This window comes from Carcharodon carcharias, chromosome 20, assembly GCF_017639515.1.
Source record: "Carcharodon carcharias isolate sCarCar2 chromosome 20, sCarCar2.pri, whole genome shotgun sequence".
NCBI classification, from domain to species: Eukaryota; Metazoa; Chordata; class Chondrichthyes; order Lamniformes; family Lamnidae; genus Carcharodon; species Carcharodon carcharias.
Window position 1 is genome coordinate 47,004,395 of NC_054486.1, and position 288,358 is coordinate 47,292,752.

General features: G+C 44.0%; 1 protein-coding gene across 1 annotated transcript; it reads right to left on the bottom strand.

Moving 5' to 3' along the window:
• Positions 1 to 22,411: 22,411 nt before the first annotated feature.
• On the bottom strand, positions 22,412 to 235,555 carry ttc6 (tetratricopeptide repeat domain 6). The gene is made up of 22 exons (XM_041214176.1): positions 235,230 to 235,555; positions 234,603 to 235,131; positions 232,200 to 232,329; positions 231,642 to 231,814; positions 219,896 to 220,032; positions 205,741 to 205,910; positions 202,920 to 203,040; positions 192,331 to 192,481; positions 185,779 to 185,861; positions 175,915 to 175,991; positions 174,390 to 174,538; positions 154,049 to 154,189; positions 153,813 to 153,962; positions 149,752 to 149,892; positions 142,755 to 142,868; positions 114,368 to 114,487; positions 109,016 to 109,089; positions 96,848 to 97,058; positions 95,613 to 95,765; positions 84,100 to 84,270; positions 52,909 to 53,134; positions 22,412 to 22,539 (listed from the first exon to the last, which is right to left on the bottom strand). Exons 1-22 carry the CDS (start codon positions 235,553 to 235,555, stop codon positions 22,412 to 22,414), a joined length of 3,675 nt encoding a protein of 1,224 aa, XP_041070110.1.
• Between the last annotated feature and the right edge of the window lie 52,803 nt (positions 235,556 to 288,358).

Below are 288,358 nucleotides of genomic sequence, written 5' to 3' on the forward strand. Positions count from 1 at the left end.
GTTTAGTTGGGGGGTGGGGTGGTTTTCCAGATCCCATCCTCTCTTTCTCAATGTCTATATTAGTTTTTTATTTCTATCTGTTAAAAATTTAATTATCAACCCTTCCGGCCCCCACTCATTCTCATTTGGGCCAAACATGACCTTGCCTCTGGCCTACACTTTGGCGGGTCTGACCTTCCTGTCTTCTAGTGCGACTCTACCTGGCCCATCGCCTGGGGATGGTTCTGATCTACCTACTAGTATTTACTGGCGGCTCTCGACTGGCTGCGCCTCACCTTCAGCTGACTCTCAGGGTCGGGTCTCCGCGAACTGTATCACATGATCGTTGGACTTACACCCTATCTATGGGTGGTAAAGTAAAAGTACTCACCACCAGATGTATCCAACCAATTGGTTCCTCAGTCGCTGATGGAGACCCTGCTCGCAGCGCCAATTGCTGTGGACTATCTAAAGGGCGCTCATCACAGTGGGTGGAATTTTCCAAGCCTGCTGGTGGCGGGCATGATAGGTGCCATGCACAGAAAATATGGTGCAACCTGCTTCACAACAACATGAAGGCAAATCGCAATCGTCCATTCAGCCCGCCAACAGTGGTTTCCTGCCATCGGTCAGTGGGGAGCATATAATTAAAAGGCCATCCTGCTAGGCTCTTGGAACCCCGCCGTATTGTCCATCCACGTCGGCAGGAAAGCATGCCGACGTATTTCACAACAATGTGCACCTGGCGGCCTTCACTTTGGGGGAATTGAAGTGAGTGAGCAGCTGTGCTCTCCACAGCTCGCCTGTTGTTTACAGGCCTCAGGGGAGGCGGGGGCAAATGATGCCTGGCCCTGATGGTGCCTGCTGAGGGAGGGGTGTCCAGTGGCAAGTGATGGCCAGCCTCGGAGGCAACTGCTGAGGGTGGGTGATCAAGTGCTGCTCTGGCGCTGCATCCTGCGTGCAGGCAATCAAGGTGGGGGGCAGAGTAAGCGAGGGTAGTGGCCACGCCTTAGACACTTGCGATGCCATGGCATACAAGGCTATGGGCCTAGTGCTGGAAAGTGGGACTAGAATAGTTAAGTACTTGTTTGACCGATGCAGAGTCGATGGGCAGAAGGGCCTTTTTCTGTGCTGTAGACCTCTATGACTCTATAACCCTCTGACTCTATGACTGGGGTCAGGCTCCTAGCCTGCCCACCCATGCAAGAAACGCAGAGGCACCAAAGGGCCACCAAGCGGTCCATACCTTACCCACCCCCCTGCCCCTCACACAACCCTGGCACAGACTTCGAGTCTGCCACCACTTCATTGGACCATGGAGCAGTTGGACTGCACACGTACAATCTCCTTGCCAAGGCTGGCCGTGTAGCAGTCACTGCTAGAGGCGCTCACAGCCCCTTGCAATCTCAGCATCCTGGTTTGGACCAATGACCCCCCCCCCCCCATGTCACAGATTGGCAGGGGAGCCATGCAGCGCACTTATCTCTGGCCATCCGAGGGGTGACCAGCACTCTCCAGAAGCATTAAGGGGCCAGGAAAGGTGCTAAGTGCAGCCATGATAACCACGTCTCTCTCTCTTTCATGCTGCAGGAGGACCATGTCAGGATCATGGATCCTGGTGACCTAGCTGTATGCCTGATGGCCTACAGAGACCGTTGAAGATGGAGGAGAGAGTGACTGAGACAAAGGCAGGAGCAGCAACCTCATTAAGAAGGGGCAGCAGGGGCTTCCGCCCAGGAGCAACAGTGAGTCATAGCTGATCAGCACCTAGCGACACCCAGGGTCTATAGACACCGCCTGCCATTCCTGCAGATGACTGAGAACCAGTGTTGCCGACAACTGCACATGTCTAGGGACCTGATGGCTCACATCTGCCACTTACTGCAGGACCTAGTGCCAAGGGGACATGGAGGGCATCCACTGCCAGTGGCTGTGAAAGTGACTGTGGTGCTCAATTGCTACGCCAGTGGCTCCTTTCAGGGTTCCACAGGTGACCTCTGTGGGGTTTCACAATCCGCCACCCACAAACACATCCTTGAGGTCACAGGTGCCATCTTCTCCATGACACAAACTTTGTGCCTTTCGCACAGGATCGGGACAGCCAGGATGCAAGGACCATTGGATTCACCCTGATCTCGGGTTTCCCACAGGTGTAGGTTACGATTGACTGCACTCATGTGGCACTCAGGTCTCCATCGCTACACTCCCCTGTCAACCTGTGACATGGGCTCCATCAACCGCAAGGGCTTCAATTCACTGAATGTGCAGCTGGTACGCGACCACCAGAAACACATCCTGCAGGTGTGCGCATGGTTTCCAGGGAGTGTGCACGATGCCTACATCCTTAGTCACTTGCAGATCCCTGCACTCTTCCAGGGTCCACAGGAGCTGCAGGGATGGATCCTTGGGGACAAAGGCTACCCGCAGAGGCCGTGGCTGATGACACCCGTGTGGCAGCCTCAGACTGCAGCAGGGCAATGCTATAATGAGACTCATGCAGCAGCTCACAACTCAGTGGAGCAGACCATCGGGATGCTGACGATGCACTTCCAGTGCCTGGACTGGTCTGGTGGAGCCCTGAAATACAGTCCACAGAGGGTGTCACATATCATCATCGTCTGCTGCGCCCTTTACAACCTGGCACAGCAATGGGGAGAGGAGCTGGCTAAGGAGGAGATGGAGGAGCTGTGTGTCTCCTCCAATGAGGAGGATGCCGATGGGGATGAGGGTGAAGGGGTCCTCGGTGGTGACGATGACGGGGATGAGGCTCTCACACTGGCTAGATGAGGCAGGCATACCCGTGAGGCCCTCATAGCTGCCAGATTTGTGAAGGATGAATATGACATGCAGTGAGGTGTCCTCGTAGATCCTCACATCACAGTTGTGAACATTTGACTCCAGTCTGGCTTATGGCAGCGTCAATACCCTCTGAGAATGCTCCTGTCATGGAGATGCAGTGGAGGCCCTATTAGTCGCTCGATGGCAGGAGGATGATGACAACATGCAGCGGGGGCACTCCATAGATTTTCACGTAGCCTCTGAGAATGTCTGACTCCTGTCCGGCCAAGGGCAGCTCGCTTGCACTCTGTGATCAGGGCCATTTCAGAGACGCAGCCATGAAACTTTAGACACACCTGACACTGTGTCCACTTTCAGCACCTCAGCCCTTCAGGAGCTGGTGCACAGCATCACTGGTCACAGATGTTGGTGTGATGGGGGCCAATCCCACCTTAAAGCCGCTGAGAGCACAAAGAGAGTATGAGAGAACTACATGGCACCTGCCCACTACATTCTGGCTGCAATAACCAGCACCACTGAGATGCAGACATCAGTAATGTTTCCATGGAGTGTGAGGCTGGACCATCACTGTGGTCTGAAGGCTGCACAGAGCTAAGGGAAGAGGCCCTAGACTGAGACATGTTTTATCTTGTGCAGAAAGGTTTCACATCTGAGTGACAAGAACACTGCTTAATAAGGAGCCACAGGCAGGATGACATTCTTAGGAGTTTATTGACAATAGTGAGCAGTATGTACAAGTGATCAACACCCCTGGCCAGGCTGTCCAACTACTTTTACCTTACTTTCCTAAACCTGCTGCTACATCTTGGTGCTCCTTGGACATCCACAGCAGAGGTGGAGGCAACCTGCTGACTGTGACGCCCTGTCCGTGGTGACTTTGGCGGCTGTCCCCTGGAGGGCCGAGACTTGGAGGGCCTCGGCCTGCTTTCAGGGTAGTGCTGGGCGGCAGTGTCACCGCCCTTGGCCTGTGGAACTGGAGCTGCAGAGGTCACAGGTAGATGGGATTTGGATGGGCCGGTCGTTCCTTAAGTCACCTGGATGGTTGGCCCCGGGGTGTGCACCTGCTGATCCTCCTCCCTATGGGTGCCTGAGGACCCCTGGCTGACTCTGTGAGCTGAAGGGGTAGCTGGAGTGAATCGAGCTGAAGGGGTAGCTGGAGTGAATCGAGCTGCCCGGCGCCCATCTTGCGTACACACTGGTGGAGGCCAATTATGGCATCAGTGATGGCCCGCGCAGCAGTGCAGATGTGACATCCTGGACAAAGGTCTCCATGGTGGCCGCCACCCTGCCAGTGCTGACCTCAGTGTGTTGCAATGTCGGTGCTATTAGCTCAGGTTGAAGAAGGATTGTCTTCTTCAACATGCCTTGCAATCTGAGGAGTGCAGTGGACATCCCTTCCCGTTGTTCCCTAGTTTGCCTTTGCAGCTCCAGCAACTGTGACATGACCAAGTCCAGAGGCTTGTCATCTGACTTGGAGTTAACAATGTTCTGCCCTCCAGCAGTCCTCTGAGTGCCAGGGACCTGGGAAGTTCCTGCCTCCACCTGCTGTGGATCAGAAAGTGCGATGTGCTCACCAGATTATGATCCGCACCAGCTCTTCTTTAGGAGAGACCCCATTCTTCCAACAGACCATTTACTTGGGCTCAACACATATCCTGAAGTTGATGCCTGGGTTGACGATTGGATAGCTGAGTATCATACAAGAGTAAACCAGACATTTGAGATGACATCCAAGAATACAGGGAGAGAAGCATTGACAAGAAAAGCGCTGCATAACCACACGGCTGATAATGTTGATCTCCTGATCGGTGCAAGAGTGTTCCTCAGGAATAGGAATATGAAGGCTCGAAGTATTATACAAGATGCCTGGGATCCCAAGCTCCACAAAGTCGTGACTTGACCTGGTTGGTCACACTTATGTTGCTAAACCTGTAAGTGGAGGGAAACCTCAAAAGACAGTTCAGAGGGGGGTTGCTTGATGCCAAAAGCTTTGTAGATGACGTGGGAACAAGATGCACACTTAATGGTGTAGCTGAACCTGAAGTGCCAGCTGGCAGCAGCTCAAGTGATGAAGAGTTGGATAGTGATGTTGAATCCTGGGATGGCCTGTGTGTCAGGGATTCAGGGGGTGCATCTAGGGCAAGGAAGTCTACTCCAGTAACTGAAGAAGATGCAAAAATGCCTTGTAGTAAGACTGCAGCTGAAGCAGCAAGTGTTCCTGTTCATGACATCTCTGAAGATAGGAATGACATAGGCCCCAACATGGATGAACTACTACCCAGCCCATGTCCTATGACAAAATGAGCAGAATTTTATGGCCCCTCCTCTCCTGCCAGTGGGGTTTTCTGTTCCTGCCAAAGTCAATGGAGTTTTGAATGGCTTGCCACATTTTACAGCACTGCCCCCACTGCAACAAGGCCATAAAATTCTGCCCCTTTGGCCAAAATTTTATGCTGTTTGCGCTGGCACAAACCCGACCCGGAATCATGCGAGAAGACATTGGGTGCACAACCTGATGTCATCGTGCTAACACACAACATTATGGTCAGTGGGCACACCTAGGAGGCGGAAGCGAACCCGCTGACAATTAAGCCCATTGAGGAGTTACTTGTTAGCGGTTTTACGTGGCCCATCAATTTTACGGTTGGCGGATGGGCCAGATGGCCAGGCAGCCTTCACATTTTCACTACAAACTCCATCCAGGCTGGGATGAAATGTCTGGGATTAAATAAAATAAGACGTTTGAGGGGTGATCTGCTATGTAGCCTGCTGCCAGGTGCTTGCATTTACAGTATTGTTACAGTTTGCAGCAGTTTATTGAGTTCATTTCATGTTTAAATTACTGCAGCTCCCTGAGGCACCTTCATGTCAGCCTTCAGGGAGTGCAAGCCCACAGCCTCCCTTCTCTTGGCGCCTGCCCTCATCCCGCAGCCCCCACCCCGAGCAGTGCTGAGCTTTTGTCAGCACGCGTTTCCCGCTGGCTGGCTCTAATTGGCCGGCCAGTGTGAAATTGCGTTTGGGAGCCAATCGCAGGCAGAAGCACATTTTGCATCCGCTTCCGGGCCCACCAATCACATGCACCTGACAAATGTAAGACATGGGTCACTGTCACTAATGTTGATTGAATGTTTTAGCTACAATAGCTCAGTTGTTAATTAGGCAATTGTTTAGTAAACAGTAAGTGATTAATATGTATAGTTGCTGGACAGAAACCCATAAGCAAGGAAATGTGAAGCAGGGGAGTTGGGCTGTCTCCCTGACTTCAGCTCGCTTTCTGAAGGGTACTTCAGTGCGGTGGGGTTGCAGAGGTCGTTCTCGATGCTGAGGCCATGGTCGCTGTAATGACTGTCAGCTCAGTCCCGTGTGGCTCAACCATCTTCAACTGCTTCATCAATGACCTTCCTTCCATCATAAGGTCAGAAGTGGGGATGTTCGCTGATGATTGCACAATGTTCAGCACCATTCGCAACTCCTCAGATACTGAAGCAGTCCGTGTCCAAATGCAGCAAGACCTGGACAATATCCAGGCTTTGGCTGACAAGTGGTGAGTAAGTGGTACATCCAGTCAATGACCATCTCCAACAAGAGAGAATCCAACCATTGCACCTTGATGTTCAATGTCATTCCCATTGAATCCCCCACTATCAACAACCTGGGAGTTACCATTGATCAGAAACTGGACTAGCCATATAAATTCTGTGGCTACAAGAGAAGGCCAGAGGCAAGGAATCCTGCGATGAGTAACTCACCTCCCGACTCCTCAAAGCCTGTCCACAATCTACAAGGCACAAGTCAGGAGTGCGATGGAATACTCCCAACTTGCCTAGATGATTGCAGCTCCCACAATACTCAAGAAGCTTGACACCACAGCCTGTTTGATTGGCACCCCATCCACAAGCATTCATTCCCTCCACTACCAATGCACAATGGCAGCATGTGTACCATCTACAAAATGCACTGCAGGAACTCACCAAGGCTCCGTTGACAGCACCTTCCAAATCCACAGCCTCTGCCATCTAGAAGGACAAGGGCAGCAGATAGATGGGAACACCACCACCTGGAAGTTACCCTCGATGTCATTCACCACCCTGACTTGGAAATATGTCATCGTTCTTTTACTGTTGCTGGGTCAAAATCCTGGAACACCCTTCCCAGTAGCACTATGGGTGTACCTACACCACATGGACTGCAGCAGTTCAAGAAGACAGCTCACTACCACCCTCTCAAGGGCAACTAGGGACGGGAAGTAAAAGCTGGCCCAGCCAGCGAAGCCCACATCCCGTGAATGAATTAAAAAAATTATCTACTACTTTGCCAAGTTCTGTAACATATGTAAAATTTGAAATGCTGCTCCCTATGTCCGAGTCCATGTCATTTCCACAAGTTGAAAAGTTATGGACTCCAACCTGATGCTTGGGGAAATGCAAACTGCTTCCAACCAGAAAAACATTCATCCTTCCACAGTTTACTTCTTGTCACTGAGCCAATGTTGTCTCCAAACTGCCACTTACCCCTAAATTGCATGAGCGTTCATCTTCTTAATAAACCTCCTGCGAGGCAGTTTGTCAGATGCCTTTCAGAAGTCCACATATATGGCATTTACTATACTACTTTGATCAGCCTCCTTTGTTATCCCATCAAAAGTTCAACCAATTGGTCAAGTATTTTTTTTTCACAAATCCCTTTGATTAATAATCTCTTTTGAAATGAAAGTTTATTTCATCCCTGATAATGGTTTCCAATAACTTCCTCAGCACCGACATTAGACTCATTGTCCTGCAGTTTAAAAGCAAAATACTGCGGATGCTGGAGCAAAAACAGAAAATGCTGGAAAAACTCAGCAGGTCTGGCAGTATCTGTGGAGCAAGAAACAGTGTTAACGTTTTGAGTCCGTATGACTCTCCTTCAGAGTTAAAGAGAAATAGAAATATGATGGAATTTATACTGTTTAAGGGGTGGGGGGTTGCAACAGGTGGAACAAGGTCAGCAATAGGTGGAGGCTAAAGAGAGATTACATAGGAACATAGGAACAGGAGAAGGCCATTCAGCCTGTTGAGCCTGCTCCATCATTCAATATGATCACGGCTGATCAATGACTTTTACCCACACTATCCCCATAACCCTTTACGTTATTGTTAATCAGAAATCTATCAATCTCCACCTTAAATGACTGAGCTTCCACTACCTTCTGGATAAAGAATTCCAAAGATTCACAACTCTCTGAGTAAAGAAGTTTCTCCTCATTTCGGTCCAAATTGGCTTCCCCCTTATTTTGAAATGGTGTCCCCTGGTTCTAGGCTCCTGACCAGGGGAAACGTCTCATCTATAAAGATGTCATGCCCAGTAGTTTCTTGGTTTATCCCTCTCCCCTTTCTAGAATAACAGTAAAACATTCGCAACCATCCAGTCCTCCAGCACTATCCCTGTATTCATTGAAAACTCATGACCAATGGCTCTCCTATTTTGTTTCTTTCAGCATCCATCTGGATACACTCCATCTGGACAAGATGGCTAACCAACTTTCAATGTTAATCTTTTTAACATGTTTTCTCTATCTATTATTATCCATACTTCTTTCTCCTCTTTTTGTGTAAGCTTCATTATTCACTTCCTTTGTGAAAACAGGTGCAAAGTACTCATTTAAAACTTTAGCATGTCCTCTGCCTCTGCATGAAGATTTCCCTTTGGATCCTTAATAGGCGCAATCTTTCTTGAGCTAACTGCTTATATTTTATGGGAAGGATTTTTAGTTCAGTGGGCGTGCGCAATTGGCGGGTCCGGGAGCGGCCGGGGAACAGACCATCGATCCTGATCAGCCCCCCAACCACAATTTCGCACTGGCTAGCCAATTAACAGCCAGACAGCATGAAACTCACGCTGAAATGCTCAGCGTTGCTGGGGTAGGGGTGGGAGGTGGGTGGGCACTGACGTAAGCACGGGCTTGGGGACCACAGAATGAAAGCTCCCTGAAGGCAGAGAGCTGCCTCAGGGAGCTGAAGAATATAAAAGCAATGAATAAAGATTTTAAAATGCAGAAGAAGAATGTCCACACATCAGAATCAGTCACCTGAACATATCGATAGTGAAAATTCTGTCCAAACTTTTTTACCTTTTCTTAATTAATAACAGAATCCTCATCCCATCCTTGGATGAGGCTTCATCAAAAAGGCAAAGTCCACCTGGCAGATACCCCCATCCACCAACCATAAGGTTGGATAGACCGTGAAAATTTGGAGTCAATTGGAACTTTAATGGGCTTAATTTCCCTCTTAATTGTCGGCGGGAACGCTCCTGACTTTCCTGCGCACCTGCCGACCGAAATATCACACGAGGGCAGGATGAAGTCAGGACGCTCAGCTGACAGCTCGTGTTACTATACACTTGAGCAGTTGGCCGGGCCCCCGTAAGCTGAGCTAAAAATTCTGCCCCATGGCCAGAATTTTCCTGTTGGCGTGCGGGGGTAGACCCCGCTCATCTGCGTGTAAAATGGCATGCGGTGACATCAGGCAAGCGTCCAACATCGCCACGCGCCATCGCAATATTTGGAAAGGCAGGCGCGCTACAAGTTCAGATGCGCGCCCGCCATCAATTAACAGTCTAGTTAAGGTCCTTGAGGCAGCAATTGATCTTGATTTTTCACAGCCTGCGCGATCTTCAGGACATCGCATGGGTGCAATGGGCAAGCGGATAGGAGACATTTATATAAACTTCATCCAAGGGCGGGATACGAGGTGTGAGTGGGGTCACGAATGTGATGTTTGAGGTATTTAAGTGTGAAAGTAACTTATACTTGCCTGTGTGAACACAGGAAGACTTAAAAACTCATACCATTCTGCTAAGACAGGAGTAAAAGCCTTGGTCAGGACTCTACGGTAGAAATCATTTCTGGGGCCTGCACCTTTCAGGAAGCCTTCCCTTAATCTGTGAATGGGAATTGTGCTCTCCACTGGAGGCAACTCCTCTGAGGAGGAAGGGAGGGCCAGAAGGGAGAGGAGGCCAGGAATCCACATTCAGCCTCCAGGGGAGCCATCTTTGAGAGGAGAGGTGCAGGCACAAGGGACACAGGGCCAATAGGAAGTGCAAGGCGGAAGAGGCTGCAGAAGACGCCAATATCCTTATGCCAGGTTTTACAGGCAGCGAAGAAGCTACCTCAATATGTCTGAGGTGCAGTGCCGAAGGAGGCTCCGTCTTTCAAGGGAGACAGTCACTTCCATCTGTCAGATGATAGGCCCTGAGATCTTTCCTAACTGTGTGGGCGGACATGCCATGCCAGTGGCTCTAAAGGTCACAGCTGTCCTCAACATTTATGCCTCCAGCTCTTTCCAGGAATTAGTGTGTGATCTCTGCGGAGTCTCCCAGTCAGCTGTCCACACTTGTGTCAAGTTACAGATGCTGTGTTTAGGCGTGCATTGACCTTCATCCATTACTGCTGGGATGATGCCAGCCAAACACAGTGAGCCAGAGGCTTCGCAGTGATTGCTGGCTTACCCCGTGTCCAGGGTGCTATGGACTGCACCATGTGGCCATCAAGGCACCAGCAGGTGAGCCCGGTGCCTTCGTCAACAGGAAGGGCTTCCACTCCATGAACGTGCAGATAGTGTGAGATCACAGGATGCAGATTCTACAAGTCTGTGCAAGGTACCCAGGCAGCTGCCACGACGCCTACATCCTCAGACACTCCCAGGTGCCGAGGCTCTTCAGCGCTCCAGCTCGGCTGGATGGATGGCTGTTGGGTGACAAGGGCTATCCCCTCAGAAGGTGGCTTATGGTGACTCCGCCATCCAAGAACAGAAGCTGAGCATCGGTACAATAGGAGTCACACCTCCCCAAGGGCTGTGGTGGAGAGAACCATCGGTCTTCTCAAGATGCGCTTCCGATGCCTGAACCACTCAGGGGGCACACTACAAATCCCCCCAGATCGTGTGTCGCTGATAGTAGTTGCATGCTGCGCTCCCCACAATCTGGCACTGGAAAGGGGTGACGTAGTGGACGAGGAAGATGAGACACAGTTTATCTGGATGCACACATTAGTCCAGCAGTGAGTCTGAGGATGAGCACGCACAGGAGAATGCTGAGAGGGTAGACACTGACCCGGGCATACTGCAGGGAGACAGGGACACCTGGGAGGCTTTTATCCAAAGAACCGTCAGCTAACCCACCACATATAGACCTTCAACACACTCCATACCTGAGTGCTAAATCAGCCTGGATAATAACATTAACTAAAGCCCTTGTCAATAAAGCTCACTGTCAAACAACTCACTCATAACATCATGGCTATCTGTCCACCTGCAGAAGTAAGGAATCACCCTGAGGCAAGGCAACGTGTCAAAATTTATTGAGATAACAAATGTAACTTCATAAAGCAAAACAAAAACATTGTTGGACTCACTCCAAGTCATCCACAAAGTACTATGGGCCAACATAAAAGCACCAGTGAGAAATCCATGGTGTGCCTAAGGTGCCCTAAATTTACACTTATGGGAGTTACATCTAGGTGCTATCCCCTCGCTGGCACTGGCATTTGAGACAGCCTGCTCACTCTGCTGTCCTGTTGGCCTCAATGACCTTGGCAGACGTCCTCTGGCCTGTGGAGACTTTGATGGCCCCACCCTGGGAGGGAGCGGCCAGTTTCACAGCTGGCATCTCCACAGTCGCCGCAGCTTCATTCAGATGACATGATCACTGGCAGAGGGGTGGTGGAGCTGCTGTCCTCATCCAGAGTGCCCTGAGAGGAGCCCACAGAGATGACAGGCAGCTGCTGCGCTGACATGAGGTCGCTTAAGGCCTCCCTGCTCACCTTAGATGGTTGGCACTGAGCTGGGATACTTGATGTCCAAAGCATCTCTCACACTAGCACTGAGCAGCTGTGGCCAATGCCGCTGTGAGGGCTTGCAGGTCCAAGCGCAACCTCAGGAGGCCCTAACTGTTCTCCTGGAGGAGCCTCTCCACGAGAGTCACCACTCTCTCCATGGAGGAAGCATGGCGCTCAGCCATGAGGCTCATTGCATTGGTGCTGCTCTGCTTGGACTCCTCCAGCACGGGCACCATGCCATGCATAGCCTCATGTATCTCCGCGAGATTGTCCCGCATACCCTGCTGTACTTCCAGCATTCATTGCCTCACGGACAACTCCAGGGGCACATCATCAGCCACCAACCGAGCAAGTACTTGGTCCCCAGCAGTCCTCCGGCTGCTGGTGCCCTGGGCACTCTCTGTCTCTGCCAACACCTCAAGCGAATGTGAAGTACCCTCACCGCCAAGCCCTGGGACACTAGCCAAAGATCTAATTCCCACCGAGGTGCTAGTATCTGTGCTGGTGCCTGCCTCGCTGAGATGGTGTGATGCTGGAGAGTACAATTGCTCGGGGGCTTCAGGGGTGAGAGGCGGGTCCTCTGTCTCCTCCTCCTGGCCCTATTCTGGTGATGCTGAAAGGAAGAAAAAGGACATTTGATCAGTTACAGTGCAGACAATGTCAACTTGCATGCCGCTCCCCCAGATTATTATGTGCTCATCCTTCCATAATCAAGGGTAAACCCACGTTGCTAACTTCAGTCACAGGGCATTCAGCAGCGCCATGGCTTCTGTGACACACATGGTGACCTGAGTGCTCGCCAAACATACCTCCCCGTGGCACCCCAGCTTCACCACCACCAGTGGACCTGGGGACATGGCGCCTCTCAAGGTCCGTAGCCTGCTGCTCGAAAGCCGTAAGGATGGCCAACTGGGCCTGCCCTCCACCAGTCCGCATTCGTTCTGACACACTGTGTGCAGTCTTATCCTGAAAAGGAGAGAGGAGCATTGATTATTCCAGCCTGTACCTGAATTCCCATCGCATCCCTGCCAACCCAGCCAGAGTGGGACATTGCAGGACTCCAGTTCTTCGTCACTCCGCAGCTGCCGCACACTCACCCAAACAAGCCAGGGCTGACAACCCTCCCATTGCCCAAATGCTGCCTCCTTCACATGTGGCACCACAAAGTGCCACTTTGCTAAGCAAGGAAGCACAAGCACATGGAGCGCAAAGACCAGCAGATGGATTAGTGCCCGCCAACTGGAAGCTCCCCTCCCAGCATGTTAGCACCCTGACTTTGACATGCTTCCTAGTTCCAGCACTCTGCCTAGGTGCAGACCCTTGACTTTCAACCCCAGTCTATAATCTGGGTGTTAGTGTCACACATGCTGCGGATGCAGAACACATCCTAGCTCAACCCTCTCAGGGTGAACTGGACATGGGCAGCCTCTGCTGTCGCACCCAGTGAGGGATCCATGCCATGAGGCATTCAATGTCGTTACTGTACTCGGAATTGGCGGGAGTGGTTTTGGGGGACAGGGTGACGGCTACATTAGGTGACATCAGCCAACATGGTGCTCACCCTTCCTGAGCGCAGGAGATCATTGAATCTTTTGCAGCACTGGATCCATGTGCGCCGCACCACATCATGGGAGCTGACACTCTCGGCCACCTCCCCACATGCATGTTTGGTCAGGTGGGGAGGGCCTCCGCCTCCCGTCCCTCAGAAGAAGGACCTCCCGCTGCACTGCCACCTCCTCCAGGTGGGCAGCTAGGCACTGGTCTGAAAAACGAGGGGCACACTGCCCCGCTGGCCTACCCTCCAGACTTGCGTCACCAACATTGCCCCTCTGCTGAGCCCTTCTCCCAACCATTGTGAGCACACTTTCCAAGGCTGCCAGGCCATCCTTTAAACAGGTTGCCGGGTCACAATTGGACCCGGCGGTCTGACTGCACCCACCGCTGCCTGCCCACTCCCACTATGCACGGGAGTCGTGAACTACGCTGGGCGGGCCTTAGTTGGCCCACCCGCATAAAATGGGGTGCGGCCCGTTCCCAACCCGACATGGGGAAAATTCTCCCCCATATATTTCTGAAATGTTTTACGGTCCACTTTACCGTTACCTGCTAATCTTTCCTCATAAACTCTTTTTGCCTCCAAATTAACTTTTTTTTAGTTCCCACCTGTATTTTCCATGATCCTTCTGGTTGTTAATTGAGTTTTGTTCCCGACATTTGTCAAAATTAAGCCTCTTTTTCCTGTTTCATTTTAACTTGTATGAATTAGATAGCACAAGGAAATACTGAAGTTTGCTAGCTTATTCTCATAGTTTCTGAACTCAATCAATCAGTTAGTCAAAGGCCAGAAAACAGATTGAAGTTAATAGTGAGTTACATGATGGAAACAAATTGAGTTTTCCAGGTGGTTAGACTAAATTATTGTTTTGCATTGGCTAATGATCTATGAACAATAATCATTAACAATGCATGATCAGCTTAGATATTTTAAACATTGTTATGAATGTGCAAAGTGTTTTGGCATCGTACTAAAATCGTGCTTGAGTATGTTAAAAAATACTGAAAATTGACATATGCCCTTTCACTGAATTATTGGATCATCTTTTAGGTAACAGATTGCTTGGGTAAATTTTCTTTATCAGAAAAGTTGTTAAAGGTTATTTAACATTAACATTCCAGTCATGAAGGTCAAGTATCGTTTTGAGCAAAAAAAGTGTCCATGTTTAGTATTAGATTAGTTAACTCAATATATCAATGAGAAAGTGAGTTCATACTAAGAACAACTTGAAACTGACTCTTTTGCATTGCTAGATCTCTGTATATAACTCAATATGATGAAATCTGAGTTACACGTTCAAGTCTATTTCTTCATCTCATTCTCGCAAGGGCAGCTGCAAGAAAATTAATTAGAAATGACTAGCTTACATTCTGTGATCATAGTGTGCCAGATTTGTTTGATAAGACAGCATGTTATTGATTGTCTGTAATGGATGCTGAAATCTTATCTTTTGGAGGGTAATAACCATTTCAATCATAAAGCATTGTTACCAGAGATTTATTGACAAGTTCTGTGATGTGCCTGACTTCAGAAAATTCTGAAAACAATGGCCAAAAAATTCTGAAGATATTAAGCTAGAAATATGGGACAGCATGCATGTCTTCATTCCACGATGCAACTGGGGTGCCCACCACATTGGTTAAGTCTGTTTGGTAGAATTCCGGAGTGTGTGTCCAATGTTAGTGTTAGGTTGACCTCCTATGCAAATTAGGGGCCTATCATTGCCTCCATGCCCCTTTGTTAAATGAGGCTGTAAATGGTTACAACGTGCACGGTGCCAGTCTCTTCAGCTTAAAGCACCATTGGGAATTGGCTCCCAGAAGTAAGTTAAAGCTTTTTTACTTTACTTTGAAGTTGGAAGGGGGCAGGTGTCTCTAGAAAACCTCAGCAGGTATCCAAGCAGGTGTCCATTTAGGGGAGATTCTGACTTAGAGATGTTCAGTCATAATCCTGCAGATAGTAGCTTTGCACCAATGCCTCCTCAGTCAAGCACATACACCTGTGGTTCCTCTCGTACTGAGCAGGATTACTGTCACAAAAACTCCCACAACTGATAAGCATTTCTCTGGCATTTCAGTAATACTATTCACTGCAGTCAACCAACTAGTATTTCATAATCCTTTTTGCCTGCTTCACAAGGTGCATACAGCATGTGCTGTGTCCAGCTGCATCCTAATTCGGGCATGGTGCAATTTCTAGGATATTGTAACAATGTAAATTTCCTGTTTCTAGGACTCAATTTAATCTAAACCAGGTGCAGAGATTAATTTTAGAAGAACTCAAGTGAACTAAGTCTGAACTGATTGCCTTTTTCAAAATATATAATTAACTTATAAAAATTTCATCACCAAGTGGTGGTGAGCCACCTACCTGAACCGCTGCAGTCCATGTGGTATAGGTACACCCACAGTGCAGTTAGGAAGGAAGTTCCAGGATTTTGACCCAGCGACAGTGAAGGAACAGTGATATATTTCCAAGTCAGGATAGTGTGAGACTTGGAGACGAACTTGTAGGTGGAGGCATTCCCATGTACCTGCTGTCCTGTCCTTCTAGGTGGTAGAAGCCTCAGGCTTGGAAGATGCTGTCAAAGGAGCCTTGTTGATTTGCTGCAGTGCATCTTATAGATGGCACACACTGCTGCCACTGTGTGTCGGTGGTGGAGGGAATGAATGTTGAAGGTGCTGGATGATGTGCCAATCAAGCAGGCTGCATTGTCCTGGATGATGTCCAGCTTCTTGAATGCTTTTGGAGCTCCACTCATCTTCAGCAGAAAATGTTGAAATCTTACCAGACAGAAATGGTGTACGTACACTCATGTTGTAACTGTATGATTTTAGATGGCTCAGTGAATTTTTCCTTTATTCAATAAAATTATTCAAAAAGATGCTTTATTTTCAAACACATATTGCTGGAATTTTTCTTCTCTATTTTAAAGTTTGGCATGCTGCATATCTAGCCAGATTGGTTTAGATATTTCTTGTTCAATTTCTTGTCCTCCTTGGCTTTTTCTTTGTTAAGTACCTATTTTCATTTGCTTGCATTAATATTTTCCACAGGGCTTGCTCTGTTCAAGCATTTGGTAATGTAGTTATTGTTCTTCCAATTCACATAAAATAAAGAAAATAAATTATTGATTAGGAAGTCTAACCAATGAATTGAAGGAGAAAAAAGATTGCTCAAAAATGCATTCAAATCCTACATCTGACAGGTAGGTGCAGTAATGGCGAAGGTAAACTGAACTTTGGGAGAGGTCAAATGTCCTTTGGGATTGTTGAAAGCAGGCATGGATGTACATATAAAGTGGACAAACTCAATGGAACTGTCAGGCATATGGGAACTAAAGAAGGGAGCTTTCAAAGGAAACTCTCAATGAGAGCAGCCAAAGGGGGCTGTCAAGTTGCCAAGGCATTTAAATCTCCTGCCCTTTAAATCTTTGAAAATGCTGTCTGCAGTGTTTAAAATACAGTGCTTACTATTTTGACTCTGACTGTTGACATAAATCTAAGGGTTACCTTTACAGGGTTAGTGCTGCATAGCTGATTTCATAACCTTTCATTAGCTCTGTAGAAGAGTCATACGGACTTGTAGCATTAACTGATTTTTCTCTCCACGAATGCTGTTAGACCTGCTGAGTTTTTCCAGCATTTTCTGTTTTTGTTTCATTATCACAGTAAGGCACCTGTCAGTTCACAGTTTGACTGACAGATCTAAGTGGTTATAACATCTTTGAAGTAGGGCTATGAATACAAATGCTTGTTTTATAGGGATTAAAAGAAGTCAAATGTAGTGAATGTGTTTTTATTAATGAGATTGTTTTCTTTAAATAGTGAATTCATCAACAGGCACTTATGAACTTTAAACTCAGCACAGCTCCTGAGGTCTTCCCATGGCACATACTGAGTAACTTGACATGGTAGTTGTAAGGGCAAAGGGTGGTGGGTGAGGGACAAGGGTTGTCATGAGTCGGCATTTAGTTGACATAGGGGCTATTGGGAATGGTTGAAGAAGCATAGGTTGGCATAGAGGTTATAAAGAGCCATGGGGCTAGGTAGAGGGGCAGAGGTGGCATAGGGGCTATAAAGCACCATGGGGTGAGCAGAGAGGCATAGGTTAGCATAGGGTTTATATATGCCATAGGGATGGGTAGAGGGACACAGCTTGGCATTGTAGCTATGAAGGGCCATGGAAGGGTGGTGGTGGCCATGAGGTGGCATGGGTGTGACATTGGGAGTTTGTGGGGGTGTGAGGGGGTGCGAGGGCTAAGGGCTGGATGGCTGTTTTATGTTTTGCTCACTTTCACATAGCTGCAAAAAAGTGCCGGAGACCTTTTTCCCAGCCCACCTCTACACACAGCAACCTCTGAACTCTTTCAGGGTCGCCCGCCATGGCTTCCATTTTCACATATACCCCAGACCAAAAATCCAAATTTCTGGCACTTTCTCTTGGGTCGGGTTTGCAGAGCCGAGAATTGTCCCGACTCTGTGCTCCTGACCCAGGAGCAAATATTCAGGCCTACCTTTTCAAAGAACTCCAATAAGTTCAGACCTTCTCCTACTGGGTCCAGTATGCACAAGTGCAACCCATTCCCATTCTCCCCACCACCACCAACACCCCCCCTCCCCCCACCAAGAATATGGTGGGGGCCAGGTTTGGGGGCAGAACCTGCGGATTCAGGCCTCTGGCACCAATTTTGCTATGACAGCCTCTCTGCACGATAATTCAGGTATAGTCTTTTGTGGAGTTTAGGCTACATGGACACTCAAGTTCAATACTTCAGTTGTTGAGAAGATTGAGTTTCACAGGTTGCTGTGGAGACATTCTTTCTGCCCCAAGACTTGTACAACACAAATTTCTGTTACTGCATGGTTGCACTGCCTGTAACATTCTTAACCCCCTTAATCCACAACCCATGGGTTTAATAGTTTTTTCTGGTACATTTTTATAATTTTATCTCTAGGTTAGAGATAAAATTGAGCTTCTTGAGCCCCTGTGAGGGTCTGGATTCCCCTCTTGAGCTTTATCTTTAGTAGGTTCTGAAGTTCTGTTAGTGGGAAACCTGAATTGCTTGGTTTAGTTGGATTTGAATTTAGAACCCAGCCATTTAATTTTCCAGTGGGCAATTCCACATTGTCTTCATTTATTTCCCTTGTGGTTTTCACAAGTGATGTTCATCTGAAGGTGTGTTTGCTTCCCTCTTTCTTTTACTTTGGGGGTGGGTTTTTCCCCAATTTGCCCCATGTCCTCTGGGATACAACTACCTGCAGGTGGCTGTTCAGCTTCTGCTGCACTCTGCTGTGGCACTTCAACTAAGTGAGGTGTCTCCCTCACTTTCTGCTTGTCTGTTTGGGTACCTTCCTGGTACCTATTTAAATCCTTGAAGAGAAAAGACTTATGGGGCATTCTGTTCAACCTTTGCCACTCTCCTCCCAGCACCTTTACTGTCCTATCGCTGTGTTTCAGCCTCATTAAATTTTACAGTCTTTATCCTGGCCTCTTTGGATTCATTGGGCTCTATCCTGGTGTCTTTAAATTCTATTTGCTTTCCTTTAGCATCCTTAATCTATACTTAATCTATCAGCTCCTATAGGATCTTTGGGACTTTCTTAGCCTTTTGTATCTGCACAGAATTTTGTTTGTTACCACAAATTCCCAAGTCTCCATGGGCTGCCTGGGATCCTCTGGACATAATACCTTGCTTCCAGCGATGTCATTACCTAACAAAAGATCCATCTGCTGCATGGGGAAGTTTGGGATCATCCCACCATTTCAAGCCCCATAACCAGTTTGCTCTGCAGGTATATATTTATCAAAGGAACCTCCACACATTTTCCAGTAAGTACCTTAACCAGGACTTTGGCATCTACTGTGCTTTTGGGCAGGAAATCTACATCTCTGCTAGACATCTGACTCAATTGCTATGGCATTTGCACATAGGCTCACAACTTTCATGGCCACAGCCACGAGTTTAACCTCAGAGCCCACTGTTGGTCAACCATAGTAGTGTCAATAATTAGCTTTAGATTCCCAAACTTTCCACACTGGAAACACACTGTGCATGTTCCTACTGGTTTACCATCTTGGTTCTTTCTTTTAAAAGTTGGGGCCTGATCTGTTTTTCCTTCACTACTTTCCTTTTCTCGCAAGCTCTTTTTGGCCTCATCTACATTGCTCCTATCCGTCCCTAACCCATTAGAACTACCAGATCCTAGTTTACGTTGATTTGTGGGTCTATGTGTAATTCATGGTTGTCCACTATGATGGCTGCTTGTCTGGATTTGGCAAATTTTTGTTCCTCCACCTGGGTCTTTATGGAAATGGGGAGTGAGTTTTTGAACTCCTCAAGGAGAATCACATCTCTGAGGTTATCATAGGTGGAATCTATCTTAAGTGTTTGTATCCATCAGTCAGAAATGAGTTGTTTAACACTTTTGAGCTCTGTGTAATTTTGCTCAGGCTATTTCCAGAATGTTCAGAGAGTTTGGCATTATGGCTCTGGTACCAGCTCATATGCACTCAGGATAGCATTTTTGGTCATCCCATAGTTTGACAAACTCTCATTGGATAATAGGGAATAAATTTCATGGGTGTTTCCTTTAAATCTGCATTGCAATAGAAGGGTCCAAACCTTCATTGGTCACTTCAACTTCTTGGCAAGCTTTAAAATGAGACCAAAAATGCTTCCACATTTCCCTCATTGAACTTTGCTGTCAATAGTAAGTACTTTAAGAGCACAATACCTGGTCCTGAGCTAGGGTTGTTTCCCTTACTAGTGATGTCTTCACTAGATACAGTGGAGAGTTCCCTACTGAGTGCAAGCTGTCATAATTCTCTTTCCTGCTTTTCTGTCTAGAAATCTCTTTCTCTCTCCCTTTCCTGGAATTCTATCTCCTCCTTTCTTTCCTGTCTCTCTCTTTCCTCTTTTTTAGCTCAGAATTCTAGATCTCGTCCCTGCTGCCCCACCTGTTTGCTAATTCTGGTCTGCCCATTTCAGGTTCCATGCCTGCATCCTGTTCTTCAGGTTCAATTACAAAATGGCTGGCCACAAGTTTTAAGATTTTGTTTTTTCTAGTTTCTGGATGGATACCTGTTTTTAAAAGCCTAGTTACAGTTCTTAACTCTTCAATGGGTAAGGCTTTTAAACTGTCCCAAATTACTTCACTCTGTTCTAGGAAGGTACTGGCCTTGAATGCGGACACTTTACGTACTTTAGCATTGTAAAGCACCAAAAAAAACCTGTGCGGAAGTTTTAAAAATACTTCTATGGATCAATTTGATTTCCTGCTTCCAATTTCTCATTTGTCAATGCGTCTGATCATGATTGCAGCCCCCAAATTTCTGTTACAATCAAGTGAGATGGGGTAGAATGGCTCCACTTTACAGCTTTGGAATTTGTCAAGTATAGTGATGCAAATGTTCAGCCATCATAGAAACCTCAATTCCAAGTCACTAGTTGCCTCAGTCTTTTTAAAATCCCATGGTTAATAAGAACAGAGGAACACAAGAAATAGGAACTGAAATAGGCCATTTGGCACTGCAAGTCTGCATCGCCATTCAGTAAGGCTGTACTGATCTTTTATTGCAACTCTATCTTTGTATATTATGACCACATCCCTTGATTCTCTTAGTATCTAAAAATCTATAATCTCTATCTTGTATATACTTAACAAATGTATGAGCATCCATAGCTGTCCGGTAAAGAATTCCAAAGACTCACAACCCTTTGAGTAAAGTCATTTCTCTTCATCGCAGTTCTAAATGGCCAAAACTTTATCCTAGGATTATGACCCCTGTTCTAGATACCCGACCAGAGGAAACTACCTCTCAGCATCTATCCCATCCAGACCTCTAAGAATTGCATATGTTTCAAAGACAGCATCTCTTTTTCTTCTAAACTCCAAGGAATATAGGCCTAGTCCACTAAATCTCTCATTGGAGGACACTTCCTTGGTCCCAGGAAACAGTCTGGTGAACTTTTGTTGCATTTCCTCTAAGACAATTCTAACCTTCCATAGGGAGTGCTATACTGTCAGAGGTGCCATCTTTGAGATGAGATGTTAACTGCTCTCTCAGGTGAACATAAAAGATTCCACAGTGCTTTTTCATAGGAGAGCAGGGGGGTTATCCCTGCTGTCCTGATCAATATGTATTCCTCAAACAACATCACTAAAACAGATTATCTGGTCATTATCACATTGTTGTTGTGAGAGATTGCTGTGCGCAAATTGGTTGCCGTATTTCTTACATTAAAACAGTGACAACAATTCAAAGGTACTTCATTGCCTGTAAGACACTTTGAAACATCTAGTGGTTGTGAAATACACTATGTAAATATACATCTTTTTTGTTTTCTTTTTCTTCCTGCATATAAGAGATGATGAAACATCTAAAAATGGTGTGACAAGATGGTTTCAGCATGGAATTATGACAGTGGGTCCTGCCCCACAAACTTCTGGAAAGAAAAAATATATCATGTTGACAAATGAAAATCTTTAGATGTGACATGAAATGCAGCAGTTAGTCCACAAGACATGAAGGCAATCTTCTGGGGTGAACTGAAAATGAGCTAAATCAAAGATCGCAATGGTTGCTTCTAAATGAAACTTGTATGAAGTCACTAATTGAGATGTGGCATGATCAGAATGGGGGTTAATGTTATACATAGTGCATATTAATGAAATAGAGCTGACTAAAAAAAAGTACTGACTTTTTAGACAGAATAATACATTCATTCTACAACAAAAATAGTCCACGAAGTGACCTGCTTTCAAGCTTCAAGCTTTATTTTGTGTTGCAAAATGCTAAAGAAAATTCTTGCAACCTCGACTCAGTTTCTTCCATCAATACTGAAACAGAAATTATCTTTTATTTTTTAATAGCCGTATCTTTTACGTCATGTGAGCGAGTAGAATTACATGCAGAAAAATAGACATTTTAAGATCTAACCAAATATCTTTCTGAGCGACAGAAAATGCAATAATATTAATCATTTTATGCTAAGTGTTTCAGCAATATATATTACTACTAAGACAATAATTACAAAATTAACATTGTAGTGATACCATCAGATAATATGCTTTATTGAATGATGTTATTTAAATTCATTTAGAATGAAATGTTATTAGTAGTGAGGCATTCATACAATTCCACAAGAAATCACATTTTGAAGTCCTATTCACATTATTTTTAACAAAGAGATTTCTTCTGAATTTATCATTAGGTGTCTTTGTGATAATTGTTTACTTTTCCTGGTAAAAGTAATTGTTTTACCCAGCATCTTGGATATCTATTGCTTTTTTGTAATCTGCTATTGCTTCTTCAGTCAAACCCAAATGGCCTCGAACATCTGCACGGAGTTTGTAAAATAGAGCATCATCTGGCATTAGCTGTAGTGCTGCAAAAATATGTGTCAGGCAGGTTAATAGCATAATGAACAGAATTTTTAATTGAACTTCCTTATTTACTTTACTTTAATTTAGCCATAGTGCATATATTTAAAGCAGAAAGAATTTGCCTTAGACATTAAACTGTAATTTGTCATTTGTCTTTTGTTTAGGTTCCTTTAGTTTTTTTTACTATGAAACCATTGTTACTTTTTATTAGCATTTCTAACAGTGGAAGTGTGTTTGAACCTTTCCACAATGGTGTGAATAAGATTGTAATATATTGTGGGGATAGAAAGAAGTTATTCGTGCTACTGAGTAGGAATTAATATAGTGTAACAATGCAATACATTCATGTATATAAAACATAGACAGCTCTGTGAAAATCACTGAGATTGGCAGCCCCAGCAGAAGTGTAAACAGAGCACCTAGAGGCCAAAGCAGACATAGGCAGAAGGTAAGAATATCAATCGACTAGATTTTGCAGTCAGAGGCAAACAAGTGATGCCAGCCGTTCATAACAACTATACTTGCATACAGACCTTTTTTGAATTTTTGCACCTGAACTTGAAGTGATGCAAAACAGTGCAACACCCTCAACATAGGACCTGACATTGTGTGAGCAGGGCAAGCAACCGTGAATCTCCTTAACCAATCAGGTTGAAGAATCTCTCCTGAGACAAGCAGTTAAATTTGAGTCAAATTTGATGCCATACAATGGAAACTGGGAAATGCAAGAATATTGATTGGATTGCTTCCAGCCACTTCCATTGTGACATGGTTGTAGGAGCGCTAGCGAAGGCTGGATTCCAGAAAGAAGTGAAATGGACCCTCACAGGTCCTCTTAATCACTCCCAAATAAACACCTGTTTACCCTTCCCCCATTTGTGCTATTTAATCAGATCATAATGGGACTTCCAGGTGAATTGCTTTTGACTTTCTTTTGCTGCTACAGAGTAGAAGTACTGTGTTGAATGTTATTGGAGGAATTCTGAAAAGGTTTTGAATTCGCAAGGTAATTCCTTTGCTGGAATTTGACAATGTGGTCAAAGGGGTTTGAAGGTCTGTCAGGAGAAAGCCCATTTACAGTAACAGGGACTATAGTTGCTAACCCTCTTGGACTGCAATATGACAGGGACATGGAGCACAGGCAGCAGAGAGAGGAAACTGTGGACAGAGAGAGGAAGAAGAGAGCTCTCATTAGAAGACCCTACCCACCAAGGGACTTCAGGTATCCCTTCTCCTGCCTGCACCTCAGCTAGGAGCAGTGTCTAGGGTGACTACAGTTCACCAAGGAAATAGTCACAGAACTGTGTCACCTCCTACAAACAGACTTACAGCGATTCAGCAGGACAAGAGCAGAACTGCCTGTCGCCATGAAGATTACTGTGGTCCTCAACTTCTATGGCAATGGATCCTTCCATGTGGGAGCAGGCAATATTACCAACATTTTACTGTTTGCCTTGCAGAAGCCACAATGCATTCATCTAACACCACTAAGCTGTAGCCACAATCTTCAGGCAACCATGATGAAATAGAGGCTGGCTGTTTGGTGATAAAAGCTACCTGCTTTACACCAGGTTCCTGAATCTCCTCTGCCACCTGATCTGCAGGGCAGCCTTTTTTAACATTGGTGGGCTTGTGACAGGGGGGGGCGGTGGTGGGGGGGTGCTGCATGCAGAGGGGAGAGGCGAGTGGTCAAGGGGGCACCAATACTCTGCCTGCAAAATAATTCAGGTTGAAGTATTGACTTCTCTGGCCAACTGCTCCCATTGCTGTGCAGGGTGTGTCTTGGGGGGATTTCCTGATGTTCTGTGGAAACCTTACCTCTCTCCTCTTTTCCACCTCCATCACAAAGGCCTCCAGTATCACATCAGAGAACCTAGGAGCCCTCTCCATGACCTGTTGCTTCATTTGCAGCCTCCTAATTTCTAGCAAAGCCTTTCTGAGGCTGCTGTAACAGATGTTGGAGCCTGATTGCACCTCACCTTTAAGATCAACAGGCTAGCTGTATATTGTGCTGGTCATGCACACTGCTGGGCTCCCTGATGAGTGTGCAGCTGGTCAGATTCACGCTAGGCTGCATGTAGTCATACTGATGAGCATGACACATGAAGTTTATATGCTGCCTGCCTCAACTAATGGTGATCCTCACAATCAAAAATGGACCTTATCAAATTTTCCCTTGTATAGTTTGAGCAAGGAAGTCAAATAAAAATCAATTCATTCAATGTCAAACCATACTAAAAGCTAAAAGTTAAAAGGATGGAAAAAAAAATAGCATTAAGAGAGAAATTAAAAAAAACAAAGAAAAAGTAGTAAAAGAAAAAAAATGTATTTACTTTTTCAAGATTTCCAATGATTAAGATCTGAAGGTATGAGATCCATACTTGTTCAAGTGAATTTTTAGTGCCAGAGAGGTTGGTTTCGCAGTAATGAAATCTTAACACATCTTAAAATGTCACTTACATTTGAATGAATACACGTGCACATTTTCTACTGTGTTTAGTGGGTATATATCATGTTAAGTACCCCAAGTTTTTGCTTTTCTATGTATTTCAATGCCATGTCTTTCATCGAGATACCAATATAACACAGCTTCTGAAACAGCAGGACAACTTGGACAGCAACCTCTTGATTTCTATGTCTAATTGTGCATGTGTGCTCCATAGAAGTTGCTGTCCGATTTACTATTTAATAACGTTAATTGCTTTTAGTCTCACCGAGTTTTACCACACAATTTGGGGAATCATGTTTTACTTTTATTTCTAACAAAGACAAAACCATAAAGTAGACAGAATTGATTTAACTCATAATAAAAACAGAAAATGCTAGAAAGACTCTGTAGGTCAGGCAGCATCTGTGGAGAAAAACAGAGCTAACATTCCAGGTCAATAATTCATCAGTTCTGGCGGATTCTGATGAAGGGTCATCATTGAGTTGAAACGTTAGCCCAGACTTTTGCATAGTTGGCAACTCAGGAGCCCTTTAAAAATGAGCAAGAGATAAAAGTGCAGACACTTATCCCCCGTGCAGCACTCCCACCTTTGCCAACTCCTTTTTGAGGGTGGGCAGTATAACTGCACCCGCATACCCCACCACCCCCCTCCCCACCACCACACAATTTAATTGGACTTGGGCCCCTTCAGTAAGTAGGCCTGATTCACAGTCTTCCAGAGAAGGCGTAAACCAATGGGAGAACCCCAGTCCCAACTCTGGGAAGAGAGTTTGAGAGCTTGACTAGTAAAGTGAGCTAATGTTTCAGTAAATGGAAGATGGAATTCTAGCCTGCCAACATGGCCATCCCCTCCTCCTTTGTTGCCTCATGCCTCCATCCGGAGGCAGTGGGCCTGACTCCATCTCACCCTGGCCCACCTGGAGCAAACATATGGTGGGCGGGGGCCCTTTGGAGACAGGTCTGCCAGATCAGGAAGTTTCCCAACTCAACCTTCCTGCCTCCCCAATGTAAATCTGACCCATCAACCTCGTTTCTCTCCACAGATGCTTCCTATTTCCCGCATTTTCTGTTTTTATTTCAGATTTCCAGCATCTGCAGTAATTTGCTTTTGGTTTAACTCATGTTTTTGAAAAGATATGGGTGATTTTTGTTGAATATTTAGGCACTAGAGGTAATGAGGTGGCCAAGATGGAAGCCTAAGCTGACACATTGGTTTAACTCGCTCTTACCACAAGATGTAAAAAACAACTTCGCGGAGGCTTGATTATCACTTAAAATACCTGCCAGAGTTCAATAAAGAGGCTGCGTGGTACTCCGGTGACCAACACACTCTCCTAACAGTGACCATCCACGTTTAGTGGCATTGTTGTCAATTTTGAGAGCTATTTAAAGGCATACACAGCAATTCATGGTCACTGCTGCTGAAGTTGTGAAGTGCACCTCTGAAACACACTGGGAGACTTTCTAGAACAATTTGTGAAGAATTCAACATCGAAGCAACTATTCTCTGAAGATTTCACCTAAAAAGAGTAAGTGGTGTGCTACTGCACCGTATAGGAGTTATCAGAAGAAAAGGAGTGTTTAGTCATGACCCCTTGGTCTGCAGGAGAAAAGGAGGACATTAGGCCAGGCTGAGCAGCACCAGCTACTACAGGAGTGAGGAAAAGGAGGGCAAAATAGACTCTCTCCCCGCTGTGGGTACAGGACATCCCTCTTCCTTTGGACCTCCTCAACCAGCATCTCCAAAGCTGTGTCTGAGAAACTGTGCATCCAGTAACTCAGTCTGTGAGCCATCCTGAAATGTGCTGCTGTGTGTCATCCAGCACGTTCCACAATTTGGAGTGGTCGCTTGAAGCCCACCGAAACTGCTCCATGAAAATTGCATCCGATGAGTACTTGACATTTCACATTTTGAATCAAAAATGACTCTTCTTCAGAAGTCTTCTTTAACTCTGTTTCGCTGTTCATAGATGCTGCCAGAGCTGTTGAATATTTCCACTATTTTCTGTTTCTAATTCAGGTATCCAGCATCGAAAGTTTTTATTATGGTGCAAAAAGGCATGTGGTTTCTACCTCTGCTGATCCACGGTTTGAACAACTGGGTGGTCATAAAACATGACAAGGTTACATTAAACAGGAGGAGTGCCATAAAGAAATGGTTTAAAAAATGCCATGTTTTTACTTAGAAAATAAAAAAGTAAAAGACCATTGTTACCTTCAAGACTCAGGGTGAGCAGACATGGAGAATCCATGCACAATAACTTTTGGATGCAAGGCTAAATGTGCTTTACTCTGTGGGGTTAGTTAGGATGTTTATGATTAATGCCTGAAAATAACAGGCCTGGAAGGAGGTAGCAAAATATGTGAGCAGCTGCAGTGTTATCACTGCAAGTGCTGCAATATGCATAATAATATTTTTTCTGACAAGGTGGGTGCAGCACTACACCCAGATGACTGGCTTCCAGGTCTGCAGACCCCAGCAGACACATTAGCTGAGCAGCCTAAGGGTTCATAGTGCTTCTGAACCTGGAAGAAATGTATACCCTAGGTCTTTACTGCCCAGACAGCAAGGCTCAATGTTCTTGTGCTATTGAGGAGCTGACAGGGTTAATAAATCTTATTTAAATGAGCCATTGAAATTGGTGAGAGACCAGCATTACCTTAGCTCTTGCCTTTTTGCCCTTGCAGGAGAAGATGGTTCACAATATAACTGAGAGCGCGTGTAAGGAGGAGGATTGTCCCATTTTGCCATCCTGGCTACCATAGAGGGGGCAGAACTGGAATTCAGGAGTATGGCACCTCATGTGGAAGAAGGTGATGGGGAGATGGGAATACCTGCAGGACAGGATATAAAGATATTGTAATCTGTAGACGAAGGGGATAGTGTGTACACTTTTCTGTCCCACGGCATGTCTGAAATTCAGCTGCTTTGGAAAGCCTCATTTATGCAGAGGCATCTGCTGTCTGAGGTGAGTTCTCATCATCTCCTTCTATTGTCTCCCACAGGACCAGTTATTGAGGGAGAGCATACTCTTGCCGCTGCAGTATCTCCAGTGTCCTCAGTGGAAATGAAAGCCACAGAGCCAGCAGCATCACAACATTCAAGCACAGATACACTAACATCAGTAGGTACTTGCTTGTAGTTAAAAAGGGTGACATGGGTGAACTGCATGCCATGAGTTAACTGGAAGAGGTGATGGAGGCAGGGGCAGCTATATGCAGACCCCTCAGGGGATGGAGATCAGACATAGCCGTGCTCAGCAAAGCACAGATGCAAGAACTTGAGAATGACAAGATAGGTGACTCTACTTTGACCAGCAGTGAGAGATTTGTGCCCACATGTCAAAATTCTCTAAGGCAGTGCTCAGCCAGGGTCTAAGAATAAGTCCATTCAGCTCATGCACACCAGAATGGCTCAAGGCTTTGAATGCATGAGCTCCTCCACTGAGAAAGTGACCAACCTAATGGAGAGCCATATGTGGCAGCACTCTGAGTGGATGCAGGACAGCTCACTGACATGCACAGAATTCACGCAATGCATTGTAGCATTGACTGGTCAGTGGCACCGATGGTGCAAAGATGCATTATGTGGATGCCTGTTGCACCCCAGCTGGTGGCCCCCTCCAGCGATTCATCAAAGGGCTGAGGCATCATCAATGAGGATGACAGTGTCACCCTTCATGGGGTGCCATTATCATCATTGGCTTTCTTAGCGTCTAACTGAAGGAACATTTGTACAGCAGGGCCCTGTGATGGAGGACGCCCTTGCATTGATTGGGTGCAGCAACCTCTGGAGGCATTCCTACTAGTGCCACGATGACAAGGAAGACCACCACGGGCATCTCAGCTGCAAGCAGCCACATGCGAGCAGTGTGCCTCCACCTTATCAGACGCCACAATGGGAGCACAGTATAGAAATGGCCAAGAGCGAAGGCCACTGCATCAATGATTGTGCTGAGTGGTCATTTGGGTGACTTGCATTTGTGAATGGTTATTTATTAATTATATTAGAGATTTTGAGGCATTCCTTAAAGACAAAACTGAAGAGGAGGGAAGAAATTGTGAAAAAAAAAAGTAATGGCCTTTGAATAGGCACAATGAGACAACCGGAGAGACATGCACCATGCCTTGTCAGTAAGAATGGAACTATTCAAGGTTGCACGTTTAATGGAAGTGTTCCCATAGGCAGAGCAAAGTGAGTTCCAGATCATGCAGTCCTGCTGGATGAGTAGTGCTCAAGTAAAACATGCCTGGATCAGATGTGCCCTGGCATTGATGCCATCCTGATAGGAGTTTTGATTCCTGAGATGGTCCTAGCCACCTCCCTGCACAGGGTGGGGAAGGGGGAGATGTGGGGGCAGTGGGAGGATGCTGTTCTGCTTTGCATCTTTCTCCTCCTCCCCAATGAACTGTGTCAATCTAGTGATTCACCTCCCGAAGGTCCATATCTCTCTGGAGGGCCATGTTATGGAAAACATAGCAGACTACAATGCACAAGCCTCTTACAAGAGTGTACTGCAGAATAGCACCTGACTGGTTCAGGCACCAGAATAGTATCTTCAGAAGTCCGATGGCCTGCTTAGTGGCCACTGTGAGCAGATGGCTTTGGTTATAGCATCTCAGTGTCTCTCTCAAGTCTCATAAAGGTGTGAATAACCATCTCTTCAAAATATCCCTTGTTCTCTAGAAGCCATCCACATGAAGGGGCTGCTGCCTCTGAACTGCTGAAGGATGAAGGCCTCATGGCATCTGCCGGAGTAACCTGTGCACACATGCAGGAGGTACAGTCTGGCAGAACAATTAGGGAACAGAAGCCCATCCTGTTGATAAATATCATTGGCTGCTCACTCGGAACCTTCATGCCCACATGAGTGTTATCGATATTGCCCTGCACTGGCAGGAATCCAGAGGGGAATCCCATTGTCTTTCGTACCTGCAAGGCATCATCTGTCTGAAATTGTATGTAATGCCCAACTCTCGCAAATAGGGTATCAGTAACCTGGGAGATGCAATGGTGTACTGCTGCTTCAGATATACTACCAAGGTTTGCTGCTGATCCTCAGAATGGCCCAGGGTTGAAATAGTTCAAGGTAACAAAGACTTTCACGGCTACTGGTAGAACATGGTGAGCAGAACTGCAAGGTCTGAGGTCTTCCTAAACAAGGGCACAACCTCAGATACAATCTGCCTAGATAGATGCAACCTCCTGCAGCACTGATTCTCTAACATGTGCAGGTAAAAAAGGAAAATAATCAAGACATGCATTTATATAGCACATTTCATAGCCACCGGATATCTCAAAGTGCTTTACTGCCAACGGAGTACTTTTTGAAATGTAGGCACTGATGTAATGTAGGAAACGCAGAAGCCAAATTGCACACTGCAAACTCCCACAAACAGCAACATAATCATTATCAGATAATCTGTTTTTGTGACGTTGAAGGATAAATATTGACCAAGACTCCGGGGATAACTTCCCTGCTCTTCTTCAAAATGGTGTCTTGGGAAATTTTACATCCACCCAAGCAGGCAGATTAACATCTCATCTAACACCTCTGACAGTAAGGTATTCCCTCAGTGATGCACAGAAGTGTCATTTTTGTGCTCAAGTCTGGAGTGGGACTTGAAACTGGAACCTTGTAACTCAGAGGCAACAATGGTACCAACTGAGCCACAGCTGACACAGCTACTTTAGTGGTACACTTGATGTTGAAGGCATGGCCATCATTGTTGTCACGACTCACTGGAGATAGTGCGCTGCAGTATCAAACCCCTCTGCTCCCTAAGCCACGACAAATGTGAAAAAGTTTGATCAACCCACCTAATTTTTTAATTTAGGTTAACAGAATACAAGCACCAGGTTTGTAAACTTACTAAGTAAATAACTGTTTATTGAACAAATTGTCTTCAACCAGTGGCAAAAAAAAAGAAATATGAACTGCTAATTTCTATCTCTCTACCCCTTCTTAAATCCTTATACACACACATTCAAGACACATAAAACACACAAAACATGGATTTTAAGGGTGGGATAAAATAGCTCAATAGCACCAATTCTGGAGTACAGGATTCAATGGGTTGATTTTGATCAATGTCTTCCAAGTTCCTTTCAGTTCTTTGTTGATGACACAAGATGGTCTTCCAGTGTTTTCAGTCTTTAGTTCACTGGCTGAGTACTTGCCTTTCAATGTCTCTAACAGTCTCTTGACAGGAGTTTTCAGAGAGAGCAAGTTATAGAGATATGAGGAGAAAAAGCCAGCTAACTATTATTGTAGAATTACTGGAATCTAACACACACAGGAGTAAGAGATTTGAGGTATTTTTCCTTTCAGGCTAGGAGCTATTCTGCTGCACTGCTCTCACACAAACACTGGTCACCTGGTCAGGAGCCAATTAAAACATTGTTGCCAGGCAGTTCCCCATTAGACCAGACTCCTCCTCAGCACCATCCTGTCTTTCATGGTACACTCTGTTCCAGGACAGCACCATTGTATATATCCCTCGCACTGTTCCAGTAGACGTGTCCTTCAAACTGTAGCCATTGTAATTTTAATCCACAGTCCAATAGAGATAAAAAGATATGTTCCATACATTGTCTCTTGTTCCTATCTTCTATCCTCTAAATATCAGGGCTCTGCATCTACTCAAGGGTGCTGATCCTCATGGCTGCTCGTTCCTATCTCCGAGTACTTTAATCCCAGTCCAGCTGTTACCTTGCTTGCGGTCAGCTGTACTCACAATGCTTACTAGAACAAAAAAACAGACCAGCTCTTAACAAGCTGACAAGTTCATTAAACAGCTTAATTGGTCAATGTTCCGATTTGGGTGAATTGCTGGTTCTTGCCTTCCATCCTCCTTAGCAAAACTGCTGACAGCTGGAACAATGTCAGGAAATTATGTGCCCACCCACTTCAGCTCCCACCACCATTTAGCCACCAACATTTTGCCCTGTGCCTCTCAGCAAGGATTCTTCAACCTAATTGGGTGAAGTGCCTGGCTTCTTTTGCCTTGCCCATAGACATCGCAGCTCCCCTGGAGATGACACCATCTTAAAACATATGCCACCTTACAGGGTGTCACTGCTCTAAAGTCCATCTTTGAGTCAAAATTTTTCAATTCTACATATTTAGGTAAATGGTAACTATGAATAATGAGAGATAGCCACAATTTTTTTTATACATATAACATGGAAGCACTTTGGGTCCCATGACTTCTGTTCCTGCAGATAGTGGTGTCACATACCTCAGTCATTCTCAGGAGGCAGTTTTGATTGTTATCTATGTGGTCATCGATCTGACTGATGGGAAATTGAATTTATAATACAAAATGCATTTTAATGACATCCCCTTAAGTATGGCAATTGGCTTAAGGAAAATAAAGCTGGCAATATTATATGCCGATAGCAAAATGGAGGACAATTTGGCATCCTGTTGGGATTATGAGTGGCAGAGAATTGTAGTTTTTTACCATGTATTACATGCCATATGTGCCTCTGCAACTTTAATAAAACTGAGCCCAAATACTCAAAACACAGATGGGTCTTCCTCAGATGTCATACTGCAGGTTAAAATTTTAACCAATGAAAAATCTTCAGCTTTCTGACATTTAATAATCCAGGCACAAGGCCAGTAACTTCTCAGCTTTATTACTTTGTTGTAAACAAATCATGTAAGATAAAAATAATTTGCTTTTATGTGGCATCTTTAATTTTAATTTTGTGCACGTTGCGCCCAGAAACTGCCATGATTGCCGCTTCTGCCAGCAAATGTCAAAACAATGCGATTTCACACTGGCTGGCCAATTAAGAGCCGGTTAGCATGAAACACAGCCCAACATTGGAGAAGGACTGCCAGTAGGGACAGAAGCGTTACAGGCGCCGGGTCCAATGGGGCCTAATGCCTTGGCTGAGGCAGCATCCTGAAGACTGCCAGGAGTTCCAGGAGAGGAGCAGGGAGCTGACCAAATCAGCACCTGCTCAACACGCCAGGCGGGAGTTGGGCACTATGCCTCCCGCTTCTCAGACAAGTGCCAGCGCACTCTCGTGGAGGCAGTGAGTGCCAGCCTGGTATGGTGTTTCAGGTAGAGGGTGGACTAATGAATGGACCTTTGTCCTCACAGGAGAAGAGAAGCCATAATGCCGCTGAGTGTACAAGAAGGGGTGGTGGGGTGGCCAACCTGCTCATCCTGACCAAATGTGAGACGGATGCCCCAGAGCTCGAGTGTGAGCGCACACCAAGGTCATCAGGTTGTGGAAAGGCAGACGTCGCGGAGGAAGGTAGGAGTCCAGTGGACAGATGCAGGACAGGTGGAGACTGCAAACAATGTAGGGTCCTCTCATCTCAAAAGATAACTTATAATCAAGAGTTCCCAGTGACCCAGCAATGATGATGGCACCATGATGCAGCTATCCATTGTCTCACCAGGCTGCCTAGGATGTCCATTGAATTTGTGATGATTGATGCCACTGACATATTGTCTTCTTCCCTCAGATATGCCATCTTCCAGTGGCACCCAGCACCCTGAGGACTCTCAATTGACACTGGAGGAGGAGCCACATACACATCCACCTGCGTCACACGCTCTCTCATTTCCAGCCACCAGCTCAGGTACAAGGACGTTGGTGGGCTGTAGTTCATCGCCTCAGATGGTTGTGCACTGTGGGGAGGTCATGGCACACTTGCATGAGGAGCTGGCAGAGGCAGAGGGTGCCCATGGTGCCAGATGTCGGAGGACTGCTGGAGAACAGGACGATGCTGAGTTCGAGGCAGATGATGTCGTCCTTCAGGCAGCAAATACTGGATGACCAGGAGGACACACGGGCAGATCTAGTGAGGATCCCTGATCTGATAGGTGCCCATCCATGAATAGTGAGCAGGGAGCTCCAGATGTGCCTCATGCTGGTGGGTGAGCTGCACGTTGTTTCTGTGGGCTCCTCTCAAGAATGAGGGCGGCAGCTCCTCCACCCCTCTGCCAGTGACCATGGCATCTTTTAAAGCCGTGATGACTGAGGAGTGCCCAGCCATGTTACAGGTCACACTCTCCCAGGCAGAGCCTGCTCAGGCCACTCCAGCCAGAGGACGACCACCAAAGTCATCAGGGCCAACAGGGCAGCATAGTCAGCAATCTGCCTCCAATGCCACTGACAGCGAGGGAGCAGGGGGGTAGACCAAGATGTAGCACTCACAAGGATAAGTTTAAGGCACCATGAGCACAGAATGGGGTTTTCAAGGGTGGTATTCTTTCATTTCATCAGTGTTATATATTGTTTTTGTGCGACAGTAGCAACAAAATTATGTTCTGTTCCTTTTTTGCAACTCTGGAAAAGATATAAATCTAGATTTTGTTTCAATGCCCTGAGTGTCCTTCATGTTTTCCATAGGCCTCATCAGTGCATTATGATAGATGGCAGGGGCAGCAAACTTTATTACAGAGGTTATGAGGCGTCATTGGGGTCATGGGATTGACTCCTCACAAACGTATGTAAAGGAGGCAGTGTCCTTGCACTGAGAGTGAAGCCGAGCCTTGGCAGCCTAGCTGAAGATGCGTTGAAAGTTTTTAAAAATCATTTACGTGATGTGGGCTTCGCTGGCTGGGCCAGCATTTATTGCCTATCCCTAGTTGCCCTTGAGAAGGTGGTGGTGAGCCGCCTTCTTGAACCACTGCAGTCCATGTGGTGTAGGTACACCCACAGTGCTGTTACGAAGGGAATTCCAGGATATTGACCCAGTGACAGTGAAGGAAGGCGGTATATTTCCAAGTCAGGATTCTGAGGGACTTTGACTGGAACTTCTAGGTGGTGGTGTTCCCAGCTATCTGCTGCCCTTATTCTTCTAGATGGTAGTGGTCATGGGTTTGGAAGGTGCTGTCTAAGGAGGCTTGGTGAATTCCTGCAGTGCGTCTTGTAGATGGTACACACTGCTGCCACCGTGTGTTGGTGGTGGAGGGAGTGAATGTTTGTGGATGTGGTGCCAATCAAGCAGGCTGCTTTGTCCTGGACAGTGTCAAGCTTCTTGAGTGTTGTGGGAGCTGCACTCAGCCAGGCAATTGGGGAATATTCCATCACACTCCTGACTTGTGCCTTGTAGATGGTGGACAGGCTTCAAGGAGTCAGGAGGTGGGTTACTCATCACAGGATTCCTAGTCTCTGATCTGCTCTTGGAGCCACAGTATTCATATGGCTAGTTCAGTTCAGTTTCTGGTCAACGGTAATGCCCAGGATGTTGATAGTGGGGGATTCAGTGATGGTAATGCCACTGAACATCAAGGGTTGATGGTTAGATTCTCTCCTGCTGGAGATGGTCATTGCCTGACACTTGTGTGGCACTAATGTTACTTGCCACTTGTCAGCCCAAGCCTGGATCAAAGCCTCCCTGGTGTCCCTCCCTCCACATCCTCACCCTGTGTCTGCCCATGCTCCTCATCAGATCCAGCAGTAGAGTCTTGCTCTGAGGCCTGTGGAGCTGCATCGCTATCTTCATCCTCCAGTGGGTCCCCCCTTGCTAGTGACAGATTGTCTGCTGTGCTCTGCACAACAACGATAAGGTACACGTACTCCAGAGGATATTGCAGGGCATCCCCAATCGGTCCAGGCAGCAGAACCTCATCTTCAGCAGACCAATGGTCCTCTCAATCACCAGCCTTCTGGAGGCATGACTCCTATTGTACCTCTCTTCTGCCTATGTCCTTGGGTGCTAGAATGGCATCATGAGCCACCTTTTCAAGGGATATTCTTTGTCATTCAGCAGCCAACCATCCAATCAAGTTGGAGCCTTGAATAGCCTTGGCACCTGGGAGTGTCACAGGATGTATGCATCATGGCAGCTGCCAGGTTATTTTGCACAGAATCTGGGTCTCGCATAATATCTGCACATTCATGGAGTGGCAACCCTTTCTATTCACGAAGGCACCCAGCTGACTCGCTGGCACCTTGATGGCCACATGAGTGCAGTCTCTGGCACCTTGGATGTGGGGGAACCCAGCAATAGCTGCAAAGCCTCTGGCTCAGTCAGGTTGGCTGGCTTAGTCCATCCAGCAATAAATAAATGTGAGGACCCATCGGAACAAAGCATCAGTAACAAGCCTGATACAACTGTGGACAGCTGATTGGGACACCACATCGATCCCCCCTGGAAAGATCCAGAAGCAAAAGAATTAAGGGCTACTGTGACCACTGGCATTGGGTGCCCACCCACACAGTTGGAGATGATCTCCTGACCGATCATCTGGCATATTGATGTCACGGTGCCCCTAGCAAGACAGAGCCTCCTGCGGCATCAGGACTCAGACATGTTGAGGTAGTTAGATCCCTGCCTGCGCACAGCAGGATAGTGGTGTCTTCTGCGGTCCCTTCCACCTTGCTCTCCCTGCTGGCCCTGCATCCCCTGTGCCTGCACTTCTCCTCTCACAGGTATGTCCTGCGATGTTGCTTGTGGACACCTGGCCTCCTCTCTCTTCTGCCCCTCTCTCTCTCAGAGGAGGAGGTCCCCCCAGCAGAGTTCATTATCCCCATCTGCTGAAATGCAGGTGGCACTGTCCTGTGAACTGAAAGTTGCACATGGCAGAAATGCTTCAAGAGAGCTGACTAAACAAAAGAGTCCTCAAAATAAAGCTAACAAAGCAAACTCTTCAGAAGGAATTACAGGAGAAGGGCTGAAATCTCAGCAAACAAGCAGCAACAAACTCTCACTTGGACTCCTAACAACTCACACCGGCAATGCTCCTCTCCCCTTTTATCCCACCCGTGGATGATTACGCCTACCCTGCTTCCCTCCACCACCCACGCCATCCCATTCACCTCAGCTGGTGAATCAGTGCTGCTCCATGTTGAACACCAACTCGAAGAGCTACTGAAGGTGGCAACCGCACATAATGTATTCTGGGTGGGAGACTTCAATGTCCATCACCAAGACAGGCTTGGTAGTACCACTACTGACTGAACTGGCCAAGTTCTGAAGGGCACAGTGGCTAGACTGGGCCTGTTGCAGGTGGTGAGAGAACCAACAAGAGGGAATAACCTAGTTGACCTCGTCCTCAGCAATCTACATGTCGCTACAGTGGTATTCAGCTGGGACAGAGTTGCCCTGCGAGTCCTCAACACTGACTCTGTACCCCATGAGGTCTCATGGCATCAGGGCAAACATGGGCAAGGAAACCTCCTGCTGATTATGCCTACCCTGCTTCCCTCCACCACCCACGCCACCCATCCCCCACCAGCACCCTCAGTGCATTACTCCATAACAGTATTGGTTGGTGTGCATCACACAGTTCATATGGAGATGAAGGCATGTCTTCACATTGAGGATACCCTCCATCGTGTTGCATGGCACTTCCAATGTGCTAAATGGGATAGATTTAGAACAGATATAACAACTCAAAACTGGGCATCCATGAGGCTCTTTGAGCCATCAGCAGCAGAATTGTATTCAACCATATTCTGTAACCTCGTGTCCTAGCATATCCCTCACTCTACCATTATCATCAAGCTGGGGGAACAATCCTGGTTCAGTGAAGATGCTTGCCAGGAGCAGCCTGGAGCAGCACCAGGCACATATAAAAATGAGGTGTCAAACTGGTGAAACCACAGCACAGAATTACTTGCATGCCAAACAGCAAAACAGCAAGTGATAGACAGAGCTAAGCAATCCCACACAACGGATCAGATCAAAGCTCTGCCATCCTGCCACATCCAGTAGTGAATGGTGGTGGACAATTAAACAACTCACCGGTGGAGGCAGCTCCACAAATATCCCCATTCCCAATGATGGGAAAGTCCAGCAAATGACAAGACTGAAGCATTTGCAACCATCTTCAGCCAAAAGTGCCAAAGATCCATCTTAGCCTCCTCCTGAGGTCTCCAACACCACTTATATGGATCAGCCATACAAATACAGTGGCTATACACGTAGGCGAGAAGCTGGGAATCCTGAACTAGTAACTCACCTCCTGACACCCAAAGCTTGTCCACCATCTACAAGGCACAAGTCAGGAGTCTGATAGAATACTCTCCACTTGCCTGGATGAGTGCAGATCCTACAACATTCAAGAAGCTTGACACCAACCAGGGCATAGCAGTCCACATGATTTGGCACCCCATCCACCACATTCAATATTCACTCCCACCATCACTGACGCACAGTGGCAGCAGTGTGTACCACCTACAAGATGCAGTACAGCAACTCACCAAGGCTCCTTTGACAGTAGCTTCCACAACTCTGACCTCTACCATCTACAAGGGCAAGGGCAGCAGATGCATGGGAACACCACCTGCAAGTTCCCCTCCAAGCTGCACACCATCCTGACTTGGAACTATATTGCCATTCTTTCACTGTTGCTGGGTCAAAATCCTGGAACTCCCTCCCTCACAGCACTGTGGGTGTACCTACGCCACTTGGACTGCAGTGGTTCAAGGTGGTGGCTCACCACCACCTTCTCAAGGGCAATTATGGATAGCTAATATGCTGGCCTAGCCAGCAACGCACACATCCAGTGAACAATTTTCTTTTAAATCACAGATACCAATCTTCAGCCAATTCAATTCACTCCAGGTGATATCAATAAACGTTTGAAGGCACTGGATACACCAATGACTAAGGGCACTGATAACATACTGGCAATAGTACTGAAGGCTTGTGCTTCAGAACTAGCTGTGGCCTTAGTCAAGCTACAGAACAGCTACAACACTGGCATCTACCCGACAATATGGAAAATTGCCCAAAGCAGGACAAACTCAACACGACCAATTACTGTCTCATCAGTCTACTCTCAATCAATGGCAAAATTGTAGAAGCTGTTGTTGACAGTGTTATCAAGCGACATTTATACAGAAATAACCTGCTCAGTGGCACTCAGTTTGGGTTCCTCAGGCCACTCAGCTCCTGACCTCATTTCAGCCTTGACCGAAACATGGACAAAAGAGTTCAACTCAAGAGGTGAGGTGAGAGTGACTGCCCTTTCCATCAAGGCAGCATTTGACCAAGTGTGGCATCATAGGCCCCTAGCAAAACTGGAGTCAATGGGAATCAGGTGGAAATATCTCCACTAGTTGGAGTCATACCTAACAAAAAGGAAGATGTTTGTGGTTGTTGGAGGTCAATCATCTCAGTCCCAGGACATTGCGACAGGAGTTCCTCAGGATAGTGTCCTAGGCCCAACCATCTTCAGCTGCTTCATCAGTTACCTTCCTTCCATCATAAGGTCAGGAGTGGGAATGTTTGCTGATGATTGCACAATGTTCAGCAACATTCATGACTCCTCATATAGTGAAGCGGTCCATGTCTATATGCAGCAAGACCTGGATAACATTCAGGCCTGGGCTGATAAGTGCCAAGTACCATTCACGCCACACAAGTGCCAGGCAATGACCATCTCCAACAAGAGTGAATCCAGGCACTTCCCCTTAACTTTCAATGTCATTACCATCACTGAATCCCCCACTATCAACATTCTGGGGGTTACCATTGGTCAGAAACTTAACAGGACAGCCACATAAATACTGTGACTACAAGAGCAGGTCAGAGGCTGAGGATTCTGTGGTGAGTAACTCACCTCCTGACTTCCCAAAGCCTATCCACCATCTATAAGGAACAAGTCAGGGGTGTATCTGGGTGATTGGTATCTGTGCCAATTGTCTGAATGATTGGAGTTCCAGCAACACTTAAGGAGCTCAACACCCTCTGGGATAAAGCAGCTCACTTAATTGGCACCACCATCCACCACCTTAAACAATCACTCCTTCCATCACTAATGCACAGTGGCAATAAGGTGTACTATATACAAGATGCACTGCAGCAATTCAACAAGGCTCCTTCGACAGCTCCTTCCAAACCTCTGATCTCTATTATCTAGCAGGACAAAAGCAACAAGTGCATGGGAACACCACCACCTGTGAATTCTCTTCCATGCCACACACCATCCAGGTTTGGAACTATATCGCTGTTCTTTCATTGTCATTATCAATATCCTGGTTCTGCTTCTGCTTTAATTGTGTTGGCATCACAGACTAATATCCTTATTCCGCCAACATTCCCTACCTAACAGCACTACGGATGTACCTATACTACACAACATGGACTACAGCGGTTCAAGAAGACAACTTACCACCGCCTTCTCAAGGGCAATTAGGCAGGGGCATCAAAGATGTCCTAGCCACAGATGCCCCCACATCGTGTGAAAGAATAAAAAAAACTTTGCATCTGTCTGCGCAGTAGAAGACACACAAACATTCTGGAAATAATGGGGAACCAAGGATCTAGCAGGAATGAGGAACTTAAAGAGATCAGTATAAGTAATGAAATGATACTGAAGAAATTAATGGGACTAAGTGGCGACAAATCCACTGGACCTGTGGATCTGCAACTCAGAGTTTTAAAAGAGATACTTGCAGAGGTAGTAGATATATTGCTTTTGCTCTTTCAGAATTCCTTAGATTCTAAAACAGTTCCCAAGGATGAGAAGATAGAAAACATAGTGCTGCTATTTAAGAAAGGAGGAAGACAGAAAACAACAACTTATATTTGTATAGTGCCTATAACATTATGAAATGTCCCAATGCACTCCACAGGAGCATTATAAAACAAAGTATGACATAGAGCGACATAAGGAAATATTAGGTCAGATGACCAAAAGCTTGGTCAAATAGATAGATTTTAAGGAGTGGCTTAAAGGAGAAAAGTGTGGTAGGAGGAGATACAAAGATCAGTGTGGAGAAATTATAATTGAGAATGCACAAGAAGCCAGAATTAGGGGACTGCAGATATTGCAGTGGGTTATGGAGCTTACAGTGATAGAAAGGGCAAGGCCATAGAGGGATTCAAAAACAAAGATGAGAATTTAAAGATTATGACGTTGCTTGACCTGGAGCCAACATAAATCAGCGAGGACAGGGTGATAAGCAACAGGACTTGCTGCAAGTTAAGACATGATCAACAGAGTTTTAAATAACCTTAAGTTCACAGGAAGTCGAATATGGCAGATCAGCCAGGAGTGGGTTGGAATATTCGAAGGTATGAATACAGGTTTCACCAGATGAGCTGAGATAGATGTGAAGTTGGATGATATTACAAAGGTGGGCACATAGTGATGGCACAAATAAGGGCCTGAATTTTACCTTTGGCAGGTATGCATGATCAGCAGACCCAGGAGCAGCCAGGAAACAGGCCCCAACCGCAATCGGCACCTGGCCACGATTTCATGCTGGCTGGCCAATTAACAGCCCGCCAGTGCGAAACACACGCTGAAGAGCTCAACACTGCCGGGGTGGGGGTGGGAAGACGGTGGGTGATGACGTTCCCGCGGGCGTGGATGAGCACTAACAGAAAGCTCCCTGAAGGCAGACAACTGCCTCAGGGAGCTGCAGACCTGAAGATGCTAAAATAAAAGATTTAAAAATTTGCAAAAAACATCCATGCTTCACAATCACTCACCTGAAAATATGGTTGATAAAAATGCTGTCCACAGGTATTTATTTTTATTTTATTTCATAACGGAAATTTCATCCCACCCTTGGATGAGGTTTGATGAAAAATGTAAAGGCCGCCTAACTGATTCACCCATCTGCCAACCATAAGGTTGGGTGGGCCACGAAAAATTAATTACGCTCTTAATTGTCAGCTGGCACACTTCCAACTTTTGCATGCACCCACTGAGCAAAATATCACGGGAGTGCAAAATATTGTGCATGATTTTATGCCCGATTGGGTCGGGCACATGCCTGCCCTTGGGACGTAAAATTCAGTCAGGACAGAAGCTCATTTCAGGATCAAATATCAGAAACATTGCAAAACACCTGATTGTGAGTCCGCAAGATGGGTGAGCAAAGCATTAGAAAGAGCATCTGTACTTACTCATAAAATAGGCTACAGCCAACAATCGGAGCAGAAAGCAGTGCTGCAGTTTAAAGAAAACCCTGCAGAATCGCGATCGTGGGGATCCCACCAAAACTCAAAAAGAGCGTGAAACCCAGCAGAGAAAAGCCAACAGCTGCAGCGACAGAATTTTTAAAAAATAGATGACTGCTCTTAAAGCAGCAATGCATTTAAAAGGATAAATACATGTATAATGGCTGTGGACAGAAAATCAAAAGAGACCCCCAGAGAGAGGACAAATCTGCGGTAAGACAAACACCTAAACTCGTCATTACCTGGAACGTCTATCAGAAGTGCAGTCCTCTTGCAGTCATTCATGATGACGCAGTTCAGTCGTGTCGATCCATTCGACCCCATTTCAGATGACTGGTCTCAGTATGTCAAACGCCTAAGGTTCTTTTTTACCGCTAACGACATTGCGTTGGAGGAGAAGAAGAGGGTGATTCTTTTATCCCCATACAGAAGCAAACATATGGGCTGATCTGCAGCCTTATGTCACCTAGCACCCCAGACTCAAAGGCCAGGATTTTCCCCTTGGCGATTTGGGAGCGGGGCCCACTCGCCGAGGGGAAAATGACACGGGATGATATCGGGACAGGTGGACAGCAAAATCAGCTGTCCGCCCACCCATCTGTCAATGGCCAATTAAGGCCACTGACAGGCTCATTAAGATAGTTAAATGCCCTGCCCGGCCAATCTTAAGGCTGGCGGGAAGGCCAGGAGCCCCAGCGGCCTGTAGATTATTAATGAAACTTCATCCACTGGCAGGATGAAGTTTCATTACGGTTTTGTAAAAACTTAATAAATTTTATGAGTTTGTTATCAACATGTCCCATCTCGTGTGACATTGTCACATGAGGGGGACATGTTAATAATTTTAAAATGTCTCTATTTTTTGACTTTACTTACCTTTCACTAAGCTCCCTGAGACAGGACTTTGCCTCAGAGAGCAATGTGCTCTTTTGTGCGCATGCGCAAAACAGCGCATTTTGACAGTTGGGGATTCCCTCTCCCCGGAACAGGAAGCTCATTGTGCTTGCTGTCAGTCAGGCCACTGGGTGGGCCTTAATTGGTCCGCCCACTCAAAATGGCGGCGGGCCCTGTTTCAGCGGCGGGGTTTGGCTGCCCACCTGCTGCCGAGGTGATGGGGCCTGTCCACCAGCCAAAGGCTAAATTCAGCCCAAAGACTTCTGACGAGATAATAAAAATTGTATAGAGCCATCTGAGATCAAAGCCCTCAGTTACTATGCAGCGTTTCAGGTTCAATTCAAGGGATAGGTTTCCAGAGGAGACAATAGCTGACTATTTGGCCATTTTAATGGCATTAATTGAGCATTGCGAATTTGGAATGTCCATTAGTGATATTTTGAGAGACTGGCTGATAGGTGGGATTGGAGATGACACTATACAAAGGTGTTAGCTAGCCGAACCTAATCCAGACTTCAATGAGGCATTAGAATTAGCTACTGCAATGGAGAGTGCTGTTAGAAATTCCAAAGTTATAAAAGATACACAAAATGGCGTCATCCATCTGGTCAAGCGGGACAATCCAGCAACAAAATGCACAAAAACTTCGGGTTCCACGGAAAGGCAGGAAACACTCTCTAGCTCCAGACCATTGAGAAACAAAGATACTGCCGTGAAAACCCACAAAACAAATGAGAGAAATACATCCAGGCCTCCAGTGAGCGAATGACAACTCAAACAAGTTGAGTGCTTTTTCTGCCACTGCTATGGCCACATAAGGTGGCACTGCAGAGAAAGTCTAAAACAACACTATAAAGGCAGAAGGAAAAATCGTGAAATATGCCTCATGGAAGAGCCAGGAGAAATAGAATCAGACATCCATTCGTTATATAACCTCAAAGTGGGTAGAACTGAGCCAATCCAAGTAGCCATAATGATCAACGGACAGCCCATTAAGATGTAAGTTGATACGGGAGTGTCGATGTCCGTCAATGGAGACCATACATTTAAGTATCTGAGTAAAGGAACCCATCCTTTGAAGTTAGTAGTTTCAGACACAAAGCTGAGAACATATACCTGCGAAGAAATAAATGTGAAAGAGGTATGTCACGTCAAGGTGCAGTATAAGGAACAGCCTGTAAAATTACCCCTATGTGTAATGTCAGGCAGGGGACGGAGTCTTCTCGGAAGTAACTGGCTGGGAGAGATAATCTTGAGGGCCCGCTAAGTTCCCAATTTGAAACCAGAAGAGTTGCTGCAAGAAAATATGAGTACACAAGCACCCAACAGGAGAAGTCTATAGAAGCTGGGACCGAGTTCAAGCTGAAGTCAGCATCCTTCGGCAGGAAATGCAAATTCTATTAAAGGACTTTTGTGTGATACAAAATTCAATCAGCTCCCAATTTGTGCCACAAAAAGATATGAAGAAGAAAAGAAAGAGATAAGTCTGTCTCTGGCTGAGATAATGAACGAATTAGCTGAGAAGGGGCAATGCTATGTGATTCTCCAGGAAACTATTAATGAAAATAGGAAAGATTTGGAAGAGCTGAAGCAGCAGCTGTGCAAAAGCCTTTAAGTTTTAAAGCTTGAAGGCCCTGAATTCTCAGAAGAGCTGTCAGAAAAACCACCTACTGAGCTCATTCATGTTCTGCTCACCCTCAGTCTAGACTAGCCAACAGCAAAATTAAAAATGAAGACAGAGATAGGGGTCAGTGCTATCAAGAAAAGGACATGCAGGAAGAAAAAGAGAAATTATTGACAGTCCTCGGAAAGAAAAACAATTTTTTTCCCTTTTCCTCTTTCTCCTCACACATCGCTGTATTGCATTGTGCTTGTACAGTAGGAAAAATACTAGATCTGTTATTAAGAAAATTAGATTCTTTTTAAAGGATGTGGTAAAATGAGGTACCCTGCCCCTTTAAGAGAATGAAAGTGCACTGATCATGTGACAGCACTGATGACTCACTGTACAGAGCAGGCAACTGGGATCTGTAACTCTTTTGAGTTTAGATGTTTCTATCTGTTCCTATTCAGATGAAGTTACATTGTTTCATAGCTTGCCATTGTGAGATTTAAACTCTTGATCTTGGGGTTACAAGCCCAGTACCATGACCACTTGGCTATTAAAGCCAAGCCCTGGGATCTGTAAGTCCAGTTCTGGAGGTTTCTAAGTGAGCATGTACAATCTGGTGCTCTGCCCTATGTCTCAATAAACCATCACTGTTTATTCTTACATCAGTCTCTCCTCATTATTAATTGCAAGCAGCAATTGATGAGAACATAGGAAGGCATGCTGTTAGAGCTCGGTTGGCCAACGAACTCCATTTATCTAAGACATAAAAAGGAATGTGCCTGATATTCAGGGACTACATTAACAGTTACTTGGACAAGTGTGGATTAATTAAGAAAAGCCAGCACAGATTTGTTAAAGTCAAATTGCAATCAACTAACTTGATTGACCCATGCAGGAGATTTCTGGGCACATCTAGAGAAGTACTTTAAAAATAAAAAAATCATTAAGGCAAGAACATGTTCAAGGACTTTGCAAAGGAAGGTAGGTTAGAGATGGGGCAGTGGTTTGAAAAGACAGGAGTTGAAGATGTTTTTTTTTATGAGAGGGTAAATGACAGCTGTTTTGAAAGCAGGAAGAACAGTGCCTGAGGAGAAGAAACCATTTGCAAGTCAACAAGCTAACAGTGGATTTAGGGGAGAAGAAAGGTCAACTATGTGCCAGATAAATGCAATAAATCTGTTCAGAATATGTATAATGTATTTGCACTATGACAGGCTTGTCCTTTCAAACTAAACAAAATAAATATGTAGGGATCTGGTGTGGCACATGTGATAAAGAAAAACAAGCAGTTGAAGCAATTGTGCATGCAGTGTTGTCAGGTCTGCTCAAATTTGATATGTACGAATAGACAATAATGGCTGCAAATGTATTGACATACAGATGATGTCAAACGAACAGATTAAACATTTCTTTATGTTTTAGTAATTTCCTCAAGCATCGAGAGCAAATTTGTCGGCATCAATTCCTTAAAGAGCACAGGAGGGTTTTGCATACAAGTAAAGCATTTGCAATCTCATGCATCCCTCCACTTGAAAGAGAAATTTAAGTTGTGTAAAATATATCTAATCTAATAAACCTAGCTTTGTGGAGAAACAAAATTTTTGTACAGCATATTGCAAAATACATTCCTTCAAGTTCAGCCAATTGTGGCTTTACTTGTACTATTCTAAGCATTGTAACAAGCATGTGCAATATTTTCATTTAGCAGAAAGTTCCTTTAGTAATTAGCCTAATTAGATTAAGCAAGCTAAGATTAATTATATATATCCTGTTTTCCCCTTTGATAACAATCAGAATTTCCACATTTTCCAAAAATGGGATTTGTTGTGAACATTATTCATTGTTTCCTCCTATGTTCCTATGTTACAAAAAATAAATGTGGGAAAATATTACAATTGATGCTGAAGTTACTCAGAGAATACTGACTTAACAAATGTTCTGTAGTTTATCCAATGATATCGTGGGTTAATTGAATCATCTGATATGGTAATGAACTACACCAATAAGATCCTATGTTAAATTGCTTGTTTGTGATTGATCTCCACACAAGTAGCAATACAATTAGTCTTGCTTGGCCTAAATAGCCAAGTGGTTATGGTACTGGGTTTGTAACCCCAAAATCAAGAGTTCAAATCTCACAATGGGAAACAATGTAACTTCATCTGAATAGGAACAGATGGAAACATGTTTGTACTCAAAAGAGTTACACACGCTTCCTGGACATATGGGACAGGTATTTTAACAGCTGACCTGAATTAGGGGCTGTGCCTGATTTATCCCAATTTTGTTGATTTGATTTTCATTTAAAAGATTATCAGGAGTTCAAATCTCACAATGGCAAACTATGAAACAATGTAACTTCATCTGAAACAGATGGAAACGGGTTTGTACTCGAAAGAGTTACAATTAGTCTTAACCTTCCCATAATAGAGAAGGAAGAAAATGTTAGCAGTGGTTCCTTCTCTTAATGGCTATACTGTGATGTCTCCGGGCAGTGTTGTGCACATGGAGATCGGGTGATGACAAGGTGAAATTCAGTTGTGATGCCCCTAAGGTGCAACTGCATACCAATAATATGTGTTTAAGCTCACAAATGAAGAATAACAAAAGACCAGAGATCTGTCGGCACCTATGGAATTTTAACTCAGGAGAAAGGATTGGAAAAAAGTGGTTTATAGTTCTAAAGTGTTCTAATTCCATTAAATGATAATTTCATATTGGAAGTATATAGACAATAAATCATGCAGATACTAGAATGAACCATATGGAACATGGGGCACAATTTCCTTCTGGGAACCAGCATGAATATTTGAAAAGGGAAAGGTAAGGCAGCCAGAAAGCAGGTGGCTGAGCAAGAGAGATAGATGAGTAGCCGGTGGCTTGTCCCTTGCCAGAAATATCTGTTTGTTCCAGAAATTGCCCTGAAGGTTTAAAAGAAGATGATGATAGGTGGTCGGATGGCCCATGATCAGACATGTGATGCACGAAACAGTGTCAGGCCAGTGCTGGTTTCATCTAGGGTTTCACCATGAAAAATTTAGTTAAGAAGCTGGAAATTAACAAACAAAAAGAAAGTAGGAGAGAAGATATACTCATAATTACCTCCTTCTGCAAGTTGAAACAAACATTCATGTGTGTTGCACTAAACTGCAGTATTGTATATAATATGCTAATTCTCTGGCCTCACTGGAACTATGATATAATGCTGCTGCAGCAACAGTCTCTGTGCAGCATCTCCCTGATCATATGGCCTGATATTTGGAGGCAGAAATCAAAATATTTCTGATTTAGGGAAATAAATCAGGTGTTGCTGGTTTTGGAGGGTCAGGTGCAAGTCTAAAAATTCTAGTAGCTTGAAAAGCACCTCCAAAGGCATCTCCATTTGCAGACCTTCACAAGGGTGGAAGTGTAAAGAATTAAGAAATGATAGGCAAAAATACCAAAGTACATGCCCAAAGCCAACTCTGTTTAGTTGCTGGGCTAACTATTTGGTACATTTATTATGACCAGTTGAGAAGGAGTGAACTAGCTTCCCTCCACTCAACCTTCTCGGTTGCTCACAACAAAGGTTTAAGTTTCTTTTTCACAAGGATTTGCCTTTTCCATATCAGAATGTATTAAACTATTTATGTAATGAGCAATAAAGAGCCAATCAAACAAGGTTTTCTTGAGTTAAAGAAAGAAATATATTAACCACTAAACCAGAGGGATAAAAGAATTTAAAGCAATCTATCTAAATGATGAGAGATTGCAGAGCTCTGAGATTCAGAGGGATCTGGGTGTCCCAGTGCATGAAACACAAAAGAAACACAGGTACAGCAGGTAATTAGGAAAGCTAATAGAATGTTATTATTTATTGTGAGGAGAATTGATTACAAAAATAGGGAGTTTATGCTTCAGTTGTACAGGGCATTTGGAGTATTGTGTACAGTACTGGTCTCCTTACTTAAAGAAAGATGTAAATGTGTTAGAAGCAGTTCAGAGAAAATTTACTAGACTAATATCAGGAATGTGCAGGTTGGCTTATGAGGAAAGGCTGGACAGGTTAGGCTTGTGTCCACTGGAATTTAGAAGAGTAAGAAGCAACTTAATTGAAACCTTTAAGCTCCTGAGGGGTCTTGACAGGGGGGTGTGGAGAGGATGTTTTCTCTTGTGGGAGAATCTAGAACTAGGGGTCACTGTTTTAAAAATAAGGGGTTGCTCATTTAAGGCATAGATGAGGAGACATTTTTTCTCTCAGAGGGTTGTGTGCCTTTGGAACTCTCTTCCTCAAAAGGTGGTCGAAGCAGAGTTTTTGAATATTTTTAAGGCAGAGCTAGGTAGATTCTTGATTAACAAGAGGGTGAAAGGTTATCAGGGGTTGGCAGGAATGTGGGGCTTAGGTTACATTGAGATCAGCCATGATCTTATTGAATGGTAGCGCAGGCTCGAAGGACCGTGTGGCCTACTCCTGCTCCTAATTCTTAAGTTCATATGCTCATATCTAGAAATAAGGGAAGCTGGAGTCCAACAAAAAAACTAAAAGAATGTACGATAAAAGCACAATACAGCAGATGCTGGAAATCTGAAATAAAAACAGAAAATGCTGGAAATACTCAGGTCTGGCAGCTTTGAAGAAGAGTCATACGGACTTGAAACGTTAATTGTTTCTTCCTCCACAGATGCTGCCCGACCAACTGAGTTTTTCCAGCATTTTCTGTTTTTATTATAAAAGAATATACAGTTAAGTGTCATTTGCTTGTGCTTAAGGCATAGATTGCAAAATGTTGCAGCTGATTTGGTTTCTTGGATGTGGTCAGATGTAGAAGATGTTGCAATTATTATGAGATCTCGGTTTGCTGATAGGTTTCTGATAGTTGACTTCTCTAACCAGATGACACACACTTTTTCCAAAAGAGAGAAGGCAAGGGAACAGCTTTTCAGCCTGTTTCCTCTGCTAAAAACGTTCTTGACACCGCTGGTGTCACTTGCAATCTCTCTGCAGTGGTTGTAGCCTGGCCTATTATACTTCACCCATTATGTATTTCCAAGGGGTTTTGGGTGGGTCTGTCTATGGCAGCCATTGTTTCAATATCCAGCACTTTGCATTTTCATTCTCTTCCTTAGATAGCGATGAGTTTCGATGGGTCTCCAAATGCTTGTTTGTTTTCATCTTCACCTTGGAAAATGGCCTTGCATTTCTCAGTAGTTTGTCCTGTCTCATTTCAAATAGCAAAATTTCCAGTCAGTTGGAAGTTGAAAAATCATATTTTCAGAAATAAATATTAATATAATAATATAATTATAATATTAATGCCAAATATCCTTGACATAGAGGGGAACTTGCAGGAGATACTGTTCCCATGATCTTGTTGCTCGTCATCTTTGATGATACAGGATGCCGAGCTAGGAAGTGCAGTTGAAGTAGAGATGAACATCATCCCATAGATCATATGTACTGCAGGTGCGTTGCAACAACGGTGGAAGAGTTAGATACTGAGTTTGGCACAGAAAGGGACTCATCAAGCGGACTGCTTTGCTCAGGGATATTGTTGAGCTTTGTGAGTTTTGTTAAAGACGTACTCTCTATATGAGTAATTGTATTCCAACACACCTCTCAACTGAGTCTTACTGGTGCTGGAAATGCTTTTGAGAGGTCAGGAGTGAGCCACTCCTGAGTACTCAGTCTGTTCTCCCTTTTGTAGATGTCTTGTTGATATGGCTGGCCTAGTTAAGCTTCTGGCCAATGGATCCCCCCATGGCTTTGATGGTGTGGTTGGTCTTTCTTTTGTTGGAGATGATCCTTGTTTGGCACTTAGCTGGCATGAATACTATCTGCCACTTGTTCAGCCGATGAATGCTACACAGGTCCTGCTGTATCCTAACAAGGGCTGAGTCATTATCAAAGACGTTATGACCAGAGCTGATGCCTTGAAATAAACCATCAGTGAACAGCCCTGTTCTGACCTTATGGTAGAGGTAATAGCATTGATGAAAAAGCTAAAGATATTTGAGTCAATGGCAGTGCTCTGAGAAACTCCTAGATCAATGTTCTGCTGCTATGTTTGGCCTCCAACATAAGCTTTGAAAAGGTCTTCAAATAGTTTATGATGACAGGAACCTCAAGATGAGGCCAAGTAACACTGTCCACTTGGCACTTAGGGATTATACTTGTCTCTTGCAATTACATGCTGGGCTCCACCATAGTGGAAGATTCATGAAACTTTCTTCTCCCATTAATCAGTAGCCTGATTATTAACTGCCATTCTCAACTGCATGTGCTTATTCTGTAGAGCTATTCCGTCATATGCCAATTGTGAAATCACTCAGCAATGTCTTCTATATGCTGCTGCATCTGTGTTTGGAATGCACACAGTCTTATAACTGTAACTAGGTTGATGCCTTATTCTAAAGTATACTTGATGCCAATAAAAATAGAAAGTGCTGGAAAAACTCAGATCTGCAAAGAGAGAAACAGAGTTAACGTTTTGAGTTGAACATATTTCTTTTGAAAATGATAATTGTTTCTCTCACCATAATGCTGCCAAATCTGCTGGGCCTTTCTAGCATTTTCTTTTTATTTTCAGCAAGTGCAGTATTTTGCTTCTGTTGTACCTGATGCTTTCTGAGTATAGCCCTCCATAGACCCCAATAAGCACAACTCTCTTGATTTGATGGTGTTAGAGCAGTGATGGATTTAAAACCATAAGATTACAGATTATAGTGGTATATAATTCTGCTGCTACTGATGGTCCTTATGAACCCAGTCTCAGCAAGGCCTTTGGTGTGGTGAGGACTAGGGATTGAGGGATATTTAAATGAAAACTAACTTTAATTAAATTTTTCTTTTGATACTTTTCCCACATTGCAGTGGTTTTTAGTGGTCCAGTTTCCTCAGCTGTTTTTGTGGTTTAACCTTTGATACTTATTGACTTCTGAAAATTGCAGGAAGAATATAGGTCTCCCATGATTGGCTTAGGCATTTTATTGCAGTTAATTAGTTTGAAAAACTTCAATTTCTTAAACAAAAATGTTTATCATACAACAGTAGCAGAACCGTTTGTGACAAATTTCTAAATCTATGGAAACATATAGGCCTGAAAATCAATTTGTGGGTGGGGGAATACCTAGTGTAAATATAAGTGACAAAATGTATGTGTCCACTGCATCTACACTTACATCCCAAGGCACTTCGCAAATAGATATAATGAAAATAGGTACTGAACCAGGAAGGGACAGTATGAGAAGGATAATGGAAGGGTAGGATTAAGACATATGTTTAATGATGTTTTTAAAGGTGGAGAGAGAGTTGAGGTTTACAGAAGCTCAAAATGAGAAGGACTCAGGCAGCTGAATGCTCAGCCGTCAATATAGTATTGAAGGAAAGAGCAATGCACAGAAGTCCAGGATCAGCGGAATGAAATGGGATAAAAGGTTGGAGAAGACTGCAGAGTTATGGTGGTGCAAAAGTGTGGAAGAATTTATAGATGATTTATAACAATTTTGACTTGAATATGTTCAGAAATGGATCCAGTGTTGATCAGTGAGGAAAGGATTAGTGCAGAATAGGATACATGCAGCAGGATTTTGGATATTGGAGTTTTTGGAGGATGGAGGCCTGCAAAAGGAGTGTTCAAGTAGTTGCGCATAAGTAATAAAGGAATGTACAAGGTGGAGGAGCTGAAGCATAGACAGAGGCAGGCAAGGCTGCAGAGGTGGAGGGTAGTAGTCTTGGCGATGCATAGGTTGAGAGATTTAAAACTCAACTCAGTGGCAAAGAGAGCAGCAAAATTGCAAGTAACCTGGTTCAGCTTGAGTTTGAGTCTAGGCAGGGGAATGTGATTTGTGGCAAGGGAACAGAGCTTGTGAATATGGTTGAATATGGTGTCATCAATATTCCTGATAATAACAAAAGGAAACTATGCTCATCCAGCACTTGATGTTGGCAAATAGTCTGACTGCACTGAGATATCTGAAGGGTCAGGAAAATGGTAGCAAAGGCTGTGTATTATTATAGTGCATATACAGCTGTATGCTTGGCCTAAATAGCTAAGTGGTTATGGTACTGGGTTTGCAACCCCAAAATCAACAGTTCAAATCTCACAATGGCAAACTATGAAACAGTGTAACTTCATCTGAATAAGAACAGATGGAAATGTGTTTGTACTCGAAAGAATTACAGTTGTACATGAGCAATGTGCACCCCATGTTAATTTTAAACTATCCAGTTGATTTTTGCCAAGTAGTGTTAAATTTATAACTGGTCCTCAGACCACAAAAGAGAAGTCTGGATTATGTTTTTAAATAAAGGAAACTATTAATTTAAGACTCTTATCTAAAGCATGCATACAGACATGTAAGTTTAATTTATAACATGTAGATAGAAATTACCTTTATGTGATATAATATCCAATTCAAACAAGGCTCATGGTCTTTTCCTTAAATTTAGACTTGGGTATGTTTATTAGGAATTTTTCAATACATCTTGCAGCACCTGTCACTCAACAAAACGCTTGTAATCAATACGTATGTTTCATCTTACCCTGTGAATAATCTTTCTCAGCATCTTTGAACTGCTTTAGAGTGGCGTAGAGGTTTGCTCTGTTGAAGTATATATGAGCTGAATAAGGACTAAGGTTAATAGCTTCTTGAAAGTCCTCCAATGCCTCTTTAGCATGCTGAAGCAGAACACGGCAAATGGCTCGATTCAACAAAGCAGACTCATCTCCTGGTTGCAGATCAATTGCCTTGGTGTAGTAGTCATGAGCCTGGGAAATAATTGCATTGAGACAATTAAAAATGATAACATTTCATTGGTGGATTACCTTTCCAATTAGCACATGTTTTACACATTTGCCATCATTAATCATGTTTCAGATAGTTAAACAATAAGACACTGGTTTTGACAAAGGACAAAACTGTAAGTTGCACATCCCTTCATAGTTGTAAGAAAATAAAGCTGCCATTAAATTAAATACCATTGAACTTTGATAATGAAATTTCTAATTATTTCTGATTACATGCCTATCCAAATATGCCAGAATCTTTTATTAATTTGACATGTTAACTTGATATTGAGCCCAGAGATAAAAACAAAAAAACTGCGGATGCTGGAAATCCAAAACAAAAACAGAATTACCTGGAAAAACTCAGCAGGTCTGGCAGCATCGGCGGAGAAGAAAGGAATTGACGTTTCAAGTCCTCATGACCCTTCGACCGAACTGAGTGAATCCAAGAAAGGGGTGAAATATAAGCTGGTTTAAGCTGTGTGTGTGTGTGTGTGTGTGTGTGTGGGGGGGGGGGGGCGTTGTTGGAGGGGAGAGAAGTGGAGGGGGGGGTGTGGTTGTAGGGACAAACAAGCAGTGATAGAAGCAGATCATCAAAAGATGTCACAGCCAACAGAACAAAAGAACACATAGGTGTTAAAGTTGGTAATATTATCTAAAAGAATGTGCTAATTAAGAATGGATGGTAGGGCACTCAAGGTATAGCTCTAGTGGGGGTGGGGGGAGCATAAAAGATTTAAAAATATTTAAAAATAATGGAAATAGGTGGGAAAAGAAAAATCTATATAATTTATTGGAAAAAACAAAAGGAAGGGGGAAGAAACAGAAAGGGGGTAGGTATGGAGGAGGGTGTTCAAGACCTAAAGTTGTTGAGTTCAATATTCAGTCCGGAAGGCTGTAAAGTGCCTAGTCGGAAGATGAGGTGTTGTTCCTCCAGTTTGCATTGGGCTTCACTGGAACAACGCAGCAAGCCAAGGACAGACATGTGGGCAAGAGAGCAGGGTGGAGTGTTAAAATGACAAGCAACAGGGAGGTTTGGGTCATTCTTGCGGACAGACTGCAGGTATTCTGCAAAGCGGTCGCCCGGTTTACGTTTGGTCTCTCCAATGTAGAGGAGACCACATTGGGAACAACGAATGCAGTAGACTAAGTTGGGGGAAATGCAAGTAAAATGCTGCTCACTTGAAAGGAGTGTTTGGGCCCTTGGACAGTGAGGAGAGAGGAAGTGAAGGGGCAGGTGTTACATCTTTTGCGTGGGTATGGGGTGGTGCCATAGGAGGGGGGTGAGGAGTAGGGGCTGATGGAGGAGTGGACCAGGGTGTCGCGGAGGGAACGATCCCTACGGAATGCCGATGGGGGGGTGAAGGGAAGATGTGTTTGGTGGTGGCATCATGCTGGAGTTGGTGGAAATGGCGGAGGATGATCCTTTGAATGCGGAGGCTGGTGGGGTGATAAGTGAGGACAAGGGGGACCCTATCATGTTTCTGGGAGGGGGGAGAAGGTGTGAGGGCGGATGTGCGGGAGATGGGCTGGACACGGTTGAGGGCCCTGCCAACGACTGTGGGTGGAAAACCTCGGTTAAGGAAGAAGGAGGACATGTCAGAGGAACTGTTTTTGAAGGTAGCATCATCGGAACAGATGCGACGGAGGCGAAGGAACTGAGAGAATGGGATGGAGTCCTTACAGGAAGCGGGGTGTGAGGAGCTGTAGTTGAAGTAGCTGTGGGAGTCGGTAGGTTTGTAATGGATATTGGTGGACAGTCTATCACCAGAGATTGAGACAGAGAGGTCAAGGAAGGGAAGGGAAGTGTCAGAGATGTACCACGTGAAAATGATGGAGGGGTGGAGATTGGAAGCAAAATTAATAAATTTTTCCAAGTCCCGACGAGAGCTTGAAGCAGCACCGAAGTAATCATCGATGTACCGGAGAAAGAGTTGTGGAAGGGGGCCGGAGTAGGACTGGAACAAGGAATGTTCCACATACCCCATAAAGAGACAGGCATAGCTGGGGCCCATGCGGGTACCCATAGCCACACCTTTTATTTGGAGGAAGTGAAAGGAGTTGAAGGAGAAATTGTTCAGTGTGAGAACAAGTTCAGCCAGACGGAGGACAGTAGTGGTGGATGGGGATTGTTCGGGCCTCTGTTCGAGGAAGAAGCTAAGGGCCCTCAGACCATCCTGGTGGGGGATGGAGGTGTAGAGGGATTGGACGTCCATGGTGAAGAGGAAGCGATTGGGGCCAGGGAACTGGAAATTGTTGATGTGACATAAGGTGTCAGAGGAATCACGGATGTAGGTGGGAAGGGACTGGACAAGGGGAGAGAGAAGGGAGTCAAGATAACGAGAAATGAGTTCTGTGGGGCAGGAGCAAGCTGAGACGATCGGTCCACCAGGACAGTTCTGTTTGTGGATTTTGGGTAGGAGGTAGAAGCGCGCCGTCCGAGGTTGGGTGACTATCAGGTTGGAAGCTGTGGGAGGAAGATCCCCAGAGGAGATGAGGTCAGTGACAGTCGTGGAAACAATGGCTTGATGTTCAGTGGTGGGGTCATGGTCCAGGGAGAGGTAGGAGGAAGTGTCTGTGAGTTGACGCTCAGCCTCCGCAAGGTAGAGGTCAGTGCGCCAGACAAAACAGCACCACCCTTGTCAGCGGATTTGATGACAATGTCAGGGTTGGACCTGAGAGAATGGAGTGCAGTAAGTTCAGAGAGAGAGAGATTAGAATGGGTGAGAGGAGCAGAGAAATTGAGACGACTAATGTCGCGCTGACAGTTCTCAATGAAAAGATCAAGAGAAGGTAAGAATCCAGAGGGAGGGGTCCAGGTGGAGGGAGAATATTGGAGGTGGGTGAAAGGATCCGTTGAACAGGTAGAGGACTCCTGCCCAAAGAAGTGAGCCCGGAGACGAAGACGGTGGAAGAAGAGTTCAGCATCATGCCGAGCCCGAAATTCATTGAGGTTAGTGAGTAAGGGTATGAAACTAAGTCCTTTGCTGAGCACTGAACATTCAGCATCGGAGAGGGGAAGGTCAGGAGGTATAGTGAATACACGGCTGGGGCTGGGATTGGAAGATGGGGTGGGGACGGAGGGACAGGCAGGGGTGGAGGGTCCTAGATGGGTGTTGGTGTCGATCAGTTGTTGGAGCTTGCGTTCCTTAGCACTTGAGAGAAAGAGAAAAAGTTTCTTGTTGAGGCATCGGATGAGACGAAGAATAAAATGAAACTAGGGGCACGCGCAGCTTTGAAAAAGGGTACAGCGGTGCTGCTGGAGGGAGAGGTCGAGTGTGTTCATATGGCGGCACATGGCACTGAGTGTGGATCTCAGAATGTGACGGGAACAGCAGTCCGAGAAACGTTTTATGTCCCAGAGATACCTGTAATCCTGGGTGGGTTCGAAACATGAGGGGTGGATTTTCAGTTGAAATCCACGTGGGGTAAGTCGGAGACAGAGACGGTCACTGAGAAAGGAGATATGGATGTGAAAGTGGGTTTTAGTAAACACCTTGTCAAACACCAGGAGAGAAATGGAAAGCAATGAAGGTGAGCAAGGCAACAGAGAGATACGGAAATCTTGTCGCAGAGACGAACAGAACTTCTTCAAGGAGGTCGGCATTTCTTGAAGAGCAGTGGCAGTCAATTAAACACAGAGATAAAAACAAAAAAACTGCGGATGCTGGAAATCCAAAACTAAAACAGAATTACCTGGAAAAAATCAGCAGGTCTGGCAGCATCGGCGCAAGGGTGGTGCTGTTGTTGTCTGGTGCACTGACCTCTACCTCGTGAAGGCTGAGCGTCAACTCGCAGACACTTCCTCCTACCTCTCCCTGGACCATGACCCCACCACTGAACATCAAGCCATTGTTTCCACGACTGTGGAATGTGGAACATTCCTTGTTCCAGTCCTACTCCGGCCCCCTTCCACAACTCTTTCTCCGGTACATCGATGATTACTTCGGTGCTGCTACATGCTCTCGTCGGGACTTGGAAAAAATTATTAATTTTGCTTCCAATCTCCACCTCTCCATCATTTTCACATGGTACATCTCTGACACTTCCCTTCCCTTCCTTGACCTCTCTGTCTCAATCTCTGGTGATAGACTGTCCACCAATATCCATTACAAACCTACCGACTCCCACAGCTACCTCGGCTACAGCTCCTCACACCCCGCTTCCTGTAAGGACTCCATCCCATTCTCTCAGTTCCTTCGCCTCCGTCGCATCTGTTCCGATGATGCTACCTTCAAAAACAGTTCCTCTGACATGTCCTCCTTCTTCCTTAACCAAGGTTTTCCACCCACAGTCGTTGGCAGGGCCCTCAACCGTGTCCAGCCCATCTCCCGCACATCCGCCCTCACGCCTTCTCCTCCCTCCCAGAAACATGATAGGGTCCCTCTTGTCCTCACTTATCACCCCACCAGCCTCCGCATTCAAAGGATCATCCTCCGCCATTTCCACCAACTCCAGCATGATGCCACCACCAAACACATCTTCCCTTCACCTCCCCCTATCGGCATTCCGTAGGGATCGTTCCCTCCGGGACACCCTGGTCCACTCCTCCATCACCCCCTACTCCTCAACCCCCTCCTATGGCACCACCCCATGCCCACGCAAAAGATGTAACACCTGCCCCTTCACTTCCTCTCTACTCACCGTCCAAGGGCCCAAACACTCCTTTCAAGTGAAGCAGCATTTCACTTGCATTTCCCCCAACTTAGTCTACTGCATTCGTTGCTCCCAATGTGGTCTCCTCTACATTGGAGAGACCAAACGTAAACTGGGCGACCGCTTTGCAGAACACCTGCAAGAATGACCCAAACCTCCCTGTCGCTTGCCATTTTAACACTCCACCCTGCTCTCTTGCCCACATGTCTGTCCTTGGCTTGCTGCATTGTTCCAGTGAAGCCCAACGCAAACTGGAGGAACAACACCTCATCTTCCGACTAGGCACTTTACAGCCTACCGGACTGAATATTGAATTCAACAACTTTAGATCTTGAGCTCCCTCCTCCATCCCCACCCCCTTTCTGTTTCTTCCCCCTTCCTTTTGTTTTGTCCAATAAATTATATAGATTTTTCTTTTCCCACCTATCTCCATTATTTTTAAATATTTTTAAATCTTTTATGCTCCCCCACCCCCACTAGAGCTATACCTTGAGTGCCCTACCATCCATTCTTAATTAGCACATTCGTTTAGACAATGTCACCAACTTTAACACCTATGTGTTCTTTTGTTCTGTTGTCTGTGACATCTTTTGATGATCTGCTTCTATCACTGCTTGTTTGTCCCTACAACCACACCAACCCCCTCCACTTCTCTCCCCCCACCCAAACCACCCCACCACCTCCCCCCCACCCCCCCAACACACACACACACACCTTAAACCAGCTTATATTTCACCCCTTTCTTGGATTCACTCAGTTCGGTCGAAGGGTCATGAGGACTCGAAACGTCAACTCTTTCCTTCTCCGCCGATGCTGCCAGACCTGCTGAGTTTTTCCAGGTAATTCTGTTTTTGACATTGAGCCTAGTTTGCTTTAGATGCAGATCAGCTAAAAATGAAACATTCCACAGGAGGAAAGAGTGCTGATCGGTTGACAAGTCAACTCTAATTGGCCATGGGGGATGCAACAGGGAGCAATACCGGTTCCCAAGCTCCCGAACAATTCAAAAAGGACACAAGGCTTCAACATATTATTTTTCTTTGCAGAGAACAGGTCCCTGTGTATAAATGTATGTCGCTTCTAACAAGCATAAACAAGTTTGATTGATCATCATAAATTGGTTGTTGGTGTAGCTATTAATGCACTCAGGATTGTTGCAAGTGCTGCCCAATCGCGGAATCACATCTAATGGTAGATGTTTTGTTTTGGGCTTTGCAAATGCAGACTGGTTGAGTACCATCTGTATTTTATCTATTATGAACAACTGAAGAAACATGGGACATAATTTTACATTCGGCATGTGGGCATGCGCCCGACACACTGGAACATAAAATGATGCGTGATAACGTCGGGCGTGCGTCCTGATATCGTCGTGAACTCGTGGTGCGGAACCCATTGCAGGCGGCGAGAGACTCCGCGTCTGTCCCTGCCTACTCCTGCCGAGCCCGCCTGACAACTGGAAAATCCTGGCTATGGTGTTTTAATTCAATAAGCCAATTGCTGAGACTATGTTCCTGGCATCACACCAGCACTGAAATTCATGCATGATGCTGCTGAATTGTGTGGTAGGCAGAACGTCTTTTTGGACATCCTATTCGTGGAAAATGCCATTCAGGTAGCCACTGCATAGTAGCAGCATGAAACTACTTGCTTAACTTGTTGTTCAAATTTTTGAGATTCTTTGTTTTTTCCAGGGTAATTTTCAGGTCCGAAAGTCTTTGTCCCATTTGCAAGTCTGTGAGCTACACAGTGAACAGTGATCTGATCAAGATAGCCATTGACCCACAGTATCAAGCTTGAAAGGTGAACAAATGGTTGGTGCCCTATTTACAAGATTGCTGATAAGGCCAATCTTATGACCTACACAAATCCCAATGTATACATTCATTGGTGTTGGACAGTAGTGGAGGACCCATTAGTGGATTTCTCAACTAGCATGTCAAGGAAAAGGAGTGTGTTTTATTGCTCCATCTCAAAAGGGAATTTGAGTGCAGGATGGAGTGTAGTAAGATGTGTAAGGTAATCCTTACATGCAGCTGCAGATTCAAAGATCGTGAACAGATGATCTACATATCGGAAATATGTACGAGGTAGGAGGTTAGGGCTCATCCCATTAAAAATATGTTTTTCGTGGAAACTGACAAAAATGTTGGTGAGCACGGGACCTAAAGGGGTCCCAGGCTACACCATCTGTTTGGGCATAAATAGTATCATTAAAACTTAACTTGGCTGCGCGAATTCCTAAGTTCATAAGTTTAACAAATACAGATTCAGAAAATGTTGGTGCTTCTAAATTACCATGGTATAACAACATGGTGCAAATGCCGATGGCTTCCTTCAGCAGCTTCATAAATAAGTTCAGAATGTCGAAGAAATTCATAGACAAGATGTTGCTATCTATAGGTAGGTCACTTATAGTCGTCATGAAGGTGAAAGAATCCTTCACTGTGTATGTGGAAAGCTCACAAAGAACTAGAAGTAGTAATTCACTCAACCATTTGTGCCAATTTTTGGCACAAAACTGGTCATTGATAAAATAGGGCATTTTTGAAAAACAGGTTAAGCAAGCAGTTTTATGCTGCTACTATGTAGTGGCTATGTGAGTAGTATTTTCCACTAACAGGATGCTGATGTTAGTTCAGAAAGACATTCTCCCTGATGCACAAATAAACAATGATGTGTATGAATTTCAGTGCCGGTGTGATGCCAGGTATATAGGCTGTAAGTCCCAACAATTGGCTGATTGAATCAAACAGTATGTTCCTTCAGTTGTTCATAATAGGCAGAGTACAGATCATATTCAACCAGCTTGTGTTTGCAAAACCTAAAATAAAATGTCTACTGTTAGATGTAATTCCATGATTGGGTTGCATTTGCTGAGTAATCCTAAATATGCTAACAGCTACACTAGTAAGCAATTTTACATAATCAGTCAAGCTTGTAACAAGGCTCATTTACACTTGCTAGTAGAAACATACATTCATATGCATATGTTCAAGCCCTGCATCTATTTTTTGAATTATCCAGGAGCTTGGGAGCCTATAGTTCCCCTTGCTTTCTCCATGGCAAAACCTTTGCCAATCAGTGTTGATTTGCCAACCAACAAGTGCCCTTTTCTCCTGTAGTATAAATTGTTGCGAACATTTCAAATTTAGTATTCTTGCATTTGTCCTGATGAGTGAGAGGTGAAAAGCTTTGGCATGTTTGTTTTCAGCAATATTCAATTGCTGTGCTACCAAGCGACTGTTTGAAACATCCTACTTCATTTGCTTTGTGGAGCCCTCAGGAGCAAATGTCTATGTCAGGTGAGTTAGTAGAAGGGCACCAGGGTACACTTTCACTGTTTCAGTGGTAAACTAGTAAAGCAAATTTTGCATTAGACAATTTTTCTGTTCCTGTTGTAATTTTTTCTTTTCATGTTGAGCTGGAGCACTTCTGCTCCATTGTCAATGTTTCTGATTCCCCAGTCAAGTGTGTTACAGGTCAAGCTCCCCTTTAACATTGTCAAGATAAGAAGCACAGCTTATACTGGAAATTTGGGTGATTCCAACCAATGCTCCCTAGCTACAAGCAAGCCCAAGGGCCAGGACAAACCTATTTTTGTCAGGGGTCAAAGGTTAGGCTCATAATTCGTTCCCTTCAGTGCACAACATAGTACACCTCAAAAAGGCACTGACTTGAGTTCTACACAATAAACTGTCTGAACTGGAACGTTAGTTTAATCAAAATGAAATCAAGTGCAAGCAATGCAACAACATTTCTGTGGTAATATAAATTACCTCATTCCTTCTCAATGCTTTTCAACCAAGCAAAAAGGCTTTTTAAACATCGTAGCTTTGAAGTCAGCATTGACAGAAAATACTGAAAACATTCCAATGTCCCAAGATTTTTTCAATATAAAGATTCAATCTCAGTATGCTGTTGGTGCCCAGGGCCTGAATTTTTAGAATGGTGGGGGCTTGCCTCCTGCCACCCACAGCCCTGCTGACTCTGGCTGCAAATTTACACTCCAATGAGTATTGATTGGTAATAGGTGGGACTTCTGCCCTTTACTCAGGAGGATGTCCCGCCTTGGAGAACTGCCGGCCAATCTGATTGACCAGAAGATCTCCAGTTCCTGCAGCAACAGGCTACAATGGACAGAGGAGGAACTTCACAAAGAGGCCTGAGATCAATTCCAGAAACTGGAGTGATAGGTGTCAGGGGTCCCAGAGCAGGGAGGGTAAGGAAGGCCTGGGGCGTTGTGAGGGGGTGGGGTTATCAGGGTCTTAGGGAGAGGCCAGGAGAGAGGAGAGGAAAGTTCGGAGGTCACCGGGCCTTAAGGGGGTAGGGGGCTTCTGATGGAGTCACCCCCTTGCCCCCCCACTTCTCACTCGAGGTCCAAGTTTATTTATTTGCAACCTTCCCCCATGGATGTGCAGTGGTCCCACTAGCCTAAAAATTGAAGCTGAGTGGGAAACGACCCCTTAAGTGGCCATTAATTGGGGCAAGGGCATGCTTCCCATCTGAGGCCTTGCCCATCCCAGCGTAAAATCGAGGTCTCACAGCCATAATTCATTCCTGCCCACTTTCTGACTCACATAGTGCTTCCCTCTGCCTGTACGTTTATGGCTGTGATCCCTCTGCTACCATACTTTTCAGCCTAAGTACTTCCCTATCGTTTGCCTCATGCAAATACCCAAACACACACCACAGATAGATTTTAACTTTTGAAATTTACTGATTCCACTTTGCGCCTGTTTGTATCTTGTTAGTGCCAATTACATTAAATTAAAATCAATTCTGATTTTTCTGCATAGAAGCCATTCCTCACACCAACCTGCACCATATCTCTAATGTTCTATTAACTCTATGTCCCCTACTGGATCTTCCCATTTGCCTTATTTTCCTTTATCAGATCTGCTCCTGCTCACTCTCCTAGCAAGAGTGCTTCAGAAGACTACTGTCTGGTTGCATTATCATCACCTTTTGCATTACTGAAACAAAGTCATATAGTATAATAGTTTCATTAACATTAAGGTGGTTGCAAGAGTTCTTCTCTAATATCAGTTTTTCCTAACTTTTATTCTCAGTACTGATTTTTTACTACAATTATTTTATTCATATGTATACCACTGGTATCTACCATCTATCCCTCACCCCTCCTAATTCTCATCTACATGCTGGACCTCAGGTGAGGTGAGAGTGACTGCCCTTGACATCAAGGCAGCATTTGACCGAATGTGGCATCAAGGAGCCCTAGCAAAACTGGAGTCAATGGAAATCATGGGTAAAACCCTCCACTGGTTGGTGTCATACCTAACACAAAGGAGGTAACACAAAGAAGATGATTGTGGTTGTTGGAGGTCAATCATCTCAGTTCCAGGACATCACTGCAGGAGTTCTTCAGGGTATCTAGGCCCAACCATCTTCAGCTGCTTCATCAATGACCTCTCTTCCATCAGAAGGTCAGAAGTGGGGATGTTCGCTGATGATTGCACAATGTTCAGCACCAATAAAATAAAGTAATATAAATAATCCAAAGTAGAACAAAGTTAACTTAAGGGAAGTAGAGTTAAGACATGGCAGCACAGCTCAGTCGAGTAGAATGCGTGTCCTGTAATATGTGCAAAGTCATGGACGCTATAGGTGTCCTAGACGACCACATGTGCAGAAAGTGCTGCCAGCTGCAGAAACTTGAGCTCTGGATTTCAGAGCTCGTGTGGTGACTGGAGTCACTGTGACACATCCACAAGGCTGAGGGCTACTTGGATAGCACGTTGGCAGAGGTGGTCATACCGCAGCTTAATGGCCTGGAGACAGAGAGGGAATGGATGACCACCAGGCAGTCCAAGAAAAGTAGGCAGCTAGTGCAGGAGTCACCTGGGGTCCCATTCACAAATTGGTTTTCTGTTTTGGAAGCTGGTGAGGCCGCTGGTTCCTCAGAGGAGTGCAAATAGAGACAAGTTTGTGGCACTAATGGCTCGGATGTACAGAAAGGGCAGAAGAAGAAAGGAAGAGCTATAGTGATTGGGGATTCATTGTTTAGGGGAACAGACAGATTTTTTGTGGCTGTAGATGTGACTCCACGATGGTATGTTGCCTCCGTGGTGCCAGGGTCAAGGATATCACAGAACGGCTGCAGAACATTCTTCTGGGGAGGATGATCAGCCAGAGGTTGTGGTCCACATCGGCACCAATAACTTAGATAGGAAAGGGGATGTAGTCCTGCAATCAGAATTTAGGGAGCTAGGTAGAAAATTAGTAAGCAGGACCTCGAATGTAATAATCTCCTTACTCACATGCCAGTGAGTACAGAAATAGGAGGATAAGGCAAATGAATGCGTAATTGGAAAGGTGGTGCAGGAGGGGGGTGCTTTAGATTCCTGGGACACTGGGACTGGCTCTGGGGGAGATGGCACCTGTACAAGCCAGATGGGTTGCACCTGAACAGAGCAGGGACTGAGTTCCTTGCGGGGCATTTTGCTAATGCTGTTGGGAGGGCTTTAAACTAACAGGGCAGGAGTGTGGGAACCAAGAGAAAATATTAGAGAGGAATGCCAGGGTGCACAAAAAACTGGGAGGGCCAGATAGCACTAGTACAGAGAATGGTAAGTTAACAGGTAAAGTCGAGGCAAGGGAGAAAATAATAAAATCTAAATCAGGGTTACTATGCATGTATGTGAATGTATGGAGTATAGTAAATAAAATTGGGGAGTTACAGGCACAGATTGCCATGTGGAATGATGTTGTGGCAATAACTGAGACCTGGCTCAAGGAAGGACAGAATTGGGTGTTAAGTATTCCCGGGTACGAGGTGTTCAGAAGAGATAGGAAAGGAGGAGGGGTGGTGGTGTGGTTAAGGAGAGCATTGCAGTGTTGGAGAAAGAGGATGTCCCAGAGGGTTCAAGAACAGAATCAACTTAGCTAGATCTAATGGACAAAAAGGGTGCAATTACATTGCTTGGCGTAGTCTATAGACCACCAAATAGTGAGAAGGACGTAGAAGAACAAATCTGCAGGGAAATTACAGAAATTTTCAAGCATTATAGAGTAGTTATAATGGGGACTTTAATTACCCGAGTGTCGACTGGGACAGTGGTAATGTGAAGGGTGGAGAAGGGCAAAAGTTCCTAGATTGTGTTCAGGAGAATTTTCTACAGCAGTATGTGTCCAATCTAACGCGAGAAGATGCACTGTTGGACCTGATTCTTGGAAATGAGGTGGGCCAAGTAAATCAAGTGTCAGTGGGGGAACATTTAGGAGACAGTGATCATTGTATTGCAAGTTTTAGGATGATGATAGAAAAGGATGATAAGCAATCCAGAGGAAGAATAATTAGCTGAACAAGAGCCGACTTTGACAGGGCAAGAGCGGAGCTGGGCCAGATAGACTGGAACGAAAGATTGGCAGGAAAAACTGTAGCTGAACAATGGGCTACCTTCAAAAGAAGAATGGATTTGGGCACAGTCAAGGTATATTCCATTGCAAGGGAAAGGTAAGGCAAACAAATCCAGAGCTCCCTGGATGAAAAAGGAGATTGAAATTAAGATAAAGAAGAAAAAATGAGCTTAAGACAAGTGTCAGGTAGAAAATACGATTGAGAATCAAGGGAATACAGAAGGTTCAGAGAGCAGATGAAAAAGCATATTAGAGAAAAGAAGAGGAATTATGAGAAAAGATTGGTAGCCAACATAAAGAGGAATCGCCAAGTCTTCTATAGACATATAAATGGTAAAACGGTAAAAGGAGGAGTAGGGGATTAAAAGGGAATTTACACATGGACGAAGGGGTCATGGCTGAGGTATTAAATGAATACTTTGCATCCGTCTTTACCAAGGAGGTAGATTCTACCCAAGCTATGGTGACAGACGAGGAAACTCTGTCACTAGAAAGGTTCAAAATTGTGGAGGAGGAAGTGTTGAATAGACTGTTGGTACACAGAGTTGGCAAAACACTGGGACTGGATGAGATGCACCTAAGGATATTGAAGGAAGTGAGGGTAGAAATTGCTGGGGTACTGGCTATAATCTTTCAGTCTTCCCTAGACTCAGGGGTGGTGCCAGAAGGCTAGAGAGTTGCAACATTACACCCTTGTTCAAAAAAGGTTGTCAGGATTAAACCAGGAACCAGAGACCAGACAGTTTTACTTCAGTGGTAGGCAAGATTCTAGAAACAATTATTTGGGATAGAATTAGTAGTCACATGGAAAAATATGGGCTGATAAGGAAGAGCCAGCATGGATTTCTGAAGGGGAAATCATGTTTAGCTAATTTGCTGGAGTTTTTTGACGACGTAACTGAAAAAGGTCAATGAGGGTAATGCTGTTGATGTGGTGTACATAGACTTTCAAAAGGCATTTAACGCGGTGCCACACAACAGAATTGTGAGAAAATTACTGTTCATGGAATAAAAGGGACAGTAGCAACATGGATACAAAATTGGGTGAAAAATAGGAATAGGGCTGGAGGAAGACTTGTAGTGGAGCTCCCCAGGATCGGTATTGGGACCTTTGCTTTTCCTGATATATATTAATGATCTAGATCTTGGTATGCAGGGAACAATTTCAAAGATTGTGGATGATACGAAGCTTGGGAGTGTTGTGAAATGGGAGGAGGATGGTGTAGAACTTCAAGAGGACATAAACAAGTTGGTGGAGTGGGCAGATAGGTGGCAGATGAAGTTCAATGTGGAGAAGCGTGAGGTAATGCATTTTGGTAGGAAGAACATGGATAAACAATATAAAATAAAGGGTGAAATTTTGAAGGGGCAGGAGCAGAAAGACTTGGGTGTCTATGTGCACTGATCATTGAAGGTGGCAGGACAGGTGAAGAGAGCAGTTAATAAAGCAGATGGTATCCTGGGCTGTATTAATAGGGACATAGAATACAAGAGCAGGGAGGTTATGCTGAATTTCTCCAAGACACTTGTCAGACCTCAGCTGGAATGTTGTGTACAGTTCTGGGCGCCACACCATAGGAAGGATGTGAACACATTGGAGACAGTGCAGAAAATGTTTACAAGACTGGTTCCAGGGATGGGAAACTTCAGCTCTGAGGATAGGTTGGAGGGATTGGGACTGTTCTCCTTGGAGAGAAGACTAAGAGGAAATTTGATAGAGATGTTCAAAATCATGAGGGGCTGGACAGAGTAGACAGGGAGAAGCTGTTCCTGCTCGTAAAAGGATCAAGAATGACAGGAACAGATTTAAAGTGATTTGCAAAAGAAGAGAAAAAGGTTTTTCACACAACAAGTGACGCGGGTCCGGAATGCACTGCCTGGAAGTGTGGAGGCAGGTTCAATTGAGGCATTCAACGGGGCAATAGATGATTATTTGAATAGAAACAACGTGCAAGGGTACAGGGAAAAGACAGGGCAATGGCACTAGGTCATAATACTCATTTGGAGAGCTGGTGCAGTCATGATGGGCCAAATGGCCTACTTCTGTGCTGTTAAAATTCTGTGATTCTGTGATTCATTCACAACTCCTTGGATACTGGCAAATGCTCAAATGCAGCAAGACTTGGACAATATCCAGACTTGGGCTGACAAGTGGCAAATAACAAACATGCCACACAAGTGCTAGGCAATTACCATCTCCAACAAGAGGGAATCTAACCATTGCCCCATGACATTCAATGGCATTACCATTGCTGAATCCCCCACTATCAACATCCTATGGGTTAGCATTGACCAGAAACTGAACTATAACAGCCAAATAAATACTGTGGCTGCAAGAGCAGGTCAGAGGCTTGGGGCAGCATTTTCCCGTCAGAGAGCAGGGGCGGGGCCCGCTCACCGATGCATAAAATGACACCACGCGTCATTCTGACCCTTAGTTCGGCGGACGCGCAGCGGAATCAGCTGCGCACCCGCTGATCTGTCAAAAGCCTATTAAGGCCTGTTAAAAACTAAATAAAGTACTTAACTGCCCGTCCAACTTTAAGGTTGACGGGCAGGCGAAGAGCCCAGGCGGCCTTCGCATTTTTCATGAAACCTCATCCACGGGCGGGATGAGCTTTCATGAAACATTTATATTAAATAAAATTTTTTTTAAAAAATTCATTGACATGTCCCATCTCATGTGACACTGTCACATGAGGGGACATGTTTTAAAAGTTTCTTTCTTCCTTTAGTTAAATTTTAAAACCTTAAACAATTCTCCCTGAGGCACAGAGTTTATCTGTGCTTTTTTGCGTGCATGCATGGAAGAGCGCAGGGAGCCATTCAGGGAATCCCCCCTGCCCACACAGGGAGCGCTCAGAGCTTCCACACGCGTCATGATGGGCGGGCCTTAATTGGCCTGCCCATGTAAAATGGTGGCATGTCGCCCATTGGGGGCGCCGATTGGGTTCCTGCCCATCCCCACCCACCCTGCACAACCCCCCCCCCGCCGGGGGGAAATTTCTACCCCTGGAATTGAACAGATCTTGCAACTCAAGACTGGGAAAACATGAGGCACTGTGGGCCACCAGCAGCAGCAGAATTGTACTCAACCATAATCTACAACCTCATGGCCCAGCATATACTCCACTCTACCATTACCATCAAGCCAGGGGATCAACCCTGGTTCAATAAGGAGTACAGGAGAGCATGCCAGGAGCAGCACCAAGTACACCTAAAAATGAGGTGCCAACCTGGTGAAGCTACAACATAGAACTACTTGCATCCCAAACAACATAAGTAGCAAGTGATAGATGCAGCCAAATGATTCCACAACCAACGGATCAGATCTAAGCTCCGCAGTCCTGCCACATCCAGTCATGAATGGTGGTGGACAATTGAACAACTCACTGCAGTAGGATGCTTCACAAATATCCCCATCCTCAATGATGGGGGAGCCCAGCACACCAGTGCAAAAGATAAGGCTGAAGCGTTTGCAACAATCTTAAGGCAGAGATGTTGAGTGGATGACCCATCTCGGCCTCCTCTGGGGGTCCCCAGCCTCACAGATGCCAGTCTTTAGTCATTTGATTCACTCCATGTGATATCAAGAAACGGCTAAAGGCACTGAATACTGCAAAGGCTATGGGCCCTGACAATATTCCAGCAATAATACTGAAGACTTGTGCTTCAGAACTTGCTGTGCCCTAAGCCAAGCTGTTCCAGTACAGCTACAACACTGACATCTATCCAGCAATGTGGAAAATTGCCCAGATATGTCCTATACACAAAAAGCAGGACAAATCCAACCCGCCCCATCAGTTTACTCTCAATCCTCAGTAATCACTACAGCCTTGGTTCAAACATGGACAAAAGAGCTCAAGTCCTGAGGAGAGGTGAGAGTTACTGCCCTTGTAGCATTTGACCGAATGTGGCATCAAGCAGCCCTAGCAAAACTGGAGTCAATGGGAATCGGGGGAAACATCTTCGCTGGTTGGAGTCATACCTAGCGCAAAGGAAGATAGTTGTGGTTGCTGGAAGTCAGTCATCTCAGCTCCAGGACATTACTGTAGGAGTTCCTCAGGAGAGTGTCCTCAGCCCAACCATCTTCAACTGTTTCATTAATGATCTTCCTTCTATCATAAGGTCAGAAGTACAGATGTTCGCTGATGATTGCACAATGTTCAACACATTCAAGACTCCTCAGATACTAAAGCAATTCAGCTCCAAATGCAGCAAGACCTCGACAATATCCAGGCTTGGGCTGACAAGTGGCAAGTAACAGTTGCACCACACAAGTGACAGGCAATGACCATCTCCAACAAGAGAGAATCCAACCATCGCCCCTTGATGTTCAATGGGATTACCATCACTGAATCCCCCACTATCAACACCCTGGGTCCCCAAAGCCTGTCCACCATCTACAAGGCAGAAGTTAGGAGTGTGATGGAATACTCCTCACTTCCCTGGATGAGTGCAGCTCCCACAACACTCAAGAGGCTTGACACTGCCCAGGACAAAGCAGCCCGCTTGATTGGCACCACATCCACAAACATTCACTCTCTCCACCACCAACGCACAGCAGCAGTGTGTACCATCTACAAGATACACTGCAGGAATTCACCAAGGATCTTTCAACAACACCTTCCAAACCCATGACCACTACCATCTAGAAGGATAAGGGCAGCAGATAGATGGGAACACCGCCACCTGGAAGCCCCCTCCAGGTCACTCACCTTCCTGACTTGGAAATATATCGCTGTTCCTTCAATATCACTGGGTCAAAATCCTGGAACTCCTTTCCTAAGAGCTCACCACCACCTTCTCAAGGGCAACTAGGGATGGACAACAAATACTGGCCCAGCCAGCGAAGCCCACATCCCTTGAATGAATATTAGAAAAAAGTAACTCTTCTCCTGACTGCCCAAAGCCTGCCCACCATTTACAAGGCACAAGTCAGGAGTGTGATGGAATACTCTTCATTTGCTTGGATGAGTGCAGCTCCCACAACACTCATGAAGCCTGACACCGTCCAGAACAAAGCTGCTCACTTGACTAGGATCCTATCCACAAATATTCACTCCCTCTATCACCAACGCACAATTGTAGCAGTGTGTGCCATCTACAAGATGCACTGCAGGAACTCATCAAGCCTCCTTAGACAGCACCTTCCAAACCCATGATGGCTACCATCTAAAAGGACAAGGGCAACAGACATATGGGAGCACCACCACCTGGGTGTACCTCTCCAAGCCACTCACCAACCTGACTTGGAGATATATCACTGTTCCTTTACTGTTACTGGGTCAAAATCCTAACAGCACTGTGGGTGTACTTACAACACATGGACTGCAGCGGTTCAAGAAGGTAGCTCACCGCCATCTTCTCAAGGGCAATTAGGGATGGGCAGTAAATGCTGGCCTAGCCAGCGCCACCCACATCCCATGAAGGAATAAAAAAAGCCTAATTTTCACCTCTGTAATGTTATCCATCTCCACCCTTTCCTCATTTTATCTGTTGCTGAAATCCTCACCTTAGACCTTTGTTACCTCTAGACTTGATAATTTGAACACCCCTTGAGCAGACTCCCATTTTCCAGCCTCCATAAACTTAAGTTTATCCAAAACTCTGAGGTTTATGTCCGAATTCACACCAAACCCATCACCCCTGTGTTCACTGACCTACACTGGCTCCCAGTTACGTAACGCTTGAATTTTAAAATTCCTTATTTTCAATTCCCTCCATAACTTCAGCCCTAACTATTTGTTTAACATCTTACAGCCCACCGAGATATCTGCATTCCTCCATTTCTGGCCTCTTGCACACCCACATTTTTAATTGTTTTGCCACTGACAGTCATGCCTTCAGCCACTGAGGCCATGAGCTCTAGGTTTCCCTCCCTAAAACTCTCCACCTTTCTACCCCTCTTCCCTCCTTTAAGATATTCCTTAAAACCTACTTCTTTGACAAAGTTTTTGGTTATCTGCCCTAATATCTCCTCATGTGGCTTGGTGACAAATTTTGTTTGATACATGTTATTACATTGTGTTGTTATCTGTCACACAATACACAGCAACCTCTATGAAAGTGCTTCCAATTTGTTAACAAGGGGCAAAATTAGACAGCTGTGCCTCAAAATTACAACTGCCTTGCAAACCAACATGAAGAAAGCCTGCTAATGAACAGCAAATTGGTAAGTTAAGTCAATTATCCACCTCAACATTTAAAGCAAATTCTTTCTTCAAATCAAACTGGGCTAGGCAGCCATAATAAAATCTCAGTAATAAGTATAACATTTTAATGTTAAACAGCAGAGTGAATACCTTGAGAATTATAATCGTAGAGTCATTATGCTATAGAAGGAGGCCATTTGGCCCACTGAGTTTATGCCGATTCTTAATCCAATCAATCCCATTCTTCCTTCTCTATCCCTGTGGCCTTACAAGTTTATTTCCCTTAAATGCCATCCAATTGCCTTTTGAAATTGTTCATCATTTCTGCTTTAACTACGCTCGTATGCAGTGAGTTCCAGGGCATTACTATTTGCTACGTAAAAAATGTTCTTTCTCACATCACCCTTGCATCTCTTGCCCAAAATCTTAAATTTGTGCCCCTAGTCTTTGTATGATCAACTAATGGGAGCAGCTTTTCTTTGTCCACCCTATCTAAATATCATCATCTTGTACACCTTTATCAAATTCCCCCTCAATCTCCATTGTTCCAAGAAGTACAACTTCAGCTTCGCCAACCTAATCTTATAGCAAAAATCCCTTCTCCTGGAACCATTCTGATAAATCACCCTCTCAAGGACCCTCACATCCTTCCTAAAGTGTGATGGCCAGAACTGGATGTTATACTCTGGTTGTGGCCTGGCCAGAACTTTATAAAAGTTCAGCACAACTTCACTCCTTTTGCACTCAGTACCTTTGTTTATGAAATCTAAGATCCCTTATGTTTTGCTAACTATTCTCTCAATATGTCCTGCCACTTTCAAAGATCTATGCACATGAAACCCTAGGTCCCTCTGTTCCTACACACTCTGTAGAACTGTGCCTCTCCTTATCCTTTCTGCCAAAATAAATCACCTCATACTTCTCTGTATTAAATTCCACCTGTCACTGCCCAATTTAGTAGCCTAGGCATTAAGATAAGTGACAATTTTAAAGATTTTTAAAAAAATGTCAAGCTCTTAAATTTTCTCATTCTAAACTGAATTATGTTCACCCTTATTTAGGTAAAACGTGTTACTTTTTTAATCATTGTGTGTTAGAATGGTTGTAAATTAGCTGCTTAGCTTTAGCTTTAAGACTATTAACTAAGATTTACTTGGAAGGGACTCCCAAATGATCAGAATTTAAAATACAGCTGCACTTTCTTAGCTCATCACTCCTTTATTTAAATAGGTAGTTCTGTTAGGGTTTGCTTACTTGAGTAGTTTGTGCTTATTGTGAGTTGAACAGGTAAGACATCAACAGCAAGTTAGTACATCCTTAATATTAAGTCTATTTATATTCTGAAAGCATCTTAAACTGTTCTACATCACTGATTTAGTTATAATCTGTAGAATGAACTGAGGATTGTCCTTGTGCATAATTTTATCATAATATTTGCTAGTACAAATCAAATACTTTGCTATACTTAGAAAACTGTAAAGTTAATGTTAACTGAAATCATTTTATTTCATGCCTTTAAAAGCCCTCCAATTATAAACCTTTTAAATAATTTTGAAATTCACTGCTGTTTGTGATGTAAATCCTGAAGCTCAATCTGCAACCTTAAGCAGCACCCACTTAAAATAAACTACAATGAAGCATAGTGAATAATACTTTAGACATGGATTTAGAGCCCCTTACCACAAAGTTGTAAAAAAAAGTGCATCTGAATAAGTCTTAAAAAGGCATACACAGTAGCATATATGGCATGTTTTTATCTTACCCAAAATAAAAGTTTATTAAAATAGCATATTTTAGAATGGTCTATTAGTAGAAAAATGCTTAGAATTTAACCTGCCATTGGTAACTTGGAAGTGTGCATTGATTCCACTAGTAAAACCCCAAAAACTGTCAGCTTCTCTTTGAGAAGCCAGTGATATGTGAAGTGTCAGAAGTGTGGAGTTCAAGTGTCATTGGATAGCTTTCTTTCTAAAAATTATATTTCTGTGAAATAATAGATGTTGTATTCTGATTCTTAGTTCACCCTTTTTAAGATGGACACAGGCCCAAACTTTCGCAGAATTGTGGAGACTTGGCAGATCTTTCAAAATAGGGGTTGGGGCCTGGATCCAGAAATCCCACACCCATTTTCACCAGTAGGGGAAAAGAGTTGGGGTGTGATTCATGAGGGAATCCATCCCCACGAGGGAAACTTAGTACTGTGTTGAAACAGTACCCATTTTCACTGCAGCAAAGGCTTTAACCTTCAGTTTGTGAGTTACAATTTTTTTAAAACAGTCATTAATGCTCCTGAAAAGTGGGGAAGGTCTATAGAGCTGTGAAGCTACTCAAATCTCCAGGACTTTAAAAATTGGGGAAAAAATAGGCCCCCTGTTCAGTGAGAGGTTAAAATAAACCTGGTCAAACAGTTACAATAACTGTTTATTGACATTACCCTATGGGCTATCATTATGTCATTATTAGTGCTTGGCTGCTTTCCACAACCTATTATTAGTGGGTCCTAAGTTCACAGTTTGATAGACAGCTCATAAAGGTTATTAAATATTAGCTATCTTTGTGGGGCTATGAATACAAGTCTGTTTTCTTTAAATAAGGGATTAAGTATTTGAGGGGATTTAAATATATCAAAAGGGCTTTTGTGAATGGGACATTTTTTAAATACAGTGAAAGTTGTAATAGATAAATAGAACTTTATTTCATTTCATCTCAATGTGATTTCTGAAGTCTATCCATGATGGATAGTGGATGAGTTGGCATGGAGGATATGAAAGCCCTTGGAAGTGTGGGTAGGGGGCATGGATTGGGCATGGGGAGTGTGTGAGGATTAGGGGGCCTAAAATATGAGCAAACAACTAGGATGAAGTACCAGAGAACCAAGGTTGTGTTTAAACAGTCTACCTCGGCACTCTGCAGCTCCTGTGGCCAAACTCCATCCCACACCCAAACTGCCCACCGCCCCCACTGCCCCCCAACCACCCAGAAAAAAGATGCCCCCATTCAAGGGATTTTCTCCCGAGGTGGGCATTGCGAGCCAGGAGTGTGCCTCAGGAGTGGAAATTTGGAATGATGGGTATACAGTAGGCTAAACCCTCATGATGTGTGAGAAGCATGTTTATATGTGCCATCATAGATCTTCTGTGTATGCAGAGACATCAGATTTGCAGAAAATATTGGAAAATTGAGCATCCAGAACAATGGGGAGCCACCCGCAATGGGCTGTTCGCTGCCAGTTTATGGGCCAGGCCAATTAAGGAAACGCTGAGCGCTTCCTGTGCGGGCAAGGGGAGAAGGGAGAGTCGGGGCCTGTGCTCTTTCATGCATGCACGAAAAGAAAGAGCACAGAGCTGCCTCAGGGGGATTATTTTCATTATGAAAACTTCAAGAAAAGAATAGAAAAAATTATTCAGACATATCCCCTCATGTGACAGTGTCACATGAGCTGGGACATGTCAATGAACTTTAATAAAAAATCTTAACTGATTTATAAAGCCTTCATGAAACCTCATCCCGTGGATGAGATTTCACGATAAATGCGAAGGCTGCCTGGGCTCTTTGTCTGCCCGCCAACCTTAAGGTTGGAAGGGCAGCTCTGTTAATTCTTTTAATTGGTTGTTAAATGGCCTTAATAGGCCATTGACAATTTGGTGGGCGCACAGCCGACTTTGTTGCGTGCCCGCCAAACTGAAGATCGCAATGACGCGCGGTGATGTCGGGACACACGCCTGACGTCACCGTGCATCATTTTAAGGGTCGGCGAGCGGGGTCCACCCCCACACACCGACCAGAAGATTCAGGCCAATGACTCTGTGCTCAAGCAATAATTTGGCACACTGTGTAGTATCAGAGAGGATACTCTCAAATGTGGCTGCGCAGAAACTTTTGAAAATGCAGGACTAATACAGAAAAAGAGAAGTTGGTGGCTATCCATGTGGCAGCAGAGAAAACTGAAATCACAGGTGGTTTGAACTCTTGGGATATTAGAACTGCCCAACAGATACTTGGGACTGGATGTTTCCTCTGGGAACAGAAGAAAATTGGTCAGGACTATTTCCAGGTCCCAAGGCTGCGCCTGAGAGAAAGAGTCACCCATTGAGATTTTGGCAGAGATGCCCCTTTAATTTGCATGGTCCCTATTCAGTTGGTGGTATTCTCATCCGAGGCCTTCCAGCTTGAGGAGAGCAGCAGTCTGCAATGGATGGTAAGTAACTGAAAGAGTGCTTCAACATAGAGGTGCCCTCTCACTATCTTTTTTAAAACTTTGGTTTTTGCACTCAGGTCACCACTGTGGAGTGGGTGTGGGTTGGGAGGGGAAAGAGAGGGAGCTGTTGTACAGGTCAGCATGGGGAAGCAAGCACACTATTGGAGGGAGAGTCTTTAGGCCTGGCTGTAGTGTTGGCCCCTGGTCTACCGCCACAAACCCACCTCCCAGCATCTAAAGCATCCCGCACCAATGTGGGAAATTGATGGCCGACTGGAAAAGCCCGATCAGCCTTCTTTTAAGTAGGCTTAGCTAGTCTCTTTATGAGCCTAATCAGTTACCTGCCGCATGGGGGCAGGGAATCCCGCTGGCCCCGGACCTCTCCGCTGGCCTTGGCCTGCCTCAGCAAAATGGTCATTCACCTCTTTTCAGTACTCACCACACCCCCCATCCCCAACCCCCCAATTAGCCCTAGACAAATGTAAGGTGGGCAGTCACAATAGCTCAGAGAAGGATGGTTCTGAGGAGCATCGCAGAGCTAAAGACTAAGCAAGGGAATGGGATGGGAGGCATGTGGATTACAAAAGGTGGAAAGTAGCAGGAGTTGGGGATTCTAGAAGCCAGAGGTATAGATAGCCATTTTGTAGTTGTAAGCAGGGTTCCTCAGTGAACTGTGACCTCTTTGGTATCAGGGTGAAGGATGCGTGTGAGAGAAACTTCTGAACTTGTGGGGAGATGGGTGTGGACAACGGCTGAAATATATGATCCATGTTGAAACTAATGACGCAGATAAAAGTATTATTTACGGTGTGTAAAGGGAGTTTCAGGAGTTGGGCTGTAGTTTGAAAAACAAAGATTGTAAGGATGGTAATCTCTGGATTACTTCCTGTGTCACATGCTGGTTAGGTTAAGGAAAGAAAGGTCAATGTGTGGCTGCAATGCACAGGGGCATTGCAGCAATGTCTGCAATGAGGGAAGGCCTTCACATGAACCTTATTTGCACCAGTGTTCTTATGGAGTGAATATATCTGCAGTGACTGAGGATTTCAACTAATGTGGCAGATGAAGGGTAAGTCTAGCTTTGTCACAGTGAGTAGATTTAATGGAGCTACTGGAATAGATGAAGATTCAGCTGAAATAAACTAGGAAAATATTAGCCAAACTGATTAAAAACAAACTGATTATGTGAGATTAAAAATACCACTTTGGAAGGGCCAATGGATATTGGAGAAGCAATTGAGAAAACTTGGTAAAATAATCAATGTTCCAAAATATTGATGTCAGGATTGGTCTGTGAACACAAAACATTCAAACAAAATTAGAGTTAGATGCTTTAAAAAGGTTGAAGGGTTATAATGCAGTAGTTATAATGGATCCCGCTGCATATTTCAAATCTAACCAGAGGTCTCATATCAGCTTATGTGCTTAGCAACTTTATTTGCAGTGCTTTTGCTTTCAAAGGCTGGATTTTCATGGAATCAGGGAGATTACGTGGCAGGGTGAAAACGGCTGCCAGACCTGATTCTGCGATTCCTGATCCCATTCCTAATTTTCAGGAGGGCCTTTTTAAGGATACAGGCTGGTATAGATCACAAGCCCACATGTTGCACTCCCGACCTAGCCAGCTCCATGCATTGTCCTAGTTCTCTGCAATTTTCATGAAGTTGGGCCAGATTTTCAGAGTCATGGTCAACAGCACTTCAGAGGATTTGTGAACCCTAGTCTGCATGAGGGAACCTTTTGAAAGATAAGTTCAAAAGGTCCACCTCATGCCTTCCCATGCTAAAATATGACACTCCCATGCCCAGTCACCAACTATAGACTGTATGGAACCAATAAAACTGAAAAGTGACATTGGGATGTGTTTTTGAAGTACCAATAGCTGAAACTGCAAGCACTTGAAACCTCCTTATCTTGTGTAAATAAATATTGTGCAATTCACAGAAGAGATCAGAGAGCCAGAGCTGTCAATTAAGCAATGTTTTTCTTGGGGTTCAGGTGTTTCAGTACTTATATGGATTTTGGGGCTCCCAATCTATACGTTCTGTGGCTGCCTCCGAACTCTCTTCTGGTTGGCTGGCCCAACCGCAGCCCGCACCTGCTCCTCCACAATGAAAATTCTGTCTTTCCTGGTAGTTTCTCCCAAGGCGGTCAGGCCAAGCTGGGAATTATCCCAACCCCTGCTCCAAATTAAGGATAAAAATCCAACTCATAATGTACTACAAACTTCAGCTCCATCTTCCAGTTCTTTCTACAGTTTTTTTGCTTTTCTGAGTCCACACCCAGGTGTAACCAATCGAGCACTAAGCATCAATAGTAAACATACTCTCATCATCAAACACAGAAAACTGAACCCTACAGGTCCCACTCTTTGTCCCTTGAGGGACTGGGAGGAGCATTTTTCCTACTGGATGATTAGGTGTGTTGAAAAAGCACTTAATTTGTGGAGTTGGTAGTTCCCACCTCCAATTCAATGTTGGGTTTCCTGATTCTGGGAAGCCTGGCTGAATTTTAAATCTGGTTTCCAGTTTGACTGTGCAAACCACTTTATATATTGGGATACCCAGGCTACCTGTTGCCATAACAAAAGGCAGCAGCTGTGTATGTTGTATCTTGGGGATGCTTTACTAATATTTAAGTCTTTAGCCTCTCCCATGTGTTTGGGGTGGGGAGGTATAATATTGAAGCTGTAGCCTAAGTTGAGGAAAGACTGGGACTTGATATTTTTGGCAACTAAACTGTAGGATGATGGGGAAATAAAGGAAGTGAGGTGATGGTGTTACTGAAGGATTTTAGAGCACCAGGAGAATGTAAGGGTTGTGCAGAGTTAAGAAATAGGAAGTGGTGGTATAATTCTTGAAATAGTTGAACTCAAGTGTTGAGTTTGAAAAGCTGTAAAGTGCCTAATCAAAAGATGAGATGCTGTTCCTTGAGCATATATTAAGCTTGATTGGAACACTGCAGGATGTTGAGGATAACGAAGTCAGCATGAGAGCACGGCGGAGAATTAAAATGACAGGGACTGGAAGTTTGGGATCAAGCTTGTGCACTGAATGGAAGTGTTGTGCAATCTACATTTGGTCTCCCCAATGTAGATCAAACTGCATGTGAGCAGTGAAAGCTGTATGAAAACTTATTACTTTTTTAACTTTTTTCCAATTCTGATGAAAGGTCATCGGCATAAAATGTTAACTCTTTCTCAGATGCTGCCTGACCTGCTAAGTATTTCCAGCATTTTCTGTTTTTATCATTGGGTTTGAAAACATCAGTACAATTCGTGGGTAAACTACTGCATTATAGCATGTCTAGATAGTTGAAAGGAATTAGAGGAGCATTTTCTTTTACACTGTGTCTCCTGCCAATGCAAAATGGCAGTTTGCGCATGCGCAATGGTCCACGCAGATGTCCCTCTGCTCAGTTGGAAAGCAGTTAATGTCTTGATTACATAAAAGTTATAATTCTGGAACAATATGTTCCAGGCAAACAAATGGTGGATCATAATACATTGTAGGATTGAGTAATTGGGACAGACTTGGTTCATGATCTAACTGAAATTTGAAAAGGAGAAACATAACACAAATACTAATATCCTATATGTGTAAATTTAATGGGATGAATTGGTGTAATTGCAAACAGCCTGTAGCGAATGACTGCGAATTGAACATCTAAATGTATCAATGCCACAGCTTTAAACACTGTGGGGCCTCTTCACGCACCCCAGGTTTGGAAACTTTGCATTCAGACCTGCGCTAAAAATGTAAACATGATGGAGAAACACTAGAACTGCACATGTGAGGTGAAGAGTCATACAGACTCGAAATGTTAACTGTATTCGTCTCCGCAGATGCTGTCAGACCTGCTGAGTTTTTCCAGCTATTTTTGTTTTTGTTGCAGCCTTTCTTTTATTTGAGAGTTAGAGGTCCTGGTTCTTATTTGTAATCCTTTAAATATGCAAATTGTGCTAGAGTTGAAGAACAGCCCAAGTGATATCTGTTTTGTTTGAGTTGAGGGAGAAGGATAAACTAAACCCCAGACCGGTTAGTTGTGGGCAAGTTCTTGTAATTTGAGCTTGAAGTGTGAATTCCATCAATTACAACTTGCATTTATATAATGCCTTTAATGTAGTAAACCTTCCAATTAGCATTTGGAAATGTTTGGGGCAAAATAAGGACAGTAAGTAGACACTTGTTGAACATAATTTATGTTTGACAAATTTATTAGCTTTTTAATTTCTTATTAAAATTGTCAAAGCTGGAGATAATTGTCAAAGTTGGAGTTAATTATTCCAGGCTATAGGATCTTCAGAAAGGTCAGGGAAATTTGTGAAAAGAGGTATAGCAATATTGGTAGGATACAAACATAACAGTGGGAAGAAATTATTTCGGCTAAGGGTGAACAGACAGAAACAGAATGGGTAGAACTAGGGAAAAGTGAAAGATGCAGGATTTTGGTGGGAGTTCTCTACAGATTTTTAGGCACTAATGATGTAGTGGGTGGGGATTTAAAAAAAAAATGACTGACTTTCACTACCTCAAGATATCCCAAAGTGTGTTACGGGCAGTGGAGTATTTTACTTTTGTTTGGCTATTTGTAGGAATTTGCTGTGTGCAAATTGATAACTGTGCTACCTACATTTCAAAATGCTTCAAGAATGCTGGAAATCTGACATAGACCAGAAAATGTTGGAAATACTCAGCAGGTCAGGTGCATTTGTGGAGAGAAAATCAAAGTTACAAGGATGGATTTGGTAGAGGAAGTATGAATGTCAAGTTGGGAAATTTGCTGACCTGGCAGACCAATCTCCTTTAAAAAGGAGCCCACCATAGTTTCATTCTGGGGAGGTGGAAGTGGGATGGATTCAGGCTCATTGCCTGCGAAGGCAGCAACAGAGGCAGGCAAATGGTGAGGCTAGAATGCCAGCTTCCGTTTACTGGGACATTGGCTCAATTTTAATGATGTATGTTAGGCCCTCAAACCCTCACCCCCCCACCCACCCCACCCAACACCATGACCGCTCGTAATCCTCATTCTCCTTCCATGCCCCTGTACAATCTGGCAACATTTCCAAACTTGTTTTCTTTAAATTTTTCTTCAAGCCAATTTTACTCGATTGTATTTGAGGGTAGTAACTTGGTGAAGCCTGTTGATAACAGCTGTGCAGGGGTTTAATCATACAAAATAAGCAGTGTTAATCAGTGTCTATCAACACCCTGAGCAAGCTGATTTTTAAATTATTTAAATTTACTTTTTAAAAAATTTCCAGTTGAGGCAAGAGAGTCAATTTCTTAGTAAATTAAAACAAATTACTTCCAAAAGTTTTCAAAACTTAACTGATTTTGGTACCAATAAGAACCAGCTTTATTTTTAAAGCCTCCCTGATGGCATGCAAACAATCATGATTAGTAAAAACCCCCCATGGAGAATAATTTGCACTTGGGCGCGGCCTCTTTTGTGGGCAGGGCCTCCAGCATGATTGTCTTTTTAAAACTAGTGCAAAGGATCACTTAAATTAGAATCTTACTGAAAGCAATACTGTGATCTTTGCACCAGTTACCTCAAACTCGAACAAATTTTGCTGAAGATCCTAGCGCAATCAAGTAGAAATTCCAGGCCTATGTGTTTTATTTCCCTTGTAAAACTGCATCTCTTGTGCTCTGTTTTCTGCCATCAAAGGTATGTCTGAAGAGGAAGTGCCTTCCATAAATGTGGAGATATTGAGGGCTGGACATTCATCCTCTGTGAAATGTAGCACTCCTGAAGAATTGTCCTTTGAAAACAGTGAGAACCCAGTGGGAAAGAACATAGAACTGTTCAGTATAGAATATGACAACTTTGAAACACACAAGCTGCTTTGCGAATCAGTGTCATTCAAATCTGGAATGTCAGCCATCTCTCCTATATCTAAATTTGCAAACATCAATTATGAAAGCTTTGAGGAAACATCTCCAAGTCTGGAGAATACTCAGAAGCCTAGAATTGTAAATAATGCCAATTATAAAATAGGAGCTAAACAATGGAGCACAGGAATGTCAAGCAAATCTACCTCTTCTAGAGGAGCAAATCTCTCAACAATCCTTGAAGAAAGTCATGCAAATCAGACTTTGTCAGAAACTGAACTGATTCATATGTCCAGTACTGCAGATGCCACTACATCTAAAGAAATTGCTGTTCAACATGATCCAACACTACAGACATCTCTCAAACTGCTCAGCAAGAAAAAGACTGAGGAAGTCCTTAAGGATAGATCCAGGCCACTTTCTGAGAAATCTTCTAACAGTGATTTAAGTCATCTTGGGATACCCTTTAGCAAAAGGCAAAATAGGAGGAACAAAAGATTGCCTATAGAGCAGGTACATGGTAAATGCAAGATTTTTTTAAAATGTAATTTTAATTTAACATGCAACAAGATTGGCTGGGGGCAATTGCTGAACAAATTGGCTCTTGGTAATGTAATTTTCATGTGCTCCTTTTGTTTCTAAGCTTCAGAAAGCTAATCTGAGAGTCTTAATATTTACTAACTTAAATCTGAAATAGTTAACTATCCAAAAAAAATCCTTATTGTGGCAGAAATTCAAAGCTGGGCTCATTTTCGTTTAGTGATTCTAACAATCTGGCTCTGGCTTCAAACCAAGGCCTGTGAAAGTATTTGTCAGAATGAATGAAAAACACAAATATTCATGTTGGAACAACAACATTTTACATGCATTATGGGTGTGCAATATAGTTACTCAGACTAATACTAAACTATCAGGACTCTTAATCGGTGTACAAATTGGTGGTTAGTTATGCAACAGTTTGTTAGCGAACACTTAATTTCATGGGACTGACTATAAACTCTCCCTTTGTTATCTGCACAGCAACTTCGGATTAAAGAATGGACAATTCACCAGCTAACCAACATTGAAGAAGCCAGGAAGCATGAACTAGTTATAGAGGTTGACTAAATATCCAGAAGGTGTGGATGTTTGACGACGTATGGCATACGTAGAAGAGGGTGCTCTTTGTTTTTGCAGTTAAGAGTATTACTGCAGTAGAATGTTCTGCCTGTGTTAGCCTAAAATGGGAAAGTGTTATGCTTCTGGCGTAAACTTCCCTTTGGCATCATGAACACGGGGTGGGGATGGGTGATGGGTGGAGGTGTGGAAAGGTAAATAATGATTTTTAACTGGATTTCTTTGATTTATTATATAATACAGAATAATATAAGGCTTAGATCAGGAAGCGGTTAGATGGGCTTTTCCTTGTTTGTGAGGTAGAAGTAAATAAACTAGAATCTTCAGTTGCTATTCCATGCAAGGTTGTTAAGTGTTGGTTGAAAATATCTTTAAATTTGAAACCCAAATAAAGTTGAGTAATTATTCCACAAGTTGAATAAGAATAAGTTGGATGTCTGATGACTTACAAGAACCTGTTTCAGAATTGTTTTAATCCATCAGATCCTATACAAGCTGCCTATTATGGATGCAACTCTATGATATACCAATTAAATAGATGGGTTACATTTTTCATATTTGAAAACTAGGCATAACATAAATGCATGTATGATAAAGAAATGGTCATTAACTAAATTGGGGAAATAAGGGCCCCAATTTTCAGACAGGAGAGCTCTATGCCTTGGCCATGTTTGTTTTTATAAATAATTAAGTACTTAAAGGGATTTAAATGTATTGAATGGGCTTTTATCAATGACAGTGTATTTTCTAATATAGCGAATTCTATAATAGGTACTTAAACTTTATTTAATTTAATCTGTGCATGGCTCCTGAGGTCTGCCCACGGTGGATACTGGGTGAGTCGGCATGGGAATAAGGGCAAAGGGTGGTGGGGTCATGGGCTGGCATGAGTTAGCACTAAGTTGGCATGGATGCTATATGAGGTCATGGGTGGGAGCATGAGTTGCCATGGATGGGGCATTTGGAGCGTGTGAGGGCTGGAGGGCTTTAATTTTTTTATTACAAATGGGACTGTTTCTGGGGGAGTAGACCCAACTTCATTATGCACCCCACCCCTCTTTTCCACCTCCCCCCACCACCCCCCCACCAGTCCCCATTCCCCACAGTGAAAACCTGTTGATTTGTGGCAGTTTCAGGGGTAGTCTGTCCTGAGTTGGGGTTCATGGAGCCAACAAACCCAGCTTGGGAGCAAAAAGTCAGGCCAAGATTTCATTAATTGGATACCTGCAGAAAATTGCCAATGCATAGCAGTTAGTGGACTTTTATGCTCTGAATATGTTGGCAGTGACTCTCAACCACAACTTACACTAGGATGTTCTTTAGATTTCTCAATCCTGGATGTTCTTTAGATTTCTCAATCCTGGATGTTCTTTTGATTTCTCAATCCTATGTTGTAACTGCCCCATATTCTTTTTACTTGCTTCACAAACTACTTCCTGATGCAGCAGAAAAATAAGTCATTCGCAAAGAGTGTGTTAATTTATATTAACATACTTAAACCTGCTATATGAAAAGTGGACACATGAATCAACATTGAGTCATTGCAAAGTGGATTTAAAGCATTGAAGTGTAAAAAAAAATTAAATGTTGGAAAAAATACAGTACCTGTGAAAACTGTCTGTTGTAAAAGTAGAGGTTGGCTGCATTAAAATAAGCCAGTGAATAGGTAGGATCAAGAGTTATAGCTTTCTGATAGTCCCTCATAGCATTGGGCAGATCTCCTGTGAACTGGCTTATCACCCCGCGGTTAGTAAACAACTTTGCAGACTGACTGATCTGAAAGAAATAAAATATCTTTTATTTACTAGAGGTAATTTATTCAGCAATGAATTGTTTTATGCTTTAATAATCATTAACAGTAATAGCTTCAAAGTTTGATGTAATTGGGTGTGCTATATCCCCCTTGTGAGACATGCAGACCAAGAAGGTCCAATATTTACTTGTGGTCAGTACTGAGTTAGCTGCCGATGCTATGGTAACACTAGGTAGGTGCTATAACTCACTGACTGGAATGTAAATCTTGAGGGAAGAAGGAAACTCTGTGGTTATCACTGCAGCAGTGATTGAAGTGAATACGGGTAGTGCAATTATTTGGAATACCCTCTTTCTACCTCCTCTGCTTTTTCTAATATAAAATGTCTGCAAGAAGCTGAACAGTTAATCGAAACTGCAGCAAGAGAGTACCTTGTTCTAAATTATGGAAAGATAAAACACAATTGCCGTAAATATAAATGATTATGGAAAGCCAAAAACAGTATGTTGATTAATCAAGCAGGAAGCTACAGTGAAATCGTGATGAGCCAAACTCTGATGATATGAAATTCTGCTCGCGTCAAAGTCATCAACCATTCTCACTGGCAGGACAGCAAATCCAACAGAAAGATGCCTGTGATAAGCTGAAACTTCCCACTGATCACTCTGGATTAGCTGAACCTAAACTTGTCATATGACTGCAGCGACCAATCCCAGCACAGTTAGACCACACGTGTGCAAAATCATGGAACACTGGGAAAACCATCATTTGAGATCGAGATCTCCCTGTGAAAGGATGTGTGAAACCTGCAAGAATGGCTAAACCTATGAGAAAGTTAAGGGCAGAATTTTGGGGGGGGGGGGGGGCAGGCCCCACGCGTTAGCATGTAAAATGACGTGTAGTGACGTTGCGCCATCGTGATATTTTGGGCGGGCGCGTGATGAAGTGCGACGCGCACCCGCCGTTAATTAACGGGCTTGTTAAGGCCCTTAACTCGGCAATCAACACCAATTTTCAGGTGCCTGTGTGATTTTTTTCAGCTCGGCACAGGGGCGCAATGGGCAGGTGGGTAAGAGACTTTTTAATAAAACTCATCCATGGGCAGGATAAGAGGGTTCAGTGGGGTTGTCAATCTGGTCTGTGAGTATTTATTGCAGAAAGTGTTTTAAACTTGCCTGTGTGATCTGTAGCAGTTCAGATCGATTTCCAACAGCTTTCTCTGTCCTTTCAACCTTCAGCTCAGCACTCTGCAGTCAGGAATCTTTATCAGACCTGCAGCTTTCCGGAGGCCTCCCTTTAGCTTGGGTATGGGTTCTGATATGTCCACTGGAGGCAGTTCCTCCTGAGGAGGAAGGGAGGGCTAGAATAAGGAGGAAGCCAGGAGTGCACAATCAGCCTCCAGGGGAGCCACCTTTGGGAGTTTGTGGCGCAGGCACAAGGGGCGCTGGGCCGAGAGGTACTCCAAGGTGGAAGGGGCCGCAGAAGATGCCACTATCCTGCTGCCAGGGTATCCAGGCGGAGAAGCAGCTACCTCAATATGACCGAGGTGCAGTGCCGAAGGAGGGTCCGACTGTCAAGGGGAAGAGTGAACTATATCTGTCAGATGATTGGCCCTGAGATCTCCCCTAACTGTGTGGGTGGACACCCCATGCCAGTGGCTCTGAAGGTCACAGTTGCCCTCCACTTCTATGCATCTGGCTCCTTCCAGGGCTCAGTGGGTGATCTTTGCGGTGTCTCCCATTCAGCTGTCCACACTTGTGTCAAGCAGGTCACAGACGCTCTGATCAGACTGGCATTGACCTTCATCCACTTCCCCTGCGACTAGGCAAGTCAGACACAGCGAGCCAGTGGCTTCACAGCCATTGCTGGTTTCCCCTGCGTCCAGGGTGCAATAGACTGTACACATGTGGCCATCAAGGTGCCAGCAGGTGAGCCCGGTGCCTTCGTCAACAGGAAGTGCTTCCACTCCATGAACGTGCAGATAGTGCGTGTGATCATCAGCTGCAACTAATGGCTTTGGACATAAACATCAATGTCCACTCAAACACTCATGACATGTCTGTGAAACATACAAATGCAGGACAAAGGAGCCACCCTCAGCCATGGTAACACATTTGAATTTTACTTTGACCCATCATATGGTCCAACAAAATGAATCCCAAATGCCTTTACAACACCAAAAAATAATAATTCCCTAATCTGGGGCCAACACAAAAGCACCAGTGATAAACCCGTGGAATGCCTAACGTGCCTATGCTTACGTTTGCGGGTGTTACGTCTTGGTGCTGCCCCATCACTCGGAGTGGCTTCTGAGACAGCCTGCTGACTCTGCTGTCCTGTTGACCTCGATGACCTTGGCGGACGTCCTCTGGCCTGTGGAGCCTGTGCTGGCAGTAGCCAGTTCCATAGCTGGCATTGCCCCAGTCGTTGCAGCCTCAACGGATGCAACGGTCACTGGCAGAGGAATGGAGGAGCTGCTGCCCTCATCCAGAGCGCCATGAGAGGAGCCCGCAGAGACGACAGGCAGCTGCTGCGCCGTGAGGTTGCTTTGGACCTCCCTGCTTACCATAGATGGATGGGCACTTAGCTGGGACACTTGGTGCCCAGACCATCTCCCACATTGCCAATGACCAGCCATGCCACTGGCACTGTGAGGGCTTGCAGGCCTGAGCATATCCCCAAGAGAAGCTGGTTGTTCTGCTGGAAGCCCCTCTCCATGAGAGTCACCACTCTCTCCATGGAGGAAGCATAACGCTCTGACATGAGGCTCATGGCATCACTCATGCTCCGCGTGGATTCCTCCACCACGGACACCAAGTGAAGCATCGTCCCATGCAACACTCCCAGATGCTCCCGCACACCCGGCTGCATTTCCTGCAACTGCTGCATCACAGACGACTCCAGAGGCACATCATCATAGCCCGACTCAGCATGCGCCTGGTCCCCTGCAGTCCTCCGGCTGCTGGCGCCAACAGCACTCTCTGTCTCTGCCAGCTCCTCCAGCGATTGTGAAGTGCCCTCTCCACTGTGCCCCGGGACACCAGCCGATGTTACAATTCCCACCAATGTGCTAGTCTCTACACTGGTGCCTGCCTCACTGAAATGGTGTGATGCAGGTGACAGTTGAGGTCCCCTCTCACACCCAAAGGCCATCTATAATGGAGCCTGGTCAGCAGCCTCTGATGTTGAAAATAGCAACAAGGACAGTGGATCAGTTAGTGTCCACACAGTGACACACTTCATCCTTTTCCCCCTGGTTCATAATGCACTCGACCTCCAAGAACCTAAGGAGACGAACATTGGTGGGGTGGCATATAGTCAGGAGGAGGCCCAAACATTACAGGCGGATACAGCTGGTCTAAGGAATGCCAAATAGAATGTTACGTGGATAAGTGTGAGGTGATGTACTTGGGCAGGACAAACACAAGGTACGGAAATACATGAGGAATGGTAGGACTGTGGAAAGTAAGGAGGATCAGAGGGACCTTGCTGGGCATGTCGACAGGCCCTTTTAAGGTAGGGGCACAGGTACATAAGGTATTTAAGAAGGTAAATACTATACTTGCCTTTAATAGCCGAGGAATAGAATATAGGAACAGGGAGGTCATGTTGCAAATGCAGAAAATGCTGCTGAGGCCACAGCTACACTTCTGTGTTCAGTTGTGACCAGCGCTTCATGGGAGGGATGTGATTGGAGTGAAGAGAGTGCAGAAGTCGCTGATCAGAATGCATGCTGGGCTGGAGAGTTGGGGTTATGAGGAGACATAGCATAGACTGGGAGTATTTGCCGTGGAGCACAGGAGATTGAGGGGTGACATTATTGAGCTTCATAACATTATGAGGGGCATAGATTGGGTAGACAGAAAACAACTGTTCCCCTTGGCAGAGGGATGATTAACCTGGTGACATTTAAGGTAAGGGGCACAAGGTTGATAGGTGAGGTGATGAGGAAATTTTGCACACAGTAATGTGGGACATACTGGCTGAAAGGGTGGTGGAGGCAGAAACCCTCCTAGGATGTAATAATAAGTATTTGGATTTGCAGTAAACAAGGCCAGGGGGATAGTGGTCAGAAATGGGATAAGGCGACTTTGGAAAGTGCTAGACACGCGCATCTTCGAAGGGCTGAGGGACCTTTGTCTGTGACCCATACGTCTGACTCTACCAGTCTGTGAATAAGCAGTGTTGCTGCATTAACAATTCCAACAATCATCAGTGCTTTGGATGGTGGGAAGACAGGGGGACCTTGCTGGGCATGTCGACAGGCCCTTTTAAGGTAGCAGCACAGGTACATAAGGAAGACAGAGCAGATGGGACTGTAGGCCTCAAATATCTGGCTGCTCCACCCCAGCCTCACCGACACCTGTGGACCTGGGCACGTAGCGGATTTCTAGCTCCAGGGCCTCCTGTTCGAAATGGCTCAAGATGATGAGCTGGGCCTGGCTGCCTCCCATGCCCGACTGTTCGTGCATTTTATGCGCATTTTTCTCCTGCAAAACAGAGGACCATGCATTGTGGCTAATCACTCATGTACTCTGCACGTGCACATCGCACTCCAACCACAGTGGCCCATCTGAGACCTCCAGTGCCTCCTGTCCACGCTACTGGTGATCGGTCACAAAAATATAGTACAGCCGCTCCCAACTACCGCCCCCCACCCCCCACCCCGGCAACGGCCACCATGGACACATTCTACGTCTATCGCTTTCAGAAACTCACACGCTGAATTTTCTGGTTGACGTGCAGATGGCAGAGTCCACACGTCAGTGCTTAAAATGTCGTGTGAGTGTCCCGACGTCAGCACACAGCATCACGATGTTTAGGTCAGCAGACGCGCTATGCAACGCAACGCGCACCCGCCATTAATTTAAGGCCATTAAGTCACCGATTTTGAGGAGCCCATGTGAACTTCGGCTCGGCACACGGGCCCAATGGGCAGGCGGGTAAGTGATCTTTTAACAAACCTCATCCACTGGTGGGATGAGGTTTGATTTCGGATTTTAAAAAGTTTAATAAAGTTTTTGTGTACTTCATTAACATGTCCCATCTCGTATGACATTTTCACTTGAAGGGGACATGTTAATGATTTTTTTTATTCTTCTATTTTTAATCTTTCACAGCCTTTTCAGCGATCTCCTTGAGGCACCACTTAGCCTCAGGGAGATGTGCGCTCCTTCGTGTGCATGTGTGAAAGAGCGCACTCTTGCTGTTGAGGAATTCCCCTCCACCCACCGCCTGCACAGGAAGCACATAGCGCTTCCCATTGGTCGTCATGCTGGGCAGGCCTTAATTGGCCTGACCATGTAAAATGGCGGTGGGGCCCGTTTCAGCAGCAGTGATTGGCTGCCCACCCGCCGCTGAGTTAGTCGGGCCCACCCACCCATCAAGGGCAAAATTCAGCCCACAGTCTTAGCTCCCATGGAAAGGCAGCGCAACTAGGTGCTGAGGGCACCAGATGGCTCTTGGCCACGAGACCTTGAGGCTCCCCTTCCACAATCTCATCACTGTGAATAGGACATGTGTTGGAGTTCTGAGTATGAGCCTAGCTGCATCTCCTGCAGGTTGCCCCCAGACTACTCATGTGCGACTAAGAGCAACACATGGTGCGGGGAGAACCCATTTCCTCATGAACCACCTGAGGCTGATGTAAGCATGGGCACTATCTGCTTGACCACCCAGCGTGCGACAAATGCGCAACATGAGTCAATGCAGTCATGACACTAAGATGTTGGGGGTGGGGTTGCTCAAAGGCTAAGGCTACCTGCTGGGCTAGCTGCTGGGTTAAATGCCCAATGCCAAGATGGTCCCTCACCCTTCCAGAGCGCAACAAATCATTTGAAGCACTTATGGCACTGGATCCAGGTGTGCCGCACCACATCGCGGGAGCTCACCACCTCCGCCACCTCCTCCCAGGCACGCTTCATCATGCGGGTGGCCCTCCTCCTCCCATCCTGAGGATACAGCATACCCCGCCATGCTGCCACCTCCTCGACAAGGGCAGCAAGGCAGTCATCAGAAAAGCGAGGGGCACATTGGCCCCCCGCTGGCCTCCCCTGCAGCCTGCCCTGTTCCTGGGCCACAACCTGCAGCCTGCCCTCCTCCTCTGGCCTTCCCTCAACATTGGCTTGTTAAGCAGACCGCCTGCAGTGCCACCTGCAGCCTGCCATAGTGAACAGCCTAAAGGAGGCTGCCTGGCCTTTTTTTATACAGACTGCTGGGTCGCCATTGGACCAGGTGGTCTGTACACACCCACTGCAAACTTTAGGCTCCTGCTCTCCACAGGAGTCGGAAATGCATTGAGTGGGCCTTAATTGGCCCGCCCGTGCAAAATGGCTGCACGGCCGAGTCAGCACCTGCTCCGCCTCCCTAACGGAAAATTTTGGCTTAAGTGTTATCAATCGGAGAGAAGGTGAAGTTGATGCAGCAAATGGAAAACCATGGCAAGAAGAGGAAAGTGGACATTGCAGAGGAGTGGGAGATTCCGCCATCAAGCTTGTCCAACATTACGTAACATAATGCAAACATCTTGGAACAGTTCGACAAACAGAGATTCTCTCCAGTATGGATGAGAACAGCTGCCTATCTTGACATCAAAGAAGCTCTGCTAAAGTGGCTCAAGGCAGCCCAAACAGAGAACGTTCCCACCACTAGTCCAAACCTACAAGAAATGCGAGTTGCCCTGACTGATGCCATGAAGGCCATAGAAAAGTGCTGCAGTACAAAATCCCAGAACAAAAACACTGAAAACATTTTTGACTGCATTGATGACATGGCAGACTGTCATGTGCACATCTGAAAGCAACACACTAAGCCGAAAAAGATTAGTTTTTCCAGCGATAACTCCCAGCCTTTTCATAGCAAAGCCACAGCTTCCTTTCCATTTCTTCCCCCTCCCTTTTGTTTTTTCCAATAATCTATACAGATTTTTCTTTTCCCACCTATTTCCATTATTTTTAAATCTATAGCTTTTATGCCCTTTTAGTCTTATTTCACCCCACCCCCACTAGAGCTTTACCTTGCGTGTCCTGCCATCCATTCTTAATTAGCACATTCTTTTAGATAATATCACCACCTTCAACACCTCTTTGTTCTTTTGGCTGTGACATCTTTTGGTTATCTGCTCCTATCACTGCTTGCTTGTCCCTACAACCGCCCCCCCCCACCTTAAACCAGCTTATATTTCACCCCTCTCCTATTTTTACTTAGTTCTGTTGAAGGGTCATGAGGACTCGAAACGTCAACTTTGTTCTTCTCTGCCGATGCTGCCAGACCTGCTGAGTTTTTCCAGGTAATTCTGTTTTTGTTTTTACAAGGTCAGGTCATTGTAAGTGTTATAATATGCCTTTAAGGGATCTCAGCATGATTTCGCTAGAAGGGAAATGTCATGTGATCCAGTCTTAAGCTTCACTTTTGCTTTGAGCAGTGCATGCGCACACAACTCTGATGTCTCTGTTCTCATGTTCCTCATCTTAATAAATGAATCCACAATGTGTTCACCAAATATCTTAGGACTGATTGGTGCCTTGTGTCTTATACAGTAAGTAAGCCCAAAGATTATATCATTATAATAATACAACAATAAGGTGTGAACAAATTGAAAAAAGACTTTTTCACACATCTACTACTTTGCTTTCATTCAGCATTTGAATCTGTTGTTTTTGACATGGGCCACATTTGTAGGCATATCGAGTTACATAGAGACACATTCATGTGGGTATAGGGCCTCCTCGGCTATTACAAAGCTCCCTTTAATACACATTTGGGTGCGCTTCCCCTTGAATTTGACTCAAGATTTTACTGTAAATAGTTATTGCACAGATTAAAGGTTATAAATAACAACTGTTACCTTTAGAATTGGGCAATTCTCTGGATCATGGCAATCACAAAACAATTAATTTTATTTTCAGCTGACACAAATTTTTAATAATGCTTTCTTTTCTAAAAAATATCTGCCATTTCTAACTGACACATCAGGCACAGAACTGCAACAGCAAGAATCGTTACACTTGCAGCCCACAAATTGGAGGCTCAAGAATTGGCAACATGTAAGTGTGCTCCCTAAATTTATTGTCCAAAATAAAATATATAAACATTCTTCTATTAAATTGTAAAATCAGTTTACAGCATTAAGTTTGATATTAATCACTAACACAAAAATGTTTATTGTCATCTGCAACTTTGAGATGCATCAGTTTAATTAAAACTAAGACATTTTGAATTAAGTAGTATGGGACCATCTATCGAAGGAAAGATATTTTGTCTTCCTTTTAATACAATCACAGCACATTAAGTTTCATTTCATTCATTTTTGGGTTGTTTGCATTGCTGGAAAGGCCAGCATTTATTTGCCCAAAGAGGATGCCATTGGGAGTTCAGTGGTTGTGGAACCAACCACAATCGGGTTAGTAATTTCCCATTTCACTTTTGGGTGACATAAATGCTAATTAGTCCCACTGCCTGACATTGCAGTGATGCATGGAGCAGATTTTTGGGGCCTGAATCGGGCCAGAACACAGGCAGGCAGTTGGGAGAAATGGCAGTGACACTGTGCATCTGGACATCCCGTATCCATTTCCAATGTCTTAAATTTCCCCAGGGTAGGGAGATGGGGTGCTGTGTGGGCCTGTGAACTTGCCTACGTTGCTAAATAAACCAATTGACATTAAGGGCTGTTTAAAAGTACATTTCTGGATTTTCTGGTCAGCATTCTGCAGTTGCTTGCCTCAGACCATCTGAAGTCAGGTGAGGACCATGTTGGGGCATGTCATGGAGGTCAGATAAGTTTCTGAAGATAAGCATATATGCTTATTATAGGTTAAAGGGCTTACCCCTTTAAAGTAAAAAATACAGCAGAGCCCATTACAGGTCAGAGGAATAGCCAGCTTTGCCAATTCAGATGGTTGCCAGCCATCTGGCATCACATGGGCATCAAATCAGTCGTTGTTTTAGACCCTAGCTGAGCACCAACAAAGCTGCAGCTGAAATTGGGAGCTGTGGGCTTAGAAATTGAGGCCATTGTTGATGAGTACCAGTGGCACAAGAAGAGCAGAGAGTTGGTCATCAGGATGCCATTGGAGGAGAGGGAGACACTATCCTGAGCACAGTATCCACAGACAGAGGAGATACCAGAGGATGACTGAGAATCAGTGTGGAAGGAGATTATGATCCTGGGCAGATGGTCACAAAAATCTCTGCTGCCTTCAGTGCAGGTCTCTGCAGCATCTCACAGGCAGATGCATACTGGTGCATCACACGTGACAGATGCCCTCTTCACCAAGGCTGAATGACACATCAGATTCTGAACCAATGGAACATTGCAGGCTCAGACAGACCCATTGCTGGGTCTAGCACAAGGACCAGTCAGGTGCTACATGCAATGCACTCCTGCAAGAGTTGTGGTCCTTGTGGTCTGTTGCATGCTCTCTGTATCCCTCCAGTGAGGTGTGGACCTTGAGGATGGTGAGGCCATGGAAGTGGCTCATGAGGGGAGGAAAATCAGGTAACATAGGAGAAGGAATTGGGGGATAGAAGGAGAGTACGCTGAACAGTGAGGTGCGCCCCTATCCATGACCAGGTGGCTACCTACCACCCTCCAGGAAGAGGACCTTCCTCCTCTCTCTCATGGGTGCTTGTCCTCCAGTTCCCCTATGGCCTCACTTCCTTTTGATGCATTGGAAGGCTTTGGCACAAACTGTTCCTGAGGATAACCAGCAGCCTCTGATGTCTGCTATGGATGCCTGAATAAGTCTCCCATTTCATTTGACCTGCCTCCATTCCTGTCCCCACTAGCTTTAATTAGACTGGAAATGTGTCTCCATATCAACTAAGAGCTCACCCCCCACCCCGCCCCCACAAAAAGTCTGAGCCCCTGTCCGTTTCCTACCAGAGGCCGGTTTCTGACATGGAAATAGTCCCAGCTCCTGTTTCCTGCTTCTGGAGAAAATCCAGTTCCAAATTTCTTAAGAACATAATGGGAGCCAAAGAAGACCATATGGCCCCTTGAGTCTGCTCTGCCATTCAATGTGATCATGACTGAACTTGGGCTTCAGCTCCATTTTCCCATCTGCTCTCCATATCCCTTGATTCCTAAGATACAAGAAATATGTTTATCTTAAGCCTTAAATATAATCGCTGGTGCATCCACAATCCTTTGGGGTACAGAATTCCAAAGATTCAAAACCCTTAAGTGAAGAGAGGATTTTTCACTTAGTCCTAAAACATCAGCTCCTTATCCTGAGACTGTGCCCCCATGTCCTCAATTTTGTTCTTTCCCCCAGCCAGGGAAACAACCTCTCAGTATCTAGCCTGTTAAGCCCCTTTTATGATCTTGAATGATTCAATGAGATCACCCTTCATTCTTCTAAGTTCCACAGAAAATAGACCTAATTTACTCAGCCTCTCATCACAGGACAACCCTCTCATCCCAGGGACCAATCTGGTGAACATTAATTGTATTGCCTCCAATGCATGTATATCCTTCTTTAAACATGGAGACCATAATTGCACACAGTAATCCAGGTGTGGTCTCGTCAAAGCCCCGTACAATTGTAGCAAGACTTCTTTCTTCTTGTACTCATTTGCTTTCCCAATTATTTGCTGTACCTGCATGCTAACATTTTTTTCCTTGTATGATTACACCCAAGTTTCTCTCAGAACATCAACATTTACAAGTTTCATGCCCTTTTTTCTAAATCTGCTTTTCCATTCTTACAACCAAAGTGAATACCCTCACACTACCCACATTATACTCCATTTGCCATCCAGTTGCCCAATTGCTTAACCTGTCTATATCTCTTTGCAGCCTCTATGTCTTCCTCATAGCTTACATTCCCACTTAGCTTTGTATCATCAGCCAATTTACATACATTACTCTCTGTCTCTTCCTCATTAATTTAGATTGTAAATAGCAGAGGCCCCAGGACTGATTTTTGCAGTACTCCACTAGTCACAGCCTGCCAATATGAAAATGCCCATTTATCCTTCTTGTCTGTTATACAATCCTATATCCATGCTAATATATCACACCCAACTCCATGAGCCCTTATCTTGTGTATAACCTTTTGTGTGGTACCTTATTGAGTGCCTTTTAGAAATCCAATTATACTAAATCTAATAGTTCCCCTTTATCTACCATATTTGTTATATTTCAAAAATCTCTAATAAATTTCTCAAACAGGATTTCCCTTTCATAAAACCACGTTGACTTGTTCTAATCATACTCTGCTTTTTCTAAGTATAATGTTAAGACTTACTTAATCCAGAACTTTAATTTAGTACAACACTCCTTTTGAAAATCATAGTTTTCAAATCATGCTACATTGGAGTTTTGTACCTTGAAATTTTTGGGCAATATTCTTGAGCACACCTTCAATGCAGCATTGATATCCTGAAATGCCCCAAAGGTATTGTTCATCTGAAGATTGACCACTGCTCGACCTTCATAAGCATCTTGACATGTTGGTTCAATATCGATTGCAATTGTAAACTGATTCCATGCTTTTTGAAATCTTCCCAGTACCTTAAGGGGAGAAGTTGTCATTTTAATTAAGCCAGTCACTCATTTAAAAAGAAAAATCATGTTTTCAATTCATATTGTATTATAAATGCTGTACATATGAGTTTACAATTAAGGTATTTTAAAATTACATTTAGTTCTAGAAATGTAATTATGTGTCATTTCTAATTTCAGAACATCTATAAATGCAAAACCAAGAGTTGATTAGAGCTGCTAATCTATGTTTTTAGACAGCAATTTATATTTGGTTGAGCAAGTGAATCTTCTTCTTGAGTATCAATGCTTGAGTAGATGTCCTTCACAGTGCAGCAAATTTACATTTGTTTTATTTATTGTTTTCACCAAGGCGATAATGAATGTTGTGTGAAATACATAAAATTTTTGAAGTGTTAGCATTTCCAAAGCAGATTGCAGAGTAAAACTCCACTTTTACTTGTGTTTAAGTTCCTCCACGGAGAGATGAGCTGGCAATCGGTACCAGCAGCCTTTCACCTCGATGGAGGACAAGCGCCCGCCAGCTAGGATCAGACAGTTTTCAACCAGCCAAGGTCAATTGCCCACTAACTGGGGATCAGCCAGGTTTCAGCCAGCTGAGGTTAACTGCCTGCTAACCGGGGATCAAACAGCTTCCAACCTGCCAGGGTAGCTACGTGTGCTGACTGCTCTGGTGAATATTCTTTTGAGGTTTGGGGGGTTGGGGGGGGGCGGAGGAGCACCTCATTATGATCTCCGTGACCTTCTTCCAAGCTACAACCTTTCCAAAGGCATCTCTTCTTTTTATCTTCAGCCACCTTAGTTCTACAACCTAGAATTCCCTGCCTTGAACCCCTCCAGCTCTGTCTCTCTTACTTAAACACCCACCTCCTTTTAAAACTTGCCACTTTGATTAAACTTCTGTGTACACCTCCTCCTAATATCTCTTTCCTTGATTCAGCATCTATATTTCCCTTTGTGCCTCTCAGAAAAACATTCCAAGGTGCTTTGTAAGTGCTAGTTGTTATGCAGTTCCAGCAAATGTTTCTCGAATACAGACTTAAAACAATATCATCAAATAAATAATAGGGAAGCACAGAAATCCTCCTCACCTGAAAGTTGTATCCTAGGTTGAGTCTAGCATTCACACCCTTAGGATTTAAATGAAGTGCTTGAACAAAGTCTTTTTGTGCTTGCTTTATTCCAGTTCTGTGAGCAGAATCCATATATACATTTCCACGTCCATTATATGCGTCCGCAAAATATGGGTCCAATTTCAGTGCTTGGCTGAAACTGTTTACAGCTTCTTCTAAATAGTGAAGTCTCAAACACATTATAAAGAATGAGCAACTTTTTAATTGTATGCAATGTGACACATTAAACATAAGTGATGTAAAGGTCCAATGAACTTGTAAAATTGACAATGTTAAGCAGTAGTGTACTTTAGATCTTCCAGAAACAGAAGAAAAAACCAGTTAATACCACTGAACTATTAATCAATTAAGCATTTCTACTTTTTGTATTGCTAGTGGAGTAGACGTTCATCCTACTGCCCAAGCATAATAACAGGATTGTGATCAGCTGTCAGATATAGCAACAGTGCAAATTTAATTTCCACTGATTTCACAAAGGTGACCTTGCATCGGGCAGTAATTTGAAAATCTATCACTATAGGCTACGTTCAGGAAATGGAAGTCAGGACTGTTTCTGGGTTCCAAACCTGCCCCCAGGGTAGGGGTGGGGTGTGGGGGTTGATGGGGAGAAACAGTCGCTGGCCCTGAGTTTCATGGGGGTGTTCTTTTAATTTTCTTGGAGATGGATCTGGTGGCCAGCAAGAATGGAGGCAGGACTATGCAAATATTGGCCAATATAAACACACCGCAGCAGCTATTACTGTAGCTTAAGTTGATAAGATATCACTGAATGCACCTTGGAAAGTCTCAGGAGAGCCAGAGACCTATTATCAGGGCCAGGGCAGACCCTTGATCATCTGACTTGGACCTGAAGGTCATACTGGAGACTATGAAAGGGGGGAGGGGGGTCCTCCTTCCCAGAGGGAAGCAGGAGGAGGCCATCCCAGTCCAAGCATGGATGATAATTAACACAGCTAGCAGAAGAAGGGTGGTGCAAGAAAGTTGGATGAAGTGTCGGAAAAGGTTCAGTGATGTGCTATGCTCCAGCAAGGTGAGTGCAAGCCGAAGTCCTCAGAAAAGGCCTCAGGGTACCCACCTCCAGCAGGGACGCCAGTTGAGGAGCCTCAGGGGCATGTTGCTCCTGAACATGGGAGTGATATGTGCAATTAATGACTTGTCAGAATGCCATGGGGCTGCTGAAGACCTGACACCACTGATGCGTAACTTTTAAGGAATAGGAGCAACTGTCATTGCCATTGAGGATGGCAGTGCCTTATCACATTCTCTTTTGTCCTTCACAGAAGAATTGGGCTCAAAATACCTAGAAGAGGACCCAGACTAGTAGAGGGTGTTTATAGTGTGTTGGAAACCATTTGGTAGGTCTGAAGAAGTCTTTGTAGTTATAGGTCAGTTAACTGCGAATCTTTATATTTGTAAATATTCTTGAGTCAATAAAGTAAAGGGTACAAGCTAGGAGCTGCCTCCACACTTGCTGGTACACGCAGCTCTGTCCAACACTAGACTCACCCCAGGCACAGGTCATGTGCTCTCTTACATCACTCTGTGGGTCGTACTGTACGCAGTTCCACATTAACCCTATATGTGCCAGACCTTTATACCACACCTTCCCCCAAGCCTTTATCCAATGTATTTTAAAGGATTATAGTTTACCTTAAGTCTTACGTTGTTATTACTATCATACATTTACATTGTCATTATTACATCATCATTTCCCCTCTTTCCCCCTTCAAGTTCTTGAATGCAAAGGTTCAGGCAGTCTGGAGGACTTCTAATCCTTCCATATCTCATTCGTGCTACTGTCGGAGGAGAGGTAGGCTCTGTCACTGCGGGTTCTTCCTGTAGGTTTGAAGGTTGTTCTGGCATCTGCATATGTTTTCATCCTTTCCTTCCATTCTTTTGTGTTGAATCACACTTAGTCAGTCTGGCTGTTGCACTGCACTGGTCGGTGGTTGCTACTCAAACTCATTTCTTGCAGGGTGGACGGATATTGAATTCATCTCCTTGTGATTTCTTTCACTTCTTCCGTCATTGTGTGGATCATGGACATGTCCTCCATAATGGAAGATGATCATTTCTGTGCCTAGAATCAGGTTTAGTGGAACGCTCAACTCTGCGTTTCGCTGTCAACAATGAGCGGCTGCTACCAGGTTCCAGCATCTTTTGTGGCTTTGGCATGCTGGCTGGCAGTTGCAGCGTAACAGATTGCAGTGTTGACCTGTTCTACCGCCATCTGAGCTGGAGGTTGAGGCTCATAGGTTTGCTGGTCACTCTCTTCTACATCCTCCGCTGGAGGCATCGTGGTTACCTCCTGGGTGGTTGGCTGGTCTGACCATTGAAGGTTTTCCGACACCTGTAACAAGGATGGACAAACCTGCTCCACAGGGAGAAGGCGCTTCACAGCTGAAGTCCTGATCAGATTACTGTTTCTTTCCTTTTTTTGCTTTAAGTACTCAGGAACTTGCAGTTCTGAGTGATTGATTGATTAATGATGGTGGTTGTCTTGATATTTCCTGCTGTTTTGATGAGAGCCAAGGCTACGCAGGCATCTCTGCTCAAGGGAAAGGCTGGTTATGGATAACGTACATCAGCTCGAAGATTTGTTTGCCGCCATACTTTGACTTCATAATCATGCTGATGACTGGTAGTTGGATTCGTCCGAGCCCATAGAGATATATGTCTGTTGTTCAAAGCCAAAAGTCACTCGGCCACGGTTCTTTGTCCAACAGGACTGTAAGGGCAGCTCCTGATCTAATTTAAAATTTGTTAAATGGCCATTGACTGAAATGTCTGCATTCCAAAATGAGCAATCATGACCTTTTGCCCTCACACAAAAGCATGTTTGTGTCTTGTGGGCTGCAGTCTCAACCTCATGGATAATCTTTGAGCCTTTGTGCAGTTTGCCATAGTGTCCCATCCTGTTGCACTGAAAGCATTGGGCTGAAATTGCAGGACATTGATCTTGTCTATGAGGCCGCTTCGCTCCACAGCATTGGCATAGCAGCTCTGCTGTCCAGGTCGGGTATTGCTTTCCCTGGCCTGAAGTGTCCCTGTTTCTTTATTGTTTAACTAGCTAAACTGTGGGTTAACCTCTGCACCATAGTTTGTTTTCTCACCTTAAAATAGTTCTGTGCTGTTCATGGAGTTCTGACTGCCTAGCTATCTGTATTGCCTTTTCCAGGGTTAGATCTTCCTTTGCCTGCATGAGGTCAGAGTGCTTTGTCCACTACTCCTACCAGTCTGAGTTCAGATTTTAAGTCTCCATATTCGCACCCTTCTGCCATTATGCACAGATCATAAACGAATGAGTCGATGGGTTCTCCTGGCTGCTGGACTCACTTGTTAAATTTAGCTCTTTTGAGTATTTCATTGCTTCTTAGAGTAAAATAAGCATCAAAAGGTTTTAGTACTTCTTCAAATTTAGCAGATAATTCATTGATTCCCTATCTGGCAATAATCTGTTAACCTGCTCTGCTTCTGACTTTTTATTTAAACCTGAAGCGATGCTGTATCTTAGGAACCTTTTCCTCAAGTCCCCAATTATATGATTTGATCTGGGCCTTGGATTACTCCGAGTTGATTTGTGTAGTGTAGAATTCTGATCCATGGTTAAATTTTTAAAAGTATAGGTTCTGCTTTAACAGCTTTCTGCATTTCAAGATGGTGTTGCTGTTCAATTGGGGAAGAAAGGGATTTGCCAGTTTTGGCACACTCCGCAAAAATTGAAATCGTGCTCCGATTGGGGGGAAAAACATTTCAACAATGGCTGCCTGGATCAACTGCCTGCAGAGTTCTCGTACTCAGTGCTTTTCTTTAAAGTTGCGGGTTTGACAAATCATGATTTTTGTTTTCTCTCAGATGAGTCGTGATTGTCTCGGATTACTCAGTGAATTACTTTTACTATTCTGGAGCAAGCTCGGACACCATGTGTTCAGGCACTGACTCAAGGATCGAGTTTTAGTGACGGGTTTTTTCGTGTGAATTATTTAAAGATTTCTCAGGACTTGCTGTAGCCTGGAATTTTAAAAGATTGATCTCACCCCTGCTTGGTCTTCTGACTCTGTACTCTCGGATTAGAAGTTGGACTTCCAAAGGAGACTAAATGGAGTCTTCTGCTGCAGTAAGGAATTTTATATTTCTGCCTCCAGCTTCCAAGCCTTTTTTTTGGAGTTTTTTTTTCCACGCAATCTTTCCTCTGCACCTCCTGCTTCTGGGGCTTTTTTCAGGTGAGACTGCTTTGCTGGAATTTTCCCAGTCTTTCAGCTGTTACTGTGGCAGGGGGATTAATTTAAACAACCCTGATTTCTCCTCTCATTACCCATCCATAAACAGAAAGGTGTTTTTGATTTTTGATTTCCCCATTTTATAAGTGGTGGCATATTTTCCCCAACCCTTCAGCTTTAGAGTTATCCAAACCTCTAATAACTATACAGCAAACTCGAGATAAGGTAAAATAAAAGGGTTGGTTTATTCTACATACACAAAACACCAGGAAAGGGATTTTGCAATGTTCGCCCCTTTTTGCACTCTTACAATAAGAAAGAGGGACAGGGCCAGACCATGCTAAAAATGAAGATTATGATATCACATGAGTCTAGAATCAAAAGTCCAGTGGCATATTCCTTCAGAGGTTAGCAGGCTCAAACTGTTGTAGGGTGTTCTGACTTCCAGAAGTGAGGACTTCCATGATGGGGGAAAGCACGTAGAGTGAGTTAGCCTTGAAGGCACAGGTACAGACATTCCAAGGTTCCAGTAGCTCACTTTGCAAATGAGGACTGGGCCATTGACCTGGACAGAGCTGTTTCTGCTGCTACCTGTTGGATAATAAAATGGTAGACAAAGGCAGGCTACTTCCTGGAGTCTTTCTTCTCTTCTGAGGTCAAACGGGGATTTAAGATAAAATCCGATGGCTGTATAATTCAAGGAGTTCAAACAGCTGGTCGAGCTATTCAGCTAACGAGGTGCCTGGTTGAAATCCATTGTGTTTTGGAGCAGGTAATAGTGGGGCCTTTAGCACAACATTGGAGATTAGGAGTCACAAATAGCTCTACATTTCTCCATAGCTGGCTGGTGCAGACTTATTGTCTACGAGTCCTTTGTGTTGGCTTGGCTGGAATCAGCCAAGTCAATTGGCTACAAGTCACATTTCAGGATAATGACGTGGCCCTTATCCATTGGAACAGCTTAGAATCTTCGCGAAACCTGTATGTGATCAGCTGCAGCCATTTTTATTAGCCCAGCAATTGTCCATTTTGAAAAACATTAAAAAATAATAATTTTATAAAGTAGCCAGGCTGACTTACATATATATATATTTCTTTCCTTTTGGCCAGGTCACAGCATTTTAACTTCTCTGCATTTTCTATGAGTTCTTGTGTTTTTCCACAAGTTGCCACCATGTTGTAGGGTTTTGGTTACAGTTTGGTAGGTCTGAGGAAGTCTTCATAATCACAGTTAACTGTAAATCTTTATTGACTCTTTAGAATGATTTACAAATACACAGCTAAAGGTACAAGCTAGGAGTTGTTTGCGTGCTTGAGTTGTTTGCGTGCTTGCTGGTGCACATCGCTCTGCCCAACACTCGACAGACCCTGGGTGCAGGTCATGTGCTGACTTACATCACAGTGTGGGCAGTACTGCACTCAGCCTGACATTAACCCTATACATGCCAGATCCTTATACTACAGAGGAATTTCTCACCTTCACATGACCACAGCCATGGAGGAAGAAGCCATGGAGGAAGAAGCCATGGACATCTCCTGATTGCTGACCAAGATGGGCATTCTTGGTGCCTATGGTGATTAGTGAGGGCAATGCACTCATTTCAGGGGAGCCAACATACTCAACAATGATTTTCATTGGAAGCCTCAGCACAGCAAAGGCTTTTACTTTCCAAGGTTAGTTCTCAGCAGCAGGCCAAGAGTAGCAACAGCAGAACACTGAATAAGTATTGATATTATGAGATTAGTCAAAAAGAAAAGGGAAGCATTCGTAAGGGCTAGAAGGCTGGGAACAGATGAAGCCCATGGAGAATATAAAGAAAGTAGGAAGAAACTTAAGCAAGGACTCAGAAGGGCTAAGAGGGGTCATGAAAAATAACTGGCAACCAGGATTAAGGAAAATCCCAAGCCTTTTATACATATGTAAAAAGCAAGAGGGTAGCCAGAGAAAGTGTAGGCCCATTCAGGGACAGAGGAGGGAATCTGTGTGTGGAGCCAGAAGAAATGGGAGAGATACTAGATGAGTACTTCTCATCAGTATTCATCAAAGAGAAGGACTTAGTGGTCAATTTGTCTAGGGAAGAGTGTGTAGATAGCCTGGATCATGTTGAGATCAAAAAAGAGGTGTTAAGCATCTTGAAGAATATTAAGGTGGATAAGTCCCAGGGTCAGTTGGGATCTACCCCAGAGTACTGAGGGAGGCAAGGGAGGAGATTGCTGGGGCCTTGACAGAAATCTTTGTATCCTCACTGGCTATGGGTGAGGTCCCAGAGGACTGGAGAATGGCCAATGTTGTTCCATTGTTTAAGAAGGGTAGCAGGGATAATCCAGGAAATTACAGGCCGGTGAGCCTTACATCAGTGGTATGGAAATTATTGGAGAAGATTTTTCGTGACAGGATTTACTACCATTTGGAAGCAAATGGACGTATTAGTGAGAGGCAGCATGGTTTTGTGAAGGGGAGGTCATGTCTCACTAATTTGATCAAGTTTTTTGAGGAAGTGACAAAGATGATCGACGATGGGAGGGCAATGGATGTTATCAACATGGATTTCAGTCAGGGCTTTGACAAGGTCCCTCATGGCAGATGGTACAGAAGGTAAAGTCGCATGGGATCAGAGGTGAGCTGGCAAGATGGATACAGAATTGGCTTGGTCATAAGAAGACAGAGGGTAGCAGTGGAAGGGTACTTTTCTGAATGGAGAGCTGTGACAATGGAGTTCTGCAGGGATCAGTGCTGGGATCTTTGCTGTTTTGGAGGAAAATGTAACTGGGCTAATTAGTAAGTTTGCAGCCATTAAGGTTGGAGGAGTTGCAGATAGTGAAGAGGATTATCAAAGGATACAACGGGATATAGATCGGTTGGAGATTTGGGCGGAGAAATGGCAGTTGGAGTTTAATCCGGACAAATGCGAGGTAATGCATTTTGGAAGGTCTAATACAGGCAGGAATTATACAGTAAATGGCAGAATCCTTAAGTGCATTGACGGGCAGAGGGATCTCGGTGTACAGGTCCACAGGTCACTGAAAGTGGCAACGCAGGTGGATAAGGTAGTCAGGAAGGCATATGGCATGCTTGCTTTCATTGGCAGGGGTATTGAGTATAAAAGCTGGGAAGTCATGCTGCAGCTGTATAGAACCTTGGTTAGGCCACACTTGGAATACTGCGTGCAATTCTGGTCGCCACATTACCAGAAGGATATGTAGGCGTTGGAGAGGGTGCAGAGGAGGTTTACCAGGATGCTGCCTGGTCTGGAGATTATTAGCTATGAGGAGAGGTTGGAGAAACTCGGATTGTTCTCACCAGAGCGACGGAGATTGAGGAGCGACTTGATAAAAGTTTACAAAATTAAGAGTGGCATGGACTGAGTAGATAAAAGCTTTTTCCCAGGGTGGAAGAGTCAATTACTAGGGGACATAGATTTAAGGTGAGAGGAGAAAACTATAGAGGAGATGTGCGGGGCAAGTTTTTTACGCAGAAAGTAGTGAGTGTCTGGAATTTGCTGCCAGAGGAGGTGGTGGAAGCAAGTACAATAGTGGTGTTTAAGAGGCAGGTTGACAAATACATGAATAGGATGGGAATAGAGGGATACGGACCCCGGAAGTGCAAAATGTTTCAGTTGACGGGCAATATGATTGGCGCAGGCTTGGGGGGGCCGAAGGGCCTGTTCCTGTGCTGTACTTTTCTTTGTTCTCTTTTCTTTGTTCTAAGTATAATCACACCTTACAAGCGCACCCTCAAACAGTGCAAATACACACAGCTCAGTGGGTACTCAAGCACAGTAAGATCTGTTCGCACTGTGTAAGGAATGTAGCACTAACGTGCAGGAGGAGCTGCCAGAAGCAGGTGCAACTCTGGAAGAGACAGAGAATAGAGATAGCCCTGATCAGCAGGGGCACAGATGCAGGGCCTGAGAGCCTGCCTTCCTGCAACACCTATCGAGACCAGCAGCAGCAGATATATTGGAGTTTCCTGAGGAAATGTGGCTGTCATTGGGCTGAGAATGGAGGAGTCCATCCAGTTCGTGTGTACCACAATGCTCAGGCTTTGCCTGCAATAGCACTTCCGTTTGAGAGAGTGACAAACCTCATGGAGAGCCTTATGCAGCAGCACCTGAAGTTCAAGCAGGAACTGCACACTGACATACACAGGATGCATGCCACACTTTAGCATGGGCTGGTAGGTAGCAATGGTGACACAGCGATGTCTGGAGGAGTTGCCAGTTGAGTCTCAGCTAGTACTCCCCAACAGCCATCTGGAGCACCAGCCAAGGGCTGAGGATGTCACCAAGAAGCATGAAGGAAACACATCTCAAGGGGTTGCCATGGTCATCTTCAACCATCTGTGCTGCAAGGCCAAATGATGGTGGCAGCTTCATGACACGGACTACTGCCACATGCATCTCAACTGCAGACAGAGACAAGTGAGAAGGTTGCTTCCACCTCCTCTAAGGCCACAAGACAATTGGCACACAGAGAATGGAGGCCATTATGTCAGGTAAACCACTGAGTGGGTCAATGGAGAGTCTCCTTCCTGAAACTCTTCACTGTTTTCATTTTTTTGAGCACCATGTAAATACTGACATTTGAATTTGCACATGTGGGCCTCCCTTTATGAATGGCAGGACGAGAAAAGAGGTCTGAATTGGCCAAGGAGAGCAAGGCTTTGTCAACAGTGATGGTGAAACCTCTGGGCAGATGTGCATCTTTCATTGGCGGCAACAGTTTACATGTTCCAGGCTGCGTCTTCAATGGAAATGTTAGCACAGGCAGCTCAGTGAGTTTTCACACCATGCCACTCCTCCTAGGTCAGAAGGAGTCACTCAATGTGCCTGAATCCAATGCTTCCTGATGTTGACAACATCTTGGCGAGACCTCAAGTCCTGTGTCGGGCCTGGCCACCTCACTGTGCATCTGGGGCACCTCTATGTTCTGTATCTTCCCCCTCCATTTCATTTTCCTCCCCCTTTTCAATATCCTGCTCCCCCTCTTCCTCCAATGAGCTGTCTCATTTAGGACCTCCCTTCTTCAAGGTCCATGCCTCTCTGGAGGGCCATGTTCTGGAGTGCACAGCAGACCACCACAATGATCAATACAGTGTGTATTGCAGGATACCATCCAGTCAGTCCAGGCACCAGAATCACACCTTGAGAAACCTGATGGACTGCATAATGGTGACCCGCGTAATGGTGACCCTAGTGAGCAGGTGGCTTTGGTTGTAGCACCTCTAGGGCTCAATGAGGAGCACCTCTTCAAGGGATATCACTTTGTCCCTAGAATCCATTCACATAATTGGGGGTTGGGGAGGGGGTGGGAATGGTGTTGGGGAAAGTGGAATGAAGAACTGCAGTAGCCTGGACAACGTCGGATGAAGGTTCATGGCGTCAGCCAGGAAAGTGAGCAAAGACATGGAGGAAACTCTTGTGGCCACAGACAAGCTGAACATTGAGGAAGTGGAAGCCCTTACTGTTGATGAATCTGAGTGGCAGATGGTGCAATCAATAATGCCCTGTATCTGGGCAAATCCAGTAATAGAGGCGAAACCCACTGCATTTTGTGCTTTTGAGGCTGTGTGCTTGGAATTGAATGTACTATTTGGCAAATAGGGCTTCAAGGACCTGTAAGATACAGTGGCGGGCAGCCATTTTGAGATGCCACTAAGGTCTGCAGCTGATCTTTGGAAGAAGCCAGAAACAGAGGTTCAAGGCCACAGTGACTTTGAAGGCTACTGATAGGGCATGGCAAGCCCTTCGACAGCACCTTCCAAACTTATGACCATGAATCGAGAAGGACAAGGGTAGCAGATTGATGGGAACACCACCACCTGGAAGTTCCCTTCCAAGTCACTCACCATCCTGACTCAGAAATAGATCGCCATTCCTTCACTCTTGCTGGGTTAAAATCCTGGAACTCCTTTCCTAACAGCACTGTAGGTGTACCTACACCACATGGACTGCAGCAGTTCAAGAAAACAGCTCGCCACCATCTCAAGGACAACTAGGCATGGGCAATAAATGCTGGCCCAGCCAGCGAAGCCCACATCCCATGAATGAAAAAGCAGCCTTGCAAGGTGTGAAGTTTTCAGCGATGAGGGCATAGATTTGTGACCATCTCCCTGGAGAGCTGCAGTCTCCTGCAGGACTGATTCTCGATCAACTCAAGGTAGTTCCTTCTTTGCTAGTAGTTCCTATGCTTAGAGTATGCCTTCTATGTCCTTCCTGATCTCGTTCCTCTCCTCCTGATGCCCAGGTCTCTGACCTTCCTGTGAAGGGTGTTGCTCCTTATTGCCACTGGAACTAAAATTGGAGAGTCAGTGCCACTCCCTTCCACCTTCGCTGAGCTGAAGGTGCCTGTTCCCCTAAGCTGAGCCCCCACTGTGCCATTCACCCTTTTATGGGGCCGAGCTAATTCCCTGGGGTGGCTATGACTGTCTCCGATTATGGCCAGCATTTTCTCCACCCGGGGGAGTAATTACAGGAAGGAGGAATAAAATTGGGCACCATGGCAGTCACACTATGCCCGTCACCTTGCTGCCCTTCCCAACCCTCAGATATTTTGCCTGCAGCGGTTGGAGGCATCAGGTGGCCAACTGAGTGCCTTAAGTGGCTAATTAAGGGCCTCATCTCGTTGCTGTTGAAACTTTTACTGCAGCCAGAGTGGCCCATTCCAAGTTTCCAGGCAACCCATTAAAAGCTGATGAGCCTTGTGGCCTGGAGAGTGACGATGTGAGGATGCCACGTGTTTGAGCAGCCTGTGCCCATTGGAGGCTCCTCCCCAAGGTATTGACCCACTCTCCGTGATTCCTCTCCTCCCCCATGCCTTGTCAATCCTGGTTCCTAACCCCATCACCAGGGTCTGCCAGCCCGGCCACTAAGATCTCAGACTTGCTTTCGTCTAGGCTAATGGGACTTCTTTTTCAGGGGACTGCCTGCAGTCCCAGCAGTGGCCACCACTCCCATTAGCAGCTCTTCTTGTCCCAGCAGCACATGTCAGTAGATCAGCCAGTTCTCAGAGGCAGGACTTCCTCTCTGCTAGGGGTGGAAGGCCTCCGTCAGCAAACTAACCCCACCCCCAGTGTAAGATTTAGGTGTGTGTGTGTGTGTGTGTCTGCCTCCATTCAGCTGATCTGCCCCAGAAAGCCTGTGCAGCCCATGAAAATCAGAACATGCCCTTTAATGATCTCCTTTTAACAATACTAATTGGTCGTCTTGTTCGTTTCGATTGTGGAGCTGGCCTCCCCAGCCCTGGTAAAACACACACCAGTCGGAAATGAAGTCGGGAAACCAGCAGCCTAGCCAGTACTTTCATTTCCCTGCACTGCCTCCATTCACACATCCTGGGAGCTGAAAATTCAATCCTATATAAATTAATTCTGATGCTATTAAAGGCCGCTTGCAATGTAGACAATAATTCTGTCATCTGTTAGTTACAAAATGCCTATTTATCCTTGCATGGGAGCCAATGGATTTTTATTCTATAGTTGTATTGCATCATGAAATTATTAGGATTATAAATAAGGATTGGCTGGATTACAAAAGTGTAGATTAATGGGAGTGAGGTTGGTGTGCTTCAAAAGAGTTGGAGGACAAAATTGAAATGAATGCTTTGGGTAAAATAGTGCTGCCTTCCTCATTTTCTCAGAATTTGGAGTTCTTGCGACACAAAATTATATTTAGGGGAGTAATTTCTGTGATTCTAGTCATCACCAGTATTCAGTTTCCAAGGAAAACTTTTTTTTCTATCCTTAGGGAAGAAGCTAATTTTCAAAATCTTACTTCATGCTACAAGTTTGACTATATTTCCTGACAATTTCTGTGAATTGCCACTGGGTTCTCTTGATTTTCTAACCATGAAATCTCAGAAAATGGCACAAGCAGCTTTTTAAAGTAACTTTTGTCCTATGACTTACTTATGGCAGCAAATTGCCACAGCATGATGAATGTTAGCATTTTCTGGCTCTTCCACAGTTGCTGCTTTAAAATCCTGCAAGTTAAAAAATGTAAAATCATATGATTTAATTGTGTAGCAAGTTAACTAAATTCAATCCAGAACCATACAATCATTCCTCATTCAAACGTCCCATTGAGTAGTCTGTTGCTTCTATTGAACAAACTTGTAGAGTTGTTTTTATTTGCTCTTCTGGTACCAAGACTTTGGGATTATTGACATCCTTATAAAAATATTGTTATGATCCCTGAGGAGACTGATAACTTAATGGCTGCAAGTTGAAAGAAATGTCCACTGGAACAGGATGAGAGAGATATACAATGTTGCGGTCCTGGAACAAAGTGTGTCATGAGGAACAGGATGGTGCTGAAAGGGAACCCTGGACCAGGTGAGCTGCCTGGCAACAGCGCTTTGATTGGCTCCTGACCAGGTTTTGTGTGGAAGCACAGCAGAATAGCTCCTAGCTTGAAAGGAACAGGACCTAAAGCTTCTTTCTCCTGTGTGTAGAAGATTCCAGTAATTCCACAATAATAGCTAGCCGTTTTTCTCATCATATCTCTATAACCTGCTCTCTTTCTCTCTGAAAACCCCTGTCAAGAGGCAAAGGGGAAAATCACTGTTAGAGTCATTGAAAGGCAAGTGTTCAACCAGTGAACTAAATACTGAAAGTGCTGGAAGATCACCTCGTGTCAACAACAAAAACTGAAAAGAATTTGGAAGACATCGATCAAAATCAACCCACTGAATCTTGTACTCTGGAATTGGTCCTATTGAATTGTTTTATCCCACCCTTAAAATCCATTTCTTTGTGCATTTTATGTATCTTGTATGCGTGTGTATAGGGATTTAAGAATGGGTAGAGTTTAGGTTATGGAGTTACAAATTAGCACTTCATATTTCTTTCTTTTGTAACTGGTTAACGACAGTTTGTTCAATAAACAGTTATTTACTTGTTAAGTTTACAAATCTGGTGCTCATATTCTGTTAACCTAAATTAAATAGTTAGGTAGAATTGGGACGATCTGGTGGTTGTGTCAAACTTCTCACGTTTATCGCAGCTCGGGGAACAGTGGGGCTTGATATTACAGCACATTGTCCTCAGTGAGTCATGACAAAGTTTGGGTGCTTGACCAAGATATTGGAACGAAAGACAATGTCATTTTGGGTATAGATTTAGTAAGTCATAAAAGCTAAAAGGAAAAACCAGTACTGGCAAAATAAAATGGCACTAGAAACTGCTAAAGCTTTCCTGAAAGTGGAAGAGATGTCCCTAACGATTTTACAAGGGGTCCCAAAAGCTAGATTAATCAAATTGGCAAGTAAATTAGAGTAGGATAGCCTGCCAAAGCTAGGAAAGCAGAAATAATCAAAGAGATGGCACAGCATTTGAAATTGGAAGGAATACCCAAGAGGCCGAGTTCTCCAAGGGGCAGTTCATTGGAATGGGCTCAAATTCAGTTGTAAATAAAAAAAATGGAACTAGAAGCAAAAGAAAAGGAAAGAGATAGGGCATTCCAAAGAGAATAGGCAGAAAGGGCAGATAAAGAAAAGGAAAGAAAGAACGTTTCAAAGGAGGTTAGAAATAGAGAAACACAAACTTGAACAGGAAAGAACAGAAAGAGAAAGACAGAGAATTCCAGCTTAGAATGCTGGCAGTTAAAAAAAAAAAAATGGACACCAGTAGGTGAGGCAGGACTTATTACCAGATCACAACCCAGTGGGGAGATGTTTAAATTTATGCAAGCTCTTCCAAAATTTGAGGAAAGGGATGTTGAAGCATTATTTAGCTATTTTCTCAAATGAAATAAATAGATGAACTGGCCAAAGGAAAACTGGACATTGCCCATGCAGAGCAAATTGACAGGCGGAGCACAGGAAATTTATGCTTCGCTGTCAAAAGAGGTTTCTAGGGATTGTGATGTGGTGAAAAAGGCCATTTTGAGTGTATATGAGTTGGTTCTTAAATCATATAGACAAAAGTTTCAAAATTTGAGGAAAAAGCCTGGGCAAACTTAGAATTTGAAAGGATTAAGCAAGTAGTTTTGACAGGTGGATACAAGCATTAGGAGTTGAAACTACCTATGCTGTTCTCAGAGAGACCATTCTCTTGGAAGAATTTAAAAACTCCCCATCTTCTGTAATAAGAACCCATGTTGAAGACCAAAGGGTTGCAACTGCTAGACAGGCAGCAATGATGGCTGATGCTTATGAATTGATCCATAAAACTAAACATTTTTTCCATCACCCTGATAAATTTGAAAAGGATAGAAAGTGGGAGAGTGAAAGGAAGGCAATTAGCCAGGGTAAAGAATCGATAGCTGGGAATACCTTGAGATCTCCTCCCCAGATCAGGAAGGAAGGTACTGAGGTCGGAGGTGAAACTCAAAGGCTTAAGTGTTTCCAGTATGATAAAGTGGGACACATTCATTCAGAATGCTGGCAGTTGCGAGGGAAGCCCATGGGACTTATTGGAATTCATAAGAGTGAGTCCAAAAAGGGAACTCAGAAAGAAAATGCCATGGATCAAATTGTAACTTTAACTACAATAAGGGTTTGGAGGTAAACACTGGTGTGAATGCAGGTGAAGTAAATAAGGTAGATGAGAAATAAAAAGGGTTTTTATCTAAAGCAAAGATAACCCCTTTTTCATCAAATGATGCAGCTAAACACATAGGGCAGGATCTTCTGGCCGGCGAGTGGGGATGGGGCCTGCTCGTTGATACGTAAAATGACACTGGATGACATCAGGTGGAACTCCCGATATCACCCAGCGTCATTTCCATTTTCAAGTTGGTGGGGGCGCAGTCGAGTCAGCTGTGCGCCCGCTGACCTGTCAACGGCCTATTGAGGCCATTAAGACACTAATTAAAATCATTAATGAACCTGCCCATCAAACCTTAAGGTTGGTGGGCAGGCTGGGAGCTCTGGCGGGCTTCAGAAAAAGCATGAAACTTCATCCAAATGTTTCAGTTAAAGTTATGGACATGTCCCAACTCATGTGACAGTGTCACATGACAGTGTCACATGAGGGGACATCTCAGGGAAATTTTCCTATCATTTTTAATCATTTTAATTCGGAGCCGATCTCCCCCCACCCTCGTTTGGGGAGGGCAGGGGGAGAATTTACTCAAACTCTTATGCTGGAGAAAGACCTAGTTTTCCCTTCAGAGACTTCAATGAAAGCTAAAGGACTGGTAAACGGGATAAGTGGAGAGTATATCCCGGTTCCATTATACAAAGTGCAATTGGAGTGTGATTTGTTGTCTAGATCGGTGGTTGTAGGAGTGGTTAAGAAATTGCCTGTGGATAGAGTTGATTTACTCCTGGGTAATGATTTGCCAGGAGTGAAGGTTATAGCTGCGCCCATAATTACGGAAAGTCCGAGAGAGGCTAAAGAGACATAACAGTTACAAGAACGAGTTCCTGGTATTTTTCCATCTTGTGTGGTGACCAGAGCAATGGCTAAATAAAGTCCATCACCAGGGCAAATCTTGCAGTGTCCTTAATTTGCAGTGGGTTCCTTCCCTTCAGTCAGTGGACAAGCTTTCCCCAGGATTCTGTCTGAGAGCTAACCTTTTCTCTCTGCAGACTGCAGCAACTGCAGCTCTGTCTCGCTCTTTGTTTCTGTTCAAAGTCTCTGAGACAGAAAGTCCTGCAATAGCAAGGACATTTGCTCCTGCCTTTGTTTTGAAGTGTTAAACCTAGCATGTGCATTTCAATAATAACATGACCTAGGCCCCCACTCTCCATGGTAACCAAGTCAAACAGGCTTGTTGTCAGGCAGAATAGATCACATGACTCTTCATGATTCCATTTTACCCCAAAGAGACAATCCAAAACATAACCATCTTTATAAAACCTTGCATTTGTAACAATATTTAATTAATTATTGCTGTTGTCCATTGTTTTCCAACAAGTTTTCTCCATACAGTATATCAATGCTACAGTTGGCAAAGTCAACTGATTCCTTAGGGTTCTAAAGCTAAGTTAGTTCCCCATAAATCTTTTAAAATAGGCAGGTTACTCGTCTTAGGTCATCTTAATTCTATTTCAATTCATAATTCCAAACTTCTGCCTGCAAGAAAATCAAAAAATGGTGTACAAATGTAAACACTCTACACTTTGCACTATCAGCATCTTGATTATACCTAGCTGGTTGGGTGTTTTGTCTATGTTAAAGGTGTAATAAAATGCAAGTTATATTTATCACCAAAATCTCTACAGAGCACTGCAGTTCTAGATCTGTGAGCCATGAAAATATTGTGGGATGAAATTATATAGTGCTAGCCTTCTAGGCCACCAGAATGGGTAGGCCTCATGCATGCTTTATGTTGAGCTTCACCCCATTTACATTAAATCATTGAACTGCATGCAGGCGGCTCACCAGTGAGAAGGATATAAATTTCCAACTGCAGTACTGAAATAGGTCTGGGGAATCAATTGAGAGGGAGGGGCAATTGAGAGGAATTGGGGGTTGGAATCCGAATGCAGGAGTACAATAGGCCGTGCGGCTCAATCAGAAGGGCATTTGGAAGGAGTCAAGCAAGAGCTGGAATTGATTTTCATGACTGCTGTGGAGACATGAACAGTACTCTCACTCCACCAGGCTAATTCTTTAAAACTTACTCTTTTGGGCCAGGTGGCTTCCAGTATACCATTTTAAGGATCACTGACTAGGCCACATGCACACTTGATTATCCTGAACACAAGCAGCACATAATACTGACAGCAGCTGGCATGGTGCATGCTGCAGTCAGTGTTCCTGAAGCTAACTATAGTCCTCTGATTGCATATAAAGAAAGCATAACCCCTTTTCCAAGCATGGGACCTTCACCACATACCAATTTTGGCAGACAGCGAACGTGCACCATGTAACGCATATGTGCATTTTGCCCACTATAGTGGCTACTTAGGCTTCAAATTTCTAGACCAATGTTTGATTGATATCCTTAAGTTTTTCTTTCACTACATTGAGGAATTAAGAAGGTAATTTGAAGGTTAAACATATTTGCCTTAATGTGGTATAGGAAAAAATGTCATAGAACTTTCATCTTTTTGGAAGTTTTACCTGCAATTATTATCTTCCCCACAAATTAACATATGCATGACCTGTTGAAAGTGCAAAGCTGCTTTGTCACCACATTTTTTGTTTACATGGCATAATCAAAAATTGGCCATTAGGGCAAACTTTATGCTTGAATCCATGTCCATCCAGTATCTGACACTGCACAATACACCACACCAATCATTTATCATCCCTTCTTTTCTTGCTATATGTATTTATCATCTTTTTTCTTTTATTTGTTCTACTGACCTTAAATGCATTGTAGTAGTCATCCATACCCAGATATAACAGACCACGATTAACCAGTACTTTCAAATTCAATTTCTTTTGGCCGCCAAGGAGCAGCACTATTCCATAGTCTTTCAGTGCCTGAAACGTATTACACAATGTGTCAATTGGAATACAAATTTTCTTTGAAAATATAGATATGGCAAATCTAGGTGCACATATTATAAACATATTTGAATAGGCTGTTTGTTTTTGTTTTTCATTTTTTTTACATGTCATCAACATTTGAAAGAAAAGTTCTTAAAACTTTGGGCAGAACTTTACCTTTGGCGGTGGTGGTTGGGAAGCCAACCATCACCTGCGATCAGCAGTGCTCCGCGAATTTACGCAGGCGGGCCAATTAAGGCCCGACTAGCGTCTAACATGGCCTGTGAATGAGTGCAAAGGGGTGGGTGGGGGCAGGGGCTTATTGTCCATCAGGTCCAATTCAAATGCGGTCTTGGCAGCCCCTGGAAGATTGCCACCGAAGGATGCGGAAGTCGTGTGCATGGAGACCATTGCCAGTGGACACGGCAGGTGGGAGGGCAGGTCGGCGGGGCAGCCGGCACCACATTTCTCAGATGAGTATCTCCCTGCCCTCCTTGGAGGAGGTGACAGCAAGGAGAGAAGCATTTGTCCCCAGGAGGAGGAGGCCCCCCTCACCTCACCAAAAAGGCCTGGGAGAAGGTGATATCCAGGGTCAGCAACCACAACGTGGCAGGCGCACATGGGTGCAGTGCTGGAAGCTCTTTAATGATCTCCTGCTATCAGAAAGGGTGAGTACCGTGTTGGCATGGATTACTTTGCAGAACAGGTAAGAGTTGCCCATCACCAACACACTCCCCCACACCGCCCCCCCCCCCCCCCACCCCCCCACCCGGTGGGCCTCATAGGTGTTAGAGTGTGAGTGGCAAATGTCAATGAAGCAGGATCTGGCCAAGGGGTTGAGCCTGGCTGCTTGGGCTGAGTGCCTTGCAGCTCCAGGGTCACGAATGTGCTGAGCCCTGCGAGCTGATCCTGAGGTGGGGTTGGCCAGGTTGCAATGGCACTGCAGGTAGAGGATGGACTAATCAATGCTCCTCTATCCTTTCAGGAGAAAACATCCCATAACAATGCTGAGAAGTTGCAGACTGGCGGGGGGACCCCCACACCCCCTCGGTAGATATGAGCAGGAGGCCCTGGAACTGGAGAGACAACATGCACCTTGGTCGAGCAACTGTGGTGAAGCTGGGGTACCAGAGGGAGGTAAGTGTGCGGTGCACTGAGGTGAGAATGTGGCTGTTTGCAACCATTCCAGTGTAGTCTCTATATTGATGTGAGCCTCAAACCTGGAATGCCCATTGATAATGGAAAGACAAGGGCACCATGATGTAGCTCTCTGTCTCATCAGGGTGCCAGGCATGCACACTGACCGTCTAATGAGTTAAACTAAGGACACGTCCTTCTTCTCCCTTTTAGGCTCACCAGCAGCCCTTCATTCTGAGGAGCCTGAAGGCCCACCTCTGAGGACCAGCATGATGAGCACATACCATCGTCACACCCTTTGTCAAGCAGGCACCAACGCAGATACCATCACCTCAGTGGGCATAAGATCAGCATCTAGTATCTTGGTGCACATTGGTGAGGGCATTTCACACTCACTTGAGGTGCAGGTGGAGGCAGAGAGTGCCCAGGGCGCCAGCAGTCAGAGGGCTGCTGGGGAATAGTACAATGATCAGTCAATGGCTGATGATGGGCCTCTGTGAAGTCGTCCATGAGGCAGCAGCTGCTGGATGTCCAGCAGGGTGTGCGGGAGGATCTGACAGAGATACATGAGGCAATGCGTACCATGGTCTTCTTGATGGAGGAGTCCATGCGTAGCATAAGTAGTGCAATGACCCTCATGGCTGAGCGCAATGCCTCCTCCAAGGAGAGAGTGGTGACTCTCATGGAGAGGCTCCTCCATGGACTCAATCAGGGATTCCGGGGGATGTGCTCTGACCTGCAAGCCCTCACACTGGAAATGACCTCAGCTGGTCAGTGTCAGTGGAGGAGATGTAAGCAACATGGGAGCTGCCAGGGTACCTTGCACAGACTTGCAGAATCTGCATCCTGTGGGCACACGCTATCTGTACATTCATGGAGTGAAATCCCTTCCTGTTAACGAAGGCTCCCAGCTCACCCGCTGGTTTCTTGATGGCCATGTGTGCAGTCGATTGCACCCTGGATGCGGGGGAACCCAGCAATCACTGCAAAGCCTCTAGCTCGCTCTGCCTAGATAGCCTCGTCCATACGGTAATGAATGAAAGTTAATGCGTGCCTGAGCAGAGCATCTGTCACCAGTTGATGCAATTGTGGACAGCTAACTGGGAGACTCCACACAGATCTCCCACTGACCCCTGGAAATAGCCACTGTGACCTTCAGTGCCACTGGCCTCTGGTGTCAACCCACACAGTCAGGGCTGATCTCAGGGTTGATCCTCTGACAGATGGAAGTCACGGCCTCCCTTGAGAGATGGAGCCTCAGCATTGCACCTCAGATATATTGAGGTACCTGCATTGCAGCAGGATATTGGCGTCTTCTGCGGCCCCTTCGGCCTTGGCCTTCTTGTTGGTCCTGCATCCTTTGTACCTGTGCCTCTCCTCCCACAGGTCGCTACACTAGAATCTAAAAAGGGACAACTGGCCTGCCCTCCCTTCTGGCCCTTTCTTCCTCCTTTGAGGAAGTGCCTCCGACGGAGACCACAATCCCCATTACCAGGGTAAGGGAAGGCTGTCTGATACCTGGAAGGCCCCACGTGGTATGAATCCTCTGGAGCCTGAAACACAACACTGAGTCCTGAACTGAAGCCTCTAAATGCTTTGAGTGCAGCTCTCAAGTGAAATGAAGCTGTTCTGTTCACAGGAGAAACCAGCAGCAAGTGATATCCAAAACTACTCATTATTCGCTTTGTCAAGCCCACTGACCCCTATTACGTGGATGAGGTTTTGTAAATTGTGGCCTGTCTGCTTGCCCATTTTGCCCGTGCGACGGCCTGAAAAATCGCACGGGCTACGTAAAGTCTGAGACAATTGGTCTCTCAAGGGCCTTAACTGGCCACTTATTCAATGGCGGGCACACCTCCGTTTTCATTGCGCACCCACCTAGTAAAATATCGCAAGAGTGTGTGTTGCGCGTCGACGTCGGCATGCTTGGCTGACGTCAACATGCTTTATTTCACGCTCGGGTGTGTCGGGCCCACATCTGCACGCCAAGGGTAAAATTCTGCCCTTTGCTTTTGCCACAAACTGGCCACCGTATGTTTGCAGGATACAAATATCCCAATTAAAGACATCTTATTGAAATACTCACCATAACTAGTTGTCATGCCACAAACAGTGTTTATCTTAAATAGCGTATATACTTATGTAAAAATTGATCTTGTGTAAAAGTCAACCCCATGATTTTTGGTCTAAAATACCTGTATCTCATGTAACATTGAATCCTACTTTTTCAGAGATCAAAGTCCAAAAATTTCAGAACCAAAGTATAATCCTGGAGATGCTAACGATTTGATTTAATTGTAAATGTATAAATACTAATTAAAAAGAATACCGGTAAATAATTGCCTAAAACATTTCTATGTTTGAGTTTTGTTTTTATTTATTCAAATTATTAAAGTGATCAGAATAATATGAAATCTTTAATGTTGTTAGCTTTTACTTTATTCCATTGCAATGGCCTTTTTTGGATTTCGCTAGGGTCCAAATCAAGCACTCATGTCAACCCCTCAAACCTAATCCATGTAAAAGCCGACCCCATGACTTTTGGCCTAAAAAATTGTCTCAAAAATTTGACATTTACACAAATAAGTACGGTATGTTTACACTTGGTTTTACTAGCCCAAGCAATGCTTACATTTGGGATTCCAATTATTTTGTTGTAATCTGTGATCAAGTAATTTTAATTTCCTGTTATTACAGCAATATAAATTGAAAATTGTGTGAATTCTTAAGCAGGCTGTGCATCATTGATATCTATTATTTGTTAGCTTTGTAGGAATGCATAGATAGTAATCAAAACAAAATAATAGAGGGCTACCTAAGCACCTAAGCTTATCATGCTTTGCCTAAATTTCAGATACCTATACCAGGATAAAATCTGTGCGCTTCTCCCCTCTTAATATAATTTTAAAAAGTTATGGGGTAATAATACCAGTTATTGTAATACTTCATACAGAGGCTGCACAGCTGACTACCAAACATTCCTGCCCACTCTGAAAAGTAAAAAATAACTTTCTCTAAGACCATATATCACTTCCCTAAAACTGACATTAAAGTGCAATTAGAGGATTAATATTTGCATAGAAACAAAAGGAAACACCACTTGGCTTATATGTCACTTTAATTGTGTTTTTTTCAAAACCTTTTAAACGGAGACTTGGATGAACAAAGCCACCTCTGTAAATAGCTGGGCCTAAGGAGGGGTCATGAACTCTCATGGGCTGGAATTTCATCTCCTGATGGAGGTGCAAATTGAGGTACGGAATGCTGAACTTAGTTTTTTTTACACAGAAGCACAATGCAGAAGAGGCCCTTTGGCCCATCAAGTCTGCACTGACATGTAAGAAACACCTGACCTACCTACCTAATCCCATTTACAAGCACTTGGCCCATAGCCTTGAATGTTATGACGTGCCAAGTGCTCATCCAGGTACTTTTTAAAGGATGTGAGGCAACCCGCCTCCACCACCTTCCCAGGTAGTGCATTCCAGACCGTCACCACCCTCTGGGTAAAAAAGTTTTTCCTCACATCCCCCCTAAACTTCCTGCCCCTCACCTTGAACTATGTCCCCTTATGACTGACCCTTCAACTAAGGGGAACAGGTGTTCCCTATCCACCCTGTTCATGCCCCTCATAATCTTGTACACCTCAATTCGGTTGCCCCCTCAGTCTTCTCTGCTCCAACGAAAACAACTCAAGTCTATCCAACCTCTCCTCATAACTTAAATGTTTCATCCCAGGCAACATCCTGGTGAATCTCTTCTGTACTCCCTCCAGTGCAATCACATCCTTCCTATAATGTGGCGACCAGAACTGCACACAGTACTCCAGCTGTGGCACGTGATAATACAAGTTTTCTCTGCTTTATTGACCTTATGGTATTTTTGTGTGGCTTTTTTGCAGGTTCGGAAGACCTTGGATGCCCCCCCCCAAACCCCCGCCATTCCCCACCACTTTACAAATCTTCATTCTGACAAGCGTGCAGCACCACACAACTTTCAGTACATAGAGGCATCAATGCAGCATTAGCAGCCTGAAATGTCTTGATTGCCACATGTATAGGACCAAAGATGGGAGGAATCGGGACACCATAGTTACTAGAGCTGTTCTGACACCACGGAACTTCACATAATAGGAACTTCCCTGAGTGCAAAGGCTGACCTGGAAAGGCAAAGGAAGGCTTTTGAGACACAAAGGGAAGAGCATTGGAAGCATCCTGCGAGAAAATATGTAAGAGGATTGATAATGGTCAACTGGATGCAGAGTTCAGCTGAGGAGTGAGACATTAAAAGGCTTTTGACTGCATGGAAAGTCCAATATTCTGTAAATATATTGTAAACATTTAACATTTTGCACAGATAAAGGGTTCTGTTTCACTTACTCTGCACAATGTAACTTATCTAAACATCATTGTGACCCATCTAGTGCTGTAGCCAATGTGGTGTCCTCTGCTCCCCTTGTTGGCTTGAAGGAGGTGGAGACAGGCTGCTCACTTCCCTAGCTGTGAGGATCGTGGTGGCCGACCTTGTGCAGGGACCCGTTGGGCCAACTCAGCCAGTAGACCACTTACCTGCTGCAACAGGTTCAGATACTCAGTTCCAAAGGATACTCCTGAGGCTCGGCCTCACTGGCCTCTGGAGCATCCGTGTGACAGTCCTCCCCCATCAGCCTCCCACAAACCCCCACCCCCATCAACTCCAGGGCGAACTGTGCAGAGACACCTCTGTCTTTTACACTGCCTCATGCACAACGATGCTACGCACTTCACTCGGTGCTCCCCAATCTACTTTCACACTGAAATCCATTGGGTTTTGTGTCTCTGGAATGGTGCCTGCTGCCTCAGAAAGTGGTGATGGTGCACTCTTGGACATGAGTGCCTCCTCCTTGGGTCTGACATTGCTCTGGGATCTGAGAAAAAGGCAAGGTAGTCATGGGTGAAGTCATGCAAAGCGACCTTATTCATTTTGGCCCTTTTTCAAAGCCATGCCTAAACTAGTTTTACCACCAGTTTATGCCTCCCAGGCTGAGCATCTTCATAATTTGAAGTCAACCATCACCATCAGTGCCAAAATGACATCTCCAAAACCCATCCCTCCCCTCTCCTGTCAACCCTTGCCACTACCTGGGCAGTTCTATTAACTGCACGGCCATGTGCACCTGGGAGGGGGACTTGCTGTCACCCACACATTCTGATGGTGGAATCCATGCCACAGCAATTTGTCCTCTCCTCCACTGCTCTGACCTCTCTCAGATTTAGTGTCTCACTCCCGGTCTTGGCCAGCTCCCTGGTGTTATAGGCCCTCTTCTCCTGAAAGGAACAGATGGAAAGGATGGTGTGTAGGCTCATCAAGGCATGGTGCTTGGAGATGCCGCCAAGATGTATCAAATGTCTCCTCCTCAATGTCCTCTATTCACATGTACATTATTTGATTCACCATGGACACAAGCTACTGGAGCACTTATGAGCATCATTCACCCTGTGTCCACCCAAGCCCAGCCATGCTGCATACAGCGAGGCCAGGCTGCACACCTAATATGAACATCTCATTCACTGTAGCACAGAAGATCACTGAAGCACTTGCGACACTGGATCCACATTCTCTGTTGCTGGCCCGAGGTACTGACCATCTCAACTATCTTAAGCCAGGCTTTCTTGGTGGTGAAAGATTATCAGGGGCAGGCAGGAATGTGGAGTTGAGGTTAAAATCAGATTAGCCCTGATCTTATTGAATGGTGGAGCAGGCTTGAGGGACCGAGTAACCTACTCCTGCTCCTAATCCATATGTTCATATGGAAGGCAGCCTGCTGGGCCCTAGGAATAATAGGATGTTCCGATGGGCTTCCACTGTGTATCAGGGTCTCCAGTTCAAGCTTGGAAAACCTGGGTGCTGTTACATCCTGGGACTCCTGGCTACACTGGGTGGGGGCCATCCTGGAATAAGGGAAAAGGAGGCACATGAGTCAGCATGTGTGTTTACCATGTCTTTCCTTGTCATAAACTTCATAGGATTCAATGATCAAAAGGGAAAGTGCTAATCTGTGTGTGGCATGGGAGGGAAGGGTTTACGTTGCACAGGCTTGGTGGTCTAAGCATTGCATTGCAAATGACAGGGCAGTGAGCCATGACCCAGGTTACAAATACCATATAGACCTAAGAGCTTCGAGAAGCATTTGTGGCCTGCTTTGTGGTGCCTCTCGGGGTAGGTCTGGGATTGCTCAGTGTGATGCATCCTCTGAAGGGAAATGATTCAATGTGGGTGTTGCAAATGTGAGAGGCTTGAAGTTGGAGTGAGGGGTGCAGCAGGAGAACTGTGCTGCTGTGGCAACTAGCAGAGTTATGTCAGATACTGCATGATGTTTCTTTAAAAGTCAGAGACTTTCAGGGGTGAGCAGCTAAAGACTGGTGTAGCAGGGTACTCAAAGGATAGGGTAGAGTGGCAATGTTCGTTTAAACAGTGAACACATCAGTACATGATGCTTTATTTAAGGGCATGCAGTCAATGGGCCAGCTTACAAGGGAAACTGTTAGATTGCTACATTATGCATAAAGTTAGGACTTAAATAGTTATGTGAATGCATATCCAAGGTGCCACATTCACAGTCGCACTATTGTCATAAGAACATAAGAACTAGGAGCAGGAGTAGGCAATTCAGCCCCTCGAGCCTGCCCCGCCATTCAATACGATCATGGCTGATCTCATTTCAGCCTCAACTCCAATTTCCCATCCTCTCCCTATAACCTTTCAACCTGTTACTAAATAAAAATCTGTCTATCTTCTCCTCAAATTTATTCAGCGTCCCGGCATCCACTGCACTCTGAGGTAGTGAATTCCATAGATTCACGACCCTTTGAGAAAAGTAATTCCTCCTCATCTCTGATTTAAATCTACCACCCCTTAGCCTAAAACAATGGCCTCTCATTCTAGAATGCCCCACAAGGGGAAACATCCGCTCCACGTCTATTTTGTTTATCCCCTTTAGCATCTTATAAGCCTCAATTAGATGTGCTGTCATCCTTTTAAACTCCAGCGAGTATAGGCCTAACTGCTCAATCTCTCTTCATAAGACAAGCCCCACATCTCTGGAATCAATCTAGTGAACATCCTCTGAACTGCCTCCAATCCAACTACATCCTTCCTCAAGTAAGGGGACCAAAACTGTCCAGGTGCAGTTTCACCAATGTTTGGTACAGTTGCAACAACATTTCCCTATTTTTATACTCTATTCCTTTAGCAATAAATGCTAAAATTCCATTTGCCTTCCTTATTACCTGCTGTACCTGCATACTAGCTTTCAGCGATTCATGCACGAGGACACCCAGATCCCTCTACACTGAAGCATTCTGAAGTTTCTCTCCATTTAAATAATATGTCACCTTTTTATTCTTCTGACCAAAATGGATAACCTCACACTTATCCACGTTAAACTCCATCTGCCAAATTTTGGCCCATTCACCTAACCTGTCCATATCCATTTGTAAATTTCTTATTTCTTCATTGCAACTTACTTTCTCACCTATTTTGGTGTCATCTGCAAATTTAGCTATAGTACCTTCTATCCCTGAATCCAAGTCATTAATATAGATTGTTAATAGTTGGGGCCCAAGGATTCTGTGGCACCCCACTGTTACAGCTTGCCATCCAGAAAAAGACCCATTTATCCCGACTCTCTGTTTTCTGTTGGTTAGTCAATCCTCTATCCAAGCTAATATATTACCCCTAACTCCATGTGACCTTATCTTGTGTACTAATCTTTTGTGCAGCACCTTATCAAAGGACTTCTGGAAGTCCAGATATACCACATCTACAGGATCCCCATTATCCATTTTGCTTGTCACATCTTCAAAGAACTCTAGCAAATTAGTCAAACACGATTTACTCTTCATAAAACCATGCTGACTCTGATGGATTGCAATTTGACTTTCCAAATGCCCATTACTACTTCCTTAATAATGGGTTCCAACAATTTCCCAACGACAGACGATAAACTAACTGGTCTATAGTTTCCTACTTTCTGCCTCCCCCCACCTTTTTGAAGAAGGACCATTTATTAGCATTTTTAACCCACTGGAGCCTTTCCAGGATCCAGGGAATTTTGGAATATTATTCCAATGCATCCTCTTTCTCCTCTGCCACTTCCTTTAAGACCCTGGGATGTAGGCCATCAGGTCCTGGGGACTTTAATCCCAATAGTTTGCTCAGTACTTTTTCTCTAGTGATGGTGATTGTTCTAAGTTCCTCCTTTTCTATACCCTCTGCACTACCTGTTACTATTGGGGTGGTACTAGTGTCCTCCACTGTGAAAACTGAGGCAAAATATTGATTAAGCGTCTCTGCCATTTCTGCATTCCCCACTATTAACTCCCCAGTCTCCTCCTCCAAGGGACCAACATTCACTTTAGCTACTCTCTTTCCTTTTTTTTACTTGTAGAAGCTTTTGCTATCAGTTTTTACATTTTGCGCTAATTTTCTTTCATAATTTACCTTTGCTCTTTTTAATATTTTTTTAGTAACCCTTTGTTGATCTTTAAAAGTTTCCCAATCTTCCAGCCTGCCACTGACCTTTGCAGTTTGGTATGCCTTAGTTTTTGCCTTTATGTTATCTTTAACTTCCTTGCTTAGCCATGGATGCTTTTTCCCCCTCTTACCATCTTTCGTCCTCTTTGGAATATATTTTACTTGGGATGAATTGAATATCTCCTTAAATATCTGCTACTGTTCATCAACTGTCCTACCTTGTAGTCTTCCTGCCCAGTCCACTAGGGCCAAATCTGCCCTTATGCCAATGTAGTTACCTTTGTTTAACTCCAGAACACTAGTGTGGGACTCAAGTTTCTCTCTCTCAAACTGAACTTGAAATTCTAGCATGCTATGATCACTCCTCCCTAGAGGATCCTTTACTCTGAGATCATTAATTAATCCTATCTCATTACACAAAACCAAATCCAGAATAGCCTGCTCCCTGGTTGGTTCCACAACATATTGCTCTAAGAAACAATCTCTAATGCACTCTATGAACTCTCCCTCGAGGCTACCCTTACCAATTTGATTAGTCCAGTCTATATGCATGTTAAAATCACCCATGATTATTGCCGTGCCTTTCTTACATGCTCCCAGTATTTCCTGGTTTATACTGTGCCCTACTGCTGAACTACTGTTTGGAGACCTATAGATTACTCCCTCAAGAGTCTTTCCCTTGCTGTTTCTTATTTCTACCCAGACTGACTCTACGTCTTGCTCTCCAATGCCTATATCATTCCTCACTATAGCACTGATCTCGTCCTTTACTAACAAAGCTACACCACCTCCTTTTCCTTCCTGCCTATCTTTCCGAAACACTGAATACCCTTGGATATTCAACATCCAAACCTGTTCTCCCTGTAACCATGTCTCAGTAATCGCCACCAAATCATACCTATTTATCTCTATTTGCGCTGTTAACTCATTAGTTTTATTCCGAATATGACGCGCATTCAGATACAAAGCCTTTAAGTTTGCCCTACTGTCGATTTTCCCTACTCTTATATGATTCTTGTGCTGAGTAACAGTGGCTAGGATTTTCTCCTCATTGGTCAGGCTCGGTGGGGGCGGGCAGGAGCTGTCGGGAAGTTAACTGCCGCCCGTGATCAAAGCCAGACCGCAATTTCACGCTGGTGGGCCAATTAAGGCCAATTAAGGCCCACCCAGCGTGAAACGTGTGCTGCGGCACTGCCTGTGTGGTGGTGGGAGGAGGGTGAGTGGGGAACTTCGTGTAGGAAAAGCTCCCTGAGGCACAGAGCTGCCTCAGGTAGCTGAAGATATCAAAAATAAAGATTTAAAAAATGTTACAAAACATATCCCCTCATGTGACTCCACCACATGAGCAGGGGCATGTTATTAATGAAAAGTTAACATGTTTATTTTATTTTTAATTGCAGTTAGAAACCTCATCCCACCCGTGGTGAGGTTTCCTAAAAAGTGCAAAGGCTGCTTGGCCTTTTCGCCTGCCTGCCAACCACAAGTTTGGACGGGCAGCGAAAAATTACATTTAATTGGTGCTTTAATGGCTTTAATAGGCTTGTTAATTGTCGATGGACGCGCTGCTGACTCCCAGGTGCATCCGCCGTCCAAAATATCGTGCGAGTGCGTGATGATGTCAGGACGCTTTTCGGGTCGGGAGCACGCCCACCTGCCAAGGTAAAAATTCTGACCAGTGTATTTGTCCAAAAACCACATTGAGACCTACCACAAATACGCTTGATGAAGCTCCAGAATTTTAAGTCTAAAAGTGTGATTATTACAAACTTCTAGCAACCATAAGAAATAACAGGTGTCTGTGAGTAAAAACCCAACATTTTAAACACATTTAATGCTGAATTAGATTTTTAAAAATCAACCCAAATTAGTGTCAGAGAGAGAAAAACTGAGTAAATTGTGCAAAATCAAAATGGCCACCACCACAGCTTTAATGCGCAGCTCCAACCCAAAATGAATTGGGAGGCTGATAATGTCATGGAGACATTTGAGAAGTTTAAACCAAGGTGCAGACAGACATTCAGCAGCTTCCTAAAAGGCACTAGTGAAGTGGAAAGACTCAGCTGCGTATCTTTAGGCAGAAAGAAAAGGTTACATTTGTTTATTTTTTAAAAATTCAGCACACATCAACAGCCAAAGTCAAATCATCAGACCCACTGAAATGAATTTGAAGGCCTGAGGCAAGATCTGGTGAGCTGCTTGACAATTTAAGATTGAAAAACGCAACCAGAAAATGTAAATTCAGGGACACAGATGAAAGGCTGCTAGATCAGCTCATTTTGGGCTCTGCACAACCTGAAGTACAAAAAGATTTGATTGGAAAGCCCCAGCTCACAATATTGGAGGCTGTAACACTGCCAGATCATATGAAGCCATGAGTAGGCAGATGAAGATGATGATTATCCAAATGGCTTTCAAAGTTAAGAAAAAGGCAGTAGGTTGATGCAGCGAAACAATAACAAAAGAATGCACGCGAGACAGGGAGAAAGACGTACAAGAGCTATGGACAACCACATGAGTTCACGGAAGGAAATGTCCCACATATGGATCAAACTACAGAGCATGTGGAAAGCCAAATCATTGGGAAAAGATGCTCAGAACAAAGAAAGAAGATGGTAAACAAGTTATCAGAGGTAAAGAAACAGGGTAAATGAGAAGAAAAAAACACAATGGGCATAGCAACCAAACAATTGCATGAAATAGCTAGATGCAACAGTTCCCTGAGAAAAGATATTCACATAACCATTTGGATCAGGAAGAGGGTGAGAAAGCCTACAGCCATAAACCTAAAGCTGAAGCTTGATGCCAGAGCACAGAGTAACATCAATTGCTCAGACTATACCAGATCTTTCCTGAAAATTTGAAAGGAAATGGTTACCCAAGGAGAGATGCTCTGAAACCCAGCAATGTCATGCTAACAGTATGTTGGACAACTGAGATTTGACACCTAGGAACAAACAAATCAAACGGACAGGCAAAGGAAAAGATGTTAACTGTATATTCTACATCACTGAAACAGATGGTTGTGCTATCCTGGTATTGAGCAGCTGCGAAGAGCTGCAGCTTATCTCAGTAAACCATGAGATGTAGGTGGTGAAGCTGTGGATTGAAGGTAGTACACCCATTGAAAAGCACACTCTGATCAGAAGCAAAGAAGATCTGGTACAAATGTATCCAGAGTGTTTTGATGAGACCGTTGGGAGCTTTGAAAATTTTGAGTAGTACATCACTTTTGATTCAGAGAAGAAGCTAGTGATTCATCCCCATGTAAAGTACCAACAGAACTAAAAGGAAAGCTTGAAAAAGAGCTCGTAGAGATGGGAGAAAATGTCACCACCTGAGTCACAGAACCTAAAGATTGGGTAAATTCCATTGTGGTAAGAGAGAAGCCAAATGGACAGTTAAGAATTTGCCTGGATCCCAAAGATCTTCATCAGGCAATAAAGAAGAATTACTAACCCATTCTAACACTGGAAGAGCCAAGGGCAAAAGCCTTCAGTAAGCTTGATACCAGAAATGGCTACTTGTATATGATGCTTTATGAGGAGTCTTGCTGTTGACAACATTCAACCTACCTTTGGTTGCTACAAATTCCTGCGTCTACCTATTGGCCTTAAAGCGAGACGGGATGTGTTCCAGCTGAAAGTAGGTGAGACATACTGAGGATGTAAAAGAGCAGTCAGCATTCCTGATGATATCCACATTTATGGTGTAGATGAAAAACCAAGGAGAGAACCAGGAAAGCTGGGATCAAGTTAAATGCAGGCAAATGCATTGTGTAGTGGGCGGAATGCCAATTCTTCGGAATGGTGTACTCACCGAACGGATCAAGACCTGGAAAAGTTACAGCTATCTCTGAGATGGAAGCTCCAAGAGAAAAGAAAGAGTTGAGAAGTTTCCTTGGCTTGAAGCAATACATTAGTTCTTTCATACCTCACATGTAAGAACACACAGCAAACATAAGAGAGCTGATAAAAGACGATGTTGCGTATCAGTGGTCAGAGTCACATGAAAGAAGTTTCAACAAACTCAAAGAAGTAATATACAAGGAGAAAAGTCTGGCATACTACAACAGAAAGAAAACTGTCACTCTGCAAGCAGATGCTTCTACAAAATAACTTGTAGAAGAGGGAAAGCCAATAGCATTCACACCCAAAGCTCTAGCATCAGCTGAGGCCACATCCACCAACATAGAAAGAGAGCTTTTGACAATCTTTTGTTGTAGGACATGAGAAATTCCATACCTATCTTAATGGCAGAAAGTTCATAGTGGAAAGAAATTAGCGCTACTAGAGCAGACCTACAAAAAAAATCTGTCAAAAGCTCCAGCAAGACTGCAAAGGTTACTCTTGAGGCTTCAAAGTTAGAATTTCAATTTGAAGTACAAGCCAGGAAGAGAGATGACGCTAATAGATGCCCTGTTCTTGCCACAGGAGAAACATGAGATAAAGATCTGTATATAAAGATCCATCACCTAGTGAACATAACATTATTGAAACTGAATCACATTAGAGATGAGACCATCAATGACGAAGAGTTACAGATGTTCTTTCAGCAAACGATCCAGGGATGGCCTGATAAGATATAGCAATCACAGTCAGCAATACAGCAGTACTGGTTTATCAGAGAGGACATCTCACTATAAGATGGTGTTCTGCTGGCTGGATCCAGAATCATCATACCTAAAATGGTGCAGAGAGAACTTCTCCAGAAAATACATGAAGGCCACATGGGGATGGAGAAGTGTAAGCTCAGAGCCAGACCAGCTGTGTACTGGATAGGCATCTACATTGACATTGAAAGAATGGTATCTACCAGCAGTGTATGCCAGAAGTATAGAAACGCATACAGAAAGGAGGTGATAAGCTACTGAAATACCACCCAGACCGTGGCATATTGCGGGAGCGTATTTACTCACACACAATCAAGAATAGTATCTCATTACTGCAGACTACAACTCAAAGTTCCCTTTTATCAGGAAGGTGAAAGGTTTAAGAGCTACAGCAATCATCTCAGCAATACAAGCTCTGTTTGCTGAGCAAGGGACTCCTGAAAGAGTAATGTGTGATAATGGAATCCGGTTCACCTCCAGAGAAGTGAAGGAATTTGCTGAACAGTATGGGTGCAGCGTCATCACCTCATCACTACACTACCCAAGGGAACACGGGTTTATAGAAAGACACTTTCAGACAGTCAAAATTCTGAGAGGCAAAGGAAGTCACAAACCTTGCTTTATTGTCACCCGATCTACACCTCTCAAAGCAGACACCTGCAGAACTATTGAATGGAAGAAAATATGAGACAACTATGCCAAGCAAGATACTCCTTCCAAGTGACCTGAAGGAAGTAAGACAACAACTCACTGATATGCAGGTAGGAGGAGGACAACACTTCAATAAACATGCCAAATCCCTGCCTGAGTTGTTGAAAGGACAAAGTGTACATGTGCAGGATCCAATCATCAAAGCCTGGAGTCCAGCAAAAGTTGTTGGTGAAGCTGAGACTCCAAGTGTACACATCATCAAGACCAAAGCTAGTAGACAAATAAGAAGGAGCATAGTCCATATTCAACCTACAGCTGACCTGGAAAAGCAACAACACCAACAACATCACTAACCAATGAAACAACATCAATAGCATCACTAACATCAACAATGTCACTAGCAAGTCACTAGCACTACCCAATAGAAGAGCCAATTTTGCAGCTGTTATAACTGATAAAAATACACAAGGTATTTCTGTTCTTGGTGATTGGGTTCTGAAGTTACTTGTTGGAGACATTCAAAATTCACCTTAGCAAAATCAAGCACAAATCCTACACCAGGCGCACCATGAACAACGCCTATGCAGCATGCTAACTCATCACTGAGAAAAATGAGTGCCAAATCTGACAGATGGAGGTACAACATCCTACCATCTAAGCAATATCATGAATAATATTTTTGAGAAAAGAAAACAAGCTATAACAGAGTCTTAAAGTGTTCAGTTTAATTATAAAAGTTGATTGTTAACATTTTTTTAGTTTTAGATGATAAAAATTAATGATTAGAGCAGTATATTGACATGAGGCATTATATTTTTTTAAAGAAAGAGGGATCTCATATTACACAAACAAAAAACAAAAAATGCTGGAAAAATTAAGCAGGTCTGACAGCATCTGTAAAGAGAAAGACAGAGTTTACGTTTCGAGTTTGCGTGCCGTTCCCTTGTCATAATTGGAACTGTGCACCACTTTCACTTTTTCCTTTTGCCCTTTCCCATGCGATTATAATTAAAATTCTTAGTGCCAGTGGTATGCATGGAAAACACGTGATTTAGTGGCGAGGGAAGCTTTTCATTGGTGAAACCCACCATCAACTGCTAATGCTGCATCATCGTACGGCCCATTAAAGAGCCACCCGTTCAAACAGACAGGCTGGGCATCGCGGCCAGGATGCTCCACTGATTGAGAGTGCCACATTATTTGAAGAAATGTCTGGCCGCCGAAGCAGACCAGCCCCACAGTTCAGTTATGTCTCCCTGCATATTCTCCTCCAGGCCATCAGGGGAAGGTGGAAGGTGCACTTTCTTGGAGATGGCATAAGAAGATCCTCCTGCCTTACAAAGCTGTCCTGGACAGAGGTGGCAGAGGAGGTGAACAACCCTAGGGTGATCAGGTGAACCTGGTCCAGTGCAGGAAATGGGTCAATGATCTGCTCCATTCCCCAAAACTGGAGTTTTCAGACTCCTCGCATGGCTGCAGCCTGGTCCTTAGATGGTGATTAGCTGCGGTGGAGAACAAAACGAATCACACTAAGAATCATTACAGTTTGAGCACTCTGATCTGCAAGGATAATTTCCAGTGTGGCATCTTCAACAGGAATGTCTGGCACAATAATCAATAATGTATATGTGCGAGTGTACAGCTATGCCGGAAGAGTGAATCTGTGATCAGCCTTAGTGCCACACAGCAATTATGCCAAAGCATGTGGAAGTTTGCCTTTTGTGTGTGCTTGGATGCAATGTGTGATTGATGGGACCATATGTGTGATGGGGATGCCTGCAGAAAAGGGGGTTAGGTGTCATTTGACATGTCACTAACTCTGCACTTTGTGCGTCTGCTTGTCCTGCATGACAATGCCAGGGAGAAGATGCATAGGAAGAGAAGTGCCTGACCTAAGGTTCCTCACAGCAGCCGAGGAGGCAGCAACGGAGATTGTTGGCGAGGAGAGAGCACGATCAGTGGCAGATGGAGAGGCTGGACTGGCCAGGAGAAGATACAACCATCCTGGTGGTGGAAAATGGGCACAAAGGATGGGTGCGATGAAATGTTAAGCGCACAAACTGTGATGATTCTTAATGTGATTCTTTTTGTTCTCCACCACAGGTAATCATCATCTAAGGACCAGGCCGCAGCCATGGGAGGAGCCCGAAGACTCTATTTCTGGGGATGAAGCAGCCTCTACTCCGAAGGATCCATCATCATCTGCCTCATTATCCACCTCCACCAGCACAGTTACATTCACACGGTCCGCATGTAGATTTGGAAGCACAATCTGGTGAGCACACCGCAGACATGTCCCAGCAGCTGAGAGAGGATGTGACAGTTGACTCCCCAGACAATCAAAGGATTGCTGGGGATCAGGCCCCTGCTGAGCCCCACACTGATGACTGGCCTCTGGTCGCGGCCACAAGAAGCCTGCTGGACATGCAGCAGGGACTAGGGGAAAATATGACAGAGACGCCAGGGATTATGCACAGCTTTGAGTGGGGATTGGGGGACTCTATGCACACCATGGATTCTGCCATATCTCAGGCATTTGAGCACATGGTTTCAGTGTGGAGAGAATAGTGACTGTCATGGAGAGCTAGGTCAAGCATTTGATCTAAATGCGCTCTGTTCAGTGCAATAGTGGATGGGTGAGAGAAGGATGAGGTTCCTGGTACTCCCCCCAGGAGCCCCTTCCCCTCAGGGAGACAGGGAGGTGCATTTATGCATCCAGATGGAGGAGCAGTACTTGCCAGCTGCCCCTGGGCCTTTGTCTCAGGACACCTCCAGGGTTAGCAGCATCTCTTCATTTGCTCCACCTTTGACCCCAACATGGCTGGCAGGTGAGGTCAAGGGGGGGTGCCCCTGCACCAATACAGGAGACCCCCAGTTGGCTGGACCCCTCAAGGCTCCATGCCTTCCAGAGGACACTCACCATGGTCACCCAAGGCAATGGAGCATATTTCTGAGCACACTGCCTCCACCTCAACTGCTGATGTCAGGGTTGCACCTAGTGGTCAGAAAAGAAAATTGAAAACCCTATAGCAGTAAGGTGGCACAGGTGATTTTTCCATGTCAGTCTCACTGGTCAAAATACGCACAATATAATTGTTGTTCTGTAATCGCTCATAATTATTGAGACGTCATAATATCAGATGTAACAATCATGGCCCGACCCATGTTTCTCAGAATGGGACGGCTTGAGAGGGGTTAGGGAGAGAGACATTATTCTTGAATGATGAATGCTGTATTTTTTTTTTGCATTCTTCACTGAATGTTCATTTGGTATTTCTGTGATGATCATTCTGTGGAACAAGGCTTAAATTGCAGGCACAGTTGTTCCCCCATCAATGCACTCTAAAGGATATTGGCCCACTTTATTTTTAGCATGTATAAAAGAGACAGGTGCAGTTGCATTCAAAGCACTTAAAAGACAGTGCTGGATTAGAATAATTGGGCAAAGAAGGTTGTTATATGGATGTCCATATACCCCTAAGATGTCCTTGGTACCAGCAGAAACTAGTGAATTTGTGTGACAAAGCTCCCCTCCCCATTCTATTCTTGGTGGTAGAGGACACAGATTTAGAGTTAACTCAGCAAGGCTAAGTCTACACCCCAGGAAGGTGATGGAGATCTAGCGATGGAGTGATGGTCATGCAGATGCGTTATTGTTGTGCCTCGTTGTGTAGATCAGATTGTCCCTCGCAGCCCTTGGACATCTCTCCATGGTCCAGCCATCCGTGAAAGGCTCGTTTGGATTTAGGGCCTCCCCCTCAAGCTCCAACAAATCCTCATCGATTGAGGAGCGTTGATTTTTCTCGCGTTCCTCCCCTTGCAACATCTTTCCATATTGCAGTGCCAAGTTGTGCACTGCACAGCAGACCACTACTATTTGTGATGTTCTCTGGGGTGCATATTGCAGAGACCCTCCAGACCAGTCAAGGCATCCAAAGCACATTTTAAGCCTAATGGTGTGCTCTTTAATGGCTCTGGTGGCATGAGCTTGATTGTAGCTCTCCTCTGTCTCGCTCAGAGGATACCTCACTGGCATAATCAGCTCTGTATTCAGGGAACAGCCCTTGTCACTGAGGATCTATCCATCAACCCTGGCTCAGGCTTTAAAAAGCTCCGGGAACCGTGAGTTGCGCAAGATGTATACGTTGTGACAGCTCCCTCTGAAATGAGCACAGATCTACATTATTCTTCTCCTGTGGCCCCACACCAGTTGTATATTCACAGACAGAACATTTACAAATGCAGCTGGCTGGTCCCAGAGAACTTTTATGGCCACATGAGTGCAGTCAGTGACACCTTGCACTGGAGGAAACCCAGCATTGACACTGAACACGGCTGACCTTGCAACCCAGATGTCTTCATCGGTGGTAAAATAGATAAAAATCATTGGCATGACTAAATAGGGCATCGATGAACTCCTTTATGCATCTGTGTATTTGGCAGGCTGTGAGATGCCACATAAGTTGCCCACTGGCGTAGAAATTGAGTGCCGCTGTAACCTCGAGAGCTGCTGGCATGGGATTCCCACCAAATCCACGTGGCTGCATGTCTTGCTGAACAATCTAACATTCCTCAGTGAACATTTCCTAAAACACCCTCAGACATCTCTGGCATTGATTCTAAGAAACCTGGAGGTAGATTGGTCTTATCCTCTGGATGCATTGACAGGCCACTGCCCCCTTTCACTGATGCCTTCCCTGGACATCTGTATTCAGACAAGCCTCCCACTCTCTTTCTTCATGTTCTATCTTCCTGATCCTGAGGTTGCCGAAATATCAGGTAAATGAGACCCATGGTTATGGCAGTAATTGCACAGAGTGAAGAGGGCAGACATACATGTAAGGGCATGCTAGCCCATGGCTCTCATTCATTTAACTAATTACTAGGGAGTCCCTTAATTGGCCAGTTATGCACACCATTAACTTCACCCACCCAAAATGAACCTCCTCCCAATTCAATTGATCTTATAGAACCCATAGAACCATAGAAAAGTTACAGCACAGAAGGAGGCCATTCGGCCCATCTTGTCCATGCCAGCCCGAGGACACCCAGGTGACCTTTCTAATCCCACCTTCCTGCACCCGGCCCGTAGCCCTGCAGCTAACAGCACTTAAGGTGCAGATCCAGGTACCTTTTAAAAGAGTTTAGAGTTTCTGCCTCTATCACTAACTTAGACAGCAAATTCCAGACACCCACTACCCTCTGTGTAAAAAAGTTCTCCCTCATGTCCCCCCTACACCTTCTGCTACTTATCTTGAATCTATGTCCCCTGGTTCTAGAATTCTCCACCAAGGGAAACAATTTTATCCTGTCCACTCTATCTATTCCCCTCATAATTTTGTAGACCTCAATCAAGTCACCTTTCAGCCTTCTTTGTTCTAAGGAAAATAACCCCAACCTATCCAATCTCTCCTCGTAGCTACACTTACAGGGAGAACCCTGGCAAAATTCTTGCAAATCTCCTCTGCACTCTCTCCAGAGCTATTTCATCCTTCCTGTAATGTGGTGACCAGAACTGCACACAATACTCCAGTTGTGGCCTCACCAGTGTTTTATACAATTCTAACATTATATCTTTATTTTTATATTCTATACCTTGCCAATGAAGGAGAGCATTCCACTTGCCTTCCTTACAACCTTGTCTACTTGAACTGCTGCCTTCAGGGACCTGTGTACTTGTACACCAAGATCTTTTCCTTCATCTACCCTTCTTAGTATATTCCCATTTATTGTGTAATCCCTGTAACTGTTTGACCTCCCTAAGTGTATGACCTCACACTTCTCTATGTTAAAATCCATCTGCCACTTTACCGCCCACTCCACCAACCCATCAATATCTTTTTGGACATCATGGCTATCCTCTACACTATCAACAACTCGGCCAATCTTTGTGTCATCTGCAAATTTCCCAATCGTGCCCCCCATGTTCATGTCCAAATCGTTAATATATGACACAAACAACAAGGGTCCCAACACCGAGCCCTGTGGAACACCACTTGAGACAACTTTCCATTTGCAAGGACATCCATCGACCATTACCCTATGTTTCCTGTTACAAAGCCAACCTTTTATCCAGTTTGCCACATTACCCTGAATCCCATGAGCTTTTGCTTTCCTGACCAATCTGCCACGTGGGACCTTGTCAAATGCCTTGCTAACATCCATGTACACAACATCCACTGCACTCCCTTCATCAACCCTTCTTGTCATTTCCTCAAAGAATTCAAACAAATTTGTGAGGCAAGACCTTCCTTTAACAAATCCATGCTGACCATCCCTGACTAGTCCATGCCTTTCCACATGACAGTTAATCCTATCTCTCAGGATTTATTCTACTAATTTGCTCACCACTGATGTAAGACTAACTGGCCTATAATTGTTTTTGCATTTCCTTTGATCCCTTTTTAAACAATGGAAGTAGGTTTGCATTTTTCCAGTCCTCCAGAACCTCCCCTGTATCTAGTGAAGATTGGAAAATCATCCTCAGAGCATCTGCTATCTCCTCCCTGACTTCCTTCAGCAGCCTCGGAAACAATCCATCTGGCCCTGGTGACTTATCAACTTTCAAGGATTTCAATCCTTCGAGTACTTCCTCTCTCTTTATGACTATCCCATCCAATATCTCACAGTGTTCCTCCTGGACTACTATATCTACATCCTCCCTTTTCTTTTTAAACACACATATATTCAGAAAAGCTCTGCTTGAAAAGAGACATTAAAATAATATGACTTTTGAATCCCAATCCTGTACCTTCTACCCTCCCTGTCACCTTCATGCTTGCCCACATCATCCTTGACCCACCCAACTTAACCTTTCCTCTCTTCTCTGTTACCCTTAAACCTTCCCATTACCCTGGACCCTATTACCAGTTCCCTGCACATGCTATCTCTCCACTCTGTGCCTACACCCATGACCATCCCAATGCCCACTTTGATGCTGAGCCCTCCCATAATTATCCTCGGTACTTCTGTTCGCTCCCCTGACCCATCCCATGAGACCTCCCAATACCTGGCCCTGACTCTGGACCTGCCCCCATAGCAAGTGCACTACCCCCTTTGACTGTTTCTTCCGCCACCCAACGCCCTCAGGACCCCAACAGTGATAGCATTTGATCCTGCCTTTTAGGGTCCTCATGCGTCTTTCAATCCCTGCCTTGACTTAACCCCCTCCCCCCAACTCCTTACAGGATCACCATGCCCTGGACAGGTCTAGGCCCTTCCCTCTACCTGAACACCAACCTCTGTCCACTCTCCCTTCCCTCCAATACACCTCCCTGCATCAGAACACCAACCATTCAACACCCACCCCTTGTGCCACAGAGTTCAACATGGAGAACCACTTACCTTAGCCACAACTGCACAAAGCCAACTGGTGTACACCATCTTTAACCAAGGAAGCAGATCTGATTCATGACTCCAGGAGGGATGTCATGTGGGAATCGAAATCCTGACCCACAAAGGTCCAATTCCTGACCCCAGGGATCTTGTCTGAACCATGATCAGGGGGTGGGGGGGTGGAGGGGGTGGTGTGATGTCTGCTCTCAGGGGCATGTGGAATGGTTCACTCCCTTACTCTGGGGGTCATTGGGAGTATAGGCCTGCAAGGGAACTGAGGGTAAGGATTGCTGCTCCTCCTGTCCCACAATGAATACTGAGAAGAAACATCTTCTCCACTAATCTGTCCTCCTCCCTTGAGCTGCTGGGTTTCCCAACCCAAAAGATTTAACATCATTTTTGCTTTTAACTGTACTCTATACTCGCAATTACAATGTGACATCAAAAGTTCTAATTTAGAATGAAATTGACATCAAATTTGATAGTGCGCTCCAAGCTATCCAGTGCACTCAAAGATATCAAGTGTGCTCAGCAATCTGCATTTGAAAAAAACAAGGAAATTAATAACTTATAGGTTTTAATTTTGTCCAAGAAAATACAGTACATGCTTGAGAGCATCATTTGATCCCCAACAGGTCTTAATTCATTTTAATTTCAGTTTTAGTCTTGGGTAAATGAGTTCATTGGCTAACTGAACTCTAACTGCACGCTATGTTCTCCTCAACTGCTGCTTGCAATCAGTAACGGGGAGAGACTGATGTAAGAATTAACAGTGAAGGTTTATTGAGGCATAAGTCAGAGGACCAGATCATAAATGCTCACTCAGTAACCTCCAGAACTAGACTTACAGTTCCCTGTTGCCTAAGTACAGTGATTCGTCAGTGTTGTCACATGATCAGTACACTTGCAATCTCTTAAAGGGACAGGATATCTCACTTCACCACATCCCTCCCCCTTTACTTAAAGGTACAGCTAACAAGCTTAAAACACATTAACTATTTACACTATAACTATTTATAAGTCAGGTTTCTCAGGAGACCTTCTTTGACGGGTTCAGCGTCGTAGCCCAACAACCTCGGCTTGTGTTTCTGAGGCCTCCTTTTCAGGGGCAGTTGCCCCCTATGTCCCTCAGTGGATGATTTCCCACCATCTTCCGGGTGTGGTCACGTTCACTCCTGCTGCCCCTCCCCTCCAAGCTGAAACAGATAAAGGGCTACAAGTACAAAGCAATACAGCGGTGAGCTACATGATGGGAGGAGAAAGAAGAAAAGGGAAAAGAAAATTCATTTTGTTTTTCTTTCCAAGAACTGTCAATAATTTCTCTTTTTCTTCCTGTGTGTTCTTTCCTTGGGAGCACTAACCCATATCTCTGTCTTATCTTTAATTTCGCCGTTGGCCGGACTAGACTCAGGCGCGAGCTCAACATAAATGAGCTCAGTAGTTGGGTTTTCCAACAGCTCTTCAGAGAATTCAGGGCCTTCCAGCTTTAAAACTTCATCTGCTGAAGCTGCTGCTTCAGCTCTTCCAATTTTTTCATATTCTCATTAATAGTTTCCTGGAGGATCACATATCGTTGCCCCTTCTCAGCTAAATCGTTCCTTAACTTGGCCAGAGACAGGCTTAACTCTTCCTTTCTTGTGGCACAAATTGGGAGCTCATTGAATATTGTAGTGCACGAAAGTCCTTTAATAGATTTTCCATTTCCTTTCAAAAGACTTGAACTTGAACTCTGTCCCGGTGTAACACTTCTTCAGGCTTCTCCTGTTGGGTACTTGCGTACTCATTTTTTCTTGCAGCAACTCTTCTGGTTTCAAATTGGAAACTTAGTGGGCCCTCAAGATTTATCTCTCCCAGCCAGTTACTTCTGAGGAGACTCGGTCCCCTGCCTGACATTACAAAATGGGGTAATTTTGCAGACTGTTCCTCATACTGCACCTTGACTTGACATAGCCATTTCACATTTATTTCTTTGGCCGTGTATGTCCTCAGCATTGTATTCAAAATTTCTAACTTCAAAGGATGGGTTCCTTTACTCAGATATCTAAATGCATTTTCTCCAATGATGGACATCAACACTCCTGTATCAACTTACATCTTAATGGATTGTCCGTTAACTGTAATGACTACTTGGATTGGCTTGTTCCTACCCACTTTGAAGTTGTATAATGAATGGATTTCTGATTCTATTTCTCCTGGCTCTTCCATGAAGCATATTTCACGATTTTTCCTTCTGCCTTTATAGTGTTGTTTTAGACTTTCTCTACAGTGCCACCTTATATTGCCATAGCGGTGGCAGAAAAAGCACTCAACTTGTTTGAGTTGTTGTTGGCTTACTGGAGGCCTGGATGTATTTTTCTCACAGTATCATTGTTTTTCAATGGTCTGGAGCTAGACAGTGTTTCCCGCCTTTCCGTGGAGTCCAAAGCTTTGCACCTTTTGTTGCTGGATTGTCCCGCTCGACCAGCTAGACGGCACCATTTTGTGTATCTTTTATAACCTTGGATTTCTAACAGCACTCTCCATCACGCTAGCTAATTCTACTGCCTCATTGAAGTCTAAACTAGGTTCAGCTAGCAAACCCCTTTGGATAGTATCATCTCCAATCCTGCATATCAGCCGGTCTCTCAACATATCACTAATGGACATTCTGAATTTGCAAATGCTCAGTTAATGCCTTTAAAACAGCCACATAGTCAGCTATTGTCTCCTCTGGAAGCCTGTTCCTTGAATTGAACTTGAAGCGCTGCTTAGTAACTGAGGGCTTTGGTCTCAGGTGGCTCTGTACAATTTTTATTAATTCGTCAAAAGTCTTTGAGTCTGGGGCGCTAGGTGACATAAGCTTACAGATCAGCCTGTACGTTTGCTCCCGTATGAGGACAAAATAATCGCTCACTTCTTCTCCTCCAATGCGATGTCATTAGTGGTAAACAAGAGCCTTAGGCAATTGACATACTGAAACCAGTCATCTGAAATGGGGTCAAATGGATCGACATGACTGAGCTGCGGCATCATGAATGACTACAAGGGAACTGCAATTCCAATAGACTTTCCAGGTAATGACGAATCTAGGTGTTTGGCTTACCATGAGTTAAGTTGCCCTCTCTCTGGGGTCTCTTATAATTTTCTGTCCATAGCCATTTTTCATTTATTTACCCTTTTAAATGTATTGCTGTTTTAAAAATTTTCACTTTTTTTAACCCTGTCTCCGCAGCTGTCGACTTTTCACTGCTGGGTTTCATGCTCTTTTTGAGTTTTGGCAGGTACCCCACAATTGCGATTCTGCGAGGTTTTTAAAATTTTTTAAACTGCAGCACTGCTTTCTGCTCCAATTGTTGGCTGTCCAGTGCTTTGTTCACCCGTCTTGAGATTTATTCTCTTTTGTTCTTTATCCTCATCGCCACTTTTATGTCTTGGGTAAATAAATTCATTGACCAACTGAACTCTAACTGCATGCATTCCTACATTCTCATCAATTGCTGCTTGCAATCAATAACTGGGAGAGACTGACATAAGAATAAACAGTGATGGTTTATTCAGACATAGGGCAGAGCACCAGATCATACATGCTCACTCAGAAACCTCCAGAACCAGGCTTGCAGTTCCCAGTTGCTCGCACTGTACAGTAATTTGTCAGTGCTGTCACATGATCATAACACTTGTATCATGAAGCTTTAATGTATATATTGTTGGAAATTATTTTTTTTTAAAAATAGAGGTTTAGCCTGTGGGTGTGTCTTAATTGGATTAAAGCCAGCTAATCTGGGTGCTTTGATGTATATTAGTTTTGAGATGTAACAGAGGTAGAGTGCATTTGCATTTTCTTGAAAAGAGCATTCAAGAAGTGGAGTGAAATCTGGCACCTTGCTAGCAGAGACCAAGCAATGTTTATATTACTAATAAAACTGGTACTATGAAAGGGGTTTTATTGTTAGAAGAGGCGGAGTTCAAAGGGGCTGGCGATACAAAGAGACGTGCCGGGTATAACAGACAGCAACTTTGTGTGTGCAGAGCAGAGGCATGTAACATCAAAGCAGCTGTAAGCCTACAACTGTCTGCACAGGAACCAAAGTGAAAGAAACCTCATTTTGAATTTGTAAAGTGACAATGCTTTGTCTGATGTCCGCTTAAAGTCTACGAGTTGCTGTTGTCTTAGTGGAGATTAGTTTGGGAATTTGTTAAAAGTTATGATAGTAGTAATTTGTAGCCATGTGTATATGTTTAACTTGTGCAAATTAATAATGCAAATTGATTTAAAAAGCTCTCAAGAACTGGTGGTTTTATGCCTGAATTCAGAGTTGCATCTCAGACATACCAAATGAAAATATAGGTTATGACAGTTGTTTAAAGTTTCCATCTGGGATTTTTAAATAACTCACCTTTACCAACTGCTGTGTCATAACACTTGCATTCTTTTAAAGGGGCAGAGTACTTCATTTTACCACGTTCAGTGTCTATACTTTTCACCCATTTACCACCCAGGTTTCAGGGTCTAAACTCTCCAAAATCTCAGGGGCTAAACTCTCCTTGCCATCAGCTCCCCCAACTCCTCCAGTATCAGGGTCTAAACTCTTCCCCCATCCCTCCAGCCTCCAAACTCTTAGCTCTATCCCTCCCATGCCCAAACTCTGCCCCCAGCCTCCAGTCCCACCAGTCTCCAGGCCTTGGGCCTCGCTGACCCTTCGGGCCTTGCCAACTTTCTGGGCCTTGGGCCTCACTGACCTTCTGGACCTCGGGCCCTGCCAATCTTCCAGGCTTCAGGCCTCCCAACCTCTCTCAACCACCACTCCCTCCCAACCTCCCTCAAACACTTTCCCAATACTTACCTCATTGCCACAGTCATCGCTGCTCCCACACCAATTTCAAATCTGCACCAGGGCTGGCCGGAAAACGTCCCTTCCAGTTTCCAGCTGGCCCTGTGAACAGAGATCTCTGCTCAGTGGGGTGGAGGAAGAGAAGAGGGGGCAGAAGTAAGTGGGAAAGAGGGAAGGGAGGGGGAGGGGAAAGAGGGGAAGAGGGAAAGGGGAAGAAGGGAAGAGGAAGGGGGGAGGGTGGGGGTCAGGGAGGAGGGTGGTGGGCGGACGCGGCTGAGGGTGTGGGCAGGGTTGTGCTGCATGAGTTATAGGTCATAAAGAAACACATAAAAGTACTTCATCAAAACAGGGTCTGCTGTTTCTTATGTTAGCTCAGTTTTATGACGTTTAAAGCTATCAAAATCAGAAAAATGGAAAATAAACTCTATGATCATTTTTGGTGTTTGAATGCTTAAGTGATGTTGCTAATTGCAAATGTTTGAGCGCTGAGTTTTGGGGCAAATGATGACATTGATGTCAGTTACAGTACAGGTAAGATTAAATGATAGCTAAATGATTGCTTTTGAGCACAAATTTTACCAGATGAGTGCAAATGAACGCTGTTGAATGCAAATGATGTCAAACGTTTCAGGTAGGGAGTTCAACCTGTAATACAGATCAAATCAAAGGCATCCTGCCTATTTAAAATAGTTAAATTGCTAATATACCTCCTGAAAGCAGTTTGGCTCCCCCTCTTGAGATAGTTATGTTAAACCCAGAAGTGGACAGTAGTCAGGTTGGAAGTTTTTAGATGTTTAACCTCTGACCTGACCCAGCCTACCTATTTTGGGATTACAATTCAGTGCATAATGTGGGTGCTCCTTTGCTCCAAGAAGTACTATTGTACCAAGAAATACATGAAAAAAACATGAAATACATGGCGGAGGAAAGGGTATTCCTGCCTTCCTAATACTCCAAGCAGACATTTAACATCCAGATCAAAGGAGCTGTGATCAGGACAACATAATGTAAATCAAAGCATAATTAACATGTAATTGCCTACTTTTTTATCAGTTTGAATTTTTGGCTTTATTTCATGACAAAATGGCTCTGGAAATCCAAAACCTATGATAAATGTACATCTTCCTACTCCTTACATCTATGCCCTCTTTAATGTACATTTCATTCAGTCAAAGGAACTTCCCTCTATTTTTCCTAATTGTACCTTTTGAAGATCATTTGCTTGTTGATAACAGACAGCTCTGTTAAAATAACCCAAGATGCAGGTATCATTAATGTTTATTGCTGAAGTTAGATCCTCAACAGCCAAATGATATGCCTGCAATGGAAAAGAGGTTTGCATTTGTAAATGTTAAGTAAAATGCTGGATAAAGTAATATGAAGTATTCCTTGTAAGTACAGAAAATAACATGAAATATCACACATTTACCAAAACTGTATAGTTAAGTAACATTTAACAGTCTCAAGATAGGCAACAGCTGAAACTCGATGATACAGATTTTACTCAATGAAATATGCTGTTCGCCTCATTGAAACTACCCAAAGACTTTCCCCAGGCTGGTCAATGGAGATTTCCTCTAATCCAGTATCTTTTCCAAAATGGCATTCTCTACAGATAATTGTTGACGTGTGTGAACAGGGCAAACAACTGCAAGGATTTTCAACAAATCAACTACTTAAGAAAGTGTCAATGAGCAACACATTGGTGATTGGTGGCAGGTGCTCAATTTTGTACTAACAGCCTCCTTGCTGGCCGGCCACCATGATCCTGGCAAGCTTGTAACCCCAAGATCAAGAGTTCAAATCTCACAATGGCAAACTATGATCCTGGCAACCAAGTAGGCCAATTATTTTGAAGTAATGGACCTAGTAAAGCCCCATTCCCGTGGCAACTGGAATTTGCAGTCAGCAATATGGTTTGCCCATGTTGATCTGGACATTTATTGCTGCATAATATCAGATTCAAGTCCCATATTTTACATAGAAGTGTGGGATTATAATAACTATGAGTTGATTGGAAGTTAGATGCAGATTCTGGGATTATCGATTTATTAAGTTTAGGGCATTCATTTTCTCCATTAAACAAAAAAGTTCCAGTGACAATATTAAAGTAATTTGACCACTAAATTCTGGCAGTAAACGTATAGTATGAATGCCCATTTAAAAATCTGTGTACGATGTTAACCAATTGACTGAGTTGTAACAGCAACAACCCAGTTGTTAGAGTTGATTTTCCAGGCAACTTTTCTTAGTGGAAATATTGAACTTTATTTACAAAGCAGCAGCACCAGCTACATGTGTACAAAAAGTGCTATAACTAAAGAAGAACTCCCTCCTAGAGGTTCCCACACTACAAACCGATTGGTTTACACAGATCATGTGATCTTACAATACAAAATTATTCCTAATGATATAGTCCTACTTTTATCAAAACTATGATTAATACATTCCTGCCCCTTTAACTTTTCTGTACATTTTGTATTTACAAGGATATTTATCTCATGACATTACAATATTCACACGGGTCATGAAATTATAAGTTCAGTCTTTCAGGCCTGATCCATGAGAAATGTTGTAGCTCCATGACTTCCGAAACTTGCAGGAACCACAGTCTCTGGAACCGTGTTAACATCAGTGTAGCAATTATGGTTTTATTTAGTGTGTAATTAGGAATAATACTTGTTAGGGAAGATCACATGATCTGTAGTAACCAATAGGAGAATTCACACACACACACACCTTAAACGAGCTTATATTTCACTCCTTTCCTATTTCTACTTAGTTCTGTCGAAGGGTCATGAGGGCTCGAAACGTCAACTCTTTTCTTCTCCGCCGATGCTGCCAGACCTGGAAAATTACCTTTTCCAGGTAATTCTGTTTTTGTATAGGAGAATAGCATGGGCTGCCTCGCATCTGTTCTGATGATGCTACCTTCAAAAACAGTTCCTCTGACATGTCCTCCTTCTTCCTTAACCGAGGTTTCCACACACGGTCATTGACAGGGCCCTCAACCGTGTCCGGCCCATCTCCCACGCATCCGCCCTCACGCCTTCTCCTCCCTCCCAGAAACATGATAGGGTCCCCCTTGTCCTCACTTATCACCCCACCAGCCTCCGCATTCAAAGGATCATCCTCCGCCATTTCCGCCAACTTCAGCATGATGCCACCACCAAACACATCTTCCCTTCACCCCACCCTGTCGGCATTCCATAGGGATTGTTCCCTCCGGGACACCCTGGTCCACTCCTCCATCACCCCCTACTCCTCAACCCTCTCCTATGGCACCTCCCCATGCCCACGCAAAAGATACAACACCTGCCCCTTCACTTCCTCTCTCCTCACCGTCCAAGGGCCCAAACACTCCTTTCAAGTGAAGCAGCATTTCACTTGCATTTCCCCCAACTTAGTCTACTGCATTCGTTGCTCCTAATGCGGTCTCCTCTACATTGGAGAGACCAAACGTAAACTGGGTGACCGCTTTGCAGAACACCTGCGGTTTTTCCATAAGAAAGACCCAAACCTCCCTGTTGCTTGCCATTTTAACACTCCACCCTGCTCTCTTGCCCACATGTCTTTCCTTGGCTTGCTGCATTGTTCCAGTGAAGCCCAACGCAAACTGGAGGAACAGCACCTCATCTTCCAACTAGGCACCTTACAGCCTTCTGGACTGAATATTGAATTCAACAACTTTAGGTCTTGAACTCCCTCCTCCATCCCCACTCCCTTTCCGTTTCTTCCCCCTTCCTTTTGCTTTTTCCAATAATTTATATAGATTTTTCTTTTCCCACCTATTTCCATTATTTTTAAATCTTGGATGCCCTGCTAGTCTTTCCACCCCACCCCCTCTAGAGCTGTACCTTGAGTGGCCTGCCATCCATTCTTAATTAGCACATTCATTTAGATAATATCACCACCTTCAACACCTCTTTGTTCCTTTGTCTGTGACATCTTTTGATTATCTGCGCCTATCACTGCTTGCTTGTCCCTACAACCACACCACCACACCCTCCCACTTCTCTCCCCCCACCACCCCTCCCCCCCCCCCTACCCCACCTTAAACCAGCTCATATTCACCCCTCTCCTAATATTCACTCAGTTCTGTTGAAGGGTCATGAGGACTCGGAACGTCAACTCTTTTCTTCTCTGTTGATGCTGCTAGACCTGCTGAGTTTTTTCAGGTAATTCTGTTTTAGTTTTGGACTTCCAGTATCCGCAGTTTTTTGTTTTTATCCCAGTTTCTCTAATTGTTCAATTCAGCGTCTACCTTTTTCCTGCATTGCAAAAGGTACTGGTCTTGCCTTCTTAAATCAGGGTTTAGTGTATGGATCCACTTGAAGATTTGCTTGTAGCCCCTGAGTCTTCTCGACTTCAGCTTTGAAAACTGGGTCGTAACTTTGTAGTAGCTCAGGTAGTCCACTGGCTCAGCGGAAGATCTTAGCCCAATCCAATTTAATTTCTTTCATGCAGTTTTGTCCATGGAAGCTTGGCCCCTCACCTGCTACCACCATCAAGGGTAATTTTACTAACAGACTTCTGTACTGTACAGTAATCCTGCTTATGCCTTTGATTTTGATGCCTTCTTCCATGTAAGTTTTCAATTTGGTATCTGTTTCTTCCAAATTTAATTTACATTCTCCATAATTCAGTTATGTGAAGGTATGTTCACCTATTACCGCAGTAGAAGCCCCTGTGTCCACCTCCATCCTGATAGGTCTATCATTCACCCTCACTGTTACATAGATTGGTTCTGTTCTCCCTACCTTTCAAATTATACAATGAATAAATATCTGAATCTGTTACTTCAGGCTGTTCTGCATTATGGATATCACGGGGGTTTTGATTGAAAATCTGCCTGATTCTATCCTTGCAATGTCTCATGAGGTGTCCGTTTTGATGACAGTAAAAACATTACATTTTTTAAACTTCCATTCATTACAAGGTTGTCTCTGTTACATTCTATGTTTTTGCTGCTGTCATTTCTTTTTATTTGTCTGCAAGTGGTGGCTGCTTCCTGCTTCTCATCAGAGCTGTGCATTTTCACACCTTTTTTGGCTGGGGCTCCCTGCCCAATGTGGAGGACGGCACCATTTTGTGCTCCCTTTATGGCTTTTGAGTTCTTCACTGTGCTTTCCATGGTCAGTGCTATTTCTAACGCCTTCTGAAATTCCAAATTTGTTTCAGACGGCAATCTCTTCTGAACTGTATCTTCATTTATACCACACAACAAATGATCTCTAAGCATATCATTTATAGATGTACCAAACTCGCAATATTCTGTTAACTGTTTCAGACTTGCCACATAAAAAGCAAGTGTATCCCCGGGGCCCTATTTCTTGAGTTAAAATTGAACCGTTGCATCGTTACCGAGGGCTTGGGCTGGTAATGACTCTTTACAAGGTTCACTAAGTCATCAAAACTTTTCGAATCTGGAGCACTGGGTGCCTTCAAACTTCAAATCAACCCATAGGTCTTACGCCCATATGTGGATAAGAGGATTGCTCACCTCTCTCCTCCCCCACAATGTCATTAGCTTGGAAAAAGAACATGAGGCATTCAACATAGTGAGACCAATTGTCCGCAGCTGGCTCGAAAGAATCAACTCTTCCAAACTGTGGCATGCATCGAGGGGACTGTTTCGACGACTAGGGCAGAAATTCTACTTACAACTGTCGTGTAAGGTATGGCCCAATTTCAGTTCACTTGATTTCCTTCCTCACTTTTTCTTGCTTTTTTTCATCCTTCCTTGCTTTTACTTGTTTTTTCCTCATCAGCAGTTTGTTGGATCCTGGTCACTAGTTTAGTTGGACTAATGGATCCAGACTGCATGCTTGTTTCGGGATGGCCAAGTTGTTACCATAGACAGAGTAGATCAGCAGACAGTCCTTATGTAGAACACATTCTATTTATTTACAATAAAACTCAGCAGCCACGCCTGTGTGCTTAAAACTTAACCCCTGGGAAGAATTTTCCGGTCGGTGAGCGGGGGTGGGGCCCACTCACCGACATGTAAAATGACACGCAGTGACGTTGGGTGGGTGTCCTGACTTCACTGCATGTCATATAGATTTTCAGTTTGGTGAACTGTCAAGGGCCTATTAAGGCCATTAAGAAAGTAATTAAAGTGGTTAAGAATGCTGCCCACCCAACCTTAAGGTTGGTAGGCAGGCGAAGAGGCCGGCCTTCACATTTTTCATGAAACCTCATCCATGGGCGTGATGAGGTTTCATGAAGGGTTTATTAATTAAATAAAACATTTTGAAAAAATTCATTGGCATGTCCCAGCTCATATCACACTGTCAGATGAGGAAACATCTTAAAATATTTTCTTTTTTTTAATTTAAATGTTTAAACCATAAACTAACCTCGATATTTCTGCACTCTTACCTGCGCATGCGTGAAAGAGCGCAGGTCCCAACTCAGGAAATCCCCCCTGCCCACGCAGGGAGTGCTCTGCACTTCCGGGCGCGTGTCATGCTGGGCAGGCCTTAATTGGCCCGCCCACGTAAAATGGTGGCGCGGCCCTGCTCGGGTTCACGCCTGCCCCCAAATAACCCCCTCAATGGGGGGAATTTCTGCCCTTTGTCTCTACATTACAGACTTTAACTCCAGACTACTCACTACTGACTACTGATTACAAAGGTAGCCTAAGCTATTCTGCTATTGGATAATAAGATCATGTGATCTTCATTACAACATTCTTCTTAAAGGTATATTACACATCAGATTACCACAGGCACTATGAGAATTAATTGATATGGGGATAGCGCGGGAAGGTGGAATTGAGATAGAAGTTCAGCCATGATCTTGTTGAATATTGGGGCAGACTTGAGGGCCACATGATCTACTCCAGCTCCTATTTCTTATCTACAGGTCCTGACGTTGCCAATCCTGGAGCTGATGGTCTCTAAAGTCCCTCTTCATGTATGGTGGATAAAGCATTAGGCAATCATCCTGGCATGGGAGTAAAGGAAGGCAAATGCAATATTGGCATTATTTCAAGAGGACTAGAATATAAAAGCAGGGATGTGCTGCTGAGGCTTTATAAGGCTCTGGTCAGACCACATTTAGAATATTGTGAGCAATTTTGGGCCCCGTATCTCAGGAAGGATGTGCTGGCCCTGGAGATGGTCCAGAGGAGGTTCACAAGAATGATCCCAGGAATGAAAGGCTTAACACATGAGGAACGTTTGAGGACTCTGGGTCTATACTCGATGGAGTTTAGAAGGACAAGGGGGGATCTGATTGAAACTTACAGAATACTGAAAGGCCTGGATAGAGTGGACATGGGGAAGATGTTTCCATTAGTAGGAGAGAATAGGACCCGAGGGCACAGCCTCAGAGTAAAGGGAAGACCTTTTAGAACAGAGATGAGGAGAAACTTTTTTAACCAGAGAGTGGTGAATCTATGGAATTCATTGCCACAAAAGGCTGTGGAGGCCAGGTCATTGAGTGTATTTAAGACTGATAGATAGGTTTTTGATTGGTAAGGGGATCAAAGGTTACGGGGCGAAGGCGGGAGAATGGGGTTGAGAAACTTATCGGCCATGACTGAATGGCGGAGCAGATTCGATGGGCCGAATGGCCTAATTTCTGCTCCTATGTCTTATGGTCTTATGGGAGTTCTCTCCTAGTTCTCACCTGTTTCAAAAGAATCTGCAGGGAGGATTCTGAAAAGCTAGCAAATTACCTGTGACTCAATTTGTAGAAGATTCTTTCTTTAGAGACTTGGAAACAAAAGAAGTCTGCAGGAAACACAACCCCTCTTTAAAAGGACTCCTGGTTTAAATGTGCCTCTAGTTCTTCAAAAGTTGGTAACTGGGTAGGTCAGCCAATTTAGGGGTAAACACAGCAACCATGTTAAGAGGTGCAGAAGTTAAAATATTCCAAGTCTATTTTTGACTAAAATATTGAATTTTAAACTGAAATGAAAACTCACCCATCCGCAACTGAACAGAAAGCATAATCGGAACACAAATATAACTTGTCAGGATGCATTTACTTTCTTAGTGTGAGCCAAAAGTTTGCGTCTCATGTCAACTATCTGTAATTTCCTTAACAAATAATGCCTCAGTGACCAAAGTATAGATTGAATTGGCAACCCATCTTTGATTTAATTATGTAACCAACAACACCATTTCGAAATTACACCAATGACAATACATTTTTGACTGCTAAAAAGAACAGCATGTGATTTCACGTACCTTACTGTAGAATTTCAGTGCTGCTCTGCAAAGAAAGGCTCTTCTACTCTGGGGCTCAAGCTTCAGTGCTTCATTACAGCTTAGAATGGCCTTGAGATACCGTCCCTGTGTTGCATAGTAAATAGCTCGACTTAGATAGACCTGCAGAAACAATGAAGATTTTGGTTAAGACACCATTGTTCTGACACTCTTGTTTGTTGTAAAAATTATACACTAAGTAATATTTCAGGTTAAATATTTTGTGCTATATTTTAAAATCTTTTGTTGTGCCTAGGAAACATTCAGTTTCCAAGTTTGTTGAAGAGGAAATAAAGAAAGACTCCTGTCTCTGCCTCCATTAACTGCCCTGGGATTCCCAGGATTTTCGTGGCTAAGTATAACTGGAATTGCCCCTACAATAGATGCATCCCATTGGTGGGGCACCAAAAGAAATTTGGCCAGAGGGCTTATTCTAGCATCCTTTCCTGATTGGAGTTCTGTAGGAAACCTGAGAAGAGCTCAAAGATCAATGAAAGAAAAATGTATTTCAGATTTGTGAAGCGTTTGGGATTTGGAACCTTCTGGTTGCTGCTCTGTCAATCTTATACTAAATTCTAGATTTATTTACAGAATGCAACATTACATATGAATGCCTCCTCCTCCCCAATACCCAGCATCCCAGAACTCTTTTTTAATAATCCTTTGATAAAATCAAATGACACAAATAAACAAATGATCAACCCTTTAAAGAGGCACTGGAACAAAAACAAAACTTAAAAAGAAACTTAACAAAATTCAATCAAATTGTTGTTTTGGGGGAGTTATGATGCACTCCAGCTCTGCGGTGCCCTCTAGTCATGGAAAGCATCAAGAGTGCTAGCAGACACTGTGTGCTCCCTCTCCAAAGACATTTGGGCCACGGAACGGAGGCAGACAGTCAGGTCAATCAACCCCTCAACTGCCCGGTGTCTGGATCTATTAATGGCGACCATGGCCAGGCCCAGGAATAGGCTAATGAGGAGGTCTTCCAATTTGCCTGCCCCCTCCACACTGCTGGCCAAAGATCAGGAATGTGGGGCTAACGTGCAGCCATAAGCTGAGGAGCAAAAAAACTAAAAAGGGGCTGCAACCTCGTGCACGCTATGTAAGCATGGAACACAGATTCCTGAAGACGGCAGAAAATACAGGCAGCCTGGGAGTCCATGAACCATCTTAACCTATGACTGCATGAGACTGCTGCATGCAACACCCTCCACACCAAATCCCTGATGGTAAAGGGAAGGACTCCATGTAGAGAGGTTCCCACTTGGGGCCTCTTTAAAAAATCAAATTAAAATTATGTTTCTAAAGTTGACAATGGAGTCTAGCCCCTGCAGTGCCATCAGTCACAGAAGGTCTCAAGAGCACCAATGGACATCGCATGCTCCCTCTCCAGGGTCACCTGGCCACAAACATAGCTGTAGAAGAGGGGCAGGCAGTCGGGTTGGTCAACCCCTCAACCACCCACTGCCTGGACCTGTTAATGGCCACCTTGGCTAGGCTTAGGATGGTAAAGGGGAGGGCTCCTATACAGAGGGCCTCCCACTCGGGGCCTCCACCACCTCCAGGTGGCAGAAGTCTTTCTTTATATGTGCTTAAGGTAATTAATAAATCAACGCCCTTCATCTGTGTATCTTTAACCTTGATAATACAATTAACATATCATTCACAATTATGCTATTCACCTCAACTTTTTCATGTGGTAGCAAGATCTCCACTTTAACCAGTCTCTAAAGAAATTTCTCTCGAATTCCTTATTGGATTTATCAGTGACCTTCTTAATATGGCAGATTGACTGATATGATTGATGTCACTGAAGATTGTCTGGAAAGATCCAGTGGTTAAATGTTCAGTGGTGTGATCAATTTAACCATCACTGATGAGACCATGCCCCTTGGTTGCAGTATGCTGGAGTGCAAGTATTTATTGATCAGGTGTTGATGCTCTCTGTAAAGCTTTAGCTTCCATCCACTATTCCAACCTCCATATCCTTGTTATTCTCTTCCTCACAACACAAGAGCAATGCTATTCTCATAAGGACAAGACGTCCCGCAAAATGTTTTTTTTTAGTACTCATTCTGAAGTTCCATACTGTCCTTAAGTGCCTAAGGCTTTAAGTTGCTCCAAAAATAACAATAGGTCTATGACGCTGAGTTTTGCATTGGTCAGTTTGCACTTCCATTTAAGCAAGGCTTTGAACTTAAAATTTAAAAACTTTAAAATAAAATAGCTTCAGTTTACATGACCGGAACAGGAGGTAGACCAGCACATTCAGTGGGTTACCCAAGCAAAAGTTAAAATCTATCCCTAAGTCTGCAAAAGACATAAGTGGTTAAATTTAGGATCACCTATTCCCCACTTGTAAACTGCCACCCCACAGAGTTGACACACCTCACAAATGATGAGTTTTGTGGAGCTATGGATATTGTGCCTCAGGCTTCACCATCGTGAAGCCAGTCTGGAGATAAGTACTCCAAGTTTGGGCCATTGTGCAGGTATGTACTTATGTCGTGCATTGGCGGCTGTCAGTAGCATTATGCAGAATGGTGGGTCAGGTGCAGGGGCCAGGTGAAAGATCTGAGATCATCCCTGGGCTTGGATGTCAAAGGTCAGGGATTTCAGGACCAGGAGAGGAGGCAATTGTGATAAATACTTACCTTTCATTTATGCAATAATTAGCACTGGTTTTCTCCAAGACCCTGTGTGGCCCAATTTAACACTCCTGCAATTTAAAAGCTTTGCTTGAAAATATGGCTTCAACTCTGCTATACTGCCTCTGTACATTGCACATACATCATAACACGACTTTTATAGTGGATTGTTTTCTAGGAATGGTACAGGGGTTAAAACAGAAGGAAAATGTCAGCATCACATAATCACAACCCCCACAAGCATTTATGTGCAGCAGGGAGGCTCAGGATCAGTGGCCAAGGTCTGGGGAGCTTGATAGGAGCAAACTTTTGACAGGATATTTTGGACCACGATTGCAACAGACACCTCACCGTTCATTTTATTTTCAGTTAGCACTACTAAAAAAAACTGAAAATGAACAATTTCCATTGGAAAATCTCAGGCTTCGGCCTATATTTGAACCAAATACATGGGGGAGAATTTTCTCCCCATCGGGGGGGGGGGTGTTGGGTGGTGACGGGCGCAGGCTGGTGTGCAGCCGATCACTGCTCGCTATCAGCTAGGCACCGCCATTTTGCAGGCCCACCCAGCATGACGCGCATCTGGAAGCGCTGAGCTCTCCCTGTGCGGGCAGGGGAGTAGGATGAGTTGGAGCCTGTGCTCTTTTGCGCAAGTGCACGAAAGAGCGCAGAAATCACCCTGAGGCACAGAGCTGCCTCATGGAGATTAGTTTAATTTTTTAAAAATTTTAATAAAGAAAAAAAGAATTTTAAGACATGTCCCCTCATATGACAGCGTCACATGAGCTGGGACATGTCAATGAATTTTTTTTTAAATTGTTTAATTTATAAACCCTTCATGAAACCTCATCCTGCCCATGGATGAGGTTTCATGATAAATGCAAAGGCCGCCTGGGCTTTTTGCCTGCTAACCTTAAGGTTGGAGGGCAGCTCAGTTAATAACTTTAATTAGTTTTGAAATGGTCTTAATAGGCCTTTGACAGTTTGGCGGGTGCGCAGCCGACTCCGCTATGCGCCCGCTGACTGAAGATTAGAAGGATATGCAGTGACGTCGGGACACACGCCTGACGTCACCGTGCGTCGTTTTATGCATCAGCGAGTGGGGCCCGCCTCTGCTTGCCGACCCGAAGATTCTGGCCATGATAAAAGTTTCTAATTTTTTGGAAGCACTTATTTATTCAAACTAAAAACACCATAAACATATTCAATTATATTCCCAGCCATTGTCATCAACATTAAAAATAACCAATACCTATAAATAATAGATATAGATCTGTAAATGAGACTTTTAAAAAGTGGTGACATTAAATATTTGTGAACTAATAAATAATTTTGTGTAAATATGGATAGTTGCTATCTCAAACCAATGAATACTTAGGTAAAATTCAATACCTCAAAGAGTTGTGGGTTGATTGCAAGGGCTCTGTGAAAGTCACGGACACAATTAACTTCATGAAGCTTCATTCTGCACAATCCTCGCTGATAATAAGCTTTAGCAAACTTTGGGTATAATTTCAGTGCATTATTAAATGAATCTATTGCCTGAAAAATATCAATCAGAAAGCACTTCAAGTAATGAAAAAAATAATCAAACATGCATATATCAAAATAAGGAAAAATATTCTCACCTCCCTCAGTTTATTCTGTTCAGTGTAGCAAAGACCCATGTGATAATGTATTTCTGCACTTCCTTTTAATTTGTTTCTAACTTTTACTTCAGTGGTTTCAAGTTCCAGATCCAAAGCTTTCTGAAAGCTAATCAATGCATCCTACATTGTGAACAGACAATCTGAGATATAACATAAGCTTTCAGATTACAAGCCTCGATGCTAATACTTAATTTTTTTTTGCATGGCAGTGACATAAAGGGAAAGGGGTGTAGAAAGAGGTTGAGGGAGAAGAAAGGGGAGGTGAATAAAAGATGGAGCACAAGAGAATAAATGGTGCCAAAAACACAATGGAATCTGCTGAGCAACTACCTATGAATATTTTCACAATGCAAATTTTAAACATAGGGAAAGAGTTATAAAAATGAATTGCTTCTTTAAACCTCATTCAATTAGATCATACTGGGTGGGCTAAGTAAACAAATATTTAATTCCAGTACTGAATTATATTTACAGGCTGTGACACAAATATTCCCCACCCTCCCACCTTAATATGCTCAAAATTACTCCTAACTTTCAATGTGAAATGTTAAAGAAAATTGACTTGCACATTCATAAAATATGGATTGCAGAGTGGTTTGAAGGACTTGTACTGTTGGATATGATTTTTTTTATTAATGAGTTTTTTTTACATTTTGTGCCTATGCCACCAAAATCACGAATTCATCAAAGCAGCATATGTTGCAAAGTAATTTATGATAAAAAAAATATTGTTGGTAGTTTCAAAATTAATAATTTTAATGCAACTTGACCATTTTGTAGGCTGATTCAATATGTTAACTAATATAGTGAACTAATATGGTTGAGTAACCATTTTGAATTAATTCAAGGGACATTTTAAAAACTAACCAGTTACTGCGTTATTAGAAACCAGCTAGGACAAATAGTGAGCCTCAACTGGGAGACAGTTGAAGAATAAGTAAGTAATCAATAGATGTATTGGCAAGTCTAGTAATATAACCTGTAACAGAACATCTGTAATGTTTTATGTTTTATAATTACACATACTTAACACTCGATTTTAAATACACTAATTGTACATTAGGAGAAGTCTGTACATTGAGAAGTGTTTCTCAAACAGATTGAAAATAAGATGTGCTGAAATCAAAGCCTTCATGACCTTGGCAAGTTACATTAAGATGAATAGGGCATTAATCAAGTATGAAACATTTTGAGTAGCCCATTGTATTATTGCATCAGATGATGCTCACAGGTGTAAAGAGCCAATTATCATTCAGCAGAAGGTTAAGTTAAGCAATTATAATTCGATAGTTAGGCTAATTCATGATAAGAAAATGTGAGCTGAGGGTATAAAAACGAAGGTTTGGGAAACCATTTTATAGCATGTTATCCACGTATTGATGGCCAGAGGTTTTCATCACTTCACACCTGCGGTTTGATCACCCAAGGAAGCCAAGAGAAGTCTGGTCAGTTGTTAAGTTTTTACTGTTAATTGAAACTTTGTCTTCTCTCTTTTTAACTTGCTACCTTTTCAATTTCGTTAATTGAGAATAAATCATTTGAATCTACCATCTAAAGTGTTCAGTCTTGCCTGATGGTTAAGTCTAATGCAAAGTAAATCAAATTTAACAAGAGTAAAGGGTTAATGGTTATGTTAATCAGACAATGATGTTAACATGATGTAAACATGACATCAGGGTCAGATGACCAAGCAACTCCAAGAGAGCAAAACACAAAACAGTCTTGTTCCAGAGAGCAATGTACTTACCATGAGGTAAATAAATAGTTCAAGAAAAACTAAGTACTGACTATCTCCAAGTCACTCATAGAGTGAGTGAAACCTCATCAAAACATGGTGGAAGCACTGGAGGCTACAATTTAAGAAACTGAGACCACAGATTGGTAACCCACAGGTGATGACATTTATCGCTCCCCTTGACCGCTTTTAGTTCAATTGACTACCCTTTGGCATATCCTCTATGCCAGAAATCTTTCAATGCACTATGTCCAACACCCTTGTAGGCAGAGAAGGGATAATTTGTCATATGGATGATTTGCTCATCCATGGTGTTACCAAATAGGAGAACAATCATAGGGTCTGGGAGGTTTTAAAAGTGCTTGAACATGCAGGCATCACTGAACAAAAAGTGCGAGTTTTGGAAAGAACACCATTAGATTGTTCTTAGGCCATATTATTCATCAAAAAGGGATAACAATGACCCCAAAAAGACCAAGACAATTAAAGAATTTCCACAGCCCTAGTACGTTGCTGACATACAAAGATTTTAGATATGGTCAACCAGGTGGGGAAATTCATCCCAAATCTGTCTGCCAGCAATGAACCTTTGCGAGACCTGCTGATAAAAGGTCAGCAGTGATATTGGGGAGTCAAACAGAACACCCTTGACAGGTTTAAAGAGCTGCTCATTTCTTCAGATGTGCCTGCGCACTAGGACCCTAAACTGCCAACCATGGTGGCAGCTGATACATCAGCGACAGAGCTTAGAGCTGTTCTTCTAAAGATCCAGGAGGATGGCAGGAAAGAAAGTTTATTATGCTTCTAGATTATTGACAGAAACTGAAAAATATTATGCAATAATGGAAAAGGAAGCACTAGCTGCAACATGGGCCTGCAAAAAAAATTTTCAGATTGCTTAATGAGCTTAAAATTCAGGATTGGGATAGACCATAAACCTCTGGTCACTCTCCTGAACTCCCTGGAAATTGCTAAGATGCCGCCAAGGATAGAGCATTTCCAGCTAAGACTCATGCGTTATGACTCTACAACAGGATAAGTACGAACATCCAAATTAGGAGCAGGAGTAGGCCACTCGGCCCCTCAACCCGGCTCTGCTATTCAATAAGATCATGGCTGATCTGAATGTAACCTCAACCCCATATTCCTGCCTCCCCCCAATAATCTTTCACCTCCTTGTTAATCAAGAATGTATCTAGCTCTGCCTTAAAAATATTCAAAGAATCTCCTTCCACCACTTTTTGAGGAAGAGTTCCAAAGACTCACAGCCCTCTGAGAGAAAAAACTTCTCATCTCTGTCATAAATGAGCAATCCCTTATTTTTAAACTTATTTTAAAAATTATTTATTTTTAATTATTAAACCCCGTTCTATTTGCCAAGGAAAAGTCAGACAATTGCTGACACACTGTTGAGAGTTACAGTTGACCAGGTTACAGAATATCACTTGACACTCATCTCTGAGGTGGAAGCATATTCATCATCAATAACACGTACACTAACAGTCTCTGAAAACAGATCAGAGATGCCCAGTGGAAGTACACAGAATGCAGTCAGGTCAGAACATACTGCTAAGACTGTTGGCCTGAATAAGTCCCAAGCAACCAGGTGTTAAGACAATACCATGAACAACAAAAACATCTGACGATTGTTGATGACCTTCTAGTCCTCAATGGTAGGCTAGTAATCCTAAGAGCGATGTGAGAAGATATGCTCCAAAAACTCCATGGTGTTCATTTGGACGCTGCCAAATGCAGGGTACGAGCACAACAACCAGTCTGGTGGCAGGGAATTTTGAGATCCATTGAAGATTTTATTTTGACATGCCATTATTATGCCATCAACAACCATGAACCAACAGAACCATTACTAACATCAACATTTCCATCCAGACCTTGGCAAAGGCTAGGGATGGCTCTGTTTGACTTCAGAGAAAAAAATTATCTCATAGTCATTGACTATTACTATTGCTGATTGGAAATCAGCAGACTCCGTACCACAACCACAGAAGCTGTGATTAAAGCTATGAAACATATATTTTTCCACATAGTATTCTGGGCATGGCAGCATCAGACAACGGTCCACAGTTTATGAATGAACACTTCCGATAATAGTCAGGCAGAATATGGATTTCACCATGTGACCAGTTTGAGAAGCAGAGAGAGGTATAAAAACCATGATGAAAAAGACAATGACCTAGAGTTAGTCTTATTTGAATACAGGGTGACGCCATTAATTAATGGCTTTCCGCCAGCAGAACTACTGATGGGGAGAAGGCTAAAGATCCAACTTCCTTCCTTGCAACATAAATTCAAACCCAACATCACCTTTCAAGATCATGACCAAATAAGATGTCATGAGCAAACACCAAAGAGAAACAGTCCAGCTGATATAATCACTGGCGTAGAGTGAGAACACTACTCATGTTAGAACCTGGGCAAACGGTGTGGTTAAGGGACCGTCAGGCAGAAGGTGCAGTCATTCAGCAAACACAGCAGCTGCAATACAAACACAACTTGGGGTTCTACGAAGGAACAGAAAGGCTCTGGTGCTCTTAGAAACCGGAAGGAGACACTCATTCCAGTATTACCATGATTGAACTGAAGAGACGGAATCCATGGCAAACACTTCCAGAAATGATGCTCAAGTCAAGGAACCAAGTGTAGACCAGCATCTTGACCAAGAATAATCATGGTGAGATCAGGTAGAGTCATAAAAGCACAAAGCAGGCTCAACCTATGATGGGGGGAGATGTTGGGAATGTTAGTATTTCAACATAAAAAAAATGTAAATAATTGAACAAAATAATTTAACAGTTTTGAGATTATGTTTGGGGACAGATGCGGAATAAAGGGTTAATGGTTATGTTAATCAGACAATGATATTAATGATGATGTAAGCATGACATTAGGGTCAGAAGACCAAGAGGTTCCAAGAACTCAAGACACAGAACAGTCTACAATGTACTTACCATGAGGTCTTTGCAAATAGCGTAAATAAATATTTCAAGAAAAACTAAATACTATCTCCAAGTCACTCATACAGCAAGTGAAACCTCATCAAAACAAATGCTAGCGATTCTGAACTGCCGAAGCACCTAACTGCAATTTTCTGCCATTAGAAAGGATGTTAACAAAATATCCAAATCCATACCTGTAGATATGAGCTTGATTATCCTGCAAGTAAAGTACCCAAATTTGACAAGAGCACAAAATAGTTATTTTCAAAAGCTCACAAAGATGATAGAAGGAGAACAGGTATGGGTTGTTTTTCACGCTGCTGGTTAATCAGTTAGGTTATAGCATACACAGTAGCTGCCCAGAGGAAGTCAGCGTGGGTACACAGCAGCTGCCAGAGGAAGTTAACGCAGGTACACAGCAGCTGCCCAGAGGAAGTTAACGCAGGTACACAGCAGCTGCCCAGAGGATGTCAAGGTGGGTACACAGCAGCTGCCCAGAAGTCAGGGTGGGTACACAGCAGCTGCCCAGAGGAAGTTAACGCAGGTACACAGCAGCTGCCCAGAGGATGTCAAGGTGGGTACACAGCAGCTGCCCAGAAGTCAGGGTGGGTACACAGCAGCTGCCCAGAGGAAGTTAACGCAGGTACACAGCAGCTGCCCAGAGGATGTCAAGGTGGGTACACAGCAGCTGCCCAGAAGTCAGGGTGGGTACACAGCAGCTGCCCAGAGGGTGTCAGCATGGGACCCTCCTGAAGTTTGTGGTAGGTCCTAATTATAAAGTCGTTGATGAGCTGCCAGCATGAAATGCAATCCCCAAATGCAACCAGCCAGTTGTGAGATAGTTGCCTGTGCAAGGCCTGCAATAGTCCTTAAAAAAGAGATTTATTTGGCATTAGGAATACAACTAAATGTGACTTTGGAACAGGAGGCAACAGGAAATGCATAACATTGGCCTGAATTTTTCCCTCTGCTGGCATGTGCAATTGCTGGGCCCGGGAGTGGTTGGGAAACGGGCCGCCAACTGCGATCGGCGCCCAACCACGATTTCACGCTGGCTAGCCAATTAATGGCCAGCCAGTGGGAAATGCATGCTGAAAAGCTCAGTGCTGCTGGGGTGGGGGTGGGTAGATGGTGGGTGACAACATCACCACGGGCACAGGTGAGCACCTCTACTGAGCTCCTGAAGGCAGACAGCTGCCTCATGGAGCTGCAGACCTCCAAATAATAAAATAAAGCATAGAAAAGCTACAATAATTGTCCATGCAGCACAATCAAGCACCTGAAAGCATACCTCATAAAAATGCTGCCCCAGATATTTACTTTATTTTATTCACCAACAGAAATTTCACCTGCCCTTAGATAGGGTTTCATGAAAAATGTAAAGACTGCCTGGCCAGTTGGCCCATCTACCAACCATAAGGTTGGATGGGCCACGAAAAATCAGGTTCAATTGCGCCATTAATGGATTTAATTGCCCACTTAATTGTTGGCGGCATGCTTTCGACTGCTACACACGCCCGCTGAGCGAAATATCACACAAGTGCACGATGACGTTGGGACACTTGCCCAATGTCATCTCACGTGATTGTATGCCCAGTCAGGTTGGATGCGCGCCCACCCACAGGATGGAAAATTCTGCCCATTGCAAAGCATTTCATGTACAAAACCCACATGCAACTGGTTAAAAATGTCACCAGAAGTTCCAACCAACTTTCCTGACAGCTGTTGAACATCCCTTTAATCATTGGTAAAAATGGCGATTGCCTGACCAAGAATGGCATTTGGGTAGTAACTGTTTTATTTAAATCTGATTTGTGTATATGCACAAGACTCCCGTCTGACCAAGAGGAACTTCGGCTGCAAAGGTGCAGGTCTACCCAAAAGTGGAACAATATCATTGTAACAATAAGTCAATCTGACTACTCACCATTAATTTGGTTTTACTTCACCATATTATGAACAAAAAAAGCAATGGCAACACAAAAGTCGCCCCCATTGCAATTCAGGCCATGTTATTATTGTTATAATCTACTGTAAAAAATTACTAAACTACTCAAAAAATTACAGAATTAAAAAAAAAAGATATTTGAAGAGTGACATCACAAGACAGCACGAGAGAGCGGCGGAGGGATCAGAACCAGCGTGGGTGCAGGGAAGCTTCAAAAAGTGACGTTAGCACAAATTTGAGAGCTGATTGGTGAGTAGTGGGTAAGTGTTTTTCTCCAGTTTTTTTCTCCAGTTTTTCTCCAGATTAAAATAGATTAAGCTAAGGAGAGATAAGAGTTCTAGTTTTTATTTAAAGTACATAAATAATTTAACTTTTTTTACTGTATTTAACTTAAATTAAGACGTTTTTTCAACTAGAGGCATAGCAGGACAGCTCAGTCCCATATTATGTACCGCCTGCAACATGTGGGAAGTCCTAGATGCTCCTTGCACTCTGCCCGACCACGTGTGCAGGAAGCGCCACCAGCTGCAGCTACTTGAGCTCCGGGTTTCGGAGCTTGAGCAGCAGCTAGAGGGACTGAGGTGCATCCGCGAGACTGAGAGTTTCATGGATAGCACGATCTTAGACATGGTCACCCCACAGCTTACAGAGAGGTGACTATCAGTCAGAAGAAAGGTGTCAGGAAATCCCCAGGGTACATCTCGCTCGAGAACTGTTTTTCTGTATTGGAAAACATGTGAGTGACGGTTCCTCTGGGGAGTGCAGCCACGTTCATGGCACTGTGAGTGGCTCAGCTGCACAGGGGGGAGGAAAAAGAGCAGATGAGTAATAGTGATAGGAGACTCGATAGTAAGGGGAACAGACAGGTGTTTCTACAGCCACAGATGTTACTCCAGGATGGTATGTTGCCTCCCTGGTGCCAGGGTCAAGGATGTCACTGAACAGCTACAGGGCATTCTAAAGGGGGAGGGCAAACAGACAAAGATCGTGGTACCTATTGATGCCAACAACATAAGTAGAAGGAAGGATGAGGTCCTGCAAACAGAATTTAGGGAGCTAGGAAACAGACTTAAAAAAAAAAGGGCCTCAAAAGGTAGTAATCTCTGGATTACTTCCGGTGCCATGCGCTAGTGAGTATAGAAATAGGAGGTTAGTCCAGATGAATGCATAGCTGGAGAGATGGTGCAAAAGGGAGGGCTTTTGATTTCTGGGACATTGGGACCATTTCTGGGGGCAGAGGGACCTGCACAAGTTAACATGTAAGTATGATGTCATTGCTGTCAGAGAGATATGGTTGAGAGAGGGGCAGGATTGGCAGCTCAATATTTCAGAATATAGGGTCTTCAGGCAAGACAGAGAAGGAGGTAAAAGAGGAGGGGGAATCACAATATTGATCAAGGGATCAATTGCAGCAGTAAAGAGGGATGGCATCTTAGAAGGATCCACAAATGAAGCCATATGGGTAAAACTTAAAAACAAAAAAGGAGCAATCACATTGTTGGGAGTGTATTATAGGCCCTCAATCAGTCAGAGAGAAACAGAAGAGCAGATATGTCGGCAAATTTCAGAGAAGTGTAAAAATAATAGAGTAGTAATAGTGGGGGATTTCAACTTCCCCAACATTAACTGGGTTAGTCATAGTGTGTTAAGTTTAGAGGTAGCGGAATCCTTAAAATGCATCCAGGAAAGATTTTTAAGCCAGTATGTAGAAGGTACTACAAGAGACGGGACAGTCCTGGACTTAATTTTAGGGAATGAAGCCAGGCAAGTGGTAGAGGTATCAGTAGGAGAGCATTTTGCAAATAGTGATCCTAACTCCGGTAAATTCAAGGTTGTTATGGAAAACGACAAGGATGGGCGTGAAATCAGAGTTCTAAATTGGGGGAAGGCCGATTTTAATAAGATCAGATATGATTTGGCCAGAGTGGACTGGGAGCAGCTACTTTTAGGTAAATCTGTGTCAGAGCAATGGGACTCATTCAAGAAGGAAATAGGGAAAGTACAGGGCCAACATATTCCAGTAAAGACAAAGGGTGGGGCAAACAAATCCAGGGAACCCTGGATGTCGAGGGATATACAGGATTGGATAAAGACAAAAAGGGAGGCTTATGGCAGATACCGAGGGCTCAAAACAGCAGAAGCCCTAGAGAAGTATAAAATGTATAGGGGGGAACTTCAAAAGGAAATTAGGAGAGCAAAAAGGGGGCATGAAAAACATTGGCAGGTAAAATAAAGGAAAATCCAAAGTTATTTTACAAGTGCATTAAGAGTAAGAGGATAACTAGGGAAAGAGTAGGGCCCATTAAGGACCATAGTGGTAATTTGTGTGTGGAGCCAGAAGATGTAGGGAGGGGTCTAAATGAATACTTTGTGTCGGTGTTCACGAGTAAGAAGAATGATGTGGGTATGGAAATCAGGCAGAAGGACTGTGGTATAATTAAATAAATTAGCATGGAAAGGGAGGAGGTTCTAGGTGGTCTGGCAGGCTTAAAAGTAAATAAATCTCGAGGCCCGGATGAAACATATCCCAGGCTGTTGAGTGAGGCAAGGGAGGAGATAGCAGAGGTGCTGGCAATAATTTTCAATACCTCTTTGACCACAGGAGAAGTGCCAGAGGACTGGAGGGCATCCAATGTGGTGCTGTTATTCAAGAAGGGAAGAAGGGATAAACCAGGGAACTACAGGCCAATCAGTCTGACCTTAGTGATAGGGAAGCTATTGGAAGCAATCCTGCGGGACAGAATTAGTCTACACTTGGAGAGGCAGGGATTGATCAAGGACTATCAGCATGGTTTTGTTAAGGGGAGGTCATGTCGGACCAATTTGATTGAATTTTTCGAAGAGGTGACCAGGTGTGTAGATGAGGGCAATGCATTTGACGTAGTCTAATTGGACTTCAGCTAGGCTTTTGATAAGGTCCCACATGGGAGATTGAAGGTAAGAGCCCATGCAATCTAAGGCAATTTGGAAAATTGGATCCAGAATTGGCTGAGTGGCAGGGAGCAGAGGGTGTTGGTCAAAGGATGTTTTTGTGACTGGATGCCTGTGTCCAGTGGGGTTCCATAGGGATCGGTGTTGGGTCCCTTGCTGTTTGTGTTATATATAGATGATTTAGACTTGAATGTAGGAGGGTTGATCAGTAAGTTCGTGGATGACACGAAAATTGGTGGGTGGTAAATAGTGAGGAGGATAGCCTTAGGTTACAGGAGGGCATAGATGATCTGGTCAGTTGGGCTGATCAGTGGCAAATGGAATTTAATCCGGATAAGTGTGAGGTGATGCACTTGGGCAGGACAAACAAGACATGGGAATACACAATGAATGGTAGGACACTGGGAAGTACCAAGGACCAGAGGGACCTTGGTGTGCATGTCCACCAGTCCATTAAGGTAGCGGGACAGGTAGATAAGGTGGTTAAGAAGGCATACAGGATACTTGCCTTTATTAGCCGAGGCATAGAATATATGAGCAGGGAGGTTAAGCTGGAACTGTATAATACGCTGGTTAGGCCACAGCTAGAGTATTGCATGCAGTTCTGGAATCCGCGTTATAAGAAGGATGTGATTGTGCTAGAGAGAGTTCAGAGGAGATTTACCAGGACGTTGCCTGGGCTGGAGAGTTTTAGTTATGAGGAGAGATTGGATAGACTGGGGTTATTTTCCCTGGAGCAGAGGTGATTGAGGGGGGACATGATTTAGGTGTATAAAATTATGAGGGACATAGATAGGGTAGACAGGAAGGAACTTTTCCCCTTGGTGGAGGGATCAATAACCAGGGGGCATAGATTTAAGGTAAGGGGCAGGAGGTTTAGAGGGGATGTGAGGAAGAACTTTTTCACCCAGAGGGTGGTGGGAATCTGGAACTCACTGCCTGAAAGGGTAGTAGAGGCAGAAACCTTCATAACATTTGAGAAGTATTTGGATGTGCACTTGCGATGCCATGGCATACAAGGCTATGGGCCTAATGCTGGAAAATGGGATTAGAATAGTTACGTACTTGTTTGACCGGTTCCGGACTCAATGGGCCAAAGGGCCTTTTTCTGTGCTGTAGACCTCTTATGACTTTATGACTCTTTGATGCACATCTAAACAGTTACATTTTAAATCCAACCAAGATTTGACAAATATGCTGTTGCAATTCCTTTAACTGAGTCTCCTATTCAAATATTCAGATCAATTTTCCTCTTGTTTGCACATACAGCATCCCAATTTCCTGGGAACAAAACAAAGAAAGGGGTGGAAACCCATTACCCTGTGTCCCTACCCCTTTTGCACTTCATTCACAGTCCCGGGGCAGCTTTAGTGGAGTGCCCCCATCTCAAACAGGTTATTGTATATAAATGATGCAGAAATTGTCAGAACATTCCTCTCATTTTCCTGATTCTTAGCCTGGCACAGGCCAAAATATTGCATTGTTCACTGAAAGGATCTGAGAAGTAAATATATATTTGGATGAACCAACAAACTAATTATAATGCCAAACAGATAAGCCTCCTTCTTCGGACCAGTAAAGAAAATCTTTAATATGCTCACCCAACTTGTGGTAGGAGAGAGAAGGAAAATACAAACATACGAACATATGAATTAGGAGCATGAGTAGGCCACTCGGCCCCTCGAACCTGCTCTGCCATTCAATAAGATCACGGTTGATTTGATTGTAACCTCCTGCCTACCCCTGATAACCTTTCATTCTCCTGATTATCAAGAATATATCTAGCTCTTCCTCAAAAATATTCAAAAACTCTACTTCCACCACCTTTTGAGGAAGAGAGTTTCAAAGGTTCACAACCCTCTGAGTGAAAAAAGAACTGTCTTAAATGGGCGACCCTTATTTTTAAACAGTGACCCCCCTAGTTCTAGATTCTCCTAGTTCTAGAAACATCCTCTCCACATCTACCCTGTCAAGACCCCTCAGGATCTTAAAGGTTTCAATCAAGTTGCCTCTTACTCTTCTAAACTGCAGTGGATACAAGCCTCGTCTGACCAACCTTTCCTCCTAGTAAAAACAAACCTGCTATTAGTCTAGTAAACATTCTCTGAACTACTTCTATTGTATTTACATCCTTCCTTAAATAAGGAGGTCAATACTGTACACACTATTCCAGATTTGGGCCAGTATTATATGCCTCATGGACAGGTGCACACCTGACCCGTCCAGCTGCGAAATAGCACAAGGTGACATCAGGCTAACGTCCCGATGTCACTGTGCACTCACGCAATATCTCGCTCAGCCGGTGAGTGCAGCAGTCGGAAGCGCACCCACTGACAATTAAGGGGGCAATTAAGCCCATCAAGGAGGCAATTGAAAGTGATTTTTTGTGGCCCGTCCACATTTACAGTTGCCTGACGGGCCTTTATATATTTGCTCAAACCTCGATCCAGGGCGGGATGAAATCTCTGTCAGGAAATAAAATAAAAAGAGATATCTGGGGACTGGTTTTTTCTGAGGTGTGCTTTCAGGTGCTTGACTGTGCTGCATGGAAATATTTTGCAGCATTTTTTGTTGTTTCGTTTATTTTGTGGAGGTCTACAGCTCCCTCAGGCAGCTGTCTGCCTTCAGGGAGCTCACTGGGAACGCTCACCGGCATCCACAGCGTTGGTCTCACCAATGCCATGTACAACTGAAGCATAACCTCCCTACTAATGTATTCAATTTCCCTCGCAATAAACAATAGCATTCAATTCACTTTCCTAATTACTTGCTGTACCTGCATACTAGTCTTTTGCGACTCATGCACTAGGATACCCAGATGCCTCGGAATCTTAGAGCTCTGTAATCTCTCACCATTTAAATAATATGCTTCTTTTTTATTCTTCCTGCCAAAATGGACAGCTTCGCATTTGCCCACATTATACTGCATTTGCCAGATCTTTTCCCACTCACTTAACCTATCTATGTCCCTTTGTAGCCTCTTTACGTCCTCTTCACAACTTACTTTCCTGCCTACCTTTATGTCATCAGCAAATTTAGCAACCATACCTTCAGTCCCTTCATCCAAGTTATTTATATAAATTGTAAACAGTTGAGGCCCCAGCACTGATCCCTGTGGCACGTCGCTCATTACATCCTGCCAACCAGAAAAAGACCCATTCATGCCTGCACTCCGTTTCCTCTTAGCTATCCAATCTTCTATCCACGCCAATATGTTACTCCCTACACCATTAGCTTTTATTTTTTGCAATAACCTTTGATGGGTCACCTCATCCTTTGTCCACAGCACATGTGACTCCTTCAAAGAACTCCAATAAATTGGTTAAACATGATTTCCCTTTCACAAAACCATGTTGATTCTGTCTGATTGCCTTGAATTTTTCAAAGTGCCTTGCCATAACATCTTTTTTCCTAATTTTCTCAATTTTTCCCAATATTTTCCCAATGACAGATATTAAGCTAACTGGCCTATAGGTCCCTGCTTTCTGTCTCCCTACCTTTTTGAATGAAGGAGTTACATTTGCTATTTTCCAATCGAATGGAACATTCCCCAAAGCTAGGGAATTTTGGAAAATTAAAGCCAACTACCCCACTAGCCACTTATTTTAAGACCCTAGGATGAGACCATCAGGACCTGGGGATTTGTCAGCCCGCAGTTCCAGCAATTTGTTCAATACCACTTCCCTGGTGATTGTAATTTTCCTGAGTTCCTCCCTCCCTTACATTTCCTGATTTACAGCTATTTCTGGGATGTTACTTGTATCTATAGTGAAGACCGATGCAAAATACCTGTTCAATTCATCTGTCATTTTCTTATTTTCCGTTGTTAATCCCCCAGACTCACTTTCTATAGGGCCAGTGCTCACTTTGTTAACTTTTTTTTTTATTTAATTATCTATAAATATCCATCTTTATATTCCTAGCTAGCTTTTTTTCCTACTCTAGCTTTTCCCTCCTTATTAATCTTTTTGTCATTTTTTGCTGTTCCTTATATTCTGTCCAATCTTCTGCCCTGCCACCCTACTTTGCACAATTATATACTTTTTCTTTAAGTTTGATACTGTCTTTAACTTTCTTAGTCAACCGCAGATGGTGGGCCCTCCCTTTGGAATTTTTCTTTCTCTTTGGAATGTACCTATTCTATGTATTCTTAAATATCCCTTTAAATTTCCGCCACAGCATCTCTATTGACCTATCCCTTAACCTCATTTGCCAGTTCACTTTAGCTAGCACTGCTTTTATACCCTCATAATTGCACTTGTCTAAGTTTAAAATACTAGTTTTGGACCCAATCTTCTCTTCTTCAAACTGAAGTCAAACTCATCACCATAATGTTTACTTAGATAAATTAGATTAGTGGGAGGAACAAAACTAAATTGGACCAGTTTTTAAAGGCATTGCTTAAACAAATACTGATGATTATTATCAGTGGGTAGTGATCTATTCAATTCAACAAAGGATACAGTTAGTCATATATTTAGAGCCTTATTCATTTTAAGACAAAAACTGTGACCTAGGATTTCCTCAGCTGTTACAACCCCATCACAGTAACTGCCAAAACTGCAGCAGAAATCTTGAACAGAGTTTCCACTGAAATTCCAGAGAAATTCCAGTGTCAGAGCAATAGTGGCTCTGTGATAATTTCCTGTCGCATAAACAAATGCATCTGTTAACATTGGATAAGGATCAGACAAAACATTTATTTCTAGCATTTACAGATACCAATATCATGTTTTAAAATTAGATCAGGTAGTATAACCTCACCAGTCATAACAGCCCTGATACTAACTCCAACCTACATTCAGAGCGCAGGGTTGCAATACCATGTGCGAAACACTGAATAAGTTTCGACATGTCAGTCTGTGGTATTTTACTGCACCCACTTCATTGTAAGTTGACTTCCGGAATTGACATTGACTGTATGGCAGTGGGCATGTTGCAGACCTGGATAACACCATGGCAAAATGGAGTATTTCAAGGGTCAATCCAAAGATGGAATTTGGAGGAGTTAGCAGTTTGCACAAAGAGATCATTCTGGTGGCTATAGCTAGTACTGAAGGCACTTCCATCCAGGCACATGAAGCACATCTTAAGCATAAAAACAAAATACTGAGGATGCTGTAGATCTGAAATAACAACAAAGATTGCTGTAAAAACTGAGCAGGTCTGGCAGCTTCTGTGGAAAGAGCTGCAGAGTTAATGGGTGGAATTTTCCCAGAATTGCACTAAGTGCGGTAGCAGGTGGGTAAATGAAGTAAAATGAAAATGATGAAAATGGCTGGTTTTCACACCATATCTTCCTGAGCCCGCCTCAGTATATATTCACTCTCGCTAAACACGCCGTTCCCATGGTGGGCGGGCACTCATTCGCCCGCTCGCCATCGCCCCGCTGTTGCAGCACACAGGCTGCCATCTTTAAAAGGCAGCCGCCAGCAAAGCGCTCATCGCCACTAGCTCACCACCGCTGACTGTGAGACATGGCCAGCCAAGGCAAAAAGACTGCAGCCCCCAGCTTCAACAACGGGTCCCTCAAGTGACTGCTGGATGCCATGGAGTCTCGCCAGGATGTGCTCTACCCCATTCTGGCCACAGGATGGGTAGCAATTGCATCGAACCGGCTGAGGAGGCGATGGCAGCGGTGGTCAGCGTGAACGCTCTGCAAAGGACAGCCACCCAGTGCCACAAAAGGATGAATGATCTCTGTTCCACCAGGACAAGTCACTCTTTTCATCACTCCCAACTCACACTCACAAATCCATCACACATCCACAGGGCCCTCACTCACTGCTGATGCAAGGGACATCACCATTCACTCTCTCACACTCACCCTCACTGTCCTCATCCCATCTATGGGACCACTCACCACCCACACAGGCCAGGCATACTTATCATCTGGCCCGGCAGGTGTCCTGATTCACTCTCCCCATCTCTATCCATGCAGGACAAACTGGCTCACAACAGGGGAGAAAGGTCTCAGACAGGTGGAGGGATGCCGGAAGTCAAAGTTCTGACGGAACTTAAAAACAGAGCCATCCAGCTGACTGGCAATGACTGAGGCCGGTCCTGGGCTGACGGTGAGGTTGGCACTGCTCTACTAAGTGAGGATCCAGCTGTGCAACATCCATCAGACAACCATGCTGTGAGTGATGTGTCCTCTTTCACAGGCCACTGCCATGCACCAATTATCTCCCCTTGCTTTCGCAGGCACATCTGCCAAACAGCTGACAGAGTCCATGACCCAGGGCCTCTTATCAAGCACCAAAGAAACTTCTAAAGAGGAACCTGAAGGCATCCTCCCAGCACAGCACTCACCCAAACCCTCCACCAACAGAGGGACACAAACCTTGGTGGGACCTAGCTTTAGAGTAGCCTCAGGATCTCAATCTGGTGAGCACATCGCACTTTCTGATCCATAGCAGGCGGAGGCAGGGACTTCCCAGGTCCCCGGTACTCAGAGGACTGCTGGAGGCCAGAACATTGCTGAGTCCGAGTCAGATGACAAGCCTCTGGACTCGGTCATGTCACAGTTGCTGGAGCTGCAAAGGAAAGCTCGGGAACATAAGGTAGGGATGTCCTCTGCACTCCTCAGATTGCAAGGCACGATGGAGGAGTCCATCCATCTTCAGGCTGAGGTGATAGTGCCGGCATTGCAACACACCAACGTCAGCACTGGCAGGATGACGGCCGCCATGGAGACTTTAGTCCAGGACATCACTCTTGCACTGATGCGCAGGCTTAACTCCATCACTGATGCCATAGTTGGCCTCCAACAGTGTGTACACAAGAGGGGTGCTGGGCAGCTCGATCTCACTCCAGCTACCCCTTCCGCTTACGGAGTTAGCCAGGGGCCCTCGGGCACCCATAGGGAGGAGGATCAGCAGGTGCACACTCCGGAGCCATCCACCCAGGTGACTCTGGGAGTGACCGACCCATCTGATTCCCCTCTTCCTGTGACCTCCGCAGATCCAGCTTCACAGGCCGAGAATGGTACCACTGCCTCACAGCAAGACCCCGAAAACAGGCCAGGGCCCTTCAAGTCTCAACCCTCCAGAGGACACCCACCAAAGTTACCACAGGCAGGGCGTCACAATCAGCAAGGTGACTCCATCTCTCCTGTAGATGTCTGGGGAGCACCAAGATGCAGCGGCAGGGTTAGGAAAGTTAGTTAAAAGTAGTTGCACAGGTCATGGGTGTTGGTCACTTGTACATACTGCTCACTATTGTCAATAAACCCCAAGAATGTCTCCCTGCCTGTGGCTCCTTGTTCTGATGAGCAGTGCTCTTGTCACTCAGATGTGAAATCTTTCTACGTAAGATAAAAGGCAATTGTCTCAGTCCAGGGCTTCTTCCCTGTGTTCTGTGCAGCCTTCAGACCACAGTGATGGTCCAGCCTCACACTCCCTGGAAACATTACTGATGCCTGCACCTCGGCAGAGCTGGTCATTGCTGCCAAAATGTAGTGGGCACGTGCCACAGAGTTCTCTCATACTCTCTGTGTGCTCTCAGCACCTTTAAGGTGGGGCTGGCCCCCATCACACTAGTATCTGTGACCAGTGATGCTGTGCACCAGCTCCTGAAGGGCTGAGGTGCTGAAGGTAGATACAGCATCAGATGCGTCTAAAGTTTCATGACTGTGTCTCTGAGACAGCCCTGATCATGGAGCACAAGCGAGCTGCCCTCGACCAAGCAGGAATCAGATATTCTCAGAGGCATGTGAAGATCTATGGAATGTCCTCACTGCATGTCGCCATCATCCTCCATAGCTCTGGCAGCTCTGAGCGCCTCCCAAGTGCGCCTGCCACATCTAGCCAGTGCAAAAGCCTCATCCACATTGTCGTTGTCACCAAACACCCCCCAATCACAATCCCTCAGCATCCTCCTCATCAGAGGAGACGTGCAGCTCCTTCATCTCCCCCTCAGCCAGCTCCTCACCACGTTGCAGCACCAGGTTGTAAAGGGCGCAGCAGACGATGACGATGTGTGATACCTTCTGTGGACTGTATTGCAGGGCTCCACCAGACCAGTCCAGGTACCAGAACCCCATATTCAGCATCCGGATAGTCTGTCCACCAAGATGCAAGATGCTGCAAGAGCCTCATCATAGCGCTGTTCTGCTGCAGTCTGAAGCAGATGCATGGGTGTCATCAGCCACGGCCTTTGTGGGTAGTCCTTGTCCCCAAGGAGTCAACCCTGCAGCCTCTGTGGACCCTGGAAGACTGCAGAGATCTGTGAGTGACTCAGGGTGTAGGGGTCGTGCACACTCACTAGAAACCGTGTGCATACCTGCAGGATGCATTTCCGGTGGTCGCACACCAGCTGCACGTTCAGTGAATCGAATCCCTTGTGGTTGACGGAGTCCACCAAGTGTAGCAATGGGGACCTGAGTGCCACATGAGTGCAGTCAATCGCACCCTGCACCTGTGGGAATCCCGAGATTAGGGTGAATCTAATGGCCCTTGCATCCTGGCTGTCCCAGCCCTGGGCGAAATGCACAAAGTTGTGTGTCATGGAGAAGATGGCACCTGTGACCTCAAGGATGCGTTTGTGGGTGGCGGATTGTGAAACCCCACAGAGGTCACCTGTGGAACCCTGAAAGGAGCCACTGGTGTAGCAATTGAGCACCACGGTCACTTTCATAGCCACTGGCAGTGGATGCCCTCCATGTCCCCTTGGCACCAAATCCTGCAGTAAGTGGCAGATGTGAGCAACATGTCCCTAGTCGTCGGCGACACTGGTTCTCAGTTATCTGTAGGAATGGCAGGCGGCGTCTATAGAGCCTGGGTGTTGCTAGGCACTGACCAGCCACAGCTCGCTGTCACTCCTGGGCAGCTTGTGTAGGAGCCCCTGCTGCCCCTTCTTCATGAGGTTGCTAGCCAGGTGTCTCAGTCACTCTCTCCTCCATCTTCCATGGTCTCTGTAGGCCATCAGGCATACAGCTAGCTCACCAGGATCCATGATCTTGACATGGTTCTCCCGCAGCATGAAAGAGAGAGAGACATGGTTATCATGGCTGTATATAGTACCTTTCCTGGCCCTGTGTGACTGCCCCTTAATGCTTCCCAGAGAGTGCTGGTCACCCCTCAGCTGGCAGAGATGAGTGCACTGCATGGCTACTCTGTCAACGTGTGACATGGGGGGCACTTGTCCAAACCAGGATGCTGAGGTTGCAAGGGGCTGTGAGAGCCTCCAGCAGCGACTGCTACATGGCCAGCATTGGCGAGGAATTGTACAACATGTGCAGTACAACTGCTCTGTAGTCCAATAAAATGGTGACCGACTCGAAGTCTATGCCAGGGGAGTCGGGGGAGGTGGGGGGGGAGTAAGGTATGGAGCACTTGGTGGCCCTTTGCTGCCTCCACATTGCTTGCATGGGCAGGCAGGCTAAGAGCCTGACCCCAATCATATCGTTGTGGCTATACCTGATCTGTCTTAGTTGGTGAGCCATGGTCAGTTTATACAGGTGTCCCTAATGCGTGGCCACTTCCCGCACTTACCCTGCCCCCCACCTCGATTGCCTGTGCACGGGATGCAGCACCAGGGCAACATTTGTCTCCCCCCCACCCAATCCCCGCGCACATCCACCCCCCCCCCCCCCCCACCCCCGCGACCCCAACCCAGCAGTCGCCTCCTGGACTGGCCAGCTCTTGCCCCCAGACACCACCAACCCCCACCCCGCTTCAGCAGTCGCCTGCGGGGCCGGGCAACAGTTTCCCCCACCCTCCAGCGCCCCTGACGCCTATAAGCAATGGGCGAACTGTGGAGAACACTCACCTCAGTTTCCCCAAAGTGAAGGCCGCCAAGTGCATGTCACCTGTGTGCTGTTGTGAAACATGTCGGCGTGATTTCCCACCAACGTGGATGGACGATACGGTGGAGTTCCAAGAGCCTGGCGGGATGGCTTTTTAATTATATGCTAATGTATTACAATTAGATCCCTGCCAACCGATGGTGGGAAACGCAGCCTGCCTTCACACTGTTGTGAAGTGGATCCCGCCATATTTTCCACATACACCACCTATCACATCCGCCACCAGTGGGCTCGGAAAATTCCACCCAATGTTTCCAATATGATTCTTTTTCTGGAGACTTATGAAAATGAAGGAATTTAATAACCGATAGATTGGAGAAGCTGAGGTTGTTCTCCTTAAAGAAGATTGGGAGGAGATTTTATAAAGGTGTTCAAAATTGTGAGGTATCTAGACAGAGTAGATAGGCATAAATCGTTCCCATTGGTGGAAAGGTTAAGAACCAGAAGAAACAGGTTTAAGGCAAAAGAACCAAAGATGACATGAGAAAAAACATTTTGCACACAAAGTGATTAGGATCTGGAATATACTGCTTAAGAGTGTGGTGGAGGCAAATTTAATTGTAGATTACAAAAGGGAATTGGATGAGCATCTGAAGAGAATAGATTTGCAAGGCTACAGGTGAAAGGGCATGTGAGTGTGTCTCACAGAGAAACAGCAGGGACTCAGTGGACTGAATGGCCTCCTTCTGCGCTGTTAGCATTCTATGATTCTATAAGAACCCACCTCTCCAGATGGGGTTGTATATATACACACGCACACACGCACACATGCACACCTGAGTTAAACTCAGAAGTTGGTGCAATGGAGCTGGTTTCCGGATGCACTACATTTGGGCCAAATTTAAGCCGTTCACCTGCACTTAAACCCACATGTTCTCAAACATTGAAGTTCCCTGGAATATATCTTATATTGAGAAAAGTGATTTGGAAACATATATTACCTCATGTTTGCTAGCTTTCATTTGGCTTTTCCCAAGCAAAATTAATATTGGTGCTGTTTTTTCCATGGCAGCCAAGGTGTCTATAGCTTTGTCATAATTTTTTAGGAAAAGTTGTATCGTGGCTTGCTGAATCGGATGTGAGTCAGTAGCTATTTCAGAAAGTTAAAGATAAAATAATAGATTATGAGAAATCATAAAAGCTCAATAAAATGATCAGTTACAAAGTCTCATACTAATTACTACTAAACAATTTAAACATTCCAATTTTTTGTCTTTTGAAAATTGCAAATAAGAATGTACAATTTGAAGAAAATACAAAAGCAAAATAATGCCGATGCTGGAAATCTGAAATTAAAACAGAAAATGCTGGAAATACACTGCAGGTCAGGCAGCATCTGTGGAAATTTATCAATGAAAACGGATACTGCCTGACTTGCTGAATATTTCTAGCATTTTCTGTTTTTTTAACTTGGGGAAATGTCTATTGTGCATTAATTTGTTTCAGTATATGCAAATTTGCTCTAAAAATGAAACATGTGGGTTAATTTTAACCTAATGCACCTGTCAGGATTGGGTGCCATGCTGGTTTTACACACTAAGAATCAGTGAACAGTAATGGGGTATGAGGGGTGTAAAACCGATGTTCCAGCTAATGCTATGGGTTTCCCTGCCAATGAGGCAGACTTGAATTACCTCCACTGATTCTACACATAGCAAATTTGTGTTTTGTACACATTTAACAATATTATATTATTAATAACATTTTAAAATGATTATTGGATGAATAAAATGCGTAAATCTCTGGCTGTACAAAATAAAGTTACTGAACAATGAAAGAGATCAACATTCACTCCCAAATGCCACCCTTGTATTAGGCACCTGGCTGCATTTCAGGGAGACAGATGGTCCCAGGTGGATCACATACTCCCAAACTCAGTATTATTAAGACACTAGGTTTTCAACTCCATTCCCTCCAATTGCTAAATTGTTTTATACAAATGATATTATTAACACTCTTGGTTCTGTTACATAATCAGTATAAAATCTATCATTTATATTGGCAATAGTGGGGAAATGTATAAGTGTAACTAAGAGATTGATTCATTAAGAATGTTAATGTAACTATTGAACTTAACAACAGTGTTCCAAAATGAGCGAATGAAGCCCATATATATCCTCTAAAATGTCGTGAAGATTTCAGTCATTGTGAGTTCTAAAATCGCTTTTTGAACAGTTAAGAAGTCTGTTCAATTATAATGCAAATTATGTGAGGGTGCAAATAGTAAATCTGAATAGTCTCTTTTAAAATAATTTTCATATCCTAAGCATTCAAGTGTATTGATTTGTTCATGAGTTATTTTGGATATTTGAACAATTCAATTTTCTGTCAGTTGATTCCCCATCAAAATAATTTAGTTTGCACACAAATGATTAGAAACTAATCACACCTGCCTTTACTAATCTTCCTGTAATTAAATATATTTAAACACATTTTAAGAATTTGATCATTATGTGAAGGTGTTACCTTGATTGATCTCAGCAGAATGTTGGATACAGAAACTGGCAAGTTCAAAGTTTTTCATTTTGAACAAGTATTGTCCTCTTTAATAAAAATGAATAAAAAAAAGCAATTAAGTTGTGAAACAGAATTTAATTTTATAAGAGTATCCTCATGTTATGCTTGTAGATAAATGTTTTCAACTCATTTTCAGAAAGTCTATACTATATTTGTTGTCTCATACAAACAACCAATGATACACACAATACAGAATGATTATATTTACTAACAAATTACACAATTCCATAAAAACAATTATTATTTTTTGTCACATAATTTTGAATCTTAAACTAAATTATTATTTTGCTTTGAGGTATGGTCTAATGCTGCAAAGAACAAAACTTATATTTTTTTAAAGATTCGCGTAGGCCAATTTAACTGCCTACTGAGGGCACTCTTAACACTCCATCTGTGAGTTTTCCAGGTGGCATACAACACCCCCTGCTGAGGCCAAAACCAGTCCAATGAATGGAGGTGGCTTCATGGGGGCAGCGATGCTTTCATTTAATTTCCTTCACCCCACAGCTGCGAATGCGAGGTCCACAGCTGCGGCTTCAGGCCATCCTGTGGGAGGTTCTCCTCCACATTTCATTTTTAAATATTGAGATGCCTCCATCTTCAGGCACCCTCTGATAGTGGGGCTACCCATCTTTCAGTGCTGGCCGGCTTTCAATTGGCCCTCCAGACCCAGGAGTCTGGCCACATCCATAATTGGCTGCCTCCTCAAAAATTTCCCTCTGAGGCCCACTACCAGCATTTGTGGGTTCCCGACTTGCATTTCACCCTGACAGCACAACTGGGACCTGGGAATGAAAATCATGCCCAGTGTGTCTCTGGATAGTGCCGCATGCTTAATTGCAAACAAATTATGTTCACAAATATTTTTAAAGCAAATTAATTTAAGCAGTGTGATCTCCTTCATTTTATAGAAACATTGCAGTCCGTGCCCACATGCAGCAAGACCTAGACAACTTTTAGGTTTGAGCTAATAAGTGGCAAGTAACATTCATACCATACAAGTGCCAGGTAATGAGCATCTCTCACATTTTTTAGAGAGAATTCAACGATCTCCCCTTAACATTCAATAGTATTACTATTGCTGAATAACCCACTGTCAACATCCTGGGGGTTACCATTGACCAGAAATTGAACTGGAGCAGCCATATAGATATTGTAGCTACAAGGACAGGTTGGATGCTGAGAATTCTGTGGTGCATAATTCACTCCTGACTCCCCAAAGCCTGGCCACCATCTACAAGTCACAAGTCAGGAATGTGATGGAATACTCTCCACTTGCCTGGATGAGTTAAGCCCCAGCATCACTCAAAAGCTGGACAAGACAGCCCACTTGGTACCCCCATCCTCCACCTTCAACATTCACTCCCTTCAGTGACGCAGAGTGGCAGCAGTGTGTAATATGTACAAGATGCACAGCTGCAACTTACCAAAACTCAGTTGACAGAACCTTCCAAACCCATGATCTCTACCTCCTAGAAGGTCAAGGATAGCAGGTGTATAGGAACACCACTACCTGCAAGTTCCCCTCCAAGCCACATACCATCTTTACTTGGAATTATATCACCGTTCCTTCACAGTCACTAGGTCAAAATCCTGGAATTCCTTCTCTAACAGCACTGTAGGTGCACCTACAACACATGAACTGCAGCGGTTCAAGAAGGCAGCTCACCACCACCTTTTCAAGAACAACTACAGATGGGCAATAAATGCTAGTCTAGCAGGCAATGCCCACATCTTGCAAAAGAATAAAAAAAGAGTTGCTGTGAAATTGTAAGTCAACAGTCCAGAATACTAAGTGAGAAACTATATTTGCCTCATCATCCAAAACATTACAAGTCGCATCAACTAAACCATCAACAGTAGAAATTTTCTCAGGAGGTACACTTCTAGATTCCCTAAAAAAAGAAACTCAAAGGCCCAGAATTTGCCATGATGGAGAGGTGCTCCATTAGGGTGAAATTAGTGGAAGTAGCCAAAAATGCTAAGTCCTGTCCCCGAGCACGGCACATCTCATTTTTGCAGGGGGAGAATTGGGGATGGGGTACATTTCATGCATGCATGTTTTCCAGAGGCAGCTGGCCATTTAATTCATCAGCTACCTTTACTGAAATAGGGTTTTGGTAGGCCAGGAGTGTGAAACCCGAAGCATGCAGATTACACCAGGCAAGAGTAGATCTGAACTTTGTGAATTTACTTGGATAGCCAGGGTACCTCTTTGGAGAGATAAGGTATCCCTCTTGATCTAGTCCCGAGATAACTTTGGAGGAGGTAAGGTGCCCTTTGGGGTAAGTCAGAGATTGTTAAAAGTAGGCATTAACATGTACAAAAAAGTACATAATCTCATCACTGTCAGGCTCATTGGAGCTGTCAACAGACCTGTCAAAACCAACTGTCAAAACTGTAAGAAAGACTTGTCAAAGGGAGCTGCTGTCAAGGCATTTGAAAGTCCTGGAGTGTTAAAAAAATGATTACATTCTATTTCACTCTACCTGTTAAAACAAGCCTGAGGGTTTCCATTGCTGGATTAGTGCTGCATGACTGATTTCACAACCATCCATTATCACATAGGGTGCCTGCTATTTCACAGTTTGATTGACAACTACAAGCGGTTATCGACTCTTTGATGTGGGGTTATGAATTCCAAAGCTTGTTGCTATAAGGGATTGTGCACTTGAATGAAATGTTTGTTGTTATAAGGCTTTATTTATTTGAAGGGATGAAATGTAGAAAATGGGTTTTTATGAATGAGATTTTTTTTCACTATAATGAATTCTGCAATAGACACATAGAGCTTCATTTTAGATAACTTTATTTTATCTCATCTCTGTATGATTCATGAGGTCCGTTCATGGTAGATACTAGGTGAGCTGGCATGGTAGGTGTAAGGGCAAAGGATGGTGTGTATGTTGGGCATGAGTTGGCATGGATGGGGTTGTTGACGTCGTTGACCGTTTGTTGCCATGGAGACCTGAGTGCCATGTGAGTGCTGTCGATGGCACCCTGCACCTGTGAAAATCCTGAGATCTGGGCAAATCCCAGCATCCTTTCATCCTGGCTTTCTGGATCCAATGCAAAATGCACGAAGTTGTGTGCCTTCATGAAGATGGTGTCTGTGACCTCATGGGTGCATTTGTGGGCGGAGGCTTGTGCTATCCCACAGAGGTCACCTGTGGACCCCTGAAAGGAGCCACTGGCATAAAAATTGAGTGCGTTGTCACTTTCACGGCCACTGGCAGTGGATGCCCTCCATTTCCCTATGGCACCAAATCCTGAAGCAGGTGTCAGATGTGACCAACCAGTTCCCTGGACGCGTGCAGTCTTCAGTGACACAGGTTCCTGGTCATCTGCAGGAATGACAAGTGCTGTCTATAGACCCTGGGTCTAGCTAGGCGCCGACCAGTGATGGCTCGCTTCAGCAGCATGTGCGTGAGCCCTAGCTGCCCCTTCTTCCTGAGGGTGCTGCTGCCCTGTCTGCCCAAACAGGTGCTTCTGTCACTCTCTTCTCCTTCGTCTCTGCTCTCTGTAAGCCATGAGGCATACTGCTAGTCTCCCTGCTCCTGATGTACTCCTTCTGCAAGATGAAAGAGAGACACGCATGGGTTAGCTTGGCCACCACTTGGATGGCCAGAGTTTAGTGCGCAGCATGGCTGCCCAAAACCCTAACGACCTCCGCCTCACTCCACCTGACCAATTGGCGACAGCTTTGTCCACTGGAATGCACAACATGCCCTCTGGCATTTGCCTAACCAAGGCTGCACTGCTATTTTGAATCATGTGGGAGACTGGCCCAAATCGGAATGCTGACTTTGCAAGGGGCTATGAGCACCTCCACCAGTGACTGCTCCATGGCCAGGTTTAGCAAGGAAATTATACAACTTGCCCAGTCATCCAATTTTCCTGCCGTCCACTAAAATGCTCATTAGTTTGCAGTCTGTGCCCAAGGGGTAAAATGCTCTGGAACATTTGGTGGCATTTTCAGGCCTCTGCGTTGCTTGAGTGGACAGATAAACTAGAGGCCCAACTCCAAGAATGTCCAAGTGGCTGCACCTGAACTGTCTCAGCTCTGGAGGATTAGTCACTTTATACAAGGTTTCCCAAATGCATGGCAGCTTCCCTTCCCCCACCCCCATACGTGCTTATGCACTACCATCAACCACTGTGCAGCTCTTGCCCCCTCCAGCTTGCCTGATCCACAGTGCCGCCCTTGCCCCAGCACCACACTGTCAGCCAACCAGGAAAATGTGACTTGCCTGTACCCTCACCTGAAGGCATGGTGCCTCAACTTTGAGATCCAACAGGCGACCCTCGCGAGTGCTGCACAACATTATTGTGCACTCACCTCTGAGTTCCCCTCAAAGTGCAGCTCACCAGCTGCGCAACTTATAACTGCTGTTGTGAAACACATCAGCATGCAATCATGCCGATGTGCTCGGATGATCCAGCATGGGCAGGTGATTCCGGCAAGCTGGACTTATAATGATATGCAGATGCATTACAATGAAGTGCAGCGGTGGGAAACGTGGCCCGCCATTGATTGGCAGAGCAGATGATTGCAAACTAGTTTCACAATGACATGAAACCGATTTTTGGCCTTCCCATCATACTGTCTGCTCACGCCCACCATGACACCCAACGCCAGCAGGCACAGACAATTCCACCTGTGTTTTTTGATTTTCCCCTTTATAAGTGGTGGAGTATTTTCCCCAACCCTTCAGTTTTGGGGTGATCCAACCTGCTATTTATAACCCCACTGCAACTCAAGATATGGTAAAATCAGAGGGTTTGTTTATTTTACACACACACAAAACACGGGAAGGGCGCTCACAACATTTGCCTCTTTTTGCATTCATACAATAAAAGAGGGAAAAGGGAAAGAAATATGTACAGGGCAAAGGCCTCAAGCAAAATAAGAATTATTATTTCAGGTGAGTCCAGAGTCCGGTAAGTCAATGTCCAATGAAGGTTTTTTCAGGTGGCTTTGTCTGGCAGAATTCCTGGTATTCATTGCAGGTTGAGTCTGTTGAAGATGCAGCAAAGTATTCTTGCATCCTGGGTATTAGTTCACTCTGTCGGCAAAATACAGGGTTCTTTCTGGAGATCAGACTCTGAGAGAGATGGAGGTCAGAGACAGGCTGTTAGCCTGGAGTCTGGTTTTCTCTTCTGATGTTAAACCACAACTGAAGACAGAATTCAAAAGCTGTATAATTAAAGCAATTCAAATAGCTCAAGTTTTGGTCATGTGACAGGGTTGTTTTGGGTCAAGCCATGCAGTTAATGAGGTCCCCTTGTTAAAATCCATTTTGTTTTGGGCAGGTAACTGTAGAACCATTGGCACAACATTAGAGATGAGGAGTTCTAGTAGCTCTGTCTTTGTCCAGAGCTGGCTGGTGCAGATGTCTCATCTACTAATCCTTTGTGTTGGCTTAGCTGGAATGTTTATACTGTGCAGGAGTGTCACATTCCAGGAGTTTGATGAGTTAGCCTTTTTGTCCATTTTTTAAACTGCTCAGAAACTTCCAGAACTACCTTCCTGTGGTCAGCTGCAGCCATTTTATCAGTCCAGCCATTTGTCCTTCTTATAAAAAATCAGAATTTAAACAAGAGAACATAGAAAAGAAAAAAATCTCTTTTGGATTATTTTTTTCATGCCTTCTCGGCCTGATACCCTCATTCATATTTTTGTAACCCCTATTGACTTGACTATTCCAACACATTTCTAGCCAGTCTCCAGCATTCTAACCTCCAAAATTCTGCTGTCCATGTTCTTACTCACGCTAAATTCTTTTCACCCAGCACCCCTGTGGTCACTGATTTTCATTGGTTAAGCAACACCTTAACTTTAAAGCCTCATCCTTGGTTTCAAATCCCTCCATGGCATCACCCCCTCCCTATCTCTGCAATATGCTCCAATCACATCCTGAGCATTCCTGATTTTAATTGCTCCATCATTGATGGCCTTCAGCTGCCAAGCCCTAAATTCTAGAATTCACCTCTTAAGTCTTTCTGCCTCTCTACCTCTCTTTCCTTCTTTACAATTCTCCTTAAAACTCACCTCTTTGACCAAGCGTTTGGCCATCTGCCCTAATATCAACTTGCGTGGCTCAGTGTTATATTTTGCTTTATATTGCTCCTGTGAAGCATCTTGGGATGTTGTTTGTTGCTGTAATTTTATACAATGGGCAGAGCACAATTCATGAAGCAGCTTAATTTTCATCAGCCCAATATCCTGTATTAGTTAAGGATCTCTGCAGCACTGCATTTTGAGCATATCTTTGTTACTGAAACTTAAGCAACCTCTGACTTGCATGTAGGTCTTCCAGTATGCACTCTGGAAGACAATCTTAAAGAATACTGGAAGATAATCAACTATCTGATTGTCTTCATAGCAATCCAAATGAAAGTGATTTATATGCTACAGTCTCCATCATGTGGCTACAAAACAAACTGCAGAAACAGGTTGAAAGTGTTAAATAAATAACTAATCAATGTACAGTATATCAACTATGCATGACTGATTGTATACATGACAAATAGTTGTAATAATTCAGGAAAATATAGCTGATATAATCATACTGCTCACAAGAATAGGATTCTTTTTCTGAGAAGAAAGTAATGCCAGGATATCGGTATGACTTAAACTCAGCCGAAACTCAAACTAATCATGGCATCTTAGCTGGGACATACACAACAGTAAATTATACTCTTACAGACATAAAGCCAGATTTCCTATACAGGGAAAACCTGTGTCGGGGAAGCAGAAATAGAGGCAGCGGGTCCTGTGTGTGCAATTCCTCACATTATTTTTGCCGCCAGCCATTTTGACAAGCACGGGAAATGAGGCAACTTATGACCTGACGCATATGCTGACTGACATCACAGTGGCATTGTACAACAGGCAGCTTCAGACCTGTTGAGATTTTGAAGGAGTTGGGTCGGGTTTTGGAACTTGGGTGAACCACTTCAGCTCAAGAAGGTCATGAACACAATGGAAGGCCCCTCACAAGTTCAGGAAAGCTTTGTCAGCTTTGAAAGTAACGATGGTTCTGCATTACCTCAGCTGGAAAATTCTTAAGGAAAATCTTGAATCTGTACCAGGAAGGTGGGTGGAGGGGTGGGTATGGTCCCTGAATGAAGCAACAGTCCTTTCAGCCAGGCTGCACTAGTCTATCCTCCAAGAGTCTTCCACTTGGCATGATGCCATGGGGTCAGGGCCCCAGGCAGCAAGAGTCACATCCTAGCAGCCAGCACCAAGGCAGTGAAGGACCAGGGGATACCCAAAACAATGTGTATCCTGCAACAGGTTCACCTTCCTGAAGATGGCAAAGCGCCACAACAGAAGGGGATTTTGCCTTTCAAGAGAGATGGTGAGTGACCTCTGTGCCCTTCTCAATGATAACCTAACCCCTAGATCCACCTATCATCATGCCTTGCCCATTTCACTGAAAGCCCTCAGCTTCTTTGCATAAGGTTCTTTTCAGGGCTCTGCTGCTGACCTGTGTGAGATATCCAAGTCAGAATTTTTCCAGTGCATCCAAGCCATTACTGGATTCTAGCTGACAAGGGTTACCCTCTGAGGAGATGGCTTCTAACCCGCTCAGGGGTCCACGGTAGGACCAGATTGCTCTGGTGAAGTCTCCAATATTCACCTGCCAAGGTATCCCAGATAAAAACAGAAAGTACTTCTGTTTCTGAAGAACCTGAAGAAGAATCATATTCAACTCAAAATGTTAACTCTGTTTCTCTCTCTACAGTTGCTGCCCAACCTGCTGAGTATTTCCAGCACTTTCTCTTTTTATTTCATATTTCCACCATTTACAGTATTCTGCTTTTATTAAACTATCCTGGATGATTATGGTATGCTTCCTGTATGCTCCAGATAGCACAGCAGAGGGATATGGCACTAAAGAGGAAGAGAACGAGGAAGGCCCCATATCCACAGAGGAGGAAGATGAAGAGAAGGAGGAGGAAGGTGGAGAAGGAGGGCCAGGAGAGTCTGAGGCTGAAGAGGCTGAGCTACAGGGTTGGGGATGAAGGTGTGCCATGGGACAGGCTGGGAGACATGACAAGGAGTCCATGCAGGACGTCATTGTTACAAGGGACCTCCTAATCCAGAAGCAATTCAGCTGAGGGATTCCTGAGTAGATGGTAATGAAACACATGCCCGGCAATGATTGAAGCCAGAGCCTTCACAAAGACGAGAATCAAGCCAACATCTTTCCCAATACAGTCAAAATGTAGAGAAGGTCTACTGGTTGAAGCCTCCACAGGCCTCAGTGACAACTTGTTGGTCTTTTTGTGTCTAGTGAATAATCATTAATGTAAATAAGTAAATAGCCCTCAAACCACTGTATAAACCAGTTATTTTAATTAACAATTGCTTCAGACAGTGTTGGCCCCCTCAGTGTGGTAAACTGATGCGGGGTCTTCCACAGGTGTTTCCCTTGTTGCTTCAGAGGAGATGGAGGCAACCTGCTCACCATCCATTAGATAACAGTAACAGTGTATCCTCATGGATCAAGGTTCAGCCACCCAATGCTGCATTTTCAGTCACTTCCTGAATGATTTTCCTTGCAGTGTATCGAATAAAAGTATGGTGCTGGAGGCAGAGCTCAGGATGGAATAGACCTGCTTCTGCACCCGACACCATTTCCACCTTGCTTTGGGAGGTGGCAGTCCCAACCCCAGCTCACCCCGGTCTCTGCGGGGTGAAAATATGGTGGGTGGACATGGCCACTCAGCAGGTGGGATCACGACGTCAGAAAATGGTCCGATTTCTGATTCCTACCTCTTATATGTCTGAATTAATCAGAAATCTTTTTTCAAATATTCAATATATAAATCATGTTTACTTTGGTACAAGTTGACCACTCCAAAATACAAAACCATGGGATAGATCCTGCTGTAACTTATCACCAGTTTTAGGGTAAACTGGGGATTAAAATGCATTAAAGGACCACAATCTCAAAACCACTGCAAAAAAAACTGTGCAAGATAATTCCAGTGCCTATTAAGGCTTGGCAGAAACCTGATCTTCTGTTATTAGAATGGGGTCAATAAGTGTCTCTGGCTGTTCTGATCCTTTTCTCCAAGTTCCACATCAAACCTGCTCTAAGTAATGCAAATTAGTATTTGGCCTGCATATCAAAAGGAGTTTTGGTGTAAATTTTGCACAGCTTTACTCAAAGCACTGCTTTGTACTGGGGACAGGAATTTCCTAGTGGAAATCATTTTCTTCATACGGTATAAAGAGGAGAATGACAACATGGAAAAAGACAACTAGCCCAGTGCAATCAATAAATAAAGGTTGACTAATTAAATTAAGTCACTTTGCACATGCTGCACAAAGTCCTTCATTGTTCGCAGTTCACTTATCATCATCCAAAACCCAAAAGTTGCAAGTATGGACAGATCTGAACTCAGAACTTTATGGATCTAAGCTGTGTTTATTTTACAGAACATTGATCAAAACATTCCAAAAATTGAGTTTTCAAGGCCAGTTGTTTTATGGTTGTGACTGCATGAACAGTGTAAATTGGTTAACAAAATTCTTTGCCATTTTCTAGAGTGCATGCTTAGAGGAAACAGAATGGAAACAGTAAGCACACTTTCTTTCCCATGTATGAAGCAAAATACATCATAAAATCATTCTGCTTCATTGATATTATATTGCGGTTGAATATCTATGGTGTATATTAAAATTCTTGGTATTAAAAACCAGAAAATAGTCACATCTATAAAGATCTGATTCAGTTATTGATTTTCTTCATAACACAATGAAGACATTGCTACAAAAAAGGAGTTCTTCCTCCTCACCTTAACAAGTAGAAGTAATGTATTTGAGGCTGGAGGTGGATGGCGCACGTTATATCTTTCAATGCATTTGTCAGATTATGGATCTGCCACAATAAATGCAAACATAAAACTGATCATTATTAGTTCATTTGAAATTTTATGAGCTAAAAAACATTTTTTGCTTCTTCTTTACAACTTTCCCTCACAAAATTTAGATTTTAGTATAAAGTTTCTACTTCTTTCCATCAGTTTTATTCCCTATTTCCAGTGCAAACAGGTGAATCAGCTCAGAAGACCAGGGAATTTTAACCATAAGTGAGTTACACACAAAACCACTTACTCTGGGATTTTGCCACAATGCCTTACACAGGCTTAAGATTCATTTTGTCCCTCCCACAAAACTGGCCATTATCCCACTTTGATACTGTGAGTTTCCACAGATTACACTGGTTGAGGAAGGCTGGTTCATTTTGCATTCATTCTTTACATTCACTGATACTAGCAGGCTTAAACTAGTACCCAAAGTAAAATGTGGTACTTTGGAACACAGATTGAAAGAGGGGCTCTGGGGGTGTTCAGGTCAGGAAAGTGCCCTGGAGTCCACATTTTAAGGGAAACAAAAAGTAGTTCTTGGGGTAAGAGAAGTAAGGCTTTGACTAGTCGTTTGATAGCACAGAACTTGAGTATTGTTGAAAAAAGACATATGTTGAAACTTTTCATCTTGCACTCATCAGAACACTTCACAAGAATGCCAATATAAAGGGAAAACAACAATTTATACTCCATGAGAAGGGGTGCTGATTGGTTGGCGAGTGGAGTTTGACTGGTAGATGCATTGCCATGGAGAATGCATCAGTAATGGAGACTGACAGTTAACTTCCAAGCATTGTTTGAAATATAAACCAGGCAGCTTGACCTTGATTGGTCAAGGCACTGTCCAGAGGAATGAACCATCGAATGGCTGTCAATTATTTTGTTTAACTGAGACCGGCACAATGTGTGTACATATTCTTTCTGTCTGCAAAGAACAGGGCCCTGTGTATTATACATGTAGCTTATAGTACATGCAACTGCACCACACTGCGAGCCCGATGGACAGTCTTAAATTTTGTCAGCGTAATTCTTAGCACACTGACAATTATTTAGCAAATGTTATTCAATCATGGAATCACATCTAAAGTTGGACACTATGGGCAGAATCGCCTCAGATTTACACTAAAGTTGATACTAGGTGGGAAAAATGACATTTTATCCATGGGCTTCAATGGCAACTTCTCATGCTGTATCATCCCAAACCCATCATATTAATTATGCATTCCTGGGAAACATGCTGTTTCAATTGCAGGCAGGCTCTCATTCACCCACCATCCATCACCTCACCGCTTCATCACATTGGGCGCCATATTTAAAGTGCAGCTGCATGCATACCTTTCAGTGCTTTCAGCCCAGGACCGCTGCACGAAAGACATGGCCCAAAAGGAAAGAAGACTGCAGCCCCCAGGTTCAATGACATGTCCCTCGAGCACCTTTTCAGCAGCAAGCTTGATGCTGAAATAGGGCACATCAAAGACATTCTGCAGGATAATGACTACCCTGATCAGATGTATCTTCCTGATACATATTGTTGACCTACTGGTTGGTGTATGGGACACCATTTCAAAATTAGCCGATGACATGGAACTTGCAGCGCTGTATGTCACACAAACTCATGAATGAGCCTACAGCTGTCACTTGCAGCCTGAAACGTTCCCAGTCTACCTCAGATTACCCTAGAAGGGCAAGATATCTCAAAAACTTGAGCAACAGGTGAAGCTAGCTGTTTCACGCTGCTATTATGCAGTCGCAACACGAGTAGTATTCACCACTAACAGGATGCTGCTATAAGCCAAAAAGATGTTCTGCTTTTCACACAAATTAGTAATGTGGCATATGAATTTTAGTGCCAGTGTGATGCTAGGTATGTAGGCCATATGTCCCAAAGACTGGCGGATCATATCAAACAGCATGTCCCAACCATTGTTTGCAATGGGTAAGGTACAGACTATACCCAAACAGCCCATGCTTGCAAAACTCAAAACACAGTGGGAAGGGAACAAGGTGTTTGGGGTGATAGAGGACTAGATCCAGGGTGTCCCAGAGAGAATGCTGACAGGAGAGGGGAGGAGAAGATGTGTTTGGTGGTGGCATCACGCTGGAGGTGACAGAAATGGCAGAGGATGACCTTTTGAATGTGAAACCTGGTGGGGTGGAAAGTGAGGACAAGGGAACCCTATCACAATTCTAGGAAGGAGGTAAAGGGGTGAGAGCAGAAGTGCAGAAAATGGGTTGGACACAGCCAAGGGCCCTGTCAATCACAGTGGTGGGGAACCTCAGCTGAATTAAAGGGAAGATATGTCAGAGGTGCTGTTGTAGGTAGCATCATCAGAACAGATACAACAGAGGCAGAGAAACAGGGAGAGTGGAATGGAGTCCTTACGGAAAGCATGGTGTGAGGAAGTGTGGGAGTCAGTGGGCTTATAATGAATATTAGTAGAAAGCTTATCCCCAGGATGCCTTCCATGATTGCAGATGATAGATAGAAACTGGGGATTCCTGGTTAGTGCCCAAATTACATTCACCCTGGCCTAGGTGTCCACCATTCCCATTGATGCTACATAGCCAGCTGGATCAGTGTAGAAAGAATTAAGAGCAGAGATTCCTCTGTAACTATTGAAATTGTGACCCAAGAGCTTTTTCAGGTAATCTTCAAATGTTTAAAATGAATATATTTATCAGAAATTAATAGAGAAAAAATTGTTTTTTCTTTTACAGTTGTAGAATTTATTTTATTTACAAATTTTTGGATTCGCTCAGCTTTCTTTGCAATAAACGTGGTGTGTTTTTATTTCTCTTTATTATGTATAGTTCATTTCGTAATAGCTGGTGAGCGAGCATACGCAGCCACCATTGTCAAAGTCATGAGAGAGAGAAATGTTTAGCTGCACTAAACATAAAACTGCATTAAAATAATAACAGCAAAAAGAGAAAATGAATCAAATCTGTAGAGTGTTGCAAAGTCCAAGGTAATTGCAAAGTGAGATTGAAGAATTTGGAATTTAATGGAAACTGATACGAGAAACTAAAAGAGGCATCCACTCAGGGCTACAGCCCTCCCAAATTTCCGTGCCTTTTCTTTCTTCACAAGCACGAGAGCTTCCGAATCTTGTACCCATGTTGGTATAACAGCTTTGACCTACATAATTACAGGAGACTTTGTTGATTTTTGTTAGCAAATGCTGAAGAGCAGACAGTTCTGACTGGAGGTCATCAACCTGAAATGTAACTCTGTTTCCCTCTGCCTGGATGCTGCCAGAACTACTGTGAATATTTCTTGCATTTTCTGCTTTTAGGTTTCCAGCAACTCTGGTATTTTGCTTTTGTACTAAATAGAAAATGTTGCCAGCATGAAATGCTATTGGATGCCTGATGCCACCATGTGGACACTTCTCATGCTTGAGATAGAAAGTGAGCGTCAGCAGGCTATTTAGTCATGGAAAACATCACAGCTGACTATCATTCTGATTAATCATTTGGTAGTACAGAACTGGAGTATTGCAGAAAAAAAGGCATGTTGAAGCTTTTCATCTTGCACTCATCAGGACACTTCACAAGAATACCAATATAAGGGGAAAACAACAATTTATACTGCATGTAAAGAAAGTGCTGATTGGTTAGCAAGTACACTGTGATTGGTAGAGGCGTTGCCATGGAGAATGCACTAGTGGTCACTGACAGTTAACTGCCAAGCATCGTTTGAAATTTAAACCAGGCAGATTGACCCTGATTGGTCAAGGCATTGCCCTAAGGAATGAGTCAGCAAATGGCTGTCACTTATTTTGTTTAGTTGAAACAGGCACAATGTGTGTACATGTTCTCCCTGTCTGCAAAGAACAGGGCCCTGTGTATTAACGTATGTAGCTTCCAGGACACGCCACATTGTGAGCCTGACTGACAATATTAAATTGGTTATCAGCATAATTCTTAGCACATTGAGGATTATTCAGCAAATGTTGTGCAATTGTGGAATCACGTCTAATGTTGGGCACTGTGTTTTGAGTTTTGCAGGCATAGGCTGTTTGGGTACAGTCTGTACCCTGCCCGTTGCAACAGTGGCTGGGCATATGTTTGATATGTCTTTTGGACGTATGGCCTACATACCTAGCATCACACTGGCACTGAAATTCATATACCACATTACTCATTTGTGTGACAGGCAGAATGTCTTTCTGGCTTGACGGCAACATCCTGTTAGTGGCGAATACCACTCGTGTTGCTACTGCATAGTAGCAGAGTGAAACATCTAGCTTCACCTGTTGCTCAAATTTTTGAGACATCTTGCTCCTCTAGGGTAATCTGAGGTAGACTGGGCATTTTTCAGGGCCAAAAGTGAAGGCCTTAGTTTGCGTGATATACAGTGCAGAAAGATCTGATCAGGGTAGCCGTTATCCTGCAGGATGCCTTTGATGCGCCCTTTTTCAGCATCAAGCTTGCAAAAATGAGAAAATGGCTTGGGCCCTATTTACAAGATTGCTGATAAGACCAATCTTATACCATGTGAAACTGTAAGAATCCCAACGCATATATTGACCAGTGAAGGTAGGCTTGCGGTAGACCATGATATAGAACCCCCTGGCAGATTTCTCAACTAGTACATCAAGGAAGAGGGGTTCATTTGACTGTTCCATTTCAAAGGTGAATTTGAGCACAGGATGGAGCCCATTAAGACATGTAAGGAAATTGTTGCATGCAGCTGTGGATTTAAATATAGCAAAGGTATCATCCACATATCAGAAATATGCAAGGGGTAGGAGGTTAGGTGTCATTCCATCGAAGATACATTTCACAACAAAGATGTTTGCGAGATCTGGACATAGAGGGGGTCCCATGTCAACACCATCTGTTTGGGCATGCATCGTGGCCTTAAAACTGAATTCAACTGCACAAGTTGCCGAGTTCATTAGTTCAATGAATACTGATTCACACATTGGTGGCAGGTCTAGATCGTCATGATATGGTGCTACAGCACAAACATCCATTAGTTCCTTAAGTGGAACACTGATGAATAGCTTGGCAATGTCAAATGAGGCATGGATACAACATTGCTAACGATATGCAAGTCCTGTATGACCTTCGCAAATGTGAAGGAGTCCTTCACCGTGAATGTGGAAAACTTGGTCAAAACTGGTTGTAACAATTTGCCCAACCATTTGGCCAACTTATGCTGTGGAGAACCGGTCACAGATATGATAGGGCATAAAGGTGTGTGTCTTGGCCAGCCCATACATAGGCAGATGGGGTGAACCGTGAGTACAAATCCTGTCATATATATCACGCAGTAGCTCACCTCTCTTACACATGGCCAGCAAGTGAATGGTGAAGCTAGCTGGTTCATGCTGTTCCTATGCAGTAGCAACATGAGTGGTACTTGCCACTAACAGGATACTACCGTTAAGCCAAAAAAGACTATCACACTAATAAGTAATGTGGTATATGAATTTCAGTGCCAGTGTGATGCTAGGTATATAGGCCACATGGCCCAAGGACTGGTGGATCGTATCAACCAGCATTCCCCAGCTACTGTTCGCAATGGGCAAGGTGCAGACCATACCCAAACAGCCTGTGCTTGCAAAACTCAAAACACAGTGTCCAACATTAGGTGTGATTCCATGGTTGCATAACATTTGCTAAATAATTCTCATGTGCTAAGAATTGCACTGACAACCAATTTAAGATTGTCAGTCAGGCTCGCAGTGTGGCGCATTTGCGTGTACTGGAAACTACATGTATTAATCCACAGGGCCCTGTTCTTTGCAGATAGAAAGAACATGTAGACACATTGCGCCCATTTCAGCTAAACAAAATAAGTGACAGCCATTCACTGACTCATTCCTCAGGGCAATGCCTTGACCTATCAAGGTCAAGCTGCCTGGTTTAAATTTCAAACAACGCTTGGCAGTTAATTGTCAGTCACCATCACTGCTGCATTCTCCATGGCAACACCTCTACCAATTGGAATCTACTTGCCAACCAATCAGCACTCTCGTTACATGCAGTGTAAACTGCTGTTTTCCTCTTAAATTGGTATTCTTGTGAAGTGTCCTGATGAGCGCAAGACAGAAAGTTTTCACTTTTTTCAGCAATAATCGTTCTGATTGTGCGCACTTTTAATAGAAGTCAATTAATAGTGGTCAACAGAGGGAACCCTGGTTGATTTACCCTTATACAACTCAAGATTACTAAGGCCTCGGTATCTCAGCATTTTCCAGAAGATCAGCTAACTTTTGATTTGGAATTAAAATTGGAACAGTCATGTTAATTAATCAATTTAAAAGCAAAGTAATATGGAAACAGTCAACTGAGCCACAAAAATCAAGGGTCGAAATTTATGGCCCCACCCACTGGCAGAATTTTCCAGTCCTGCTGAAGTCAATGGACCTTTGAACGGATCGCTGCATTATCCGGCCCCACCACAGTCGCAGTGGGATGTAAAATCCCACCTCAAGTTTAACTATTTTATTTCAAGTACACATGTACCTTATGATATGCCTCTGCTCGACACACATATGCTCTTGTAGAAGTTGGTTCAACCTTTAAGGCATTTGTAAATCTACGGATTGCTTCATAATTGTAATCCATTTTTAAAAGGAAGATAAGCCCAAGGTTTATATGAGCTAAGCAAATAGACCTGGAAGTAAAACACAAACTATATTAATCATACAGAAAAGGCAATGATTTAATAATAATAATATATATATATTGTAAAGATACACATCATCATTTAGACCTTAGACTATATTTTTATTTTTCTTCAAGCTAACATCGGCGCTATTTAGATGTGCACCTGAAAGTATTCGCCTTTACTCTGCTTATTCTTCTGAATTAACTCAACTAAGGTCCTAAAAGTAATACGTTTTACTAATTTATCTGGGAAGCAATAAAATTTCCAACTCCATAGTTCATTGGCACATATGTGTTACCAGCCATTAGCATGCCGGTACTGATTAAAATAATTTATATTTTTCAAGTGATAAGAATGGTAAAAACAATCAGAGTAAAAAGTATAATCCAGCTTCGTGACAAGCAGTAGCTGCTCATACGTCTCATTTCAAACCTCAATATAAGCAAGATTTACTGGAACATGGTGAAAAGAAAGCCAATTAAAGGAGGCTGCATTTCAGAGATGCTATGTTAAGTATAATTAATGAAAATGATTCTGTTTAAATCCTCCACAGTTCATAGATAAATTATTATTTATCAATGAAGTTACCCTCCATATACTAAGAAGTATAGCAAGCAGACTACATGGAAAAGAAAAAGAACACTGTTCCTTTAAATACTTTTCTTCCAACAATACGTAATTTTTCCTCCCTATATCCTATGTTTTGGATAGTTTGCAAAGAAGATTGAAACTTTGCAGTATCCAGGTATCACAGGAGACAGCACAAGACCAAAGTTGATAATCCAGTGTTTGCTTGTCAACACCAAGGATTACTCAGTTCATGAACACCTAAGGTGCAAAATTCGTATTCATGGCACCACTGTAGAAGGCACCATGGAAGCCAGCCACCCAACTGGGTGAATACAATGAGCCACCAACCACTTTACATTGCAGCCAACATTGCAAATTATGTTGAGATTGGCAATTGGGCAGTAATCCTCCGCATACGCTGGAAGCAGCTGAAGTGGCCTTATCATGATGCCCACAGCCCACCAGCTGATGAGGCACCCATTTTCCAAACCTGGACCAAACAGGTCCAGTCAATTAATTCACTATGTCACTTACCCAAGATCAAAAGTTAAGTTGCAACGTTAGTGTTATTTAAAGGACCAAGCAACCAACTTGCAGGTTAGGTATTTTTAAATAGGTTCTGTTATTACAAAGTCTCTGGATGTCTTTTAGAGTGTTTCTGGAGATGTGGTACATTCCTAGATTTGGCAGAGTGGTTCTGCATCCTCACAGGGAGGGCATTTTCATACAAATCCCTGTTACATTTTCATGTAACAGGAATGGAGTATACATTTGCAATGCCTTTTGTTATAATCCCCATGGAAACCAATAATGTGGAAGAACCAAACATCCTAAATGACCCGAAGAAACCAATGAACAAGATTTCACTTTTTTAAACTTTTACTGCAACATTTAAACCAAAACCAACATGAATTAAACATGAAATAACAGGCAGATTTATTCAGTAGAAAGTATACAGTTTAAATAGCTGATAGAGCAAAGATGTTTTACAGATTTATTGGCCATTTGCCCAGCACATATGGCACTAGATGCAGTCCCCAAAGTCCTGCACAACTCTGAATTCCTCAAGTAGAGTTTAATTCTTTCCCCTCAGGCAGGATTCGATCACCACGTAGCCTCTGACAACACCTTTCCTCCTCAATTCCATGAACATATTTACCACAAAAAGGTGCACTTCAGCAGAGTCTCCTTCACTCGCTTCACAATAGTCCTAATGGTGAAGCTTCCCCAGAATCATCTTCATTCAACAACTCAATAACACCCCCATAATGGTATGGACAACTTTACTAAAAACTGCCCAGCTTCTCAGCATGCTTGGACTGCTCAAACAATGCCTTCCAGCCTCTATACTATTCTGACCATTGGCTGAAAACACTGTCATAGAGTCATAAAATCATAGAGGTCTACAACACAGAAAAAGGCCCTTTGGCCCATCAAGTCTGCACCGGTCAAACAAGTACCTAACTATTCTAATCCCAACTTCCAGCACTAGGCCCATAGACTTGTATGCCATGGCATGGCAAGTGCACATCCAAATACTTCTCAAATGTTATGAGGGTTTCTGCCTCCACTACCCATTCAGGCAGTGAATTCCAGATTCCCACCACCCTCTGGGTGAAAAAGTTCTTCCTCACATCCCCTCTAAACCTCCTGCCCCTTACCTTAAATCTATGCCTCCTGGTTATTGATCCCTCCACCAAGGTGAAAAGTTCCTTCCTGTCTACCCTATCTACGCCCCTCATCATTTTATACACCTCAGTCATGTCCTCCCTCAATCACCTCTGCTCCAGGGAAAATAACCCCAGTCTATCCAATCTCTCCTCACAACTAAAACTCTCCAGCCCAGGCAACATCCTGGTAAATCTCCTCTGCACTCTTTCTGGTGCAATCACATCCTTCCTATAATTCGGATTCCAGAACTGCATGCAATACTCTAGCTGTGGCCTAACCAGCGTTTTATACAGGTCCAGCATAACCTCCTTGCTCATATATCCTATGCCTCGGCTAATAAAGGCAAGTATCTCATGTGCCTTCTTAACCACCTTATCTACCTGTCCCACTACCTTAAGGGACCAGTGGACATACACACCAAGGTCCCTCTGATCCTCGGTGCTTCCCAAGGTCCTACCATTCATCGTGTATTCCCATGCCTTGTTTGTCCTGCTCAAGTGCATCACCTCACATTTATCTGGGTTAAATTTCATTTGCCACTGATCAGCCCATCTGACCAGCCCAACTATATCCTCCTGTAATCTAAGGCTATCCTCCTCACTATTTACCACCCCACCAATTTTCGTGCCATCCACGAACTTATTGATCAACCCTCCTACATTCAAGTCTATATCGTTTATATATAACACAAACAGCAAGGGGCCCAACACCAATCCCTGTGGAACCCCACTGGACACAGGCATCCAGTCACAAAAACACCCCTCGACCATCAGCCTCTGCTTCCTGCCACTCAACCAATTCTGGGTCCAATTTGCCAAATTGTCTTGGATCCCATGGGCTCTTACCTTCGTTATCAGTCTCCCATGTGGGACCTTTTCAAAAGCCTAGCTGAAGTCCAATTAGACTACGTCAAATGCATTTCCCTCATCTACACACCTGGTCACTTCTTTGAAAAATTCAATCAAATTGGTCAGACATGACCACCCTTTAACAAAACCATGCTGACTGTCCTTGATCAATCCCTGCCTCTCCAAGTGTAGACTAATTCTGACCCTCAGAATTGCTTCCAATAGTTTCCCCACCACTGAGGTTAGACTGACTGGCCTGTAGTTCCCTGGTTTATCCCTTCCTCCCTTCTTGAATATCGGTACCACAGCAGCTGTCCTCCCGTCCTCTGGCATCTCTCCTGTGGCCAGAGAGGTATTGAAAACTATTGCTAGCGCCCCTGCTATCTCCTCCCTTGCCTCACTCAACAGCCTGAGATACATTTTATCTAGGCCTGGAGTTTTATCAAAATTTAAGCCTGCCAGACCACTTAGAGCCTCCCCCGTTTCTATGCTAATTTCTTTAATTACATCACAGTCCTTCTGCTGATTTCCATATCCTAGTCATCCCTCTCACTTGTGAACACTGACACAAATTATTCATTTAGAACCCTCCCTACGTCTTCTGGCTCCATACACAAATTACCACTATGGTCCTTAGTGGGCCCTACTCTTTCCCTAGTTATCCTCTTACTCTTAATGTACCTGTAGAATAACTTTGGATTTTCTTTTATTTTGCCTACCGATGTTTTTTCATGCCCCCTTTTTGCTCTCCTAATTTCCTTTTTAAGTTCCTCCCTACATATTCTACACTCCTCTAGGGCTTCCGTTGTTTTGAGCCCTCGGTATCTGCCATGAGCCTCCCTTTGTCTCTTTATCCAATCCTGTATACTTCTCAACATCCAAGGTTCCCTAGATTTGTTGGTCCCACCCTTTGTCTTTACAGGAATATGTTGGCCCTGTACTCTCCCTATTTCCTTCTTGAATGAGCCCCATCATATCTGATCTTATTAAAATCAGCCTTCCCACAATTTAGGACTTTGATTTCACATCCAGCCTTGTCCTTTTCCATAACAACCTTAAATCTAACGGAGTTATGATCACTATCTGCAAAATGCTCCCCCACTGATACCTCTACCACTTGCCTGGCTTCATTCCCTAAAATTAAGTCCAGTACCGCCCCCTCTCTTGTAGGACCTTCTAAGTACTGGCTGAAAAAGCTCTCCTGGGTGCATTTTAAGAATTCCGCTCCCTCTAAACCTAACACGCTATGATTAACCCAGTTAATGTTAGGGAAGTTGAAATCCCCCACTATTACTACCCTATTATTTTTACACTTCTCTGAAATTTGCCTACATAGCTGCTCTTCTATTTCGCTCTGACTGTTTGGGGGCCTATAATACCATCCCAACAATGTGATTGCTCCTTTTTTGTTTTTAAGTTCTACCCATTTGGCTTCATTTGCAGCGCCTTCTAAGATGTCATCCCTCCTTACTGTGGGAATTGATTCATTGATCAATATTGCGATACCACCTCCTCTTTTACCTCATTCCCTGTCTTGCCTGAAGACCCTATATCCTGGAATATTGAGCTGCCAATCTTGCCCCTCTCTCAACCATGTCTCTGTCACAGCAATGACATCATGCTTCCATGTGTTAATTTGTGCCCTCAACTCATCTGCCTTATTTGTCAGACTCCTTGCATGAAAATAAATACCATCCAACCTTGCCAAACTCCCTTGTGCCTTAACTGGCCTATAATGTCTATGCCTTCCAGACTCACTTGTTCTCTCAGGTCCCACTGCCCCCAAAAATGGTCCCAATGTCCCTGAAATCTAAAGCCATCCTTCCTGCACCATCTCTCCAGCCATGCATTCATCTGGACTAACCTCCTATTTCTATACTCACTAGCGCATGGCACCAGAAGTAATCACGAGTTTAGTACCTTTGAGGTCCTGTTTTTTAATCTGTTTCCTAGCTCCCTAAATTCTGCTTGCAGGATCTCATCCCTCATTCTACTTATGTTGTTGGTACAATGTGGACCACGATCTCTGTCTGTTTGCCCTCCCTCTGTAGCCGTTCAGTGACATCCTTGACCCTGGCACCAGGGAGGCAACATACCATCTTGGAGTCACGTCCACAGCCACAGAAACGCCTATCTGTTCCCCTTACTATCGAGTCTCCTACCACTATTGCTCTTTCTCTCTTTTTCCTCCCCCCTGTGCAGCTGAGCCACTCACAGTGCCATGAATGTGGCTGCACCCCCCAAAGAAACCATCACTCTCACCACTTTCCAACACAGGAAAGCGGTTCTCGAGCGAGATGTACCCTGGGGATTTCCTGACTACCTGCCTGGCACCTTTCTTCGGACTGATGGTCACCCATTCTCTCACTGTCTGCACTTCCATAAGCTGTGGGGTGACCATGTCTAAAAATGTGCTATCCACAAAACTCTCAGCCTTGCGGATGCACCTCAGTGCCTCCAGCTGCTGCTCAAGCTCCGAAACATGGAACTCAAGTAGCTGCAGCTGGTGCCACCTCTTGTACACGTGGTCGGTCAGAGCGCAAGGAGCGTCTAGGACTTCCCACATGTTGCAGGTGGTCATAACATGGACTGAGCTGCCCTGCCATGCCTCTAGTTGAAAAAAACCCCTTACTTAAAGTTAAATACAGCAAAAAAAGTTAAATTATTTATGTACTTTAAATAAAAACTAGAACCCTTACCTTTCCTTAGTTTAATCTATTTTAAACTGGAGATAAACTGGAGAAAAAAACTGAAGAAAAACACTTACCCACTACTCACCAATCCACTCTCACCTTTGTGCTGATGTCACTTTTTGAAGCTTCCCCGAACTCGCGCTGGCTCTGATCCCTCTACCGCTCTTTCGCGCTGTCTTGTGATATCATTCTTGTTATTTTCAACAAGAACTGACTGCAGGGCACTCTTCCCAGACTGCTTCACTGCAATGCTGACTGCAGGACACTCATTCCAGACTCTAAACACTGAATACCAAGAGCCCCTGCGTCTGTTCTGGCCACAGGCTGAAATCTGACTTGGCAGCCCGGTGTTAGTTTTTCCCAGTCAGCCTCTATTTCCCTGGCAACCTGACTCAGAGGCTGATTTCTCAGAAATCTCATGTCAAAGTCAGGAAATCCAATTAACATCTCCCCCTCCGAGAAACCAGGAACTTCTGGGTTTCTGTTTCAGTTATGGACAATCTCAAAAAATACAGGCTTTGAAACCATTTCATCACACTCTGGATCTGCTTTATGACAGGGAGATGGAACAGGGGCTGCTGAGAGGGTAAACATTGCATGATGCCCTCTGCCAAGTTGAAGCCAGACAGCTCAGTGTTCCTTGACAATAACTGAATGCTGCCTGGAATTCCAGCGTTGTATCTGGAATCTTGCTTTGCATTCCCATCAGCTTTCTCCTGTGTGTCTCCTTTTCGAGATTCCTATCTGAATCCCCGTAGCAGAACTCGTCTGCAACCTCACTCTCTAGCGATCTCGCAAGCAAACCATCCTTTACCCCTGGCCTGGTTACAGCTCAAGCATGCCCTGCGGCTCACTATGTACTAATCCCAACTCAATACAAGCAGAGCATTTGCCTGGCTCTCTAGTCCAGTGACATTACCATGACACCAACATCTTCCCCCAATTCTGCGCTGCTCCCTTCTAATATGTGCCACCTTGTCCTCCAAGAGGAAGGGAAGAGGTCATCGCAAAGGCAAAATGCTGTGGATGCTCAAACTCTGAAATAAAAATAAAAATTGCTGGAAATACTCAGCAGGTCAGGCAGCATCTGTGGAAAGAGTTATTCTTTCAGGTTGAGATGACCTTTCAACAGATACCATTGATTGTGTTGCACTGTGTTTGCGTGTTGTGCCTGCCATAGCTGAATAGTTGGAAGTATATGGAGGCAGTGAGTGGTTACTGTGAGGCTGGTAGCTTGGTAGGTATGTGAAGGTGAAGTATCTGCATCTTAGGCATGAGTTCTGAGTGCCAGGGACTCGGGCTGGCTGAATGATGAGGGTGTAGTGCATTGAGCAAAAGGCTGGCAGAGTAATGGGTATGAGATAACACATGAACATGCATTCATTGACTTTAACCATCCGTATGAGGTCATCAGACCTCCTGTGGCATTGCTGTTCAGGTCCAGATGCCGGGAATTGACCTCTTTGGCCACCTGCTCCCATTTGACAGTGGGTCCTGAGGGTCTCTTGAGCCCTCTCTCAGCATCTCTTTTTCTGTCCACCTCCCCACTAAGGACTACAGTAACACCTACATGAACCCAAAGCCCTCTCTCTCCGCTCTGGTATTCTATTATCCTTGTTCACAATGCAGCAATAGTATCAGCAGTCTCCTGTAATTCTGTACAGCTCCCCTTTATGAGGGGCAGACTGCCTTTGACAGAAAGCTGACTCCACTATGTTTTATTAGCACTCTTGAACGCAGAGGCAGCCAGCAGAATAGTATTCTACAATCAGGCAAATGAGGTCACAGCACGAAATATGCATCCTGCCTACCACCACATGGCCATAGAAAAGTTTGTGCACATCAACACCTTTGACCAGAAGCCAGTTAGAAAGTGAACTGTAGGCCCTGTGGAACAATGTGAGGTAGTACACTTTGGTCGAAAGAATAGGCAAGTCCCTTATTATGTGAAAGGTGCAAGTCTCGGTGAGGTACGGGAACAAAGGTATCTTGGAGTACAAAGATAGCAATCACTAAAAGTTGCGCCACAAATTAGTAAGGTCATAAAAAAGTAAACCAAGCACTAGATTTTATTTCTAGAGGGTTGGAATTGAAAAATAGAGAAATTATTCTAAACCTGCATTGAATCTTGGTTCAGCCATACTTAGAATGCTGTGTGCAGTTCTGGTTGCCATATTATAAAAAGGAGAGAGGCACTGGAGAGGGTGCAGAGAAGATTTACAAGGGTGATACAAGAATTGTGTGGATATACATATCAGGGAAGAATTGGCAGGCTGGGTCTCTTTCCTCTTGAAAAAAAAACTGAAGAGTGACCTAACACAGATTTTAAAAGTTAGGAAAGGTTTTGATCGAGTGGATACAGAGAGAATGTTTCCTTTTGTGGGGAAGATCATAACTAGAGGCATAAATGTAAGATGGTCATCAAGAAATCCAATTGAGAATTCAGAAGAATCTTCTTTACTCAAAGAGTTATAAGAATTTGAACCTTGTTACCACAGGGAGTGGTTGAAGCAAATCATATAAATTCATTTAAGGAGAAGTTCGACAAGCATTTGAGAGAGAAGTGAATGGATAGTTAAGTGGGTAGATTTGGAGGAAAAAAGAGGAGAGGAGGCTCAAGTGGAGAATAAACACTAGCATGGGCTGGTTGGACTGAATGGCCTGTTTCTGTGTAGCCTTATATCCTGTGTAATTCTTGTTGGATGGTTCCCCAGCAGACTAGCAAGGTCATTTGGCACAATGCCTCATTGCTGGAGCTTTCAAACAAGCAAAATGTAGCTTGGCCAGTGGTGGGAAGGATCTGCCCCCATCAGATCCATCATACACCCTTAACATTTCAGCATTACTGTACACTGTCCACAAGGAGACTGTAGTGGACAAGAGACTGTCAACTATCTCCTTCTTTAACGTGCATTTAAAAAAAACATCTGGAAATTGGTGCAGTGATTTTTGTCCAGATTCATCCAGAGCAGCTCCATAACACAGGACTCTGTGCTCTGCAGCCTTTTCTCAGGGTGGCACACTAAGACAAACATCAACTGTTGCTGAAAGGCCATCAACATGTGAAAGATACACCTTGGTCTCCTTAAAGCTTGTTGGTCTTCCAGTGTAAGGAGCTGTCCATGGCCAAATCTTGCAGCACTCTAAGGTCCAGGGAAACATGTTGAGGGATATGCTAAAGCTCAGGACAGCTGTTGCAAAGGCTCAATGGGGAAAGGCAACAGTTTTGGACCCTCTGCTAGTACATCAAGGGACTGAAGCCAGTGTAAAACCCCCTGGGCTGTATGCATCAGGAAATGTTTAACGTAATGTAGTCATAGATGCAATCTGCTTTAAAGGTAGAGTGAGGCACCCTAGACTGTGATGTACTGTATTTAAACAAATTAATTAGTGCTATGTAAACTGTCACATTTGAATATTACTATAATGTACCTTTACAAATTTAATGAATGAACTATATTATTAAAATATCAAGAATATAATCTCATCAAAATAGCTCATCATGGACAGCATTTATCAGACAGCATAACTAACAATAGGCATTTTTTCTGCATGAGTTACAGAAATTGCTGTTTAATGTTCAATTAAAATGTCTCTGTCTTCCAAATGGGCTTCATAAAGGCAAGATTGTATTTCAAAGACTTTTTTTATATATACAGATTGGATTTATTTTGCTTATCGGTTAGCCTGATTTTAGCCGAGCTGCAAAAGACATGTAAAGCAGGATTTTTCGGATGCCGGGCGTTCCCACACCGCAACCTAAAGAGTCAGCAATACTGACTCCATTGATAGGTCCAAGGGGCAGTAATTGGCTGGAGACACAACTTCTGACCCTCACTCAGTAGGAAGTCCCGTTTCAGAGAGCTGCCGGCCAAGTAGTTCCCAGTGGTACCAGTAGCAACAGTGACCAGGACTGGTAGTACAAGTAGTTCTCAGATTCAAAGTCCTGGGGTCCAGGACCAGGTAAGGGCAGGCAGCCACACAGCAGAGTTAGAAGGTGAGCTCAGGAAGGTGAGGAGAGAGGGGCAGGGATCTTGATGGAGAGGCCAAGGAGGCAGGGTGCAGCCGCAGGTGGCAAGCCTTGTGGGGTGTCTCCAATGACACTACAGAAATCTAACTCAAGACTTTGATATAATGCTTCACTTAGGAGTTCTGGTATTGACTTTGAATGCTGGGAGAAGCTCGCCCGGGATCACTGCACCTAGCACAACCAAATAAAAAGCGGTGCGGCCTCCTTCGAAAGCAAGCACATATTAGAGGCAGGGAGAATGCAGAAGGAGGTACTCCCAAGCCAACAACTTGTCCCAAATTCTATTGTCTGTGGTGTCCTGGCCCAAGTTCAGCAGAACTTTCCAGATGCAAATTGGCCTTAGCAGTCACCCAGATGATGAACATGGTCATCTTGGCAAACCAGATGTATAAAGAAGACATGAGCAGGAAAGAGCATTCACTTGGTAATAGGGTTCATTGAAAAATGGTATATACATAGCTGCTGTGTTGGCATCATGGCTCTTCATACAAATCTCACGGTCTATGTGAACAGTAAGAATTCATTATGCATGTTAGTGATTGTTATTGAGGAAACTATCATAATGTTTCATTACTTTTATTTTCTGATGCAATCAACCAGCTGACTAACAATGTAAGATTCAGAAAATGTACCTGTCAAGCTTGAGTACACGTTCAAAGTCATATATTGCTGCATGCCACTCGCTGAACTCGGTGTACAAAATCCCACGATGCAAAAATGAATCCAAATTCTCAACCTCATCATTAATAAGCACTATAAAGAAAAACAGATAAGCTTGTTAATAGCTCTGTATTATCCACTATATTGAAAGAAAACTATAGCTTGTTTTTTGGACATTTTATTTCCAAAATTTCTATATTGCAATTAGACATATAGGGAGAAATATGTGAAGGGCATATCTTCGCTTTGACATAAGCTCAAAAATAGGGTTGTTATGTCAATTCCACAGTATTCAGTTGCATTTAGTATAACACCAGCAATGAAGTATCCTATGCAGCCTGCAGCAGCACTTGCATGGCATCCAGCTTGGGTAATGTTTATAACACATAAGTGGCAAGTGATGACCATCTCACAGATCAGAAAGCTTAGCCATCTCCCCTTGGGTTTGAGCAGAAGCACCATCACTGAGATCTCCATACCTTATAAGTTTCCACCAGGCAGAATATCACTTGAAGAAAATGTCATAGGATGGGAAAACTATAGCTTGTTTTTTGGACATTTTATTTCCAAAATTTCTATATTGCAATTAGACATATAGGGAGAAATATGTGAAGGGCATGATCTTCACATGTCCCTAATCTATGCCACCGACCAGCGAGCCAGCTGCAAGTCCATTGACTTTGACAGTACTGATAAATCCCACTGGTGGGCCAGACCGAAAATCCCACCAATGATTTCTGCTCTCCAGACTTTGTACAGCAACCACTTTATGCAAAAAAAAAGTGTTGATGTGCAACTGCCAATCGTGTTATTTGCACATATCGGTACTACTCTGTGCCCAAGCTCCTTTGTCTCTCTACTGCCTCTCAATTTGGCCTTAGCACTTTCCCTCATCTCCCATCTCTTCTTTCTCTTTCCTGCTGAATTGATTTGCATAGATTTAGCTACTCGTCTCTCTCTGACAGGTTCCTACTCTCCATCTTTCTAACTGGGGCAGCCCCAGTCACAGCTAATGCTGCACAGGCACAGATTCTCACCAAGCATTCTCATTCTTTTCCCATCCTATGACATTTTCTTCAAATGATATTCTGCCTGGTGGAAACTTATAAGGTATGGAGATCTCAGTGATGGTGCTTCTGCTCAAACCCAAGGGGAGATGGCTAAGCTTTCTGATCTGTGAGATGGTCATCACTTGCCACTTATGTGTTATAAACATTACCCAAGCTGGATGCCATGCAAGTGCTGCTGCAGGCTGCATAGGATACTTCATTGCTGGTGTTATACTAAATGCAACTGAATACTGTGGAATTGACATAACAACCTTATTTTTGAGCTTATGTCAAAGCGAAGATCATCGATAAAGCAGATGAAACTGGATGGGCCAAGAACACTTTCCTGAGAAACTCATGGGGTGGCTCCCAACAACCACAAATAGTTCCTTTCACGTTAGGTATGACTCCCATCACTGGAGGGCTTTCCCTTTGACCTCACCTGACCTCAGTTTTGCTAGGGCTCCTCGGTGCCAAACTTGGTTGAATGTTGTCTTGATGTCAAGGATAGTATTTCGCAATTATATTCTGCAGATACTAGTCATTTGGCCACATTTCTTGAATATTGGAAATGATGGCCTTTAACATATATTCTTAATGTAGCAATTAATCAAAATTGCTTTAAGACATATTATGTTATAAGATGTTCGAAACAATCTCTAAACATCAGGGAGCAGAATTGCACAAACACTCTGGCACATTCCTACCGCAACCCCAAGGGCCACAAACCAGGCCAATTAGGAAGGAATAAAACTTGAAATTTCTTCTCCAACTTTCTTAGGTGATCAAAACTAGTCTAGGAGATTACATTATTCCTGCTTTACATCACAGGATATCAAACTCCTGTTTAAGATGATCTTCATTCAAGCCAGAGATAGGTCCAGCTTTCGCTTGAAGAAATTCAGGGAATTAGCATTCGTTGCATAAGCTGGCAACTTTTTCCACATATCCATTATTCTCTTGAAAAAGAATAACCACCTAGCAGCCAACTCAATGTGCCCTTACATAAAATGCAAGCATGACCCCTAGTTCTCCCTATTTAGTTGTCTCCCTAATATATTTAGTTGAAATGACCTTTAATGGTTGGAACATTTGGTATGAAGGGAATGGGGCCAAAGGCAGAAACCGCCTACTTCGATGTCCTCTTACCTCAGCTTTCCAGAGGCCTGGAGGAACAATGGCAGTCAATACATCCAGTGAAAGAAACACACAGGCTGCTATCCCCACAAAAATGAAGCCCACCTTGGGATCCAGGCTGCATTAATGACCAACAAAGATCTTTTTGCAATTGACATTTTTAGCTCCTTATTAAAAGGGCCAAAGGCATGACAATATCATAATTCTGGGGAGAAACTATTTCCCCCACCTCCTTTACATCCCCCAGCAGGCACCTGATGCAAGGTTCAAATGGTGCAGAAGGCGACTGGCAATATTTAAATCAGATGACCTCATACCAATCCTGCATACACCAGCGGCAACGGCCACTAGCTGGCATAATTCTGATATAATTGCCAGCATGTGTCACTGAGAATACTTAGGACCTAAATATCCATCAAGATCGGCATTTGTTTTAACAACCAACAACTACGTGGTGGTAGAATGCTACAGTCTATTTTATTGCAATCAATATCAATGAAATTAAAAACGTGTAACATTTTTGGTTTTGGGTATGGCTTAGTGGACAAATCCACTTCTTTTAACATTTGTATAACCACCAACTACAATATATAAGTTTGTATTATACCTGAAACGCTAAAGTCCTGTAATGCTTGTTGTGGGTTAATCTTTCGCAGAAGGCAGCCTCTGTGATAGAAAGCCACCCAGTTGTTGGGATCCAAATGAACAGCAGCAGACAGATCCTCAGTTGCTTCCCTGAACATTCCTTGCTTAGCATATGCTTGTCCACGATAATTCCTAACATGGAAAAATTGCAGAAATATCATACTGGAATCATGAAGTGATACAATGAGGCCATTTGGTCCATCGTGTCTGTGTCTTTGGAAGAGCTACCCAATCAGTCCCATACACCTGCTCTTTCCCCAAAGCCTTGTAATTTATTTTCGCTTCAGGTGATTATCCAATTCTGGTTTGAAAGCTACTATTGGATCTGCTTTTACCATCCTTTCAGGCAATGCATTCCAGATCACAACAAATCACTGCCTTTATTTTTTTCTTCCTTATGTCATTTCTGATTCTTTTGTCAAACAGTATAAAAAATGTACATTTGCTTGTTAACATCAGCTGTGGCTCAACTGGCAGCACTTTCACTTCTCAGTCAAAAGACTGGGGCTTCAAGTCTCACTCTAGATGCTTGAGCGCAAAAATCTAGGCTGTCATCAGTGCATTACTGAGGGAGTACTGCACTGTTGGAGTGCTGCTATTCAAATGAGACATTAAAACAGAGGCCCTCTACCTTCCCTCTCAGTTGGTGTAAAAGATTCCATGGCGCTATTTTGAAGAAGAGCAGGGGAGTTATCTCCAGGATCCTGGCCGATATTTATTCCTCAATCAATATCACAAAAATAGATTATCAGGTCATTATCACATTGCTACTTGTGAGAGCTTGTGGTGTGCCAATTGACTAATGTGTTACTTGCATTACAGCAGTGACTGCACTGCAAAACTACTTCATTGGTTGTAAGGTACTCTGGGGTGCCCTGAGGTTGTTAAAGGTACTATATAAAAATAAAATTTTGTTAATGGACTCTTCTGTGACTCAATTTAGTTTCTCCTTATTTACTTTACATGAACCATTCATGGTTTTCCGCACCTCTAAATCAGATCTTAACCTTCTCGGTCTGATCTAAGGAGAATAATTCCGGCTTCTCCAGCCTCTCCACAGAACTCATCTCTAGTACAATTCTAGTAAATTTCTTCTGTACTCACTGCAAGGCCTTGACATCCTTCCTAAAATATGGTGCACAGAACTGAACTCAATACTCCACCTGAGGGTTAACAAATGTTGAAGAAAAAATAGTACAACTTCCTTGTTTTGGTATTCAATGGGTAGAATTTTATGACTCCCCCCCCCACCACCCCACCGGCCCCCACCATCCAAGTTGCCAACTTGAATCTGTTGGGATTTATCAGTGGCAGGGTAAGTGATGGGTGGCCCACTCGCCAATAGGCTAATTGAAACCCTTAATTGCCCAATTAATGGCTACTTCAGGGCCCCCTTCCACTGCTGCTGGTATTTTACTAGTGGTAGGGGTGCCCATGCTACGTGACAAGGCCACTAGATCGACATGGTGGGCAACAACAATTTACATTTAAATAGTGCCTTTCATTTAAAAGAAATTTTGCAAGGCACTTCACATAGGCGTAATCAAAGAAATGACTCTGAAACATAAAAAATCTCAAGATGGATTGCCAAAAGCATTTGGAAACGTGGAGGAACTTTTGGAGAGAGTTGCAACTCAAGTCACTTGAGCAGCAAAATAGAGGAATGCCCAAGAGGCCAGAAGCAGAAAAAGGAGGAGAGATTGTAGGATTGAAAGACATTCCAGAGATAAGAGAATCAAGATCACAAAAAGATATAAACGCATGGGCCAGAATGTGCGACTACACAGTTAGTCTGGAGGGAAGAACGGGGACTGGAGCGCCAGTATAGAGGTCTTGTCCCCATTGCTATCTCCGGCTATAATCAGCGGCTTGGGAAGGGGACAAGTAGGGAAAACCACATGCTACTGTTTAGAAGTTACTGGCACCAGTCTGAAAGTGTGCATTTCAGAAGTTCTGCAATTTTCATGGAGGCGGCAGTGTTTTGGAAGCCTTTCTAAATCATGGCTGCAGAGTAGAGGTATGAAACTTGGATCGGAGGCTAGAAGAGTCTAAAAGCTGAGTAAAATGATGTTGCCCTCTTCACAGTTCATCATCAAATAATGTAGCCTGAGTTATATCTATGGGGAGAATTTTCTCCAAATCGGAGGGGGTTGGGTGGGAGCGGGCGCACAGCGGATCGCCGCCTGTGATTGGCTGGGTACCGCCATTTTACGTGGGCGGACCATTTAAGGCCTGCTCAGCGTGACGCACACCCGGAAGTGCTGTGTACTCCCTGTATGGGCGGGCAAAGTAGGCCGAGTCAGGGCCTGCGCTCCTTTGTGCATGCGCACAAAAAACGCAGAAATCTCCCTGAGACACAGAGCTGCCTCAGGGAGATCAGTTTGACTTTTAAAAATTTAAATAAGGGAAGAAAAACATGAGCTGGAACATGTCTATGAATTTTTTTGAAAAATTTTACTAAAGTTTAAAGGTTTCATGATAAAGATGAGTGCCGCCTGTGCACTTCACCTGCCCACCAACCTTAAGGGTGGATGGACAGCTATGTTAATTATTTGAATTGGAATTTAAATGGCCTTAAATAGCCCTTGACAGTTCAGTGGGGGCGCAGCCGACTCTGGTGCGCGCCCGCTGAACCCAAGATCTGAATGAGTGCAGTGATGGCGGGATGCATGCCCGACGTCACCATGCATCATTTTACACATTGGCAATTGGGCCCCGCCCCCACTTACTGAACGGAAGATTCTGCCCTGTGTCCTGACCCATGAATGGATTCTGTACTGTGGGGTTTATTTACATAACTGTCCTGGAGAACGTCAGTTTGATATATTAGCTGCCTTCCAATTCACTGATGGATTTGCACTGCAGGGTTTGTTTACATAGCTGTGCTGGGGAATGTGAGCTGATTATTTTGACAGATTGATAGGCCTCTGCAGAAGACAATGGTTTATCAGTGCCTTTTAAAATAATTCTTTCACAGGGTGTGGGCATCACCGGCTAGGCCAGCATTTATTGCTCATCCCTAATTGCCCTCAAGAAGATGGTGGTAAGCTGTCTTTTTGAGCTGAAGTCCATGCAGTGTAGACACATCCACAGTCCTGTTAAGGAGGGAGTTCCAGGATTCTGACCCAGCGACACTAGAGGAACAGCGATATAGTTCCACATCAGGATGATGAGTGACTTGAAGGGGAACTTTCAGGTGGTGGTGTTCCCATTCAACTGCTGTCTTTGTCCTTCTAGGATGTAGAGGTCGCTGGTTTGGAAGGTGCTGTCTCAGAAGCTTTGGTGAGCTGTTGCAATACATGTTGTGGATGGTACACACTGCCGCCAGGGTGTATTGGTGGCGGGGGGAGTGAATGTTGAAGATGATGGATGGGATGCCAATCAAGCGGGCTGCTCTGTCCTGGATGGTGTTGAGCTTCTTGAGTGGTGTTGGAGCTACACTCGTCCAGGCAAATCTAGTGTATTCCATCACACTCCTAACTTGTGCCTTGCAGATGGTGGACAGGCTTTGGGAAATCAGGAGGTAAGTTAGTCTCCGCAGAATTCCCAGCCTCTGACCAGCTCTAGAAGCCACAGAATTTATATGGCTTGTCCAGTTCAGTTTCTGGTCAATGGTAACCCCCAGGATGTTGATAGTGCAGGATTCAGTGATGGGAATGCCATTGAATGTCAAGAAGAAATGGTTGGATTCTCTCTTATTGGAGATGGTCATTCTCTGGCACTTGTGTGGAACAAATGTTACTTGCCGCTCATCAGCCCAAGACTGAATGCACATAGGCACGGACTGCTTCAGTATCTGAGGAGTTGCAAATGGTGCTGAATATTGTGCAATCATTAGAAAACATCCCCACTTCTGACCTTTTGATGGAGGGAAGATCATTAATGAAGCAGCTGATGATGGTTGGGCCTAGGACACTACCCTGAGGAACTCCTCCAGTGATGTCCTAGGACTGAGAAGATTGCCCTCCAACAACCACAACCAGCTTCCTTTGTGCTAAGTGTGACTCCAACCAGTGGGGAGGTTTCCCTGCTTCCCATTGATTCCAGTTTTGCAAGGGCTCCATGATGCCACTCGGTCAAGTGCTGCCTTGATGTCAAGGGCAGTCACTCTCACCTTACCTCTTGAGTTCAGGTCTTTTGTCCATGTTTGGACCAAGGCTGTAATGATTTCAGGAGCTGAGTGGCCCTGGCAGAGCTCAAACTGAGTCAATGAGCAGATTATTCTGAGTAAGTGCCACTTGATAGCACTGTTGATGACCCCTTCCATCACTTTGCTCATGATTGAAAGTAAGCTGATGGGCTGGTATTTGGCCAGGTTGGATTTGTCCTGCTTTTTGTAGACAAGATATACCTGGGCAATTTTCCACATTGCTTGGTATATGCCAGGGTTGTAGCTGTACTAGAACAAATTGTCTAGGGCCACAGCAAGTTCTGTAGTGCATGCCTTTGGTACTATTGCCAGAACATTGACAGGGCCTATAGCCTTTGCGGTAGCTTCAGTAGTTTCTTGATATCACATGGAGTGAATCAATCAGCTGAAGACTGGCATTTGTGATGCTGGGGACCTTCAGAGGAGGCCAAGATGGATCATCCACTCGGCCCTTCTGGCTGAAGATGGTTGAAAATGTTTCAGCCTTGTCTGTGTGCTGGGCTCCCCTCATTGAAGATGGAGATATTTGTGGAGCATCCTCCTCCAGTGAGTTGTTTAATTGTCCATCACCATTCATGACTGAATGTGGCAGGGCTGCAGAGATTTGATCTGATCAACTGGTTGTGAGATTGCTTAGCTCTGTCTATCATTCTCTGATTCCGCTGTTTGGTATTCAAGTAGTCCTGTGTTGTAGCTACAACAGGTTGACACTTCACTTTTAGGTATGCCTGGTGCTGCTCCTGGCATGCCCTCATGCATTCTTCATTGAACCAGGGTTGATCCACCAGCTTGAAGGTAATGGTAGAGTGGGGATATGTCGGGCCATGAGGTTACAGATTGTGGTTATATACAATTTTGATGCTGCTGATGGCCCACAATACCTCATGGATGCCCAGTTTTAAGTTGCTGGATCTGTTAAAACTCCAACTCATTTAGCACAGTGGCAGTGTAAGACAACACGATGGAGGGTATCCTCAATGTGAAGATGGGAATTTGTCTCCACAAGGACTGTACAGTGGTCACTCTTACCAATACTGTCATGGACAGATGCATCTGCAACAGATAGGTTGGTCAGAGCGGGGTTAAGTAGGTTTTTCTCTCTTTTTGGTTCCCTCACCACCTGCACCAGACTCACTCTAGCAGCTATGTCCTTTAGGACTTAGCAAGCTCAATCAATAGTGGTGCTACTGAGCCACTCTTGGTGATGAACATTGAAGTCCTCCACCCAGAGTACAGACTGTGCCCTGCCATCCTTAGTGCTTCTTCCAAGTGGTGTTCACATGGATTCATCAGCTGAGGTGGGCAGGGTGGATGGGGGAAGTAGGTGGGAATCAGCAGGAGGTTTCCTTGCCAATGTTTGACCTGATGCCATGAGACTTCTTGGGGTCCAGAGCTGATGTTGAGGACTCCCAGGGCAACTCCTTCCCGACTGTATACCAGCTCTGTCAGTGGGACTGACATACCTAGGAATGGTGATGGCGGTGTCTAGGACATTGTAAGATATGATTATGTCAGTATGAACATGTCAGGCCATTGCTTGATTAGTCTGTGAGACAGCTCTCACAATTTTGGCACAAGCCCCCAGATATTAGTAAGGAGGGTGTGTGTGTGTCATTGTTGTCTCTGGTGCCTAGGTCGATGCCAGGTAGTCCATCCAGTTTCATTCCTTTAGACTTTGGGGTTAACTGTTTGATACGACTGAGTGGTATGACTTATTAGGCCATTTCAGAGGGCTTTTAAGCATCAGCTTCATTGCTGTGGGTCTGGAGACACATGAAGTTCAGACTAGGTAAGTACGGCAGGTTTCCTGCCCTAAAGGGCATTAGTGAACCACATGCATTTTTATGACAATAGGAAATGGTTTCATGGTTTCTGCTACTGAGACTAGCTTTTAATTAAAGATTTATTAACTGAATTTAAATTCCACCAGCTCCGTGGTGGGATTTGAACCCGTATCCCTACAATGCCACTGCCTCCCCCAATATAACATATAGGGCAGAATTTTTTGCTCAGCGTGCAGGCACGCGCCTGACATGCTTGAGTGTAAAAGAGCACATGATGACATTGGCCAAGCGTCTCGACATTACCATGCACTGGCACAATATTTCAGTCGGCAGGCGGGCATGGGTATCGGAGCCATGCCTGCCATTAATTAACAGGCCACTTAAGGCCGTTAAAAAGTAAATTACCACCAACTTTTCGTTGCCCACGCGATTTTGCGCACATCACACAGAAAAAACGGGCAGGCAGCCAGCCAACAATTTCAAAAACTTCTTCCATGGGCGGGATAAATTGGGTCAGCAGCAATGCCAGTGTGAGTAGTGAGGCGTTTGGAAGATAGTTTGCTGCTGGTGACTTATTAGTATATACTTCAGGGCTTCATTGTTAGCATTTCCAGACTTCATTTCAGGACTCATTGGTGTCTCCAAGGACCCAAAGAATTCATACCATGTGGACCCTTCCAAGTATCAGATAGTCTTCTGCTACCCTGGGAATGGGGATTGTGGTCTCTGCTGGTGGCACCTCCTCTGAGGAGGGAGAGAGGGACAGAAGGAAGAGGAGACCAGGTGTCCCAATGCAGTTTCCAGGAGAGCGACCTGTGGGAGGAGAGACACAGGCACAGGAGGGCGCAGGGCCAGCTGGCAGTCCCAGGCATTAGGGGTCACAGAAGATGCCACTATCCTGTTGCCAGGGTTTACAGGCGGTAATGCAGCTACCTCAATATGTCTGAGGTGCAATGCTGAAAGAGGCTCTGCCTCTCAAGGGAGGCAGTGACCTCCATTTGTCAGACGATCGGGCCTGAGATCAGCTCCGACTGTGTGGGTGGAAACCCCGTGCCAGTGGCTCTGAAGATCACAGCGGCCCTCAACTTCTATGCATCTGGCTCTTTCCAGGGGTCAGTGGGGGATCTGTATGGAGTGTCCTAATCAACTATCCATAGTTACGTCAAGCTGGTGACAGAATATCTGTTCAGGCAGGTATTGACTTTAATTCATTTCCCTACAGTCAAGGCCAGCCAAGCTGAGGGAGCCAGAGGCTTTGCAGTGATTGCTGGATTCCCTCGCATCCAGGGTGCAATCCTCATACATATTGCACTCTGGTAGATTGAAAATATGGAGGACAGTAACGGGATGAGAGCGAAGTTCCTGCACAACTCCTGGGTGCGCATTAGTCTTTAGAGGGTACGGTTTAAACAAAGCGCAATCAGGTCCTGGAAGGCTGCCGGTAGTGAAGACATCTTCGGTCTTGTCAGCAGGAGATTAAAAATTATGGATTCAAAAGCACTGACTTCAGCACTCGCCCTCCTCCCTCCCCCACCCCGGCATTGCTGAGCATTTCAACATGTGCTTCAGGCTGACTGGCCGTAAATTGGCCAACCAGCGTAAAATCACGGTCAGGGGCCGATCGCAGGTGGTGATCTCTTCCCCGGCTGGTCCCGGGCCTGCCGATTGAGTCCGCATGCTGACCTAAAATCCTGACCATAGAAAGAGTACACATCTCCTTGGATGAGGAGGATGTCAATGGGATGAATTTGAAGAGAGCGAGGATTCTGGTGCCCCACAGGAAGAGGCCATTACTTGGGCACAACATGGAAGACATGCTCGTGAGACTCTCATAGCGACAAATTTCCAGGGCAAATAAGGTTAACTCTAGCTGATACAAGCACATTTCTCCTGACCTTCGATGCGGGGTAGACATTAAGACCTTCTTTGTTATCCTCAACATTCCAATGAAGGTCGTCAATCTCAAAATAAATAATCACATTCACACATAATGATGGTCCCATCCTTGGAAGGCTAAACACACTATGGAGTGTGTGGCAGTTCTGCAATGGTACAAGCACTCCACCAGCACTCAATCTGAAGCAAGTAGACATGGTGAAGTCCATTCCAGCATTCCACCAACATTTTACTGGCCACTTCAAGAGGCAGGAATGCCACTGAAAATATCAATGCACTCATAGCAGTATGCTAGGAGCCCTGTAAGGTGACTCAAGAAGGAAAATCATCAGTCACTGGTTATCGCTTGACCATCTGAGGATGGATCTAAATCTGGACAGTGGCATCTTTCCAAATGGCATCTCTGTTGCATGATTAATGGTGAGGCCTCATCTTGATACTGAGCCTCCAGGATGACATCACTCTTCAGGTCGATGTGATCTGTCACTCTACAGAATGGAAGCGAACCTGTGAGTTAGGCAACCTTTGTAAGTGCAGAGAATGCTTCAGCGGGACTATCATGTGATCACTGACAAAGACTCATGACCCTGCCTTGGTCAGAAGCTTCACAAATTCATGTCCAGTATGCCTTGGTACCTGGGAAAGATGTGGCCCAGTCAGTATTGACGCAGCATTTAATGATAAATTAGTACCCTCTAAAGACTAACACACACTCAGGAGATGTGCAGGAGCTTCTGTCTCATCCCATTTCTGTCCTCCATATTTTCAAACTACCAGAGTGCAATATGTATGAGGAAGCCTAAGACACTGATGGCATTGTCACATTGAGAGATCCAGATCGATTGCCCTTCTGAGACCGAGCACAAGGATTCTGTCAAGCCATGCTATCCAGACCCTCATTGGAAAACTATCATCCTCACATGTAATAAGCCGGCATAATCAGGATGGCACTGTATCTGAATGCATGGGGCGTTCGCAATAAGGTAGATGAATTAACAGCGCAAATAGATGTCAACGGGTATGATATGATTGCGATTACGAAGACATGGCTGCAAGGTGACCAAGGCTGGGAACTGAATATCCAAGGGTACAGGCAAAAAGGAAAAGGAGGTGGCGTGGCATTGTTAATTAAGGATGAAACTAGTGCAAAAGTGAGAGAGGGTGTTGGCTCAGAAAATCTAGGTGTAGCGTCAGTTTGGGTGGAGCTAACAAGCAACAAGGAGCAGAAAACATTAGTGGAAATTGTCTATCAGCCTCCAAACAGTAGTGATAAGGTAGAGGATGACAGTAAACAGCAAATTAAAGATACATGTAACAAGCTGCTACAGTAATCATGGGTGACTTTAACCTTTGTATAGGCTGGACAAACCGAATTAGCAATAATACTGTGGTGGATGAATTCCTGGAATATGTACGAGATGGTTTTTTTAAACCAGTATGTCGAGGAACTGACTTGAGAACAGGTTATCCTAGACTTGGTATTGTGTAATGAAAAGGGTTTAAGTAATAATCTTGTTGTGTGGGGTCCTTTAGGGAACAGTGATCATAACATGATGGAATTCTTCATCTGGATGGAAAGTGAAGTAGTCTGATCTGAAACTAGGGTCTTAAATCTTAACAAAGGAAACTACAAAGGTATGAGTTGGCTTACATAGATTGGGGAACTTCATTAAAAGGCATGACGATGGATAGCCAATGGCTAATATCTAAGGAAAGAATGTATGCATTGCAACAGTTATTCATTCCTTTCTGGCGCAAAAGCACAACAGGAAAAGTGGCCCAACCATGGCTAACAAAAGAAATTAAGGATAGTATTAGAACATGCGATATTTTGGTCGATGGGCACGCAAGGGACTCTGCAGTATGCCCACCAACAATTAACAGGCCTATTAAGGCCATTAAGGCCATTAAATTACTAATTAATTATATTTTTTCACTGCTCACCCAATCTTACAGTTGGCGGGCAGACAAAAAGACCAAGCGGTCTTTGCACTTTTTAGGAAATCTCATCCACAGATGGGATGAGGTTTCCAACAGCAATTAAAAATAAAATAAAAATTTTAACTTTTCATTAATAACATGTCCCCGCTCATTTGACAGAGTCACGAGGGGACATGTTTTTTAACACTCTTTATTGTTAATTTTTTTTACATCTTCAGCTCCCTGAGGCAGCTCCCCCCCACCCCCCACCCCCCCGCCCCTCTCCCCCGAAACAGGCAGCTCTGAGCACTGCAGCATGCATTTCATGCTGGGCAGGCATTAATTGGCCCGGCAATGTGAAATTGTGGTCATGGCCCGATCATGGGCAGCGGTCAGCTTCCCAATTGCACCCACTCACCCACGGTGAGCCCACCCAACGAGGGGAAAATTCTGCCCAGTGTGTTTAATTTTCCAAAGATTACTGGCAAAACTTAGTATTATGAGAGAATTTTATTATCAGAAAGGTAAAGTCCAAAGACATAGTGAAACAATGGGAATTTACATTCAAAAGGGAAAATATATATGAAAGAGTGCAGGTTGTGTGTAAGGGTAGGTATTTTAAGATCTAACAAGCGTGAAAAACCTTCAGCATCTATGCCTCAAGCTGCTGTCTTCAAAGAACTGAAGTTAAGAAAACTCACTTTGAATTCGACTCATCCAGGATATTGTGTGTCACTTTGCCTGTGTCTTTTAAGATCTATGTGTCTTACTGTTGCCTTAACAAAAGTGTAATTGGGTGTCAGATTAAGTAGGGGATTCAGAAGTCATTATAGCAGTAATTTGTAGACATATATATGTGCTTAAAAATAATTTTTCTTGTTAACAAATGTTTAATCCAGTTTTGTACAACACTATAAGACTTGGTGGTCTTATTACTACTGAATTCAAGGCACGCATCTCGAAATTTTTACAAATTGCAAAACAAATTGTGGCAGCTGTTTCAAGTTTCCCTTTGGGATTTGAACAACTCAGCATTTACCATCGGCTGTGCCATAACAAATACATAGTGCCAAATGGCACATTTTCCTGCGCCTGCCAAGGGTGGGAGATGTTCCCACTCACCTATTGTGTATAAAAGGCTGAGGAGTGCCTGAGGGTAGGTCGCAAGGCTGGAATAGAGTTGCAAGTTGAGGATGGACTAATGAATGCACTTGTTTGTGTTCAGAAGAGAAGCTAAAACATGCTGGAGTGCACACGATTGGGGGGTGGGGTGCCCAACAACCTGATCCTGTCCAGGTTTGAGATGGATGCCCTGGACATGGAAGGCGAGTGAGGAGCAAGGTCCTCAGGCCTCAGAGTGGCAGGGGTCCCAGAGGACAGTAAGAATGCAATGCGCAGATGAGAGACTGGGAGAGTGTACAAGAAGGACAGGGTCATTGCATCTCCAATGAGAAGTTCAAATCCAGAGTACCCATCGCTTGGCCATTCACAGTGCCTCAGTGAGGCATGTGTCCATTTTGTTAAGCAACCGTAGTGCTTACACAGACGCTTAGGGATGATATTCTTAACTGGCATATTCTGTTTCTCCCTCAGAAGCACCATCCTCATGATACATGGCTGACCCTGAGGATTCTCCTTGACACCCTAGGAGGAACCATCAAGTGATGTACCCACGTCACATCCACTCTCTGCACCGAGCACCTGCGCAGATACAGGCAAGTCAGTGGGCTACAGTGCTTTGGCTCCATTTGGAGTGCACAGTGATAAGGGCACATCACACTCACATGAGGAGCTGGCGGAGGCAGATAGTGCCTAGGACCCCAGCAGTCAGAGGAATGCTGGAGGCTAGGACCATGCTGAGTCCGAGGCAAATGATGAGCCTCTGGAGTCATCCATCAGGTGGCAGATGCTGGATGTCCGGTGGGATGAGCTGGAAGATCTGGCGAAGATCCCTCAGGGTCTGCATGCTATGGTCTCGGTCATGGAGGAGCCCATGTGGAACTTGAGCACTGCATTGCACTTGAGCCCTGAGCACCAAGCACACAGCCTCCTCCACTGAGAGAGTGGCGACTCTGAAGGAAAGGCAGCTCCAGGAACAGAATCCGGGTTCCTGGGGTCCCGCTCAGACCTGCAACCCTACACACCGGCTGTGACCTCAGGACATTACTGCCAGTGTGTGGGATGGATGAGGCACATCCAACAATGAGGTGCCCATCCATCAATGGTGAACAGGGAGGTCCAGATATACCTCACACTGGTATATGATCTGGCTGTTGTCCCTGTGGGCTCCTCTCATGGCGCAACGGATGAGGATGGCAGCTCTTCCGCCCCTCTGCCAGTGACCGTGCCATCTTCTGAGGCCATGATGACTGAAGAGCACCGGGCCATGTTGCTCGTAGCAACCTCCCAGATGGAGCCTGCTCAGGCCCCACTGGTCAATTGCAGAATCAGCAATCTGCCTCCAATATCGCTGCCAGTGAGGAGGAGGCACCAAGATGTAGCACTCGCAAGCACAGGATGGAGTTTTCACAGGTGACGTGTTCATTCCATCAGTGCTATATATTGTTTTTGTGTGACTTTGGCAATCATATTATGTTGTGTTCCTTGTTTACAACTCTGGTAAAGATATAAAGCAAGGTTTTTAATGCCCTGAGTGTCCCTCATGTTTTCCATAGGTGCAGGCCTCATCAATGCCTTATGATAGAAGGCAGGGGCAGCAAACTTCATTACAGAGGCTGTGAGGTGGCGTTGGGGTCATGGGCTTGTCTTCTCAGAAATATGTGAGACGGAGGCAGTGCACTTGCACTGAGATAGAAACCAAGTCCTGGCAGCCTAGCTGAAGGAGCATTAAATCAAGGCCTCCCTGGTGTGTCTGCCTCCCTGAAGATTCATGAAGTCTGCCTCCTCATCCTCACCCTGTGCCTGCCTAGACTCCTCATCAGACCCATCAGTAGAGTCTTACTCTAAGGCCTGAGGAGCTGCCTCAGTATCCTCATTCTCGAGTGGGACCCCTTACCAGTGACAGAGTGCAGCAGACCACGATAATAAGCAACAAGCGCTCTGGAGGATATTGCAGGGAACCCCCAATGGCCTAGGCAATGGAACCTCATTTTCAGTAGCCCAGTTGTCCTCTCTTGTGGCCACACACTATCTGCATGTCCATGGAGTGGAAATCTTCCTATTCACAAAGGCACCCAGCTGACCCACTGGCAACTTGATGGCCACATGAGTACCCTGGATGCGGGGGAACCCAGCAATAGCTGTGAAACCTCTGACTCAGTCGGCCTGGCTGGCTTAATCCGTCCGGTAATGAACGAATTTGAGGATCTGTCTGAACAGAACGTCCACTACAAGCTTGACGTAACCATGGACAGCTGATTGGCACAATCCAAACAGATCTCCACGCTGACCCCTGGAAAGATCCAGATACATAAAAATTGAGGGCTACTGTGGCCTTCAGAGCCTTTGGTGGTGGCTGAAGGGTGCCCACCCTTACAGTTGAAGGCAATCTCCAGCCCAATCATTTTGCATAATATCATGGCGTCCCTAGGGAGGTATAGCCACCTGTGGCATTGGAACTTGGACATGTTGAGGTCGCTAACTTGCTGCCAGTACATTCTGGCAGCAGGATAGTGGCATCCTCTGCGGTCCCATCTGCCTTGCTGTCTCTGCTGGCCCTGCACCCCCTGTGCCTTCACCTCTCCTCCCACAGGTCTCTCCCTGTGCCACTGCCTGCGGGCATCTGCCCTCCTCTCCCTTCTGCCCCTGTCTTCCTCTCAGAGGTGGTGACCCCAGTAGAATACACAATCCCCATCTGCTGAGATGCAGGTGGCACTGCCCCGTGCACTGAAGGCTCCACTGGGCAGAAATGCTCCAATACAGTTGACAAAACATAAGAGTCCTCAACAAAGCTAACAAAGCAAATGCTTCAGAAGAAACCTGAGCGAAAGGTCTGAAATCTCAACAATAAAACAATAGCAAACTCTCACCTGAACTTCTACCAACTCACACAGCCAATGCTCCTGCCCCTTTTTATCCCACCCTTGGGTGAGAAAAGTGAAAAGACAGGATGGCTGCTTGCCCGTGTTGCCTGTGTGCCGAACAAAAAAATTGCATGGGCAATGTAAAATTCAAGTCAATTGCCTTTTTAATTGCCTTAAGTGGCTGATTAGTTTTCGGCGGGCAAGCTGTCGACTCTCGCACTATCACATGACTGAATGATAACATCAGGATGCATGCCCAAAGTCAGCACATGTGATTTAACATTCTGGGTCGGCTGCGTGCCCAAAATTAGCATGTAAAGTTCTGGCCTATGAACACTTGATAATTTGACTAATGCAGAAAAAAAATCTTCGATTGTAGCTTACCTTGCCTTAGCATTACCAGGCTCCTGTTTGATCAGTGTTGTAAGATCTTGAATTGCTAAACACCAGTTGGAATTCTCAAAATAAAATAAACCACGTTTCATCATAGCATCTATTCTTCTTGGGTTTAAAGTAAAAGCCTACAATAAAATATATAAAAGGCCGTACCATAATACCTGTCACTATAGTATTCATGCATTTACCATGAATTGATTGTTATTTTAAGAAAATATAAAATTAAGCTAATAATTTAACAGAAAGACATGTCACATCCATAATATTAATTGCCATGGATAAGCATAACGTTTAAAGAAGTGATAAATTTAGGAGCAAACTTTTTAAAATAATCTTACATCTTCAGTCCATGTTGCACCATACATCGCTCTGTTTTAGAAAAAATAATCTCCATTCATTTTCTGTTTATTACAACTTACGTGTTTGGAGCAGTTCCATGTCTGAAATGCATTCTGAGTAAAATAAATACACCAGCGTATGTTTCTAACTTTGTACTGCTAATGGGGAACCTCATCAACCGAAAGCCCACTGCAGAAATTTTGATAAACATTTCACATTATTTTCTGACCATTTAAATTACTGGTGACCAAATCATATGTAGCATACTCTCAAATTTCCAATGGTCTTGCAATAATGCTTTTTGCTGGAATAGCAATGTTGAAAAATTATCCTCATCACGTACTGTCCAATTTTCTTTCAGATTGTGTTTTATACTCTTCCGCAGAATTTTGACTTAGACATGTATAAACATGAGTAAAGCACAAGTTGAGAAATTAGAAATAATTTTAACAAATAATAAACATTTATACATCAGACATTTTCATCAGTAAATAATTTACTACCAAAGTTATAAATTTCCTCCAATTAATTATTCAGAAGACTTAAGCCAATATCTTTGGTCCCCACCAAAACTCCGTTGTCCAGCCACCAGCTCCATCCCTCTCGCTGGCAATGGTCTGAGACTGAACAAGATTATTTACAAATTTGCTAACCATTTTGACCCCAAGATGAGCTTCCGACCACATGCCTACATCATCATTATGACCCTCATTTCCACATCCATAACATGCCAGTTTTTGTCCCTGCTTTAGGTCATCCTGCTGAAACCCTCATCCAAGCCTTTTTGTTATCCTTAGATCTGACTAGTCTAATGCAATCCTTGCTGGCCTTCCGCATTCTTCTCTCCTCCAAAACTCTGATGCCTGTGTGTTTGGTCACACCGAGTCCCATTCACCCATCAACCCTGTGCTCACTGACCTACACTGCCTCCTGATTTTAAAATTCTCATTCTTGCTTTCAAATTATTCCATGGCCTTGGCCTCCCTATCTTTGTAATCTCCTCAGCCCTAAAAACCTCCAAGTTACCTGTGCTCAGCTAATGCTGGCCTCTTAACAATCCCCGACTTTAATTGCTCCACCATTGGTGGCCGTGTCTTTAGCTGCCATGGTCTTAAGCTGTGGAATACCCCACTAAACCTCTCCTCCTATCTACCTCATTGCCTTTTTAAAGATTCACCTTAAAACTTACTTCTTTGAACAAGCTTTTTGGCCATCTTTCCTAATATTATCTTATGTGACTTGGTGTCAAATTATGTCCATATTGTTCCCGAGAAGCACCTTAGGACATTTTATTGTGTTAAAGGTACTGTTAAAAACATAACTTGTTGTCATTGAAGGGGCAACTCTGAGGGAGCAGCAGAAAATATATGGGGCAAAATTTTTAGCTCGGCGAGCAGGTGCATGGCTCAAGCGTAAAATGGCATGTGTTGATGTCAGGCGAACATCCTGAAATCAATGCACAATAGCATGATATTTCGTTCGGCACGCGCACACCAGAGTCGGCAGCATGTCCGCCAACAATTAAAAGGCCTGTTAAGGCAATTAAAGGAGCAATTAAATAGAATTTTTTGCTGCCCGTCCAACCTTACAGTTGGCAGATAGGCAAAAAAGACCAAGCGGCCTTTTCGCTTTTTAGGAAACCTCATCCACTCGTTTCCTAAAGCAAATAAAAATAAAATTAAAAATTTAATTATTAACATGCCCCTGCTCATGTGACAGGGTCACATGAGGGGACATGGTTTACAAAATTTTTAAGTCCTTTATGTTTTTTTTAAATTCTTCATCTCCCTGAGGCAGCTCTGTGCAATTGTCAAGCGCTCAATCGCACGCATGTGCGAAGTTCGCACTTGCTCCGCTCGCATTACCCACCTCCCCCGCTCACACAGGCAGCAATTAGCGCTGCCGTTTGCGTTTCATGCTGGGCAGGCCTTAATTGACCCTCCAACATGAAATCACCTTCCGGCCTTGATTGCAGCCGGCAGTCAGCTTCCCAACTGCCCCCGCCAAGCCTACCCGACAAGGGTGAAATTCTGCGTACGAAGTCCTGTCGACCTTGCCAATCGCATGACTGGTGAGAGGGTGGAGGAGTCCATCTTTAACGTGAATGCTCTGATGTTTCAGGCCTTTTGCACTGTCCATGTCCATAGAAAGAGTGCCAACCTGCACCAAAACATGTTACGAGGCAGTTGACTGAATGCATGCTGGTTCTCATCAATGGCTTGCACTCTCAGAGTGTGGCAAGGATATTGAGAACTTAGCTTTGACCCTTCAGTGCCTTACTGAAGTGCAGAATAGTGCTCCACAGCTCACTTCTAGTAGGAAATATGCCATGAGAACGAAAACAGAGAAATAGGACATTGAGTGAGGGCGCTCAGAGTGCTCTCACCTCTGGCCCCATGTCCCATACGTTTCATTCTTCCCTGATGGCTGAGTCTCTCCCTGCTCAGGTACGAGGATGTCAGTCAGAGCATCAAAAAGAAGTCAGAGCAGGGACATGAACAGGCTGCCTCTACCTCTGCTGAAGTTACAGAAGTCGCATCATGAAGAGTAGTCGAGAAAGGAAGAGTAATGAATTGAAGGGCTCGAACATAGGTGTTCAGTACAGTGTTAACTTGTGTATTTTCTGTTTAATTTTTCTATATAATAACATTTAAATATTAAATATTTAAAATATTGCTCCATTTTCCCACATTGCCTATTTTTGCCATCTGGCAACTGACCTTCTGTTTTGTGAATAATGGTAATAAATGAGTTAAAGAAAAACAATAGGTATCAATGAACTGCTTTGTGCTGAAGGTTGTGGGAGCCAAATGAGTTCACATTTTCCTGCCTGATTGGTGCACCAGCTCAGTCTGAGTGAATCATGCCTGAATCAGGCCATCCTGATCACTCCTGCAGCAATATGTATGATTGTTTGTGCCCTTGCCACATTGCACTCCTCCTCCTCCCACTCCTCATGTTCCTTCTTCTCTTCCTCTAAGGAGGCAGAGCACTTAGCAACTTCCTCCTTTTGGAGCTCCAATACTCAATGCTAAATTATGTTTGCAAGCCACAGCAGATCACTATGGGTGAAATTTTACAGCAGCAGGTTTTTACATTCCTGCCAAAGTCAATGGAGTTTAGAAGGGCTTGCTGCATTTTACGGCCCCATCTCTGCCTTGACGGGGCCGTAAAATTCTGGCCAATCATTCTGGATACTTGTGCTGACTGAAGCGTGCCCCCAGAACTGTCAAGGCACCTAATGCCCATCTTCAGCATTCTGATTGCTTGCTCTATCATAGTTCTTGTAGACAGTTGGTTTTTATTATACCACTTGCGGCCATCATTGTTTGGGCTCTTCAACAGTGACATCAGCCACTTCTTCAGTGGGTAACCTTTGTTTCCAAAGAGCTATCCACTAACTTTGCTTCAAGGTATCAAGATTTAGAGAGGCTTGACTGGCATAGGATATAAGTTTCAGGGGAGCTCTTGAGAATCCTGCACAAACATGCATGGTGATCTTTTTATGGCAGCAGATGAATTGAACATTGATGGACTGGAAGCCCTTTCAACTGACAAAGTCTTCAGGGTGAACTGGGACACCTTCATCACAAACATAAGCAGTTGATGACTCCATGGACCTGTGTGAAGCAGCCAGAGCAGCAAAGCCAAGCACCCGTTCATTCGGACTGTCCTCGTCAGTTGAAAAGTGCACATATGCCCTGTTCCTGGAAAACATGGCATCAGTCACAGTTGTGATGCACTTGAGGGCACCTTACTTAAGCAAGGCAACAAAATTTTGCCTTCAAATCCTCTACAGTCCTCTCAATGACCAGTCTGCAGGATCCATGGTGTGATTGTGGAGATATTCTGTTGGAGCATTTGGCCATCAATGTGGGGTTTTGAGCCACAGAGGCAAGGAGTTTCTTATGAGCCACTTTGGCAATTTTCATTCTTCTTTAAGTAGAGTTAGGTTAGAGTTCTTAATGCCTTATGAATCCTGCCAACTCCTTGCAAATGTGGTGCCTACAAATAGGATTCATTACAAATGATCATATATAGTTTCAACAGAAAGTGGAATCACTTTCTATTGAGGAAATTCAGTGATTCAGTAGGAGCTCACAATGTTAGGCAGGAGCAATGAACTAAGGAGAATCAAGCATTATGATTGAACTGGAAGTAACTTTCCTGTTTTGTCTCAGTGTTTTTACAAAATGGATGAATTCCTCAGTTCTCCCATTGATAACATTGCACATTTAGGTTCACATGACTTCCTGACCGATAGCCCACAAAAATGTATTATTATTCTTTCATGGGATATGACATCACTGGTGAGCCACCTGCTCAAACTGCTGCAGTCCATCTGATGTGTGTACACCTACAGAGCTGGTGGAAAGGGAGTTCTAGCATTTTTACCTAGCGACAGTGAAGGAATGGCAATATGGTTCTAAGTCAGGGTGCTGTGTGGCTTGGAGGGGCCTGCTGCCCTTGTCCTTCTCGGTAATAGAGGTTGCTGGTTTGGAAGGTACTGTTGAAGAAGCCTTGGTGGGTTGCTGCAGTGCATCTTGTAGATGGTACACACTGCTGCCACTGTGCATTGGTAGTAGAGGGAGTGAATGTTGAAGATGGTGGATGGGGTACCGATAGTATGGGCTATTTTGTCCTGGACTGTGTTGAGCTTCTTCAGCATTGTTAGAGCTGCATTCATCCAGGTGAGTGGAGAGTATTCCATCACACTCCTGGCTTGTGCCTTGGAGATGGTGGAGAGGTCATGGGAGGTCAGGAGGTGAATTACTCACCACAGAATTTCCAGTCTTTGATCTGCTTTTGTAGCCACAGTATTTCTATGGCTAGTCCATTTAAGTTTATGGTCAATGGTAACCCCCTAGGATGTTGATGGCGGGGGATTTAAAAATGGTAATGACATTTAATGTCAAGGAAAGATGGTTATATTCTTTCTTGGAATGGTCATTGTCTGGCACTTGTATGCACGAATGTTACTTGTCACTTATTAACCCAAGCCTGAATCTTGCCCAGCAAGGCGGGACCAGGAGAAAACTTGGAGATTGGGAGGTCGGGTTTGCAGGCCATGCGTTCCCACCTTCAAGGGGTCTTGCCGATGGCAGGGAAACAACAGCAGCAGCTCCCATCCAACAATGGTGGTTAGCCAATAATAATCAATTAAGAACGTAATGAGGGGGATAACTCAAATTTGCTGCATGCAGGCACAAACTGCTTCAGTATCTGAGGAGTCGTGAATGGTAATGAGCAATCATCAGCCAATAACCCCACTTCTAGCCTTATAACATAGGGAAGGCCATTGATAAAGCAGCTGAAAATGGTCAGGCATAGGACACTAGCATGAGGGACTCCTGCAGAGATCTTTCTGGGCTTAGATGATTGGCCTCCAACAACCACAGCCATTTTCCTTTGAGTCAAATCAGTTGATTGCTCTGGCACTACACTCTTAGAATAGTCGCAGGTACAGAGTTGTAGGGTGCAGACTAATAATGTGAGTGAAAAATTAGGTCAAATTCAAATTTAAAGGATGAAGGCAATTAATAGAGAGTGTCACCGTAGGATGATAAAGATACTAAAAGACTTTGGAGAGCGGACAGGTGGAGGCCCCCCGAAACCTCCTAATCCTATCCAGATTCGAACAGGATGCCTTGGAGCTCGAGAGGCACCATACACCTCGGTCAACTGGCCGCAGGGAGGCTGGGGTGTCAGACAAAGGTAAAAGTGGAGTGCACAGAGGTGAGAGTTTCGGATGGTGCAAACATTCTTGTGAAGTTTCATCATTGATGGAAGACACAAAACTGGCGTCCCCATTGATCTCTGAAAGATGATGGCACCATGATGCAGATCTCCATTGTCTCACCAGGCACTGGCATGCACAGTGACAGTGTGATGACTTAAATTAATAACATGTTGTTGTTCTCCCTTAGACTCAGCAGCACACATTTAATCACAGGACGCCGAAGAGCCACTCCTAATGCCAGAGGACCACCAGACTTCATATGCACCTGTGTCACACCTGCTCTTTGAACCAGGCACCAGCGCAGATACCAGTACCTTGGTGGGCGGTAGGTCCTTGGCTAGAATGTTGGAGCACAGCAGTGAGGGCATTTCACACTTGCTTGAAGAGCAGGCGGAGGCAGAGAGTGTTCAGGGGTCTGGCAGTCAGAGAGCTGTTGGAGACCAGGACGATGCTGAGTCAAAAGCTAATGATGAGCCTCTGGAGTCATCCATTAGGCGGCAGATACTGGATGACCAGTGGGATGTGTGGGAGCATCTGGCAGAGATCCATGAGAGTATGCATGCCATGGTCTCTGTTGTGGAGGAGTCCATGCAGAGCATTAGCACTGCATTGACCCTCATGTCCCAGCGCACTTCCTCCTCCACTGAGATAGTGGTGACTCTAATGGAGAGGCTGCTCCTTGGGCAAAATCAGGGGTCCTGGGATTGTGCTCAGACCTGCAAGCCCTCACGCAGGCAATGACCTCAGGTGGTCAGTGGATGGATGAGGCACCCAGTATCGCAGCTAGGTGCCTTTCCATCAATGGCAAGCAGCAAGGTCCACAGCAACCTCACATTAGCGCACGAGCTGCTTGTCGTCTCTGCAAGCTCCTCTCAGGGCGCTCTGGATGACGGCAGCAGCTCCTCCGGCCCTCTGCCAGTGATCATTGCATCTGATGGGACTGCAATGACTGGGGAGATGCCAGCTCTGGCACTGGCTGCTCCCTCCCAGACGGGGCCAGCACAGGCTCCGCTGGCCAGAGGATGACCTCCAAGGTCATCAAGGCCAACAAGACAGCAGAATCAGCAGCTGTCTCCAATGCTGCTGCCAGGAAGGTGGGGGGCACCAAGACGTAGCACTCGCAAACATAAGTTTAAGGCGCCATGAGCACAAGAAGGACTGATCACAGGTAATCTTCTGTTGTGTAATGTTGTGTTTATGTTTACCGGTCTGGGAATGAAAACCAGAGAGGGTTCAAAATTATTTTGGATTGTCAAAATGAGATAAACTTTGTTTTTGTTGTAATGATCTGAGTATGCTTCACCTTTTTAATTTTTTTGTCGCAGGGATCACCAATATGTAATGCTGGACGTGAGTGGCTCGATACTTTATTGCACAGGCATTGAGTGGACTTTGGGTGCAAATGAAAGCGTTATTTCAGACATCCGGGGTGGAGGCGAAAGCCCTGGCATGAGGTGGAAGCAGATCTTTGGCAACCTAGCTGAAGGAGCATTGGATCAAGGCATCCCTGGTGTCCCTGCTTCCCTGAACGATACAGAGGTCTGCCTCCATGCTCTCAGCATTCTCCTCACCGTGCTCTTCTTTTCACTCACTACTGGATTCATCCTCCATGGCCTGTGCAGCTATGTCAAGATCCCCTTCCTCCAAAGGGTTCCCCTGGGCCTGAGATCAGCTCCAATCATGTGGGCAGAAACCCCATGCCAGTGGCTCTGAAAGGCACAGTGGACCTCAACTTCTATGCCTGCAGCTCCTTACAGGGGTCAGTGGGGGATCTGCCAGGCTGAACGAGTCAGTACCAGATTGTGGAGGGCGCAGCAAGCAACCACGATGAGCGACACCCGCTCTGGGGGGTAATGTGGTGCTCCCCCTGAACAGTCCAGGCATTGGAAGCGCATCTTCAGAAGACTTATGGTCCTCTCTATCACTGCCCTTATGGAGGCATGATTCCTATTATAACGCTGCTCTGCCTCTGTTCTTGGATGGCGGAGAGGTGTCATAAGCCACCTTTTCAATGGATAGCCCTTGTCACCCAGCAGCCATCTATCCAGTCAGGCTGAAGCACTGAATAGCCTCGGTACCTGGGTGTGTATGAGGATGTAAGAATCTTAGGAGCTGTCAGGGTACCTTGCACAGACTTGCAGAATCTGCGTTCTGTGGGCACACACTATCTGGACGTTCATAGAGTGGAATCCCTTCTTGTTGACAAAGGCACCCAGCTGACCCGCTGGCACCTTGACGGCCACATGTGTGCATTAAAATGCACCCTGGGGAACCCAGCAATCGCTGCAAATCCTCTGGCTCGCTCACCTCGCTCGCCTCATCCGTATGGAAATGAATAGATGTGATTACCCGCCTGAACAGAGCTTCTGTCACCAGCTTGACACAACTGTGGACAGCTGACTGGGACACTCCACAAGGATCCCCCACTGGCCCCTATAAAAAGCCAGCAGCATTGAAGTTGAGGGCCACTGTGACCTTCACAGTCACTGGCATGGGGTTTCCACCCACTTGGTTGGAGCTGATCTCAGGCCCAATCATCTGACAAATGGAGATCATAGTCTCCCTTGAGAGGGGGAACCTCCTTCAGCACTGTACCTCAGGCATATTGAGGTAGCTGCATTGCCATCTGTCAACCCTGGCTGCAGGATAGTGGCGTCATCTACAGTCCCTTCCGCCTTGGACTACCTGCTGGCCCTGCGCCCCTTGTGCCTGCACCTCTCCTCCCACAGGTCACTCCCCTGGAAGCTGCATTGGGATAGCCTCCTCTCCCTTCTGCCCCTCTCTTCCTCTTCAGTGGAAGTGCCACCAGCGGAGACCATAATCCCCATTACCAGGGTTGCAGAAGGCTGTCTGATGTCTGGAAGAGTGCAGACGATCAAAATGATCTGGGGGCCTTGGAAACAGCAATGAGTCCTGAAATGAAGCCTAGAAATGCTAAGAATGAAGCTCAGAACAGAGATGAAGCTGTCAAGTTCAAATAAGCAACCAGCAGAAAACCATCTCCTAAACTCTTCACCACTCATACTGGCAAAGCTGCAGACCCTTTTTATCCTGCCCTTGGATGAGGTTTTGCAAAATATGGACTGCCTGTGTGCCTGTTTTGCTCGTGTGACAAGCGCGAAATTGCTTGGGCTACGTAAAATCGGGTTTAATTGGGTTTTTAATGGCCTTAAGTAGCCTCTTAATTGATGGTTGACGCAGCTCCGACACCCGCATGCGCCCGCCGACCTGAAGATTGCGCACGTGCAGAATGACGTCAAGACGCTTGCCTGACGTCTTCTCCCACAATTTTATGCCCAATTGGCGTAAAATTCTGCCAGAGATCTAAAATAGCCTGTTTTCTAGTCGGTTCCTCAACTACCTCAGGCACATCCCCTAACACATTCCAGAAACTCATCTTCCACAGCATTATTGCTCATTAGGCTTATCTAGTCTATATGCAGCTTCAAGTCACCCATAATTACTGTATTACCCTTGCATGTCCCATGAGCTGGGACATGTTTATGAATTGAGCAAAATTTATTTAATTATTTAATAAAACCTTCAGGAAACCTCATCCTGCCTGTGGATGTGGTTTCCTGAAAAAAGCAAAGGCCACTTGGGCTCTTCACCTGCCCGCCAACCTTAAGGCTGTATGGATAATGCCTTCAATTGGTTTTTAATTGGGCTTAATAGGCGGCTGCGTGCCCACTGAATGAAAGATCTGAATGATGTGCGGTGATGTCGGGATGCAAGTCCTATGTCACCGCGCTTTAATTTATGCTGGGCCCACCCCCGCATGCCAACCTGAAAATTCTGGCCTCAGAATTGGAGACATTTTTTAAGGTTCCGTGCAATTCCCACAGAGACATTGCATTGGGACTTCTGAGGGGTCCCATAGCATATCTTGGGAGGCACGTACAATCTTCGAAAATCCATAGACCGGAAGATCTGGTCCAAAACCTTTTTACTCAGAAGTTTGTGAATCTTTGGAAATGTCTATCCAAGAAGGCTGTGGATGATCAGTTGTTGAGTATAACCAAGGCTGAGGTAAACTAATTTTTGGACTCTAAGAGATATGGGATTCAGGTGGGAAAGTGGAAATGAGATGGAAGAACTGCCATGATCTTACTGAATAAAACAAATTGCGAGACAGACCAAATGATCTACTTCTGCTCCTGTTTCTTATGTACCTAAGTTAGTTCTGGCATCATCCTAGAATTTTTTTTCCACATTCCCCAGTGCCTTTATATCCTTTTTATAATCTAGGGAACAGAACTGTTCAGAGTACTCCAAGTGTGGTCTAATCAAGGTTCTATACAAGTTTAACATAACTTTGCTGCTTTTTAACTCTATCCCACTGAAAATGAACCCCAACACTTTGTTTGCTTATTTTATGGCCTTGCTAACCTGCATTGCTACCTTCAGTGAATGATGCATCAATACTCCCAGGTCACTCTGCTCCTCTACCCAATTTAGACTCTTATTTTCCAAGGAGTCTGTAGCCTCTGTATTCTTGCCACCATTCTGCAAGTTTATTAATGGAGAGAACCATCGGGGGCGTTGTGCGGATGCGGGCCCGCCACCATTTTATGTGGGCAGGCCTTCAACCGGAAGCACTGTGCGCTCCGTGTGCGGGCAGGGGAGGGCATTCCCTGAGTCGGCATGCCCAAAAGAGTGCAGAAATCTCCCTGAGGCACAGAAGCGCCTCAGGGAGATAAGTTTTAAGTGTCCCAATGTCACCGCGCATCATTCAGATCTTTTGTTCAGCGGGCATGCAGCTGTCTATTAAGCCCATTTTAGTTTTAGTTTTAAAAATTTTAATAAAGAAGAAAAATATTTAAGACATGTCCCTTCATGTGACAGTGTCACATGAGCTGGGACATGTCAATGAACTTTAATGAAAAAATGTATTTAATTTATAAGCCCTTCATGAAACCTCATCCCGCCCGTGGATGAGGTCCCATGAAAAATGCAAAGGCCACCTGGGCTCTTTGTCTGCCCACCAACCTTAAGGTTGGACGGGCAGCTTTCTCAATAGCCTTAATTAGTTAATTAATGGCCTTAACAGGCCTTTGGCAGTTCATCGGGTGCACAGCCAAGTCAGCTGCGCGCCCACTGAACTGAAAATCTAAACGATGCGCAGTGATGTCGGGATGCACAACGTCACCCCGCTTCATTTTACGCCTCGGCGAGCAGGTCCCGTCCCCACTCACTGAGCCAAAAATTCTCCCCAATGTCTTCCTGTATGATATTACAGTCCTCCTCTATATTAACTATACTCCCCAACAAACTTTGAAATTGTACTTTTGATTCCCTAGTCCAAATCATTTATATAAATGGTGAACAACATTGGTCCTTGTGGAACACCCACTTCCCACCTTATGCCAGTCTGAGTAACTATCTTTAACCCATACTCTCTGCTTTCTGTTTTGCAACCAGTTTTCTATCCATCCTGCTACTTTCACCTTATCTCCATATGTTCTGACGTTCAAAAAGTGAAAGCGTTTTGAAACTGCTTGTCATTAAACTCTGTTGTTTTTATGGCAGTGTTTAAAAATAACAGGAAAACCTGGAGAAAAGTTAGATCTAAATTAAAATGAACAAATTTATGTGATCTCAACCACTAGTAATAATACAAAATTATAAAATGCCATCAAAATTAAGTAAACTTACCATGAAATAATCTTCCATAGCCATAAGTAGATCATTTTTCTTTTCAAACATCTCAGCTCTCTTAAAATAGACGTCAGAATCAGGTCTGCACTTGAGTCCCTGAGAATAATTGATGATTGCCATTGTAATGTCCCCTTTCTTTTTATAAATGTCTCCCTTTGAAGTGTAAGCATCTAACCAGTGAAAAAAGTATTGCATAGTAAATAACTTTATATAAACTAGATATATTTTTGTAGATGTTTCCAAACTTGCCGTACATGGAAACAAAGACTCATTTTAACCGTAGGAAATGCAAAATGAAAATCGAGAATTCTAATGAAAAACCACAATTTTATGAAACTATATCCATGCTTAACATGATTTATTTCCTATTATTAATATGTTAATGGATAATATTTAATTAACATAACTATTATGTTAGAAGAATTATGTATATTTATCTATAATGATAAATCCTGCACAATTAAATATCGAAATGTGTATTTTCCAGTTGGACACATGATTGAATGGAACAATTCTAGTTAACTCTGAAAAATAGGAAATAAATAATTACTATACCTGCATGATTTTTATTGTGTTTGAGCACAAAATTTAGATCATCTAGTGCATCAGATGTTTTCACTTGAAGAAGGTAAAGGAAATGTCTCTGCCAATAGGCATCAAGCAACATTGGTTCTAATTTAATAGCCTAAATCAAAAGCAATTAAATTATTATTCAAATGGACTATTGTTAATTATATTTTGATCAATGAAATGCACAGGCATTATAAACAAGTCATTGAAGCAATTGAATTTAATAAGTAATTCAACCAAAAGTAACAAATTTATAAATGTCAAAAAGGTCCACACGTTACTATGAATATAACACATCCAATCTTTCAATACACATACACACACAAGTGGATTTCCCATTATTTTGCTCTAATATTGCACTTTTTATAATAACTGGAATGTTATACTGTGGATAGCATATTGTATTAATCTGCTACTGAGTTGAAATTCTGTTGAGGAAAGAAAGAAGGAGGGTTGGCGGTAATGAGTCAAGAAAATATCACAATGCTGGAGATGATGCCTTGTAGGAGGCAAGGACAGAATATATTTGCTTTGAGTTAAGGAAAGATACAGATACCTTTACACTACTGGGTCTAATCTAGGCCAGCAATTACTGGAAAAGATATAAAGGAGCAAATTTGCAGAGATAGTACAGAGAAGTGCGAAAATTACAAAGTAATGATACTAGGGGACTTCAGTTATCCCAATACAGACTGAAACGGTTATAGTGTAAAGGGCAAAGAGGAGGAAGAGTTCTGAAGTACGTTCAGCAGAATTTTCCTTATCATTATGGCTCCGAACCAACAAGGAAGGAGGCACTGCTGGGTGTGGTCCGAAGGAATGAGGAGGGTCAAATGGATTAAGTGTCAGTAGAGGAACTTTAAGAAACGATGATCATAGTAACATAGGGGCCCAAATCTTCTGATATGGGGAGAGGCCTCTGGCTCAACTTAAGCTGTTGATACTCATCGGGACTCTGAGAAAGTCCGAGCAGCACACATCTGCACTAACACCATAATTTTTCAAGGTCCAATCGCCAGTTTTACCCTGCCTGGATCACTCATTGATTCCAACGACCTTTGGATCAGGTGGCCAGGACCACAGAGACTTGGGCTGTTTGCGTTATACTTAAGATTTTACACGGATTTACATAGCGATTTCCATAGCAGGTATAAAACTGGCGTAACTCTAAGTGAATCAGCTGGAGTGTCAAAGCACTCCAGCAACCCCAGAAACATTTGCCTCATCCCAGCATTGTTCACTATCACCATCCTGACAACGTTTACCCCCCTCCCAACAACGTTGAGTCTCCCCTGCAATGTTCAGGCCCTATCCCAGCAATGTTCACCCCACATCCCCCAACAATGTTCACCCCACTCTCGAATTCAACAATTTTAGATCATGAACTCTCTCCTCCATCCCCAACCCCTTTCTGATTTTTCGCCTTCCTTTTTGTTTTTTCCAATAATTTATATAGATTTTTCTTTTCCCACCTATCTCCATTATTTTTAAATGTATTTCCATCCATTGTTTTATCTCTACCTTTTAGCTTTTTTCGATTCCTTCACCCCACCCCCACTAGGGCTATCTGTACCTTGCTTGTCCTGCTTTCTACCCTTAATTAGCACGTTCCTTTAGACAATATCACCACCTTCAACACCTCTTTGTCCTTTTGTCTGTGACATCTTTTGGTTATCTCCACCTATCACTGGCCCTCTATCCAGCTCTCTTGTCCCAACCACCGCAGCCCCCCTTAAACCAGCTTATATTTCACCCCTTTTCTATTTTTCCTTAGTTCTGTTGAAGAGTCACGCGGACTCAAAACGTTAACTGTGCTCCCTTCCATAGATGCTGCCAGCCCTGCTGAGTCTTTCCAAGTATTTTTGTTTTTGTTTACGATTTCCAGCATCCACAGTTTTTTGCTTTTATCTTAGAAGATATTAGAAAGTTTGGCTGTTCTTTGATAAGTCACCATGACTAAATTATGTCCATCCAACGATGTTAAAGGAAGTAAAGGTGAAAAGTGCAAAGATAATGGCCACAATCTTCCAATACAGGGGGTAGTGCTATAAGACTGGAGAATTGCATGTATTACGCCATGTTCAAAAAAGGGTGCAAGGGTAAACCAAGCAAATACAGACCTCAGTGGTGGGAAAACTTTTAGATATGATAATCTGGGACAAAATTAATTTGGATAAGCATTGAATAATTCAGAAAAGTTTACATAGATTTATTAATTGGGGGGACGTTAGCGTAGGGGTAATGTAATCCAGAGACTCAGGCTAATGCTCTGGGTATATGGGTTCAAATCACACCATGGTATGCTATAGAAAGTATGTACAGTTAACACAGAACAGCTTCCAAGAATATTATTACAAATCTAGTATCTTTAATTCTGTGTGCACCTACTTCATTTAAATCTGCCATGGCTGACTTTAGCTGTCCTAATCTTCTGTTTACAGCTCCTCGGCGGCAGTAATTAAATCCAGTAGATTCACCCTTTACATCTATGCGGTATGTTAGTTCACTAACTGCAGACTGCAAGGCAGCTGGAGTGACTTCAGATTCTGAAACTGTTGGATACACTCCTGTTTTTTCTTGTTCCATTGATGGCTGTAAATTCTGCAGTTGTATCTCCTTCAGGCTGGTATGCAAGTGAGAAGATTTTTTTTCTTTAAGAGTCAGTGGGCTTTCTTTTTTATCAACAGCTGTTTCACTGGATGGTTCTAATGGTGGGAAGACTTCATCGAACCATGCGTTCCAGACATCTCTGACCCACTCTCTGGTAAGTACATCTTCAGGAATTCCTCCTCGCTTCTTTGCATAGGTTTCAAAGTCAAATAAGGATGGAAGGCTAGAATTTCGCTGCAAAATTTTAGGTCGTGATACTTTTACAGCAGCCACAGCCAGGCGAACTAATGCAGGCAAAGATTCAGATCTGTTTAAGAGAGTGTAAAACATTAAGTTATAAATTAAATAATAATGAAAGTTGAGCTTTTGCTACAATGTTATTATTTATTAAATTGATAAATGAACCTTCTGAGAATTTTTGGAGGCATCGCCAGTTTTCTGTAAACAAAAGCTAACTTTCGTGGTAATAATGGTTTTCTCATATAAGCTTTAACGTTTTTTCGGTATTTCACTTTTTTTGTTTTTTTGACAACTGCTTCCGTTACCGAAGCCACGGTTAGAGGCTCTGTGCTTTCAACAAATGTTTTGTTTGGTGACACTGATTCCAGTAACTGAGGAACTTCTGTAGTCAGGTTGTCTTCTGATAATTTTTTTGGATGTCCATTTTCTACAGTTGTCTGTAATGATGCCTGAATTAACTGTTGCCTCTGGAGTTCAGTCTCCTTCATCATAGTTTGAAAAGGAGCAGTTATTGTCAGACTGGACTCATCATCATAGAAACGGAGGTTTGGTAAAGATTTATGCTTGACAGTCAAAGGCTTGTCAATGGTGTCATTTAAATTTATATATATGACTATTCTCCGCTTTTCTTCAGAATGGTGAGCTGTAGGTGCTGAGGTCTTCATCTAAATTTCAAGCAGAGTAAAATATTACATTTATTTTAGTGCCCTCGACTGTCTAAATCAAATATAAAATGAGGTTGTTAATATAAAGATTTTGTTAAATTATGTACTGAAAATATTCTAATTCTAGAAGCAACATTCACTTTCAAATGATGAATATGTCCTGGTATGTTTGCTGCCAAAATAAATACATTTTAAAAAGATAAAAGGGCACATAATGTAAGAAGCACATTCACTGTTTATAATTAACTTTAATATTTATAACATATGTTGCGATTCTGTTAGGCACTATTAACATTTAAATAGAAATCCGAACACCTTGTTTTAACCAACAGAACTATGCCGCAAGATTTCACCTTCTTAAAAAAAAAATATTCTATATAAAAGACTTAAACAAAGCAAGCACTATTAACTTAACAATATTTTTATAACTACATAGGTTATGCACACAGTTTTATTTCTTACTTCCTTCAAGAATTCTCTTATACTTTATGATATCTTAGAGATAATTACTTGCATTGGGACCACCCAGAAGTATGCCAGAGTCTTTACTTTACTTCTCCTTAGTTACAGACATTCTCCAAGGTAGGACTCTTTGTTTAATACCTTTTGAATGTGGATGTCTCACACCTTGTTCTGGTTGCCTTGTCAATGCTTCCCAGCTAATTCTGCTGATTGCTTTCTTTGCCACAAAGCTCTGTGAAGACCACTGTAGATTCCTTCCATTGGTTGCGATCTCGAGTAAGCCTTCTAACTGTTTTCCCTCACAAAATCCAAACTGAGATTAAGAACCTAACCACATTCCTCACATAACGATGAAGTTAGTATTTCCTTGACTTCACTGCCGGCCTCACTGACACCTATCATCTTTGGCTATCTTCTCTCAGTGAGCTGCAACAGCCTCAATTTTCAGTACGCGGGTTCTTTTTATTCATTTATGGGATGTGAGTGTCGCTGGCTAAGCCAGCATTTATTACCGATCCCTAACTGGGAAACCACATGAAATACTTATCACTTTTACACGAATAACTACAGACATCATGTCTCCAGTTCTTTAGCTAATTAAGGCCACCTGCCATTTTATGGCTCTCATCCTTTTAAACTGGATTTATCCAGTAAACACAAGTTACCTTTTGAATTGTAATTATCTTAAGTTTGTGTGGATTTCCAGCCTCTAGTTGTTTACAAGGGTTTTATGCCACTGCACTTATAACTAAAATTCAATTTCTAAAGCTAAAAAACAATACTTTAAAATATATGAACTATGACATTAGGCATGCATAACGCATGCATAGAAAAATGACTTCTGAATGTTAAACGATTCAAAATAGCCCATTACTTACAAGTAAGTTATCTTGGGTTTTCTATTCTATATTTATAAATTTAGACAATTATGTAGTCAAATGTAAAAGGTACCTGAAAGTTATTGTTTCTGATTGGCTCATTGGAATAATAAAAGGAAAATGCTCGTAGATCTGGTAATGATTTGTACTTTTTGAAAAGTGTCCTTGGCTGAAATAAAACAGATATTATTTACGACAACAACAGTTTGCATTTATGTAGCACCATTCACAAACATCCCAAGGAGCTTAAGACTGTTAGCAATAAAAAAAAATTGTCACTGAACCACAGAAGAAGGTATCAGGAAAGAGGGCCAAAGATTTAGTCAAAGAGGTAGATTTTTAGAAGCATCTTAAAGGAGGACAAAGAGTTGGAAAAACTGAGAGGTTTCATTCCAGAGCTTAAGGGCTAGGGAGGTGAAAGCGTAGTCACCATTGGAGGGTGATTAAAATTGTAGATGTACAGAGAGCAGAATTGGGGGAAAGCAGATATCACAGAGGGTTGTAGGACTGGAGGAGATTATAGAGATGGGGAGGAGCAAGGCTATGGATAGGTTTGAAGTCAAGGAAAAGGATTGTAAAATTGAGGCTGACTGGGAGCCAGTGTAGGTCAGCCAGTAATTGAGTGATGCAGATTAAGATTTGGGCAGCAGACTTTGAGGTGAGGTGAGAATACAGCCTTGACATTAAGTAGGCATTTGTGGTAGCAAGGAGACCCAGTAAAATTGAAGTCAATAGAATTAAGAGAAAAATACCCCATTAGTTGGAGTCATATCTTGCACAAAGGAAGATGGTTGCGCTTGCTGAAAGCTAATCATTGCAGCCCAAGACAGCACTACAGGAGTTCCTCAGGGCTGGCCTAACCATCTTCAGCTACTTCATCAATGACCTTCTTCCCCATCATAAAGTCAAAAGTGTAGGTGTTTGCTGATGATGGCAGAGTGTTCTGTCCAATTATTAACTCCTCTAATGATTAAGAAGTTGGTGGCCTCATGCAAATAACCTGGATAATATTCAGATTTGCATTGATAAGTGACATGTAACGTTCATGACACACTGTTATGTGCCAAGTAACAACCATCTCGAACAACAGAGAATCTAACTATTTTCCCTGGACATTCAATGACATTACCATTGTTGGCTCACTTGCCATCAACATCCTGGGGGTTTCCACTGACCAGAACCTTATTTGGATCAGCTATACAATACTGTGGCTATAAGAGTAGGTCAGAGGCTAGAGATTTTGCAGTACGCAAAACACCTCCTGACTCCCCGAAGCCTGTTCACCATCTACAAGGCACAACTCAAGAATGTGGTGGAATACTCTCCCCTTGCCTGGATGAATGCATCTTCAACAACACTCAAGAGGCTCAATGCCATTCAGAACAAAGCTGTCCACTTGATTGGCATCCCATTTACAACCTTAAACATTCAGTCCCTCTTCCTGGGTTCCCCACAAGCACAGATGGCATTCTTTAGCCAATTTGGCTCACTCCATGCAATATCAAGAAACAGCTTAAGGCACTGGATACTGCAAAGGCTATGGGCCCTGACAACATCCCAGTTGAAAACTCATGCTCCAGAACTAGTCACACCCCTAGCAGTTCCAGTACAGCTACAGCACTCACGTCTACCCGACAATGTGGAAAATTGTCCAGTTAAGTCCTGTCCACAAAAATCAGAGCAAATCTAATCCAGCCAATTATCGCCTGATCAGTCTGCTCTCAATCATCAGCAAAGTAATGAAAGGTGTCATTGACAGTATTATAAAGTGGCATTTACTTAGCAATAACCTGCTCAATGATGCTCAGTTTGGGTTCTGCCAAAGGCATTCGTCTCCAGGCCTTGGTCCAAACATGAACAAAGAGTTAATTTCCAGAGGTGAGGTGAGAGTGACCATCCTTGACATCAAAACAACATTTGACCAAGTGTGGCATCAAGGAATCCTAGCAAAATTGAAGTCAATGGAAATCAGGAGGAAAAGTCTCCACTGCCTGGAGTCACATCTAGCAGAAAGGAAGATGGTTACGGTTGTTGGAAGGCAATTATCTCAGTCACAGGACATCCCTGCAGGAGTTCCTCATGGTAGTGTCATAGGCCCAATCATCATCAGCTGCTACATCAATGTCCTTTCAAGCATCAGAGGTCAGAAGGGGTAGGTTGGCGGGTAGGGGTCGGGTGCGGTGGTGTTCACTAATGAATGCACAGTATTCAGTTCCATTCGACACCCCTCAGATACTGAAGATGTCTGTGTCTATGTGCAGCAAGACCTGGACCACATTCAGGCTTGGGCTGATCAGCGGCAAGAAACATCATGCCACAGAAGTGCTAGACAATGACCATCTCCAACAAGAGAGAATCTAACCATCTCACCTTGACATTCAACAGTATTACCATTGCTGAATCCCCAATCAACAACATTGCCCAGAAACTGAACTGGACCAGCCATAGAAATACTGTGGTATAAGAGCAGGTCAGAGGCTGGCAATTCTGTGATGAGTAACCCACCTTCTGGTTCCCCAAAGCCTGTCCATCTTCTACAAGACGCAAGTCAGGAGTGTGGTAGAATAGTCGCCACTTGCCTTGATGCACAGCTCCAACAACACTCAAGAAGGCCAATGCCATCTAGGACAAAGCAATTCGCTTCATCAGCACCCCATTCACCACCTTAAACATTGACTTCCTCCTCCACTATCGTACTGTAGCAGCAGTTTGCCCCAACTCAGCAAGGCTCCTTTGACAGCACATTCCAAACCAGTAACCTCTATGACCTAGAAGGCCAAGGGCAGCAGACATATGGGAACAACACAGCATGCAAGTTTCCCTCCAAACCATATACCATCCTGACTTGAAACTATTTCCCTGCTCCTTCACTGTCGCTGGGTCAAAATCCTGCAACACTCTCCTTAACAGCACAGTGGATGTACCTACACCACATGGACTGCAGTACTTCAAGAAAGCAGTAAATCACCAACAACTTCTCAAGACAAATTAGGGATGGGCAACAAATGCTGGCCTTACTGCCGATGCTCACATCCCATGAAAGAATAAAAAAAAACACTGGTGCACAGTGGCAGCAGCGTATATCATCTACAAAGTGCACTGCAGCATTTCACCAGGCTTCTTCAATCATAATCATCATCATCATCATTATGTGTACTCTGCTCGAAGACAGATCCTTGGCTCATGGTAGTCTTTCCATGTCTATCATGTGGCAGTCTTTTCATTTGTCAATAATCCCCTTCAATTTTCAAGCTATCGAGCATCAATATTCTCTACCTTCTTCTTTCTCTTTTACTTTGAAATCTTCCCTTCATAAGGTCTGTTTCCTCTTAAGATGTGCCCTACCCAGACTCTCTGTTCTTAATTACGTTCAGCAAATTTCTTTGTTTGTTCAACATTACATCATTTGTTACATTTTCTGTCCAGCTAATCATTTCCATTCTCCTCCAAACCCATATTTCAAAACTATTTAGCAAGTTGGTCTCCTCCTTCTATAAGGCCCAGGTCTCACATTCATACAAATCAATACTCTAAATCAAGTTCTTCAGTTGTTTACTCAGCTTTTTGGTTGGCAACTGCCTCTTTCCAAATATGGCCTTTCCCATTGTACTTCCCATATCTTTGTACTTGTTTCTTTGTTGCATCTTCCACCTGCCAATACTGCGCTTCCTAAATAGTTCAAATTTTGCACCTGTTCTCGTTCTCTTCCTTCTATGAAGATATGAATATTTCTTGGTGATCTTGAGAAATGCATTACTTTGGTTTTGGCAATTTTCACTTTCATTCCAAAGTTCATGTCTGTTATATCTTGTAATCCTTCTTCTGTGCTTGCTACAAGGGCTTTGTCATCTGCAAATCTAATTTATGTTATCATTCGCTCCCCAATCTTAACACCAGATTCTGTATCTTCCAGCGCTACTTTAATTATTGCTTCTGCATAGACATTGGAGAGGGCTGGTGATAAACAACACCCTTATCCAACTCTTCTTCCAATTGCACATTGTTCTGATTCCCCATGGCTACTCACTGTTGTTGTTTATCCTATGTACAGATTTCTTTTGTGTTGTCTATCTCTCCAGTCTACTCCAATATCTTTCAGCACTCTCAAGAACTTAATCCAGTCAACCTGATGAAATGCTTTTCCAAAATCTACAAAACAAACACGTAGTTCCTGTCCAAATTCTAAACTGAATTTGCTCATTAATCTTATAGTGCTGATTGCTTCCCTTGTCCCTCTTCCTCCCTGAAATTCAAACTGGTCAACTCTAATGTAGTTCTGCACCTTCCCACAAACTCTCTTTGCTACAATTCTCAACAGAACCTTTGATGCATGGACAATCAACTAATTGTCCAAAAGTCAGAACGTCAGCATGCCTTTGGCTTCTTTCTGGACCTGATAATTGCTGTCTGCATGAAGTCCTCTGGCTATTCTCCTGATAAGTAAATATCTTTGCACAGCTTAGTAAACATTGATGTTAAGTTCTTTCCCATGTTTTTAATCAACTCTGCAGGTATTTAATCTATTCCAGCCACTTGTCCAGTTTTTTTAATCTCATCTGTTGCTGCTTTTACCTCACTCTCTAATATTTCTGGTCCAATTAAATTGATGTCAACATTACTCTCTTCTAGCTCAAACATTTCAGATATTTCATTTTTTGCATATAATTCTTCAATATGCTCCTTCCATCTTTTTCTTATTTCATCAGCATTTGTTGATAAAGTAGTTTCCTTGCTTCCTGGTTGATATAATTCTTCTACTATATCTTTTAACCAATGTTCTTGTGCCTTTTCTGTTTCTCTTCTTAACTCATTATTCAAGTGTCTGTAAATCAGCTTGCCTTTTTTAGAATTGATATCTTTCTATTTTCCCCTTTTTTCCATCTTTTGCAATAATGAACCCAAGACCACAGGAAATAGGAGCAAGAGTCGAGGCTCCGCCACCATTCAATACGATCACAGCTGATCTTGGGCTTCAACTCCACTTTTCCACCCACTTCCCATATTGCTTAATTCCCTGAGAGACCAAACATCTGTCTATCCTGTCACAACTCATTAGGGATAGTGCACTGTAATATCAAGCCCTACAGTCCCTCGAGTGAAAGTCACATAAGTGAAAATTTTGACCAAACCACCAAATTGTCCCAATTCTACCTAACTGTTTAATTTAGATTAACAGAATACGAGCACCAGGTTTGTAAACTTAATAAGTAAATAACTGTTTACTGAACAGATTGTCTTTAACTAGTGGCAAAAGAAAGAAATATGAACTGCTAACTTCTAACTCTATAACTTAAACTCTACCCCTTCTTAAGCCCCTATACACACATTCACACAAGGTGGTCTCCCAGCACTTTCAGTCTGTGGTTCACTGATTGAAAAAGTTGCTTTTCAATGTCTCTGCTGGTGATTTTTCACCTTTCCTCTTTAAAGGGGTTTTCAGGGAAGGCAGGATACAGAGGTGTGAGGAATGACCAACTAGCTACCATGGCAGAATTACTGGAATCTTACAAACATGGGAGAGAGAGGTTTTAAGTCTTCCCTCTTTGCAGGCTAGGAATGTACTACCTGCACTGTTACCACACAAAACCCTGGTCACCTGGTCAGAAGCCAATTAAAAATGCTGTCGTCAAGCAGTTCCCCTTAGTCCAAGGCTCCTTTCTGGCACCATCCTGTTCTTTTCTGGCACGCTCTGTTCCAGGATAGCAACATTGTAGATATTCCTCATCCTACTCTAGTGAACATGGCCCTCAACTGCAGCCATGGTAGCTTTTAAAGCCACAGTCCAAGGAAAATAAAAATAGGTTCTTTACAATCCCAGCCTTAAAAAATATGGAGCATTCACAATCCTCTGGGGTAGAGAATTCCAAAGGTTCACAACCCTTTTAGTGAAGTAATTTCCTCATCTCAGTCCTAAATGATTGGTCCCTTATTCTGATACTGTGCCTCCATCTATTAGATTCCCTGACCAGTGGAAACAATCTCTCATTGTCTATTCTATCAAGCCCCTTTGGGATGTTGTTTCAATGATATCTCCTCTCATTCTTCTAAACTCCAAAGAAAAGGGCCCAATTTACTCAGCTTCTCTTCATAGGACAACACCTTCATTCCACGGGCCAATCTAATGAACCTTCACTATACCACCTCCAATGCTAATATATCCTTCCTTAAATACAGAGACCAAAACAGCACACACTATTCCAGATGCGGTGTTACCAAAGCCCTATACAATTGTAGCTTTAGAAAGATGTGAAGGTATAAGAGTGCAGAAAATATTCACAAGGATGGTCTCAGGGATGAGGAACTTCAGTTACATACATAGATTGGAGAAATTGGAATTGTTTTCCTTGGAGAAGAGAAGGTTGTGAGGAGATTTGATAAAAGTATTCAAAATCATGAGGACTCTGGATGGAGTAGATAGGGAAAAACTGTTCACATTGATGGAAGGATCGAGAACAAGAGGACACAGATTTAAGGTAACTGGCAAAATCACACAGTGCGTGGTATGGATCTGGAATGCACTGCCTGACCATTGGGTGGAGGCAGGCTCAATTGAAGCATTCATGAGGGAATTGGATTGTTATCTGAGAGAAAGAATGTGCAGGGCTACGGGAAAAAGGGAAGAGAGTGGTACTAGGTAAATTGCTCCTATGGAGAGCTGGCATATATACAATGGGCCTAGTGGCCTTCTGTGCTACAATTCTGTAATTCTATGATTCTTTATTCCTGTACTCCAAACCCCTTGCAATAAAGGCTAATGTGCCATTTGTTTTCCTCATTACTTCTGTACCTGCATGCTAACTTTCCATGTTCCTTGTGTGAGCACACCCAAGTCTCTGTGAACATCAACATATACAAATTTCACACCTTTCAAAAAATATTCTGCTTTTCTACTCAGGACCAAAGTGAATGACTTCACACTTCCCCACATTAAACCCCACCTATCATCTTATTGCCCACTCAACCTGTCTAAATCTCTTTGCAGCCTCTCTGTGTCCGTTGCACAGCTTACCTTTCAATCTAGCTTTGTATGATCTGCAAACTTATATACATTACTCTCTGTCTCTTAGTCTAAGTCATTAATATAGATTGTAAATAGCTAGGGCCTCAGCACTGATCCTTGTAACATGCAACTAGTCACAGCCTGCCAATTTAAAAATACCCCATTTATGCATAATCTTTGCCTCCTGTCTGTTGACCAGTCCTCTATCCATGCCAATATATTACCCCCAACTCCATGAGCACTTATCTTGTCTGTTAAACATTTGTGTTGCATCTTATCAAAAGCCTGGAAATCCAGGTATATTACATCTGCTGGATCCCCTTTATCGACCCGACAAGTTGCATCCTCAAAACCTCTAATACATCTGTCAAACAGGATTTCCCTTCAGTAAAACCATGCTGACTTGTTCTACTCATACTCAACTTTTCTAAGTCCATTGTTAAGACTTCCTTAATAACAGATTCCAGCATTTTCCAAATGACTAACTGGCTAACAGGTCTGTAGTTTCCTGTTTTCTCTCTCCTTCCTTCCTTGAAAAGTAGTGTTATATTTGCAGTTGTAACCCATGGTTTCTTGATCTTTTTCCCTCTTAAAAACTCTATGCTATTTACCCCTCCTTGCTTGATAGGTTCTTTAATCAATTTCCATTTCTCATTTGTGCTGGTGGTATCCTCATCTTTTCTAGCCGGTGCTTCATTTACTAAACCTTCATTTACTTCTTTCGCCTCTCTAGGTTCCATTTTCTGCACATTCCAATTTGGATATTCTTCAGTTGGAATACTGTTTCCATTTTCACAGAGTTATGATCTGATTCTGTGTAGGCTCTCAGCTGAGCTTTGAGGTTTTTTTATTTATTCTTTCATGGGATGTCACTTGCAAGGCCTGCATTTGTTGTCCATCCCTATTTGCCCATGAATTGAGTGGCTTGCTAGGCCATTTCAGATGGTAGTTAAGAGTCAACCACATTGCTGTGGGCCTGGTCCAAACCAGGTAAGGATGGCAGGTTTCCTTCCCTAAAGGAAAGGACTGATGTTCCCTAAAAGACATTAGTGAACCAATTGGGTGTTTACATCAATTGATGATAGTTTCATAGTCACTTAGGGGGAGGTGGTAGTGTAGTGGTATTGTTACTGGACTATTGTTCCAGAGACCCATTGTAATGCTCTGAGACCTGGGTTTGAATCCTATGGTGGAATGTTAATTCAATAAAAATCTGGTATTAAAAGACTGATGATGATCACTGATGATGCTGACTGTTGTAAAAACCCATCTGGTTTACTAATGTCCTTTAGGGAAGGAAATCTGCTGTCCTTAACTAGTCTAGCCTACATGTGACTCCAGACCTACAGCAATGTGGTTGACTTTTAACTGGCCTCTGACCAAGGGTAGTTAGGGATGGGCAATAAATGCTGGCCCAACCAGCGACATCCACATCCCATGTATGAACAAAAAAAAATTATTACTGAGACTAGCTTTCAATTTCAGGTTTATTAAATAAATTTAAATTTCATTAGCTGCTGTGGTGGGATTTGAACCCTTGCCCCCAGAGCATTAGCCTGCTCCTCTGGATTACTAGTCTAACAACATTACCAGCACTCCATCATCTTCTCCCATTCTATTTCTTAAGAGTTCTTAATATTATTCTTATACCTTTGTCTCACCATTATATCTCCTTTTCCTCTCCCTGCACCTAGTGCCACATGAGACAGACAAAGAACATCCTTACATCTGTTTTCATTGATAGTTTTTCCTGGAACAGGTTGCTAGTCTGTCACCAGAGGCTATAGTTTGAGGGGCACCACTCTATATCACATATTTCTGACCAGGAGACTTTCCCGCTCTTACCACCTGCCTTAGGCATACTGGAAGGATTTACAGGTTGATAATCAACTTGTTTGGCAACATTTTGAATGCACCTTCCTTGGCCATCAAATTCTGGATTGGGACTCAAACCCCGGAGCTTCTGGCTCAGAGGCAGGGATGCTACCACAGGATGTGCCACACGACCTCCTTCGCCATTATATTTCTCCTTTTCCATTTCTTGATTTAGGTTCTCCAGCTTTCCTTTACTATCATTGTTCATACGTTCCATGTTCCTATTCTTTTGAAATCTTCCGTAGCTCCAAACATTTTCAATTATCTTCTGTTATGATGCCTAAACAATGTGTATGCCATCATGAGTCCTGTTCTTCTGCAAAAATCTACCAGTTTTTGGACTCGTTCATTTCTTCCCTAACAGTACTGTGAGTGTATCTATACCACAAGGACTGCAGTGGTGCAAGAGGGCAGCTCATCAACACCTTCTCAAGGGTGAGTTGGGATGGGCAATATATGCTGGCCTAGCCAGCAATGCCCACATTCCATGAACAAACAAAAAAAATCTTTTTCCAAGACCATATGGCCCTACATCTTTGTAATCTCTTCCTTTTCCAACAATACTGTTCCAATCATCCATAACAATTACATAGCTCTTTCCAGTCTCCTGCTCGATTAGTTTTTCAATTCTATCATACATTTCATCAACCTCCTTGTCTGGATGATCATTTGTGGGCAAATATGCCTGAATGATGGCAATGTCCACTGGTTGCCCCTTTAGTTTCTCTAGCATTAGGCTATCTGACTCGCTTATCACTTCACTCATACATTTAGAAGCTTCCTTGTCTAGCTTTACCGCTACTTCCTGTTCCTTATAATTTCCTCCTGATTATATTATTCACACTCCATCACTCGAAGTCGCCTTCTCTTGTCCACTGAAATTCACATATCCCTAATTTTTAATTTTTTTTATTTTTATTTCTTGCTTTAGGTTCCCCAGCTTTCCTTTCCTAGTCATTGTTTGTACATTCCACATTTCTATTCTTTTGATACTGCCAAGCTTGTATAAATGAGAATTTCATGGGATAGCAAGCTGAGAGGCTTCACTCCCTCCCTTGCCAAGTGCGACATCCTGTCCTTTGACAGAGGCTCCCATCTATGCTGTTGGTGTTTATTTGTGCTAATGCCATCCTGAGTTGTTTTCTTGGCTATTTTCACTGGTGGTTTGCCATTGCCTTCCTTTTTTGTGTGAATTTAGTTGCTGACAACTCGATCATTGTCAGCTCAGACATGTGATGTCTGCTACTTGTATCATTGCAGCCCAGTACTACCTGTCACAATGGTCGAGTTGTCCTGGAACTCCCTCCCTCACAGAATTACCAGTGCATATACAGCACAAAGACTGCAACAGTTTGAGAAGGTGGCTCATCACCACCTTCTCAAGGGGAATTGGGGATGGGCAATAAATTCTAGCCTCACCAGCAATGCTCACATTCTATGAATGTATAATAAGAAAAAAGCTGAGCATGAGATTATGTCAAATGGAAGATGGTTGGCCGATCAGGAGACCATTGAAGTAGTTAAGTCGAGACATAACAACGGCATAGACGAGTGTATCAGCAACACTTGAGCTGAGGTAGGACCGGAGTAGATAATGTTACAGAGATGTAAGTAGGCAGTGGCCATGTACTCAGATACATGGGGTCAAATATATCATCAAGGTTGTGAATAATCCTGCTCAGCTTCAGATGTGCACCAGGATTGGAACAGAGTTCATAGCAGAGACCAAAGACAATGCCTTCCTGATATCCAGAATTTAGCTAGAGGGGGATTCTGCTCATCCAATAATGGATGTCGGACAAACAGTAGGACAAATCAGAGACAGTGGTGGGTTTAAGAGAGGTGGTGGTGAGATGGAACTGAATGTTATCAATATGCATTTGGAACCAGATATTGTGTTTTCAGGGCAGCATGTAAATGAGAAACAGAAAGCGACAAGGATAAATTGTTGGGAGATTCCAGAGACAATACTGCCAGAGTGGGAAAAGAAACAATCGTAGGTGAGTCTCTGTGTAAAATTCAATAAATAAGCATGGAAACAGACAATGGCAGTTCCATCCAGCTGGGCAATGGAGGACAGGCATTGGAGGAGGATGATGTGGCCAACTTTGTCCATCTGCTGCAGATAGGTAAGGAAAAGTGAGGAAGGATAGTTTACCATGGTCACATGGGATGGAATTTGTGACTTTGTTTGGGGTTTTTTTAGTACTGTGCCAGGGGCCGAAAGGTGATTGAAGGATTCATACTTGGAATTGCAAGAAAATGGGCATAGATTTGGGAAGTGACAACATGTTCAATAACTTTAGAGAGAAATGGAAAAATATGGAGATGATGTGGTAGTTTACAAGGACAGAGGAGGTCAAGAGTGCATTTTCTGAGGACCGAGGTAATGAGGCAGCTTTAAAAGCAAGGGGGACAGTACATGAGGAGATGGAACCATTTATATATTTTTTGAGAAGGTTGCTGATTTTATAAGATATTGAAATATCACACTGGATATAATCACAAAGTAACTGGACTGGTCAGATATTGAAAGATTGCCTATTAACTAGGCAACAAAGCATTTGTCTCAAAGTTACAAGGGCCAAGTTTAAATCCCAAACCAAATTGATAGTCACACTCTGGCTTTTTGCCAAGAGAATGAATTTGCCTGTCACAGCCAAGTCACCAGATGAGTGGTATAATTAACTAGACTTAGTCAATACATGTAGTTCTTCTGACAAATTAATAAAGTAATAATATTAATGACAGGGGTAGCTTAAGCTTTCTTTGTGGGGCTGAAGGATACTGTTCTTTGATTCCAAGTCACTTCACCACTGGGAAGGCTTGGCAACTCTGCTTCCACTCAGGATGCCAAGTGAAAATTGCAGTTGGGTCTAAATTACATCATACAGATCCAACATCTGTACATTAAAAAGCATCCCACATCACCTCACCCCACCACTACGTCCCAACCCCAACCCTGGCTTTAGGCAGGTATGATTATTACTTGCTCAGGAGAGCCTAAATCTGGCCTACAATTCCAATTGGAGCCATATTACTAGATTAATTGTACCTACCTTGCATGTACTTCTGAAAAACCTTTAGCAATTTCCTCGTTATCTCCTCGCTAATAAGGATAGTGCCCTTGGCTTTGTGGTAGCCTCTGAGCTAGAAAGTTGAAGTTCCTGATGAATGGACACTAAAATCTGATCTCTAAATACTCAGCTGACATCTAGCGAGTGCTCATTTCTAGATGGAGTGATCTCCGAATCATAAAGGGTATTGTTTAGCCTTGGTTGCAGTCACAGTTCAGAAAGCACTCCGCAGATAAAAACCATGAAGAAACCACCTCAACTACTCTTTCCTAATAAGTGTCTCAAGAATCTCATGTGTGAAACTTAAGTTAGGGCCTGCCTTAGGACTGAACAGAGCAGATGGGCAAACCTCACTATCATTTAAAAGAAATACTAAATTTCACGGTTTATTCTTACTTAATTTGGCCCTACACTCCCTCCACTGCAGGTTAAAAGTTTATTGGCTTCACTTTTCAAAAAACATTCATCCCTCTAAAACATACTGAATAATACTGCCACACAATGAAGAAGCAGGAGATGAAGGGTTGGAAGGAGTGGGTAGCGGAGGGGAACTATAATGCAAGAAGAGCAGAGCTTTTAACATTACTTTTGCATTTCTGAAACTTGAATTAAATTTTCCCCCAGAGTGGTATGCAGGTGGCTGGCCAGTTAAGATGACAAATAGCTGACTGGCAGACCTGCCCAGAGGCCTGGTTCATTTTGAGGGCTGGACTTCATTTGCATTTGGTGAGTGGTTCCAACCAGAATACGGTTGCCGACCCTCCAGGTATCCAGGAATTAAAGATCAATCTTCTTGGTACTGCTGCAAGTATCCCAGGAGAAAACTCATGACATTAAACAAACTTGTATGTTTTCTTTTGCCTTTTTTTAACACTTCAGTCTATCAGTTATAAAAATATTGGAAATGGATGAAAAGGCTGTTTTACTGGGGAAGGTGGTTGCAGGAACACATGTGAGGAAACCTCCATGAATACACCTAGCCAGAGTAAGCAATTATAAGCCAGAAACTGAGCACCCAGCCAGATCCATCCAATTGCCATTTCAGGCAGCCCAGCCAGCCTCCATGCAGGAAAATAGGTTCCTGAAAGTGGGTGGGTAGGGGGAGGTGCATTTGGCAGGGCTGATACTGGTTGAAGTATACATGTCATATAGACCCGGTTTAAATATTTTAAATTAATCAGCTTGGTACCACAAACAGAGGGTACCAGCAACACTGAAGGAGCCGCTACATATTAGTAACAGGGTACCAAGTTCTAACACCCCATTTTTAGGTCGCTACCACCCCATTTCCACTGGATACAAGGCCTGATGGTCTGGTGTGGATGAAAAGTATGCTCTATTTGTTGTCTGAAGGGGCCATTGGAACTAGTGTGGGCAATTCAGTTCCTAACAGGCTTGGGTTTACAGCAGAAACCTGTCTCTAAATCAATCTTACATGGAAAGGTCACAGATGGCAGGTGCAGAAACCAAAAAGAAAATGTGCCACTGCCTGGTCTGCAGCTAAGGGCAGGTTTTCATCTTGTAGTACTAGGGTGTTCAGACCGTAAGGTCAGAATTTTACTCTCGCTTGGCAGGCGCGGGCCCAACCTAAACGAGCTTAAGATGATGTGCGATGACGTAAGGCACGTGTCCAACTTCATCGCACATTCGTGCGATATTTCACTCGGCGGGCATGCATGGGAGTCAGAGCTGTGCCCGCTATTAAGCACCATAGTAAGGCCTTTAAGAACACAATTGACTTGAATTTTTCAATGCCCGTCCAACTGATCGGTTGGCGGGCAGGCGAAAAGGTCAAGTGGCCTTTGCATTTCTCGCGAAACCTCATCCACGGGCGGGATGAGGTTTCAACCAGTGATTTAAAAAAATCAAAAACTTTCAACACTCATATTTAACATGTCCCTGCTCATGTGACAGAGTCACATGAGCGGACATGTTTTTATTATTTTTAATATCTTTGTTTTTATTGTTAAAAATCTTCAGCTCTCTGAGGCAGCCCTGCACCTCAGGGAGCATTTACTGCACACACTCCCATGCTTGCGCGCATTTCCACTCTTGCGCTCCTCCCACCCCACCCCGGCAGCGCTGCAGCACGCATTGGCTAGCCAGTGTGAAATCCATGTTGGGGCCCAATCACGGGCAGCAGTCGGCTTCACAACTGCTCCTAGGCCCACCCGCCCGTCCTGCCCAATGCGGGCAAAATTCCACCCTAAGGGTTAAGGTAGGGCATTATGATGTGAAGAGTCACATGGGAGTAGAGTGTAGTGATGAGTCTGTTAGAAGTCGGCATGAAGATAGCACCTAGTCAGGACTGTATCCTGTGTATATGTATATAGTTATGTGTTATTAATAAATAATTATTGTTCAACCATACAAACCTCTTCATGAGACAACATGCAAGCTTACAACATGATGGCAGGAACCCAAAATCCCTAAGCATGAGGAAGTAAAGAAACTTTAATCTGACCTGAGAGAAGTGCGCCTAACTTAAAAACCTCAAACACACAGCTGGAGATCACCTAAGGAGCTCCATTACAGGCTGAAGGGCAGAAGAATGATCCACTGTGCAGCATGAAAGGACGCCACCAGAGGACATGGGAGTTCCAATACAAGACCTGATCAAAATTAGAGTCAAAGGACCTAGCCAGATCACAAAAGGCTGACAAACTCCAAAATAATGACTGAAATAGCTTTTAAATTTGGCGCAATAGTCAGACAGCCCTGGCAGACCTATTGTTTTAATGCCCGCAGCTTGAAGAATGCTGCAGCCTGGATCTAGAGTCGGCACAAGACATGGCAACCACACACAAACAAAAACAAAAACTTAAAGAGCAGTCAGAGCAAAAAATCAGCTTCAATTTGATTCACAAAGCTCAGGAATGGAACTAGCTAGCCAAAACAATTCACTCAAAAGATTTGCTGCAGAATTGTTAAAGCTTAATTCAGCTCTGTAACCACAACAGTAGCTTGCCAAATCCTGACAAATGCAGGAGAGAAAAAAAGGAAAAATGATTACTGTGGCGCCATGTAAAAAAAAATAAAGCTGTACTAACCTGTGCGAAAACAGCCATAGATGATAAATCAACACTGCCAGACCAATTAAGGCAGATGGAAGGGCCAGACCAAACACAAAATTGGGCATTATGGAGAAGAAGATGTTTAATTAAGATACATAGCATCAGGCTTGAAAAGAAAACTGGCTGAACAAGTGAATACATTATTATAATCAGTAGGTCCAATAGCCGATGACATAACTGCCAGGCATGGAATAAATGAATCTTCTGGTAACGTTGAAGAGGTCATGCAGTCCTTTGACACCTATTTTAACCTAAGAGTCAGCAAAATTTTGGAGCGAGCAAAATTTAACAAGAGAGTCCAAAAGCCCGGAGAACCCATATACTGTTCTATAAATGAGTCATACATATTGGCTGAAGGCTGTGACCATGCTGACCTTAAGTCGGAGCTCATAAGAGGCTAAATAGTAGTGGGAGTGGCCAATGATGCTCTTTTAGGTGTACTCCAATCTAAAGAAGATCTGACTTTGGAAAAAGCCATCCAAATCATCAAACAATTGGAAGACCCCAGCAAAACCGATCCATTTTGCAAGGTGAAGTTAAACCATGGTACAGAGCAACCCCAATAGTCCAGCACATAAAACAACAAAAAGGTAAGGAGACTCCAGGGCAAGGAAATCAATTCAATGCAAAACACAGTTGGTGTCAGACCATGTGGCACAAAAGGACCTCACAGGCATGAGCAGTGCCCACTGCTTTCACTGCAATTGCCTGGGACACTTTGGAAAGATGTGTAAGTCCAAAACTCAAGACACGTGGAGGATCCCAAACAAGTCCATGAGATAGATGTACCACACCAAAAAGTCCAACAATGCTTCTTGGGAGAAATTAAGGTTCCCAGGTTCTTATTCTGGAATGCTGACATATCTGTAAATGGTCACCTCATGAATTTCAAATTAGACACATGAGTCAGTGTGACCGGTCCTGTCAGATAAGGAACCATGGTTGGTGAAACAATGTCTGAAGGCATATACAACACATTTACATTGACCAGGAGGCATCAAGTTCCAGATCAAAGGTGCATTGCAAGCAACACTCCAATATAAAACCAACAAATACAGGAGATATGGACTGCAGTGGTTTAACAAGGCAGCTCACCACCACCTTCTCAAGGACAATTAGGGATGGGCAATAAAAATGCTGGCCTAGCTAACAATGCCCACATCCTGTGACAGAATAATAATTTTTAAAATGTGTTACACAAACAAAAATTTTCTATCCTGAGCAAGAAAACCTGTGTTTAGCTCAACCTCATCCAAAAGGCCAACGAGGTTAACCAACAAGGATCTCAATCCTATCTTAAAAAGGTTTTTCCAAAACTTTCCACTGGGCTGGGGTGACTGAAGACTGCGTACAGCATAACACTGAGAAACAATGCCAAACGCTTGTGCTTGTTTACACCATGGAAAATACTGCACCCGCTTATGAAGCAAGCAACTTGATGGGATGCCCAAGATGGGGTCATCCCCCCTGTCACTCAACCAACAGAATATTGTTCTGGGATGGTCCTGGTTCCAAAACCAAACGGGTCTATTTGCATCTGTTTCAACCTGACACAACTCAACAAGGCAATGGCGAGGGAAATCCACCCTATGTCCCCACTGGATGACAGCTTGACCAAACTCTCCAAGAGCACAGTGTTCTCAAAACTTGATTCTAGATGAGATACCTAAGTGGCTGACAACTTTTATCATCCCATTTGGCAGATTCTGCTTGAATCGTTTGCCCTTTGGCATTACCTTGGCACCTGAGATTTTTCAGCACATGATGTCGGCCATCTTACAACACCTGAAGGGAGTCATCTGCCATATGGATGATGTCCTTGTCCACAATACAACTGTCGAGGAATATGACAGTAGACTCATGGCTATCTTGAAACACTTGCAGGAGGCAGGATTGACGCTGAATGATAAGTGGCAAACTCTCTAAGACCTCCATTCGGTTCCTAGGTCATATTGTGAGCAGCAAAGGCATCATGGCAGTCCCACACAAAACAATGGCAATCAGTGCATTTCTAACCCCATCATCCATTCTAGACCTCCAAAGATTCCAGGGCATGGTGAACCAGTTGGCAAAATTTTTGCTCAACCTAACACAGGTCACAGAGCCTCTGCAACACCTTCTCAAGAAGGTCAAAGTGTGATGTTGGAACGCACAAGAATTTTTTCAGATCAAAGAAATGCTGCTCTCACCAGATATCCTGGCTCACTATGACCCATCCCGACCAACTATAATCACAGCAGATGCCTTGTCAGCAGAAGCAGCCTGTTCCAACAGCAGCTGGATGGATGCCACCGACCAGTATATTACGCGCCTAGGGGCTGTCAGACACAGAGATGCCTTATGCAGTTATTGAAGAAGTGGTCCTCGCAGTAATGTGGACTTCTGAAAAGTTCTTTAACTATATTGTTGGGCTGAAAGTGACCATTGAGACAGATCACAAACCATTGGTCTCACTATTGTACGAGAAAGAACTTGCCAGGATGGCCCCCAGAATTCAGAGATTCCACTTGTGTCTCATGCGCTTTGCGTACAAGACAGTTTACGTCCAGAGAAAGCATCAAACAACTGCAGGCACACTGTCCAGGGCCATAGTCAACCACACAATGTCAATCTGGTCGACAAGCTCGAGTCATTTTCCCAATTCATGACAACTCAACTGCCAGCGAGCTCCAAATAGCTTCAACAGATAGGCCCAGGAGCAGATGCAAGATGAAGTGTGCACCCACATCCATCACTACTGCCTACAAGGTTAGCCACTGCAGCATCCTGGTGGCAATGTTATGAAAATTTAATTCAGACAACAGAAACATTTCAACCTAATTGATGATCTGCTAGTCTATGATGGGGTTGGTCATTCCTGTCTCACTCTGGCTGAAGATTCTGCAATGAATCCACCAAGGCCACTTTGGCATCACAAAGTGCAGAGCACAAGCCCAGTCTGCAGTGTGGTGCCAGGAATATTAAGAGTAACTAAAGAAATAATTTTAAACTGCTAGATGTGCACGCATCACAAACCAGTCCGGAGGGAGCACCTTATCCCCACACAGTTCCCTACCAGACCATGAGAACGTTTGGGAATGGATCTATTCATATATGACGGCAACTCCTTCATAAGAACGTGTGAACATAAGAAATACGAGCAGGAGTAGGCCATTCAGCCCATCGAACCTGCTCCACCATTCAATGAAATCATGTCTGATCTTCTACTTCAACACCTTTTTCCTGCACTATCTCCGTATCCCTTGATGTTTCTACTTTGTAGAAATATATTGGTCTCAGTCAAGGATTGAGCCTCCATAGCCCTCTGGGGCAGAGAATTCCAAAGATTCACCGCGCTCTGAGTGAAGAAATTCCCCCTCATCTCAGTCCTAAATGGCCTGCCCCTTATTCAGCGCCTATGTCCCCTGGTTCTAGACCTCCCAGCCAGGGGAAACGTCCTTCCTGCATCCACCCTGTTGATCCCTGTGAGAATTTTGTATTTTTGAATGAGATCATCACTCATTCTTCTAAACTCCATTGTATAAAGGCCCAGTGTATTTAATCCTTCCTCACTGGACAATCCCTCAATCCCAGGAATTAGTTTGGTGAACCTTTGTTGCACATAGGAGCAGGAGTAGACCATTCAGCTCATCGAGTCTGCTCCGCCATTCAATAAGATCATGGTTGACCTGATAATCCTCAACTCCACTTTCCTGACTTTTCCATATAACCCTTGATTTCCTTGCTCATTAAAAATCTGTCTATCTCAGCCTTGAATATACTTAATGACCCAGCCTCTACAGGCCTCCGCAGTAAAGAATTCCACAGATTCACTACCTTCTGAGAGAAGAAATTACTCCTCATCTCTGTTTTAAATAGGTGACTCCTTACTCTGAGATTATGCCCTCTGGTCCTAGACTCTCCCACAAGGGGAAACAGCCTCGCAGCAACCTGTCAAGCCCCCTAAGAATCTTACATGTTTCAATAAGGTTGCCTCCCATTCTTCTAAACTCCAATGAGTACTGGCCCAACCTACTCAGCCTCCTCATAACAAAATCTCTCCATACTGGGGATCAACCAAGTGAACTTTCTCTGGACTGCCTCCAATGCCAGTATATCTTTGCTTAGATAAGAGGACCAAAACTGTTCACAGTATTCTAGGTGTGGTCTAACTGGTGCCTTGTATAGTTTTAGCAAGACTTCCCTATTTTCATGCTCCATTCCCTTTGAAATAAAGACCAACATTCCGTTTGCCTTCCCTATTACCTGCTGAGCTTGTATGTTAGCTTTTTGGGATTCATGCACGAGGACCCCCAAGTCCCTCTGCGCTGCAGCTTTCTGAAATCTTTCTCCACTTAAATAATATTCAGCTCTTCTATTCTTGCTGCCAAAGTGCATAACCCTCACATTTTCCCACATTATATTCCACTGCCAAGTTTTTGCCCATTGACTTAACCTGTCTATTTCCCTCTGTAGACTCCTTGTGTCATCCCCACTGCTTGCCTTCCCATCCATTTTTGTGTCATCCGCAAACTTGGCGATAGTCCATTCACTTCACTCATCTAAGTCATTAATGTATATTGTAAATATCTGAGGCCCCAGCACTGATCCCTGTAGCACTCCACTAGTTACATGTTACCATCCTGAAAATGCCCCCCGCTCCTTATCCCAACTCTCTGTCTTCTATTAGTTAGCCAATCCTCTATCCATGCTAATATACTACCCCCAACACCATGGGGTCTTATCTTATTAAGTAGCCTTCTGTGTGGTACCTTATAGAATGTCTTTTGGAAATCCATTGCATCTACTGGTTCCCCCTTATCTAGCCTGCTTGTTATCTCCTCAAAAAATTCTAATAAATTTGTCAGGCATGATTTCCCCTTCATGAAGCCATGCTGACTCTGCTTGATTATATTATACATTTCTAAATGCTCAGCTATTACATCCTTTATAATAGACTCCAACATTTTCCCAATGATGGATGTTTAGCTAACTGGCCGATAGTTACCTGTTTTTTGTCTCCCTCACTTTTTGAATAAAGGTATTACATTGGCAATTTTCCAATCCTCTGGGACTGTTCCAGGATCTAAGGATTCTTGGGATATTGCTACCAGTGCATCCATTATCCCTGTAGCTACTTCCTTTAATATCCTAGGATGCAACTCCTCAGGTCCAGGGGACTTATCGGCCTTTAGCCCCATTAGTTTCCCTAGTACTTTTTCTCTTATGATAGTTATTGTATTTATTACTTCCCCGCCTTTTGCCCCTTGATTATTTAGTATTTCTGGAATGATATTTGTATCTTCTACCCTGAAGACTGGTGCAAAGTATTTATTCAACTCCTCTGCCATTTCATGGTTCCCCATTATTATTTCCCCAGCCTCACTCGCTAAGGGTTCACTTTGGCCTCTGTCTTCCTTTTTATATATTTAAAGAAGCTCTTACTGTCCATTTTTATGTTACTTGCTAGTTTACCCTCAAAGTTTATTTTTTAACTCTTTATTTTTTTTTGATCAGCTTTTGTTGATTTTTAAAACTTTCCCAATCCCCTAGCTTACCACTAATCTTTGTCATATTGTATGTTTTTTCTTTCAATTTGATACTATCCTTAATGTCCTTGGTTAACCATGGTTGGTTTATCCTCTTCCTAGAGTCCTTCTTTCTCACTGGCATATATCTTTGTTGTGACTAGTGAACTATTTTCTAAAATGTTTGCCTTTGTTCATCAACCATTTTTTCTGCAAAATTCCTTTCCCAGTCCACTCCAGCCAACTCTGCCCTTAATCCTTTGTAATTACCCTTATTTAAGTTTAGCACAGTTGTTTCCGACCCACGCTTCTCACTCTCAAACTGAATGCTAAATTCTACCATGTTATGGTCGCTGTTTCCTAGGGGATCTTTCACTCTGAGATAATTTATTAAACCTGCCTCATTACACAGTACCAGATCCAAAACAACCTGATCCCTGGTTAGATTGACAACATATTGTTCTAGGGAACTGTCCTGAATATACTCTATGAATTGTTGCTCATGGCCACCTCTGCCAATTTGATTTTCCCAATCTACATGAAGGTTAAAGTCACCCATGGTTAATGCATTGACTTTTTTTACATGCCCTCATTATCTCCTGATTTATCCTCTGTCCTACAGTACAGTTGCTGTTCGGGGGCCTATAGACTACTCCCACCAGTGTCTTCTTCCCCTTGTTATTTCTTACCTCCACCCATTTGGATTCTACATCCTCTGATCCAAGATCATTTCTTGCTAACGTATTTATTCCATCTCATACTAACAAAGCTACCACAACACCCTTTCCTTCCTGCCTGTCCTTTCAAAAAGTCACATACCGCTGAATATTTAGTTCCCAACTTTGATCTCCTTCTAACCATGTCTCCATAATGGCTATAAGATCATACCCATTAACCACTATTTGTGCCGTTAATTCATTTGTTTTGTTCTGATTACTACGTGCATTTAAGTAAAGAGCCATTAATTTTACCTTTTTACCACTTTTTCCCCCTTTGACCCTATTTGGTGCCGTGGTCAGTTTGCTCATTCTCCCTGCAGTCCCCACTCTTGTCCACACAGCTTGCAAGAACCTTGTAATTATTGGACAATTGCAAGGGCCAAGGCTCCTCAAAAGCTAGCCCCAGGTCCCCATAGTTCCCTCACCTGCAGTCACACCCTCCTGTCCCTGATCACAGACCAAATTTGAATTACCTAATCTGAGAGGTGTGACCGCCTCCTGGAGCAAAGTGTCCAGGTAACTTTCCCCCTCCCTGATGTGGCGCAACCCTGCAACTTGGACTCCAGCTCCTCAACTTGGATCCGAAGCTCCTTAAGCTTCAAACGCTTACTACAGATGCGTTCGTTCTGAATCACCTTGGTGTCCAGCAGCTCCCACGTGCTGCAGCAGCAACACATCACCTGTCCTGCCATCACTATTGTATTTTATTTAATTTATTAATTAATTACTCTAGTATCCCTGCACTTCACATTTGAAAAATTCCCCGCTCTTTACCCTTTATTGTAATTCATTTTTTTTATACCAGTATCGATTTTATACTTAAGCTATTTTTAAGAAAAAGAGAGAAAAAAAGAGTAGAGACCTAAACACAAACTAAAGGCCTTACTTTTGCTTTAAAGACTAGAAATACTCACCAATCCTACTCACCAATCAGCTGCTTTCCCTGCACTCACGTCACGTTGTGGATTGTGACGTCATTCCGCCGCTGGTCTCACATGAAGTCTCCCCACTCTTTTTAAAATAAAGTCTCCTCACTCACCACGCTCTTTTTAAAATGAAGTCTCCCTACTCTGCGCGTTCTTTTAAAAATGAGGTCTCCTCGCTTTCCACGCTCCTTTTAAAATGAAATCTCCCCGCTCTTTTTAAAATGAAGTCTGCCTGGTCTCCCCTCTGTTTTTAAAATGAAGCCTCCCCGCTCTCATTAAAATGAATTTGTCCCGCTCTCCCCGCTCTTTTTAAAATGAAGTCTTCCCACTCTCCTTAAAATGAAGTCTCCCCACTCTTTTTAAAACGAAGTCTCCCCGCTCTCTGCCCTCTTATTAAAATGAAGACTCCTTGCTCTCTGCACTCTTTTTTAAAATGAAATTGCCCCACTCTTTTTAAAATGAAGTCTCCTCGCTCTCCCAGCTCTTTTTAAAATGAAGTCTCCCCACTCTCCACGGTCTCTTTTAAAATGAAGTCCTCCCACTGTCCCCACTCTTTTTAAATTGAAGGTTTCCCCCCCACCCAACCCCACAGCTCTTTTTAAAATGAAGTCTCCCCGCTCTCTGCACTCTCTCCTTCTATGGCAAGTATATCTTTCATTAGGTAATGAGACCAAAACTGCACACAATACTCTAGTTGTACTCTCACCAAGGCTCTATATAATTGCAGTAAGACATCTTTACTTCAATATTCAAATCCTCTTGTAATAATGGCCAACGTGCCATTTGCCTTCTTAATTGCTTGTACCTGCATGTTAGCTTTCAGTAACTCATGAACCAGGATACCCAAGTCCCTTTGAAGTTCAACACTTCCCAGCCTCTCAACAATTAGTAAATACTCCGTATTTTTGCTTTTCCTACCAAAGTGAACAACCTCATATTTCTCCACATTGTATTATTCTATTTTTCAAATGTTTTGCCCACTCACTTAGCCTCTCCAAATCCCCTTGAAGTGTCTTTATATCCTCCTCATAACTCCCATTTCCATCTGCTTTTGTGTCATCTGCAAATTTGGAAATATTTCATTTAATCCCCACATTCAAATCATTCATAAAGATTGTGAGTAGCTGGGGCCCAAGCACTGATCCTTGCTGTACCCCACTAGTCACAGCCTGCCAGCCTGAAAATGACCTACTCTCTGTCTTCTGTCCATTAATCAGTTCTCAATCCATGCCGGTATATTCCCCCCATTCCCATGTGCTCTTGTGTGGGACCTTATCAAAAGCTTTCTGAAAATCTAAATGTACCACATCCACCGGTTCCCACTTAACTATTCTGCTGACTACATCCTCAAAAACTTCAACAGGATTGTTTAACATGTTCTCCCTTTCATAAATCCATGTTGACTCTGCCTAGTCCTACCATTATTTTCTAAGTGTCCTGTTGTCACCTCCTTTATTATAGATTCTAGCATTTTCCCTACAGCTGATGTTAGGCTAACAAGTCTGTAGTTCCCTGTTTTGTCTCTCCCTCTTTTCTTAAGTAGTGTGGTTTTATTTGCCACTTTCCATTCTGCAGGAACCATTCCAGAGTCTATAGAATTTTGAAAGATGGCCACCAATGCATCCACTGTATCATCATCACTGTTGACTACTTCTCTCAGTGGATCAAAGTGGAAGCATTTACACATAATGACCATTAGGTAATTGAAAGAAATCTTTGCCATCCATGGCATCCCAGACCAAGTGGTGTCCAACAATGGCCTGCAATTCACTAATGAATACTTCACTCATTTTGCCAGGAATTATGGATTTCAATACCTCACCAACTCCCCAAGGGATCCACAATCTAACAGTGGGGCAGAAAAGGGCATCTTGATGAAAAACGATGACTTTCCAATGGTGCTTTTGACATATAGATCCACCCCACTGCAACGTGGGTTAGCCCCATCAGAGCTGCTGATGGGCAGAAAACTTTGCACTCAACTTTCTATGCTGCCAGAGAAATTAATCCCAGGGTTGGCAGTCAGGGATTATCAAAAGGGTCAGGACCAAGCACAGTCCTACAGGACAGCAACGAGCTTCCACTTAGGAGGCACCATACTAGAAACCTGCCCAAGCTAAACAGAGGCGACAAGGATTGGATCAGGGACCTTGACAGAGAAGGTGTCATTGTCCTGGGGGATGAAGATCAATGATGGTGTTACTTGATACATCCCAGAAGACACAATCGGACGAAACAGGAAAAGTCTTCTCTTCCTGCCTTGTGGCAAATTTCCAATCATACATTGGGATGTTGACACTCGAGTATTTGAAGCATTTTTAAAAATTCATTCACGGGATGTGGGCTTCACTGGCTGGGCCAGCATTTATTGCCCATCCCTAGTTACCCTTGAGAAGATGGTGGTGAGCTGCCTTCTTGAACCGCTGCAGTCCATGTGGTGTAGGTACGCCCACAGTGCTATTAGGAAGGGAGTTCCAGGATTTAGACCCAGCAACAGTGAAGGAATGGCAATATATTTCCAAGTCAGAATGGTGAGTGACTTAGGGGGGAACTGCCAGGTTATGGTGTTCCCATCTATTTGCTGCCCTTGTCCTTCAAGGTGGTAGTGGTCATAGATTTGGAAGGTGCTGTCTAAGGAGCCTTGGTGAATTCCTGCAGTGCATCTTGTAGATGTTACAAACTGCTGTCACTGTGTCACGGTGGTGCAGGGAGTGAATGTTTGTGGATTTGGTGCCAATCAACCGGACTGTTTTGTCCTGGATGGTGTCCAGCTTCTTTAGTGTTGTGGGAGCCGCACTCATCCAGGCAAGTGCGGAGCCTTCCAGCACACACCTGACTTGTGCCTTGTAGATGGTGGACGGGCTTTGGGGAGTCAGGCGCTGTGTTACTCGCCGCACGATCCCTAGCTTCTGACCTGCTCTTGTAGCCACAGTATTTACATGGCGTGTCCAATTCAATTTCTGGTCAATGGTAACCCTCAGGGTGTTGATAGTGGGGGATTCAGTGATGGTAATGCCATTGAACATTAATGGGCGATGGTTGGATTCTCTCTTGTTGGAGACAGTCATTGCCTGACAATTGTGTGGCATGAATGTTACTTGCCACTTGTCAGCCCAAGCCTGGATATTGTCCAGGTACATCAGGTACTACAACTTCAAATCCAGACCAACAAAGTCAGCCCAAAGCAGCTGAGACTACCACTCCTACAAACTTGAAAAGGACTAGACCTGGAAAAGTCATAAAGCCTCCAGACTATCTGAATCTATAAAGTCAGAGACTTTGGGGCGGGAGGAGAAAGGGAAGCATGTAAATATTATTTCAAATATATTTTGGTAATAATTTGGGGGGAGGTATAGTATTAGGGTGTTCAGGACTATAAGGGTTAAGCTGGGACTGGGGAAACTGCACTGCCCACATGAAGAGTCACATGGGAATAGTAGAGTGTAGTGATGAGTCTGCTAGAAGTTGACATGAAGATAGCACCTAGTCAGGTCTGTATCCTGTATATATGTACATCATTAGGTGTTATTAATAAACGGTTATTGTTCTGCCATACAAGCCTCTAGACCTCCTTCATGAGATATCATACAACCTTACAACACATCTGAAAGCTGAATATATCAGCCCCTGGATAAAAAGCATTGGACAATAATCTTGGGGTCCTGCCATGAAAATAAAAGTGTTAGCTGAACATGCAACTCACATGAAGAGAATGGAAACCCAAAGCTAGACACGGCTGTTTGCTGATTCACCTAGCTTTGGAAATGTAATAAGATTCTGGTCCCATTTAGAAAGCAGAATAGCTTGGCACCATTATTTACTGGCAGGTGGGGAAGGAATAGAAAGCTGGTGATCCGGCAAGAGGAAACCCAGAATTATGGCTTTCCAATGGATCCTACTGAATCTAACAGCAGGACCTAGTTAAACCTTTTGGACTTTCTTTCCCATCCACCAGGCAGCCAGATTGAAAAGCTGTTTGGTCATCGGCAGGAAGGCCTGTGGCATTATGCTGCAGCCAGGGAGACAAGCAGAAGGAGGGATTATTACCCGAGCCACGTCAAAATTGGCTTGCAGATAAGAAGATTAGGGAGGTGAACATGTGGCTGAAGGACTGTTATGAGAAAGCGGGATTCCATTTCATGGGAGACTGGAACCAGCAATGGAATAGGAATAAACTGTACCTATGGGGTGGGCCACACCTGAACAAGCCTGGGACCAGAGTCGCTAGCAGAAAGGACAAATAGGGTGCTCAAACTAATAAATAGGGTGAGGTCTTAGGTGCAAAAGGTGATATAAATGATAGATTTTTAAAATGAACAAAAGGGAAAAGAGTAGAGTTAACAGTTGGAAATTGTGTTTTAGGCACAATCAATAAAAGAGAAAGTAAATGACGTAAAGTAATTCAACCAGAGAAATGAGTGAGTGAAACATTAGAGTGAAGGACAAGTTTGGGTGTGCAGCTCAAGCAAGTGTTCTTTATACAAGTGCATGAGAAAGAATGCAAATTCAACTTGGAGGGAATGACATGGTAGCCATTATTGAGACAGGTGCCAGGATTTTCCAGTCCCACCCATGGCACAATCATCACAGGCAGGACATAAAATTTGACGGACCAGCCAAAGCTCCATTAACTTCGGCCAGGAATTTCCAGTCATAAAATCCCAGCCATGGCTGCAAGGTAGTCAAAATTGGGAACTGATTATACCTGGTTATAAAGTCTACAAGAAATATGGGGAAAATTGTAGCAGGGTAAGAGTAGGCTAAATGATTAATGATTAAATCAATCCAATGATAAAAGAGAGCTAAGAAAGCAACGAGGCTTTATAGATAGAATTAAGAAATGGAAAAGCACTTATGACTATAGTGAGAGTTGTGTACAGACTCCCTGGTATCAGCTATAAGGTGGTAGAATGTATAACTGCAGAGATTAGACAAGCTTGTAGTAAAGGCAGCATGCTTTAAATGTAGGTATTAGCTACCATATAGATTGGGATAAGCAATATAGCATATATAAGAAATGTAGTAAATTTCTTGAGTGTGTCTGGAATAGTTATCTGCAACATATATCCTAGAGCCAACAATGGGCCATGTCATATTTGATTTAGTAATGAGTAATGAGGCAGAGTTAGTTTACCAGTGCATGAACATTTATCTAGCAATTATAAAAAGACTGAGTCCTACCTTGTGTTTGAAAGGAAGGAACATGAACAACCACTAAGGTCGTAGATTAAGGTAAGGTTGACTTACATGGTATGACACAGAGATGATCCACAGTAAACTGGGCAAATCAGTTAATGGGTAAAATGACAGAAAATCAGTGGGAGGTATTCAGAAAAGAACATTATACAGAGCTAGTTTATGCCCACAAGAGGAAAGAGTTGTACTTGTCAAAATAACAGCAAGGGATGACTAACGACAACACAATACTAAAAGAAAAAGCATACAAAAATGCAAAAGCAGCACAGATCATGGTGATTAGGGGAGATGCAAAGCAGAGCATAGGGTAACAAAGTAGATGGTAAGAGTTACAAAGAGTTATAAAAGTGTGAAATCAGGCTTCAGCACAAAGAATAATAAAGACCTTTCAGGTTTTCAGCTGTTCGTTGGGGTTCCAAGATCAAGCTTACTGGCTGCTGATGAAGAGCAACCAAGAGCAAGAAAGACCCCATTACTTGAAAACATTGCAGGAAAAGAATAAAAAGATACCACTTACCACCCAACCTTTGACTGCTCCAAAACCTCCACAGACCCTCCAGTCAGTGGAAATCAAGAAACAGGGCAAAATGCTTTGCTAATGTGTAATAGGAAAATGAGATAGGAGACCTGTAACATCACTTTCTGACTCATTTGCATCACACCAGCAAGCCTGCACCTGATGCAGGCACAAGCACAATCGCAAGATCAGATGCGGACTCTGTTTTATCCCCAGACCAATGGGATCCCCGAAATCTCAGGGCAAAGTGAAAGGTCACAGACCCAATGAAACAAATCTCCATTCCTTTTTCCTGACTTTAGACCTTGGCAAAATAGCCGTCCCCTGGATGCAAGGGTCAGGAAAATCATCCCTTTTAGTTCCAGAAAAATGAATCTTAAATTTATTATGACAGCCATGAAATAAAAAAGCATTAATGATTCATACCATTGCAGCTTTCGCTTCCAAACTTTCTTGCTCCTCATCCATGACATGCTCTTGATCCAATTGGAATGTTTCCATGGCAAAGTCAGAAGCATCCGCATGATCCTTTAGTGTTCAACAAGATTTATATGTTATAATCTTGGCTCCACATGTTAAATATCAAAAATACATGAATCAATGTTTCAAAACATTTGATTTGAGATAATATTAGTTTGGAAGCAATGATTCATTCAAAAATGTAATTAACTATGCAACTAACAGATAATGGCTTCTGCAACCAAAAATATCTATTTGAGTTAGTTCCCTAAAATAATATCTTTTCCATGATAATTTATTACTTATTTCTTATGGTTCCCTTATTTCAACATTTCTTTGTACCACAATCCCAAATATATTCACTTGATTCCAATATTCAGGCAACGTAAACAAGGGTATAGGGTGGAATCTTATTGTGATTGTTTGTTTTCAGGAGTTGGGAACATTTCTGGGCCCTGATTCCACATGGGTCTGCAATGTGTTCTGGCGCAATGTTCCGTGAAGCAGCATTCCAACTGGCTATCTCCGCCATCCCATTAAAGATGGTGCACTGGTTCCTGAGGCTGCAGCCCCAATCAGAGGGCTTGCAGCTTTGGAAGGCTGGCAGGCCCACTAGGAGAGGTGAACACTGCTCTGGCAGAAAGGTGTGCATCAATTTCAAAAGTGATGAGGGCCAAAGCTGATATACCCCCCATGGCAAAGGGACAACCCCTCATGAGGATTCATTTGGGCCAAAAGTATGGTCCTTCCTACCCGCGACCCCATCATTGAGGCATGGAGACTTCAGCTCTGATGGCCACCTGGCCTGCCAGTGGGAGGCTGCCTCCATGAATCTGCTGGTCTTGGCATTCAGCAGTGGCTGCTCCAATATTTGGCTGAACCCAACATAGTCCTCCTGTCCTGTCATTAAGCTCTTAATTGCCGCATGGGTAGCCACTTTCATTGTTCTTTGGCCTTCGGCAAGATCGCCTGAAGGCTTGACAGATCGTACATCAGTCCGCCGACCCAACACCCTAATCTGAAAGTTTACTCCTGGTCCCTCCTTCAAACCCACGTCAGTGGGCTGAGGAAGATTATTAAATGTTGGTATTTACATTAAAACTAGATTTGCTGAGCCCTTGCCCCACCTTACAGCACACATAAATAAACAGCAAGCACATTGCCATAATTTTCTGTGTAGTAAACTAAAGGAAATTCACAGGAAAAATGCATTGATAATTGAAGGAATGGAAAATCTATCCTGAGATTTTTCCAATAACATCCTTCCAAATTATTCTCTCCAGTGACTAGACAATGCAGTAATTTAATATTTTAAGGAATCACAATAGTGGAGTGATTTCTCAGATGGTTAATGCAGATTGTTACCCATCAATCCAGAATTGTTATATTGCAATTGTAATAAAATAATAAGATCACAATATCATAAGAAATAGGGACAAGAGTAGGCCATTCAACCCATCGGGCCTGCTCTGCCATCCTATAAGGTCATGGCTGATCTGATTGTGGCCTTAACTCCATTTTCCTACCCGCCCCATTATCCTTGACATCCTTAAAGGTCAAAAATCTATCTAGCTCTGCCTTGAATATCTTCAATGACCCAGCCTCCACTCCACTTTGTGGAAGAGAATTCAAAAGACTAACGACCCTCTGCGAGAAGAAATTCCTCCTCATCTCCATCTTAAATGGGAGGTCCCTTATTTTAAACTGTGCCCCCAGCGTTAGATTCCCCCACCAAGGGAAACATCCTCTTAGCATCTACCCTGTCAAGCCTCCTCAGAATCTTATTTCAATAAGATTACTTCTCATTCTTCTGAACTCCAAAGATTATTGGTCCAACCTGCTCAATCCTTCCTCATAAGACCTCTTCATCCCAGGAATCAGCCTAGTGAACCTTCTCTGACTGGTTCCAATGCAAGTATACCCCTCCTTAAGCAAGTAAACCAAAACTGTCACAGTACTCTAGCTGTGATCTTACCAATGCCCTGTACAGTTTTAGGAAGATTTACCTACTATTATATTTCATTCCCCTTATAAAAAAGACCAGCATTCTATTTGTCTTCCTAATTACTTGCTGTACCTGTTCCTTTGTACCATGACATTCCGGTATCTCTCCATTTAAATAACATTCTGCTCTTCTATTCTTCCTGCCAAAGTGGAGAACCTCACATTTCCCCACATTATGTTCCATCTGCCAAGTGTTCGCCCACTACTCAGCCTATGTATATACCTTTGCAGACTCTTTTGATCCTCCTCACAACATGCTTTCTTTGTATTGTCAACAAATTTGATCATAACAGTCGGTCCCTTCATCCAAGTCAGTAACATAGATCATATATAGCTGAAGACCTAGCAATGATACCTGTGGCACTCCACTCGATACAGTTTGCCAACCCAAAAATGATCCGATTATCCTGACTGTTTCCTGTTACTTAGCCAATCCTCTATCCATGCTAATATATCACCCCCACCATCATGAGCTGTTATCTTGTGCAGTAACCTTTTATCTGGCACCTTTTCAAATGTCTTTTGGAAATCCAAATACAATATATCTACTGGTACCCCTTTTCCTGTCCTACTTTTTTTTATTCATTCATGGAAGCCAGCAAGGCCCGCATCCCATGAACAAATTTTTAAAAATCCACCATACTTGTTAAATCCTCAAAGCACTCTAATAAAATTGTCAAACACAATTTCATTTTCACAAGACCATGTTGACTCTACCTGATTTTCAAATGTCCATTATCTCCCTTTTTCCTCCTGCTTTTCACTGTCCTTTGGATGCTTTTTGTGTCTTCTACTTTGAAGATACAAAATACTTGTTCAAATTATTTGCCACTTACTTGTTTCCCACTATTAATTCCCGAGTCTCATCCTCTAAGAGACCAATATTCACTTTGGCTACTTTTGTCATTTTTATGTACTTTTGCACGTTTTTATTATGTGTTTTTATATTTATTGCTAGTTTCCTTTCATACTACGATCTCTACCTCTTGGTTTTTTTGTCATCCTTTCCTAGTTTCTAAACTTTTCCCAATCACCTGACATTGTACAACTTTCCTTCCAATTTGATACCATCCTTAACTCCCTTAGTTAGTCTTTCTTTCTCAATGGAATTCATCTTTGTTGAGAGTTAAGAAATATCTCCTTCAATGTCTGCCACTGTTTCTCTATCATTTTAGCTGTTAATCTATTTTTCCATTCCACTTTAGCCAACTCTGTGTCCATACCCTTCTAATTGTCTTTACTTAAGTTTAAGACTCTAGTTTATAACCCACATTTCTTACCCTCAAACTGAACGTGAAATTCTGTCGTGTTATGATCACTTTTACCAAGAGGATTCTTGTTACTCATTCAGTGTCATAATTATCAAATATGTGAATCACAGCTGTGATGAAGAATCACAGCTGTTGATTTCCACCATGACACACTAAGCAAAAAAACAATTGCAGAGTAAATCTTCCTCCATGAATTCCGCCAAAAGCAAAAACTCAATGAATGCATATGAGTGAACAGAGGGTCCTAATTTTACTCACATTCAAATTGTGGTGATAAACCATGTGAATTTCCTCTAGATCCATCCTTTGTTTTTTAACCTGTCCCACCATCACTTTCTTTTGGCCTGCACCATCTTCTCTTTTACAACTTAACCAATTCTGCCTTCCATCCTATTTCAAACCATCTCTTTGTTTTTATCTTCCTCCCACCCCCCACCCCCACCCCTTTCCCTTTCATTGTATTTAACTATAAACTGTTAAGCCTCTACCTTCTTCCTGTTCTGATGAAAGGTCATCAACCTGTAGGCCAGAATTTTTCCCTCATCGGGCGGGCTTGGCAGGAGCAGGCTGGGGCGGTCAGGAAGCATACCTCCGCCTGTGATCGGCTCCACACTGCGATTTCACGCAGGTGGGCCAATTAAGGCTCGCCCTGCATGGATCGCGAGCAGCAACGCTAAGCGCTACCTGTATGAGTGGGGGGAGGAGGAAGAGCCGAGCCTCGTACACAGTTCACCGCATGCGCATGAAAGAGTGCTTCAAACTACCTGAGGCACAGAGCTGCCTCAGAGAGAATGAAATGTTTTTTGTTAAATTAATAAATAGAATAAAAATTTTATGAAACATGTCCCCTCGTGTGACTGTGTCACATGAGATGGGACATGTTTTTAATTTCAGAATAAAGCTTTTATTTAATTTGTATTAGCTTTAGGAAACCTCATCCCGCTTGTGAATGACATTTCCTAAAAAATGTAAAGGCCGCATGGCCTTTTCACCTGCCCGTAAACTGTTACGATGGACATGCAGTGTAAATTTCAAGTTAATTAGCTCATTAATGGCCTTAATACGCCATTCAATTATCGGTGGGTGCGCAGCCAACTCCGGTGCACGCCCACCGAACGAAATATTGCATAAGTGCGCAATGACGTCGGGATGCACGCCCAGCGTCACTGCACATCATATTACACTCGGGCATGTCGGATGCCCACCCGCATACCCAACGTAAAATTCTAGCCATAAAGTTAACTGGCCGGAATTTTCCAGCCCGCCCCTTGTGGCAGGTTTCCCCACAGCGGGGCCGGCGAGCCATTGAAACCTCCATTCACATCAGCGGGACCGGAACATCCTGCCATCATGAGGGGCTGGAAAATTCCAGCCTCTGCTTTTTGCTCCACAGATACTGCTTGAGCTGCCTGTTTCCAGCATTTTCTACTTTTATCTGAGTTTTCTTCTCCCAGTTTATGATAATGCCTTGACACAACTACTGCATTGTGATAATGATATTATTCCTTGCTTCATCCAATTAAAAATACCAATACCAATGTATAAGCTTTCTAAATGCAACCACAGTAAATATCTGATAAATATTCCACCTCATCTTGGCCATGCATAGGTAGATGGTCTTTCTCACATTCCCTTTGAAATAAGAATGACGGTCCCTCCACATGTTGTGGCAAATGGCAACTGGGGGGCGTTTAAGGAGGACCTAAGTCGAGTACAAAACAGACACATTCCCAAGCAAAAGAGAATGATGGGGCATTGAAAATTGGATCACTAAGGGTACAAAAATTAAAATAAAAGAGAAAAAGGAGGTTTATGATCAATGTTGGGTTCATAATTCAGTCAAGAACCAAGCTGAATACAAAAAGCTACCAGGGAGATCTAAATAAAGAACTAAGGAAGGCAAAGGGAGTATGAGAATAGATTAGTGGTCAATATAAAAGAGAGCCAAAATGTATTTTATAAGCATATAAGATGTAAAAGGTAGTCAATGAAAAGGTGGGGCCAATTTGGGACTAAACATAATTTCATGTTATAAAACAGAAGGATGCTCCCACTGTCACAGCAAAGAGGCGGGGGGGTGGAGGTATTAGAGAAATGGTATTAGAGAATAAAACTAAAGATGGGATACCTAAAAGGTTGACTGCACTCAAGTAACCCAGTCCAGATGGAATGCATCCTTGGCTGCTGAGGTAAATACTTTGAGCACAGCTGAGGCTTTGGCCTGAAATGACCTGAAGGGTAAACACTGTTGTTCTCTCCACAGGTGCTGCAAAACCTGCTGAGTGTTTCCAGCACTTTCTGTTTTCATTTACAAATGTAGCACTCTGTTCCAAAAAGGAGTGGGATAAACCCAGCAACTACAGGGCATGCAGCCTAACATAGGTGGCGGCGGGGGGAGCTTTCAGAAATATTAATCAAGGACAAAACTAACTCACAGTTGGAAAAATATGAGTTAATAAATGAAAGCTGGTACCAGTTTGATAAAAACAAATTGTGCTTGACTGACTTGATTGAGTTCTTGGAAGAAGCAATCAGACGGTTGATGCAGGTAGTGCAGTGATATTGTGTCTATGGGTTATCAAAACACATTTGATAAGTACCAGATATTAGGCTTCAATTTTGTTAACAAATTTATGGGATTAAAGGGGAAATGGCTGCAAGGAAATGAGATTGGCTAATAAATTTACAGGATTGGGGATTATATATTTGCATGTACTAAGGATTTGTTAATGGACAGAAAATAGAGAACAGGAATAAATGGGACTTTTGGGGTGGCAGGCCATATTGAGCGGGGTTCCATAAGGATCATTACTTGGGCCTCAGATATTTACAACGTGTATTAACAACTTGGATGAGGTGACTGATGTGAAGGGGAGATTTGATGGAGGTGTTCTTTGCTATGGGCATGTGAAGCAGTGGTATACTATTGACAGCTGAGTCGGTGAAAGAGTGCATGGAAGAAAGCCTGAGTGCACGTGGTGATCCAGGGGAGAGGAACATCGGAAGGAGAGTTTGAAACCCTGGAGGGGAACCCATGTAGAAGGCATCAGAGAGAAAGCATCGGTTTGAGAGGAGATTCCAAGGTGAGTTCCTGAAAAGTGAAGATTGGAAACCCTCATGTGAAAGGCGGAGTTCAGTGGGACTGGTTGGCTTATGATGTAACAAGCATCTTGAGGGGAGTTGAGGGGAGATTCATAGCATATGTCTGGGGTGGCATCTGTCACTTCGTTTCAGAGTGCAGGGTATCTGACCACAGGTCACCAATTGGCTTACATGGGCTGTACTTACTGTGAACATTAGAGTATAAGATGGCTTTGGTAACTTGTGTTAAGCTTATAAATTGGTATATCTCTATAAAGGTATAGTTGTGGGTGAAGGGGTATTGTAATATAGTTCATCTTTTCTTGTTTAATAAATGTTTTATGCTTTTGTTAAAAGTTCATTAGCTGACTCCAGTGACTCTGTTCAGTAGCTACTCTCCACATATCTAAACAAACAAATAAAAGTTAGGATCTATCAAGCTGGGTTCCACCCTCGAATCAGGCTTGTCCAGTGGTAACCTCAGCTGGGATCATAACAGCTGGCACAGGCATGAAGGGTTAAATTACAATGTTCTATGTTGTGTCATTCTATGATTCTATGAACTCAGTCCCCTTGGGCTAGGAAATGTAAAATTGCTCATTGTTTCTAATCCCAGGTATCCAATTCCATCGGTGGAACAGTATCTAGGAAACATGGGGCAGAATATTGCTGTCGGCGTGCAAGGGCGGGCCCGACACGCTGACAGTTAAAATGACGCTAGATGACATCGGGCATGTGTCCTGACGTCATCGCGCATCATTTCAATATTTGGTTCGGCAGGCATGCACCGGAGGTGTTGCGTGCCTGCCGAACTGTAAATGCCTATTAAGGCCATTAAAAAAGCAATTAAAGTTGTTAACCACACTGCCTGTCCAATCTTAAGGTTGGCAGGCAAGCGAAGAGCCCGAGCGGCCTTCATGTTTCTCAGGAAACCTCATCCACGGGCGGGATGAGATTTCCTGAAGCTTGTGTAAAATAATTAAATTTTGCAAAATTCACAAACATATCCCAGCTCAAGTGACACTGTCATATGGGTCGACATGTTCAAATAATATTTTATTTCCTTTATTAAAAAGTTTTACTCTCAACTTAATCTCCCTGAGGCAGCGCCGTGCCTCAGGGAGACTGCTGCGGTCTTTCGAGCGCATGCATGCAAGAGCGCAGGCCCCGACTCTCCCTCCTCCTGCTGCCCGCACAGGTAGCCCTGAATGCTAGGAACATGTATTATGCTGAGCAGGCTTTAATTGGCCTGCCCGCGTAAAATGGCGGCACGCAGCCGATCACGGGCCACGATCAGGTCCGCGCCCGCCCCCACTCTCCTCTGCCCAGCCCGCCCGATATAGGTAAGACTCAGCCCATGAGCACAGAAACAGGAGTAGGTCATACAGCCTTTTGAATCTGTTCTGCCATTCAATTAGATCATGTCTGATCTGTACCTTAACTCCATTTACTTGCTTTTGTTTTATCTGCTTGGTGGAGCTTGCACAGGGTTCATGCCCAATCTCCACATAGTAAATAACCAGCCAATACTGACTGCATAAGTTCTCATGCAAAGAATGATCTCTTTGGAAAAGAATTAGAAAGCACTCAGCACTATTCAAACAATACCTCTGCATGAATGCAATGGTATTCAGGAGAGGAAGAGGGTAGATTGGGAATTAAATGTAACCCAAAATGGAAAACACTTACGCAAAACAACAGCACTAGGGTGTTGTATGAAAAAGATTAGCTGTTCTTTTTTAACTTATTGATTTATTGTAGATCAGACAGATATATAGAAAAACAGAAACATAGAAAATAGAAGCAGGAATAAGTAATACGGCTCTTCGAGCCTGCTCCACCAATCAGTATGATCATGGCTGATCCTCTATCTCAATGTCATACTCGCACTCTTTCCCCATACCCCTTGATGCCTTCAGAGTCTAGAAATCTATCTATTTCCTTCTTAGATACATTCAGTGACTTGGCCTCCACAGCCATTTGTAGCAGAGAATTCCACAGGGTCACTACCGTCCAAGTGAAGGAGTCCTCACCTCAGCCCTAAATGGCCTACCCGATATCCTGAGATTGTGACCCCTTGTTCTAGATCCCCCAGCCAGAGGAAACACCATTCCTGCATCCAATCTATCTATCCCTGTCAGAATTTTATATGTTTCAATGAGATCTCCTCTCATTCTTCTAAACTCCAGTGAATACAGGCCTAGTCGGCCCAATCGTTCCCCATATGACAATCCTGCCATCCCAGAAATCAGCCTGGTGAACCTGTGCTGCACTCCTTCTATGGCAAGTATACCTTTTCTTAGGTAAGGAGAGCAAAACTGCACACAATACTCCAGGTGTGTCTCACCAAGGCCTTGTACAGCTACAGTAAGACATCCTTGCTCCTGTACTCAAGTCCTCTCGCAATGAAGGCCAAAATACCATTTGCCTACCTAATTGCTTGCTGCACCTGCATACTAACTTTCAGTGATTGGTATACAAGGTCACCCAGGTCCCTTTGTACATCAATATTTCCCAATCTATCACCATTTAAATAGTAATCTGCCGTTCTGTTTTTTCTACCAAAGTGGATAACTTCACACTTATCCATGTTATACTGCATCTGCTATGTATTTGTCCACTCACTTAACTTGTCTAAATCACCTTGAAGCCTCTTAACATCCTCCTCATCACTCACATTCGCACCTAGTTTTGTCAGCAAACTTGGAAAAACTATAAAACAAAAACAGAATTACCTCGAAAAACTCAGCAGGTCTGGCAGCATCGGCGGAGAAGAAAAGAGTTGACGTTTCGAGTCCTCATGACCCTTCGACAGAACTTGAGTTCGAGTCCAAGAAAGAGTTGAAATATAAGCTGGTTTAAGCTGTGTGGGGGGGGGAGTGGAAAGAGAGAGAGAGAGGTGGAGGGGGGGTGTGGTTGTAGGGACAAACAAGCAGTGATAGAAGCAGATCATCAAAAGATGTCACCAACAATAGAACAAAAGAACACATAGGTGTTAAAGTTGGTGATATTATCTAAACGAATGTGCTAAGTAAGAATGGATGGTAGGGCACTCAAGGTATAGCTCTAGTGGGGGTGGGGAGAGCATAAAAGATTTAAAAATATTTAAAAATAATGGAAATAGGTGGGAAAAGAAAAATCTATATAATTTATTGGAAAAAAACAAAAGGAAGGGGGAAACAGAAAGGGGGTGGGGATGGGAGAGGGAGCTCAAGACCTAAAGTTGTTGAATTCAATATTCAGTCCAGAAGGCTGTAAAGTGCCTAGTCGGAAGATGAGGTGTTGTTCCTCCAGTTTGCGTTGGGCTTCACTGGAACAATGCAGCAAGCCAAGGACAGACATGTGGGCAAGAGAGCAGGATGGAGTGTTAAAATGGCAAGCGACAGGGAGGTTTGGGTCATTCTTGCGGACAGACCGCAGGTGTTCTGCAAAGCGGTCGCCCAGTTTACGTTTGGTCTCTCCAATGTAGAGGAGACCACATTGGGAGCAACGAATGCAGTAGACTAAGTTGGGGGAAATGCAAGTGAAATGCTACTTCACTTGAAAGGAGTGTTTAGGCCCTTGGACGGTGAGGAGAGAGGAAGTGAAGGGGCAGGTGTTGCATCTTTTGCGTGGGCATGGGGTGGTGCCATAGGAGGGGGTTGAGGAGTAGGGGGTAATGGAGGAGTGGACCAGGGTGTCCCTGAGGGAGCGATCCCTACGGAATGCCGATAGGGGGGGTGAAGGGAGATGCGTTTGGTGGTGGCATCATGCTGGAGTTGGCGGAAATGGCGGAGGATGATCCTTTGAATGCAGAGGCTGGTGGAGTGATAAGTGAGGACAAGGGGGACCCTATCATGTTTCTGGGAGGGAGGAGAAGGCGTGAGGGCGGATGCGTGGGAGATGGGCCGGACACGGTTGAGGGCCCTGTCAACGACCGTGGGTGGAAAATCTCGGTTAAGGAAGAAGGAGGACATGTCAGAGGAACTGTTTTTGAAGGTAGCATCATTGGAACAGATGCGACGGAGGCGAAGGAACTGAGAGAATGGGATGGAGTCCTTAAAGGAAGCTGGGTGTGAGGATCTGTAGTCGAGGTAGCTGTGGGAGTCGGTGGGTTTGTAATGGATATTGGTGGACAGTCTATCACCAGAGATTGAGACAGAGAGGTCAAGGAAGGGAAGGGAAGTGTCAGAGATGGACCCCGTGAAAATGATGGAGGGGTGGAGATTGGAAGCAAAATTAAGAAATTTTTCCAAGTCCCTACGAGAGCATGAAGCAGCGCCGAAGTAATCATCGATGTACCGGAGAAAGAGTTGTGAGAGGGGGCCGGAGTAGGACTGGAACAAGGAATGTTCCACATACCCCATAAAGAGACAGGCATAGCTGGGGCCCATGCGGGTACCCATAGCCACACCTTTTATTTGGAGGAAGTGAGAGGAGTTGAAGGAGAAATTGTTCAGCGTGAGAACAAGTTCAGCCAGATGGAGGAGAGTAGTGGTGGATGGGGATTGTTCGGGCCTCTGTTCGAGGAAGAAGCTAAGGGCCCTCAGACCATCCTGGTGGGGGATGGAGGTGTAGAGGGATTGGACGTCCATGGTGAAGAGGAAGCGGTTGGGGCCAGGGAACTGGAAATTGTTGATGTGACGTAAGGTGTCAGAGGAATCACGGATGTAGGTGGGAAGGGACTGGACAAGGGAAGAGAGAAGGGAGTCAAGATAACGAGAAATGAGTTCTGTGGGGCAGGAGCAAGCTGAGACAATCGGTCTACCGGGGCAGTTCTGTTTGTGGATTTTGGGTAGGAGATAGAAGCGGGCCGTCCGAGGTTGGGCGACTATCAGGTTGGAAGCTGTGGGAGGAAGATCCCCAGAGGAGATGAGGTCAGTGACAGTCCTGGAAACAATGGCTTGATGTTCAGTGGTGGGGTCATGGTCCAGGGAGAGGTAGGAGGAAGTGTCTGCGAGTTGACGCTCAGCCTCCGCAAGGTAGAGGTCAGTGCGCCAGACAGCAACAGCACCACCCTTGTCAGCAGGTTTGATGACAATGTCAGGGTTGGACCTGAGAGAATGGAGTGCAGTAAGTTCAGAGAGAGACAGGTTAGAATGGGTGAGAGGAGCAGAGAAATTGAGACGACTAATGTCGCGCCGACAGTTCTCAATGAAAAGATCAAGAGAAGGTAAGAATCCAGAGGGAGGGGTCCAGGTGGAGGGAGAATATTGGAGGTGGGTGAAAGGATCCGTTGAATGGGGAGAGGACTCCTGCCCAAAGAAGTGAGCCCGGAGACGAAGACGGCGGAAGAAGAGTTCAGCATCATGCCGAGCCTGAAATTCATTGAGGTGAGGGCGTAAGGGTATGAAACTAAGTCCTTTGCTGAGCACTGAACGTTCAGCATTGGAGAGGGGAAGGTCAGGGGGTATAGTGAATACACGGCTGGGGCTGGGATTGGAAGATGGGGTGGGGATGGAGGGACAGGCAGGGGTGGAGGGTCCTAGATGTGTGTTGGTGTCGATGAGTTGTTGGAGCGTGCGTTCCTTAGCACTTGAGAGAAAGAGAAAAAGTTTCTTGTTGAGGCGTCGGATGAGCCGAAGAATAAAATGAAACTGGGGGCACGCGCAGCTTTGACAAAGGGTACGGCGGTGCTGCTGGAGGGAGAGGTCGAGTGTGTTCATATGGCGGCGCATGGCACTGAGTGTGGATTTCAGAATGTGACTACATTTGGTTCCCTCATCCAAATCATAAATATATATTGTGAATACCTGGGGCCCAAGCACTGATCCCTGTCATACCCCACTAGTCACCACCTGCTGTTCCAAAAAAGACCCATTTCTTTCTATTTTCTGTTTCCTGTCTGCTAAACAATTGTTGATCCATATATTTTTCCCTGGAATCAGCATAGAAACCAGAATACAATTTTTGTAAAGCGAAAATGAACTTGAAAGAGAACTTTATTTTAATTACCAGTTCCACTTGTAACTTGGGAAACAGGGTTTCCTTTATATACGAAATAGGAACTGCAAACTTAGGAAATGCTGGTGTCCATAACAGCTTCGTTGCATCTTCGTAAACTTGCATCTGTTCAAAACAAATATAAAATTAATTACATTTCCATGCAAGGAAAACTACTAAAAACCAGATAATCATACAAAAAATGTCAATGATACAAGGGGTGGAATTGTCCCAGGTTTGCACTAAGTGCGGTAGCAAGCGTGAAACAAGTCATTTTACCCAGTGGCCGCAATGCCGGGTTTTCGCACCATATCATCCTATTCGCAGCGGTCCCCGCCTCATTAGCAATGCATTCCTAGGAAACACACCAATCGCTGGTGGGATGGCCTCTGGTTTACCCGTCCTACCATCACCTCAGGCCTTCAGTCATCCAGGCGCCATATTTAAAGGGCACTCCTACAGAGAGCTAGCACTCTCTAAGGGATCGGAAGATGCTGCAAAGTCATGGCTGCCAAAGGGAGGAAACATGCTGCCCCCAAATTTAGCAAAGCCTCCTTCAGACGCCTACTGGATGCAGTGGAGGCCCACCATAAAGCTCTCTACTTCCACTTGGACAAAGATCAGCAAACAAAGTCACCAAGCCAGCATGGGAGGCAGTGATCAATGCCAACATCCTGCAAAAGAGGACAGCCACCCCGTGCCAAAAGAGGATGAATGATCTCTTCCGTTCTGCAAGGGTAAGTCACTATTCTCATCACTCTCAACTCACACACTTACAAACCCACCAGACATCCACAGGGATCTCACTCACTGCCAGTTCAAGGAATCATCACATTCACTCTCTCACACACACCTTCATCTGCCCTGCGGATCATGCCCTCATCCCGTTCATAGCACCACTCACCACCCACACATGCCAGGCATCCTTATCATCAGGTCTAGCAGGCATCCCGCTTACACTCTCTCCATCTGTTTTCTTGCAGGACAAGCTGGCACACAACAAAAGGGAGAGGTCACAAACTGGTGGAGGAATGCCTGACATCAAGGTCCTCACAGACTTTGAGAATAGAGTAATCCAGCTGGCCAGCGATGAGCTGGACCCGTCCTGTGCTGACGGTGAGGTCGGCGGTTCTCAACAAAGTGAGGACCCAGCTGTGCAACATCCATCAGACAACCATGCTGTGAGTGAGCTCCCCTGTTCCGCAGTCCCCTGCCATGCACTAATTATCTCTCCTTGCTTTCTCAAGCACATCTGGGAAGCAGTCAAGGGGTTCCACGAGCCAGGTCATCAACTCAATCCCCGAAGACATCTCGGAATAAGAATCTGATGACACGTAATTGAAGACCCATTACACCTCTCACTCACACCTTCCACCAGCACAGAAACACAAACCTCAGTGGGGCTTAGTTCTAGACTAGCCTCAGGGTAACAATCTGGTGAGCACATCGCACTGTCTGATGGCAGCAGGGTCTTCCATGATTTCAGCAGTCAGGGGACTGCTGTGGCCAGAAATCTGCTGTGTCTGAGTCAGATGACAAGCCTCTGGACACGGGCATACCTCAGTTGCTGGAGCTGCAAAGGAACATTAGGAAGGGATGTCCGCTGCATTCCTCAGATTGGAAGGCACAACGAAGGAGTCCCTCCACCTTCAGTCTGAGGTGATAGTGCCAGCATGCCAACGCACCAAGGTCAACACTGGTAGGATGATGGCCACCATATAGGCCTTCATCCAGGACATCGATCCTGCACTGCTGCTGGGCTAAACCCCATCACTGACGCCATAGTTAACCTCCAGCAGTGTCAATGTGAGAGGGGTGTGGGCAGCTCGATAGTCCAGCTTCACATTCCATGGGCACATTGGTGATGCCTGCACCTCGATGGTGCTTGTCATTACTGCCAGAATATCTTGGGCAGGCGTCACCGAGTTCCGTCATTCTCTCTGTGCGCTCTCAACACCTTTGAGGTGGGGCTGCCCCTCCATCTCTTCAGCATCTCTGTGACCAGTGACAATTTGCTCCTAAAGGGGTCAGATGCTGAAGGCTAACAAAGGATCAGGTGCATTTAAAGTTTCACAGCTGCCCCTCCATGATATGACCCTGGTCACGAGTGCAAACAAGCTGCCCTCAGCCAGATAGAAGGCAGACATTCACAGGGGCTATGTGAAGATCTATGGAGTGGCCTTACTGGATTTCATCATCATCCTTCAGGAACCTAGCAACTGTCAGGGCCTCCTCTGTGTCTCATGACATGGGCCTGAGCAATGAGGGCATGTGAGTTGCCATCAGCCACAAAGGAGTCAAACATTCTCAGATGCAAAATGAGGATGTCAGGACTGTTCTTACTGCTTCTCATCATCATCCTCCTTGAATCCTGCAGCTACAATGACCTCACAAGCACGCCTGACTTGTCAGGCCAACGCAATGTCCTCATCGCTGGCATCCTCGCCTTCAAAGACCTAATCATGGTCATCCACTTCAACATCCCCCTCATCGGAGGAGGCATGCAGCTCCTCCATCTCCTCCTCAGCCAGGTCCTCCCCCAATTGTAGTGCCAGGTTGTGGAGCGTGCAGCAATGATGATGCGCAACACCCTTGGTGGAGTGTATTGCAGTGCTCCACCAGACCTGTCGAGGCACTAGAATCTCATTTTCAAAGTGCCTATCATTTGCTCCACCAAAGTCCAGGTCACGTCATGAGCTTCATTATACCGTCACTCTGCTGCAGTCTGAAGCCGCTACATGGGCATCATCAGCCATGTCCTCTTTGGGTAGTCCTTGTCCCTGAGGAGCCAATCCTGCAGCCTCTGTGGACCCTGGAAGATGTCAGGAATCTGAGACCTGCTAAGGATGTAGGAGTTGTGGCACTCCCTGGCAATCATGTGCATACCTGTAGGATGCATTTGTGGTGGTGACACACCAGCTGAACACTCAGCAAGTTGAAGCCCTTGCGGTTGACGTAGTTGACTGCTTGTTGCTATGGAGATCTAAGCACCACATGAGTGCAGTCGATGGCGCCCTGCACCTGTGGGAAACCTGAGATCTGCGCAAATCCCAGTGCCTTTGTTTCGTGGCTTTCCTGATCCTAAGCGAAACGCACAAGTTGTGTGCCTTCTCAAAAATAGCATCCCTGACCTCCTGGACGCAATTGTGCATTGAGGCCTGCGAGATCCCTTACAAGTCACCTGTGGAGCCCTGGAAGGAGCTACTGGCGTAAAAATTGAGCACCGTGGTCACTTTCATGGCCATTGGCTGTGGATGCCCTCCATGTCCCCGTAGTGCCAAATCCTGCAGCAAGTGTCATATGTAGCCGGCCAGTTCCCTAGACATGCACAGTCTTCAGCAACAGTTGTTCTCAGTCATCTGCAGAAATGACAAGTGCCATCTATAGACTCTGGGTCTGGCAAGGTGCCTACAAGCAACGGCTCACTGTGGGTCTTCAACGGCGTACGCAGCGGGCCCTGCCGCCCCTTCATCTTGAGGAAGATGCTCCTCTCTTTGCAGAGCCAGGCGCCTCCGTCACACTCTTTCTCTTCTCTGCTCTCTGTAAGCCATGAGGCATACTGCTATATCACAAAGCTCCATGATCCTGATGTTCTTCTCCTGCAAGATCAAAGAGAGAAGCGTGAGCTAGCTTAGGTGTCTTATGAACTTCTCTCGGTTAAGTCTGAAGGCCCTTTTACGCATGAAGGAGAGTGCAGGCCACCACTTGAATGGCCAGTGTGTAGTGCGCTCTTTGGCTGTCAGAAACCCCACCGACCTCCACCCCGCTCCACTTAACCGATTGGCAGTAACTTCGGCATGCTGTGCTGTCAGCTCAGGCGCAGGCATTCTCCTAACCCGTACTGCAAAACTGTGCTGTTGGCTTGAACCATGATGGATATCTTAGTAAAGACATTGCAAGAGGCTTTGAGCACCTCCACCAGTGACTGCGCTATGGCCACCTTTCGCAAGGGGATTCTGCAACTTTCCCAGTCAGCCAATTGCTCTCCTGCTACATAAAACACACATCAATTTACAGTCTGCACCCGAAGGATGAAAAGTTCTGCAGCATTTCGTGGCACTTTTATGCTTTTGCATTGCTTGAGTGGGCAGAAAAGCTTCAGAGGCCCAACTTCGCATGTCAATGGAGCTCCTGGTGAACAGTCTCAGCTGTGGAAGAATGCTCACTTTTAACAAGCTTTTCCAAATGCGTGGCTGCTTCCCTCATCCGCCCACCTACATCCACTCCGGCATGTGCTTGAGTACTTCCTTCAGTCCTTGCCCACCACCACCACCACCATCCCCACCATTGCACGACCCCCAACCCCCGCCCTGACCTGCACTGGGGCCCTTGCCCAAGCACCATGCTGAAAGCCAGCCAGGAAAGAGCGACTTGCCTGTGTCCCCCGTGAATGCGCCACGCCTCTTCCTTGATGTCCTACTGGCGATGCTCACGAGCGCTGCGCAAGGTTGTGTGCACTCACCTCCGCATTCCCCTCAAAGTTCAGGTCACCAGATGCATGCCTTTTAATGGCAGTCCTGAAGCACGCCGTTGTGAAGTCATGCTGACATGGGCAGTAAATTTGACGTGGGGAGAGGATTCCGGCGAGCGGGGCTCATAATGAGATGCTAATGTATTAAAACGATGTTCCCGACATGCAGCAGCAGGAAATGAGGTCCAGACGATTGCAAACTGGTTTCACGACGACATGAAACCAATTTTTGTCCTACTTGCCATATTGTGCCAACCCCTCCACCCGCCATGATGCCCAGCGACTAAGAGACTGAGGTGGGAAGCAGAAGTACAACCTCAAGTGGAGTTACTGAGAAGCATATAGATCTGTAAATAAACAAGAATGTTTTTTACGAATAACAGTCTATGGTAGCATTCTTCAGGTAACAGGCAAACCCTAAAGAAACCCAGTGAGACCCCAAGATGAAACATGGTGGCAGCAGACAGAGCAGAAGGACCCAGGAAAACTCCAAGAGAAGGCTGCAGACCTGAGAGACCTCTGAATCTTTGGAAAAGGACAGAAAGAAAGATTGACGACTCTTCTGAGAACAGAGTATCGTGGCTGCTGCAGATTCAAGCACACACACAGGCCAGGAGTCCAGAGTGCACTGAGTACAGATCACAGTCAGACAACCAAACTATTGAAGTAACAACAAATCCATCCCTATTCTCAGCTTTAGGAAAGCTGAAACAGAATATCGCATAATCCTAAGGGTGGATGCGAAGCCAGGATGTCTCTTCACAGCAAAGAAGGTCCCTTACCCACTTAGGCAAAATGAAGAGTGAGGTCGAACAAACATTAAAACAAGGGATCATTTCTCCAGTAACCATACCAACGAAATGGTGTTTTGGAATGGTCACAGTACCAAAATCTAACCGTTCACTTTGAATCTGTATAAATTTGAATCAATTAAACAAGTCAGTAGAGTGCGAGATCCACCCAATGGCATCAGTGGATGAAAATCTCACCAAATTAACAAAAAGCACCCTCTTCACAAAACTGAATGCTTTTGGCAGTTGTCTCTGGGCAAAGAACCCAGATTGCTAACTATTATCACCCTATTTGATTGTTACTATTTTAACAGGTTACGTTCCTGATTGCATCTGCACCTGAGATATTCCAAAGAACAATGTCTCAGACCCTGGAAGGCATGGAAGGAGTAATATATCATATGGATGACATTCTCATATACGGTTCATCAAAGGAAGAACATGAGCATCGTGTGAGAGCAGTCCTCAAAGTCCTACAAGAAGCAGGGTTTAACATTAAAAGACAAATGTGAATTTGCAAAGCTAATGATAAAATTTTGAGGGCACATTGTGCAAGCTTCAGGAATTACAGCCAACCGGCAGAAAACCAAAGTCATTAGAGGGTTCACACAGCCTAAAAACATCACAGGATTATAAAGATTCCTTGAGATGGTCAACCAAGTAGGCAAGTTCTCACCAAACCTAGAAATCAATGAGACGTTACAATAGCTGTTGAGACAAGGTCAACAGTGGTGCTGGAACTTGGACCAGCAAAATGCTTTTGACAAATCAAAAATCTCTTAATATCACTAGAAATTCTAGCACACTATGATCCAGAGTTGTCAACAATTGCAGCAGCAGACGCATTATCTACAAGTTTGAGCACAGTGTTGTTTGAAGTTCAAAAAGATGGACAAGGAAGACCAGTTCATATTGGCTCAATATCTTGCATGGCCACAGAGAAGAGGTATGCAACTATTGAGAAAAAAATATTAGCAACCACATGGGCTTATGAAAAGTTTCCTGATTGCCATGGGATTAAGGCGTAAAATTGATAACAATTACAAATCTTTGATTACTCTTCTTAGCCTAAAGTAAATTGCAACAATGCCACCTCGAGTTCAACTTTTTGGACTGAGACTCATGAGCTATGATGCATTTACTGAGTACGTTTAAGGGAAGTACCTACCAGAGAATGACAGATTCATTGTCAAGAATACCAGTGGAAGGAGTCAACTAGGAAGACTTAAATTTTATTAAGTAAGTGGAAGCATATACTTCGTTCATTACTACTTATCAGCCACTGAGAAGATATTTCAAGAAATTAAGCAAGCACAATAACAGGATGAGGTATGCATGTAAATAAAAGAGTATTGCCAGAATGGGTGGCCAGAGTACACTCCAAGTAATCTTGTACTTTGCGAATACTTCAAACAAAGAAAACATTTCACAATCATCAATGGTTTCTTAGTTTTTAATGACAGACTAGTCACCCCTAAAACATTTCAACTCAACATTTTTCAGAAAATCCACCAGTCACTTGGGAATAGTGAAATGCAGAGCAAGAGCCCATGGTTAGATTGGTGGCCAGCATCAGTCACTCCATGAAATGTTAATCACAAATTGCCTTATGTGTGCAGTGCATAGCCAGCAGCAGAGCAAACCACTTGCACCATCTACCTTTCCTACCTTGGAAGCAGCTAGGATTTATTCAAATTTAATGGCAAAGTTTTCAACATTGTCATTGACAAGGAGTAGGCTGTATTGTACCACGGTAGAGGCAGTCATTACATCACTGTCATGAGGCTAGGCCCGTTTGTTTTTCGAAAATATGATTTTTCTACTTTTAACTGACTGGAAATTTTGCAATTTGAACTGAGACAAAGTAACCAGCTTAAAAATGCATGGTCACATTCCAAAGTGGAGGTGAGTGTGAAGAGAGAGACATCTCCTATAATCAAGGCACCCATCGAAACCCGTAATTGTCTAAGGAAAAGGCATTAAAAATGCATAGTGCTGGATATTGAAACAATGGCTGCCACAGACAGACATGCTCAAAACCTCTTGAAAATAAATAATGCATGGAGTTTTTCAAGGCAAGCCTGCCCAGCCACTAGAGAGAGATTGCAAGTAACACAGGTGGTGTCAAGAAAGTCTTCAGCAGAGGAAACAGGCTGAAGGCTGTTCTCTCGCCCTCTCTCTCTTTTGGAATAAGTGAGTTGCTTGGCTCAAGAAACCAACTCTACCAGAAATCTTCCAGTGAATCAAGATCTCATAATAATTGCAATACCTTCTACATCTGACAGCAACCAAGAAACCAGCTAAACCAAAATGGCCACAGCATTTAAAATCTACACCTCAAGGACAATCAAAAGGCACTTAATCATAATTCTTTTACCTTTTTTTAAAAATTGGGCTCTTGCACCCCATATTTCTGATATGTGTGTGTGTGTGTGTGTGTGTGTGTGTGTACGTGTGCCCGTCCAAATGGCTGCACGAGGGCCGAATGCTTGATGTCACATGTCAGTGGTCAATAAATTTGCTCTTTCCTTGACTCGAAAACCTTGTTTGATTAGCTCCTTAATGCTCACAGCTTAAATACCTGTAGTTAAATACATTCTGATTTGGAAAAGGCACATTATCATGAAAGAGAAACTTAAATCTTTGCTGTGAGGTTGATTAGAGAGGAGCTAGTTCACCCCTTCTCATCTGGTCATAACAATCGCTAAGAAGAATCTTCATGGCACATGGCATCCCAGACATTGTGGTGTCAGACAGTGGACCTCAATTTGCTAACGAGGGGTTCCATGACTTTGCACAAGGATATGGTTTCATACATGTGACTAGTTCACCTAGATATTCTCAGTCGAACAAAGAAGCAGAAAAAGGAATTTGAACAAACAATTGATGAAAAAGAACAAAAGTGTTAATATAGTCCTTCTTAACTAGAGAATCTCACCACTAAAAATGGGCTCTCGTCATCAGAACTATTGATAGGAAGACAGCTGCAAATACAATTCCCAGCTCTACAACAAGCACTAACATTACCTCAGATGATAGTGAGAAAGTTAGGTAGCGTGAGGAGAACAAAGGGACAGTCAAGTTCATAATTTCAACTTCAGGCACAGAGCATTGGACTTGAAAGTGCTACAGCCCAGGGAAAGACCAAGAGAAAGAATGCATTGTATTAGAAAGAGCTCCACAACCGGGGTTTTATAGAATTGAGCTGGATCAGGGAAATACCAAAAGGAACCAAAGAGCCTTATTATCATTGGTAAGAAAACCAATGGAACTTTGGATATACTCTGAAGGAGGCTTCTCCAGTGAGGAGTAAAGGAAGAGAAGGAGACAGGAGAGGCCAGTGATAGATGCTGCCTTGGTCCAGGGAGATGAGGGATCTGTTGCTGTGCAAGGGCCTGAACTACCTTCAGCTCTCAGAATGTCAATATTTTCACAAACTGCGAGTCTCCAAGGAGAAAGCTACGTCGCTTTGTGAATTACTGGCATAGGGAGATCAGTTCAAATTGCGTTGGTGTCACCTTTGTCTGTCACTCTCAAAATAACAGCAGCCTTGGGCTTTTATGCATCAGTGTCATTTCAGTCATCAGCCAGAGACCTTTGTAGTGTCTCGCAACTAGTAGCACACCATTGCATAACAGCAATGACAGATCCAATGTTTAGCGAGCAAGTACTTCATTTCTTTCACCATAGAAAACATTAATCAGGCTGAGAAAATGAGAGGCTTCGCAGATACTGCTGGATTCCCCAAAGTTCAAGGTGTTTTCGATTTCATGCATGTGACCATCAAAGCTCCATTGGGACAGCCAGGAGTATTTGTGAACAGAAAAGATTTCTCTTTCAGTAATGTTCAGCTAGTGTGTGACCATCGCCAGAGGATTATGCAGATACGTGCCCACTATTCTGGAAATAGTCATGACTCCCACATCTTTAAGCACTCCCAGGTGCCACGGATATTCTGTCTACCAGATCCATTGAAGGGCTGGCTTCTTGGAGACAAGGGTTACTCACTGAAGGGATGGCTCACTGAAGGTGAGAAATCTGTGGACAGAGGCTGAGCTGCTGTGCAATAAGGGCCTCACATCTACCAAGGCCATCACTGAACAGACCATTGGTCAGCTCAAAATGGGATTTCAATGCTTGGATCGTGAAGGTGGCTCTCTGCAATATTCTCCAGCTCACGTCTCACTAATCATTTTGATTTGCTGGGCCTTACACAGCCTGGTGATCCAGATTGGGGAGGCCCTGGCAGAGGATGATCTAATGGAGCGAGTCACATCCTCTGATGATTACTTTCAGGACAAGTCTGAAAACATGGAGGAGGAGCCATGCCAGCCAGCAGTGGAACCCAGTGTATGACAGGCATTGGATGACAGAGAGACACACACAGGAGCGTCTAATAATGTGATGTTTTAACTAGGAACATGGAATTCATTAAACAATAACAGCTTTTCCTCACCTCAATTTTGTCACATCATGTGGTAATACCACCGGTTGACCGACCTGGTTTTCACAGACATCATTGCCCTTGCTGGCTGAAGAATCACTTGCTCTCCAGGACATGACCACCAGCCTTGAGAGTAACAGCGCCAAGGTTGGTCTACACATCAGCTGCCAGAAGACCAAAACAATGATAACTGGATGACAACAAGGCACCCCTCCACCCACCCCCCCACCCCCCATTACCATCAGACAACAGAACATCAAGGACATTGACCACTTTCCCTACCTAGGAGGCAACATCTCCAGGAAGGGTGATGTAGAGATCAATGTCCAAACAAGAACTGGCAATGGTGCATTGATCGTACAGTAACTCCACAAGGTCTGGGCATCTAGCACCGTCAACACAGCCATAAAACTGTGACTCTACATGTCCAGAGTAGTACCAGCCACAATCTATGCTAGTGTGACACAGAAGAGAATAGCAAAGGTGTCACATAAATTGTACATCTTTCACCACAGCTGCCTATGTAAGATCCTGGTAGTCACATAGAGAGACACCATCGTCAATGAAGAAGTGCTATAGATGCCTAGTAGAGGTGCCTGTGGGACATTTTGATGGAGAGGTGACTGATGCTGGCAGGACATGTCCTTCCCCTGCTGGATGTACCTGCCAGTGTGGTTGTAAAGAGGATACCACCAGGCGGAAGAAGACAATGGGGCCAGCCAAAGAAGGCCTAGAGAAGTACATTTAAGGAGGACCTCCAAGAGCGGGCCACTGGGCTAGAACAAAGCAGGTTGTGATGGACCGGGGCCAGTGGCAGAGTCTAGCTGCCCATTGTCCCGCATGGGACCAAAAAAACTAAGTCCACTCACCATTTTTTATATCTCCCAAGCATCTACAGCACGGCCAGCTGTGCATGTGTCAAAGGTGAGACACTATATGAGGCCATTCAGAGGGG

Excerpts from the sequence above, each read along its gene's own strand:
- ttc6 (XM_041214176.1), bottom strand. The coding sequence starts at position 235,555 with ATGATGAAGGAGACTGAACTCCAGAGGCAACAGTTAATTCAGGCATCA. Across the intron at positions 175,992-185,778 it reads CATTACTTCTACTTGTTAAG|AGGACAATACTTGTTCAAAA; the intron begins GTGAGGAGGAAG and ends TTTTTATTAAAG. Across the intron at positions 97,059-109,015 it reads GTGGCAATTTGCTGCCATAA|ACTTCACTATTTAGAAGAAG; the intron begins GTAAGTCATAGG and ends AATGTGTTTGAG.